Source organism: Sciurus vulgaris (assembly GCF_902686455.1).
Source record: "Sciurus vulgaris genome assembly, chromosome: 1".
NCBI lineage: Eukaryota > Metazoa > Chordata > Mammalia > Rodentia > Sciuridae > Sciurus > Sciurus vulgaris.
The window spans coordinates 123,893,311-124,181,668 of NC_136461.1; the positions used below are offsets into that span (position 1 = coordinate 123,893,311).

At 37.4% G+C, this 288,358-nt stretch overlaps 2 protein-coding genes and 1 pseudogene across 5 annotated transcripts; 2 read left to right on the top strand and 1 right to left on the bottom strand.

Moving 5' to 3' along the window:
- Positions 1–17,361: 17,361 nt before the first annotated feature.
- Positions 17,362–182,054, top strand: DDR2 (discoidin domain receptor tyrosine kinase 2). The gene is given in 21 exon segments (XM_079136522.1): positions 17,362–17,556; positions 116,719–116,820; positions 146,182–146,284; positions 147,742–147,973; positions 148,268–148,415; positions 148,788–148,893; positions 153,400–153,583; positions 157,523–157,766; positions 160,616–160,678; positions 161,794–161,924; positions 164,657–164,701; positions 164,703–164,730; positions 164,733–164,792; positions 164,795–164,824; positions 164,827–164,865; positions 166,418–166,641; positions 167,938–168,065; positions 170,027–170,218; positions 170,509–170,743; positions 174,367–174,516; positions 175,514–182,054. Coding segments are annotated over 21 exon segments (2,721 nt in total). The 5' UTR covers positions 17,362–17,414; the 3' UTR covers positions 175,649–182,054.
- Positions 182,055–185,439: 3,385 nt separating this feature from the next.
- Positions 185,440–213,961, top strand: HSD17B7 (hydroxysteroid 17-beta dehydrogenase 7). 3 transcript variants are annotated; one of them, XM_079136801.1, is made up of 9 exons: positions 185,442–185,665; positions 187,484–187,615; positions 191,292–191,384; positions 192,541–192,655; positions 199,557–199,751; positions 204,461–204,565; positions 205,390–205,446; positions 209,223–209,321; positions 213,287–213,961. In XM_079136801.1, the coding sequence occupies exons 1-9, from the start codon at positions 185,631–185,633 to the stop codon at positions 213,389–213,391; spliced, it is 936 nt and encodes a 311-aa protein (XP_078992927.1). In that variant the 5' UTR covers positions 185,442–185,630; the 3' UTR covers positions 213,392–213,961. The 3 variants fall into 3 exon arrangements, with proteins under 3 accessions (XP_078992926.1, XP_078992927.1, XP_078992925.1); XM_079136799.1 differs by having other exon boundaries at positions 185,443–185,665; positions 187,412–187,615; XM_079136800.1 differs by lacking the exon at positions 205,390–205,446 and having other exon boundaries at positions 185,440–185,665; positions 187,412–187,615.
- A 46,075-nt stretch (positions 213,962–260,036) lies between these two features.
- LOC306671037 (maspardin-like) lies at positions 260,037–261,528 on the bottom strand (annotated as a pseudogene). Its single transcript has one exon. The product of its transcript is annotated as a maspardin-like (transcript).
- Positions 261,529–288,358: the final 26,830 nt, after the last annotated feature.

Below are 288,358 nucleotides of genomic sequence, written 5' to 3' on the forward strand. Positions count from 1 at the left end.
ATATATTCTGTCTTCTATATTCTATGTTCTAGTTAACATTTATGGGGTGCTTCATATGAAGCAAATACTATTTTAACTGCTTTAAATTGAAAAGCACATTTAATCCTCACAACAATCACCCAGGGTTTGTATCAAGGAAATGAGACACAGAGAGGTTAAATAACTTGCTTATGATCACCCTGATGGCAAGTAGCTCAACTAGGATTCAATATTAAGCCACCAGTTTCCAGAATCATGTTCTTAACCACTGCACTATGCCAATTTGCATGTAAGAGTCCTTTGTTTTACTTTAATAGAGTTTCAAGCTACTATCTTTTTATTCATTGCCTTTCACTGTAAAATTGTACAAAACATTGTTCCTTGTTCACTGTTCCTGTTTTCCTCTACATACTCATTCCTCAAGAGCTAGCAAGCTGGCTCCTCCTTCCTATCATCTTTAATGACTGTACCATTTAGCTCAGAATCTCTTTTCTACATCCTTTTGCTATCTTCTTGGACCACGGGTAGATACTTGGTTCCTTCTTTGCTGTTCTTTATCACTCTAAATGCCTTTCTCTATTCTCTATTTCAGTCACACACAGGGGACCAGTGTTTGGGGACTTCATCATCATTTATTTTGACTTAATCCATGGTTCACCCAGTGTTCGGTGTTTGGGTTTTGCCTCTAAAAAAGGTGGTTTTCACTTTCTGGTCTTGATATCCTTGTTGTCTTGGTTCTCTCTGCCTGAAATTACAAATTGTACCTCTTCTCCAAGACTGGCAAACTGTGAGCAAAAGTAAATCTTTCCTCCTTTAAGTTGTTCTTGTCAGGTATTTTGACCACAGTGATGAGAAGCTGACTAACACAATGTGAAAATCATATTCTTTCTTCCTATGGAAGTATACATTGTTTAGAGGATAAGGACCTATTATCTGAGCCTAGACTAGGCTTTTCTGAAGGAATGAAGGCCTTGCTGCCTGCCAAGTCCCACAATCCCCATATTATCCACACTCTGATGCCCCACTGTTCTCACACTACCACCTACATGTTCAAACTTCATCTTTCAATAAGTGGACCTTTTCTGTTATGAGAGGTAGACACTTCATGCTGTACTAGCTATAGCTCTTTCAGCTTATTGACTGGACTAAGAAGTGCTGAAAGACCTGGATACCCTTGATCTCTTGCATTCCCACAACCCCTTGGCATTTTCTTTCTCATTTCAGAATAGCCTTAAGAACTCTGGAAGCTTTTATATTCATCTCTCTCCAACTGAATCTCAGAGATGATTTTCAAATCAGGCAAGAAGTGTTCTCTTGTTCTCCCATCCTTCCTATTTATCCTTCTTCCTTCCACATTCAACAAGTATTTTATGAGTCCCTGAGAATAGTTATAGGTGCTTGGGGATACAGTGGTAAGCAAAATAAATAATGCTTAAATTTTAGTAGGTATACAGAAGTAAACTATATACTGTGGAGGAAGGAGGATGCATGTAGGTGGAAATTTAGGTTAGGGATTGGTAATGAATGTAGAGAGTATGTTCGACAAGAAGATAGAGTGATGGTTATTTGCCTATTGTCTCTCAGCTCTAAATTCATACTTCTATGCTCTGTGCTGTCATGTCAAAGCTGGGATTTTACAAACTACATTCAGGGATTCATTTACCAATAGACTTCCTTTTAGATTTTGCCAATAGAAGGCAGGAGATGGAGATTGCAAGGCAGGAGGAAGGGAAAAGAGGGTCATTTTCTGTTTCTTGTCCTCAGTGTTATTGCTCCAGAAATGGCCTTGCCCTAGCAGTGGCAATTCATACTACCATGGCAGTTTGTTATGGCTTCCAGATTTTTCACTTTTCCGGAACTGTCAACCTGTCTTCTCGGTGATGCCAGAAGAAACCATATCATGCACTGACTCATAGATCTCAGCTTCATTTTGATGGTGTTCCTTCTTTTCCACTCCAACTCCTTCACTTTTATTATATCAATCTACTTTCTGCAGTTACTATTTCTGCTCAGTCAGTCCTTCAACAGCTGTGTGACTGATTCTTTATACAAAATCCTGTTGAAATACCTAGCATGGGATGTTTTTCTGATGGAAACTTTACTAATATAGAAGTAGAGCTCAGAGCACGAATCCCAAGAGGAAGGTATTGCTCCTGGCAAGTAAGTAGTTGATGAACTGGTAGCCACAGTTGTTGGCAATGCCAAGACAAATTCCCCAGCTGGTCTGTCGTAATTGGAATAATGATACCTACTTTCTATTACTGTTGAAGTGTTAGTTCATTTACTAGAAGAAACACCTGCACAGACTTGAATGATGTTGATTTCAAGTTACAGAAACCCATTTGACACAGTTTAAGCAACAAATGAGAATGTATTATAAGAATGTAGAGTGTTGTATGAATCCAAGAGTAGAGAGAACTCAGGACTAGCAACTAGAAAAATATCAGGCTTCTCACTTAGATTTACATTTTTCTCTATGTCAACCTTATTCCTTTTACCCGGGGGGCAAATTTCTTGACTTCCACAGTCCATATATTGCAGAAAGTATTACCACCTGTGGTTTCAGGTTAAGATCTTCTATTTCCAATCAACTAGTCAAATGGGACTTAAAATCCCTTGCTCCATTTTCAAATTTTATGATATAGAATTGAAAGAACAGCTTAGATTAGGTGTGTTATTCCAGATTCCTTCAATTATGGTCAAGGAAGAAGAGGTCACCTCATACAAGCCTGGATTCTTGTAGTCCACTCCTGTAGGGGAGTGGGTAGTAGTAAGGTCACTGTGGACTGAGAAGACCAGCATCTACAAACTTGACTTTAGTAATGCTATGAAACTTGAAATTGGGGCCAAGACCAGACATAGGTCTTTAATCCCGGACAGACTAGCCATTATGTACAGATCCTCCCACCTTAGGTGTGAATTGATCCTAAGAAGGCAGGGAGGGGAATAAGACTGAGTCTGCTGGTGAGAATCCAAGAGCCCCAGCTTAGGGTGTGGGAGGGATGTAGACTCAAGATCCATCTCTTCATTAACCTCTGCCAGACTCTCAAGTATATTCCATATTTCTCAGGAAAAAAAAAAATATTAGTTCTACCTCTACTCTTCATTCCATTGAAGAAACAGGCTCCCCATGGGCTAAGCAAAGAATGGAAACTTGTGGGCCTTGATCTGTGCTCTCCAAGATTGCTGACAGTCCATGGAATGATCATCTTCAGACTCCATTCCCCTGAAGCCACTCCCCTAACCTCTGATTTTTCTAGAATGCTTTACCTATTTGTTTTCCTATTTATTTTGTTGGCCTCAAATTTCTTAAATGTTCACAATGAAAGGATTTTGTGCAACTGGGTTTCTGTCTGGGACATGAAGGACCTTGGAAAACACAGATTCTAACCATACTACTAACATCTGAGCCTTCCCAGGAGTTCAGAATCAGAATCTGGCCTCTATCTTGAAAGGCAATTTGAGTGTTGCTGGACAGTCCACATTGGACTTGTATGTGGAAAAATAACATTGGTGCTATAAATTCCTTTCTGCTGTGAAATATGTTGTGTATTAGAAACAGGGAAGTGGTGTTTACAGCGTAACTCAGGGCAATGGGATGCACTTACACATTAAGGGCAGAATGATAGGCCATTGTGTAAAGTTTCTAAAGTGAGTTGCTTTTGAGGACAAAATGATTTTGAACACTTACGGAGAAACTTAGTCCCAATAAAACACTCACAGATATTATACTCAGTCATACCAGCTCCCTCCCAAATAGATGAGAAAAAGTAGGGTGAATTCCTAAAATAAGATTCAAATAAATTATTGATCTTCTGAAGTTTCTGAATCCCTAATAGGACAGTTAGTGGAACTATGCTCCCCGCCCCCCAACAGATTCTGGAAAAATCCCAGCCCAGAAGTGTCATAGGGAGGGTTGTCATTATATATAAGATGATTGCTCCAGATTGGGCCTGAGCATGGAAGATAATACTATTGCTATAACTTCATTCTTCTCTGAAATATGGGTATATGAAAAACTGAAAGGTAGTTTAGCTAACAGAGTTGTTTTTTCTTGAGATCAGGTACCAAGGGCAGCAGGGGAGATTCAGGATAGATATAAAGTAGAACTTTGGAGGCTGAGTGCTGATAAACAGACTATTGAGAGATGCTACCCCCTGGAGAAATTTAAAAACTGCTTTTTAAAAATCTAAGGATAGGGGGGCTGGGATTGTGACTCAGTGGTACAGCACTTGCCTCCCATGTGTGAGGCACTGGATTTGATTCTCAGCACCGCATACAAAATAAATAAAAATAAAGGTTCATCAACAACCAAAAAAAAAAAAAAAAAAAAAACTAAGGATAGTGTAGGTTTTCACTTTGTAGCCTGGAGAAGGGTTACATCAATAGAACAATAGTATAAAATAAATTGTGTCAACAACTCTTTTTGCATCTCTCACTCTTTGGGGATCCCAAGTTAAAATTCTGAGATTTGGGGGCTTTATTTTTTCATCCTGCTTTTGAGAATTTCTGCCTATGCAAGTAATTGTTATTCTTTCTCCACGATGAAAAAGGAAGTAAAGAACCTTAGAGCAGGCAGGGATACCAGATAACCTTGGTCTAGAGTGACAAGTCTAGAGACTCTGAGGTTCGTCATTAATGCCAAATGGGCAAAAGGATCATTGAGAATCGCAAGAACTGAACTGAAACTTAGATTCAGTCATTTACCAGTAAGTAAAGTTGGTAAGCCACGACTTCCCTGAGCTTCCTTTTCCTTATTTGTAAAATGAGGATATTAATATCCACGCTGAGTACATATTGGGGCTGTCTGAGCATAAGATGAAGTCATGTCTGTGAAAGCACTCCTGAAGCTGTGAAATACTGTATGTGGAATTGTTAAAAACAAAGGCAGCTAGGAATCCTACTTCCAACCATTAGCCTCCACTTCCTCTTTACTTGACTTTCTAGCTCATCCAGGGGAGAGTCACTAGGGAGACTGTTTTGAAAATTTTTTAAATTCACATCTTTTTTTTTTTTTTTCTGGTGGAAGTGCTAGGGAGCAATTACAGTGTCAATGATGGGCTTTTGGTGCAAAAAGGATGGGAACAGAAATGACACAGATGATTTTTCATATGTATAACTAGACTCTAATCACCAGGAAAACTAAGAATTAATGATGTCCTATTTGATCTGAAATCTCTCCTATTTACCACATAAACATACAATTTTATTGCCAGCAAAGCACACGTGTGCAAACATATGTATTCTAACTCCAACACATACAAGTTCACTTCTCTGTGCATTAGTTTCCTCATCTGGACACCAGGAGATAATAGTACCCACTCCAGAAAATTCTTGTCAGCATTAAACAAGGTAATAATGTAAAATTTTTAGAAGAATACTTGGCACATGATAAGTACTCATTTAATTATCTTTTCTGAACCTCATCAGATCTTCACAACCCTGTGAGTTCAGTTCATATTGCCCCTCATTTTATTGCTAGAATGGCTAATGACTCATTCAAAGTGACTCTTCTCAGTTGGAACTTCAATCATCTTTGATTAAATTCTGTCACAGGAGAACATCTGGTAGCATGCAGGGTTAGGACCCAGATCACAAATGAAACCCTCTAAGGGTTAAAATTGTTTTTAAAAAACTTTTAAGTCATTCAAAGAGATAGTACTGGTGCTTTGGTGGGTACAAGTTCATAGGACATATATGTATCTGTATCTGTTATATCTATAGATAATATAAATATAAAAATATAATATATATTCATATTTGTACTAGGGATTGAACCTAGAGGTGATCTACCACTGAGGTCCAGCCCCAACTCTTTTTATTGATATTTTTTTAAAATTTTGAGATATGGTCTAAGTTGCCAAGACTGGCCTCAAACTTGCAATCTTCCTGCCTCAGCCTCCCAAGTTACTGGGATTACAGGTGTGCACTATCCCACCTGACTTCCATAGGATAATTCTTAAGCACACTAAGATCAAGAATCATGAACTAGGGTTTTTCAAGATGGCGGCCTAGAGGTTGGCTGCATTTCATGTTGCTCCAGGACTCAGGATTCAAAAGAGGAGATATTGAGACGCTTGGGACCAACTCAAAGCAGCCGGGTGACTCTCACCACCTGGGGAGGCATCCCGGATGGTACGGTGGTCCCGGAATGCAGGAAAATTTGTGAAGTAGAACTGCCGGCAAGACGCCCCTCCCCCCGCTGGAGCAGTGAACTCGGACAGCTGGGAGCGCCGTAAAGGAGGCCGCTCGGCACAGCGTTGGGACTTGGAGCAACCACTGGGGCTCCGGCGGCTGCCCAGGGGAAGAGTGGCGAGGAGAGCTGTGTGGACTCAGGACACCGGGGCCTGCCCTGAGGAGGAGGAGGAGGAGCGTGGCCACATGGATTTGGAGTGACTGCACCAGAGCTACAGGCGGTTGCCAGAGGAGAAGCTGCGCGGCAAGCTGTTTGGACTCAGAACGACGCTTCTGAACACCAGGGCCTGCCCTGAGGACGAGGAGGAGGAAGAGGAGCGCGGCCGCTTGGATTGGGGGTAACTACACCAGAGCTACAGGCGGTTGCCAGAGAAGGGGCTGCGTGGCGAACTGTTTGGACTCAGACCACACTTCTGAAACCCCGGGGCCGGCCCAGAAGAGTAGGAGGAGGAGGAGGAGGACGCGGGCGGGTCTTTGGACTCGCAGGTGACTGCAATTAGCGCTCCAGGCGGCTGCTCAGAGGAGAAGGCGAGTGGTGAGTTGTTTGGACTTAAAGTGACAGCTCCTGAACACAGGGGGCCTGCCTGGAGGAGAAAGCGTGGTGGGACGCTGGGTCGTGAGTGGAAAAAAACAACCGTCCCACCAGAGGCTCCGGGGCGGTTGCCCAGAGGACCCCGTGCTGCGGGTCACGTTGGACTCAGAGCCACTCAGGAGCGACCGCATCCTGAACACCCCCGGGGGTTATCATGGAGAAGGAGGAGGAACGGGGAGGGTCACTTCGACTCGGAGTGATTGATTGCCCAGGGCTACGGGTGGTTGGTGGAGGTGGAGGCATGCCAGTGGAGTTCTTGGACTCCTAGTGACCGCACTGGAATACTGGGCGGCTGTCTGGAGGGAAGAGGGCATGTGGCGGGTCTCTGGGATTCAGAGCGATTGTACAGGGCACAGGTGGCTGCTCAGAGAGGGGCCGCATAGCCAGGCGATTAGGTGCAGAGCAGGTCCCAGGATCTAGGAGGCTTCTTGTGGAAGAGCCGCACAGAACAGCTTAGGGCGGAGCGAAGGTTCCAGGCCTTAGGGCAGATTCTCTGAGGAAGGGCAGCCTAAGGAGAGTCAGCTGCAAAGGGTGAGGCTCCAGGCCCAGGAGGTAGGGCCGGTTCCCTGGGAACTTTGCAGAGGAAGGCAGCCCAGCCAGGAGGTAGCTGTAAATTGAGGGGAACCTCTAGGGGGGAACTGACGCGTGAGACCTCCCCACCGGGTGATCTTCCTCCTGCTGGGTGAGGTTTCCCACAAGGACGGTAAAACCAGAGACTCAGGCCCAAACAGGCCTTGCCTCAGCCCACAGCCTAGGTTCCCCTTGGGATGACCATTGGGTCAACAAGTGGAGGCACCTCTGCCCCACTAGCAGGGAGTGATACCCCACCTGAAGGCCACCACTCCTAGAGAGGCAGCTTCCTTGGTTGGAGCAGCACCGCAGTTCAAACTTCCAATCCTCCAAGACGTCAGCCGACTGAAGGCTAAGAGGGGGATAGATAATAGAAATCTTCAGGGACATTGTACCAGTCTAGAGGAGAAAATCTGCAATATCTCAGGAGGTCCAGCTGAATAATCTGAACAACATATGAGAAAACAGGAAAGATAAATGCGGCAAACAACATCTAGATGTTACATTCAAGAAAACCCAATGACAGCATGTGCAGGAAGAATGACAGAAAAAAGGAGTTCACAGAATGTACATAATTAATGATCAGAGAATCAAAACGAGAGATGAACGAGCAAATGCAAGCATTGAATGATGAGATGAAAGAGCAAATGTCTAGCATTGATTGATCGCACCAATTCGACAGTTAAAGAGTCAAATACAGGAAGCAAAAGATCATTTCAATAAAGAGTTAGAGATATTGAAAAAAAGCAAAACAGGAATCCTGGGGGGTGTGTTTGAACATGAAGGAAACAAGAAACCAAAATTGAAGAAACTCCATAGAAGCAGATCCAATAGGATAGAACACCTGGAAGACAGAACCTCAGACATTGAAGACAAAATATTTTAACCTTGAAAACAAAGTTGAACAACAGAGAAGATGTAAGAAATCATGAACAGAATCTACAAGAACTATGGGATATCATGAAGGGCAAATGTAAGAAGTATTGGGATTGAGGGAAGGCCTAGAGAAACAAGCCAAAGGAATGAACAACCTATTCAATGAATAATATCAGAAAATTTCCCAAATCTGAAGAATGAATGGAAATCAGTTCAAGGGGCTTATAGGACTCCAAAACGCAAAATTACAACAGACCCACACCAAGGCACATTTAATAATGGAAAATACCGAACATACAAAATAAAGACAGAATTTTAAAGGCTGTGAGAGAAAAAGAACCAAATTACATTCAGGGGGAAACCAATACGGATATCACCAGATTTTTCAATCCAGACCCTAAAAGCTAGAAGGTCTGGAAACAACATTTTTCAAGCCCTGAAAGAAAATGGATGCCAACCAAGAATCTTATACCCAGCAAAACTACCTTCAAATTTGACGATGAAATAAATCCTTCCATGATAAACAAAAGCTAAAAGAATTTACAAAAAGAAAGCCAGCATTACAGAACATTCTCAGCAAAATATTCCATGAGGAAGAGATGAAAAACAAAGAAGCAAATCAGCAAAGGGAGGAATTATCCTAAAGGAATTGTCAAATAAAGGAGGAAACAAGTTGTGTCAAATAAATAAATAAAATGTAAAAAATGAACCAAATGACCGGGAAACCAAATCATATCTCTATAATAACCCTGAATGTTAATGGCCTGAATTCATCAATCAAAGACATAGACTGGCAGATTGGATTAAAAAGAAAGATCCAACAATATGTTGCCTGCAAGAGACTCACCTCATAGAAAAAGATACCCATAGACTTAAAGGTGAAAGGATGGGGAAAAACATACCATGCACATGGACTCAGCAAAAAAGCTGGAGTATCCATCCTCATTTCTGATAATGTGGACTTCAAGCCAAAGTTAGTCAGAAGGGATAAAGAAGGTCAGTTCATACTGCTTAAGGGAAGCATAAATCAGCAAGATATAACAATCATAAACATCTATGCCCCAAACAGTGGTCAATCCATGTATGTCAAACAAATCTTCTCAATTTCAGAAACCAAATAGACCATAACACAATAATACTAGGTGATTTTAACACGCCTCTCTCACCACTGGCAGATCTTCCAGACAAAATTGAACAAAGAAACCAGTAGATCTCAATAACACAATCAATAATTTAGACTTAAAAACGGACATTTATAGAATATACCATCCACCAAGAGCGAATACACTTTCCTTCTCAGCAGCACATTGATCCTTCTCTAAAATAGACCATATATTATGCCACAAAGCTAATGTTAGCAAATACCAAGAAGATAGAGACACTACCATGTATTCTATCAGATCATAATGGATTGAAGTTAGAAATAAATGAAAGAGTTAAAACACAGAAAACTATTCCAACATCTGGAGATTAAACAAATATGCTATTATATGATAATGGATAACAGAAGATATTAGGAAGGAAATTAAAAATTCTTAGAGGTAAATGAGAACAAAGAAAACATCATATCAAAATCTCTGGACACTATGAAAGCAGTACTTAAGGGAAATTTATTTCATGGAGTGCATTTAATAAAGAAGTAAAACTCAACAAATAACGACCTAACACTACAGCTCAAAGCCCTAGAAAAAAGAAAACAGAACAGCACCAAAAGTAGTAGAAGACAGGAATAGTTAAACTCAGAGCTGAAATCAATGAATTGAACAAAAGAAACAATACAAAAACTTGACAAAATAAATAGTTGGTTCTTCGAAAAAATAAACAAAATTGATAAACCTTTAGCCACACTAACAAAGAGAAGACGAGAGAAAACCCAAATCACTAAATTCGGAAATGAACAAGGAAATATCACAACAGACAGGATTGAAATACAAAACATATTAGAAGCTATTTTGAAAATCTATACTCCAACAAAATAGAAAATTTCGAAGACATCAACAAGGTTTCTAGAGACATATGAATTGCCTAAACTGAACGAGGAGGACATAAACAATTTAAATAGACCAATTTCAAGTACTGAAATAGAAGAAGTCATCAAAAGCCTACCAACAAAGAAAAGTCCGGGGATCCAGATGGGTTCTCAGCCGAGTTCTACAAAACCTTTAAAGAAGAGCTCATTCCAATACTTCTCAAAGTATTCATAAAATAGAGAGGAGGGAACCCTCCCAAACTCATTCATGAAGCCAATATCACCTGATTACCTAAACCAGACAGAGGACTCATCAAGGAAAGAAATTCAGACCAATATCCTTAATGAACATCGACTGCAAAAATTCTCAACAAAATTTTAGCAAATCGCATACAAAACATATTAAAAAGATAGTGCACCATGATCAAGTGGTTTCATCCCAGGGATGCAAGGGTTGGTTCAACATCAGGAAATCAATAAACTGTAATTCACCACATTAATAGACTTAAAGTCAAGCATCACATGATTATTTCAATAATGCAGAGAAGCTTTCGAATAAAATACAGCACACCCTTCATGCTCAAAACACTAGAAAAAATAGGGATTAGTGGGAACATTCCTTAACTTGTAAAGGCCATTTATGCTAAGCCCATGGCTAATATCATTCTAAATGGTGAAAAACGAAAGCATTCCCCCTAAAAACTGGAACAAGGCAGGGATGCCCTCTTTCCACCACTTGTATTCAACATCGTTCTTGAGACTCTGGCCAGAGCAATTAGACAAACCAAAGAGATTAAAGGGAGACGGAAATTGGAAAGAAGAAACTCAAACTATCACTGTTCCATGATGACATGATTATATATTTAAGAGGAACCTGGAAATTCCACCAGAAAACTCTTAGAACTCATAAGTGAATTCAGTAAAGTAGCAGGTTAACAAGATCAATGCCCATAAATCCAACGCATTTTTCTACATAGTGATGAATCTTCAGAAAGAGAAATTAGGAAAACTACCCCCATTCACAATAGCCTCGAAAAAAATAAATACTTGGGAATCAATCTCACAAAAGAGGTGAAAGACCTCTACAATGAGAACTATACAACACTAAAGAAAGAAATTAAAGAACACCTTAGAAGATGGAAAGATCTTCCATGTTCTTGGATAGGAAGAATTAATATGTCAAAATGGCCATACTACCTAAAGTGCTATACAAATTCAATGCAATTCCAGTTAAAATCCCAATGACGTACCTTACAGAAATAGAGCAAGCAATTATGAAATTCATCTGGAAGAATAAGAAACCCAGAATAGCTAAAGCAATCCTTAGCAGGAAGAGTGAAACAGGGGGTATTGCAATACCAGATCTTCAACTCTACTACAAAGCAATAGTAACAAAAACGGCATGGTATTGGTACCAAAATAGAAAGGTAGATCAATGGTATAGAATAGAGGACACGGACACAAACCCAATAAATACAATTTTCTCATACTAGACACAGGGGCCAAATATGCAATGGAGAAAAGATAGCCTCTTCAACAAATGGTGCTGGGAGAATTGGAAATCCATATGCAGCAGAATGAAACTAAACCCATATCTCCTCACCATGCACGAAACTAAACTCAAAATGGATTAAGGACCTCTGGAATCAGACCAGAGACCCCTGCAGATTATAGAAGAAAAAGTAGGTCCAAATCTTCACCTTGTTGGTCTAGGATCAGACTTCCTTAACAGGAACTCCCATAGCACAAGAAATAAAAGCTAGAATCAACCACTGGGATAGATTCAAACTAAAAAGCTTTCTCTCAGCAAAGGAAACTATCAGCAATGTGAAGAAAGAGCCTACAGAATGGGGAGAATATCTTTGCCAATCATACTTCAGATAGAGCACTAATCTCCAGAATCTATAAAGAACTCAAAAAACTTTACTCCAAGAATTCAAATAATTCAGTCGACAACATGGGCTAAGGAAATGAATAGAACTTCACAGAAGAAGATCTACAAGCAATCAACAAACATATGGAAAAATGTTCAACATCTCTAGTAATAAGAGAAATGCAAATCACAACCACCCTAAGATTCCATCTCACCCCAATTAGAATGGTGATTATCAAGAATACGAGCAACAACAGGTGTTGGTGAGGATGTGGGGAGAAAGGTACACTCATACATTGCTGGTGGGGCTGCAAATTAGTGCAGCCACTCTGGAAAGCAGTGTGGAGATTCCTTAGAAAACTTGGAATGGACCCGCCATTTGACTCAGCTATCCCACTCCTTGGCCTTTACCCAAAGGACTTAAAATCAGCATACTACAGAGACACAGCCACATCAATGTTCATAGCTGCTCAATTCACAATAGCCAGACTGTGGAACCAACCTAGATGCCCTTCAATTGATGAGTGGATAAAGAAACTGTGGTATATATATACAATGGAATATTACTCAGCCATAAAGAATGATAAAATTATGGCATTTGCAGGCAAATGGATGAAATTGGAGAATATCATGCTAAGTGAGATAAGCCAATCTCAAAAAGCCAAAGGACGAATGATATCGCTAATAAGTGGAGGATGACACATAATGGGGGGGAGGGAAGGGTTAGTGTTAGGGTTAGAGTTAGGGTTAGGGAGGGGGGCAAGTATGGAGGAAGGAAGTACTGTATAGAGGGTAAAGAGGGGTGGGAGGGGTGGGGGGAAGGGAAAAAATAACAGAATGAATCAAACAACATTACTCTATGTAAATTTATGATTACACAAATGGTATGCCTTTACGCCATGTACAAACAGAGAAACAACATGTATCCCATTTGTTTACAATAAAAAAAAAAAAAAAAAAAGATCATGAGCTAACTCAGGAAGAATCAAAGGCAGTCTATATGAAGCTATTTGGACATTCAGATTATTCTACTTTTAAGAAAACCGATATTTCTGTTGTCTACAAGAGTTCTTCCACACTGAATTTTTTAAAATATTAAGACTTTCTGCCTTTATATATGTTAATGGATTTGTCTATTGTGGATGTATTAGCCGATAACAAGGAATCTCATTTTAAGAATTAGGTTCTAAAATTGGTACTTATATTAAATGTATGCACAATATGACTCCACTATATACAATGTTCTCTGGATTTGTGTTGGTGAGGCATAATTTCTGTAAAATCCAGGGATTGTCAGGCTTTGTTAATTATTTGCCATAATTATTGGTTATAATTGTGGGTTTTTCCTAATGTATGAAACCTTCCTTCTGACAAATGACATATCTATGAGTGTGGACCCTTGGGGACATATTTGTATTATCTGATCCTTTTCCCCCTATAGTTTAGAGGCAGAGGGTAAATAAATGAAGCATATTTGATCAATTAATAAAATTCTTTGAATCAAGATTCAGGAACTGGGTTTCAACAAAACTAGTCATTTTCTCATGCTCATTTAAACCAAGGACATAAATTTTAGAGATAAGGTACCATTTTAGGGTAACTTTTAGGAATGTATGAAAAGAAGCTGAAAGAGCTGGTTTGCTGAAAAGAAGTAGGTTAAAGACCGATGTGCAGGAATATGCAGAAGAGAAAAAGAGAGAGAGACAGTGTCAGAGGAGAAATGAAAGCATGAAGGAAAAAGTAGGGAAAATAATAGGATAAGAGAGAAGTGAAGGAAGAAGAGGCAGGAGATAAAACTACATTACTGGTTGCTAATTCCTGTTGAAGCTTACAAGTACCATGTAGATTTGGTTTCTATGAATACTCATATCATTTTAAGATATGTGTGGTTCTTAAACTAAATTAATTAAATTCTTTTTACTTCCATCGTTCTTTTTATTTCCTAAAGCATCACAAAGGTATGAGCCATTTCATACTTATTTCAGTTCTCAACACTCATATTTACTTGAACAATGGTTTGCAGACAAGAAAAGATCTTGAAAGTCATCTTGCACATTTCCTTACTTCTAATTAACTGCATCTTGAACATTCCAGATATTTATATGCTATTTTTAGTAAAATCCTAGTACTGGAATTCTGTTTTACTTCTCAGTTATTCATTTTCAGTGTAAAAATGTCCTCATAACTAGGATGTATTACCTTCTATGGAACATAAATAATTCTGATTGCAATGACTCATGTTTCCCAAGTTGAGCCAACCAGGGGGTAAAATTTGTTCACAAAAGAGTAATAAAATAGTATTTCTCCACATCTGTTCCCACAATATTAGGAATTCTAGCCTTACTCAAAACTTCATCAAATAGTTTTAAGAATCCTCAGGAAATTTCTTCTTTGTGTTTCATGAATTGGCTTTTTCAGCTTTGAAGCAGCATTTGCCATTTTCTTTCTTCCCAACTTGGTTTCCTACAGCAATGACTTGTCGAAGCTGAAGAGGTATACCCCTCCCTACCCAACAAGAATTGTCCCTGAAAACCGAGGCTCAAAGCCTGTGATTCCTTCTAATGCCTTAAATGTCCCTCAGACATTTCAGTGACATATTAGTTTCACCTTTTCCTTGCTCTTGTTTAGATAGCACTACTTCCTAAAGTTCAGGATTAGACCTTGAACTTGGCTGAGATAGCCTGAATAATAGAGATGGTATTTTGAGTGACAGGCATAATATTTTGAGTGATAGATATGGTTTCCTTCCTCTCTCCCTCCCTTCCTTCCTTCTTTCCTTCCCTCTTTCCTTCCTTCCTTCCATTTCCTTCTTTATTTCTTCCCTTCTTCTTTCTTTTCTCTCTCTCTCTTTCCCTTTCTCTCCCTCCCTCTTTTTCTTCCTACTGCTCTTCCCCTCTTTCTTTCTTTCGGTTGACCCAGTGTTGCTCTACCATATCCCCAGTCCTTTTTTATTTTGAGTCAGTCTGGCCTCAGCTTGCATTTCTCTTGCCTCAGCCTCCTGACTCTCTAGGATTTTAGACATATGCCACTGTGTCTAGTGATTCAGTATTTTTCTTTGAGCTACTCCTACCCTTGACAAAATTTATTTGCGCTTGGACCATATATTTAACCTCTTTGTTCTTTATTTGTTCAGTGAGTTCTTCCCCAGAAGTTTCCTTGGTCTGTACACAAACTCCCTATGGACTGCTCATCCTTTCTTAGACAAACCCAGATGGGCTGGGTTTGAAATCAACATTCCTGGCTCAAGCTGGAATCTGAGCTTACACATATACAAACAGTGCTGCCTGTGTAGTAGAGCCATCTTAGATACTAGTGTCTGAGGGCACTCACCTATAGGTACCTGTCCTTTATTAGTTTCTGACTTCATGAAGCTATTATACTCTTTTATGTTTGACCTGTAACCTCACCAAATCTGTGAAATTATGGTTTATACTAACAGTGCATTCTTTATAGTAATGCCAAAGAAGTAAACCCCTACAGGCTTGGATGTCTGAGAGCTCTAGGACTATTTCCATAACCAGATGTTTGTAGATATTTTTTGGCAGGCACCCAGTAAAGTTCCTGATAAATGCTCAATATATATTTATTGAATTGAGCTGAACATCTTGGCCTCAGTAACCTCAGACCTGACTTCAGATACTGTGCGTTGTTTGAAAAGTCTTAATAGTTTATCTCTGTACTGTCCTTTCTCTTTGTAAAATAACTCTAGTGCTATTTTTTTTCCTCTTTAATCTCGTTTTCTACCATTGTCTTTGTGGCTGTCCTTTGAACAGTCTCGCCATTCTCTGTATCCTTTTCCAACTGTGAAGCACAGATATGACAGCTATGTTCTGATTCTCAGATTGGTGCTGAGCTGAGCCTTTTAGAGACTTAACATTGACTGTTTGGATTTTAATTTCATGGCCACCTCAATTGGCATTTTTTTTTAAATTGGTGCATTATACTTATTCATAATGGTGAGATTTGTTGTTATATATTTGCACATGTACACAATAAAAGAAATATTTTGACCAATATAATTCTTATTTGGAGACTTCTTTGCTTGGTAGTTCCCTTTATAAAGCATTTCATGCTCCAAACTTACTATGGGGATGCCCCTCCTTCTTTGTCTTGGTGGCCCCACCTCTCTTCCTGCTCATCTTGGAGGCTGTACAATCACATGTCAAGTACAAGAAGAGAAGAGTTGGTGATATCTCCTCAGAAGAAGGAGGTTCCTTTACCAGGAGGTGGTTATCAAAGGTAGGTGAGTCCTTCTTAACATTTCTTTTGCCATCTACCTTCCTCACAGGATCTCCTTTCCTCAAATCCCTGCTTGCCCTGCACTCCCTAAACTCACAGAGAATCAGGACCTCCAGGTTCTGTGCTTGCTGAGTAACGATCCAGGTTTTGAAAGGTTAAGGCTGGAGCCTGGATGGATGGAGAGGATTTTTAGCTATCATTTGGAGAGCCGAACAAGGATTCCTCCTCTGTCGCCTACATGCCATTTTCACATGATCTCTGGCTCTGACCACAGAGAAGGAAAAAAAAAAGTTTACAAAATAATTTAGAAGGTCCTTGTAAACGCTTTTGTTTTCGTTTAGCAGCAAGAATCCAGGACAGCAACAGACCCTTGGCAGCAGCAGCCAATTGGGAATTGAGTGGAAAAAAAAATTAGGAATCATGGACGCTGGAACCATCCAAATTTTTTAGTAAAGGAGGCAGTGGGGGCAAGGGATTAAATCTAATCTTTTGAGGAGGACTCAGCTTCGAGCTCTTATGGTAAAAACACTAAGGATCAGCTCCATGTATGTGACCCAACTGTTCTGGAAGCTTCAATTGGAAGAGACTCCAAACTCAAACTAGAGTTATTTTACAAAGAGAAAGAACAGTACAAAGATAAACTATTAAAACTCTTCAGACAACTCACAGCATCTGAAGTCAGGTCTGAGGTTACTGAGGCCAAATAAGTTCTGCTTATAACTTCAAATCAAGTAAGAAAAATGAGGTGTGTGTGTGTGTTGGGGGGGGGGTCACCAGATGAGGACCTAGTCTTAGATGGAGGTGGAGGGCTTGGGGATGGATGTGGGTGGGGAAAGGCAGAAAGGAGCTATGTCTTTAAGTCTGTCCTATGGTTATACATATTTTTTCTTCTATGAATGGGTTGTGCTGTAAATTATAGCTTTGCCGTGGTCCCTTGGGTCAAAAGAAATAGTCTCTAAACAGAAAACAGCTCTGATTGGTGACTTTCCTTCTTCCCTCCCCAACCCCCTTTCTAATTGAAACCAAATGTGCAATATATTGGATGCTGGGATCCCTGGCGCTTTCCCAGGAATCCTCAGAATGTGAGGTTTCTCTCAAAGGCATCTTGCATCAGCCTGTGGATGTATGCCTACCACCGGGCTCCTTCACCGGCAAAGTGGAAAAAGAAGTATTTCACAACAAATTCCTCTTTTGGGGTTGGGGGATCGCAGTGGATTATAATTCTGTTTTCTTCTTTCCAAAACTGTGCGCCCCTGGATGAAAGTAAGTTGTATTTGGTCTTTTTGTTCATTTTTTTCCTCTTTTCCGAAAACGAAAGCTCTTAATATACTTGTGTTGGTGTCTCAGGAAAAGTTTTGAAAGACTTAGGGGGAGTCTCAAGTCAGGCAAGAAAGGGTGGGGAGTGGGCCACCACAGCCTCAGAATGTCAGATACCATGTTTTTATTTTTGGGAGGGGGTCTGGATTTGCGTTGTGCAGGGAAGATTAAACAGTGTTAATAACCAAAGAAGGTCGAAGCAAAGTAAATGAATCCATGGCAGCTGCAAGATACAATAAACAGTGTTAGCAGAGTTGAAATTGTTGGCAGGCAAGACAGGCCGATTACAGAGCTAGGTTCAGGATAGAGAAAGCAGAACAGAGGAGCTAGATTTTTAGGCACTTAGAATGCTGTTTGAAGGTCCTGAGTTTTGGAGAGAGCGTAACAAGCACTTTCTATGTTACAGGGCAATTGCTGATTTGATTGTAGAAAGGCAACTTTGGATGAGGGCTGGCTTCATCTTGAGACTTGGGGTGGCTGGGCTAGAGGCCGGCTGTATGATAGAATTTTCAGCTGGTTGACAATGAAATACAGCTTACCAGACTCTTCTTGCTGGCGCAGGGTGCCTTTCCCTTTGTTATCCAGTGACTTGAAGCTGTTTTCAGTTGGGACCTTTGAGTCCTGGCCGAGGTTTCAGAGTCTCATCCAAAGGGAAAGAGAGTTTTTCCGTGTGGCTTAAACTCTCAGGCCAGCCATTTGAGGCGAGAATTCACACAGCTTGAGCCAGTAGGGGGTTCAGCACCATTTTGCCAACGACGGTTTGCCTTCCGCATCCTTTCCTTTCCTTGGAGGAACAAGAGATTTGAACAAGGCCTTTGTAATCTCATTTGATCCCCTCATTTCACAGATGTCAAAAATGAATGGAAGGGGAACTGACCTGTTCTGGGTCTCGCAGTGCATTTTGCAGAGGAACTAAAAATTAAATTGAGGTTCTTATTATTTCTAAAACAGTACTTGTTCCATTCCATACCTCTACTTCCATGTACCTTTTTAAGATTTATTCTGGTGAGACAATAGAGTCTGTTTCATGAATAAGTGATCACAAAAATGTTAGTTATCGGTAATACAGAGGACATTAATGGTTTCTGTGGTTATATGTGGTTGTGTATGAAAATAAAAGAAAGCTAATATTTGATTACTTAATATGTATGTACCAAGCCCCATGCTCAGAGCTTAAAGCACATTATTTGAATACTCACAGTTCTGTAAGCCATTATTTCTAAATTATAGATAAGCATATTTAGGCTGAGGGAAGTAAAATGAGTTGCTTAGAGGAAATGCAATTGATATATTTGAAACTCATGTACGTCTGACTAAATCCTGTGCTCTGAATCACTATTCAGCGATAACTCCCTCCCCTCCCCCACACTAGTAGTTGGTTACTTTTGGAGTCAAATTCCCTGTTTCCTTCAGTGACCAGGAGGTAAATGTGTCAGGCTAGGGGAGCTGTTCGAACCCCCTCTTGAAGCTTACTTCAGCACTTGGATGAGAATTTATCTGGGTATCAGATGTGGGTTAATTTCTAGGCAGCTGATACATACTTAACCTTTTTTATGCAAAAAGCCTGGGATTTAGAGTCAGAAGATTCAGGTTAAATTCTGGCTCTACCTTTTACTACTTGGCAAAGTCGTTTTACCTTTCTGTACTTTGGCTTCTGTGTTTATTACCTGGGAACAATAATACCTTGCAATATTATTATTTTAAGAGACATTGGACATGAATGCATTCTGAGGACTATAATGGCTTAACCATATTGACTATCATGACTGTAATTACTAAACACCAGAATGTAATGTGAAGGAGTTGGTGGTGATTCTAGTTGCAGGCTGGGGGAGGGGGAGAGTTGAATTTGGCCCTGTGTGAAATGGGTGCCCTTCTTTGAATAGGTGCAATCATTTCTCACTGGAAATATTCCTGGGTTTTTCTCTCTCTGAAACTTTCCTCTGGTGGTAGGGTTTGTCTGTGATTCCTCACTCAAAGTAGAGGAGGATGAAGCACACTGGGTTTCCTTAAGTTTCCCCTGGATCTGTTGAACAAGAAAGGTTTGGCCAGGACCAGTTTTTCATTTTGTCCTCAAGGAAGAAAGACGTTCGAGAACCTTCATGTCTAGCTGAGGTGCTAGACCTAGGACCTTCTTGTTATTGGTAGTTTTGTCTCTCCTCATCCTTTACCTCTATCCCCTGTTCCGTACCTATGGTCAGAAGGGTGGCAGCTGCTCCTGGGGATGGGGTGGAGGGTCAGCATGCAGCAGAGGCACTACCTCAGTTTCTGGTTAAAATCTGTTTGCTTTCAAACCTCAAAGTTAAGGGAAATGAGGAAGAAGCTTCTACATTCTTTTGCTTAGAATCTGTAAGTCTTCATGTCCAAGTACAGTGGAAACATCAGTCCAATGGAGTCTTATCCCTACCTTTTCTCTCAGCCTCTCAGTGAACTCACATAGTCACTTCCCCAACTTGAGACCATGTCAATTTTCTGTCACGTGTAAGAAATTTAGTTCAGCTTTACCACGTGATTGAATTTTTAATAGATGCTCTAATAAAATTAATCTGGCCCCCCCATGTATTAATGTCACACCATTTTAAATTAGCCTTGACTCTCAGACATCTTTCCCAATGAATCTTCAAGTATGTTGCCTTTGGCAATTCAATTCTGTTCTATTTAATTTTTTTCAATGAGCATTTATTGTTTACCTACTAGTATAAGACACTGGCATGATATTTTAATATCAGCTTAACAAAGGAACTAAGATGGTTGGATACCTGTGTTTAGGAATATTGATTAGAACACCCACTAATGGCTAAGTTGATGGTTTCTCCAAATTCTTCCCATCTCTTTTAATTATATATGCATACATTTGAATATGTTATTATCAATCATACATTATTCATGTATGATTTGGCTGAAAATCTCTTTTTAAATTTTTAAAAAATTTTTTACAGATTGCATTTTGATTCATTGTACATAAATGGGGAACATCATTTTGTTTTGGCTGAAAACCTCTTATTTTGATTTCCTCTCCAATTTTAACTATCTATCCTTAATGTTTTACAAAGAACTATTTGATATTTTCAAATTTCTGCTATTCTCTAAGCAATAGAGAATCATGACATTTGTCAAATTACATACTTATTAGCTGGAATTTCACTTTGGTCTCTAAGCACTGAGGAAGGTCAGCTTTGTGCTAAACCAAGTATCACTGGCCTAGAAGAGCAATGCAGAGACAAAGAAATGCCTGAACACAGGTTAAGACTTACTTTCAAACACCTGGATTCTGCTGGGCACTGTCAGTAATGGATTTACACACTTAGTTGTGCTGTGGCTTATGTTTCATGACTAGAGAGACCTCAAAGAAAGAAAGAAATATATATATGTATTGGAGATTGAACCCAGGCCTGCTTTAACACTGAGCTGTATCCCTAGCCTTTTTAATTTAATTTTTTTTTTTTTTTTTTTTTTTTTGAGGTAGGGTCTCACTAATTTGCTGAGACTGGCTTTGAGTTTGGAATCCTCCTTCCTCAGCTTCCTGAGGCACTGAGATTATGGGTATGCACTATCATGCCCAGCACCCAAAAACATCTTTGAGAAGCCTTTTGGAGCTATTTTTCAGAGGTTAATGCTGCTTTGCAATTTGTGGGAGAGGGAGAGGTTATGTGATAAGAAATATTTCATAGGAATAATGTAGTGCAAAAAACAGCAAGATTTTGGTCCAGGCACCATCATTTTTTAGTCTTTTATCTGCACTGGCCCACAGTTTCCTCGTCTGCCTCCCTTAGATTCAGATCAGTTATAATATATATGAAATTGGAAGGCTTCATACCAATAAAAATGGTAAGTCGGATGCCTTTTGGACACATTTAACAGGTAGTTAATCCAGCAAGCTTTACTGTAATGCAAGATTGTGGTTAGGATCTGAGTAGCTCAGGCCCACGATAAATTGAGATGGGAGATAGATTAAAAATGAGAGTAATGTAGTGCTTTGGGAAATTTTTTCTTTTTAAACTTGGATACTATGGATTCAGAAAACATTAAACAATAAAAACCACAGTAAACTCTCAAGTCTAAGATAAATAGCTTCTCATTAATCTTTTTTTTTTTCTCCAAGTGGTGTCGATTTTTAAAAAAGTCACAGGTATGTTCTTTTTTACAGGGTTTTAAAAATTTATTTGTTCTTTTTAGATACACGTGACAGTAGATTGAATTTTGACATATTATACAAGATGTGTTCTTTACCTATTATGGATTTCATAGCATCCTGGTACACTGTCATAATTTTGTCTTTGCTATATGGATCTATTCATTCCTCAGCAAAGAGTTTATGTGTATTCTCTGCCAGGCATTGTTCTTGGTTTTGGTGATCAATAAGACTATTTGTTTCTTCAGACTGTCATTACTTTAGTTCTGTGGGGGTATAACAAGAATTTGGACAAAACTTGATTGGGAAAATTAGTATTCAGGATAGGCTTAATAATATTTTGCTTTTTAAAGTGCTGAGCTTTAATTTAAAAATAATTTGGAACTAGTTCTTTTATGGTGATTGTCAGTGGAGCTAAAGAATAAGATCCCAAATTTCGTATTTTAATTTTCATAATTTCTCTTTTAAATTAATAGACTTAGGAAACTTAAGTAGGATTAGAATAAAGCCCCAAAGATAAAATAAAGTTGCTTCATTAAAAATATTTAAAAAATAGCCTGTTGCAGTGATGCATACCTGTCATCCCAGTGGCTCTTGAGGTTGAGGAAGGAGGATTGCGAGTACAAAGCCAGCCTTAGCAACTTAGTGAGTCCCTGAGCAACTTAGCGAAACCCTGTCTCAAAATTTAAAAAAATAAAAAGGACTTGGAATGTGGTTCAGTGGTTAAAACCCCTGAATTAATCCCTGGTACCAAAAAAAAATTTTTAAAAATGAATTAATATACTTTTATATTTCAGAGTACCTTTAGCCCTGTAGAAAAATTGAGAATATAATCAGAATTCTATTATATTCCCTTTACCCTTTTTTTACTGTAGGGTTATATATTTATCAATGACTTTTTGTTAAGCATCAATCATATGTTCTCAACTAGCTATTATGGAAGTAGAAAAGAATAAATCATATTTCTACTTCTTAAATAATGTATAATGTCCTATATCTATAGTTTGATGTTTCTTCCTTAATAAAAAATTTGCTGAACACTTAATGCATGCCTAGTTCAGTGCCAGGGCTTACCACAACTATAGTAGACAGTCAACAAATACCTGCTGAGTATATGAAAAAATGGAAATGAAGGATCTAGAAGTAAAAGACATAATCTTTGTCTTTAGGAACTTGGGAAACAATAGACATGTAGCAGTGACTAGAGAAAACTTCAAAAGTACATCAAATATTATTGAATTAATAAAGGAGACTCCATATAGGCAAACAAGATATAAAGTCATTATCAACAGTCCCATCTTCTTTATTGGGATTGTATTTTTTATCATCATCGTCTTTGTTGCCAAAATAGTCATCATTATCATCATAATTATGATTATCATTCTGTCTAAATCCAAGAATTAAAAATCCTTCCCACATCTCCACGGTAAGGTTAAAGTGCAGGTGTGTGTACGTGTGCATGTATATGTGTGTGTGTTCTTGTGATTTGGGCACTTTTAAAGTGCCACCACACCAATACATGCCACTTGCATTCCTCACCAAATGTAAAATGAATTATAATTTGGGCTTTGTATAAGATCACCCTTCAGTAGCCCATGGGAACTACAACAAAATGCCTTGCAGTACTGTAACTTCCTGGAAGCATATAAAACTTAGAGAACTGGTGAAAGTTACAGATTCCAAATCACACGTCTGCTCACAGCACCAAGATGGCATTGATTGCCACGGCTGAATATATTAAACTGCCTCACACCACACAATGACTCAGTTTTCCCAGCTCTTCTTCTGTTTCTAGATCAGTCTTGTCTTGATCTGAGTTTCATTTGGCATTTGTACGATTGTAAACACAAATGAAAATTCAGGCCCTGAAACTGTATGTTGGTACTTTGTTGTCACATTATAGAATCTAAGATACAAAGTTTTAAAACTCTATTCTATTTTCATGGGATCCCCTCCACCTTTTCCTCCCCTTATTTTGGGCTAGCTTCTTCATATGAGAAGATATTCAACCCTTGACATTCTGGGTTTAGTTTATTTCACTTAGCATGATGTTCTTTGTTCCATCCATTTATCAGCAAATGCCATAATTTCATCCTTCTTTATGGCTGAGTAAAACTCCATTATGTATGTATATCACATTTACTTTATCCATTTGTTTTTGACAGGTGTCTGGCTTGGTTCCACAACTTAGTTATTGTGAATGGCACTGCTATAAACATTGATGTAGCTGCATTCCTATTGTATGCTGATTTTACATCTTTTGGATATATACCAAGGAGTGAGATAACTGGGTCATATGGTGGTTCCTTTCCTAGTTGAAATCTTGTGAGCTGCAAGACTGCATTTATACTTTGAGATACATTGTGCAAAGGTTAAATTTGGAGTCTTTTCAGAAAAACTTCTGATCTGTTCTTTTTCCTTTTTTTTTTTTTCTTCTTGTTACAGCTAAGTCATGGTGGCTACACACCATGTCCAATGAGTCTTCTAAAAATTTTTTTATTAATTTTTTTATTTGTTCTAATTAGTTGTACATGACAGTACAATGCATTTATACATTTTGATAGCTCATATATAAATGGAGTATAATTTCTCATTTTTCTGATTGTACATGTTGTAGGATTATATCGGTCATGCATTCATATATGTACATGAGGTAATAATGTTTCTTATTATAAATACCCTTCCCCCATACCCTTCTGCTCCCTTTACTCCCCTCTACCTAAAATAAAGTAACTCTATACTCTATACTCTAAAGTAAATCTATAGCCCTGCTCCCTTTTGGTGAATTAACATCTGCATATCAGAGAAAATATTTGGCCTTTGACTTTTTGGGTTTAGCTTGGTTCACTTAGTATGGTATTCTCCAACTCTATCTATTTATCAGCAAATGCCATAATTTTATTCTTATTTAAAGCTGAGTGGTATTCCATCATGTGTGTATATATTATACACACACACATATGTATATACCACATTTTCTTCATTCATTTGTTGAAGGGCATCTAGGTTGGTTCCATAGTTTAGCTATTGTGAGTTCAGCTGCTATAAATTAATTAATATGACTGCATCACTGTAGTATGCTGATTTTTAAATCTTTAGGGTATAAACTGAGGAGTGGGATAACTGGGTCAAATGGTGGTTCCCTTCCAAGTATTCTGTGGAATCTCTCAATAATGGTTGCACCATTTTGCATTCCCACCAGCAATGTATGAGTGTACCTTTTCTCCACATCCTTGCCAACATTTATAGTTGCTTGTATTCTTGATAATTGTCTTTTTTTTATTGGAGTGAGATGAAATCTTAGAGTAGTTTTGATTTGATTTGCATTTTTCTAATTGCTAGAGATGTTGAACATTTTTTCATGTTTGTTGTTTGATTGTATATCTTCTTCTGTAAAATGTCTGTTCATTTCCTTAGCCCATTTATTGATTGGGTTATTTGGTTTTTTTTTTTGGTGTTAAATTTTTTTGAGTTCTTTATATATCCTAGAGATTGATTAATGCTTTATCTGAGGTGCATGTGGTAAAGATTTTCTCCCAATCTATAGGTTCTCTCTTCACATTTTATTGATTATTTCTTTTGCTGAGAAGAAGCTTTTTAGTTTGAGTCCATCCCATTTATTGATTCTTAATTTAACTTCTTGCGCTTTAGAAATCTTGTTAAGGAAGTCAGATCCAGGCTGAGATGGTAAAGATGTGGGCCTATTTTTTCTTTTAGTAGTCGCAGGGTGTCTGTCCTAGTGCCTAAGTCTTTGATCCACTTTAAGTTGAGTTTCATGCAGAGTGAGAGATAAAGGTGTAATTTCATTTTGTTACAGGTGGCTTTTCATTTTCCCCAGCACCATTTGTTGAATAGACTATCTTTTCTCCAGTGAATGTTTTTGGCACCTTTGTCTAGTATGAAATAACTGTATTTATGTGGGTTTGTCTCTGTATCTTCAATTCTGTACCATTGGTCTACATGTCTTTTTTGATGCCAATACCATGATGCTTTTATTATGATAGCTCTGTAGTATAGTTTGAGGTCTGGTATTGTGATGCCTCCTGTTTCACTTTTCTTGCTAAGGATTGCTTTGGCTATTCTGGATCTCTTATTTTTCCAAATGAATTTCATCATTGCTTTTTCTAGTTCTATGAAGAATGAAATTGGGATTTTTCCTTTGGATTTAATGAATGAAAATCATGATGGCTTCAGAGTAATGTTTACTGTACACCAAAATTAAATTAAGCACTTAATATATGATCACTGAAACCTTGAAATAATTGCATGAATTGGATAGTTTCCATGTTTTGCATATGAGGACTTGTGACCTTAAGAAATGGCCAATCACATGCAAGTGACAGTATCAGAATTTTAACCTATATCTCTTTCATTGTAACAGGTGAATTTTTATCCACTTCTTCGTTACTCTCCATGTGTCTCCATTCTATGTTGTGAATCTCTCCTTTATTGCTAATAAGCTCAACTGTTTTATAACTATTCTCTTATGTTTGTCTTTTCCACTGTGCCAGTGGAACTCAAACTTTAGTATGCTTCAGAATCATCTGAAAAAAATTGTTTTTTTAAGAAAGGCATACCCCATGCTTCACTCCAGACTTAATGAAAAAGAAATTTTATGTGTAGGGTCCAGGAGACCCACTTGTTTTAGCAGCCTTCCTGATTCTATTGCAGGTCCCCCTCTGACCACATTTGATTAAACTACATTTAACTGTGTGTGCCTGAAGAACCATGATTATTAAAAATCTATCCTTGTATCTTTTTTTTAACTTTCTAAAATGTTTTTATTAGTTCACTACAGTTATGTATAACAGTGGGATTTATTTGACATATTCATAAATTTGTATAACATAATTTGCTCCATTTCAATTCCCAGTACTTCCCCCTTCCTCCCCTTTTCTGTCTCCTTCAACTTTTTTAAAATTGAGAATTAAAGAATAATTATCAAATTTGTCAAATACTCAAGGAAAAGTTCAGGGCTTTAAAGAACTAAGGTCTGGTTCTTGAATTTGTAATCCGAAGAAGATAGCTGGAAATACAACATCATCTTAATTTGGCTTATGCTAGGGATTTAGAATGGTTAAGGAGAGGTAGTGATAAAATTCTATGTGAATTTTAAGAAACAAAAACAAACTGAGGTTATTTGCTAATCAAAGAGTATATCTGTTTATACATGCACCCAAGTAGCCCAAAGGCAAAGCCATCATTCTGCCAGGTACAGGGACTTAGCAACTTGTTTGTTCTCTACTATCTGATCGGTCACTACATCCTTGCTTTATAATGTTCTTTTCCTTTTACTGCCATGGTCATCACCCTTGGCTAGATGTTAAAGAAGACCGAGGAGAGAAGGCAAGGAATTACAAGTCATGATTTTGACTGGGGAAACAAATAATTTTATTTTATTATTTATTTTGATTTTGAGAAAGGGTCTTGCTAAATTGCCCAGGCTGGCCTTGAATTTGTAATCCTTCTGCCTCGGCCTCCTGATTCACTGGGATTATAGGCAGGTGCCACCATTCCTGGCAGCACCTCACAGGCAGGGACACTACATTTCCTTAACATATATATTAAACTATACCCTTGCCTCAGGTTGTGTAAGGAATCCCACAAAAACCACACCGGACACGGGGAATCACATAAGGGAGTTTATTAAGCAAACAGAGTGTCTCCCTGCAGGGTGAAAGAGAAAATGAGAGGAAAAGAGAAAGGAAAGAGAAAGGGTGCATGCTAGAGAGAGTGGAAAAGCAAGGAGAAGAAAGAAAGTGAGTCAGGGGGAGAGAAAAGCATGAGAAAAGATGGCGGGGTAGCTACCATGAAGCAGTTGAATTCCACCGGGCTAACAGGGGACCAATAACAGAGAAGGATACTTGCAAGCTGACTGATGAACCAATAGCTAGCTAGGATGTTCACAGACTGACAGTATTTGGGAGGCGGGGAAATGGCTGCAACGGAAAGGGTGGCGAGAGCAGCTTTGTACATTACATTCCCCCGTTTCTGTTTTTATAAGAAAATCTTTTCTCCAGTTCTTTCTGAAGCCTTCTCTCTCCTTCCTGCCTAAGTGACTGGGGCTGGTTTTGCAGGTGAGATGTAAAAAGTCCATTCTCCTTCCAGACTTCCAAAGGTAGATTGTTTTTATGGACTTCATTTCCTCAATTTGACTGATCCCCCATTTCTACACTAACTGCCTGTCCCCAATTCTGTCTTCATTCACCCCTCTAATTTTAGGAACTCATTTACTGCTGTAGGGAAAGGGGGTCAATGACCGCTCTGGCTTCTTTGAGCTGGAAGGGGACAGCGTGGGGCAAGCAGTTTGGAGTTCCCTTTTTAGAAATTGGGTCAATCGAGGGGTCCATGGTAGAAGTCTGGTTGGGGAAGAGCAGGTTGTAAAGGATCTGGGGATGGGTGTTTCTATGAGAGAAGAACAAAAAGACATGAGTACTGAAATGAGATTAATACAATATAAATGTTGCAGAATCTGGAACATGCCAATGAATCCCTCACCAGCGGGTGGAAGAACTGAGAAGTTGTTCCCATAACAGGGTCTAGCAAAAGCTGGAGAGGACAAGGCCTTTATTTGGGAACTTTAACATTGTCCAGGTTATCAGGAATGTAGACTGTGTTTAGTAGAGATTTCTATACTTCTGTTACTTAGGGCTAGATAACCATACTAGCAGATATAGATTAAGCCTACCTGTGTAGCTTAGGAAGGTCTGTAGGCCTTAAACTGACTAAAAAACTTCTGACTCTGGCAGTTTCTCTTGATAGTTATCAGGCACATTTGCCTAAGAATCTCTCTTTTGTAGCTTTTAGTCTTTATTCTAGTGGACTAACACAAGTGTACATCTTAAGTTACATTTAACTATTATTTCTTTTACATGCCCAAGAATGGCTATATTTTGGTTTTAACTGTTTTGCTAGGTGTTTAAGATAAAGCTGGTCAAATTGACCTGTTCCTGTCTGTTAAAGAGTCAGCTGAGTTCCCACAGGGGTCACTCTATGAGTAGAGCAGCTTCTTAGTTCCATTAGTGCCATTGGTTAGGCAGGGTCTCCTCGATGAGGTAGCTTCCTTTGGAAGCACCAAGGGATGTGTCTCCCTTTTTCCATGACCCTCCTCTGAGGCAGGTGCATTGAGTGGCTTTTCGTTCTCTAGTGGCCTCATCAATCTCCTTGATCAGGAGGTCGTGTGGCCCACCCAGAGTTGCAAAACTCGTTATACAAGTCCTCTTGTTCCCTGGATTCAGGCTGATGAGGGCAAGACCCAAATATGGACTTTTCTTGACCTCTGTATTTAATCTCAATCTCTAAGTTTGATCTTAACCATCCAGCAAGCCAGTCTCACCAGTCATAAAGTAAGAGTACTGGGCTTTAACTTCAATATCTATAACTTTAGTTATTTACCCCCTTTTATCTAATTGGGGTCTACATTATCTGTCCTATAGGTGATAGCTTACTATTTCAAGTTAATTTACAGTGTACTTCTGCAAAATATTAATCAGGCAACAGTTAGAGTTTACAAGGAAAATACAAAATGGAATCACCAACAGTAAAACATTCAGTTTGTGCAATAGCTATCTTGAATTTTGGCTGAGTTATATTCCGTTTGAGATCACAGTAATCTTTACAACAAACATCAAACTTTTGAACACAACTTTAAATGAGTTAAAGTCTGGCTTACTTTGGAATCATTCTAATGTGCAGCAGGGTTGTGAGGCAGAGCCTTATCTCAGGTAAGGCAGGGCTTTTAGCTCTGTTCTCTGATGGAAATGCAGATCTAAAGAGTTATGTCAGTAACCTTTATATATGTATGTAAGCATTATTCTTTGTTTTCAGAAAAGTTACAGAGACTAGGACATTAACGTAACTTTTTTTCAGAGCTGCAAAGTGCAATGTTAGGAGCTCTGTGTAGCTCTCAAGGAAGTCCACTGTTCAAAGTCATGAGGTCAGAGACCCCAATCTCAGTCACTGTTGTCCCATTTTTGCTACTGTGCATTACACTCTTTCTTAAATGTCATTTTAAGAAGTTTACATATATTGACTCCTGAGTCTATATGAACATTAGTTAACACAATTTAACATTATATGTAAAACATGAATTAAAGAAAGGCTGAGAGAGATTTTAAGTTTCCTTTTGTGTGGCAAAGTGGCAAAATGCTTTCATGTTTAACCTTTAAACAAATCACACTCTCAATAACTTTTAGAAATACATTTAACAAATTTTACATATACCCTATTGATGACAGGTCCTATAATAGAACATTAAATTATAGGTTTACCATTACAGACAAGCTTAATTTGGAGAATAGCAGCTTGATAAATTTTCTGCTCTAAAGTCTTGTATACCTGGAAAATACGAACATATTTAATATACAAAGAATAATGTTTTTAAGTATGTTACTCCATGGAATAACTTTGTAAATTAATCAGATGTCTCTAACAAACACATTTGAGTAATCCCATACATGTCAACTCTAATTCACTCATCTTATTGTAAAAAAAACAAGATATCAGACAATTGTACCAACAGTATTTGCCATCTCTTTCCTGTTGAAGAAAAATCTTAGAAAAATTGATGTTAGACATTTTATAAACATCAACATTTTATTAGTTTGACCACCAAGAGATTTTTAGTTTACCCAATTTAAATTGAACCTTTTCAAATCACATGAATTAAAAATATTTGGATCCATTTTTAAAATTTTAATTTTTATGCATGCTTATATTTAACACAGAAGCAAAGGCCTCATAATGCTTATCTCCATCGCAATGTAACAGATGTCCAAAAATAACTCTGGAGTTGGATAAAAAGAACTGACAAAAAATCATTAACCTAGGTATGTAGGATCAAAATTGTGAGCTCAAAAGTGTAGCATTTAAGAAAAACAAAAGTCCTAGAAGAAAAATGATAATGGTCATTAATTGAAGCATGAGAAAATGAGAAAGAGAGAAGAGGTGAAAGGGAGAAAAAAAGTATTCTGAGTTGCAGCCCAGGAGAAATTTAAAATGGATACTTTTTTCCTTGGGTTTGAGACTGGTTTCCCACTGAGCATTCTGGTTTCCTCCATTTACATTTCAATGTAAGCCTTGACTGAGATCTGGATCTGAAAGGAGCTAAAAATGTTCTAGCAGAAACTTGATGCCTAGGGCATTTTAACTCTTTTTCCTGGTTAGTAATCAATTCAGGTTTGGATGCAAAAATTGTGAAACAATTATCTCCCACTACTTGTGGGGAATGGGGCTGCTATATTATACTCCTTACTAGGATATGCCACTGATGGTTGGGCTGGTTACTCCCTCCACACCGGCGTATGCAGGACCTCGTGGCAGAAGGACTACGTGAGCTGGGCCGGGGAATGGAAGCAGAAACAGAACGGGATAAAGGAGATAGAGAAGCAGGGGACAACAGAGAAACAGGGGCTGGAGGCGCCTGAGCCTGCAGGAAGAGCCAACAAGCAAGAAAGAAGAGACTTGAAGATAAGGAATCCCTTTCCATCTGCCCGCTCACTCACAGAAGCTGTGTGCCATTACACAAATGAATTTTGATGGCTTTAAGCCAGGGGTCAGGCAAAGGGTTCCCAGGGTTGAATCTGCCAGATTGGAGGACCCGGATCCCATGGTGGGGACTGATACAGCTGAGTCTGTGGCCAGGGCGTCCCGAGGCCAGAGTACTGGACTGGAGATGAGGGGCAGCACATTGATTATGTCATCACACAAGCACTAATGTGTGTGCCGGGCAAAAGCCGAGAAGGGTTTGAGGACCTGATATCAGGGTTTTCGAGTGTGAGTGCGAGATAAGCCTCAACCCTGAGAGAGAATCTCCACCATAAAATCAGGAAAACACTTTGCAGATAAGACCAAGGGGCCAGCCATAACTATAAAAGTTGTGGCTGGGGGTACCCCCAACCCCTCAGCTACCTCAAGGGTCCCAGATAAACCAGCCTAGGGGAACCCACCTAGAGGACTCACCAATCTGAAGTCTGGTGATGGATGCAGAGCAGAGCTTACAGGCAGAATGGAAGGTGAGGCTGTGTCCGGGGGGCACTGAGGCTCAGATGGGGTTCCACTCTCTTAAGAGACAGTGGAAGGACCCATCCCGAGTCGCAGCACCAATGTAAGGGATCGCACGGAAACCACACCGAACACGGGAAATCACATAAGGGAGTTTATTAAGAAAACAGAGTGTCTCTATGCAGGGTGAGAGAGAAAATGAGAGGAAAAGAAAGGGAAAGAGAAAGGGTGTGCACTAGAGAGAGTGGAAAAGCGAGGAGGAGAAAGAAAGTGAGTCGGGGAGAGAAAAGCATGAGAAAAGATGGCGGGGTAGCTACCATGAAGCAGTTGAATTCCGCAGGGCTAACAGGGACCAATAACAGAGAAGGATATTGCAAGCTTACTGAGAACAATAGCTAGCTAGGATGTTCACAGACTGACAGTAGTTGGGAGGCGGGGAAATGGCTGCAACGGAAAGGGTGGCGAGAGCAGCTTTGTACATTACAGGTTGCACTTACAAACTAATTTTATTCATTATAATGTAAAATGTATCAATGGACTGCCAAGCAATGGTGGAGATGAAAGTAACTATAAAACAGTATAAAGTACACACGCACGCGCGCGCACACATGCACGCGCATGCACACACACACAGAGTTTTGGGGAGAAGTCATCCAAATTAAGGATCAAGCAGGGTGACTAAAGAATTATCAGCAATAAAAATGGATAGTCCGTATAAATGAATTTATCTTGAAGAAAAAAAGATGTTTTTAGGTCTCACTGAAAAGTTCATGTGTAAGGTACACAAGTTTTACTTATACATGTGCTCACATATATTATATAAAATGTGAGGAGAAATGAAATTCAAGGCCCTATACCATGAAGTCTGCATTGTCTGCACTGTCTTCTCTCTCCTGTCTTCTTATAGTCACTGCCACTCAGATATAAAGTAGAACAGACATCTCCTCACAAACATTCAGTTGACCATCTACTGTCTCTCATTACTGAGTAACTTCTTGAGTCTTCTTTAGTGTCTGAGGCCTTCAGCTAGAGCAGAAGTGCTCTGGGACAAGGATCATGTCTTCACAGGTCTTCAAATCCATCAAGGCACAAGGTGAACAGGTGAACCAATCAACATCAGTATTTCCTTGGGCATCTTCTACCTTACTGGGTGAGAGCCACAGAAAAGATGGCCTGCTGAAGGGAGGACCTGGAAGAGATATTTGCTGCTGCTGCTGTTGCTGCAAAAGCATGGTTCTGAGGACCATGCACCAGTCCACTTGGGTAATATCTGACCTTGATCGAGCATGCCCGGGCTTGAAAGTAGAAGTTTCATCCAATAAGTCATTCACAGAAGGAGGCCTATCCCTTCGACATTGACAGTTATTGAAAAAATTAAATGTTGATGCTTCCTTTTGTTTCATCCAGGAAAGATTATCTGGAGTTGTCCCTCTCTGGACCATAAACTGTTCTTTGGCAGGAAAGACATTTTGAGCTTTGGTTTCTAAGAGCTTGCTCTTACAGTGGTCCCAGATCATGCCTCCCTTGCCCAGGTAGGAACCATTTCTCATAGCACCATTGTCTGTTATGTTACTGAATACTTCATGTCCCACCAGTTCAGGGACTTCCTGAATCCCATAAACTTCTGCTTGCTGAACAGCTTTTTCTAGCTTGCTATCAAAAGTACGAAAGAAATCCTCAGTAACTTCTAATGCTGGGCTGATGTCATCCACTTCCAAAGCTTTCCATGTCACAGGTTCCAAGAGGCCTATGCCTCCTAAACTAGTTCAGGAAAGGGTTTCATGAACATTCACCCAACAAAGAGAGGTGCTTCGGCAATAGAGCTTTGAAAACCACTGGAGTGAAACCTCATTCAGCTGCCTAAAGCAGGCCACGCACACAAGTGGTTGATGTTTTCCTGGTCATTGAAAACATTTGCTAGGTAACAGAGGTATAGGAAGAGAGAGGTTTCTTTGAGCTTATTCTTCAGTGAAATATCTTGAAGACTACAGGTAGTGCTTGTCAAGCAATGCCATGGCAATTCTTGATTTCCCGATGGCTTGTCTTCCTTCAGCGGTGGGGCCTGCAGCCTACTGCTGGCGGGGGTCTGGCCTGGGCAGCCCGCCCGCAGCACGGTGACAGCCGGTGCGGCCGCTGCCCACCCCAGCCTGGCTCTGTTTCTATCCTTGTACTTAAAGACTGCTCAATAAATCTCCATTGAATAGTTGAAAGAATGAGTGAAAGAATGAGAAATTGTCAAAAGAGAATGTATTCTTGGGAAGAATACATTTTTGGCTAGACCCTTGGAAAGTTTAGAGATACATGTTTAAATATCATTTACTATATAGGGTCTAAACTTTTTCTTCTAGAGGCCAAGTGTGACAGAGAGCTGCCGATGAGAAGTTGACAGAAAGCATAACTTTGCCTATAAGAAAAAAGTGAAAATATCCTGGGTCTTCCAGGATGCAATAGAAAAAAATCTTCCCCTCTTTTCTTTCTTTTTGTGGTGCTGAGGATTGAACCCAGGGCCTTAGTGCTTGCGAGGCAGGTACTCTACCAACTGAGCTATACCCCCAGCCCCCTTTCCCTCTTTTCTAAAACTAAGTTAATTGAACTAGAAAGACTTAAGTGCTTTGAGGCCCAGAAAGATGTTAGTTTGCCTATTTTTGACTTGAAGTTTTGTAGACTTGCAGTTTTCTGCATAACTTGTAGGTCTGAGGTTAATGTGGATTCTTTTATTTGCCAAGATTTTTTAGAGTACTTACTAAGTACCCCTGCACTTAATAAGGCATAGTCTTTTCCCTTCCTGAGTTTATTACGAGATAGGAAATTCAGGAAACAATAAAAGAGCAGAACATATAAATGTGGAGATAATTGCTGTTTCTGCAAGTGTAGGAGTGTTTGTATGATCAGGGGACTAGCAGTGTATGCTAGAAGGTGAGAACTGGAAGGAATTGGATAGGTTGGGAGCAAAGAGAAGTGGAGCAGAGTCTCAGCAGTCAGACTGCTACGGATGGCTCAGTTAATAGTGGAAGATGAGCTCAGAGTGGTAGGAAACTTGCCTCAGAGAGCATGGATAGTGTTGCTCTGTACAGATGTGTTTTTTGACATCTGTGAGAGCTTTGGATGGTGTAGAATTTTGATAATTTCTTCATCTGAAAGCAGCTGCAGTGTTGTTTTAAGATTAATGTGATAGCAGCATGTCAGATAAATTGCCAGGGAGAAGGAATTGAATTGGGAGATTCATTAGAAAGCTGTTTTCTGAGGTCTGGATATGGAATGATAGGTTTTAGACCAGAATGGTGAAGTGTGAAAGGAAAAACTAGAGGAGATGTGGAAGGACACTGACAAGAAGCATCAATACCAATGTTGGGCAGAAGCAGAGGGAAATGCACATTAGTTGATGTGCAGTATATAAGAACCTAAAAAGTCATTTTCCTGCAGGAACCTTTGGTCAAAGATGCGTGCTGTAGGACTATGAGCAGGATCCCAGGTCTAACTGTCTCAAGGTCGTCTTACCTTCTGTTGCTGGCAGAGCAAATAAATGACTCTGGAACAAATGGGACAATTTTTTGTTTCTCTTTCCTTCCTCATCTCTTGTGGCTCTCCCACCTGGTCCCCACAGTAAGGATTACTGAGTAGGGGCACTTCTGCTTGGGACCTGCCAAAGGAATCTTACTATTGGGCCAATTCTTGGAAACTTGTGGGTTTCAATAGATAAGAGGAGTGGGATAAAGGCCAGAGTTCTGTGGTCAAGTTAGTTTGGAAAATATTATTAGAGAATTAAACAGATTTCTTTACTGCAGGACTTCCCAGAGTGTTTCATGTGGTAATAAACATGTCAACTGTTCAAGAGAGGGTTAACTTGCAGTACTCCACAAACATATCAGACCATGGGATTCTTTTTAAGAGAAGCACCTTGAGGGAGGAGGGATGCGCAGCATGTATTTGGAGAAATTAGGGACTGGAGAGTTTGTCTTAAAAATAAGTTCCTTGGGGCTGGGGAGATAGCTCAGTTGGTAGAGTGCTTGCCTTGTAAGCACAAGGCCCTGGGTTCGATCCCCAGCATCACACACACAAAAAAGTTCCTTGTTGTGGAACCAACCTAGATGCCCTTCAATTGATGAATGGATAAAGAAACTGTGATATATATATCATATATATATATATATATATGATACACACACACACACACACACACACACACACATACACAATGGAATATTACTCAGCCATAAAAAATAATAAAATTATGGCATTTGCAGGCAAATGGATGAAATTGGAGAATATCATGCTAAGTGAGATAAGCCAATCTCAAAAAAACCAAAGGACGAATGATCTCGCTGATAAGCAGATGATGACACATAATGGGGGTGGGAGGGGGGCAAGAATGGAGGAAAGGGGGACTGTATAGAGGGAAAAGAGGGGTGGGGGTTGGGGGGAAGGAAAAATATAACAGAATGAATCAAAAACTATTACCCTAGGTAAATGTATGATTACACAAATGGTATGCCTCTACTTCATGTGCAAACAGAGAAACAAGATGTATCCCATTTGTTTACAATAAAAATAAATTAAAAAAAATAAGTTCCTTGTACTAAAGGTTGGGAGTGTAATGGGAAAAAAACAAGAATCTGGGATTTGGGGCTGGAATCTACTACTAAGTAGAGACCAAGGGCAAGTGAATGAACCCTCTCAGCCTCAGTTTCCTCAGAAGCTTTAACCAACACTAGATGAACTCTTTCCTTTCAACCATGAGAGTCTGAGATCATATGTATCTTCAAAAGAGGAAAATGATCTGTGATTTTTCTACTCTATAATAACTGGTGGTGGAAACAGGAAGAGGCTGGGGGGACAATAACAAGAAGATGAATAAGATGTGGTCTGAACCCCTTAGGTGATTATATGTTTGGGCATAGTTTCAGTGCTGGACTGATGTAACAGAGATAAATGAAGTTTGTAGTTTGTTCTCAGGCTTCTCTGAATCTAACCATGTCATGTGGCACACGGGAAACTATTCCAGTTCCTAATTCTCAGGGGTCACTTAATCTATCTAGTCCTGGTTTTGTTGCTTAGAAGTTGACTATTTACTGTCATTCCTTGGTGCCCATGGGAGATTGGTCCCAGGACTCAAATCTGCAGATGTTCAAGTACCTTATATAAAATGACATAGTATTTGCATCCAAGTTTATGTACATCCTCTCATGTACTTTAAGACATCTCTAGACTACCTAATGAAATATGAATTCTATGTAAACAGTTGTTGCACTACATTATTTAGGGAATAATGAGAAGAAAAAAATCTGTATATGTTCTGTACAGACACAACCATAGTAAGGACTGATATATAGTATGCAAATAAAGCTCAAAGAAGTGCTGGATAGAGACTGAGGACCTAGGGAGTGGCCAGAGGCTATAGCAGGTGTCAATTATATCTTCTTTGAGGCCAGAGGCATTGTTTTCTTCATCTTTATATTACCTATAATACATATTATATATTAGAAGCTCAGATACTTTCTTGGATGAATCAACATTAAGTTATTAAGCTATTAATCTAAACCTTAATTAACCATTAATCTACTAATAAAACATAGATTAAAGTTAGATAAAATAAGTAATAATAATCCCAAACTAATTAAGTCTTGATTTTGGTATTTTTCCATCCTTCCTTTTGTGTCTAGTCTGTGAGTGACTTTCTTAAGAATTTTTATTTTTAATAATAATATTGGGTTATTGCCATCTCTGAAGTCCACTGGCCTCTGTCATAGGATGGTGACATTCTAGTTAGAACATCAAATGCTGAATGGCTGAAAACATGGGCTTTGTTATTAGACAGACTTGCTTTGAAATTCTGACTGCTCTTGTTATCTGTGCTGTGTTGGGGAATTTAGTTAATGTCTCTAAACTTTAGTTTTCCTCATTTGTAAATGGAAGCAATGAAACATCTGTCCTGCAATTATTGCAGGTGCTGGTTCTACTCCTGAGATGGCTCAAAAGTGAATCATCCTCCCTAGGAGTCTCACTCAAATCAGGGTGGATTTTCTCTTGATTCTATGGGTCTATAAGTGCAAACCACACCAGGATAATTTCAGAGGCATACTGGAAAGTTAAAAGAGAAATACAGGGACTGCTGGTTCCCATTTTGCTGGTCTGGTTAGGCAGAAAAGAAGAAAGCAGACTTGTGCATCTCATTTTGAATCAGAGACGATAAGCACTTTAAGATATTTCTTTTTATTTGATTAGTTTTTTTTGGGGGGGGGGGGCGTTAAGGTTTTTGAGTTCTTTATATATCCTGGAGATTAGTGCTCTATCTTAGGTGCATGTGGTAAAGATTTTTCCCATTCTACAGGCTCTCTCTTCATGTTATTGATTGTTTCCTTTGCTGAGAAAAAGCTTTTTAGTTTGAATCCTTGCCATTTCTATGGGTTATTTTAAAAGGAACACATTGTTATTGTAGTAAATTTGAAAACTACAGAAAATTCTAAAACATAGAAAAATTACTCATGATTCTATTATCTATTATGGTCTTTTTAAAATTTATTTTTAAACACAAAATGAAACAATGGAATATTACTCAGCCTTAAGGAAGAATGAAATTATGGCATTTGCAGGTAAATGGATGGAACTAGAGAATATCATGCTAAGTGAAATAAACCAATCCCAAAATATCAAAGGCTGAATGTTTTCTCTGATAAGTACATACTGATCCATAGTGGGGGATAGGTAGGAAAGAATGAAGGAACTTTGGATTATGCAAAGGGGGTAAGAGGAGGGTGGGGTGGTGAGGATGGGAGGGACATTAGAATGAGACAGACATTATTACCCTGTAACCAGGTATGAAAAACATTATTACCCTATATACATGTATGAAAAAAAAATTTAAAAATATACGTGCATGTAAACATTACATGGTACCCCATTAATATGTATAATTTTTATGTTTTATGTAATAAAATAAGTAAATAAATTTAAAAAATAAAAAAATTTAAAAAATAAACTTCTTTGGATTGAAAAAATATTCTCAGCCACATTCAATTTGCCCTAATTTCCTGTTTCAAAACTTTACCATCAAGGTCTCCTAAAAAGCCAACTTAGTTCAGGCCATCTGATTAGTTTTACAGTTCATTTCTGTTCACAGAACAATTAAGGGAGGGGGCTAACAACTTCTGAGCTTGAGCATTTACTACATGGTAGGAAGATTTTATACATAATCATAATTATTATTCTTAATAAGTTTATGAGATAGATATAATTATCTCTATTGTACAAGTAAATAGAAGCTCAGTCACCTCTGGAGAAGCTCAATCACCTCAGTAAATTTCAGAGTGAGGAATTGAACCCAGATATCTATCTAGTGGTTAACATTTGAGACTTTCAATATGATTGGACCAAATTAGCTGTATTGATGGGATTTTCTTTCACTGTTTCTATTTTAGGAAACTTATAAACCAACAGGATTAGCATTTTGCCACCTTAATACTATAGGAGAATAGCTTTCATCACACCATGCTAAGAGAAATCAAGAGTCAAATGTCCTCTCTCATAAGTGGAAACTAGGGAGAGAGAAAAAAGGAATTAAAAAAAGGGTATCTTAGGAAGCTAGAAGGAGGTTAGTAGAGACGAGGAAAGGTATTGAGAGAGAGCGGGGAGGGTAGGACATGGGGAAGTACATGCTATGCTATGTTCATATACAAATATATCACAATGAATCCTGCTTATATGTAAAATGATAATGTACTAATTAAAATAATATATGTGTAGACTATTTCTAGAAAACTACTCAGGTAACAGATAACTAATTGCCTTCTGAAGCAAAGGATGATATTCTGAGGTAGATGTGGGATTTACTTTTCAATTATATGGGATGTTATCTGGGATCTCTGGAAGTTCTTGAGCTTTTTTTGAGAGGTACAAAAGATAAAAATTATTTTTATAATAACACTAAGATGTTTTTGTTTTTTTCACTCTCATTCTCCCATGAGTATATGGTAGAGTTTTCCAGAGGTTAAATGACATGTGATAGTGCAACAAATTAAATCCAGAATCAGATATGATAATCCTGGATTGTGTGTTTTCTAATATTAACATTCTCATTAATTTTTTTTAATAAGTTGCTTTCTTCTAGCAACAATTTGAAGTGACCTACAGTAAAACAATGCTTAATAGAAACATCAAAACCAGGATAACAGGGCAAGAGTCTATAATACAGTAAATGTACAAGAACTTCTAGCCCAGAGATACATACTGCAGATTAGTATAACACTAAACTGGGACTCAAGGCAAAAACAGAGGCATGATGGATTGCAGAATTTTTATTAGAAAACCAGGAAGCATTCCCACAGATCAAGGTGGTTTGCCATGGGTGAATCTTGTTCTGAATGGGACTTCTTTGTTCAACCTTTGGTAGGCTCAAATCCTACCTATGAATCTAGATCTATAGCTATTTCACGAATCTGAGACCTTCCTAAACTTAAGCTCATTGAAATCCAGAACCATATCTCCTTCATGCCTGTGTCTTCAACCTTAGCACAGAGTCTGACACATGGAAGATGCTCAGTGAGAACCTGTCTACTTGACATAGACTACCATGTTCCTCAGAGCTTAAGGATTCTTGTTGAATGAATCAATGATTGAGTAGATAATTAGTATATGTGAGTTTCTGTGAGTGATAAGTGAGATTGGCTATGGGTAGAGGGTAATGTAGTATTTTTTAAATATTCTCCAGGTTTCTTCTCACTGTCACATTGCTCCTTGGATTATACACTGCTTTCTGCTTATTATCTAGGGAACTCTTCATTACTCCTTAGCAATCTTGTGGTGATAAGTTTAATATAGTTTTTCTTCTTTCTACAGATTACCTAGATACTTGTTTTTGCTTCTCCACCTCCTTCCTTCCTTTCCTTTGTTCTTTCCTTCTTTGCTATGATAGTCTCTTGATACAGGAGAACTAAAAGGTCTTAACTTAGAGCCTTCATGGTATACATTTCAGAATGAATAACTCATAGCTATGCCTAACCACTAATCAGAAGTTATTGCAGGGTCTCTATTACATTAGATTCCCAAACACTATTTATCTATGAATCATTCTGCTTTACCTTTCAGAAACTATCATTGTGGTCTTTTCTTCCTCTGTCCCTTATTTTAAATAACTACTTCCAAAAGCCATTATTTCAATATCTGAGGCATGTAGTAAATATAGTCTTGTCATGTGAAATGTGATTTGGGTGCCATCCCTCACACCCACTTTTATAGTATTATACTTGGAACCCTCTCAAATACTTTGGCTAGAACAATATTTATTGAACATTTGTGCTATGTAAGGAACAAGGAAGAGGTTTGAAGAGTACAAATATAAATATATAAATAAGAGAGAATCTCAGCCTAAGTTTGGCAGGAGCTAAAAGGAGAGAAAAAGAATAAAAAAGAGGGGCTGGGGAGATAGCTCAGCTGGTAGAGTGCTTGCCTTGCAAGAACAAGGCCCTGAGTTTGATCCCCAGTACCGCAAAAAAAAAAAAAAAAAAAAAAAAAAAAAAAGAGAGAGAAGAATAAAAAAGAGAACTATACTCAGAAGAGGTGAGCATAGGTCAAAAGAGTGACAAATAGTCAAAGGAAAGAGAGATTACTTGATTCTGGGTTGGTTAAGGAACAAGTGTCTTAAACATGGAGGGTGTGGAGTTTGGGATTGGAAACTGGTGATAGGAAGGAATTCAATAGGTAGAGGAAAGATGTGTGTCAGTCATTAATGTTAGAGCTGATACAGGCAATAAGGACCCAGAGAAATCTGTGTTTGGCATGTGGGGTAAAGGAAAGGGGAAACAGAAGTCTACTTGGAGCAGAGTGTGGGTTGAAGAGTGGTAGAAGATAAAGATGGAAAGGAGAGAAGCAGGGATCCGAGATGGTGGACTAGAGGGAGGTTGCATTCCTTGTCTCTCCGCAACTCTGGTTTCAAGCAGAGGAAAATCTGTTTTTCTGTGAGGCAGTCTTTGCTGCTTATTGACCCCCAGCTGTTTACCCCATTTGTCCACATTGATCACCTGCAGTTGCCAGCATATCGACTATTTTTTGAGTGCAGATTGCTCACTGACTGCCACCTATCATCCACCATTTGCCCATTTGCCTTCCTTTTGCTTGTCCATTGCCTGCCTTTCACCTACTCATCATCCACCGCCTGAGGTCCACCTGCCAATTGTCTGCCGGTAACCTGCAGATCACCTGCAGACCACCAACAGATTGCCAACTGCTTGCTGTTTCCTGGAAGTCCACTGTCACAGTACTGACAGGTTTGGTTACACATGGCTGCCACCATTTGGTGACAACAGCCAGTACCTGCGGGACCCCTGGCCCGACTGACTGTGCCCCACCTCCAGGACTCTGGCCGGACCAACCACACCCCACATGGACTTGGGGTCATGCCACAGGCTGCAGCTCTCCATTTGCCAACATGTTTGGAAGCCAGTACAGCCATCTTGGATTATCCTGGAAGCAGAAGCAGCCATCTTTAGGTGGAATCAATCCCATCCTGAGATGCCTGCTGGAGATTGGAAGCTCATTGTCAGGTCCTCTCATACATCAGGCTACTAAAGGCTGGGAGGTTTGAATAAGGTGTAGATTATTTTTCCTACTTTTTGAAAAATTTTAACTTTTTATTTCTTAAATTTTCTTGCTCTATTTTCCTTTTGTTTACCTGTTTCCTCAGAGTCTCTTTCTCCCTTTTCTCTTGCTAACAACCAACTTCTTTTGATTCTGCTTTCACTCTTCCTACAACCTAGTACTTCTATATACTCTATTGTTATCCCATTAATGGTTATATCCTACACCCCTCCCCATCCTCTTTATCCACCATTAGAAACTGTAGACCTCATTGCAAATCTATTTGTTATACTGTAGATAATAATTGAACTCATCTTCTCTTGTTTATTGTGACAATATTGTAAATGCCTTCATAGGGGCAATTTGGTTTAGGGCTGCATATTTTCTGTACTGGGTGTTGCTAATATTATTCTCCCCCTTAAAGAAGAGGTTTTGGAAACCTGTAGGGTCACTATAACCCTATGGGGGGAAAATGCATTACCCCAAATTTGCACTGCTAGTGGGGGAAGACATGTGAACAACATGAAAAAACAAGGAAAGAAAGTGTTCCAAGATTCTATTAATAGAATCCAATGATAGCATAGTAGAAGAAATGTCAGAAAAGGAGTTTAGAATATACTTAATTAAAATGATTTGTGAAGCAAAGGATAAGAAAGCAAATGGAGGCAATGAGTGATCACTACAATAAACAGTTAAAAGAGCAACTGCAGGAAGCAAAAGATCATTTCAACAGAGATAGAGATTCTGAGAAAAAAACAGAAATCCTTGAAATGAAAGAAACAATAAACCAAATAAAAAACTCAATGGAAAGCATCACAAACAGATCTCTTGGAAGACAGAACCTCAGACAAGGAAAACAAAATATTTAATCTTGAAAATAAAGTTGCCCAAACAGAGAAGATGGTAAGAAATCATGAACAGAACCTCCAAGAATTGTGGGACATTATGAAAAGACCAAATTTAAGAATTATCAGAATTGAGGAAGGCACAGAAATACAAACCGAATGAATGAACAACCTTTTCAATGAAATAATAGCAGAAAATTTCCCAAACCTGAAGAATGAAATGAAAATCAACTACAAGAGGCTTACAGAACACCAAATGCACAAAATTACAACAGATCCACACCAATGCCCATAATTATGAAAGTGCCTAACATCCAAAATAAAGATAGAATTTTAAAGGCTTTGAGATAAAAGCATCAGATTATATATAGGGGAAAACCAAAATGAATGTCAGCAGGTTTTCAGCCCAGACCTGAAAAGCTAGAAGAGCCTGGAACAATATATTTCCAGCTCTGAAAGAAAGTGATTGCCAACCAAGAATCTTATAACCAGCAAAACTAACCATCAGATTTGAAGACAAAATAAAAGCCTTCCATGATAAACAAAAGTTAAAAGAATTTGTAAATAGAAAACCTGTGCTACAGAACGTTCTTAGCAAAATATTTCATGAAGAGGAAATGAAAAACAACAATGGAAGTCAGCAAAGGGAGAAACTACCTTAAAGGAAAAGCCAATCAAAGGAGAAACCAAGTGAAGTTGAAAACCAAAAATAAGTCAAAATGACCAGGAATATAAATCATATCCCCAAAATAATTCTGAATGTTAATGGCCAATTGAAAGACATAGACTGGCAGACTGGATTAAAAAGCAAGACCCAACAATATGCTGCCTTCAAAAGGCTCATCTCATAGAAAAATACATCCACAGACTAAAGGTGACAGGATGGGAAAAAACATATCATGCACACGGACTCATTAAAAAAGTGGGGATTTCCATTCTTTTTTTAAAATTTATTTTAATTAAAAATCATAAATTTACATAGGGCAATGTTGTTTGATTCATTCTGTTATTTTTCCCCTTCCCCCCCCCACCAGATTTCCATTCTTATATCAGATAAAGTGGACTTAAAGCCAACATTAGTCAAAAGGGATAAAGAAGGACATTTCATTCTGCTTAAGGGAACCATAGATCAGGAAGGCATAAGGATCATAAATATTTATGTCCCAAACAACAGCGCATCCATGTACATCAGACAAACCCTTCTCAATTCCAGGAATCAAATAGACCACAACACAATAATTCTGGGTGACTTTAATACACTGCTGTCAGAATGCATGAGAAAATGTTTTCCCCTCCAGAGTCCTATCAACAGAGTATGTTAGCTAACTTTGGATTTTTGCCAATGGAGAGAGAGAAAATGGTCTTTCATCCATAGTTTTAATTTACATTTCTTTTATAATGAGTGAAATTAACTATCTTGTTTTTATTAATAGCAAATTTTATTTTCTTTTTCTGTTTCAAAAGGGTTATGATTTTGCCAATTTACATATTAGGAAGGATAGTTCTTTGTGATATGAGCTGTAAATATCTCCCTTAGTAGTCTTTTAAAAAAAGTTTGTTTATTATGCTTCTTTCCATAAAAATTGATTTTTATGGAACAAAAATTACCAGTGAAATAATTTTTATGACTTGGGGATTTTGAGTCATGAAAGGTTAGATAGTTCTTGCTAACTCTAGATTTGTAAAGAAAAAATTTTCAAGTTTTCTTCTTCTTATTTATTTATTTAAAAAATTTATTTAAAAAATTCTTTGGTACATATGGAATTTATCACGGTATATGAGGTAAGGCAGGGATATTACTTTACTTATCCTTATAACATTTATTGACTAATTCTTTTTCCCAGTGATTTGAGATGATGTCCTCTTTATACATTCAATTTCTATATGTATCTTAGTGTACTTACATCTGGGTATTCTGCTTTGCTAATAGACTAGTATGATACGCTTAAATTATTTAGGCTTTTAAAAATGCTTAATGTGTTTTAGTGCTGGTTCCACTTCTATGTTTATTTTTTTCACTGAATTTAGCATCAGATGATATAACTTAAAACTGTTTTCACTGAGATTTTATTAAATTTACAAATTAATTTACACAATAATATGGTCCTTATATTTGTAGAAAGTCCACTGTTTTGGCTTCAGTGGTATCTTAAGTTTTATTTTTAATGGGTCTTACATTTTTATTGACAAACATTAATATATTTTTGTTACTGTTATATATAAAATCTTTCCTTTCATTAAATCTTCCAAAAGATTGTTTGAATATATGTAAACTACTGATTTTTGTATGTTGATTTTGTACTTGGTAATCTAATTGAGCTATCTTACTGTTTGTAGTAGTTGTTAATAAAATATCTTGAATCTAAAAATAAAAACAGAGGGAAAAAAAGATGGAAAGGAGAGTAGCTGCCAGATTGGGAAGAGTCCTGACTGCTGGCTGGACCGGGACATCTGGACACCATCTTGGGATTCATATCTGCATTGTACATGCTCTGGGAGGGAAGGATGGCTGGCTTTACTTTTAGAGGTGCTCATTTCTGATGTCCCTCTTGCTGAGTGTGGGTATGGTTCTGAACCAGACTTAAGGTGTCAAAAAAAGTAAACCCTCAGAGGGAAACCCCTGAAAACCTTAAAATATATGTACATGAGTTTCTTTATGCCAATCTTTTCTTAAGTCTCAATCCCTTATTTTTGCTTGATCTTTATGGAGCTTATAAGGGATCAGTCAGAAACTATTGTTTTCAGAACAGATATTGGGCTGATAGCAAAAATTTTGTTTTCGTTGTTTCAATTTTTGTTTCATTATAACTCTTCGTATTTCACTAGATATTTTAGTGCCAAATTCAAGTTACAGGAATAATGTTGTCAAGTCTTCCTTGATGGCAATGTTTACTGATTTGTCTCCTAAGCTTAAATTTACAAGTTCCTGCTCACAGAGCTACTGGTTTCTTTCTTTAGTTTGATGAGAAGGATTTAGTCTCCTTTTTCAACACTCAAAACAATTTTCAGAATTTCTCACTGGTGCCTATTTGTCTTACAAGTTAAATCTATAGTCTTATATATTAATTAATTCTTTTTTAAAATTTATTTTTACTGCTTAAGCGAAGCATATTAATTAATTCTTAATGTGTATGTCTATGAGTTTTCTTCCTTTCAGATAATTGTGATTCCCTCTTAGCTAAAATCTGAGTCTCTCAGTTATTTTTGCTTTTACATAACAGCCCAGTTTTACACATATATTATTTTCTTTGTGGGTAAAAGAACTGGTAGCTTGTGATAGGCTGCTGGAGGCTACCTGTTTCCATGTTTCTCTCCACTATTCTTTCTTTCTTTTCTGTTTTTTTTTTTTTTTTTTTTTTTAGAGAATTGTTTTCAGTAGATCTTTGCTACTTGAAATATTTCCTGTTGATAGTATCAATATAAACTAAGAACTTGTTAAAACTTCATAATTTCAGACCTCAGAATAAATTAGAATATGTAATTTGGTTGGCATTGGAGTCTTATTGTTTTCTTACACAAGTCACGAAGGGATCATGCCAAGTACAGAATCTAACATTATTCGTAGTTACATAGGTAATGATAGAACAGGTAGGCCTTAAAATTTTCTATTGCCAAAGTACCTATTTCCTTTCTAAGGGTGTCCCCTAGACATCATTTCTCCCTATTGTAAACACTCCTATACAGAGCAACAGGTTTATGATAGGATAGGTACCTAGCGCCTTTGGGCTGAATCCAGCCCACCAACCTGTTTTGGTAAATAGAGTTTTATTAAAACATAGTATGTTCATTTATCTATATATTATATATGGCTTCTTTTGTGCTACATTGGCTGAGCTGAATAATTATGACAGAGATTGTACCTTTGTAGGATAAAGTTTGCAGACTTTGACTTCATGAAGATGAACTCTAAAATTTTTTTAAAGGTAAGAAAGTATCTATGATCTTTTGCCCCAGTGGCAAAATTTGTAAGCCCATATTAATTCATCTCTCTTCTAGGAGAAGCTGAATCATAAGTCATAATTCCCAAGTGGACAATGAAAAATCTTGAGTCCAATTGATCTAAATAATGATACCGCAGAATCTGTGACTTTTCAAGGCCCATTTAATAACTCCCTCCTTGAAGAAAAGATTACAATTTTATTGAGCTGTCTCCCTCTTCCACAAATTTATTCCATTAGTTGTTCAAGGTAAATTTGACTTTCCCCAAGAATCAGAAAGAGTAGAAGAGGAAATTCTGAGTAGAAAATATGTTTGGGACCAAAAGAAAAAAATCCTTGTATGGGTTGGATATAATTTGCATTTTTAAGCCTGAAAAGGTATTGTTGGTCCCAGCCCATTTCTGTACTTTTCATTGCACAGCTAGATTCAGATGGTGTGGGCTTGGAGTCCTTCCCTGGAGAATCCCATCACCTGTCTGTTATTTAGGGTTTTTGAATTATGAAATAATGGCACACACAAGCTCCAAGAATAGCTGCATTTGTACGCCAAGCATACAGAGACAGAAGACTTGGGCCAAGGAGCAAGAAATACAGAAGAGGGGCTGGGATGGAGGCATCCACTCCACAAACAGTGGAGCTGGAGGTTGTGGGAGGAGAAAGGCAGGCCCCAAGCAATCACACGAGGATGTGGGTACTTTGCTCTGCTCTGCAAGTATTGAAGATCCTGGCTTTGCTTCCAGAATAAAATTTCAGAAGAGGTGGGTGTAAAAGAATTGAGATTCTTTTCTTCATCCAGAGTGATCTGAAGACAAAGACGATCAGTGTGGGATTCTATGGAAATCTTTGCTGTAGCTCAAGGAGCTTTAGTTTTAGTTTCCATCCTCTTTTTCTGCATACCACAGGACACTAACAGGGTATTTTGAGAATATGATGTAGATATAAGTGGGGAGTCTTCTTTTCTCCTCAATTCTAGAGTCTATCTCACCCCGAATCTCTTACCTCAGAGATTGTAAGAGTGAATTAGGATCCCTTACACTAAGAACTACCTTTCCTGTTGCTGGGGGCCCTCATCAAATTTCCTCAGGTGCATTTAGCTCAATATCTCAGCTGGTCAGAATATGGGGGTTTCAAGCCAAAGTTATTGTTAGGGCTGATATTTCAGTCATTCCCTTTATTGGAAGAAGAATAACACATTAATTAGTTAATTAATTAATTAGTTAACTAATTAATTCCATAATTATCCATTGAGAAATATACCATGTAAGGAGACGATGGGAAAAACATAAACTGAAGAATTAGACACTCGAGTTCAGATTCTAGTTTCCGCATTCATGAGCTAAGTCCTCATTCAAGTTCTAATTCCGTCAACATGACTCCTGCCTCCCCATTCCACTTTCCCTGAATCTGTGCATTGGGTTGATTGAATGTTTCCTTCTCTCTGCTTTTGTAGCAACCTTTGCATATTCATTCCTCATATCATATTATATGAAAATCATCAATTTAGGTGTCTGCCTTTCTCCCCAGATTGTAAAGTCATTGATGGAAGAGAGTCTTATTAATATATTTTTACCCCTACTGCCTGACACATATTAGAAATTAAACATATGTGAGTTGAACTAAAAGGTACTGGTTATGTAACTTAACTTTCATAAAGCATGGTTTTCTGTAAAATGAAGGTGATAAAGATATACTTTGTGAATGTGTTGTGAGGGTTAAATCAGGTAATGTTCAGAAGAATGTTCTGTAAATATGAGGTACTCATAGATATTATTATGGTTATTCTAATATCTGGATTGATTTTAATTTAGTAGAAGACAATAAGAACATGTGGAAAGCACGCAGAGATGCCCTAGTCCACTTTTCCTAAGTTGAAAATTGTTGGAGGAGGATCTGGAGACTTGTAAGACACAATTTTGGTGAATGAGTTGACACTGGACAGGGCTTTTATGTCTCTCCCATGAGATTATATGCTTATAACACTAGGGGTATATCTTATTAATTTCTGAACTTCTTTATTCTCCTAGGCACAACTAAGAAAGTCAACATGTAATAAGTATTTTTTAAATCTTTAAAATTTGTTCTAATTAGTTATACATGACAGAATGCATTTTGACACATCATACATAAATGGAGTGTAATTTCTTATTCTTCTAGTTGTACTTGATGTAAAGTTACTCCAGTCATGTAATCTTATATGCACATAGGGTAATAATGTCTGATTCATTCTACTATCATTCCTAACCCATACCCCCACACCCTCTCCCCTTCCTTTGCTCTCCTCTGACTAATCCAAAATACCCCTAATTTTCCTTAGCCCCTTCCCTTTTATCGTGAATTAGCATCTGCATATCAGGAAAACATTCAGCCTTTGGTTCTTTGGGATTGGCTTATTTTGCTTAGCATGATAGTCTCTGGTTTCATCCATTTACCAGCAAATGCTATAATTTCATTCTTCTTCAAGACTGAGTAATATTCCATTCAATATATATACCACAATTTCTTTATCCATTTATCTGTTGAAGGACATCTAGGTTGGTTCCACAATTTAGCTACTGTGAATTGAGCTACTATAAACATTGATGTGTTTGTGTCAGTGTAGTATGCTGATTTTAAGTGTTTTGGGTATAAACCAAGGAGTGGGATAATTAGGTCAAATGGTGGATTCATTTCAAGTTTCCTTAGGAATCTCCATACTGCTTTCCATAGTGGTTGCACTAACTTGCATTCCCACCAGCAATGTATGAGTGTATCTTTTTCCCCACATTCTCGCCAACATTTATTGTTGCTTGTATTCTTGATAATTGCCATTCTGGCTGGAGAGAGATGGAATCTCAAGTGTAGTTTTGATTTACATTTCTCTAATTGCTAGATATGTTGAACATTTTTTCATATATTTGTTGATTGATTGTATTTCTTATGTGAAGTGTCTTCAGTTCCTTAATCCATTTATTAATTGGGTTATTTGGTTTTTGGTGTTAATTTTTTTTGAGTTCTTTGTATATCCTGGAGATTAATGCTTTATCTGAGATGCATGTGGTAAAGATTTTCTCCCATTCTGTAGGCTTTATCTTCACATTATTGATTGTTAATACATTTTTTTTTTTTTTTTGGACAGAGTGTTATGTTTCCTTTTCTTTTTAAAATTTTTTAATTAATTTTTTTAATTTGCTCTAATTTGTTGTACATGACAGTAGAATGCATTTATACATTTTGGTAGATCATACATCAATGGAGATTCTCATTTTTCTGATTATACATATTATAGGATCACATTGCTCATGCAGTCATATACGTATATGAGGAAATAATGTCTGTTTTACTCTACTATCACTCCTACTCCATAACCCTTCCCCTCCCTTCTCTCCTGTCTACCTAATAATAATCGTTTTTTGATGGGCTCTGCAAAATCAAAATCTTCTGTTCCTCAAATCTTTCCGTATCCCTAGCTTGTAGCTGCCCTATCTTGAGAAAGTGAACAGCAAAACTATGAGACTGAAAACACCAATTTGGAAAGAAGAGTTGAGTTCGAAACATGTTGAGTATGAGAGCTGTCCATCAAACATGACAGAGATCTTGTACAGATCCCATAGTGCTTAATCCTGTGACTTGATGGTTTAAAAGCACATGATAAATATTTATTGATTGACTGCAAAATTTTGGATGCCTTCCTCCATGTAGATAACAAAGAACTACTATAGATATTTGAGCAGAGTTGTAAGATATACGAATTTTGGTCCCGGAAGACTTGATTTTGCTGTAGAAGATAAGGAAGATTGGAAGGGAAAGGAATTGAGGATAGGGACACTCCTTAGGAGGTCCAACAAAAGAGCAAGCAAGTGGGCAGTGAAGGAACCTGAAGCAGACCTATGCCAAGTAGAATAAGGAGGAGGGAACTACACAAGAGACTGGAGACTGAACTTCCTCCTCATCATTATTAACCCTAGAGAAATGGCCCAGTTCTGGGAGGAGCAAAGACCAGCCTCCTGTGGCTTCAGAACAAAAGGCAATGATTGCATCCAAAGGGAGATAATGAGAAACACACAGGCCATGAGGATCAGGAAAGCACCATTAATCTTTTTGTTGCAAAACTGTACTTTCCAAAGCCCTGGGCAAGAGGACTTGGGTCCTGTACTAGGAAATGCAAAAAGGAATCCCCCTTAATAAATCACAGACCTAATAATATCCAAGAATCCAAGAAACTGGGAGAGAGCACAGGGGTGGGGCAGTTTCTGAGGAAACGGAGAGGAATGTAGAACTGATGAGAAGATAAGAGAAAGCAAAGATGCAAAAAACGGTCAAGGAGTAGACAAATTTAATCTAGATATTTTTTCCCTCTACAAACTAATTTTATAGAGACTTTGCTCCATATATGAAATATTTATTAATTAAAAGTTGTTAGAAAGTTGAAGTTACTTTCTTTCAATAAAAACCCTTATATTCTCCAACCCCAGAATTGTATGCATACACATTTTTTTTACATACGAATTTTTTTAAATGATCAAAGATGGAAATCAACGAGATAAGATATAAGAATAAGATTTTAAAATGTCAATACTAATTGATTTAGGAATTTTGTTTTTTATAAATCTACGGAAACACTCTGAAAAGGACAAAATTTATATACAAAGATATTATTACAGCATTAAGTATTTGAAAAAAGAGACAATCTAAATGGCCAGTTTTGATTAAATGTGTAGGTCATAGTCTTTAAAATGATGGATTTTGGAAGTTTTCAATAATAAGATGACATTTATTGTGGCATGTTAAATAAAAAAATACAAGTCACAGTTGTCTAAAGGCATGAAATCAATTAGGTAAAAGGGAATAGAAAAATACTTTAAATGAAAATATACCAGAATACTGTTTGTTTTTATTTTTTTATTTATTAATTTTTTTTCTGTTTGCTTTTAGTGAGGAGATTACAGGAGCATTTGTGTATTTTAAAAATTGAGATTTCATAAATGTGTATACATTATGCTTTTATCAGAAAATGATATAAAATATAGCATGTAGTTTTTTTTTTAAGAGGGGAAGAGATTATAAAGGAGTACTTGTTCCTTTCAGAGCGAATATGTGAAAAATCTAGGTAATCTACTTTTTTCCTTGGAATTCTGAGATTGATTTTTTTTTTTTTTTTTTTTTTTCAGGAAGATCTTTCCTTGTTTCTACTTAAATTATTTTCATTTATCAGTTTGTTTCTGAGGGCAAATAATCACAGTTTTACTATTTGATCACTGCTCGAACATATGGAATAATTATAATGTACATGGAAAACAAGGTCCAAATCCCTTAGACTGATATCCAAGGTCTTTCAGGTCAATTTCCAGTGGATCTTTCCATTTCAATCCTTTTACTTCCTTATATGTATTTTCTAGTCAAATCAATAGCCCTTTAAATGAAATATGAAATGAAAAGAGAATCACTAATTCAAAGAAAACCTCAGCAAAAGTGAGGCACTAAGCAACTCAGTGAGACCCTGTTTCTAAATAAAATACAAAATAGGGCTGGGGATGTGGCTGGGTGGTCGAGTGCCCCTGAGTTCAATCCCCTGTACCCTCCCCCCACCAAAACAAAACAAAACAAAAAAACCTTTCATACTTCTATTTCTTGTATGTGACCCATTTCTGAACTTCTGTTTGTTCCTGGGGATATTTTCACAGAGAATGTGTTAAACTCTGTAGACAGTAGTCTCTTTCAGTATGATCAGGGTGATACTGTGTGTGGTCCTGGCAAGTCATTTTACACTCTGAATTTTAGACAGTGCACTTGTAAAACAAGGGAGTGTAACAGGTGGTTGCCAAGATTCCTTGCAGTTCTAAAGCTTGGTAAGCTTTGTATCCTACTGTCCTAGGTGTGCTCATTCACCTTTCTGCACCTCATTTCAGGTTGTGACTGCTGCCTTAAGTGGTTCTTCCTTTCCCGTCTACCTGTCAAATTCCATACTTCCTGGCTAATCTTTCATTTCCTTCTTGACCCTGTTGTCTATGGTTCCAAATGACAGAGACTATATGTGTGATTCCTTTGTCCCCTTACACATACTGCCTTTGGCATATGCCCGGAATACAACAGATATATCATTTGGATAATAATTCAACTCCATGGTGATAGGGGAACCTAGTTAAGTGAGCTTTGGAAATGAAGATGCATACTTCCTTAAATCTTTGCTTTCTGGTCCAGTAGAGCCCAATCTGTACCCCAGATGCTAAGGGCAAAGGAATATATAGACTATTTATTCCAATAGTCTTAAGAAAAACCATACGCAGGCCCATGCTAAGTCTGTGTTTCTTTGAGTCAGAGGATGTTTTTTCTTTCATAGACAGCATATAAATATGGAAATTTATAGGACCCACCAGGGAATAGGTTCAACTTTTACCAACCATTAGTTTAACCTTTTATTTCTTGTATAATCCCTAAATATGTCTTGCCCCTTCAAATTTCTGCAAATACTTTGGTTCCTTCCTTTCTCTTCACCATTCATACCCATGTTGGACAAAAACAATGACAAGAATTGAGGAAACTTAGTGTATACCAAAACACCAAGAGCATCTTTGCCATGTTCCAGCACAAGGGGCACAGTTAGAACGAGGTGATCAGACCCACCTTCTGACTCACCCTTATAAGAGTAGCCAGGGCAGATGGACAGTTCCCAACTGTTTACTGTCTTTCTCTCAACCCATGAAGCATTCTTTCTCCTTCTGTTTCTTATTAATATAGCACAAGAGATTTTGAACTGCTTAGACTTATTCACCTTTGCAGATCTTTCTGCTACCAACGATGGTACTAAACATAGGATAGATAGGCATTCATTACGTATTTGTAGAATGAATGAATGAATAAAGGAAGGACAAACAGCTTTGATGGCAATAGGGGTAATGTGAACTATGGGAAGAGTATAGGGTCATAGTCAGAGTGGGTGCTGGATGATTGCTCTAACTTACTAGTACTGTAACCTTGAGTAAGTCCCTTCATCACTGTGGGATTCCCCCTGCTGATGAAGTGTGTGTGTGTTGGGTGAGGGTGGTAGTGATTAAACATGAATACCTTAAGGAGAACGTATGCAATATCATCTAGTATGACTGCAACTAAAGGCCTGGCCTTTATGTAGCACTCCTTCCTTCTTTTTATTGGTAGTAGGCATTGAACCCAGGGGACTCTGCTTCTGAGCTGTATCTCCAGCCCTTTTTATTTTGAAGCAGGGTCTCCTTCAGTTGCTCAGGCTAGCTGCAAACTTAGAATCCTCCTGTCTCAGCCTTGCAAATTGTAGCTTAATTTTTTTTTAAATTAAAAACTTGGAAAATCACTAAGTAATACTAACCTCTAAACTTACCACTTAAGAATTATATAAAATGAGAAGTAAAATTTCCCTTCCTAGCCCATTAGAATTCTTCAGAGTTTTTTTTTTTTTTTTTTTTTTTTTTTTTTTTGGCAGTGCTAGGGATCAAACCCAGGGCCTTGTACATGCAAGGCAAGCACCCTACTGACTGAGCTATCTCCCCAGCCCTTCTTCAGAGTTCTTAACACTTAGGTTTGATGCTTATCCTTCCCAAAGTTGCATATCCATATGCATATATACCATTCTTTTAAAAAAATATATATCTTTATTTTGTTTACTTTTTAAATTTTTTTTCTGTGGTGCTGAGGATAGAACCCAGGGTCTCACAGTACTAGGTAAGCACTCAACCACTGAGCTACAGCCCAGCCCCACCACCATTCTTAAAAGGGAACTATTGGTAGCTATGTATGTATGTATCTATCTATGATTTCCGTAGTCCACAGTCCATTACTTTTTGAATAGACAGAATTATTCATCGTTTTAATAAACTATATATTATTACCAGTCCCCGCTTCCAGTATTTTGTGATTACAAACATTATTGTAATAAAATTTCTTATGCATATATATTTGTAAGTTTTGGTGTAGCACTTGCTTTAGTAGCAAGGCACATTAACATGCATTGTTCTCTTGATTTTAAACCACTTTGAGAAAGAGGGTAGAAATTGTTACTCTATTTTACAGATGAAGAAAACAGAGTGAAGGGAACAAGTGAACTGCCAGGAACAACACAGACACATACAGCAAGATTGTAGCAGAGCTCCGATTTCATAGGACCTTGAATTCTACTCCAGAGCTCCTTTTATTCCACTGCAATAAAGCATGAGTTGAGAGGTAATATCCACAATCAGGCAGAAAAGGGTGGATCAGTTTTAAATTATTTAAAACAAACAGCAACAATAACAACAACAAACACCCCCCCCTACACACACACATACACACACACACACACACACACACACACACACGGCCAACTCAAGGCCAAACACATTTAAAAGATATTGTTTGGAAGAAGTATACTAGTGGTGAGTGAGGGACCAGCATAAGATGAGTTGTTCTTTAATTAGCCACCATGTCTTTTGCAATGTTCTCAGTATGATATCCAAGTGGTAAGGATTGCATGGGTTGCATAAATGTGTCAGGGGAATGACAAAGGACACCCCAACAATCCCAGCAATGACACTGTCCTGTCTAGGGAGGGCCCATACGCATGTGGTTAGGATTAGCCTCAATTGGCACCTTCCTTAATTATTTACAGGAAATATCAGCTATGTTATTAAAATTCACAGATGCAATCAATTGTCAGAGTCATTGGAGATCCAGCATTGTTTCTCAGTGGTCAAGGGCATGGGAGAGAGGCTGGCAGGAATGAGAGCTAGCTAAGAAAAACGCAAACTAAACTGATGGTGATTTTCAATGTTAACTTCTTCTGGATTACTTCCATATTTTTTTTTCCAAGACTTTCTTTATTGGTCTTATTTAATTGCCTCCAAAGTACTTAATATCTGAGTAGAAAGATGTATGAGAGATGGAATTTAATACTATTCTGGGTTGCCATGTAGTTATAATTACTTAAAAATCTGAAATGACTCTAAATACGTTACCTCAGCCCACAAATGCAAGCTTGTTAATGTGAAAATTTTATCAATAGTAAAACATTGTTGTTGTTTTTAAAACATAATTCTGACTAACACCAAACAATGCAAACTAATGGATACAGTGGGAGGAAAATCTTAGGAAGACATGACTGGGACTAGGGTGAGAAAGTGAGGCACTTGCCTTAGGTACAAACTATAAGAGGACTCCAGAAAATTCAAGGATCAAGAAAAATTATCTTTTAATGTAATATTTAATATATCAATCAGGAAAGTACAGTCTGTGAGCCAAAAATCTATTCATAAATAAAACTTTATAGTAAAGCCACAGAAAGCGAAGTTATAGCAGCAGGGAGAACCAAGCTCATTCTTTGACATGTAAAACACTATTAGAATTTTAAGCAAGTTGAGTTGTAAATGGAAACCAAATATATTTTCTCCCAGTTTTCAAACACAACACAGCCAAGTTCTAAAACTTGAATGTTAACCTTTTAGTGAACATGCTTGTGTAGGTTCTGTTAATTGAATCAGCAATATAATAATAATAATAATAATAATAATATTTTACTTATGGTATCACTAATCCAAAATTACTATATGATCAATAAATGTCATTAAGTTAATAATTCAACAATATTAGCTAATACTTATTGAGTGCTCATTGAGTATAAGGAAGAGATATTAATACTTTTATATGCACTAATTTTTTCCTTAGAAATAAAATTCTGCTTATTTGGATTTGAAGTGCCCTACATTGTTTTCTGCTTTTGTTTGGAATCACTAGCCCATTTAAAGAGAGCTATCCATGGGTGGTCATAGTGGTACACACCTGTAATCCCAGTGATTCAAGAGGAGGATTGCAAATTCAAAGTCAGTCTGAAACTTATTTGACCAGGCTCAAAATTAAAAATTTAAAAAAAAAAAAACAAAAAAGGGTTGGGGATGTAACTCAGTGGTAAAGTACTCCTGGATTAAATCCCCCCATAACAAACTTACTAACAAATAAACAAAAACTGCTACGGATAAACTGTGTGTTAGCACTGGGATGAACTTCCTGTCACCTTTGCTACCAAAACAGGGATGAGTTAATTGACCAAACCTGTGGTCTCAATTCTTTTTCTTAGAACAAGTGATTTTCCCTGAAGGCTCCTCAGTCCTTCATCAAATAGATTTATAGAAAATTCTAACTCAAAAGCCTTCCACACTTGCTAGAACATGTCTGAATCTCAGAGTGAGCTCAATTTAGGTTCTATCCTGCATGCCTGCAGTGTGAACTCACAGCTGGACCTCTGGTTTCACCTGGAAAATTGTTGGGAGAGCCATGATTACTGGACACATATCAGAATAGTCGTTCTTAATTTGCTAAAGTTTTAAATTGTTAGGAGCTCAACTGAGACGCTCGAACTTATAACTTCTGCCTTCCTTGAGGCTAAAAAATACCCACATTTTCTACATATTTCCTTTACTTCAGTTATATAGAGCAGCTGGAAAGAATGCATGAAGAATGCTTGAAGGAGTCAAGGTTTCAAAGGTCTGAGTTGGACCTGGCAGTGGGAGGGAGAAAGTGTGTTAGATGCCTCCACTTTCCCTTTGGGTATCTTTATATAATTTTGTTACTTTTGACCTATTTCCCTGATCCCTGTCCCTGAGGGCTGCTCTCTGGCACCCATCCCTCACTTCCGTGCTTAGAAACTTCTTGTTTTTGTAGGCTCTACCCCATCTTAAGAAAAACTGAAATTTTTACTTCTGTCAAATGAATCCTACTTCCTTATTACCTTCAGAGTTAACCCTATAGTAAAACTGGGAAAGTGTAATTCAGGCACTGTACATGCATTTAAGAAGGTTTGTGATTTCAGGCTGTGGTCGGAGGCACCCCAGATGAGGCAGGCAATCTGGCACTCATTCATCACAAGGCACAGGTAGCCACCCTCTTTTGTATCTATGTCATCTAGAACAGTACCTGGTACCTAGTAAGAAACTCATTAATTAGTACTGGTTTATATTTTTTTATTTTATTTTTGACTGCCATAATAATTGCACATATTTATGGGAAACTATAGGGGGAGGTGGGTAGTGAGAGGTGAATCAACTGGTGCAATGTCAGGAGAAATAAGCTCCAGTGTTTCAGTTCACAGTATGGAGACTATAATAAAAAGTGACACAAATTTGAAAAAAGCTTGAAAAAAGAATTATAAGTGTTATGGCCGCAAAGAAGTGATAAATGTTTAATGTAATAGATATGTTGATTATCCAAATTTGATCATAACACAGTGTATGCACACATCAAAATACCAATAATTGTTTACTGAATGGATATGTCTGCTTAGAGGCCATCCCTGATTATGTTCAACCAGAGAAGTAGAATCAATAGCAGATGAATGGTAAGAGATTTGCTGCAAGGACTTGGGCTGCAAGGCAATTGTGGGGGTTGGTCAGCATGTTTGATATTTGTAAACTTTCAAGAAGAGAAGACTGGAACTCTTGGCTTGGGCTAATGCTGTTTATCATGGATGGAGCTTCCTCTTCAGGGAAGCCTCGCCTCTGCTTTTTAAGACTTTGCAATTGATTAAATCAGGCTGATTCAGGTTTTCTTTGATAATCTCCCTCACTTAAAGTCATCCCTTATGGATTTCAATCACATCTACAAATAACCTTCACATCAACACCTATATTAGGATCTGAATGATGGGGACTGTAGCCTACTCAAGTTGACACCTTGACAAACCATGACACTGATGATTTGTTGCACTCTAGTTTTCTCTTTGGTGTCAACAATTTAGCTGATATAAACTGTAATACTTGGGAAGATACTGACTGAATTCAGCTTTGCTGAATGTCTCTGACTCCAGTTGCTTTAACCAAATGCAAAATCTTGACTACTTCAGTTGTCCACTGATACTCAAAGGCTCATGTGATCTGCAAGGGCTTCTCTCTGATCTGCCAGAAGCAAGTGGTTATGTCAATGAAGAAGCCAGAACACTAATTTCAGTGTTTTGACTCTGGTACAAATTCTGTGGAGCCAGAGGGTGGGATGTTGCTTTTTCCTTTGGCCCCTGTAAACATTTTATGCTTGTTATGGTGGTTTCAACACTGGATTTGATCTTTTATTTGTGTGCCAGGAGGTTCACGTAAATGAGGGGTGTGGTCTGTTAGGGAAAAGTGGCTGTGGCTTGGCTTCTCTACACTGTCAGCGCACACATGGTCTACAACATGAAATGCATCCATGCTGGGCTCATTCTTGAACTCTGAGTCCTGCCCCCTAAGAAACAGTGGACAGAGGTGGGGGAGGGAGTGAAGCATGGTAGAAAAAGCACCAGATGTGGAATGAGTTCCTAATCCCAATTCTCATTGGTTCATTTCTATAATCTTTTATTCACTCCTTCATTACTCTGGGCATATTTATTTAGTGTCAGGTCAGGCATGAGGCATTTAGGATTCAGGAGTGAACAAGACAGATGTGACCCCTGTCCTTTCAGCAGTAATAATACTGTAAGTATCTATTGAGGGCTGCTATTTCCCAAGCATGTGGCTTATGATAGAGGAAATGGGGGATTAGCTAGGTATGGTAATCAGCTTTTTGTCAATGTGGCTAAAATACCTAACAAGAACAACTTAGAAGAGGAAAAGTTTATTTCTGGCTCATGGTTCCAGAGGTTCTCTCCATGGTCAGTTGACTGTTGTTCTGCGCCTGAGGTGGGCCAGAACATCATGGTGGAAAGGCATGGTAGAGAAAAGATCCTTTACACCTCATGGCAACCAGGCAGGAGAGAGAGAGGAGAGAGGGTAGGGACAGATATAGTCTAGGGCCATAGTCCCAGTGGCCTACTTACTCCAGCTACGCCCCACTTGCCTACAGTTACTACTCAGTAATCCATTTCCATTATTAATCCATCAAATGGATTAAGCCACTGATGAGGTTATAGCTTTCATCATTCAATCTTTAAAGCCCCACCTCTGAACCTTGCTGCATTGGGGGACATCATTTCAACACATGAGCTTTTTGGAGGACACTTCACATCCAAATCATGACACTAGGTTAGGGTCAAGGAAACCTCTGGAGACGTGACTATTGATACCTTTTCTACTCTGGAGTCACATCTTTTCTGTGATCATCTTTTCATCTCTGTCCACTCCCTTGGCTTTCTCAGACTGCACCCTGCTTAAGGCTCCTGTCTTCACAGACCTCTCCCAGGCCAGCTTCTTTAGCCTGATACTTTACTCAAGCTCATGTCTTGAACCTCTGGCATCCTGATGGACAACTCCTCATGGAAGCCCTCAGGCATTTCAAAGGTATACCATTAGTGAAGAACCAACTCTTCCATTATATTCTTCCTTCCCTTTTCTGCCTCTGATAATTTTGTCACCCTTATTGTCATTCAGGTCAAAAACTTCATCATCTTGACTTACCATTTCTGTCATACCTACAAGTCACACAGCCCTACCTCCATGATGTCTCCTATCTGTCCCATCACCTGCAATGCCTACTTGAACCATCATGGCCAATTTTCTGGGAAGCTGCTAAAGTTCCTGTCATGCTCCCTGCTTATAGTTTTCTCTCCACTTTAGTCTATCCTCTTTAGAGCCTTCAGAGCTCATATTCTTTTGTAGAACTTGTTACAAGGCTTCAGGGTTCACTGCTGAGATCTGTAGCCAGATGCCTGGGTTCTAAATCAAACTCTGTAACTTAATACCTGGGTAACCTTGGGCAAACTATTGACAATCCTGAACTATGGTTATTTCATCTATAAAGTATTTGTTCCATCTCTGAGTATGATGGGAATTAAATAAGTCAACACATTTACAGTGCTTATGAAAGTGTCCAACATCATATCAGCAGTTCATCTAGGTAGATATATTTAGTTCCTTGTCTCTCCACATTTTTCCTCTCATATCTTGCCTTTTTGCTTTTATAGCTCTCATTCTATTTCTGATATTTCTGTTATTGGCAAAGTAGTCCACAAACTAGTGACTAGATCTACATGAACTACATTACATGTGATATTCTTGTCTTTCTTCACATTCCTCTAAAACTATTTATATGTAAGACATACACATGCATATATATACTAAACTAATATATGTGTATACACATACATACATTCATACATCTCTAGACTCGTATGTACTTTTTTGTTTATTAATGAATTGAATGTTTTGATGATGCTTCTAAATGAAAAGATTTAAGCAAATCTCTACTCATTGTGTGATGAAAGATTAATTTTTTAAAACTGTCCAGAAAATAGTATTCCATCTCTCTAATGATAGAGATAATTTTGATTTGTTTTTCTCCATGTACCAGTCATTCTCATAAAGGCTGGGCTGGGTTGACTGGTCTTAGTAAAAGTTACCAGTGGGCATGTTCTCAGGGCCTCTCTTTCCCCACTAAATGAACATATTCAGAGACATGGAAAACCTCTGAGATAAGCTCATGCAAGTTATTTCTGTGATGAAAATAGCAGTATAGGGTAGTTCCAGGCACTTCAGTTTCACAGAGTATAATTAGGATTTTTCCTAAATCAAAGTCCACTATAATTTCATCGTTATGTAAATTCTTTAATTATGGGCTTTAATAGCCCATTTTAGTTCTGCAATTAGATATAAAGACATTAAATTTGGAGATATAACAATCAACTAAAATGTACTTTCATATTCTATCCCATAACCTACCTTTCTTTTTTTTCAGTTTTAAATATATTTTTATCAGTGCCTAATAATGATGCTATAACCTACTTTTCAAGGAAAATTAATCTATCATTGAAAAATTTGTGCATGAAAAGACTTTCTCAAAGGGCAGTTTTGGGGAGCTAGTGGGTGTTTTCACAGGAGAGACCCTGATTCAGGAAGGACAGGAGAACATCACTCTACATATGTTGCCCACAGACTGAGAGCTGCTTTATGTTAGCTAGGCCCTCATGGAGCTATGGAGGGCAGGGAGAACCCCTGAATTCATAGAAAGAACCTTATTCTCTTAACTGAAAAATGTTAAGATGGCATTAATGCTTAATGAGTCATGAGAGAGGAAAGAACTTAATGTTAGGGCAACCCTGGCTTTTTGCTCCTCTTGTGACTTATTCAAAGATGAACAGATGAGACATTTTGGATTCATGAGGTTTGTGTTTTTGTAGTTTTTACTTTGTATGGGCAGCTGTTTATCATCTATCTATCTATCTATCTACCTGTCATCTATCATTATCTTTTTATAAGAGATAGGGGGTGGGAGGGGGCAAGGGGAAGAGAGAGAGAGAGACAGAGAGAGAGAGAGAGAGAGAGAGAGAGAGAGAGAGAGAGAGAGAGAGAGAGAGAGAGAGAGAGAAAGAGAGAGAGAAAAATTGCTTTATATTTTAACAGTGTAGACTGTGATTAAACTAAAATCTATAAGAATTCTCAATTCTCAATAAATCAGATCTTTCTGCATTCCCCCATCTATAGCACTATACTTAAAACAAAAACCAAAACCAAACTAATGCCAGAGTTTTTCCCCATGAATCATGCTGTGTCCATTTCATCAGACACATTCTGCACATATTTTTATTTCCTTCCATTTATAAATGGAAACACAAAGAAGTGGTTTGGTACAGTAGGAAGAGTCTTAGTATAGGTCCTGGTCTTTTTATCTTCTCTATTTGTATAGTACACATACACTCCCTTTAATTGTACTAATATCATGCTTTCAATGCTATGGATATGCCTTGGCCTCTCAAATTTATGTCTCTAGTCCAGGCTTCTTTTCTGAGCTCCAGATTTGGACTACCCTCAAAATTCTTGATACTTACACTTGGATAACTTTTATAGGTATTTTAAGCTTGATGTATCTAAAACTGATTTTGGTTTTCCTTTGAATTCTTTGCTTTTCTATTGTTCCCAAACTCAGTAAATGGCAACACCATTCATTCAGGTATTCAAACAACATCATCAGTGACCATTCTTCTTTCTATATGTGAGGCACTACCAAGGCTCTTATTGACAACGTATCTCCAGAACACATTGTAAGTCTGTCTGCTTCCCTCTTTCTCTAGTGCTGGTGCCTCAGGTCAGGCTGCCAACATCTCAGTTCAGTTACTCACCATGCTAACTGCTTCTTGCTTTCTTAGCTCTAGTGTTTGCCTCTCTCCATCTTTTCCCCCAATATTTTTATAACAATTGCTTTTCCACCAAGAACAATTGTTACAAAAAATAAATTAGTTCAGGCCACTCCCTTTCTTAAATATTTGCATTGATATCCTTTGAATAAAACTCAAGCTTCTTACCCTGATATATCTGCTAAGGCTGGTATAACAAAATACCACAGAAAACTGGGTAGCTTAAAAAAAAAAATTATTTCCTTACATGTCTAAATGCTATATAGTCCAAGATCAAGCTCTGATAGGATTTGGTGTCTGATGAGGATTCCCTTCCTGGCCTTTGGCTAGCTACCTTCTCATTGTGTTCTCATGTGGCAGGGTAGCTAGGTGGTGGGGGGGGGTGTGGAGGAGAAAAGCAAGTTCCCAGGTATCTCTTGTAAGACGGACACTAATCCTATCATACCAGGGCCCCATCTGTCTTAGTTAACTTTTTTGCTGCTGTGACCAAAAGACCTGAGAAGAACAATTAAAGGAGGGAACCAGTTTATTTTGAGCTCACGGTTTCAGAGGTCTCAGTTCATAGAGAGCTGACTCTGTGGCTCTGTGCTGGAGGGGAGGTATAACATCTTGGTGGAAGAATGTGGTGGAGGAAATCATTTTAGAACATCTCACCTGGAAGTGGAGAGAGAAAGGGAGGACACTCTTCTTATCACGAGAAATATAAATCCCAAAGGCCACCCAACCCCAGGTGACGTACCTCCTCCAAGTCATACCCTACCTGTGTACAGTTACCCTTCCAATTACTCCCCTATCCTTATCAGGGAATTAAAGCACTGACAAGGTTCTCATAACACAGTTGTTTATGTTAAGGTTCTCATACACAATTCATTTTACTTCTAAACTTTTCTCAATTGTCTCGCACATGGACTTTGGGGGATTACCACATGTCTAAACCATAACACTCATCTTATGCTTATTTAGTCTTAATGACTTTTTCTTATAGTCCTTTTCTCTAAATGTAGTAACATTGGGAGTTAGAACTTCAACATAAAAATTTGGGGTTCCATTCCAAGTTTTCTAAGGAATCTCCATACCGCTTTCCAGTGTGGCTGCACCAATTCTCAACCCCACCAGCAATGAATGAGTGTACCTTTTTCCCCACATTCTCACCAACACCTATTGTTGCTTGTATTCTTGATAATAGACATTTTTAATTGAGGTGAGATGAAATCTTTAGGGTAGTTTTGATTTGCATTTCTCTTATTACTAGAGATGTTGAACATTTTTTCATATATCTGTTGATTGCTTGTAGATCTTCTGTGAAGTGTCTGCTCATTTCCTTAGCCTATTTATTTATTTATTTATTGGGTGCTGGGGATCGAACCCAGGGCCTTGTGCTTACAAGGCAAGCACTCTACCGACTGAGCTATTTCCGCAGCCCCCTTAGTCCATTTATTGATTGGGTTATTTGTATTCTTGGTGTAAAGTTTTTTGAGTTATTTATAGATTCTGGAGATTAGTGCACTATGTGAAGTGTGTGTGGCATAGATTTTTCTCCCAGTCTGTAGGCTCTCTCTTCACATTGTTGATTGTTTCCTCTGCTGAGCAAAAGCAATTTAGTTTGAATCTATCCCAATTATTGATTCCTACTTTTACTTCTTGTGCGTTTGGAGTCATGTTAAAGAGTTCTGGTCCTAAGCTGACATGATGAAGATTTGGACATACTTTTTCTTCTGTTAGGTGCAGGGTCTCTGGTGTAATTCCAAGGCCCTTGATCTATTTTGAGTTGAGTTTTGTGCAGGGTGAGAGATAGGGATTTATTTTCATTTTGCGGCATATGGATTTCCAGTTTTCCCAGCACCATTTATTGACAAGGCTATCTTTTCTCCATTGTATGTTTTTGGTTTCTTTGTCTAGTATGAAATAACTGTATTTATGTGTCCTCTATTGTCTCTGTGTCCTCTATTCTGTACCACCATTTGACCCAGGTATCCCATTCCTTGGCTTATACCCAAAGGACTTAAAATCAGCAGCTACATCAATGTTTATAGCAGCTCATTCACAATTGCCAAACTATGAAACTAACCTAGATGCCTTTTCAATACATGAATGGATAAAGAAACTGTGGTATATATACAGAATGGAATATTACTCAACCTTAAAGAAGAATGAAACTATGGAATTTGCAGGTAAATGGATGGACTTGGAGGAATATCATGCTAAGTGAAATAAGCCAATCCCCAAAAACCAAAGGCCAAATGATTTCTCTGATAAGTGAATGATGATACATAATAGGGTGTGGGAGGGAGGACAAGAATGAGGAAGGAGTGAATTGTATAGAGGAAAATGAGAGGCAGGAGGGGGTGGACGAAGGAAAAAATAATAGAATGAGACAAACATCATACCCTATGTGTATGTATGATTACGCAAATGGTTGTGACTCTACTTCGTGTACAACCAGAAAAATGAAAGCTGTACCCCATTTCTGCACAATGAATCAAAAAAAAAAATATATATATATAAAGAGGTAATTGTGATAGAAAAATTAACTTTTTCAAAGATAATAATATTTTGTAAATTAAAACATTGTGTATAATTCCTATTGCTTTAATAAAATGATTTAAAAAACAAACAAAACAACAACAAAAGAAGAATTTAGGGTACTCTTTTTAAGTCTGGTAATCCTCTTCTCTGTTAAGTCATCTCCAATGAAGTCACTCTGGCTCTTGGTTCCTTGAATAGGTCAACCTCTTTTGAGCTTCAAAGCTTTAAGGCAGGCTTTTTTATTTGTCTGAAACAACTATCTCTACTTTGCCCCTTGCTCTTGACCTTTTTCCTGATGACTTCTCATCCTTAGTTCTGAGTTGTCCCCTTTTCAGGGATAGCATTCCTATCCTCAGATGTCCTTATCATTCTCAGTCACTGTGTCCTGTTATTCCTTTGATGGAACTCAGCATGCTTTTCAGCTACTTTTGCTTATTCATCTACTTCCCCAGCATGTTGTATGTTCCACTAGAACAGTAATTCACATGATCTTAATGCACAATGGATTACACAGCATTTAACACAGAACCTGAAATATATTTTGTACTGAATAATGTAAATTGAGGAATGATGAATGAAAGACAGAAATTCTGTTTCTTAGGAGTTAATAATACAGAGTGGAATTAGTCTGCTTTCGTAGGTGTCACAGTTTGGTGATGAGGTGTCTTCCCCAAAAGCTCACATTAGACATTGCAAAAGCAAATATTAGATTATTGAGAGCTGTGTCCTACCTGATCAGTGGATTAATTGTGGATTAATTTGTTTGATGAATTAATATTTTGAAATAACTACTGTACTGGGTGATAATGGTAGGCAGGTAGGGTGTGACTGGAGGAAGTAGGTCCCTGGGGGCATGACTTTGGGGTTCATTTTTTGTCCCTGGCACCTTGCTTGCTCTCTCTGCTTCCTGGCTGCCATGAGCTGAGCAGATTTTCTTCCCCCTGATCTTCTGCCCTGATGTTCTACTTCAGCAGGGGTACATAGTAGGGAAGGCAACCTACTTTGGACTGAACCTAGGAAACTGTGAGCCAAAATAAACTTTTTTTTCCTTTAAGTTGTCTTGTTAGGTATTTTGGTCACAGCAATGAAAAGTGGATTAACACAATAGGTAACCAAAAAACAGGGTCAGTTGTGACACTTATGTTCTAGGGAGAGCAGACCGCTCATTTTACTTTACTATTTTACAAAAAATCTCTTAATTTACCAGTTTTTAAAAATCTTATTTTTTTCTTTTTAATTAATATATAATAATTACATGGGTATTCACAGAGTTTAGTGTGATAATTTGATACATATATACAATGTATAATAATCAAATCAGGGTAATTAGCATTTCTATCTCCTCAGACACTTATCATTTCTTGTGTTGGAAACCTTCAAACTTCTCTCTTCTAGTTCTTTATAAAATATATAATAAAATGCTGTAAACTATCACCATCTTGCTTTTCTGTAGAATGCTAAAACTAATTTTCCTATCTGTATTTTGATACCCATTATCTAGTCTTTCTCCATTAAATACTATTCTTGACCACTGTTCCATGCTCCACATCTATGAAATCAACTTGTAAGCTTCTGCATATGAGTGAGATCATGTAGTATTTGTCTTTCTGTGCCTAACTTAATAATCTTCTAGGAATGACAGAATTTCATTCCTTTTAATGACTGAATGATATTGTGTGTGTTGTGTGTGTGTGTGTGTGTGGCATTTTCCTTATCCAGTCATCCTTCTGTGGACATTTAAGTAATTTTCATTTCTTAGCTATTGTGCGGCAGTGAATGTGAGAGTACAGATGTCTCATCAACATGCTGATTTTCTTTCCTTTGGGTAGGTACCCAGGAATGGCATACTGGATCATATGGCACTTCTATTGTTAGTTTTCTGAAGAAACTCCATAGTACTTTCCTTGATTTATTGTGTGTATGTGCATGTGTGTGTGTGTGTGATTGAATCCAGGGGCACTCTATACTGAACGATATACCCAACCCTTCCTTATATTTTATTTTTGAACAGGGTCTCACAAAATTCCCCAGACTGGACTTCCAACTTTTATTCTCTTCTCTCAGCCTCCAGAGTAGTTGGGATTGCAGATATGGTGCCACCATGCCTGATTTTCCAGTTCTTTTGAGCACACAATTCAATCAGAACTTTGAGTTCAAGTCCTACTTTTTGCTATTTACTAGTATAGCAGAGCACCATATGAAGATTATTTACTACTTGCTAATTATAATGTATTTATTATTGATAAAGCTACTATCAGTGTTGGAAAACCTTATATAGAGCTTCCATTCTAGGCACACATTAACTGTGAGGAATAAAGAGCACATATCACATTTCATGACTGGAATCAGAGGAGGAACACTGCTTGCACAGAAAGTGCTTCCTAAAATATTCTCATGGTCAGGTGCTGGGGATGTGGAATAATATGGAGATCACAGGGTGCTGGGGATGGGCATGTAAAACTAGAGAGTAGAAGAAGGGATGCAAGTGATGGAACAGCATTTGCAAGCCTGAGTGGGACCTATATCCATTCTACAGTGAGTGATGGAAACAGAAGGGTGGTGGTCACATCAGTGTCCAAGGTGAGTTTAACAGTCAAAGAAACTGATGAGCAAAGCCTTGGGGCCTGCAAAAGTCCTGAAGCTTTCAAGGAACCACCCTTTTTCAAGCCTAATAAAGTATGTGTTTCAAAGAGGTAACAGAAGCAAGGCTTTTTATTGTTAAGTGGCTTACTAAGTGGCATTAGTTAGATGGTTGAGACCTAAAATTGGAAATCAAACCCAAAGATTTGAACATTGTAGGTGCGTGGCTAATATTTGTTTAACAAAAAGATACAAGATACAAGAGGCAGGAAGGAGCTTGAGATGTTGGGAAAGGCAATATCATGGGGGCCTAGTTTGTCATGCTGAAATAGGTAATAGGGAGTAAACAGGTGGTCAGTGGAATTTTCTTTAAGTGAGGAAGTGACTGTTTGAATTTTAGAAATATCACTTCTGCTACAAAACAGAAGCTGAATTGGTAAGAACAAGACTGTAGCCATGAGCATAGACAGGAAAGGTGACAGCTTGAGGAGGGAACAGAAAGTGAAGACAGGAAGGGAGTTCAGATACTATAGTAACTCAGTGAGAAGTTCTAGGTCTGGTTTATCAGGGTATAGGAGCAGAAACAGACAGATGCAGTCACACTCTGGTGACTGATTGGAATGTACAAGTGAGCTTAAGTTAAATGTATGTATGAGTATATGTGCATGCAGGCACGTGAAGGAGTAAGCTGGGGTTTGTGTGTGAATGTATACTAGTTGAAATGTGTGCATCTGTGTGTAATCAAGTGAATTGACAGATGTGGGTGCTGTGTGTGTGTTTGTATGTGTATGCACCTGAGTTTGAATGTGTATGTGTGTGTTCAGGTGACTGGAATGTGTGTGTGGTGCTCATTTTGGAATGAGCATATGTGCTTGAGTACAAGTGAGTAAAGACTACCTAGTAGTTTTTTATTTGGCTGAGAGGTTCATTATGCCTAACTCCAGATCACATGTTCCATGTCACATGCAGAAACGGATGAGTAATTCCTTCCTGACTGACTCTGCTGTTATTTGCTCCCTCCTTATGTTCATACAGCACCTTTCTCTATATGCTTATAACACCACTATTGTTATTAGTTTATATCATGCTCCCCCTTGCTAGCCTGTGAATTCTTAAGTTGGCAAGTGTGTCATGTATTGTTCTATCCAAGTCTAACTTATTCAGGCACATAATAGATTCTCAGCCAATATGTTAAATAAACTAAAGAAAAAACCATACATTTAACATAAATATCATTATTACCTCCTGCATTTTTTTGGAAACAATAGCAATAACAATTGCTTTTTATTAAGAACCTACTCTGTGCTCAGTACATAGTGCCAAGTACATTATATACAACCTTGAAAAAAAAAAAACCTCAGAGATAAATATTATCAACTGCTTTCTACAAATGACAGAAGCAAGGTTCATTAAGGTTAAGTCACTTGCCTAGTTGCACAGCTAGAAAGTTGAGAGAAAAATCAGATCTCAAACCTGTGCTCTTAACATTTGTGCTCTGGAACCTTCCATTCCTATGATACCCTATGACCAGCTTTCTATTTCTTGTACAAACGGAAAAGTTACTGCCCTTCCTTTGGGATATAAAAGGGTATAATCTGGTTAAAAGGAACCAGTGTTTCCTCTGTGCTCAAGGGTGTCTGACCAATCATAGGCTGTTAATGCAAACCAAGAGTTGTGGCCAGTTTGGATTTGCTTAAGCTCTAGATGCTGTGAGTTGGATCCAAGGAGTGTTCAGGAAATGATAATAGTTTCCCTTGAGATCCAGGCCCATTGTGGATAGAGGATAGAGATTCCCCTTCCCTCGAACTATTTTCTTTTTCTTTTCTTCTTCAAGAATTCAGGCAGGATGCTTTCTATCCCAGGAGGAACCAATTCCAAATGCTGCTATATTACTGAGTGGAAAATTTCAAATATATGAAGAGTTTGCTCTTTCCAAATTCTGTGTTTATTACTATTGTGAGCTTAAACAAAAGAGCAAGGCATTCAAGGAATATTTTATTATTATTATTATTATTATTATTATTATTATTATTTATTTATTTATTTTTGGTGCCAGGGATTGAAAACAGGGGCACTTAACCACTAAGCAACATCCCTAGCCATTTTTGTATTTTGTTTAGAGACAGGGTCTTGATGAGTTGCTTAGGGCCTCACTAAGTTGCTGAGGCTGGCTTTGAACTTGAAATCCACCTGCCTCTGTCTCCTAAGCCACTGGGATTACAGGGGTTTGACACTGCAACTGGCAATATTTTCTTTCTTTCTTTCTTTCTTTTTTAATTTTTGCAGTACTTTTTACTTTTTCTTTTTTTACTTTTCTTTTTTTATTTGTTTACTTTTACTTTTTTCTTTTTCTTTTTTATTTATTTGTTTTTTATTTATACAGACTGCATTTTGATTCATTGTACACAAATGGGGTACAACTTTTCATTTCTGTGGTTGTGAACGATGCAGATTCATACCATTTGTGTAATCATACATGTACATAATGATGTCTGTCTCATTCCACTATCTTTCATACTCTTGCCCCCTGCCCCCTCATTTTCCTCTATGTAATCTAAAGTTCCTCCATTCTTCTCTTACTCCCCACCCCCAATCCTCATTATGAATCATCACCCACTTATCAAGGAAAACATTTGGCCTTTGGTTTTTTGGGATTGGCTTATTTCACCTAGCATGATATCCTCCAATTCCATCCATTTATCAGGAAATGCCATGATATAATTTTTTAAGGCTGAATAATATTTAATAGTGTATGTATATGACCGTTTCTTTATCTATTCATCTACTGAAGGGCCTAAAGATTGGTTCCACAATCTAGCTATTGTAAATTGAGCTGCCATAAACATTGACATGACTGCGTTACTGCGGTATGCTAATATTAAGTCCTTTGAGTGTAAACCAAGGAGTGGGGTAACTGGGTCAAAAGGTGGGTTCATTCCGAGTTTTCTGAGGCATCCCCATACAGCTTTCCAGAGTGGCTGCACCAATTTGCAACTCCACCAGCAATGTTTGAGTGTCCTTTTTCCCCACATCCATGTCTACATCTATTATTGCTTGTGTTCTTGATAATAGCCATTCTAATTGGAGTAGGATGAAATCCTAGAGTTGTTTTAATTTACATTTCTCTAATTACTAGAGATGTTGAACACTTTTTCATATATTTATTAATCACCTGTATATCTTCTGTAAAGTCTGTGCAATTCCTTGGCCCATTTATTGATTGGTTCTTTGTGTTTTTGGTGTAAAGTTTTGTAAGTTCTTTATAAATTTTGGAGATTAGTGCTCTGACATGCATGTGGAAAAGATTTTCTCCCACTCTGTAGGCTCTCTTTTCACTTTATTGATTGTATCCTTTGCTGAGAAAAAGCTTTTTAGTTTGATTCCATCCCATTTATTGGTTCTTGCTTTGATTTCTTGTGCTTTGGGGGTCTTGTTAAGAAAGTTTGGTCCTAAGCCAACATGATGAAGATTGGGCCTATTTTTTCTCTTATTTGGTGCAGGGTCTCTGGTCTAATTCTGAGGCCCTTGATCCATTTTGAGTTGAGCTTTGTGCAGGGTGAGAGATAGAGGCTTAATTTCATTTTAGTACATATGGATTTCCAGTTTTTCTAGCACCATTTGTTGAACAAGCTATCTTTTCTCTATCGTATGTTTTTGGCTCCTTTGTCTTGTATGAATGAATGTCTGTATTAATGTGGATTTGTTTCTGTGACTTCTATTCTGTACCATTGGTCTGTCTGTCTATTTTGTTGCCAATACCATGTTGTTTTTGTTACTATTGCTCTGTAGTATAGTTTAAGGTCTGGTATTGTGATACCTTCTGCGTTACTCTTTCTGCTCAAGATTGCTTTGGCTATTCTTATTCTTCCAGATGAATTTCATGATTGCTTTCTCTATTTCTATGAGGAATGTCATTGGGATTTTAATCAGAATTGCATTGAATCTGTATAGAGCCTTTGGAAGAATGGCCATTTTAACAATATTAATTCTGCTTATCTTAGAACTTGGGAGATCTTTCCATCTTCTAAGGTTTTCATTAATTTCTTTAGTGTTCTGTACTTTTCATTGTAGAGGTCTTTTACCTCTTTTGTTAGATTAATTCCCCAGTATTCCCAATATTTTTTTTTTGAGGCTATTGTGAATGGAGTAGTTTTCCTAATTTCTCTTTCAGAGGATTCAACACTTATGAATAGAAATGCATTAGATTTATGGGTATCAGTTTTTTTTATTAAAAATCATAAATTTACATAGGGCAATGTTGTTTGATTCATTCTGTTATTTTTCTCCCTTTCCCCCCATCCCTCCCCCCCTCTTTTCCCTCTATACAGTCCTTCCTTCCTCCATTCTTACAACCCTCCTTATCCCTAATCCTAAACCTAACCCTAACCCTAATGCTAACCCCTCCTACCCCCCATTATATGTCCTTATCCGCTTATCATATCCTGCTACTTTGCTGAATTCATTTATTAGTTCTAGAAGTTTTCTGGAGGAGTTTTTTGGATCTTCTAAATATAGAATCATGTCATCAGCAAATAGTGACAGCTTGAGTTCTTCTTTTCCCCTTTGTATCCCTTTACTTTTTTTGGTCTGTCTAATGCTCTGGCTAGTGTTTCAAGGATGATGTTGAATAGAAGTGGTGAAAGAGGGCATCCCTGTCTTGTTCCAGTTTTTAGAGGGAATGCTTTCAGTTTTTCTCTATTTAGAATGATGTTGGCCATGGGCTTAGCATAAATAGCCTTTACAATGTTGAGGTATGTTCCTACTATTCCTATTTTTTCTAGTGTTTTGAGCATGAAGAGGTACTATATTTTATCAAATGCCTTCTCAGCATCTATTGAAATAATTGTATGATTCCTAACTTTAAGTCTATTGATGTGATGAATTACATTTATTGATTTCTGGATATTTAACCAACCTTGCATCCCTGGGATAAACCCCACTTGATCACGGTGCACTATCTTTTTTATATGTTTTTGAAAGCAATTTGCCAGAATTTTGTTAAGGATTTTTGCATCTGTATTCATCAGGGATATTGGTCTAAAGTTTTCTTTCCTTGATAGGTCTTTGTCTGATTTTGGTATCAGAGAGATGCTAGCTTCATAGAATGAGTTTGGAAGGGTTCCCTCTTTTTCTATTTCCTGGAATACTTTGAGGAGCATTGGTATTAGTTCTTTTTTAAAGGTCTTGTAGAATTTGACTGAGAATTCATCTGATCCTGGACTTTTCTTGGTTTGGGGGCTATTGATGGCTTCTTCTATTTTGGTGCTTGAAATTGATCTGTTTAAATTGTGTATGTCTTCCTGATTCAGTTTGGGAGGATCATATATCTCTAAAAATTTGTCAATGTCTTTGACACTTTGTACTTTGTTTGGAGTATAGATTTTCAAAGTAGCTTCTAATTATGTTATGTATTTCAATGGTGTCTGTCATGATCTTTCCTTTTTCATCATGAATTCTGGTAATTTGAGTTTTCTCTCTCCTCTTCATCAATGTGGCTAAGGGTTTATCAATTTTGTTTACTTTTTCTAAGAACCAACTTTTTGTTTTGTCTAATTTTTTGAATTGTTTCTCTTGTTTCAATTTCATTGATTTCAGCTCTGATTTTTAATTATTTCCTGTCTTCTACTACATTTAGTGTTGATCTGTTCTTCTTTCTCCAGGGCTTTGAGATGTAATGTTAGGTCATTTAGTTGTTGACTTTTTTATTCTTTTAATGTATGAGCTCAATGCAATGAACTTTTCTCCTAGTAATGCTTTCAGAGTGTCCCAGAGATTTTGATATGTTGCATCATTGTTCTCATTTACCTCTAAGAATTTTTTTATTTCTTCCCTGATGTCTTCTGTTATCATTGCATCATTCAATAGCACATTAGTTAGTCTCTGGGTGTTGAAGTAGTTTTTGTTTTTTATTTTATCATTGACTTATAATTGCATTCCATTATGGTCTGACAGAATACAAGGTAGTATCTCTATTTTGTGTGTTTGTGATGATTTTATTTCATCACCAAATATGAAGGTAGATTCTTGGTTGCCACCCATGTTCTTTCAGAGTTTGAAATATATTGTTCCAGGCCCTTGTAACTTTTAGGGTCTGGGCTGAGAATCTGCTGAAATCTGTATTGGTTTCCCCCTATATGTAATCTGACATTTTTCTCTTGTAGTCTTTAAAATTTTATCTTTATTTTGTATGTTAAAATTCTATCTTTATTTTCTATCTTTATTCTATCTTTATTTTCATTATAATGTGCCTTGGTGTGGATTTGTTGTAATTTTGTGCATTTGGTATTCTTTAAGCCTCTTATATTTGATTTTCATTCTTCAGGTTTGGGAAATTTTCTGATGTTATTTCATTGAACAGGTTGTTCATTCCTTTGGTTTGTATCTCTGTGCCTTCCTTGATCCTAATAATTCTTAAATTTGGTCTTTTCATGATATCCCATAATTCTTGGAGGTTCCATTCATGATTTCTTACCATCTTCTCTGTTTGGGCAAGTTTATTTTCAAGATTAAATATTTTGTTTTCATTGTCTAAGATTCTGTCTTCTACGAGATCTAGTCTGTTGGTGATGCTTTCTACTGAGTTTCTAATTTGATTTATTGTTTCTTTCATTTCAAGTATTTCTGTTGTTTTTTCAGAATCTCTCTTTATTGAAATGCTCTTTTGCTTTCTGCATTAGATCTTTTAACTGTTTATTGGAGTGATCATACATTGACTGCATTTGCTCTCTTATCTCATCCTTTTCTTCTTGAATTATTTTAATTATGTACATTCTAAAGTCCTTTTCTGTCATTTCTACTGCCATGCTGTCATTGGATTCTATCAAAGTACCATCTTAGTTTGTTAAGGACACTTTCTTTCTCTGTTTTTTCATGTTGTTCCTGTATCTTCCCCTCTAGCGGTGAAGATCTGAGGTATTGCAGCTTCCCCCCTGTAGGCTTATTGTGACTCTGCAGGTTTCTAATACCTCTCCTTTGAGGGGGATATCAATATTAGCAGTACAATACAAACAATGTGCAGACCTAAACCAGATAGCCCCTATGAAGATGTTAACAATAATGTAATAAACAGGATGAATTCAATTATTATCTACAGTATAGCCAATAGGCTTTCAATGAGCTCTACAATTTTTAATGATAGAGAGGATGGAGAGTGCTTTAGGATGTAACTGTTAATGGGATAAGAAGTGAGTATATAGAGGTACTAGATCAAGGGAAGAGTGAGGTGAGTTCAAAGAAGTTGATTGTTAGCATGAGAAAAGGGAGAAAGAGTCTCTGAGGAAATAGGTAAACAAAAGGAAAATAGAGCAAAAAAAAATAAAGAAATAAAAACTTAAAAATTAAAAAAAAATCTATAGTACAATAATCATCCACCACTCAGATCTCCCAGTCCTCAGTATCCCAATGAAAGAGAAGTACCTGTCAAAGAGCTTCTATTCTGCCTCAGGAAGGGAGCTGCCCCTTCCAAAGATGGTGGCCATGTCCTCAGGGATAATTCAAGTTGTCTGTACCAGCCTCCAAACACCCTCCAAGTTTAGGAAGAGGTGGGGGAATATTTTATTTTTGATGTGTTTTAATCGACTGGTTTCTTTGCAAGGCTCTGCTCATGGATAAGCATCAGGTGATCTTTCCAGATTTCTTATGTCTTTTCCAAATGAGTGTTTCATTATTTTGGTAATCCTAGGAGAGAGAAGATTCTTACTTGAACAACTGGTGATATTCTAGAGAGGTCTTCTAGTTCTAGATGATTCATGAACATGTCTTTTTTATTTGTTATCTTGGAATTGAATAGCAACAAGCAGCATTTAACCTTGAGGATCATGCAGAAGTAAGCAAATAGGGAGGTATGAAATTTGTGGCATTCAATGATTTCAGAGCTTCAGAGTGTCCCGTGTCTTAAATTACTCCCCTGACTGGATATGAATTTCATTCCCTCAAACTTTGGCTTTCATATCTACTCAAAATACAACTCTTTGTTGCCTCTTCCATGTTATATTAGTTCTACTAAATAAGCTGGGGCTTGAGCAAAATTATTTGTTTTCTAAAACTTTTTTTTAACTTTAAAACATTTTCAAACTTAAAATCATGATAAATTTGGTCAACTTGTAGGAAAGTGGGAAAATAAGTGTGGTAAAACTTAAAAGTCAGTAAAGATCACTTGCTGGGGAGATACTGAGCTTAGCTCCCTGGACAGATCTTTCTTTATGTAATAGCAGCTAAGAATGTGGCTCTGGCACCAACTAGTTGAGTTCTTTCCCTACTAATTGTGTGACTGTGGTGAGATTAAGAAACTTATTTGAACCTTAGTTTCCTTATGTGTAAATTATAATTATTATAATTCCTATTTCATAGGGTTGCTGTATTAAATGAGGCAATGTATATAGAGTATCAAGAACAGTATATGACAGTAAAACTGATTAAAATGGCTATTATTATTTGTTTGCTAAAGTTCTGTCTTCCCTCAGATGTCAACCTCTGTCAAGTGAATCAGTCCTCTGGGATTTAATATTAGAAACTTGTAGAAAGTTAGAGCTGGGAGGAAGCTTAGAGATCATCTAATACAAGCCCATCTTTTCTTAATGAGGAAACACAAGTTCAAAGTCATGGAACAAGTCACTGAGGAATTAGGAAGCAGTCTGCAGTCTGTGTTTTGGAGCACATTTCTTTTACCCAGAAGTCCTGAAGGAGAGGTGAACTAACCTTTTAGAAATAATCTTATATCTCCCCATAAAGACCTCAAACTGTCATACAGTTCTTACAGAAGTTCCTCAGATGACAGAATAGGTTGTATTCAAAGGCCAATGAGGTAAAAATCTGATCTATCTCTGATCACTTTGGGATGGTGAAGTGAACTCCGTGGAAATCTGAGAATCCTGGAGACCAATGGATCAAGGCAAGGGTCCTGAGATATGTTGAAGGAATTCAATATGAGGAGAGAAACATGCAAATTCTCAGAGATCTTGATCAACATCTTATTTTTAAGTCAAGAACTTGGGTTTATTTTTGTCAGTATGGTTCCTAGAGTGCTAAGGCCTATTCTTAGTAAGAGTGACACTCACTAGCTCATTTCTTTCTTGTTGAAAGCTTCATTTCAGATCAATGGCCTTAGAGATATTTAGAATGATATTTAGAAAAATGGATTCCTTTACAAAAGTGTAAAAATAATACTTTAAAAAGTGTAAAAATAATATAACCCAGGTTTTTTTCCCCCCTCCTTGGGTGGGATGGGGGAGGAGAGTCCTATAGTCCTCATAGTCCTATCAATTGAACACATTCTAGTCATTTTATATAAACATACAATTTTTATAAAATTGAAATTATAGAGCCAAGATATTTCTAAGAAAACTCAAGTTCAGATAGGGACTTGTTGAAAATCCCCAGGGAAGTCAGTCTGGCTTCTTTTCTTGGGAGGAGTACCATGACCTTACCAATGTGAGCATCCACATCTGTTTGTTTTTATGATGGAGTGAGGTAGAATGAAGAGAACACTGTCTGTGCCAAAAGATCCAGATTGAAACCAGACTTTATGCCTGGGCTCTGCTTCCCATTTTGCTGGATGACCTTGAGGAAAGGGTCTTAACATTCCTGGATCTGGTTTTTAGCTTTTATAAAATAGATTGCTGCATTTCAATTTGCTCAATATTTACTATGCTCAGCCTTGGCACATAGGCAAAATGTTTCTACAGATTCAGGGTTCAGATGTTATCTACATGGTCTTTCTCTGAAATTTGATTGATTTATTTATAGAACCTAAAATTGTGAATTGACTGCACATCTTTTGCTGCCAGTTTTTCTTCATGATGGTCCTTTGGTCCTCTCCTCTATGTGGTGACAGAGATCATTTTTCAGATCATTTTGTCCTTCTGTCTTTCATGAATTAGGCCACTCAGGCTCACTCAAGTTCCAGGAGATCATGCATAGATGATATGGGTGGTTAGGATAGTGTCTTAGTCTGTTCAGTTTATTAAAACAAACTATACAGAGCTAGGGTTGTGGCTCAGTGGTAGAGTATTTGCCTAGCATGTGTGAGGCACTGGGTTCCAGTCTCAGCACCATATATAAATAAATGAATAAAATAAAGGTCCATCAACATCTTAAAAAAAAAAAAAAACTATACAGACTGGTGACTTATAAAAACAGATATTTATTTCTCAAAGTTCTGGAGATTGAAAGTCCTAGATCAAGGTGTCAGCAGATCTGGTATCTGGTGAGGACTGCTTCCTGGTTCACAGACAGAGATTTCTTGCTATGTTTTTACATGGTAGAAAGTAAAAGGGAACTCTCTGGATCCCTTCTTTAATCCCTTGAGATCAATCACTTCCCAAATGCCTCAACTCCAAATACTGTCACATTGGGGTTTAGGTTCCAACATAGGAATTTGGGCAGAACATAAGCATTCGGTCTAGCAGGGAACATAAACATTCAGTCTGTTCACAGCACAGGAATGCTCACAGCTGAAGTGAGCCATGAGTTGTGTGTAAAAACCTCTAGTAGTTCACTCTGAGTCACCTTAAAAGTTTCTTTATTTCAAGGGAGGAAGGTTAATTTTGGGTCCCCTTTGAAACATTTAGGTGACTCCTGCCAAAAGGATAGACTTGAGCTATAATCACATGAGATGCCTGGTAATGTCTGTAAGTCTACTTTGGCCCAGACCCAAGGTGTTGCCCTATGTCCCTAATCCAGGTCACTCCCTCTTCTTTCCTGAAGAAATCCACAGTGAGGGTGGAGGCAGGAGATCAATGTTTATCTTGGTGGGCCTCCCTTGAGTTGGACACTGCTGCTGTGTTTGCTCAGGCTGAGGCCTGGCCCACCCTTTATAATTGGCCAGGGATTCTCTTCTGGCCATGTGACCTGCCAGTGATTTTTGACCCTTCCCCCACCACACCCAAGCCCTCTAGGATCCTATGGAAAGCACCGATATACCTTGCCTACTTGAACCTAGCAATATCAGCAGTCAGTCATGACTGGTATGTGTAGTTGTAAACATTATGAAGCCAAAGTCCTAAACAATCAATTGTAATTTCACTCCTCTCCCAAGTGGAGCTGGAGTTCACTGAGCAGGTGTACTTGTTAGAATATATGCAGTCTTTGCCAAACTCAACTCTAGGATTGATAATGAAGTAGCCTTGCTGGCTGGCTGGCTCAGGCTGATGAAACATGCTGGGTGCAAGCAAGAATGTTGAGCGTCCAGCTGGACTCAGATTCCAATTCCATTGCTTCCTGGATATGTTAACTTTAGCAAATACTTTTACCTCTCTGTCTTATAAGCACTGTGTACTAACCAATTGTGCCACTGGAGCTCCTACTTTTACCTTTCTGTGTCTCAATTTCCTTCCTTAGAAAATGGGCATATTTTGAGGATTTTGAAGATATTGTTTTAGGGATTAAATAAACTAATATATTAGGTTGAAACATATGTAATTGCTATATTTGTTTTGCACCTATAAAAATGACAAAGATTAGCAGAATTCTTTAAAAACATGATCCATCTAAATATTGTCTATAAAGAATTTCCTTCAAGTATAAAGACACAGGCATGTTGAAAGAAAAGTGATGGAAAAAAAAAAAATTTGTATATGATACAAATTTTAACCAGAAGAAATACGAGTAGCTATATTAATGGGTGTGGAAATTCTCAACAAAATATTAGCAAATTGAATGCAACCATGTATACAAATAATTGTATTCAAGTGAGATTTATTCCAATTATGCAGTACTGGTTTAATATAAGAAGTAACATGATTATATTAATTGACGAAAAAATAATTTGACAAAATTCAATGTCCATTCATGATAAAATCTCTCAGTAAATTGGTAATAGAAAAAAAATTTAGAATAGAAAAAAATTTAAAAAATAGAAAAAAGTTAGGAATAGAGGGGAATTGCTCAATTTGAGAAAGAGAATCTATAAGAAATCTATAGTTAACATTATAGTGAATGATGAAATGCTCTCTCCCTAAGCCTGGGCTGGAGGCAAGGATGCCTGCTTCTGTTACTCATATTCAACATAGGGCTGGAAGTTCTTGTCATTGGGGAAAAAAAATCAAAGGCGTACAGATTGGAAAGTAGGAAGTAAATTTATATTTGAAGATGACATGATCACCTACATAGAAAATCTCAGGAAATGTCTAAAAAATCTTCCTAGAACTAATAAATGGGTTCAGCAAGCTCACAGGTTATAAAAATCAATTAAATTTCTATGCTTCAGTAAGGAACAGGTGGATGTCAAAATTAAAAATACAATACTATTTATAATCCATCAAAAATATTTAAATGTTCTCCAGTTCCATCCATTTACCTGCAAATGACACAATTTCATTCTTCTTTATGGCTTAGTAAAACTCCATTGTGTATGTATACCACATTAAAAAATTTATTTGTTTATTGAGGGACATCTAAGCTGGTTCTATACTTGACTATTGTTAATTGTACTACTATAAACTTGGTATGCATGTATCACTACAGTGTGCTGATTTTAATTCTTTCGAATAAATATCAAGGCCTGGGATAACTGGATCATATGATGGTTCCATTCCCAGTCTTTTGAGGAATCTCCATACTGCTTCCTAAAGTGATAGTACTAACGGGCAGTCCCACCAAGAAAACATGAGTGTACCTTTTCCCCCATATCTTCACCAACATTTATTATTATTTGTATCTTGATGATTGCTACTCTATCTGGAGTGAGATGAAATCTCAGTGTAGTTTGATTTGTATTTCCCTGATCACTAAGGATGTTGTACATTTTTTCATATACTTGTTGGCCATTTGTATTTTTTTCTTTTGGGAAATATCTGTTTAGTTCATTTGCCTATTCATTGATTATTAGTTTTACTGTTAAATTTTTTGAGTTCTTTATATATTCTGGATATTAATCTCCTGTCAGAAGAGTAGCTGGCAAAGAATTTTTTCCCATTCTGTAGGCTTTCTCTTCATGCTTTTAGTTGTTTCCTTTGCTGTGCAGAACTTTTTAATTTGATGCCAACCCACTTATAATTCTTTTTAAAAATATTTTTAGATGTTGATAGACCTTTATTTTATTAATTTATTTATATGTGTTGCTGAGAATCGAATCCAGTGCCTCACACATGCTAGGCAAGCACTCTACCACTGAGCCACAACCCCAGCCCCTCAATTCTTTGTTTTATTTCTTGATCTTTAGATTATGTTGAAGTGTTAACCCTGTGTATTTTCCTAGCAGTTGCAGTGTTTATGATTGAATTCCTAGGTCTTTGATCTACTTTGATTTTTTTGTGTGTTTATATGCAGGGTGGGAAATAGTGATCTAGTCTCATTCTTCTACGTAATAGATATCCAGTTTTCCCAGCACTATTTGTTTAAAATACAGGTTTTTTTTCCAATGTATATTTTTGGTACCTTTGTCAAAAATCAGATGATTGTATCTGTGTGGGTTTCTCTGTCTTCTATTCCATTGGTATTCATGTCTATTTTTATGCCAGTATCATACTGGTTTCCTTACTATAACCCTATACTAAAATTTGGAATCAGGTCTTGTGATGCTTCCAGCATCATTTAACATTTTAACATTTAAACAATTTAACATTTAAAAAAGTTACAATATTATAGTTATACACATCGGTTGGGTTATATTTCAATGGCATATTACTCAGTCATAAAAAAAGAATGACCTTTATGATATTTGCCAGTAAATGGGTAGATCTGGAGACTACCATGCTAAGTGAAAAAGGCAATTTTCCTCAAAACCCATGGTTGAATGTTTTCGCTGATATGTGGATGCTAACACACAACAAGGAGCGGGATGGAAAGAATTGAACTTCAGTAGATTAGAAAAAGGGGAATGAAGGGAAGGGAGGTGGGATAGGAATAGGAAAGACAGTGGAATGAATCTGATACAACTTTCCTATGTACATATATGAATACACCACAATGAATCTCCCATCACGTACAAACATAAGACCGGGATCCCAATTAGAATAAGGTATACTCCATGTTTACATAAATATATCAAATATACTCTACTGTCATGTATATCTAAAAAGAACAAATAAAAAAGAATACATGCAAGGAATTTGATTTCAATTTTATTTCACCCTCCTTTTCCTCTCTTCCTCTACTCTACTGATTTTCCTTTTATCCTTTATTTATTTCCTTTTGATTGGTACTTTCTATATATACTTAAGGATGAAATTCCCTTTGGTACATTTATTTATACATATAACATGATCTTGTTAAATTAATTCCCTATTTCCTCCCCTTTCCCATTCTTCCTTTCTCTCTCTCATTCTCCACTCCACTCATCTTCCACATATATTTATCATATCTGATCCCTGCTTCTGCAGCATCTCTCTTATTGCTCAATATTGCTTTCACTATTCTTAGTCATTTGTTCTTCTATATGAATTTTAGTATTGTTTTTTCCAGTTCTGTGAAAAATGTTATTGATATTTCATTGGGGCGCACATTGAAATCTGTAGAAGGCTTTTGGAAAAATGTCTATTCTGACAATATTGATTGTGCCTATCCAAGAATATGGGAGGCCTTTCCATCTTCTGAGGTCTTCAATTTCTTTTTTTAGTGTTCTATAATTTTCATTATAGAAGTCTTTCACATCCTTGGTTAGATTTATTGCCAAGTAGTTTTGTTGTTGTTTGTTCATTTGTTTGTTTTGTTTGAATGGAAATGTTTTCCTGATTTCTTTTCCAGCAGGTTCATTCCTGGAGTATAGAAAGCTGTTGATATTTGCAGAACATCATACTAAGAGAAATAAACTAGACTCAGAAAGTCAGGGATTGAATGTTTTCACTCAGACACAGAAGCTAGAGAGAAATAAGCAATTTTTAAACAGGCATCTCAGAAAAATAGAAGGGAAAATTGCAGAGTAGAAGAAAGGGATCAAGGGGGAAGGAGGAACCTTGGGAAAGGAGAGAAACCATGGAATGAAATTGACCAAATTAGACTCTGTGAGTGTATGTATGAGTATATTACAATAAATTCCACTTTTATGCACAGTTATAAGGCACCACTTCAAAAATCACAATAAGTAAATAGAAGGAAGGCCAATAGAAAGGGATCAGGGAGAGAGAAGAGAGGGAAAGAAGTACTGGGCATGGAATGGGAACAAATTGTGTTATATACATTTATGAATATGTCAAAATGAACACCACTGCTATGTGTAAGTATAGTTTACTAATAAAAACATTTTAATATACTTACATGTAAATGTACCAAAGTAGTTTAGAACTTATAGACTGAAAATGTATATTAAAAAACCTGATAGAACAAATCAAAAGAAGTTCTCTATAAGTGGAGATGCATACTGTGTTCTTGGAATTACTCAACGTAGTGAAAACGTGATAAAGATATAATGCTCCCCAAATCAATATGTAGGTTTAACATAATTCTCACCAAAATCTTTAATATTTTTTTTGTATATGTAGACAGCGTTATCCTAAAATTTAGATGCAAAAGAAAAAGAACTATAATGGTAGAACAATTTTTAAAAAGAAGAATGAGGAACCAATCTATTCCATTTGAAGAATTATTTTATAGTTTAAATTCAGACTTTATGGTATTGAAGACACATAGCTCAAAGGAGCACAACCCAGAATTCATAAATAATCCCACATAAATATACCTCTGTGTGGCTTTATTTAAAAAAAAAAAAAGCTCTAGATTGAGAGTCAGGAAGCCTAAGTCCCAGGACTCATTTACTATGTGTCCTTGGACAGGTGACTTCTTCCATTTCTAAATCTCTTTGATTCTCTATGTGGGTCAAATTCTTTTTCTGTCTCATTTTTCTTCCATTTAATGGGGAAAACCTTTCCCTTGTCCTTCAAAGTCTGTATTTGAAAAGAGATGGCAAAATGTCTTTCTTGGTTAGAGTAAGAAATTCTAAAAGATCAAAAGAATTACTATGTTGATCAATGCTCAACACAATGAGAACTTGACACTATACAACTAAGTTAAATGCCAAGAGCTTTAGTGTAATTTGTTAATTTGATTTCTTTTTTCTTGACTACCTCCACCAGTTCTTCATTTTGCCTCCCTAAGGAACATGAGGAATGGGACTTAACCTTGCAGTGATATATTTAGAATTCTCTAAGACTTGAAGCTCAGGATTTACCTATATAACTTCTGATCTGGGAACAGAGATTTTTGTAGCAATTTAAAAAAATTCAAAGATAACATGCTGTTTTCCAGTAGAATATTTCTGCTTGAAGTGATCCAAACTCACCAAATCAACCAATAACCAATCACCTAAAGGTGATTATATGTAAATTCATGCTGTATGGGTCCTTGAGAACTTTGAGAAGCACACACATAAGTGTAATAAAGAAAACACATGTTTACACACACCTATGCATACAGCACCCTTAGCACCAAAGTCACCTGTGTGAATACTACCGTAAATATCCATGATTAAAACCATGCAAGAAAAATTGAAATCTATCTAAGTACTAACAGCCAAACTTGAATGAGGTCACAAAAAATTCCCTCTTAAGCTCATGATGCATTATAGATGATTGGCTAAAAGTGCAAATTCAAGGGCTGGAGAAATGGCATAGTTGGTAGAGTGCTTGCCTCGCAAGCACGAGGCCCTGGGTTCAATCCCCAATATCACACACACACACAAAAAAGTGCAAATTCAAGGGACAGATTTGTTGGGTTTAAATCACAATTTCACTGTTAATAAACTGTAATCTTGGATATTCATTGAACTATTTTGTGCCTTAGTTTGCTCTCCAGTATAATTGAAGTAATTACAATACTCATAAGATTACTGTGAGAATTTGAAGAAATCATTTATACTAGGTTTTTAATGAATGAAATGCATTTAGAACTGAGTGTATGTATGAATGCCTACATTATAGTCATATAATGTATAAATGGAGTGGGATAATGGAAGGGGGATACATCCTTAAAATATTATCTCCATATGTAAGGTCATGATGCTATTGCCACACTATTCCTATCATTAGCCATTTCTCTATATGAGTCACTGAAATAAAAGCATTTTTTGAGGGAACTCAACAGAGTGATTTACAGTCCAATTTATTAGATTGGGAAGCAGATTGTTGATATAGGTTGGGGCCTGGGTCCAATCTCAGGTCTCCTGTTAACAAGGTGTACAGTTGTAGACAAGTCAACTATGTCCCTGCATTTTATTTTTAGCTATTTTTTGAGGAGCTGAACAGGTAATCTCTGAGGTCTTCTGATTCTAATACCTAAAGAGACAGGATCCTCTTAATTTTTATAATTCCTGTGGAAGTATATTAATAGCTAGTATTTATTGAGCACATTTTTGTAGTAGTCACTTTCATATGCACTTTGCATAAATTAATTTTTACTTTAAATCATTTGCTTCTTTTTTTTAGGGTCGAGGACTAAATTCAGGGCCTTGTTGCATGATAGGCAAGCGCTCTGCCACTGAGCTAAATCCTCAATCCCCTACTTTCAATCATATGAAGAAGGCTTTATCATTATCTCAGAGGTAGACAAAATGATTTGCCCAAGGTCACATGGCTATTAGGTTGCAGAATTGGGACTCATATCCAGATAAGGTCAGGTACACAAATCAGAATTCTATTCAACACCAGACAGTTCTAGACAAAGAGTAAAGAAAGAGAAGGAACTGGGTCCTATTTGTCTTATTTCCCCCAAAGACTTTTATGAGTGTCTGAAACTTCTCACAATTTCTCAATATAAATGCTTATCATCCTTTGTTGTTGTTGTTGATAGCAAAAAAAATTTGCTGGGTTAAATTGATTTCAGTTCTTTGGGTTGAAGAGTATGGCAGAATTGACCATGTTAAGCCTCATTTTTTTTTTTTTTTTTTTTTTTTTTTTTGGTTGTTGATGTTATCCACACCAGGTGAAGGTTTTGTTTAGGAAATATGAAGGTTCCTGAGAGAAGAAAGTGGGAAAAGAAGACAATGAGATTGCCAGACTTTGGGTGCCTCTAGCTTCTCCTCTGCCCACAACTGCTCTTATTTCATGTCTGGTAAAGTAGTCTCTCTGTGTTTCCATGAGGTGGAGTTGCACCTCTCTGATTTCCCTCAAAGTTATCTTAGATATGGTAGAAGGAAGGGGAGTCACAACATTACCTGAATCAAGAATACTGGCAAGTGATTTGTTATCACTTATGTGCCCAGTGGCCTTCTCTTAAGTAATGAGTGTTGCCACTATAGCCATGAGACGGCAATTCTGCTTGACTTGCTTTCCCTGGCCTCTGTGACTTCTCTGTTAGTTATATAGAACTCCTTTGAGAGCTTGCTTATTATTTCCAGTATGAACATGTCAGATTAGGAAAGTTGGTGTGCTTTCAGTTTGTTTGTTTATTTATTTATCTTATCTCTTTACTCTTATGGTTTGGATATGAAGTATCCCCCAAAGCTCCAATGGTAGCTCAGGAGGTAAAATGCTTACATTATGAGAGCTATAAACTAATCAGTTCATCCTAGTCTGAATGGACTGACTGGGCGGTAACTGTGGTCAGGTGGGGTGTAGCTGGAGAAGGCCTGTCACTGGGGACATTCCTTGGAAGTGTTCATCCTCCTTTGCAGGCACTTCCTGCACCTTCTCTGCTTCCTGGTTACTGTGAACTGAGCATCTTTTCTCTGCCATGCTCTTCCACTATGATGTTTTGACTCACCTCAGGTCCAGAGCAATGGGAATTGTTGGCCCACTGTGGACTGAACCTTCTGAAACTATGAGCCAAAATAAATTTTTCCTCCATCAAGTTGTTTTGATCAGTTATTTTGGTCCCAATATATATATAATGTATGTTGACTACCATATACATTTTTGAAAGGACATGATCTTTTCAGGTATTTTTCCACCTGTCTTATTGGAGCCAATAACTCTGGGTGGTCTAGGCCCAGTTTTCATTTAACTTACTGTTATACCATGACCGATGCTGTGACATGTATTCTTTCAGGACTGAAATTTCTGGTGGGGATGAAGGACAACAATCAAACTTAACCAGAGGAATGTTACCTAAACCAGTTTAGGGATAAAGGGAGGGACTGAATTCTAAGACCTTGACCTCAACAGTTATGGTCTTACAGCAGTTATATAGCTGACCTCAAAATGAACAATGACACTGAACAGACACTTTAAGAAGAAGAAATATGAATGGTCAACAAATAGGTAAAAATTTGTAAGTAGAGAAATGCAAATTAAAACTACACTGAGAGTCCACCCCACTCCAGTCAGAATGGCAATTATCAAGAATACAAGTAACAATAAATGTTGGTGAGGATGTGGGGAAAAAGTTACACTCATACATTGCTGGTGGGTTTGCACATTGGTGCCATCACATAGAAAGCAGTATGGAGATTCCTCAGAAAACTTGGAATGGAACCACCATTTGGCCCCATTTATCCCACTCCTTGGCATATTACCGAAGGGCTTAAACTCAGCATACTACTGTGATGCAGCCACGTCAATGTAGTACCTCAATTCACAATAGCTAAGCTATGGAACACAATGAATATTACTCAGCCATAAGAAAGAATGAAATTATGACATTTGGTGGTAAATGGATGGAAGTAAATACTATCATTCCTAAGTGAAGTAAGTCAGTCCCAAAAAATCAAAGGCTGAATGTTCTCTCTGATATATGAATGCTAACACACAATAAGATGATGGGAGAGAATAGAAGTTCATTGGATTGGACAAAGGGGAATGAAGGGAAGGGAGGGAGGATTGGAATAGGAAAGACAGTAGAATGAATTGGACATAACTCTCCTACATTCATATATGAACACATGACCAGTGAAACTCCACATCATGTACAACTGCGAGAATGTGATCCTAATTAGAATGTGTTATACTCCACGTATGTATGTCAAAATACATTCTCCTATCATGTACATCTAAAAATAACAGCAACAACAACAACAACAAAAAAAACCCTGCTAAATATTATTACAGCTTATCAGGATTGAGCTACACTCAATAGTATCTGTGCTTTGTTTATCTCTGTTTTAATATGCATTTCATTGACATTTTGATAAACTCTTCCAGTGCTTGCTTGAGGTTATTAAAATCTGTGCTTCAAAGTATAAAAAAAATGAATAATGAGTATTCAGGGTATACATACTAGGTATTGTAACCAAAAGCTTGATCCTTGTCCCTGATGCCAATTCAATAATGAGGGCATGATTTTGAGAAAAAGAAAAAAGAAATTCTATTGCTTTGCTAGCGAAGGAGAAATACAGGAGATTCCTGTCCCAGAGACTGTGAGTCTCCCCATCAGGAGGAACAGGGAGGTTTTAAAGGAGCTATTCAAAGGCCAGTTCCAGGTGTGCCCTGACAGGGCCCCAGGGCACCCTGGTGTGTTAACATTCACTTGTTAATTTGGGAGATATCTACTTCCTAGATCCTCTGGCAGATATCTCCTTCCAGTGGAGCACAGAGGCACAGGGTGATCTTGTTCCCTGCCCCCAAGTTAGGGAGAAGGAGAGGGGGAAGAGAAAAAGGAAAATTTGTCCCTTCTAAAAATAAGCCTCAGAGCTATATTCAAAAGGTGAAGATGGCCACTTGTTACAGAATTAAGTGGGGTAATGGAGTAGATCATTCTTGTGGGTCCGTTTTATATTTTGGTGCAATCAGGAAAGCAAGATATGGTGTAGGATGAGTGTCTGGTATTTCAACTCCCAATTTTTGAAACTGTAATGCAGTCTACTAAAGTTTCCAGTCAACTAAGTCAAAGGTGATTGTTTCGGAAACTTTGATGGGATTGGTTCAGCAGCTTCAGTGTTATGCAAGTGAAGGGGTGGGACAGTGAAAGAGCCTTTGCGTTGGACTGGTTCTAAGTGACTTTTAACCAAAGGGAAAACTTGAGTATACATTAAGAATGAAACAAAATGAGACTGAATATTTCTCTGCTCCAAGACCAGCACACACAAATGGATACAACCTTTGGTTTTGTTCAGTGTGAGACTGTCTCTGTCTTCTTTCTCTTCGTTCTCTTAGACACATTTACAACCAATCTAGAGTGGTATGCTAGCCTGTGTAGGGGTATTTACTATTTTCTGGTACTGTTCCAATAAATATTTTGTACTGTTAATGCATTTAATCTTGTGAAAATCATGTATGGTAAATAAATTTGTTAAATTTTAACTGAGTGGCACTAAGGCATGGAGAGGGTTAAGTATCTCACCTAAGATAAATAAGCGTTCAGCCAAGATTTGAACTTGGGCACAAGTGGCCTAGAGTCTAAGCGCTTAACCACAACCTGCAACTAGCTCTATAAAATTCTACATTTAATTGATTTTAAGCTCTGTTAGTTAGGAACATTTATATACCATCGCGCGTTAAACCAAAAGCTCTGCATGGATTTTGAATCCACCCCTAAGGAAGACTCTCATGACTCAGAGAGGAGGGGCATCCAGGGTGCAACTCCCAACGTTGTCCTGGGTTGAACTGAATTGTGCTTTTGCCAACTCTGTCTGGAGATGGTCCAGAGAAAGTACTAAGGGGCCGAGAGGTAATCTAAGATGTTCAGCGATCAGTGTGTCTGTCGGCACCTGCAAATCATATTGTGACTAGTCCTGGCTATGATGCTGGTCCTCCCCAGATTTTTGTTAGTGGGTTGGTCCATTGTTTCTGCTGCTGTTGAAAACCCAGGTCCCTGGGTTGCCCTCATGATGTTCTGCCAGAAAATTGCTCACACTCTTACTGTGTGACCCAAGTTCCATAATTCAGACTGGTTGTCACGGGATTTCATTCCAGTAATCTGTGTTGGCTTCGTATATTATTTGTGTATCTCTTCAGGCTAGAGTCAGCGCTGTGGATTCTATGGCTCTGGTGACAGCTGCAGTGTATTCTGTAAGGATAACCAAGGACAGGGCAACAATACTCTGTCATGTAGAAAACTTATGGCAACTCACATGGATGTCTCCTGTGTGTGGTGATGACTGATTTTTATATTTCCAGAAAAATGCCAGGCACAGTTTAGTCCTGGCCACAATCCTATGTGGTGAGGGCAGTTATTAAACTAATTTTACAATTGAAGAAGCGTAAACAAAGAGAGGGAAAATAACTTGCCTAGGTTATACAGTAAACAAATAGAGGAATTAGGATTTAATTTAATTCCAGACAGTTTAATTTAAGCCCAGAGAGTTAAAGTCTAACATTTGTGCTCTTGACCACCAGGCTAGCTCACCTGACCTCTGCCAGCCCTTTAGGGGTAAAGTTATGAGTAACATGGCACTTCCTGCAAAGACTGACTTGTTGGTTTCAGTTATTTAAATTTTTGGTGTCCCTGGGTTTACTTTAAGTTGATTAACTTCTGGGAAAAAAAATAAGGGGTCATTTATGAATAATATTTTGTGGGTTTTGTTTGTTTAGTACTTGAGATTGAACCCAGGGGTGCTCTACCACTGAGCTACATTCTCAGCCCCTTTATTTTGAGTCAGAATCTCACTAAGTGACCCATGTAACTCCTCCTGCCTCAACCTCTTGAGATTACAGGTGTGCACCACTCTGTCCAACTACTTTAAGATTTTATTTTAGGCTAATTTTTCAAACAATTTACCTAGAACTCAGAAGACAGAAAACTGAGTCATTAGGGACAAAGTTTATTTAGTCCATCTTGTTATCTAGTAAATATAATAAAGGGCATTGTGTATTGAGCATACAAGTTGGGCACTTTCTAAATTATTTTGTGGGTGTTTCCTTACTCTATGCTTGTGTCTACTCCCTGAGAGCTGAACTATGATTATCCCCATTTTATGGAAGAGGAAACTGAAGTAAAGGGATGTTATAAAACTCATTCACAGTCACTCAGCTTGTAAGCGGTAGGACTGTGTAGGAGCCCAGGCAGTCTGGCTCCAGATTCTGTGTTCTTAATTAACCACCATTCTAGGGTGGGAAGACCACCAGGCTTGGCTTAGGGTACTCATGCCAATTCTGCCATGTGGAACACTGGCTGAGTCATGCTTTCTATTTCTATCAGACCTACTGTATACTGGACACATATTAGTAAGACTTGGTCTATACTTTTCTAGAGTTTATAGTTGAATTTTCAGTTTCTTCATCTGTAAAAGATGAGAATTAAAATAGACAAATATTTCTCATCATCTTGAAAATGCTTGCCTTGTTTTATAAACATTGTTATGCTTTCTTTAATGTTCTTTAAAATTTCCAAGTAAGTGACTGACTGTGACTAAAAATATATTAAAACAATTATAATGCTGAGTGATTTTCCAATGAATCACACAGGCCCTCATCCCTATTTCTGAGATTCTTACATGCTGCCCCCTCCTGCCAGTCCTAGGTATAATTTTGGTTAAGAATAGTATCCTTGCCCTAAAAACAAAAGAATCTACAGTTAAAGTTGTTAATTGCTTTTGAAATGTTGGGGTTGTGTCTGTTTAATTTATATTTATTCTTTCACCAAGTTTTGGCTCTTGGGATTGTGTGGTAAATAAAAGTTTACTCACTCTTTTTACTGAAAACCCGGTTCCCCCATGGGGCATTGTTGGTGTGACTCATGTGCTTTCCTGCCATTTGACATTTCCCCATCCTGTTTTTAGAGGGAACAGCAAGGGACATGCCCATGTGTCTGATATAGCAGGCCCCCAGGCTCCTCCTTCTCACAGGGCCTTGTGAATAGATGAACTTTTGGCTCTAGAGAATGCCTGGACTGTTTTCACTCTGAGATTTTCATGGGAAAGGACACTTCACAGATCTCTTAGGAACACCAATTGTCATGTAAGCATCTCCTGAGGACTGGGCACTGGAATGATTGTCTTCTCTAAACCACTACTTTCCATTTGATTGTGCATTACCCCATGTTGTTCTCTAAATGTTTTCTGGATTCACTTGTAAACTCTTAGGGATAGTGTCACGGTATGTAAATAATGAACATGACATACTTGCTTATTATACTGAAGAAGTAGAGAGCAGGATTCTTATAATTTTTATTAGAAGAATTTATTTACTTGGGATTCTAAATGAAATGATAGAATGGTAAAAAAATGCAATTTAATTAAACTAACTTTTACTTTATACACAGTGACAGGCACATAGAGATGAATAAAAGTAATGTGTAGTGATATGATGGCAAATATTTCACGACTGGCTCTATAAAGAGGTGGTTAGGTCTGATGTATAGCCTTTGCCAATTTCCATTGTGTAAATAATGTTCTTCTTATGGTTGATTTCAAGCTAACAGTATGATGTCTACTGACGGAATTCTTGAAAATTTAATAATCACTTCTCATGAACCTGTAGAAACTGGTCCTGCATTCTACTGCCAATGTCTGCTTTAAAATTTGTCAGTTTACACTGGAATCTAGGTAAATTGCAATGCATTGTTAAAAAGCAGTCATACAAGTATGTACAAGGTACAAGGTGTCCCAGGGAGACCAATTCAGTTCCACGGTGGCCACCTCCACATACCATGTGGCCACCTCCACATGGTAAGATGCAGAGTAATGAAGAACTTTAGGTAGGCGGAGACACGGACCTTCTGAGCATCCTCATTGCCTTCAAGCCCAGTAGAAATGCCTTGGCCTACTTTGAAGATCCCTGGCAGACTATCCTCCTTTCACCTGAAAACTTTTCTCCCATATTTCTTGATATAAACCTACTCTAGCCAATTCAGTCCCATGTTTTCGCAGTCTCAGGAACACATCCCTGCCTTGGCTCATCCTAGTATCTACATTTTGGAAGTGATTTCCTTTCACCTCTATTTCCGTCCTTTATGAACAGCAAGTCCAAGTCACAGAACACACTGCTATGGAGGGAAAGACTGACAAAATAGATTACATTAAAGTTAAGAATTTATGTTCATCAAAATCACTGTTAATAAAAGGAAAGGCAAATAATAGAGTCATAGAAAATATATGCGACACTTACACCCAAGGAAGAGCTTGTATTCAGAACCATAAAGAACCCTCACTGATCAATAAGCAAAAGAGGAAATAGAATTGAATGTAAACTTCACAAGAGTGGATATCCAAATGACATTTACAAAAAGATGCTTATCTTTACTACAGCTCCACTTTAGTCATTAGGGAAATGAATACCACTACATACCCCCCAAAGTAACTGCAACTCAATAGAGTTGTATTAGTATTATTGAGAATTTGAACCATGGAAAATAATAAACCCAGAGTGGAAATTGGCAGAATCCCTTTGAAAAAATTTTTGCAATACCTATTACAATTGCACTTACACATTCTCTAAGATTCAGCAGTTACTCTTTTAGGTAGACAGCTTAAAAATATGTATACATACAAAGAACAGTAGAGAGAAGGATGGGATCAAAGGATAGGGATGGGGAGGAACCACAAAATGCTATGTGCATGTATGAATATATCACAATGAATTCCACTTTAATGTATGACTATAATGCAACAATTAAAAAAAATAAGTAAATAGAAGGAAGACCAGTGGAATAGAAGGAGAAGGTCAGGGGAAGAAGGGAGGAGAGGGAAGGGGAAACTGCTGAAGTACTGGGAATTAAAATGAATTGAACTATGTTATATGAATGTATGGATATCAAAATGAACACCACTATTATGTGTATAACTAAATGTACTAATAAAAACATTAAAAATGTGTACACATATGTTAATCTGAAGGTATGTATTGGAATGTTGATATAGCATCATTAAGGAATGGTTCCAAATTGAAAACACCCAGAAGTTCATTAATAGTAAATAAAATAAGTTATTGATTATTTATAAAATAGAATCCTATACAGCTACGAAAAGGCAATAAGTGTTGTACCATATCACAAAATGGATGAATCTCACAAATTTAATTTCAAGTTAAAGGTGCCAGACTCCAAAGAACAAATGCAATATATGTATACAATATTCAAGAACAAACAAAATAATTTATGGGGCTAGATGTCAGGTTAATGGCTTCTTTTGGAAAGAACCTAAAGAGGTAATGATTGGGAAGGTCATGTTGTGGGTTTCTGAGTTGCTGAGGATGTTGTATTTCTTGCCCCGGACGGTGATAGATGGGTGTGTTCATTTTGCTACACAGGTTGAACATTCCTAAGCCAAAAATCTGAAAGCTGAAACTTTTTTAGCACCAGTAGGATGATGATAAAATTTCAGAATTTAGAACATTTTGGATGCTGGAATTTTGGGTTAGGGATTCTTAACTGGTAAAGTCTACAAGCACATTTCAAAACCTAAAAAACTCTGCAATCTGAAACACTTCTGGTTCCAAACATTCAAATAAGGGAACAACCTGTAATTTGCTGAATTATAACAGTAACATTTGTATTCATTTTTGTGTGTCTTATATTGTCATAACTCAAAAAACAATGGGGCTTCTAAATGAAAGTTTTAGAAATAGCCATGAATGTTTTTCTGGATCATGTTTGTATTTTTTGATGTTTCTTATCTTTATCAATTCATTCATTGGATTTTGAGGATTAACCAATGAACAAAATAGGAAAGTTACTATTCTCGTGGAACTTAAGATTCTCATAGGAATGGAAAAGCAATTGAACAAATACACAAGATATAGGTCGGCAATACATGCTCCTGAAGTAATATTGGGTTAAGAGGATAGAGAATAATGGAGATGAGGTGAGGATCTGGGCACTTATTAGGTTTTATTTTATGAAGGAGGGTTGAAGAAAACTTCTGGTAAGGCAGTATTTGTTTAGGGACCTGAATTCAGTGAGAGCCTATGAAGTACGTGAGGGAAGAGCATTCCAGACAGAGAGAACTTTAAGTGCAAAGTCCTGGTTTAAGCCAGAGATCAGTCTCAAAGCAAGAAAGTCAAGCCTTATTCTTGACTTTTCTCTTCTTAGGTCTCAGCTGAGGTGTTGTTTGCTCTGGGAAACTTCCTGTTTCTTTAAGCTGGAGCAGGTGTTCTTTTATGGGGCTTTTATAGCATCCTATGCTTACCTGATTAATCTCATATTATTCTATAATTGACTTATTTTTCTGAATCTCCCACAGGTTGCAGAGCAATATCATTATGTGACGTAGTTCCAGAACTGAGACTTTATTTCTAGAAAAAAATTCTGAAACATTATGAGTTCTGTCAAGTTTTTGGCATGCTAAGGTAGACATTTTTTCCAATTTGTCACAGACTCTTCATATGAAAATGAAAACTTTTTACATGATAAAAGAATGAAAAAGACAAGAGAACAGAAGAAAGATCTTAAGCACATGCTTTGCATCCACGTGAAAAGGGATATTATTGATCCCTATGAGATATGACTATAGGAGAGCTGGACCGGAGCTTAAAATGGGGATACTCAGCACTGTACCAAGGTGTTTTTTGTTTTTTGTTTTTTTTTCTTTTTGGTACTGGGGATCGAACTCAGGGCCTCGTGCTTGCGAGGCAAGCACTCTACCAGCTGAGCTATCTCCCCGCCCACCAAGATGTTTTGAACATTATTTTAACAGGATTATTTGGAGTATTATAAATGTTTGAACATTAGATACATTCATGTCCATCATTTACTGAGTAATCACTATATGTAGGCACTTTAATGACTGCTTTAAATAGATTATCTTTTTAATTCTAATAATAACCATTTGAGATCACTATCATTATCTCATTTTACGTATGAGCCATTTAAAACTGAGAGACTGATTTGTTCTAGGTCACACAGCATGTCAGTGGTAGGAATCTATTCCCTCTAACTTGGAATGTAGCTGGCTACTAATCACGAGGCTCCACAACCTTCCATATTGAAAAAAATATCAACTAACTCATTCTAGAGCTAAATGAATTTTACTTTAAGTTACTGTTGTGGATTATCTATGATATAATGCATTCATGTGCTTCGGTATTGGTTAAAGGGTAGAAAAGAAGCAACAGCAAATTCCATCTGACCCAGAGAAGGCACTGAAACAACATACTTTATACCAAATAACACTAAACTATGTATCACCAAGCAAGATTTCAAAAAAGGAGTTCTCTAAATTGTGTGTGGTATATTCTGAGCAAAAAGAGTCTGTCCTCTCTGGGGAAACTAACCCTAGAGAGGAAGAGAGTGGGAATAACTGGCCATCTTTCCCTTCAAGGGCTGGGGGCCCCCTCTGGGCCTCTGGGCTCAGTGCTCTGTCTGAGGGATTTGTTTGGCTGTGACTCTTTTCCTCCAGTTTCTCTCTCTGGGTGTCAAATTTCATGAGCTCTCGGACTGAGGCTGCCATGGAGCTCAGGGCGCCTGACTGTTTCAGCCAGAACTCTGGCTTTCCTCTCTGCTTCCTTAGCCGGAGCTGGGTGAGGGTTGGAAAAATGACACTGATTGGATGCACATTTGGTGGAGGTGATTGCTGGACAAGCCCCTCACCAATCCCCAGCCCAAAATGAAACTGACAGCTACACCCTCCTGGTTGGGGCCCAAACCACTGCCTTATTAAGAAAGGCCTCTTCTTTCCTCCTCTCCACCCACACCCTCACTGTTTGCCAAGCTTTTTCTGCTGAAATCAGAGGGGGCCATGTGCCTCCCAGCCTTCTTCCCAGACCCTGCTCCTTACCCAGTCTTGTCTGTGACCAAAAGCCCCTACTTGTCTGACTATGTGTTTCTTCTGTTTGAGACTCTGGGATTTACTTCCTTATTTCTGGGCTTAGGTGTCTGTACTAAGTTGTCCAGAATCTCCACTTCTTTGCTGAGATTTCTGCTGTACAAGAGGCTCAGATGTCTTCTGCCCTTATGTCTCCACACTCCTTTCACCCAGTCCCCCATGCATCCTGAATCCAATCATGATTTTATGGAGGAGAGCTCAGCAGAGAAGTAATAACACATTTCTCCACAAAATTTGTTTGTTGAACTTCATGGAATTCATGGGTAAGAATTATTGGTTATCATACGTGTGTCTTAGAAGAGATGGAACTATATTTTAAGAAAGAACTAAGAACTGCACCAGGAGTACCCAGAGCAGCCCAACTATTGGAGCCAAAGTGGTCTCCTGGATAGATCATAAAATCCAGTTATAAGAACCTCCTGGCAGGAAAAACTGCAGAGTCTTATGAAGTCTTCTGCTGAAAACTGAAGTATTCCAACAAGTTTATAACAAATGTACAATTAGATAATTAGATATACTTGGAGAAGTACATTCTAGTAAGAAGAATAAACCTGACAACTTTGCACACTAACCTGGACTGCTTCTTATTATAACAAAGGAGGTGGGGCTTTTTGTTTATTTTTGGTATGTTTGTTTTTTGCTGCCAAGGTGTTGTAATTTTATGATTATTTAGTATGTATGAGTCCAGCCATGTACTAGGAAGAGTCAAATATATTTACTCTGAAATGAGACTAGTTCCAGTTGTTTAAACAGCTCCAGTTGTAATAATAGAATGTAAGACTTGATGCCAAGCTCTTATCTAAGTATTAACTCATTTATTCCTCAAGCTAGTCTTCACAGGCAGCACTGCTATTAGCATCCCATTTTTAGAAGAGGAAACTGAGGGTTGGGTATTAACTAACTTTTTTAAAATCATACAGCTAAGTAAAGGTTAGAACTGGGATTGAAAGCCAGGTACTCTGATTCCAAAACCTGTGTCTCAGCCACTGAGCTATAAAGATTGATAATGTTATTGAAGGAGTGATTGTATAGGATTAGCTGGGTTGGAGTTATTCATTCTTGCCGCTTGCCGCCGCTTGCCACTTGCCGCTGACCAGTGGGACAAACGACAGGTACACTTCAGAGGTTCATGAAGCAGCTTCTGCTTTATTCGGATAACACCCTCAATATATTAGCAGTCTCATGCATATGCAATTGTAACCAGATATGTCCATCCAATCCTATTAAAGGTCAAGTGATCACAAGCTCAAGCATACATGTAAGATATATCTGTCCACGCGCTAGGCAGCTGAACTAATTATCATACAGCCAATGGTAAATGCTTCCTGTTTTTCTCAAGGCTCATTCAGCACACTGTTTGGCTCTCTGCCAGTCACCATCTTTGGATGCATGTGGCGAAACCCTGGGCCCCGGTCTCGCCCGACACACATTCTAACCCTGAGTTATATAGATTTGTAGTCTGGTAATACAGCACCTTCCAATGAAAGAAATTCTCAGTGAGACTCAATACAATCTGCTAATTTGCTGGTCACTAATGTTTACAATTTATCTGCATTAGAACTGTCTCCTTAGAACACTTTGCTGGATAAAATAAGACACTGGATCTGACTAGGGGGAGAACTAAGAAGGTAGAATAGTTGAGAAGGGAGAAACATCAAATGATAGAGGTTGGTGGAGTACATGTGTTCAAGCAGAATAGTCAAAGGATTCTGTTCTCAGAAGACATCTAGGTAGATGCTCTGTTTACTTGAGTGAGTTAGCTCCTTGCTGTGTACATGCTTGAGGCTGTTCAAGCACCGTGTCCATTCAATTCTGCATCATGTCTGAATACTTCTGTTTCCCAATATCACTTGTTATAGGATAGTGATTAACTGTTCCTGCACTGTGAACCCAGATTTCTATGAAAAACTGACTTTAGTAGTTCTAATTTGGTATTACTTACTTTCATGAATGTTGGTTTGTTTTGTTTTTTGGTAACTAGAAATTGAACCCAGTGATGCCCTACCACTGAGTTACTCCCCCAGCTCTTTTTGATTTTTATTTTGAGACAAGATCTCATGAAAATTGCCAAGACTGGCCTCAAATTTGCAATCCTCCTGCCTCAACCTTCCAAGTTGCTGAGATTAGAGGGGTGCACCACCATGAATGGTTTGTGAACATTGGATTTGAAGAGTATGGAGTGTTGAGAATGGTTTGAGGTTTATGTAATCTGATTCACAAACCATCCATCTGGTGTTTGGATACTGTTGATGCTATTTTCTATTTCTTGTTTGAGCCAAAGTTATGAGGAAATAAAAGCAAAAATGTAGAGTATTTTCAAAGTATTCAACTTTTCTTAAGTTCATTTTGATTTCCTTTCTATAAGAATCACTTATTATTTCTACAAATTCTGACAATTTCATCTAAGCCTAAAACTCAGTTTTAGTTTCATAACCTACAGATGAAAATCAGAGCCAAACTTGTATGGTAAAATTCTTTAGACAAAATGCCAAGATTTTTGGATTTGCAAATATATAGTTTAGATAACCCTCAGAAAGAACTCTTCCTTGTAATTAGATTCTATTCTTACCTTGTATTATATCAGTTTGTACATGGCTCAGTTAGTTGGGAAAGTGATATCCTATGTATGCTCTAGCTATAATCATAAACATCTGCAACTCTATTTTCAAACAAACAACTCTATTTTCAAACAAACATTTTTCAAACAAACATTGTTACTCTTGAGAGAGCTTTAAACAGTCATGAACCACACAGCGGTGGGCGTCTACCTCATTAGCAATGACCATGACTTTACCTTGAGCTTATTGCTTATCAAGTTTCTTGTTGCCAATATTGCAGGATTCTAACCAAATGATTTGTTGTCCTGTTTTCAGCCTTAGCCCACCCCTTACTTGATGTTTAGCAACAATATTCTGGTTTCTACTGTCAACACAATCTTCTGTCACCTTGAGTAAATGTGTCCCCTCTTATCATCCCTGAATCACCAGGCTCTGGACCTCAAGACCACGTGCCTGTTGATCTATTATCTATGACTGTTAATTAAATATTCACTTCCATATGTCACATTCTTTTTTCAGGAAACTAGGTCAAGGACATCCTGCAACTCAATTAAGTACTATATTGCTAGTTCATGCCTAGGGCAATATTTTGTTCTTAGGAGACCTGAGATGCTGGGATTCCAGGGAAGTGCCAAGCTTTCAGAATTTTTATCAGGTGATTTCAGCTTTGGAGCCCTAGTATGCATGTAAACTTTCAAACAAGAGGAAATATTTGCAAGGCACATGAGCATGCTAGGGTTGGGGCATTCTTCTGTAGGACTCAACCATAAGCATTTGAGGTCATGTCAAGACATTGGAGGAGATAATATTGAGAAGATGAAGTATGAAGTGTGCACTTCTAGGGCACTATGGACAATAGCATATAGCTTATGCCCTCAGATTGCTTGTGCTCATGGTAGAGATGAAAGAAAGTTATTGTTGTGTAATTGAACTGTTTTCTTTTCCATATGCTGTCTTTTACATGTACTGTAGTGAACTGAAATAGGAGAAACACTGAGCAATGTTGGTTTCTATTTCAGTGCTATTCAAGACTCTGACAAATAATTTAGGATTTGGGGAGTGACATGGGAAGAGGAACTATAAAAAATAGGTGATTTATGAACGCGTGTTTGTAGATTAAAAGCACTTGAATAACTTGGATTTGTATAGCTCAGAGTCAGTCATTATTTTTTGCAACTACTAAGTGATATTAAATAGGTTGACTGTATTTTCTCAGGGAAGTGATCAATTTAGCCCTCTATATCTTACTTCTGACCTAATCTTAAAGTTGCTTTAAGCAATTTAGCTATGGCAGAGCACAGCTTGATATCCCAGTTTTGCCATAGAATTTAGGCCACATAGTATGTTGCAGAAAACAAAAGTTACTACAACCCTGGTATCTGCATATGCATGTGTATATTCCTATGTCTACAGACTGTGACTCTGGGCCATAAGCTCTTTTTGTGTGAGGCTTCAAGTTGGTATCAATATAAATAAGTTAGTTCTCTCAACTCTATTCTATCTGTCCTGTGTCAGGCTATTGTCACGATACCCTGATTCTGCACATGATGAACTGATTTTAGAGGTTATGTGTCCAGTGTCCTGAATAGAAGCCTCCTCCCTAAACCCTCTCAAATAAGATGCTTATCCAACCTCTAATTGAATACTTCTAGTAATATGGAGCTTATACTCTCACAGAAAATCACCTTCATTTGTGGGTATGTTTAATGTTTAGGATGTTCTCTTTTAGTTTTAGTTGAGCCCTGACTCTGCATCTTCCTTCGTTATGACTTTGAATCTCTACTGCATGATCAGAATCTCTCTACTTCAGGATGGTGCATCACTTACTTGAAGATTAAGGCCTGATACAATGTTCTTTGGCCTATTTGAAGCGTCCCAGGGTCTTCTAGTGACTCTTCTTGTTTTCCTGTTAGAGAGTGACTATTCATCACTACTTTTCTCTTCCCACTCAGGCTGTATTAAGCTCCATAAACTTTTAGATCCTGGAGGTACAGCAACCTTGTCATGAAGTCTGATTCACTGTCTCTGAGAAGAGTCTTATTCTTTTTATTAGTCCTAGATATACAGTTTTGGTTTCTTCTCTTATTCCAGCAGAATGTAATTATCAACAAGGAGTTTCAGGAAGGGAAGGTAAAGTAGAGCCTATTATTAGGTTGTCATTGTCATTGGATGAGGGGTGAGTGTGAGGGAGAAAAGGTGGCTAGACAGAAAATGAGAAGCTTGTGTACTTTAGAGCAGTATCGTCCATTTAGTACAAGTCATGTGTGGCAAGAAGCCCACAAAGCCTACACTCAGCTTAAATTTCTGAGACAGAAGAGAATAAGAATGTAAAAATGGATGCAAAAGTTTATTGCACATTTACATTGATTTAACAAATATTTCCTGATCACCTGAATTGTGGCAGGCACTTGTGTTGGGTATTAGGGATTTATTGATTGGTGATTATGAGAACTAATATCTCTAAATTCACAAAGCATAAATTCAAGTGCAGGTCAGGCACTGTGCTAGGAATCTACAAAACCATTTCAGCAAGGAGGTGTTAAAGTCATATAATCTTCTCTTATATATAGGTATTGTAAATTCTGTTTTCCCTTCAAAATGAATTTTGCAGTAGCTTCTCTCCTTCCACCTAACACCAGCTTTTTCTTAAGTCTGTTTTTCCCAAACCTAGTTTTGTACTCTGAGTTTGCAGAAATCCCCAGGGGACTGGTGACATCATACACTTTTGGATCTTTTTGCTCTATGCACATTTCTCTGGTTAATCCTGGCCAAAGGAGCTCAAACCTTCATTTGACTATTGACATTTAATCTCCCTTTTCAAACTCTGACTAACATGGCTTTTGAAAAGACTTATCCTGCATAAGTTTAGGGAAGAGTTGTCCATATATCTTGATGTCAAACCAAAATTCTTGATAAATCTATCGATTTCCTATTCTGGTGGAGTAACCGCATATTATAGGGTTCAGGGCATAGGGCAGACAAGTTGTAGAAAGATTATCACTTGCCCCTAATTTCCTCTTGTCCTGAGATAGTGTCTGTTGCATTCCCTAATCACAAGGGAATGTCTTAGAGCCGTGGAATGAAAAAGGCTGAGAGTGATAAGGGTTAAAAGAATCATGTTTGCAGGATGAGTGTACATATGAGTCATATTCATTGTCTGTATAGAGAATTGCTTAATGTATATGCCCTTTGGCCTGATTTGACACCTATCAGTATCAGAAAACTTTTTGTGTTAGTCCTTTGGACTGCCATGAAAATATTATAAACTAGGTTGTATATAACAAACAAATTTATTTCTTACAGTTCTGGAGGCTGAGAGGCCTAAGGTGCTGGCACCTTGGGTGTCTGGGGAGGGTTTTCTCCCTGATTTATAGATGGTACCTTCTTGCTGTGTCCTTACACAGAATAGGCCAGGGATCTCTCTAGAGTCTGTCTTTAAGGGAACTAAAAGATTACTCTTTTTAATTAAGGCACAAAAAGAAGGCTCCTCCTTCATCATCTATTAACTTATCAAACTCCCTACTTCCTAATATCATCACAATGTGATTTAGGATTTCAACATATGAATTTGAACATGATGGGTATTGAACAGACCTGTTATAGAAAGACTATCTCCCTGCCCCTAATCCTTTTCTGTCCTGAGATAATGTGTTGCATTCCCTCATCACCAGGGAATGCCTCAGAACAGTAGAATCAAATGGATGAAGTGAAAAGAGGGAGAGGAACTATGTTGCAGGGTGAGTATGCATATGAGCATAGTCATTCTATAGCTTTATCCAATAAAGGAATCTGAGCAGTCATGGATCATTTTATAGAATGAGTTTACTAAGGACTTGCTATGGTAAACTGACCATCTGTTATGGTTTTAATGTAAGTCATCCCCCAAAAGCTCAAGTGTGAGATAATGCAAGAGGGTTTAGAGGTGAAGTGATTGGGTTATGAGAACCTTATCCTAATCAGGGCATTAATATAGTGATATGGATTAATGAGTGGTAATTGTAGGTAAGTAGGGTGTAGCTGGAGGCAGTGGGTCACTGGGGCATGCCTTTGAGGTATATATTTTGTCACTGTGAGGAGAGTCTCTCTGCTTCCTGGTGCCATGTTCCCAGCTGCTTTCCTCTGCCACACCCTTACACCATTTTGTTCTGCCTCACCTCAAGTCCCAGAGAATGGAGTTGGCCATCTATGAAGTAAGACCTCTAAAACCATGAGTCCCAAAATAAACTTTTCTTCTTTAAAATTGTTCTTGTCAGATCTTATGGTCATAGTGGCAATAAAGCTGATTAAAATACTAGCATAGGTCTTGCTTCAAGGAGTTCTCCATGTAAGTTCTGCTAGATTCCCCAACAGATTTGCCCTTTGTTTTCTGAGCAAGCACTGAGGAAGGAAGTCTTTGGCTCCAGAGCTTTCAACAGGCTCACCCACTACTTCTCTTCTGATTAATGCTTGTCATTCTACTTTGAAGATGCCTCCCAGGACCCAGAGGAAATGTTAGGCTCTTTTCTGTGGAGAACTTTGGCTGTACTCTCCTGGCTCTCCCAGGGGTGAGAGGCTGCAGTTCCTGCAGACTCAGGCTTGGCACTGGCTTCTTTCTGGTAAGTTGAGGACCAGATCTCCAATATGACCCTAGCCAGGGCCTCTTTGTCCCAGAGTGACCTCGTGGACTCTCCTGCTGACTGGCTCTTAACAACTTCTGCTGCTGGTGATTTTCATTCCAGATAGGAGCCAATGAGTTCCTGAAAGGGACTGTGTATGTGAACTTCTCTTACATCTCCCCTCTGGTCTGAGTCTGGCAATACTTTCCTCTGTGGTCTGGATGAGGAACAATGTTGAGCCTGGACAGCCCCTGTTTTGTGATATTTAAAGCAGCCAAAGCTCTCATTACTGTAATACAGTATGTGCCTGGACTGAAAGGGGGAGCAGAATCTCTTCTGGATCAAGAGGCAGTTCTGCTATGTTGTGATGAGCCCTGGGGAGTGTTTGGAACCATAACTGACAGAATTTAGAATGCCGGGGATGAGAAAGACCTTCAGCTACTCCATTCTCATTCATCCCAACCCCTCCTTTGAGAGAAGAGGAAGCTGAGTCCATTCAGGGAAAGGGATGACTGGGAAGGCTATAGCAGGATCTGTGGTAAAACTGGACTAAAACTCAGACCCAGAGATAAGAGTAATGTCAGCTGGTGCAGTTTCTGCTTCTGCCTCTTGCTTAAGATCCTTCAGAGACTCTGAACCCAATGAGGAAAATTCATGCAAAACTTAGCATCCTGCCTGGTTTATAAGAAGTGCTCCATTAAATATTTATCATTTCTCTCAGAAACCCTGAGACACGCAAAATATTTTTGCTCTTCAGGCATCCAAAGGTCTTATTGAGGAGACAATATTTTCACATATATGCATAAACCCAACTAGGTCACAATGTAGTTATCTGTTGAGTTATGGGATATAGATTCAATAAGTCCAGCAAAAGAGAAGACAGATTGTTAAGGCCTAGAAGAAGTTCCGTGGAGCGGTAACAGCCTAATGGAAAAAGCCTGTGTACTCTGTCTTCTCAATTCTTGGCAGCGGAATTAACAGGTCAATAGCTAGTATAGACTCTGAAGAATCATCTGGTCATTCTTTCTCTTCCCAACACATTTACTAATTATTATGAAACTTGGTGATTTGCACAGGGAATCTAAAGGAGCCAATAATGAGGTCTTTCCTTTTAGGAGCTCACAGCCTGGGCAGGAAGGTAGGCATACAGAAAGATATTACCTCCAACAAATGCTACATTCAAATATGTGGACATTCCCAAAGCAATCATCTGAACCAACCAACCAACCAACCAACAAAAAAAAAAGTCAGGTAAGAGCTCAGAACAAAAGTTTGAAAGAAAGATTTACCAGCTGAAATGGAGCAATGCAAAGCCATGAGCGCTTGTCCAAGGGAGCTGAAAAGTATGTCTTTCTGCAGAAGAGGTAGGGTTGATGGGATATTAAACCTAAGAGGCTGAATTGAGAAGTCTCTGTAGCCAGCATTAGACAGACCCTTGGTCTCACACTCACTTTGACAATGTGGTATCTTTTAGCTGGGCTAGGAAATGGACAGAGCAGAGTTGGCAGGATGGAGATAGGGGGGCTCTTATGCATTGAGTTAAGTGCCAAGCACTGGTGACTCAGGGGAAACTTCATGAATGGAGATGGAGGCTGCAGATGTTTAATCACCTTAAATAAATTTATATAATTTGCACTGCTTCATTCAGAGGCTGCTGGTTAAAGTAACACAGAAGAGAATGTCCAGCCTGCTCTGTAAAGGAAGCATGAAATGGAAAGGGTTAGAGGCTGAACTTCTTTTGATAAATGACATTATTATTTTGGCTTGAAAGAAGAGGTAGGGACCAGGAAAGGAATCCCAGACACTTGGTCCTAACCCAGCTGCAGAATGCGGTTTTTAGATACTGGAGTTAGGACCAAGTGTCTGATTCCCCAGGGCCTATGGGTCTTTATTCTTAGTGTCTTTTTATTCCCAGGCCAACAGATTATATTGTACCTCATCTTCCACTTTGCCTTAGCATCTCTTAAAGCCAGAGGGAAATAGGAAGGTTAGGTTTAGGACTGTTTTTATTAAGACTTTGGAGTCTTCTATGTCTATGAGAGGGTCTTTAGGTGTCAACTCAGTAGAAATGGGGAATAAGCTGGCCAATTAGAATTCAATTCTTTCTCTCTCAACCATGAAGGACTTCCTTCAAGCCTTTTGCCTCTTTCATTGGCTAGGATGTTGAAACTTGACAGTTTTTAATGATCCCTTGTTCCATAGTTTTTCCTCTTGTTCTTTCCTTAAGTCTGTTGTTCATTCAAGTCCACATATAGATTTCATGCTCTAGTGCACCAGCACTGATGCGATGACCTAAAATTCATTGCCCACTTGATTGTCTTGCTTGTTATTCCAAATATTCACATGTACTGATCATTTAAATATCCTGGCAAAAAACAAACAAACAAACAAACAAACAAAAAAACCCAAACCAAAACAAAACAAAACAAATTACAAACAAAAAACAAGCAAATAAAGAAAGAACTGATTTTTGTTGTTGCTGTTGTATTGCTCTTAGATGACTCGATCTGTGCTGGGCTCACAGTACATATGTCCAGTATATAATAGACACCTGACTATTAATCTTTTACTCTTTCTCTGCATTGTTCTATTCATCATAATACTATGAATAAAGAAATGCTAATAGAACTTACTATCTTCCAGGAACTCTGCTATCAGTCCTTTGTATCCCATTTCATCTTAAGAATGACACCATTTTTATACTTTTATCCTTATCTCATACTTCCCAGAACTATAGAAACATGTCCCACAACCCAGAGACGAGTATCTGTTTTAGAAGTGCCTGGCCGATAATGTTCCTGAAGTTATCACTACAGAATATGGTTGCAAAGGACCAAGAGTTGAAATCCTCTCTGCCTACTTTCGCTAATAGTCTCAGAGAAAGTGGGGGTTTTCCTGTCTCTTTGCGGCAAATCACCAGGATAAGCCCAGATTACCTGGGTCTTGAATATGTTAAGGGAAAGACATATTGCTATGCTAAAAGGGCATATCCTAGTTGGTGCCTGAGAAGGTGGGTCTAAATGTCTCTAACTAGAGGCCTACCACAAGGATCAGGAAGTAGGGTTCATTGTCATCAAATGTAATCTCTTCAGTGTTTCCTATAGCTGGATAAGATAGAATTTATATCTCAGGGATGCTTTAAGCCCATGGTGATTTGACCTGGGCACAACAAAATAAGCAGCCTAACACAGAGCCATGTCTTCTCAAGAGGCAGTACAGCTTTAGACATCCCAAGAGTAGGGCAGTCCTAAGTGGAAATGGCATTAGCCAAATAAGCTCTTGGCCCTTGTGACTTTGGGAAGCTGGACTGGAAGGCTCTTGGGGTGTGTGCACCCTCACATGCAGGATTAGAACAGTACTGGATCATGTAGCATGATCACAGTGCTGTCCCCTCAGATGTGGTCACCACCCAGTTCTCTTCAGCCTCAGGCTGACTTCTGTTATTTTGGTTCATAACTAGGCTCATGAGCCTTTCATGATTGCTGAAGCCCGAGTATCTTGTTCTAGAAATGTATCACTCACAGTATGCATCTAGCAAAATTTATTGTTCCGGTTAAAGGCAAGGAGTTTGTATTGAAGTTTTTTCCTATTTTATTACAATTTAAATGACCTGTCAACTTATAGGTATTCTCTGAGCATCTTCTCTATAGGTGTTAATTGGCATAAGAATAAATATATGGCTGGGGAGGCATGCTTTTTGCCCCTAACTTGCAAATTGATTGTGGAAACAATGGCAGGCACAGAAAAGTAAAATAAAAATACAAATAAAAGCTAATGTTTATGAGTCAGGCACTGTTTTAAGCATTTTTTTTTTCTTTTTTCTTTTCTGGAGTTTGAACCCAGGGGCACTTAACCACTGAGCTACATCCCCAGACTTTTTAATTTTTTTTTTTTTAATTTTGAGACAGGATCTTGCTAAGTTGTTTAAGGCCTCACTAAATTGCTGAGGCTGATCTTTAACTTGCTGTCCTCCTGCCTCAGCTTCCCAAGTCATTGGGATTACAGGCATGTGTCACTATGTCTGGCTTATTCTCAGCACTTTTATGTGTTATCCTTAACTATCCTGTGGAGCAGGTGCCATTATTACCCTCTTTTTTACAGATGAGGAAACAGAGGTGCCAAGGTTCAAGTGTGTGCACAGTCCCTACAGCTATTGAGAGATGAGAACAGAACTCAAACCCACTGAGTCTGGCTTCAGAGAAAATGATTCAGAAAGAGAGTGAGGCAAGTAGGAGGCAGAACATTGAACGAGGGAATCCAGGGGCCAAAGAAGTGTTGAAAATTGGGTCAGATGCTGCTACTGGATTCACCACTGAGCTCTCAAGGAAAGGACATCTTATACTTAGATATCATTTGTTTTCAAACTCACTTTCAGTATTACGGAGAGAGCTGCAACCTTTGACTGACATTATTTCTCATTTGACATTTATCATATGGGCTAAGTCCTCATTCTAGGTTCCAAGCCAGCCAGGTTGGCAATGAATTAAAAACTAGACAACATTCATAAACCAATACCTAGGTTTGTGGTAGGCTATTTCTTGCTCAAGGAACTTGTTTCTGTTAATTCTTGCTATATAATAAATCATCTGTTTTAAATTAGTGACTTAAAACAACAATGATCACTTTTTATTATCTCTCATACTGTGAGGCGATGAGGCTCTGCTAGGGTGTTCTTGCTCAGAGTGTGCCATGTGGTTGCAGGCAGAGAGTAGCTATGGCCTCAAAGTCTTTCTCACTCACAAATGTGAAAGTAGATTCTACTGTCTGCTCGGACCTCAGCTCAGATTATTAGCCAAAACATCTACATGTGGCTTCTCCTTGTGGTATGAGTGCCCTCATGGCAGGGTACCTGGGTTTCCAGGACAACAATCCTGGGATAAAGTCAGGTGGAAGTGTATCATTTTTTAGGACCTAATCTCTTTTATGTTGTCATGTCCATGCCATTCATCTTGTTAGTGGTGGGTCAGTTCAGCCTATATTCAAGTTCTCAGTGGGAGAAAGTCAAAGCATTTTTTGACACACTTTAAAACTACCACAGAAATTTTCCTAGTACTTTCTCTCTGGCTTAAGGAAAACAGTTATCTGAGGCAGACAGGACCTAAAGAAGGTATGTGTAGCTCTAAATTTTAGGAAGAAGAACCAGGTGGTTGGGCCAGAAGAGGAAGAATGATAAGAGAATGCATGCTAAACTAGATGACCAGAGCCTGTCTCTGCTTCTGACCAGCAGTTGCCCCTAGAGAGGGCATCTGATTTGGGGGCTGCCTTCCTTTCTTTGCCTCTAACTTGGGAGGGCTTGGGGAAAAAAAGGTCTCAGATTCCTTTGAGCTTTCACTGTTGTGGTTCTTTGATTTTAAGGATTAGTATGCTTCTTTGAATACTTTATAGGTCCACTGACCATAGTCCATCATGCTGTCCTTCCTGTGCTCCACAATGTGGACAGACAGCTTCTACTCCCAGCACATGCTTCAGAGGACTGAGGAGCCTAGGATGAAGGAATGGGGGAAAGAAAATGGTTAAGCAGTATACTTACTGGCAAGACAATTTAAAGCTGTTTGGAAGTTAGAAGTGGTAGGAAAAGTTTCAAACAAAGAGGCCGGGGTTGTTAGAGCTCAGCAAGGTTTTGCCCAAGATCTTGGCAGGCCGAGGGATGCTGGATTGTAGAATTTCTAGCATCCAGTTTTATATTTGGAAAATGCATTGCCTTCACTTTGTATTTACATTCCTTTCTTCTCATAGTGCCATGAATACATTAGATTTGAAACCATAAGTGAGTGGAACATACAAAGGAAAGAAAGCGAGTTCACACTCTCTAGTGGCTCCTTTCTGTCCTGAAAGGAGGATGTCTTCTCTGACAGCAACTTTGGTTAACATGCACTCCTTTTCCTAGAAGAATGAGGGAAGGAGGCTATTGGCTCTTTCTCTCCCTCATTCTTTTATAAACTCTAGTTGTTTCCATTTTACAGATGAAAAGACCAAGGTAGAAGCAGACGGTGTACTCTCCTAACAAAGGCAGAAGCAGAGGTTGCTGTTCCATCCCACTCTAGGCAGTGTGGGTTACCCCAGGTCACTGAGTACACATCCTGTGTCCTTAAACACTTACAGACTGGGCCATTCTGGGGCCTTGGCTCAGTGCTGAGGAGTAGCATTTTGAGAAGCATGAGGTTGGGACTCCCAGAGGAAATTTGGGAGTGAGGAAAACTTCAACAAATCCCTAGGAATCAAGATAAAACATGAGAATGTTTGGGATGGTTTTGTTGTTTGTGTGTGTATGTGTGTTTGGAGCCCCATCTCTTGCCAAACCAAGGTCATTTCTGCATATTTGTTTTCTGAATATGAAATACTCCAAAGATTGCTCTTAATTTGTTGAATTTGAAATGAAAATGACTCAGCAGAAAGAAAACAAGTTTTGAATGCCCTGAATGGGGCCCTGGATTAAATATATGGTCCTAAAGTATGTGAGATTTCTTCTCCTTACCAAATCCTGATGTTCCACATACTTATATATGCCAGAGTCATGCACACATACACATACATTGTGTGATTGCTCCAACTTGACTCACGTTCCTTTTTTTCACCTCCACTCACATTCCAGACTTCCCAGGACATCATCCTTTCTTGCAGGGAAAGTTTATCTATGTTTAGGTGGAGGGTTCTGGATTATAAACCATAGCTGTTTTTCCAGGAGGGCCAGCATTTCCTTTTTGGTCCTTGTCATGGACTCAATATCAAAACCCCAGAAGGAAATCTGTGAATTTTTATTCTTTAGCAAAGTCAGGGTCACCTCAGATTGTCCCTGGCTTTAGGATCTGGGAAGACAGACTGGGAAGAACGACCACCTGCCAAATCAGATGTTCCCTATTTTGTGTATCAGCTGTATTCCTGAAAAGTTGCGTATAACTAGATTTTGGTGTACTGAATCATGTTTTGGATGTATTTAAAGGATCTGCTATTTGAAGGTCCACAGCACTAGATCCTTTTGTAAAGTGGAGAATTTTTTTGTAATGTGGCTACTCACTTAATGATTTATGAGTTTAGTAAGTAGATGGAACATTTTTTCATACCAAATGTTATTTTAATGTACTGTGTGGGATTTGTTATTCAAAGTCACCCAGCATTGAATGCTTTTGAAAAGAACTATTCTGTAATGTGGATAAACATTTCATGATTTATGAGTTTGGTAAATTCAGATTTTTCTTAAAGTGGGATATGCCTCTGGTTTGCTTCAGAGCAAAAGATAGTTTTGCTAATATTCAGACTTGGGGGAAAAAGTACTCTACCATCTCTGAGTTATGGTTATTCTAAGGGGGCTTGGGAAGAACAGAGCTACTCAAACTTTCCATGTTGTCAGAACAAAGATCCCAAGGGCTCCATATTATTACAGGGGTAAAAATGGTGGAGCTATTTTTCCAAGTAAATGTTAGCTATTATAGTTATGTTGATGAAGGTTTTTCTCTTTATATCTATACATTTATCATTTAAATCTTTATGTATCTATCCATCTCATCTATTATCTGTCAAAATGATATTTTATTATGGGTTCTATAATGAAAAATAGACATTGCAGTGGGGCTTGTATCTTGGATTACTGCTGTTTTCAACAGTGCTGAGAACTGGACCTTGCTCTGAGATTCCTGAACACGTGAACCAGGGATGGGAAAGGTCTTAATTTCCACCTCACCCTATTTCACATATAGCTCAAAAAATAATTTCACACTTGTCTTCCCAGCTTCCTTGTCTACCTACTAAGGGAGTTGGTAAAGAGAAGTGTGGTCTCAGGGATATAAAAGCTAGAGCTGCAGGATATTCAGGAATGACCAGGATGAGCCCTCCAAGTGGGAGCCCTCCATGGCACTTGAACATTGTTGAACCCCACTTGATCATGGTGCAAAATCTTGTTAATATGTGTTGTATGCAATTTGCCAGCATTTTAAAAAGAATTTCTGTATCTATCATGTATAACTAATAAGAATAAATTTTAAAAATTAAAAAACCTAAAAAGAAAGAATTTCTGCATCCATGTTCATCAGATATGTTGGTCTGAAGTTTTCTTTTTAAAAAATATTTATTTATTTCTTTTTACGGGCTGCATTTTGATTCATTGTACACAAATGGGGTACAACTTTTTGTTTCTATGGTTGTACATGATGTAGATTCATACCATTCAAGTAATCATACATGTACATAGGGTAATGATATCTGTTCTTTCCTTGAGTTGTCTTTGTTTTTGGTATCAGGGTGATACTAGCTTCATAGAACAAGTTTGGAAGACTTTCTTCCTTTTCTATTTAATGGAATAATTTGAGGAGGATTGATGTTAGTTCTTCTTTGAAAGTCTGGTAGAATTCGGCTGAGAATCCATCTGGTCCTGGGCTTTTCTTTCCTTGTAGGCTTTTGGTGGCATCCTCAATTTCATTGCTTGAGATGGATCTGTTTAAATTTTCTATGTCCTCCTGATTCAATTTGGGTACATCATATGTCTAGAAATTTTTTGATGTCTTCAAGATTTTCTATTTTATTGGAGTATAGATTTTCAAAATAGTTTTTGATTATTATCTGTTTCAGTAGTGTCTGTGGTGACATTACTTTTTCATCATAAATTTTAGTAATTTGAGTTTTTTTCTCTCTCTTATTAGCTTGGTTAAGGGTTTATTGATTTTATTTATTTTTTTAAAGAACCAACTTTTTGTTCCATTCATTTTTTGAAAACTTTTTGTTTGTTTCAATTTCATTGATTTTGGCTCTAATTTCAATTGTTTTCTGTCTTCTTTAGCTTTTGGTGTCAAATTTTTTCTTCTTCTTCTAGGACTTTGAGATGTAATGTTAGGTTATTTATTTGGTGACATTTATTCTTTTAATGAATGAGCTCAGTGCAATTTACTTTCCTCTTAGAACTGCCTTCATGATGTCCCAGAGATTTTGTTATTCTTATTTACTTCTAAGTATATTTTTGTTTCATCCCTGATTTCTTCTGCTATCCATTGGTTATTCAATAGTGTATTACTTCATCTTCAGGTGTTAGAGTAGCTTCTATTTTTTATTTTATTGTTGATTTCTAATTTCATTCCATTATGATCTTATAGAATGCAAGGTATTATCTCTATTATTTTTCTACTCATTAGAGTTACTTTGTGGTCTAAGATACTGTCTATTTTAGAAAAGGTTCCATGTGCTACTGAGAAAAATGTGTATTCAGTTATTGGTGAATGAAAATTTCTATATGTCTGTTAAGTTTAAATTATTAACTGTGTTTTTTAGTTCTATAGCTTCATTATTTAGTTTTTGTTTGGATGATTTATCCAGTGAAGAGAGAGGCATGTTCAAGTCAACCAATATTATTGTTTTGTGGTCTATTTGATTCTTGAAATTGAGAAGGGTTTGTTTGATGTATATAGATACTCTATTGTTTGTGGCATAAATATTTAAGATGCAGTTATGTTTTGTTGATATACAATTTCCTTAAGCAGTATGAAATGATTTTCTTTGTCTCTTCTGATTAATTTTGGCTTGAAGTATTCTTTATCTCATTTGAGGATAGAAACCTCTGCCTCTTTATGAATAGTAAGTGGGGTGTACGGATTGTAGAGGTCTATGCATTTTGTCTAAATTATCTTCTATAAACTCAATGGCAGACCATGGGAGTATGCATTTCCCCCCATTATTGCCAATTATCAATAATTTTAGATATTACACTTGAAACTTTTGCCAATCTGATGATCAAGACCGGTATTTAATTCCTGTTTAAATGGATGTTTTTCTGACTTCTAGGGAGGTTGAGCAGTTTTAGATATTTACTGGCATTATATTTTTTTCTCTGGTAAAAATGCTTTTTATTTACTTGGCCAATTTTCTGATGGCTCTTAAAATTATTTATAGAGATCATTTATACAAGAATCTATTTTGTTAAACAGTTTCAAATGCGTAATGTTGTTTGTTGCTTGTCTGATAAATTTATGATGTCTTTTTGTCTCAATGAAGTTTCAAATTTTGATAGAAAAAATTATCATTCTCTTCATGTATGAAGTTTGCATTCAATGCAGGGTTTTAAAAGGAATCTTTACTTTATTGCAACTTCTCCTATATTTTCTTGAAATACTTTTATAGTAATATTTTTATATTTTAGACTCTTCTTTTGTGTGCAATTGCCTTTAAAAAGGCTAGTGAATACACTGAAACTTCACTGATTTTAATTGTCCCTTTTATTCTATAATAAATTCTCATTTACTCATGAAGTCTTTCTGGGTTACCCATTCTCTTCACTGTTATGCTTAACTACTACTGAGCCAGTCACATACCCAGAGAGACCTTTGCTAGCTACCTTGGAATAACACTCATTCACTTTCCATCACATCACTCAGTTTTATTTTCTTTACACATACCTTCTTAATGTTTTGATTTACTTACTTGTAGAGAATTGTAGGACTCTTCTGCAAAAGACTGCCAGAAGAGGATGGTTAGCTAAGGCACTAAATGACTGCTTACGTGAGCTCAGGACTTCATGGAAGGACATCCTATATCATGGTCATGAGCTAGTGTTAGACTATAGCCAAGATTAATGTCTCTAAGATCTGCCTATGCATTTTCTTTTCTGGGCATATTTGGGGAATCATTTCTAAAAATGGCATTCCTGCTGTTGGAAGTGGCAAGGCACACTGAATCATCCAAATCAATGAAATGAAACCCTGTTTATTACCCTTTGTGGTCTGTGGACCACTCACTCCCTGCCCCATACCACAGGGCCACATTCATCTTCTGAATCTGATTTGCTTTGGCACCATCTTTTTCAGACAAAACCATTTGAATATCTGACTTTTAAAATTTGTTTTTATTTTACACTGTGGGTGGGTTAGCACTATGTATATATTTTAGAAATCATCATAGAAAGATTCTATAGGCTAAAAACATACCTTGTCCTTATCTTTCCATCCTCTTATTTACTAAATCTCCATTGTTTATCCATTATAATCTAGCCTATGCTTCAAGAACCTGATCAGTTACTGATTTCTCCATGAAATCTTCCCTGATCAGTTCAGTTTAAAGGGATTTCTTAAAACTTTATGATTTTGTTGTGCCTTCTATTTCTAACAGTGAATCCAATGTTTGGTTGACTATCAATGTTATTTAGGGGAGAATTTTTTTAAAAAATAAATCTTCTATTCCAGAACAGTTATATATTTATAGAATCATTGTAAAGATAGTACACAGAATTCCTGCATACCCCACATTCAGCTTTCCCTGTCATTAACATCTTACAGTAGTATTGTACATTTGTCAAAATGAGTGACTTGATGTTGATACATTATTGTTAACTAAGGTTCATAACTTATTCTGATTCCTCATTTTTCCTAATGTCTTTTTTTCTGTTCTGGGATTCCATCCAGGATATCACATACTGCATTACATTATATTTAATCATCTTGTCTCCTTAGGCTCCCTTAGCTGTAAGTTTCTCAGACTTTCTTGCTTTTGATGACCTTGGCAGTTTTAAGGATTACTTATCAGGAATTTTGTAGAATGTCCCTCATTTGGAATTTGTCTGATGTTTTTCTCATGCACAGACTCTTGTAATGGTCTTTAGGGAGGAAGAACAGAGAGTAAAGTGCCATTCTTTTCACCTTGTATTAAGAATACATATTATCAATATGACATCATATATCATATATCATATATTCAGAGTTGATATTAACTCTGAATACCTAGCTTGAAGTATGTTTGTTAGATTTATCCACTGAAAAGTTATTCTTTTTTCCCACCTTGCACGCTTTAGAAGAAAGTTACTATCTGCATCTTACACCCAAAGGGGAAAAGGCAGCTATGCTCTACCTCCTTAAAAGTAGATTAGCTATATAAATTATTTGGAATTCTTTTGCATGGGAAATGGTCTATTCTTCCACATTTGTTTATTTAATCATTCATTTACATCACCCTGAACTCATGGATACTTATTTTATCCTTTGGGTTATAATTCAATATTATTTTATTTTGTTGCTCAATTATTCCAACTTTAGCTATTGGGAAATCTTTCATTTGGCTTCTGTGTCTCTTTGAAATACCTCCATCATTTGTGTGTGTGTGTGTGTGTGTGTGTGTGTGTGTACACTCTCTTAATTTCTGGCATTAAAAGATATTCCATGTTCATCTTGTGTAATCCCTGTCCAAGTTCTAGCAGTAGCCATTTTTCCAGGGAACACTGGTTCTTTTTATTGGATAATGGTATCAGAAACCAAGATTTGAGCATTAGATTTGCTTGTTGTTCCTGGATGCTCATTACTAGAATGGTGTTTACTTTAGCTCCTCTCAGCTAATAGAGCAAGGAATATATATATGTACATTAACTCTATAAATATTTTCATATGTAACTATCTGTATCTCTTTAAACCTGTTTGACTGATATCTCCATATCTAATCCACTATTACATGATCATTCTGAGGAAACTAGAAAAATATAGTCCCAGTTAACATTTCAGAACTAATGAATCAGGATAAATACAGATCTTACACATTTTGAAAGGAAAACACATGAGAATTATTTAATGCTTTTTCTTTGTTTAATATTGGAATCAACATTGAAATTATGAAAACATCACTTGACACTGGATATGTTTTATTTTATTTTTAGCACTTAGTAAAATGTTGTCACTTGACCAGAGCTTTGCCAATTTTAACTCCCTAAGTGTATTATCATACGAGTTTGAAAATTCTTATATTAAGTAATTACTGAATGTACCATTCAACTCCCAAGTCTGTAATTTGAAGTTCTAGATATAGAAATAGACATTGCAAAATCACAAAATTAGCTGTGATAATTATGTTCACTCATTTTTCTCCTTTTCCTTCTCTTTCTGTTTCTTTGCTGCAGTACCAACACCACCTTCTGAGATGATCCTGGTTCCCAGAATGCCTTTGGTGCTGTTCCTGCTGCTGCCTATCTTGAGTTCTGCAAAAGCTCAGGTTAATCCAGGTAACATAGCCACTGCCCAGCTATATGCTGGAATTCCAGTTGAATGGTCAAGCCCGTTAATGTTCATCTTGGGAAAAGCCCTATCAAGGGAGTCAAAAGGGTTATTGTATTTATTTCCCTGATGAAACATGGACAAATAAGGACAGAAAATAATACACTTTATCTTTCCATAATATAACATTTTGAATGCTGAGACAGTTTTGATATATACAGTAGGGTGTAGTAAGTGCATTTCTGAAAAATGGGAGGTTGAAAAGGTAACCATATGCTTCTGCATCTTCTAGGAAAAACAGAAGAAGTGAATTTTTAGATGCCCTGGGGAACTTGTGCAAATTGGCTTATCTGTTGTTTCTGTCTGTCTCTGGCTTAGATTTTACTTAGATATCCTGTTATGCTGGTCCTATGGGATCTCAGGCAGGCTCCTTTTCTTATAGGATGTGATCATCCTCAAAATAGATATGTATGAGGAATCTTTTAAGATAAAATTCATTTGTGTTTGTTATGTAGTACACATATTTTAAAACTTTGACTTGAAGTATATTTTTGTATCATATGTCTACTATACAATAGTGCGATTTAGCAACCTAGCTATAGTTCAGTGTCTTAAAACAAGCACTTATTTTGCTCATGAACTTGTTTGATTGTTTATGCTGGGCTTGGTTGGAATGTTCTGTGCTTGTTCATGTTCACATGCACACCTAGCAGCCATTTGACTGATTGGCTCATTTAGGATGGCTTTAGCTCTAATGACTGGAGGCAACTTGGCTGAAATTTTGCTTCATCCTGGCAGCACCCTAGCTTAGATGTTTTCATGGAATTGCTCAGCAAATAACAAGCAGAATGTGCAAGAATTTTTTCAAGCTATGGCTTAAGCACTTTTGTTGAGACCTCATTGGCCAAATAAGTCACATGGTCATCCCCAGAGTCATGGGAGAGCACAAAATATGTGTTTAGTAAAAGGACTGGTCACTGGGATGGGTGAAGAATGAGAGTCATTCTTCCACAAATATAAATGGAAAAGTATATGTAGCTTAAGTGTTCAATTGGATAAGTTTCACACACCAAACACACTCAGCTAAATAGTACCCAGATCAAGAAACAGAACTTTATTAGCAACTTCAAAGCCCTCTTCCAGTCTTTTCTCCCCTCAATCCTGACCTGAAGATTAACCTTATCTTGCTTTCTAGCAACATAGATTAGTTTTACCTATTTTGTGCTTTATGTAAATGGAACCATATAATGCAAAAATATACCATCTTCTTTTACTAAACATTTTGTTTACTATATTCACCCTATTTTTGCATGCTGTCGTTGAACTGCTCATCCTCATCATTGTATAATATTTCTTTGTTTGAATACTTCATTTAGTCAATCTACTGTAGATGGGAATTTGGATAGTTTATAATTTAGGCCCATTATGAACAAAGCTTCTAACATTATTCATGTAGAATTTGTGATGAGACATACACTCAATTTTCTGGGGTTTTATCTAGAAGTGAAATTTCTGGGTCATATGTAGCATGTGCTATACTACCTTACACAATGCCAAAGAGTTTTCCAAAATGTTTTAACCAATTTACCATCCCACAATATTATATAAAGCTCACACGTTTGGTGTAGCTGTATTTAAATTCTTGAGGGGACTTTCATTTTGTCCCTTGCATAGCATGCTTTCCTCTCCTCACAGAAATCCATGAGCATAGAATTTACATGGGGTATTCTTTACGCACTCAATAAGAAATATGATTTTAAAAATCTTTAAAATCAGAGAATTATTGGTTGAATAAATCTTGTTCCTTGAAATAAATCCAGTTGGTGTATCCAAAATCTGAAGTTGGACACCATTCTTTTCTTTTTTTTTTTTTTTGGCTCTGAATTCTGCTCACCCATTTTTTGAGATTTGGTTGCCTCCTATTATATTAACCCTGCTCTGAGTTCCAAGGAAGAGAGTTATGAGAGCATAGAATGTAGGATGTTTTGGTGCTAGGCATGCTCATGGAGACTGGTATGCCATGAAGCATTTAAATGAATAAGCCAAGGGAACCAGTCTTCTGTATTAGAATACATGCTCTAGTCTTGGAGCAGAAAATGGGCTGTTTCAAGACAGAGAACAGTCATCTTAATTCCCTCCCAACCATTTCTTGTGTCAGGTATTTCTGTTTGCTCTTTCTGCTAGGGAAAAAAGAAATAGAGGTCTTGATTTACCAAGATCTTTTGCAGTGCTGGGGATTGAACCCAGTGCCCCGTGCTTGCAAGGCAAGCACTTTACCAACTGAGCTATCTCCCCAGCCCATTTACCAAGGTCTTTATGGAAACATGGAACATATTGAAAAACTGATTTCAGCCACTTTTTTCTATTTTACTAGATTAAGTCAGAGAAGAATTTGAGGCATGTGTTAAAGGGTAATGAAGCTTGGGGCTCATGGAGTTGTATGCTTTTCACACTACTGAATATAGAGTAGGTATATAATAGATGGATTGTTTTAAGGTTGACTTCTCAGGAATTCTTGCTGGTGTCTACTGAAAGATAAAAAGTACTGAAAGATAATTGAAGATTGAAAGATTGAATAAATTTTTGGCCAGTTAGATTTTTCCCACAGGTTGGCCACACGGTAAACAGATGGAGCGTAAATCAGGAGACCAGAGTTATCAACAAATCTACTATATAGCCAGTCAGTCCTTAAAATATTAAATAAATTTTAATTTATTATCAAATACGAAATATGGGTGACAATTTGTAACTGCACTAAACATTAAATCCAGTAGATAATATTAAAAAAATCTTATTAGTTTAAGCTCATTGTTGAAGATTTCATAATGAATTTTGGTCAATGGACTTTCAGTATTAACATGAATTTTTGTTTTTACTTTTTATTTTTTTTTACAGACTGCATTTATTCACAATAGCTAGATTGTAGAACCAACCTAGATGCCCTTCAACAGATGAATGGATAAAGAAACTGTGGTATATATACACAATGGAATATTATTCAGCCATAAAGGAGAATAATTTTATGGCATTTGCACAGAAATGGACGGAATTGGAGAATAGCCTGACTTTTTTGGAAGTAAAGACATTAACTATATCAAAATATAGATCTAGAAAAATCAGCAGACACCATGAGAGTGACAAGTCTTATTAATATTTAGAGTGCTTCTCTTTTATTTGGGATGGTAAGTTTCATACAGATGTCATCCCACAGAGGCTGCAGAGAAGTGGTTGTGTGATAAAGACAACCAATCAAGGCACAAAGGCAGTGGAGCTTTTGGCTCACTGCTTTAAAGCATCTGAGCTTTGGAAAGCTGTTTATGAGGCAAGCAGTGCTAGTGGCATTTCCTGGGGCTGCAGCATAGGCTATGGACATTCTACATGGTAAATTCTGACATGCAGATATGTTTACACAGTTCAGTGAACAGTGTGTCAGTTATCCTGCAGCTTCAGCAGAGCATCAGGAATTTAAACCTAATAAATTGTCAATCCAATGAGGGAAGTTGGGAATGATTGGAGGCAGTTTCTTAAGTCAGAATCATAATTCAGAGTATTTTTTATCTACTAACGTCTATATCAAACAAGTATACCAACAATTTCTAAAACTATTTCTTCAAATAGAAGATATGATGAATGATTTGAAGTTCACTTAGAAAAAATATATTTGGCTTATTTATTTTGGGTAACAACTCTAATTATAATTCTGGCATGTGTGACACTGAGCAAGTCATATGTCTCCTCATACTTCCTTAATCTTTTCACCTATAGTGAAATGAATTTGGGTTAGGTACTTTATGAGACTTTTTGTATCACAAAATCACTATGATTTATGGTGTGGGAACTTTCCTGCCCATAATGGAAGATTTGATGGGCTTCAGCTCAGAAGACTAGGCCCCAACTTGCATGGCTGTTATTTGTAAGAAGGGCCACTTATCCCCAACCTTCTTCTGTTACTTCCCAGGATCTAGAGTTGGAACTTCAGGAGAATCTTACCCTTGAGGTTAAGCACATAGGAGATTACTGATAAATATTTTTAGTTTACGCACTAAGATGCCTCCTAAAGACAGACTGGGTACAGAAACCTTGTCCCATAACCTTTAGGAACTTCATAGTGCTAGAAGCCACCCAACTCCAGGGCATAATTTAATCTAGAGGAAAGGAAAGTCCTTTAGTCTCAACAATCAGGTACAAGAATATACTGTGCTATTAGAAGTTATTTGTCTAGCTACCAAGGACTTCCTCCTCCAGGAAGTATAAAACCTCCAGGGAGTATCAATGGCTAAAAGGACCCCTGCTCCTTATGTTCTAGGCAGAAGAATGAATAGAAGTACTTGATTATCCTAAAAATCAAGTCCAAAAGCGCTGAAATTGCATGAAACCCAGCCAGCCAAGTAGAGAGCGAGCTTTGTGTAAAGAGCACAGAGATAATTGGCTTCCTCTCCTAACTTGTGACAACTACTTGTGCTTGGGAAAGAAACACCTTTTCTTCCCAATAGGGAAACCAGACATTTACATTTGGGATCCATGGCACAGAGCCAGAGCAGGGTAGTACTGGGATGCCGATTTCACACCACATTTTCCCCTCCCCTGGAAGCAGGCAACTTGCTACCAGTCAGAGTTTGGGGTGGGAGTCCTGTCCCTCACCCATATACTCTGTGTTCAAAATGTTTCTAAACTGAAAAGTGGTAAAGATATTTAGGGTGTGAGAACCGAGGCGGAGCTGTTTTCCTGGTGACAAATTCCATATCAAAACATGTTCACCACTGTGCTTTTTGTTCTTTCTATCATCAATCCCCCACTCCAGTGAGTTTTTAGCATATGGGCAACTAGAACCCTAGACCACTTATATTGGAATGAACCTTAGAGACATGTAAATTTTTCTCTGTCATTTTACAGATGGGAAAAATGGAAGGTCAAAGCACATGAGTGATTTGTCCATGATGCACAATTATCTAATGGTAATGTGGGGGCAAGAACCCAGGCTACCTTGTCTTCCAGTCCCAGGTTCATTACTATCATACCACCAGGCCCCTTGGGGGAATGATTTGAATAAATAAATGATGGAAAAAGTGACAAAAGGAGGTTTCAAGATGATGGCCTAGAGGGTGCTGCATTTCATGTTGCTCCAGACTCAGGATTCAAAAGAGAGAGATATTGAGAGACTTGGGACCAACTCAAAGCAGCCGGGTGACCTCTCCCCAATTGGGGAGGCGTCCCGGATGGGGCGGTAGTCCCGACACGCAAGGAACTTTGTGAAATAGAGCCTGCCGGCGAGACGCCCTCACCCGCCGCTGGAGCAGTGACTCGGACAACTGGGAGCGTCGTAGAGGAGGCCGCTCAGCACAGCGCTGGGACTCGGAGCAACCACTGGGGCTCCGGTGGCTGCCCGGGGGAGGAGCGGCGAGGAGAGCTGTTGTGGACTCAGAACACCGGGGCCTGCCCTGAGAGGAGGAGGAGCAGTGTGGTCCGCTTGGATTCGGAGTGACTGTACTGGAGCTGCAGGCGGTTGCCAGAGGAGAAGCGGCGCGGCGAGCTGTTGGACTCAGACCACTTCTGAACACCGGGGACTGCCCGGAGGAGTAGGAGGAGGAGGAGGAGGAGCTCGGCGGGTCGTTTGGACTCGTAGTGACTGCATTAGAGCTCCAGGCGGCTGCTCAGAGGAGAAGGCGAGTGGTGAGTTGTTTGGACTTAAAGCGACCGCTCCTGAACACAGGGGGGCTGCCTGGAGGAGAAGTGCGGTGGGTCGCTTGGTCTCGAGTGGCCGCACCAGAGCTCCGGGCGGTTGCCCAGGGACCGCGTGCAGCGGGTCACGTGGATTCAGACACTCAGAGTGACCGCTCCTGAACACCCCGGGGGTTACCTGGAGGAGGAGGAGGAACGGGGAGGGTCATTTCGACTCGGAGTGATTGATTGCCCAGGGCTACAGGTGGTTGGTGGGAGGAGGCATGCAGTGAGTTGCTTGGACTCCTAGTGACCGCACCGGAATATTGGGTGGCTGTCTGGAGGAAGAGGTGTGTGGGCGGGTCTCTGGGACTCAGAATGATTGTACGGGGCCCCAGGTGGCGGCTCAGAGGAGGGGCCGAATAGCCAGGCGATTAGGTGCAGAGCAGGGTCCCAGGATCTAGGAGGCTTACTTGGTGGAAGAGCCCCACAGAGGCACGCTTAGGGGCGCAGCGAAGGTTCCAGGACTGCGGGCAGATTCTCTGAGGAAGGGCAGCCTAAGGAGATTCATCTGCGAAGGGTGAGGCTCCCAGGACCAGAAGGTAGGGCCGGGCCCCTGGAACTTTGCAGAGGAAGGCAGCCCAGCCCAGGCGGTACCTGTAAATTGAGGGAACCTCTAGGAGGAACTGACCAGCGAGACCTCCCCACCGGGTGAGACTTCCCTGCCGGGTAGGTTTCCCCCACAAGGACGGTAAAAACCAGAGACACAGGCCCAAACAGGCCTTGCCTCAGCCTGCAGTCTAGTTCCCCTTTGGATGACCTTGGTCAACAAGTGGAGGCACCTCTGCCCACTAGCAGGGAATATACCCCACCGAAGGCCACCACTCCTAGAGAGGCAGCTTCCTTGTGGAAGCACCGCATTATCAACTTCCTCCAGACTTCAGCCTACTGAAGGCTAAGAGGGGATAATATATAGAAATCTTCAGGGACATGTAAGTCAATAGAGGAAACTACAATATCTCAGCGGTCCACTGATACCTGAAACAATATGAGGAAAACAAGGAAGAAAATGCTGCAACAAATCTGGATGTTACATCAGTAAAACCCAATGACAGCATGGCAGAAGAAATGACAGAAAAGGAGTTCAGAATGTACATAATTAAATGATCAAGGAAGCAAACAATGAGATGAAAGAGCAAATGCATGCACTAAATGATGAGATGAAAGAGGCAATGCAGGCATTGAATGATCCACCAATCGACAGTTAAAAGAGCAAATACAGGAAGCAAAAGATCATTTCAATAAAGAGTTAGAGATAATGAAAAAAAAAACCAAACAGAAATCCTTGACATGAAGGAACAATAAACCAAATTAAGACTCCACAGAAAGCATATCCAGTAGGATAGAACACCTGGAAGACAGAACCTCAACATGAAGACAAAATATTTCAACCTTGAAAACAAAGTTGAACAAACAGAGAAGATGGTAAGAATATCATGAACAGAATCTACAAGAATTATGGGATATCATGAAAAGGCCAAATTTAAGAATTATTGGGATTGAGGAAGGCTTAGAGAAACAAACCAAAGGAATGAACAAATCTGATTCAATGAAATAATATCAGAAAATTTCCCAAATCTGAAGAATGAAATGGAAAATCAAGTTCAAGAGGCTTATAGGACTCCAAATACCAAAAATACAACAGACCCACACCAGGCACATTATAATGAAAATACCTAACATACAAATAAAAGACAGAATTTTAAAGGCTGTGAGAGAAAAGAACCAAATTACATACAGGGGAAACCAATATGGATATCAGCAGATTTTTCAATCCAGACCCTAAAAAGCTAGAAGGGCCTGGAACAAACATTTTTCAAGCCCTGAAGAAAATGGATGTCAACCAAGAATCTTATACCCAGCAAAACTTACCTTCAAATTTGACGATGAAATAAAATCCTTCCATGATAAACAAAAGCTAAAAGAATTTACAAAAAGAAAGCCAGCATTACAGAACATTCTCAGCAAAATATTCCATGAGGAAGAGATGAAAAACAAAGAAGCAGATCAGCAAAGGGAGGAATTATGCTAAAGGGATTGTCAAATAAAGGAGGAACCAAGTCGTGTCAAACAAATAAATAAAATAAAATTTAAAAAATGAACCAAATGACCGGGAAACCAAATCATACCTCAATAATAACCCTGAACGTTAATGGCCTGAATTCATCAATCAAAAGGCATAGACTGGCGGATTGGATTAAAAAGAAAGATCCAACAATATGTTGCCTACAAGAGACTCACCTCATAGAAAAAGGATACCCATAGACTAAAGGTGAAGGATGGGGAAAAACATACCATGCACATGGACTCAGCAAAAAAGCTGGAGTATCCATCCTCATTTCAGACAATGTGGACTTCAAGCCAAAGTTAGTCAGTAGGGATAAAAAAGGTCATTTCATACTGCTTAAAGGAAGCTATAAATCAGCAAGATATAGCAATCATAAACATCTATGCCCCAAACAGTGGCTCATCCATGTATGTCAAACAAATCCTTCTCAATTTCAGAAACCAAATAGACCATACACAATAATACTAGGTGATTTTAACACACCTCTTTCACCACTGGACAGATCTTCCAGACAAAAATTGAACAAAGAAACCATAGATCTCAATAACACAATCAATAATTTAGACTTAACAGACATTATAGAATATACCATCCAACCAAGAGCGAATATACTTTCTTCTCAGCAGCACATGGATCCTTCTCTAAAATAGACCATATATTATGCCATAAAGCTAATGTTAGCAAATACAAGAAGATAGAGACACTACCATGTATTGGCTAACAGATCATAATGGATTGAAGTTAGAAATAAATGAAAGAGTAAAACACAGAAACTATTCTAACATCTGGAGATTAAACAATATGCTATTATATGATGAATGGATAACAGAACATATTAGGAAGGAAAATTTAAAAAATCTTAGAGGTAAATGAGAACAAAGAAACATCATATCAAAATCTCTGGGGACACTATGAAAAGCAGTACTTAGAGGGAAATTTATTTCATGGAGGTGCATTTTAATAAAAGAAGTAAAAACCTCAACAAATAAACGACCTAACACTACAGCTCAAAGCCCTAGAAAAAGAAGAACAGAACAGCACCAAAAGTAGTAGAAGACAGGAAATAGTTAAACTCAGAGCTGAAATCAATGAAATTGAAACAAAAGAAACAATACAAAAACTTGACAAAATAAATAGTTGTTCTTCGAAAAAATAAACAAAATTGATAAACCTTTAGCCACACTAACAAAGAGAAGACGAGAGAAAACCCAAATCACTGAAATTCGGAATGAACAAGGAAATATCACAACAGATAGGATTGAAATACAAAACATAATTAGAAGTTATTTTGAAAATCTATACTCCAACAAATAGAAAATTTTGAAGACATCAACAGGTTTCTAGAGACATATGAATTGCCTAAACTGAACGAGGAGGACATACACAATTTAAATAGACCAATTTCAAGTACTGAAATAGAGAAGTCATCAAAAGCCTACCAACAAAGAAAAGTCCGGGACCAGATGGGTTCTCAGCCGAGTTCTACAAAACCTTTAAAGAAGAGCTCATTCCAATAGTTCTCAAAGTATTCCATGACATAGAAGAGGAGGGAACCCTCCCAAACTCATTCTATGAAGCCAATATCACACTGATACCTAAACCAGACAGAGACTCAACAAGGAAAGAAAATTTCAGATGAATAAATAAATGAACTTTCTCTAAAAATCCTGTACATCAGTGTAGCCTCATGGTTTCCTTTCTGCAACTTCCAATGTTTCATTATTAGAGGTGACAGGTATTAAGATTGAGGAACAACCTCAATCTTAAAAAATAGAGTAAGTCTAACAGGAAGTATATAAAAGTCATACCAGAAACCTTCATCTTATTATTGTGCTCAGGAACATTGAAGCTAGAAATCCTTCGGGAACAAACTCACCCTTGCAAAGAAAGCAAAGCACTGGGATGTTCTGGTGCCCTTCGGCACCAGTTTGACTCTTATAATTCCCTAACCTGTCGTCCATCGGTTCTGATACATGTTATTTAAACTCCACACATTTCCAAATTGGGAAATCATTCTTGCTTCTCTGGGTTGGCATAAATTTATGTCCCCAGAGATGTGCTGAAGCCTTAAATGGCTTCATTTGTTAATAAGAATGTGGAACTGGTTTTCGGGTTTCTGAAACCAGGCCTGAGGGGTGTGTGTGTGTGTTTGTGTGTGTGTGTGTTTGTGTGTGTGTGTGTGTGTTGTTTTCAGCAGGGCCCTGGTAGATAAGAAGGCAGTGTTCAATTATCTGTGGTTCAATGTCTCTTAAGTGAGCAATGCTAGATGCTGCTCAGATAGGCTCTTCTTGGTTTGCATGTTTGTTTGTGGAGTCTGACCTGAGGATGGCCCTCTGGTGTTCTTCTTGCTAGTAAGAGGATCTTTCTCTGGGGAAAACAGAAACTCAACTGCTTCTTGAGATCCCTTAACTATGCCAAAGAGGGAAAAAGAGAATGCAAAACTTAAAGGAAAAGCACCAACTGATATTCAATGCACATTGAATATATTCCTGGTGCCATTGTAAAGGATTCAATAAATTTAAATCTTCATAATAATCTTGTGAATAGGTAATATTATTATTCCAGTTTTATAGAGGAGGAATGAGGAGGAATTGAGTCCCATGAACATTAGATAACTCACTCAAGGTTAAAGAATGAAGCAAAGTGACAGAACTGGGATTCATCCAGCTCCAGCTCTTGACCTCTATGCTGTACTGACTCCTGTGTATGTTGAGACTCACAGAATGTCAGTGAAGAGGAACCTCAGAGTCATGAATCAGCTGTGCATGGGTATTAGGGCCTGTGAATTCCCTGAAATTGTATCCCAAATTTAACATTTTGGAGGCAAAAGTCAATTTTCTGAAGTTCTATATTATTGAATATTCAAAGAATTCCTGTGATCAGCTCCAGAAAAAGCTTAGAATGATTGGATTTGATTTAATCTAATCTTCTACAAATGGAGGAAAAGTGAGATTCATAGAGATAAAATAAGGGAAGAAACGTGTAGAAACAATATTACCAGACCTAACTTTGGATCTAACCTCTGCCACCTACTAAATGGGTGAGCTTGGACAATCTTTAGCTTTTCTGAACCTCCGTCTGCCATTATCATCTATCACTAATCACCTTAAAGGTTGTTATGAAGACTAAGAGAATATATATGAAGTACCTAATATAGCATTAAACACATGAGTGTGATTAATAAACACTGATTCTTCTGTTTCTTTTCTTAATTTATATTGTGTTTTGATGATACTAATTTCAATAGTCTTTCTCCTATTCTACAGTCTTATATATTCCAAATTAATTATTTACACTATACTTTAAAACTCTATTCTTATCCTCCAGAGCAGATTTTTCATACTTGTGTCTTACAACTTTAGGATGAAAGGATTGCAGTGCATTTGTTGAATGAACACATCTTTCCCATCAAAGTAGCTAGCTGAATTCCCTGTTTATACTTTAAAACTTTGCTTGTGCCTTGGCATTTAATACTCTGAGGCTTATTCTGAGCTCAGGCCTTCCATGTGGAAAGGCCAATAGTCTACAAGAGGAACAACAATGTTAGCAGAAACTTATAGGAGCCAGTGTCGGTTTTACCATGGAGACCAAGCACTGAAGCATTTAGGACCATGCTTCACTGCTGTTCATATTCTGCTTACCAGTAACGTTTTCTAATAGCTGAAAGAACTCTAGGACCTTGAATACTGTAGGATCAAAGATACAGTATATTTATGTTTATGTGCTACCCCAAATAGGTAAAATTTCCTGCTAGTTGAAATACTAGGTAAGACAGTGAGTAAGAGTTGATAAATAATTTGCTAGGGCAGGCAAAAAGAGTAAGGAAAGCATTTGAGTTTAAGAAAAAGGCTCATGGCACAAATGGAAAAAATAAAAATAAACAAGGACAAGGATGATTGTCAATGAGGGATCATGAGAGCAAAGGTGGTGGGGTTAGGGGTGCACCAAAATAGGAGCCTCCTAATTTGGAATTCTCAGCATGTGCCAAATACTTATGAGCAAAGGTCTTGTCTACACTCAGTGATAACAAATGCTATGTCATGTCCTCCTCCCCAGAATACATTATTTCTTTGTTGTTTTTATATTTCAATGTATCCTGGAACCAGAACTAGGTTTAGATAGCAATAAATTTCCATGGGCCCTCCATCCACATTGTTTCCTCACTTGATGGTTCTTCTCAACCATTGGAGTCACACTATGGACAGTGTGGACACTGTGTGCTGATAGCAGGGTGTGATGACAGATGGTATTGTGAACAGACCAGGATAATAGAAATCAATAGTTTGAGATTCTAGTTTCAGCTCTGTCCTACCTAGCTTTATGATTTTAGGTAAATCTCTGAACCTTACTATATTAATCAGCTATTTGCTATTATAGTGAAATACCTGAGATAGGCTAACTTCGTGAAAAAGAGATTTGTTTTACCCACAGTCATGGAGGTTCAAGGGCATGGAGGCTGCCATGGTTCAACTCTAATGAGGGGCCCTCTCAGCTGTGTTATGGTGGGTGTTAATGTAGAAGCATGTGGGGAGCAAGTGACCAGGCACCAGAGAGCTGGGTGGGCTTGGTTCAGGCTTTTATAACAACCAACTTCTATGGGGTCTATGAGAATTACTTGGCTTCTTTTCTCAGGGCAGTGTTCTCAATGACCTGTGGCCCTCCTGCTAGGCTCCACCTCTTAAAGATTCCATCAGTTTCCCTATTCATATACTGGACACCAAACTCCCAACACACGGATCCATCAGGGATACACCAAATCCAATCCACAGCACAAAATGGAAATAATAGCTCTACTTCCTGTACTTTGCAGGATTACCATGGGGGAGAGTGGTGTTGCAAATGAGACAATGGTGAATGTGACAAATGTATGTGAAAGGGTTTTGAAAAGTTATATGCAAATATTGAGTTGCAATTTGTTACTTTGGGAAAAGCGGGACATCGAAATAACCCAAACACGGCAAAACAATAGTTTCTAACAAACAGATGATGGGGGGAGGAAAGAGAAGAAAAGAAGAGTTACTGCTAATCATTATGGTCCCCTGTGGTCTACAAGAGAGATTCCAGTTGCCTGTGGGGAATGACTTCTAACAGCCCTGGACTCTGGCCATCCTAACTCCAAGGGGATGTAGGGTCCTGAGTTCAGGCTGAGAATATCCATTACAGTGGTTCCCCATACCCCTTGGGACAATAGTGTGATTGTTGACTTAACTCTTTGGTTTTAGCTAGCAGGTCTCAGAAGAGCATGCATGTAGCAAGAGAGGTCTCCCAGAATATTTGTTGGTTTGGATACATATATAGTAAAGTAAAACTCAATTAAGATAGTAAAAATCTTTTAAGTTTTTTTATGCTTAAGTGTAAGGTGATGAGTTGTTAAAAATATGCAACTTTTCTTCATCTCTGATTCAGAGATATTTATGACCTTGGTTTCTATCTTATTTGCTGTGGTGATGATCTGTTATGTACTCATGACAGCTACCTATCGCAGGGCCTGGTTTATATAGGTGATTGGTAAATTTTTTTGAGGAATGAGAAGAGGGAGGGGAGCCAAAGAAGTCCAGGAACTCTAGGCTTCTCTGGCTTTTTCTGCAAGAAGAAGAGGAGAAGGAGGAAGAAAAGTAAAAGGAAGAGGAAAAAAAATTATGCTGTGTGAGACTTGATCCTGGGAAGCTGAAAAAGAAGTCATAGGAATGTCATCCCTTTAAATAATAGGAGTACTAAGTGAAATCAGTAATATCAGGAGAGTGATGAGCTTGAGGTCCCTGAACTATAACTACCAACGTGCAGCACCGGAGTCCAACCTTCTGATGTCTGAGGCCTGGAAGAGCCCATCTCCTTGCAGGGGAAGAGCAACTCTGGTTGCAGGGAAGAGTGAGGTCTCTGTGCCTAGTCCTAAATGCCTAAGTTCTCCCTGCTTTAGTCTAGAGACAATATATTTTGATGGTTATAAATAAAATAAAAAGTGCTTATATTTTATGTATATATCTTTTTCTTGGCATGTCAAGATAGGAATTCAGATTTCATCTTCCAAATGTTGTAACTTGTGATAAAGGTACTAACAATGAAGCAAACCTTCTATGTTAACTTAGCATTGCTAACTTAAGAAATGATTCATCCTGGCATGGGAGGAGCACTGGCTGTTGAGAGCAAGTAAATACACCTTGGGAAAACTATATTTTTAATTTATTTGGTGACTTTTAATAGGTTAGATAACATTTAAGGTGTCTTGTTTTGTTTTGTTTTGTTTTTGGTGGTACTTGGAATTGAACCCCAGGGGTGCTCTGCCTCTGAGCTATATACCTAGCCTTTTGAATTTTTTTTTTTTAATTTTGAGACAGGGTCTCACTAAGTTGCTCATGCTCATCTCAAACTTGCAATCCTCTTTCCTTAATCCCTCAGTTGCTAGTGTTACAGGGGTGCAACACCACACCCATTGATAATGATACCGGTCTTGGAAATCAGGATTGTTTCCTTGTTCCCCTGTTATTGAAGAGTAAACACCTGAGAAATGCTGAGGCAAATGTGGAAAGCAAGTTTTATTTAATAAAGAGACAGAGCAAAGATAGCGGACTTCTCTGGAGAGAAGTAGGGGCCCAGAGCTGGGTGCCTATGGAAGTGGGTGTATCTTGCCCTCTTCTAGGTTTCAGACTTTCTCTCCCCATCTCCATCTCCTCTTTCTATCCTAAATTTCCAAAGGCAGGGAAGAGCAGCCCCAGGGGTAATCCTTTGTGTTTGAAAGTGTGATCCTCCCCCTCACCCAGGTGTTAGCTACCAGTTGAGCCTGGGGAAGAGATGGAGGTGTTAGCAACCCATTTCCTTTCCTTTCATAATCAGTTCTCATCTTTCTGACCTGATCATATACTATCTAGGCTGACTACCTGTCCTTTGCCCCTGTCTCAGTGATAGATTTTCTCATTGAGGAGCTTGCTAATAAGAAAGATAAGAAAATCTATTATTGGTAGGTAAGTATACCAAAAGGTTAATAATGATAGAATGGCATATCTTTGGTTACTGGTGTGTTCTTGATTCAATAAAACTAATCCTTAATTCTCTTACAAGGATGAAACATTTGTTCAGTTAATAATGCTTGTACATAAAAGGTATACTTTATTGTTAGATCTTAACTCTTGAATATGTGTTGCAGCACCTGAAAGATTGAATCTGATTTCTCCCTTGAAATGCCAAGATTAAGGGATTTATACATATTTGGGTTTATTTTTGCACATTATTCTTTATTTATAGCTACTAAAACACCCAGCCTGTAGGTGAAAAACTTGCTTGGCCCTCTTCCCTATGAAGCTGGGGTGGTCTTTTCTTGGAGAATGTACTTGGATTTTTGGCTTTTGTAAAAGAATATGCACCCAACTAGATTGGCCAACAGTTGAAACAGTTGAATCTGCTCATTCTTGCCAGAGCAGAACATCTTTGCTCTTGGCTCTGAGTTTTTAAAAAAATCCTGTGTGTTTTCTCACCCTGGCAAGTTTTTAACTCTTTATGTAATCAGACCAAAAACTCAGCTTAAATTTTCAGAGGGTTTCTTCCTTAGGGTTTTACATTCCTGATCCACACAGCCCCAACATTTAGCACATTTGCTGAGTGAGAAAAATGCTGTGTTCTTGATGAATCCCAGCTCTCCCTCAAAAGCCCTGCTGATTCTGTCCTTTACTAGTAAGTGCCATGCCCAGAATCAGTCTCTTGCTCCTGCTCCAAATTGGCAAATGGCTGCATGACCGCAGAAATTCTCTCACTCCTCTGACATCCTCCCTTCTCGGAGATCTTAGTCTCTCCATTCCCATTGCTTCAACAGTGCAGATGATCTATAAATTTTATCTAGTTTTTCCAGTTACTCTTGGGGGAGCACAGCAAACTACTCTAACCTACCTAACAACAGAAGTAAAAAATTAACTTTTACTTTGTTTTCACTGTGATCATGTTAAATAATTGTGTTTCACTTTTAAAATTGACTTCTAGGAAGCTCAGAGCCAAATTTAAAGCCTATCACCAGCCAAGAGTGTAGGCCTAAATAATATATATTCTGGATACTAACCTTAGCTATAGATTATTTTGCTTTTCTTATTCTCTTTCTCCTTAACTTATATTTCTCCACTTATTTACTTAGATCATCTTACTTTATGCAGTGTAGGAAGCTGGCTCCAATCTTATATTAGCATGAATCATAGTATGAATAAATAAAAAATTAATAATACCTAATCTTTATTAAACATTACTGCTCTAAATTATTGACACATATTAACTCATATTTCTTATAGCATCCTATAAACAAGTACCATTATTATGATTCAACTGAAAGTACACTTGAGTAACTTTTCTAAGGTTAGAAAATTTCTGAATTGCTTAAGAAAGAATGAATGTAATATTTAACATAAATTATCCCCTTTCCTCCTTCTTCTAGGTATCATTTATTAAGTCCTATTACATCCCATAAAGACCTTTAAGATTTTTGTGTATATTATATAAAATCTCTACAACTCTGCTTGTCAGGATTATTAAAGAAGACATTGAAATTCACAGAGTTTTGGTAACTTTAGTCTCAGGATCCCATAATTTGGAAGTAGCTGAGTTATGATTCCAAACCATTCCCACTTTTCCTCTCAATTCATAACCTCCATGGCTACCCACTTTCTCTTTGACTTACCTCCTTGTTGGTCAAAAGATCATACTATTTTACTGTAGTGTCTTCACTGACCTACTTCACCAGGAAGAAAAATGTCTTCTCTGATCTGTACCTCAGTACCTTGAAGTCCACTGCAGTTGAGGCTTTTATTCCTGGAGCTCTATAGTTTGTTTCTGGAAGTATTCTGGGCCTACAGGAATATTGAAATTCTAAAGGACTATTTCTAGTAGGAATTTCAACTTGAAATAGGGTGAAATAGATCCACTGTACCTAAATAATGGCCCTGTACACTAAATAATCTTTCTTGGATCTTGCAGGATCCCATTAGGTATTTATCTGCCCAGTGAATCAATTTGAAGTAACTGGTTATATGGAGATTGCAGGGAACAAGGACCCAGGAGATAGCTTCTACCAGGTGACTACTTTGTTCTTTTCTGGAATTGGAAGAACTTGATTATGGTAGCTTGGGGTTGAAGAAGGAGGAACAAGAAATCAAGAAATCTGAATTTCAGTGATGGTTATGTGGTCATCTGTGAGTCCTTGAGCAAATCAGTTCACCTTTCTGGGTCTTAAGAAGTTCTGATATTTAATGTAAAGTCATTGGAGAGGTTGGAATTTTAAGTTCCCTTTCTGGATCTAAAGTTTTGTGATTGCAGATTCTCTGTTAAGCCATCAACTTGCTTGGGCCCCCAGATGACCCCAGTACCTTCCCCCGAGTCAGCTGTGTGTGCTCAGAGAGGGCCAGGGGCCAGATCTCTATGTTCAGGCTATGTTTTCCTGGAAACTGTATATAGGATACTCATTGACAGAGAGCCTGTGGCCTGCAGCTACTATTGAGATGGTAAACATCATGAAACAAGAAGCCCTTTCAGTCTCTCAACCTTGGCAGGATAGTATGAAAAATAATTCTTGGGAAGCTGGGGACTGGTGGCAGCTGCTTCTCCTCAGACTGCTGGCCAGGCCCTACTGGAGCTTGAGATGGATGAAGCTTTCAGCCAGGCCTGCTGCAGCCGATGCTGGTAGTTTTCCACTCTGGGAAACTGCAAAAGTCAACTGGCTTCTCTGTCAGGAGATTGGTGGGTAGCAGAAGCATCAGGAAACCACCAAGACAACTCAGCAGGCAAAATCGGGAGGTACTTTTTTGCTACAGGGTCTCCTGTTTACCCTGCAATTCCCATTTTTCATGCTTCTTTTACATTTCTTGATATAAAAAGGACAGATTGATGGGATCTAATGAATAAGACAGGGATTCAGGGAAAAGAGAAGGGACCTGACATTTAGGACTTGGGCCAACTTGGCAATTCTGAGTCCTCACTAGTGAATGAACTCCCTTCTACAGAGTTTACCCAAAATAGACATTTTCAATGGGAAAACCACACTGGTACTGCTGGGACATGCCACGTTGGTTGTCCTGGGAAAGGATTTCTCCTGGTTCCAAAGACTCAGTAAGATGATAAAGGCCATCCAAGATCAGCTTGTCCATTTTCCTGTGCCCTTTTGTGAGGCCCCTGGGAATACTGATTCATCAAGGAGCTCTGCCTATTTTCTAATATGACTATTTCTGCTTCACTGGTTCTTATTTCTGAATTCCCTGTCTTCATCTGTATATTCCTTGATCCCAACTTTTAGACTTCCAGCCTAACTCCCACTGTCCAAGTGGTTTATATAGCAGTTCCCCTTCTCCAGGGTTTTGATTTCAGTGATTTCAGTTACCTATGGTAAACCATAGCCTAAAAATGTTAAATGGAAAATTTCAGGTATAAACAATTCATAAGTTTTAAATTGTATGTGATTAGATCATGAAATCTCATGCCCTGCCACTCTGTCCCTCCTAGTGCCTATGTCATTGGTTCATCTCATTTCAGGTATAAACAATTCATAAGTTTTAAATTGTATGTGATTAGATCATGAAATCTCATGCCCTGCCACTCTGTCCCTCCTAGTGCCTATGTCATTGGTTCATCTCATTATGTAAGCATTGTGTCATCTCACATTATCACAGGAAGGATGAGTTCAGTACAATAAGATATTTAGAGAGAGAGAGAGAGAGAGAGAGAGAAATAGGGAAACTATATTCACAGAACTTTTATTAGAGAATATTGTTATAATTCTTTCATTTTAATATTAATTGTTGCTTTTTATCACTTACTGTGCCTAATTTATAAATTTACCATAGGTATGTATGTATAGAAAAAACTTTATAGGGTTTGTTACTACCTGTGGTTTCAGATGTCCACTGAGTGTCTTAGAGCATATTCCCTGTCGATAAAGGAAGACTGCTGTAGCACTTGTGGCCCAGAGGCTTACTCTAGCATAGAACAAGATTCCTTCCAGTCCCCATTCTCTAGTCATCTGTGTCTCTTCTAACCAAAGCCTGGGATCCCTCCTCAGTACACCTTGGTAGTACTTATCCAGTAACCACTGATTAATATTTGTGCTATAACTCTTTTACTCCCATGCAAATGCCCCCAAAGCTCCTGAAAAAAAATAGCTCTGCTGCTCATTACTCTTTGGAGGTGGTTGTGAATTGGAAAAAGACAGTGCCCTCTGTGATATACATTGACTCTGATTTGGGAGGGTGATGCTTTTGAAATGCAGCTGAACAGGCTGCTTCTTAATATGTGCTGAACACTTCAGATGACTATGTGCTGGAGAGATCTGGGCAGAGGAATAAATTGATTATAGCACCTGCCATTGGAGTTTGATGAATGAAGTTCCTTCTCCATACATTCATCCTTGTCTTCATCCTTCCATCCATCTACGCATCTCCCTCCTTTTTTTTTTTTTTTTTTTTTTTTTTTTTTTTTGGTAGTTATCTATTTGCAAAGTCTATGTTGAACATCTAATTAGTGCTGTGTGTTGGGAAGTACTCAGGGGGTAAAGGAATAATCTGACATGATTACTGTGCTCAATATTGCTTACAATTCCAATAAGGAGCTACACAAGCACAAGTAAAATAAGAAAATCTATGATGAAGGGGATTTCTTAAAAGACTCTCCCATCACTTTTATCCTGACACTATGTTTTTGTAACTTTGTTAGACTAACTGAAATAGTAATAGCTAGTAATAGCTATGTCAAATAGACAATTGAGGTGTATCTACTAGATTATTGAAAATCTATTGTCTTTTGTTTGTCTCCTATATAAGAAAAGATCAGTCATTTTATGTATCTTTTTCACTACTTTATATTTAGAATAATATCTAATATATAGAAAAACTTGCTGACTAAATAAATATGTGAACAAGCCTTAAATAAACACACTCGTTAACTAAATGCACCAACAGATCAATTGCAATAAGATATGTGATAACTCAAACTTATAAGGAAGACTTATACATTTGCTGCCTGGTTAAACATCATTGGTCAGGGGTAACCTTGAATAAATTTCCAGGACTTTGTTTTTAATCCCTGTCAGACTGAACAACAGAAAACTCTTATTAAAAATTTTCAATAGATATTTATTGAACAGTAGTTAATTTCAGACACTTTATTAGATAATGGGAATATAATAGATAGCCATGATTCCTGTCCTTCTAATGCACACTATTTAGTTGGAAGATCAAAATTAAACAAAATAATTATTTATATGAGAAATGTGAAAGTAGGTATAAAGGAAAAGCAGTGTGTATAAGAGCATATACCAGAAATTCCTGGGTATACCAGAAATAGCTGGGTATTTGGGGGGAATTCCCTGAGGGAGTGATAGGCTGAGAGCTGGAGGATGTATTGGAGTAAGCAGGTAGAGTGAAAGGAAGAATGTTCCTGGTAAAGGGAGCATCAGACACAAAGAGGCCTTGAGGCTGTAAGTACTTTATGCATTTAAAGAATTGAAATAAGGCCATAGAGCAGACTGGGACCTGACTTTGCAGATCTCATGGGCCATATTTTCTTAAGAATTGTAGAAAACTGTTAGAAGATTCATGTCAGAATAAAGTTTAGGAAGTTCACTTGGGTGCTAATAGAAGGGACTATAGAACAAAAGCAGGGTAAAGAGCTAGCTAGTCCAGCTGTGAATTGCTGGATGTTGACGCTGCATGGAAAGAGAGAAGGTGAAAAATAGCTAGACTCAAGAAATTTGCAGTAAATAGAATTTTTTGGACTTCCTAATGGACTGGATGATTCTCAAAGGACCAGTTTATTTCTGACTTAGTGTGTTTTTTGTTGCTATCTCTGAATGTCACAGATTGGGTAACTTATAAGAAAAAATTTATTTCTTATCGCTCTGGAGGCTGGGAGGTCGAAAGCATGAAATCAGCATCTGGGGGGACCTTCTTGTTACAGCATGATGTGGCAGAGGGCATCATATGGTGAGATAGGGTAAGGATGTTCAGGTCTCTCTTCTGCCTCTATAAAAACCCACTAATGTCATCATGGAGGACCTCACCCTCATGACCTACCCAATCTTAACCATTTCCCAAAGGCCTCACCTTTAAATACCACTAACATATGAATTTGGGAATTCAGTTTCTAACACACAAGTTTGGGGAGACCAAATCATCCCAACTTCTCACCCTTTGATTGCCTTCTGGTATGACCTATCATTCCTGAATGCTTTTTCTGTATGTTCTATATTGGTCTTCAAGCAGAGGTTAGAGGCCATCTATGCTGTCTCTGGAAAAGGCATTTATCAATCTCACTATCATTCTGCTGTTTATGCATAGTTGATTTAAACTCTTCCATGAAGAAAGGACTGGTTGGATGAGTAAGAGAGGGACTAATGCACATAACATTTCTTTATGTGGTGAACTGAAGCCTGATTTCATTCCTGGTTTTTCTTTTTTTTTTCCTTCTTTCTTTTTTTTTTTTTTTTTTTTTTTTTTTTCCTGTGCTGGGGATTAAACCAAGGGGTTCTTTACATTTATCACTGAGCTACATCCCCAGTTATTTATTTATTTTTTAAAAATATTGAGATAGGATCTCATGAAGTGGCTAAGCCTGGCCTTGAACTTGTGATTCTCCTGCCTCAGCCTCCTGAGTTGCTAAGATTAAAGGTGTGCACCATAGCATCTGGCTCATTCTCTGGTTTCTTTAAGTCTTAAAATCCAGCATCAGAGTCATCTGTAGGTCTGGCTTAAGTAGACCTTTTAAACCAAGCTGGGCACCAGAGTTTAGGTTTCTGACCAAAGAGATTAGGCTGGGGACTGAGAATTTGCATATCTAGTAAATTCCCAGGTGATACTGCCCTTTGAGGATCACAGCTCCAGCAATAAGATAAATTAAAGCATGATAAAGAGATAAAAGAGCTTTCAGGGAGAGAATTGGCACTACCCTGACACCAGCAGCAGAGTATCTTATGTAGCATCTCTCTGTCTCTCTACTTTCTTCCTCTCCATTACATATACTTCAAATCTCTCTTATTTTACTTTCCTCATCTGTTAAATGGAAATTTCCTGGTGGGTTCAGTTAGGACACAAAATAAAAAGGATCTCAGGAAATAGAATCCAATTGAAATATGTCACAGAGGCAGCTGCAGCAGCAGTTGCTCTGTTTAAACTTCTTGGTTGCTGTTCCAATGGGTAAGCAGTGACTTGGTAGGGTTATTTGCAATAATATCATGACTCACCCTGTGCAACCCTCCTTTCACATTTCTGGTTTACTTCACATGTCCTGAGAAGTAGAGGCCCAGAGTCTAAAGATTCATGATGGCCAGGAATGGAAACCTAAGGGAATTTTGGAGGTTAGATTACTCTGGCTCCAGAGAATCATTTTGTATTCAGGTAGGATAGAATCTGGGAGCAGTGGTTCCCCAGCCTGAGAATATAGCAGAATAACTGGATAGTTTTACAAACATGCAGGTTTCTGGACTAAGCTTCGGATATTCTAAAGCTAAATCTCTAAGAGGGACTCTCAAATGTGTATTCTGAAACTTCTCTAGGCAATGCTAAAGCAACTATTCCATGGACTGGTTTTCAGGTTCCACTGCCTTACAACAAGTCTAATCCAGTCCCCAGCTTTCCAATTGAGGAAACTTGGACACAAAAAGGGCATGGAGCTTGTCCAGGTTCCAGGTCCTCTCTGGTTAAGTCATAGAGCCAGAAGTGGATTTGAAGTTGTGATTTTCAGAGGTTGCATAGCTTAGTGGATCAAGGCAGATTCCAAGATGATTTAATATTTACTCAGTGAATAGCCTTATTTAAATTTTTGCCTGTAGAATGTGGAACTCATGGGAAGCATGAAATATTGAATGAGAAAATGCTAATATTATCTCACATATTTGAATGCTTCTAAATGGATGCTGTTACCACTGTATTTCATCAAATTCAATAAGCTGCTGACTCTAAGATACATTATTACTACATTTTCCTCTGAGAAAGAAAAAAAAATCCCTGCAATTAAATTAAGAGGCATAGTGAGGGATCACAGCTCTAATAATAAGTGAAATGTAATCATGATAAGGAGAGCAGAGAGACTTCAGGAAGGGAACTGGTACTCCTCTGACACCAGATAGCAGAGTATCTGTGGGATCTCTGTCTCTCTCCTCTCTTTCTATTTGCTTATAAGATGTAACCAGACTTTGGAGATATTAACGTGAAAAAACAGAACATGTGGTATTCTACTTCTCTTCCCTTGACCCCATGAAGACTTCTGTGTTCCTGAATTAAATACTTTAAACAGTGAATGCAAATTACTAGAGAAGAAACGTACTATTGTGATTGAGGAACATCAAGGCCAGTGTGATTTATGGGGAACATGGTACGAGTGAGGTGGGAACAAGATCAAAGATAGCCAAGGGGGCAGGTTATACAGGGCCCTGGAGACCAGCAAGGAATTTGAATCTTATTATGAGTCAGATATGCAGTTACTAGGGGCTTGGAACAGAAGTGTTTCATGATCTGACTTACATTTTAAGATACATAAGGAAAAGTGGACAAAGGGAGATTGGTCAGGAGATAATTATACTATTCCTGGTGATAGAAGATAGTGAATTGGCTTAGAATGAAAATAAAAATAAATGTGGGAAGAAGTGGGTGGGATATGGAAATACTTCTAGTGTAGTCAAAAGAATTCTTTGTCTATCTAGTTGATGATTATGGAATGAAAGAAGTCAAAGATGGACTCGAGTTTTGACTTGAGTCATTGGAATAATGAAGTTGAATGAAGGGAAGAAACTGGGGGGGGTGAGGTTTGAAAGAACTCTATATTTTACTCAATTTTATTCTTACTTGTCTTATATCTCTATCTCTGAGGCCTACCTATTTTTCAACAAATATATTTGAATATCTATTTTCTCCCTATATGTGCACTGAGGAATAAAAATAAATAAGATATAGTCCTCCCACCAAGGAGGGATCTATAGGGAGAAAGGACTTTCACACAAATAATTATATTATGAAGCAGGGTGTAGCTAATGTTATAGCAGAGATCCAAACATTGCCAGAAAATAGAGACAGGAGGTTGTGTATTGGAATCATTATTATCCTTCTTTAAATATGCTTGCTTTAGTTTATCACATTGCAGAAGGATGAAAGTATAATAATGTTAGGTAGCATATCAACGTGGGGTGAAATGGCCTCCTTGCTGTACCTTAACCCACCTTAACAAGCATGCTTTTTCCTCAATCATACATTTATTTTTACTTTCTGTTCCCTTTGCATTAAACATCCCCAACTCTGAAAGTCACTTGACTCGTTTGTTTTCCTTCACTCCAGGCTCTTCTCAAAGTCGCATCTAGGAGACTTCCTTGAATCTTATAGAATGAGCACCCATTCCCTTGCTGTCTTCTCTTATATATTTATTTGCTTACTGTTGTCTTCCTACCCTTGGATGTGTACGCTATGATAAACACACTTTGTTTTGTTCACTGCTGTATCCCCACAGTGTTTGACAATTTGTTGAATGAATCAATACATATGGGAATTAAAATAAGTCATGGGATTTGGAAACCAATAAGCAAGCAAGTATATGTATCATGCTGGGGTGGATGTGGAGACAGGACTGGTTTCACAAATAAAAACTTTGGTTTCAGAAGAGAGAGAAGGTGCAGGAGATCAACTCTCTAACTAATCTGCAGTGCTTCTCTCAGTGGCCTGGCACTCTGGAAGAATCAGCTTGCAGCAGGTTACTCTTTTGGTTAAAGTAGAGGGTACATTCTGGTGCATTGGTCCATCTTAGAATTTGAACACATAAATGTGACCCAAGTTAAATCCTTTTACTTAATAGTTGTGGGCCTTCTGTTGGTTTCCTCTTATATATTTTGGGAATAATATATTGTGTGTGCTCTGCCTGCCACATGCTAATATTGTAAAGTAAACAATAGGAAAGTACTTTGCAAATTGTTAAGAACTCTATTTTCAGAATCAAGATGGCAATTTGGGACACTATGACATGGATTAAAGCCAGAGGAAACAGGAATAGTCAGAAGCCTTGAATAGTCAGAAGTGGCCCCAGGAGGTCCCCTGACAGAGATATGCACCCAGGGGACAGTGGCAAAGGGGAAAAAAAGTTCTACTTTATTAGTAGCAGGGTGTAGGTCCTAAATGCCAATGCAAGTGTTCTGGTGAATTAGACTGGGACATGGAGCCTAGTAGGTTCAAGTCCTCCTGTGGGCTCTTCTTGCTCATCAAGTTCCCCTCGGTGCCAAGTAGAAGACTTTAGAACAACCAACAACATGAGTAATCAGAAGAAACATGGTAAGAACAGAGCAGAAGAGAGGGCTATTCATTTCTGAAATGTATAGTGACCTGATTCATTGTTAACCTTGTCCTCCCTCTCCCCCCCCCCACCCCATTTACTCTTCCCTTCAATTTCATTTCATTTCTCGGTTTGGAATTTGAGGTTATTGCTTCATTGCAAACAGTTCAGATTTTCACTTAAGTTTCAAGTAAAATAGATATTTATGGAATCTACCAACTCAGTTGGAGGAATTATACATTTGATGAGAATAAGTGATGTTACACCAGATTTCCATGTTCATTTCTTGATGCAAGTCCAACTTGGAAAATGTAGTGAATAGTGAATATAGAAGTGTTATAGTTGGGCATATGACCTTTATTTATATTTTTCTTGACTAAGCTGCCTGCATAAGGTTTTGCTCAACCACAGCATCTAGAAGTATTAGTCAAACAGTGGCCCAAAGCCATGGTTCCCTTTCCTAGGGTTAGATAAGACTCCTGGAGTTTTACTGTGTTTGATACAGGCAGAGGGATCCCTTGCCTTCAGTTCACCAGAGTTGCAGTGGATGGCCTTGTTTTCTAAGCTCATGATGTTTCTTAAGGACAGTAGTTATGCTGTTTTTGTGCTGAGTTCACATGAAATCCTTTTCCTTCAATATTTTGCTACCTCTCTAGGACCACTTCCAGGAAATGGGGCAATGGTATGTGTTAGTACTGTGATTTGCTTACTTCTGCCTACTTCCAACCTGGGGAAAGTCTCACCTTTCCCCTGTCACCTCAATCTAACTTTACAAGTTTGATGAAGGGAAAGTTTTCCTGGAAACCTTTTTATCATGATGATATTTATTTCTGTCCTGTAAACTTAAACCTCCATGGGCGTGAAGAAAAACACAAAGACCTGGTATCCTGTTTTGAAAAGGGAAGTGAAAAATTCACAAGTCAAAAATCTCAATATATTATGTTGCCCAAAGATTATTTTAAAAATAGATTAATTGAAATGTAATTGATATACAAGCTACACGTATTCAAAATGCACAATTTCATCCATTTTGATATATGTATAAACCTATGAAATCATTACCATAATCAAGAAAATGACCATATCTATCACCACTGAAAAGTTTCTTAGTGTCCCTTTGGTATTCTTCTGGTCACTCCTCCCTCTTCCAGGAAACCATTGATCTGCCTTTTATCACCATAAGCAGATGACCTGTTTTTCATCTCTAGAATTATATATGAATGGAAGTATACAATAAGGACCTTTTTGTCTCACTCTTTCACTCAGCATTGTTATTTTGAAATCCATCTATATTATAGCATGTGTCAATAGTACATTCTGTTTTAGTGTTGAATCGCAGGACTAGCACTAGTTGAAGCTAGTGAAGTAACTATGGTGGAAAATTCAGTCAGATTTTTAAAAAAATTATTATTGTGGCAAGAACCCTTCACAATTTTTAAGTGTAGCATACAGTAATGTTCACTATAGGCATGTTATACAGCAGATCTCTAGAATTTATTCATCTTTTAAATTTTTATTTATTTTTTATTGGTTCTTTGACATTTTTAGATACATAATATTTAGTTTCCACTGAATACAATATTTGTCCTTCTCTAACTGGCTTATTTCATTTAGCGTAAGTCCTCCAGGTTTATCTATGTTGTTGCAAATGATAATATTTCTGTCATTTTAAAGATTATATAATATTCTATTGTGTGTACATTCAGCATTTTCTTTTTCCATTCTCTGTCAATGTATGCTCAGTTTTTTGGTCATTATGAATAATGCTGCAATGAATATGGAACTGGAGGTAGCTCTTCAAGATCTTACTTTTGATTCTTTTGGCTATGTTACCTTGCAATGGTTAATTGTGATTGTCAACTTGACTGGATTTAGGAACACCTAGAAAACTGGAAAAGCATACTTCTGGGTGTGTCTGTGAGGGTGTGTCCAATGACGACTGGCATGTGGATCAGTGAACTAAGTGGGGAAAGAGCCACCCTGAATGTGGACAGCACCATCTAATAGGCTGAGGGCCCAAATGGAATGGAAAAAGCAGAAAATGGGGGAAAGTAGCACTTGATTTTATCCCACCCTTCCTGAGCAGGTGAATTTTTTACACTGCCACCAACTTTTGACATCAGACTCCAGGTTATTAAGTCTTTGAACATAAACTTGCACCAGGGACCTCTGGGGAATTTCAGGCTTTCAGTCTCTGGCTGGGGCTGCCATCTGCATCATTGGTCTTTCTTGCTCTGAGGCCTTCTGACTTTTTAGACTGAGCAGCTACTGGTTTTTCTGTCTCTCCAGCCTGCAGATGGCCATGTAGGACTATTTGGCCTCTGAAAGTGCAAGTCAATAATTCTAAAGTGCAATATAATAATTCTCTTCAGTTAATAAGTAGGTGTATATATATATCTATGTAGGTATATATATGTAGGTATATATATATACCTACTTATTATCTGAAGAGAATTATTATATTTATATATATTCCTGTGTTTTTGTGTATTCTTTGGTTCTGTTACTCTGGAGAACCCTGATTGATATATATTCTATAGGGGAATTGGTGGGTCATATAGTTTTGTTTTTAATTTATTGAGGAATCTCAATAAATTATGTTTTCCATAGTGGCTGCACCATTTTCATTCCCTGAAACAGTGTACATGGGTTTCATTTTTCCATATCCTCAACAAAACTTATTATCATTTATTTGTGTTGACATTAGCTTTTCTGACAAATCCCAAAGCTTGCCTTTTCACTTTGTTCATTGTTTGCTGTGCAGTGTTGTTTAGTTTGATGTGGTTTGCATATTTTTGTTTTTGTACCTTGTGCTTTTGGTGTTTGCTTAAGAAATTATTATCTAAATCACTGTCATGTTTTCTTACATAAGTTTTAATTTTGGTTTTGCACTGAGTTTTTCATCCAGTTGAGTTGATTTTTGTATTTAAGACAAGGGTCCAATTCATTCTTTTGCATATGGGTATACAATTTTCCCAGAATGGTAAGATTCTTCTTTCTCTTTTTGACACTCTTGTTGAACATTGATTGACTTTACATGTGTGAGTTTATTTCTGGTATCTCTCTTCTGTTTTGTTGGTCAATATATCTGTTTTTATTTGAGAATAATACTGTTGTAATACTGTGACTTTGCAATATATTTTGAAAACTTAGAATGTGATATCTCCAGTTTTGTTCTTCTCTTCCAAGATTGCTTTGATTACTTAAGGTCGTTTATGTTTTCATATGTATGAATCTTAGGATTTTTAAATTTCTATAAAAATACCATTGGAATTTTTGAAAGGACTCAGTTCTGAATTTTTTAAATTATTGCTCCCATCTCATAATGAGTTCTATTTTGCTGCTTATTTACATACCTGGTGATTTTTATTGTTATTATTATTGTATGAGGCATAAACTTTAAAATCGCTTTCTATTTGAAATTCAGATTTAATTAGGTATCTTACCTGGAAGTACTATATCCTGAGAACTTCAATTCTTTTGAACTCTCTGGACCCTTATTTTATCTCTTGAACTCAGGGAATTCTGTAGGCTCTTTCTGACTTCACACTCATTGTGTGGTAGCTGGATACTCTCAGGGAAGTAAGTTGCTCAGTTCCAGGGCTCATCTTTGTTTCCCATCCCTCCGAGATTGCTATCCATTGTTACCTGATATAATATTATCTGAAAGCCAGTTTCCCATATAGTTAGTTAGTCCTTTCTGGTTCTTTCATACAGCAGTGTAAATCTGGTGTCTGTTACTGTAGCTTGGGTTAAAGTAGAAGTTCATCCCCAGAGATTTAGCCAGGGGTCAAACATGATGCTAATGTTGGCCAAAAATACACATTCAATCCCTTCTTAGGAGAGTTTGTAAGTTTGCTTCATGTTTCATGCAACTGGCTACCTGGACAAAAAGGAATGTTATGAATTTCAGGGTACCCGATGATTTCATAAGTAGTGGAAGATCACTACTATTGGGAAATTGATTAGAAATGCACATCTACTAATAAGGAAATAAGTAAGAGTGGGTCAGTGAGGTTATTACTAAATAAAGGAATAAATTAGTGCATTACATCATATTACATCACTTAACAGAGTTTGGACTAAAAGATAAGTTTGGCTTAGAATCAAATGTTGAAAGTCAAAGTGGTATTTAGATTCAGGGCTAGAAAGAAAAGTCTGATAGTCAGGGTGGTCAAACTGGGGTCATAGAGGAATTGAGGAGGATTTAGTTTCTTTTTATTCCATGTTAATAATCAGTTATAGTCTTTTTGAGGGGCTCTTGAAATAAAAATGAAAGCATGTCCTCTCTCCTTTTCTTTGATTTCTCTTGGTCCAGCTATATGCAGGTATCCTCTGGGCATGTCAGGAGGTCACATTCCTGATGAGGACATCACAGCTTCCAGTCAATGGTCAGAGTCCACAGCTGCCAAATATGGAAGGTGAGGATGGCTGTATTAAGAAGTTTGAATTCTGAGTAGTTAAATTTCCTGGACACACAATCCTGACTCAAATAGCTGGGGAAGATTGGTGATGCTGGGGAGAGCTGGTGAGAACAGAAGAAAGGCACCAAGTGGGCCTGTCCTACTATGCATGTTTTTAAGAACAGAGTTCAGAGCTTGGCTACATGTGCTGGTCTGGCAACTTCATTCCAACCACAGAGGCCCCAGAACCATACCACCTACAGTGAATGGGTTCATTGACATGTGGTCAGTTTGCTTACCTGGCCTTTTCACTATGAGCTACTGCAGGAGGGAGATCAAAGCAGCAGATGTGGGAAAGTGCAGATTATATGGGACACTGGGAGTAAGAAGGCATCCTTCTGAGATGATGTCTGTGAAATTCCAATCACTCTGTAAACAATCAAGGACTTAACCAGACTTTGAGTCCTCCAACAAGTTCTTTCCCTCTCTCAAGGAAATCACACATAGTAGGGCCATCCTCATCCATAAACAGGGTGTTATAGGTGTCTTGTAACAAAGATTCAGGTGTCCTATAAATCAATAAACTCCCAATTCAGAAGGTGCTCTGTGAGTCAGGACCTATTTCTCCCCTTGGAACCTAATTCTTGGGTGTAAAATATTGATTTTATTAAAATGGAATTGCCCAAAAGGAAAGATAAATCTTCCCCATAATATTTATCTTGGCTGTGTGAAAGATGACAGCGATGGTAGTGGGGTTAGCAGGGAACAATGTTGAGTTGGGGTAACATCTGTGAGAAAAGAGAGCATTCAGGAAAGAGAGAAAGTGGTAAAGAGGTCCCCAAGGTAAACTTTATACTGATTTCACAATTTTGTTTAGTGGTAGCTCACCCTGGAGATAATAAAACGAAACCAGATTACTACTCCCTTGTCATGCTCTTATTCCTCACCCTCACTATGGATTTCCATGGTTTTTGCTGGGTGTCCATGCCCATCCTGCTGGTTAAAATTCTACCGCATTGCAGCCCACACTGGAGATCCTACTGCCCCTCCCTCTCACTCCCATAACTTGATATCCAAGCCAGGACTGGCTAATTTTATTAGTCTGAATCTGAAAAGAAATGGGAGGATGGGATGGTGAAATGATTCCATAGGGTAACAGAGGACGGAAATGATTTCATTTTCCTGAAAGCTTCCAAACTGAGATGGAAAGTAAAGGCTACATGTAATCTGAAGGCCTTAAACTCCCTTGTGGTGATTCTCCTGGGTTTCATGGTGCTTCAAATAGAGAAAACTGAGCCCAAATGAGAATGGTTGGGGGCAATCAGACTGATGGGAAGAACCCAGATGTCTGTCTAGACTGGACTTCCAGGTTGCTCTCTCCTTTCAGGACAGAAGAGCTGTTTTTTTGTGTGAATTGGTAAACAACTTTATGGTTTCATAGTTGCTCTCTCTTTCCCCAATTCTTGCCTTCCAAGGCTGGACTCAGAAGAAGGAGATGGAGCCTGGTGCCCTGAGATTCCAGTGGAACCTGATGACCTGAAGGAATTTCTGCAGATTGATTTACACACCCTACACTTTATCACTCTTGTGGGGACCCAGGGGCGCCATGCAGGGGGTCATGGCATTGAGTTTGCACCCATGTACAAGATCAATTATAGTCGGGATGGCACTCGCTGGATTTCTTGGCGGAATCGACATGGGAAACAGGTAGGAAGAAGAGATGTCCACACCCTGGTGTGTCTGCAGACAACAATTTGACTTAGGATAGAAGAAGAATGACAAAGGCTGTCTGTGCACATATGTGTCTACAGATCTGGCATGCCCTTTTAAATGGGACCTAGGGAGAAGGAGGTTTCACAGGGAGGATGATCAAGCCTGTTGAGAAAGCTGAATGAATATATTCTCTTCCTTGAATTAAATGAGAGGGCCCATCAAAAGGGTGAAGAAACGTGAACATGATTTTATACCATCTTTTCACTTTCTCTCTTTCTCTCTCTTCAGGTGCTAGATGGAAATAGTAATCCATATGACATTTTCCTGAAGGACTTGGAGCCACCCATCGTAGCTAGATTTGTTCGCTTCATTCCAGTCACTGACCACTCCATGAATGTTTGCATGAGGGTGGAACTTTATGGCTGTGTCTGGCTAGGTAGGTCTCTCGCACAGGAATTTTAGAGACTCCATGGAAAACCCTAACCCCTGGGGAAAAAAGTCAATCGAATCAGAAAGGAATGGGACCAGTTACTCCCAGAAGGATGTGATTTCCTCTTGATTAGAGAAGGAGCAGGATTCATCAACCCGTGGCTTGGTGCCACACATCTGGAATAACATATTCAAAGTCATTCTGCTGACTGCCACCAAGGAATGCTTTTCAGTAGTGCTCCCTGTTTGCCCAAATAGAGCCCATGGGACACATTGCACAAAATTGCACCCTTGAAGCTCATGTAGTTCCCTGGGGTAGTTGGTCTGAGGAGTAGGCACATCTTCCCAAAGACACTGACAACTCTGTTTCCTTTGGCAGATGGCTTGGTGTCTTACAATGCTCCAGCTGGGCAGCAGTTTGTACTCCCTGGAGGCTCCATCATTTATCTGAATGATTCTGTCTATGACGGAGCTGTTGGGTACAGGTAAATTCTGGGAAGCTTTGATCATCAGAATGGGAAAATGACCACCAGGGGTTAAGAATAACATTTTATCATGACTTTTCATCAGTAATAAATCAACCCAACAAACTGAGTATTTATTTAGCCCCTATACTATACATGGTGAGGTGATTTAGGTGAAATAAACCATGTGGTTTTTATTTACAATGAACTTAAAGCCTTCTTTGGGAAGACAAACCACTCAGAAAACAACAGTAAATTACACAAAGCAAGGCTAAACTTTGTGGTATGACTTTAAAGTGTGGTAGCCATATTTTTGGCTCAGAAAACTGGTAGCCATATTTTTGACTCAGAAAACAAGGCATCTGTTCTGACACAAATATTGGTCTAGCTGTGACTACAAAGGGCCAGAAGAATTTAAATAAGCATAATAAATTGGGGCAGTCAAGAAGTTCACAAAGAATGGACTTCATATATAAATATAAGTCTTTTAGAATTTGTGTAAATTAGTAAGACAATAGGCAAAGAACATTTCTAGGATGAGATGAGAATTGAAGCAGGCTAAGGTAGAGGGAAGAGAGCAGAGGAAACGGGGCTGAGGACAAGAATGGTCTGTGTATGGTAGAAGTTGAAAGCTGCAAAAGACCAACAGAGCCCCCTGAAATGGATTAATAGAGAGAAATATCATCAAATAAGTAAGAATTTAGAGGTAGATAAGAGATGTTCCTACTTATCCCACTTCATTCTGAGCTTTATCGTTCTTCTAGCCTATCCCAACAATTTTCTCTCTTATCTGCAATGATTGAGACTGGGAGAGATCATGGGGATTTCTAGATGTTGAGAGAGGGAGATATTAGTGAGTCTCAGGAAGGGGGGTATGGAATTACAGCATTTCCATTAGCTTAGGTGTAGAGAATAAATGATCGCCCCTAGCTGTCATCCTCTGGGTGAAGTCCTGATTCATCCAGTCTTCTCTTCCTAGTCACTTCCTTTTCACTTTCTTAGTCATGGTTCTTTCCAATTTGCTTAAACTGTCTTGGCATCATTTCACTCAGCACAAGCCAGCCAGCAAACACTCAAGTCATAGAGGAAACCAGAGATCAATTGAATTCAGTTTAGTTTAATCAGTCTGTGCTAATCCACTGTTACTATATGGAAGGAATTTGGTTAGGCATTGTAAAGGCAAAGAAGTCATTGCTCTTACCTTGAAGGTACTCACAGTTTGAAATGAAGGCTACACGAAGATACAAGTTAGTATGATGCAAGCATATGAATAAGAGATATTCTATTAACACTTTGAGGTTCCAAGGAAAGAGTAAGCTGCACAGTATTGGGAGTGAAAAATTCCTGGATGCCCCATGTTTTAAATTATTTGTTCCTTTTTATGGTTAAATAAATAAAAATACATAAGAAAAGCATTTCGTAAAGGTACAGTGCTATATATGTGTAAGTTATTATCTTATTGGAGGACCATAAAGATAAGTTGGAATTGATAAGACCTGAAATGGGCTCCAAACAATGGATAGAACTTCGATAGGTAGAGAATCCTGAAATGGCATTTAGGTTGAGAGAACACATGTGGAAAAAGAACATTGGTTGTAAATTTTAGAAGAATATTTGTGAAAAAAGAACAGTTTAGTTAACTGTAGGCCATATTTATATAGCAAGTAGTAGATGAGAAGTATAATAATGATTATGCCTATTTTGGAGGGATTTGAATGTCAGGGCCAGGAGGAACAAGAGAAGGAGAAGAAAGAGGAGAGGAAGGAAGAGGAGGAGGAGAGGAGGAGGAGGAAGAGGAGGAGGAGGAGTAGTAATAGCTGTTCTTAACATCATTATCCATATGATGAGCCAGTAAACACTTTTAAAGCTGGGGAACATGATTGCTGTGCTTTAGAGAAATTAATCAAACAGTGCTCAAAGATTGAATTTGAATAAAATGAAAAATTCCCTAACTTCCTAACTTCCAATTTTGTCGGGTAAAATAATTAATGGTTAAGGCCGAATGGTGACCTTGGGGATGGGACTAAGGATCAGATATTCTTCTATGGGACATTGGCAACCTGATTGGAAGCAAGGGAAGAGACAGTACAGTGAAAAAAAGAGATGAAGCATGACAATCTACGTGACTGAAACAATGGAACTGACATTTATTCATTCAACAAACACATTTTGAGGGTTTAATATGGACACACAGTGACTGTGAAAGAGAAGTACAACTGACGGAAATGGAAACTTGGATGAAATATTTAGTTTAATAGGGAATAAGGATGCATTTAGTTTGGGATATAAGTTGAAGGGACAATCAAAACATTCAAATGAAGAAATAAGAAAGGTAGTTGAAACTGTAGCTATAGACCCCAGAGGAAATATAATTATAGAAATTTAAACACTAATAACTGAGATAATGACATATCTGATTGGGATGTGGCTGAGGAAATCCAAGATACCTAGATAAGGGTCTCAGGAAATAGACTTGTTATGGATAAAAGACATAAAATTACATAACATCTGTTGAAAGGCATTTTTGAACTTCATCATTCTGTTAATGTTTCATTTTCTTGTAAGCTGAGCTGAGCTGTTGGATAAAATAATTTTATTCTTAATTCTGAACCTGCCATCATAATGAGTTTGGAATTATAGTGTTCAATTCATTTGTTGTCAAACCCCTTTTGACCCTGTCCATCTACATTGCCTCTGGTTACTACATTTTTGTATCATATATGTTTGTCCAGATACAGTTGTAATAGATATTAAAGATGATATCTTTATCTAGATTGATGGAGAGTATGACCTGCCTACCATCATGCAGCCCACTTTAAAACAGAAGCAGCATGAACGCCTCTCCATAAATATGTATAATATATATATATATATATATATTTAATGTTTCTTTAGTCTTGTTTGTGTTGTACCAAATTGAATGGATTACTTTTTGGTAAAGTTCTTATAGTACTTATCTTCTAAATTTAAGGACTATGTCAAAAGAAAAAAATACACACAAGTCAATGGAGAATAAAATCAGATGATTATTTCCTTAATTCTATAGGAAATAGAGATAAGCATGGACAATTGGCTGAGATAATTTTAAAATAAATGGGTTATTATCCAATCCAGTTAGTGATTGGAACTAACTTAAAGACAGATGTTTTTAAAAAGTTGTAAAACAACTTTTAATTTAAAAAAATTATGAGTAATATATGCTCATTGTAGAAAATTTTAATACAATATAAAGTTAACTTAGAAAGTTTTTTTCTGTATTCTCCACTTAATTTTGATTTTGGAGAACTAAATAATCATTCCTCTTAAGTTGTGTTGCTTCTATTAAAACTTTCATGAGATTTATTTTTCTGGGGACAATGGGAACTACATTTATCACAAGTAAATTTATGTTCTCCTAGCCTTCTAATCTGTAGAGAGAAGAAGATGGCAAAACCTTGGAAGGGAGATTCAGGCCACTGTGGATAAGGCCAGTCAGATTTTATAATTTGCCAAACATTATCATTGAATAAGTATAGTTTAAAATGTATGCACAAACCCTGGCACAATCCATCTTAATTTTTTTTTCACAAATTTTACATACTATTTGTTCTGGCTAGAAACTTCAGAGTCACATCCAATATTGCTTGAAAATGACTATTACAATCTCTTCTTTTGAGAAACTCCTGACATATCTCCCAGAGTTTGAGGAAAGACACATTTCACATGATGAGTTCTTACTCTGTCTCTCCATAAAAGGAAGGAAGGAGGCCTTTTTATGTCTTACACATAGTCAAATTATATAAAATATACTCATGTCCCATCCAGCAGTCAGACTAACTCAGCTACTCAAAACAAAGCCTCATACTCAAAAGTAGAAAAGGCTACTAAGCTCAAAAACAAAATTACTGAGACTCTCATGAAATCATACATTTTCCTCCATATGTCTAGTATTCTACATATTACTTAAAATTAAATATAAATTAGTATTTAAATTTAGTAGAGATGACTTTTTTCCCCCCTTGGTTTAAATTGGGTTGTTGGAGATGTGAGGTATAAGAAGACATGATTGGCTTCTTTGAAATTAATTCACTGATAATGACAATACAGTCAACAGAGAGTCAGAAAAATTTCTAACAAGCTTTGGGCATATTTATTTAGTGTTGGGACAAGTGCTGCTATATACTGTATTCATTCATTCATTCACTCATTAATAATTCTTCAAGTACATTTGATAATATTGAGTCTATATATCAACATTATATTCAGTATATAAGAATAGATTATAGAAAGTTTTTCATATAAAATGTTGTTTAAAACTTTTGCTATTAAAGAGGTAAGCATTGCATTTTGTGAAATTCATTTATATGAAACTCTTAATTTTCCATTGATGCCAAGATAAATGAATCATTACTGCAAAAAAATTTGAGTTTTTATAATCCTTCAATGATTAATCAGTTTTCAAAAAAACTCAGAATGAAGCAACTGGGTGAAAACTCTTCCATAAAGGTGTGATTAACTCCTTTCCTTCACCTTTCTTGATCTGAGCAGCATGACTGAAGGACTGGGCCAGTTGACAGATGGGGTGTCTGGCCTGGATGATTTCACCCAGACCCATGAATACCATGTGTGGCCGGGCTATGACTACGTGGGCTGGCGGAATGAGAGTGCCACCAATGGCTACATTGAGATCATGTTTGAATTTGACCGCATCAGGAATTTCACTACCATGAAGGTCAGTGGAGTTAAGTATGGTGGAACTTCTTGCAGGAGGGTAAAATCACAGTGTGGAAGAGAAAAGACATGCTAGAAGGAACCCTTAGCTGGTGCCAGCAAAACTGGATTCAAATACATATTCCATTAGTAACTAGTTATATGCATTTCAAAATTAGTTTATTTCTAAGGCCTTATTTTAAATTTGTAAGTTCTATAAGGATTAAACTAGGACAGTAGTTCTCAATGCCTTCCTCTCTTCCTCCCTCCCTCCCTCCTACCCACCCTTCCTTCCTTCCTTCCTTCCTTCCTTCCTTCCTTCCTTCCTTCCTTCCTTCCTTCCTTCCTTCCTTCCTTCTAGCAACATTGGAGCCAATGTATCTATTTCATTAGGCACAGCAGCTATTTTATCAACTTATTACTGTAGTTGACTTATACTTCTGGACTTGGCAGAGCAGTTAAGAGAAAATTGGTCTCACCATCATGTACATCCACAAAATTGGGGTCCTAATTAGAATAAGATATATTCAATTATTATATCAGAAATCCACAAAAAAAGAGAATAGATGTGATTGGATGGAAACTAAAGGTTTTCAAAAGATCTAAAGACTGGGTATGTGATATACCACAGTAAATTCAGACACTTGGGAAGAGCTGGGGGAGGAGAAGACCCAAGTTCTGTTTTCAGAAGCAGGATCTCATGGGAGAGCCCAACCTTGGTGTTAGAGTTGAGGACATGTCTGTTAATAAAATTATGTGTTTCCTGATACTTAGCTCAAATAATTATTTTCCTTTTCTCTTACTCCATCCCAAGTCTGTTTCAGAAAGAAAGGAATGGAAGGCAAGAAAAGTTCATGCAAAAAGTGACCAGATTGGATGTTAAACCTGAATTCTAAGCTTGAGGAAAACTAGGACTCAGGAGTATGGAGGAAAGTCATTTTGGTGGATTAAGAAAGAAGTTGCAGGATCTCATGTGGTGTTACTGGTTTATGAAGGAACATGAGGGGATCTCAGAATAAGCCTTGAGGAAAAAAGTGGGCAAACACATTTGCCCTCACACATAGATGCCCTCTTTCTCCCCATTAATAGTTGGGTGCAGGTTATCAATGAACAAAATTGGTCTATTGCCTCTATTTGTACTCAGTCTTCAGCTTTAATATTTGTTTCCTAAATTTATCCATTTTTCTGTTTATTATTATCAATTATACATGGCACTATTCAGGTTCTGAATGTAAACAGTTGAATAATAAATCTCTATCCTGAAACGCAGTGCAGTTTGGTGGGAGAGGCAATATTTATTTGCAGGAGATGATGTAGGCTGACACGGATCCAGAAGAAGGAAATGTGTGTTATCATTAAGGGTTTCTAGTAATGCAAAACTTGCTATTCCTTATACAAACTAGGTTTCCAAAAGAAAAATCCATGTTTTTTACATAACTCCCAGGTGTTAATATGATAATATCTCCCAATTAGATGAACAGGTATTAGTTAAATTAATGAACATTAAGGATGAGAACAGAAGAATCAACACATGCCCTATCTGCTAGGTTATTATTCAAGGATAGCTCTTTGGCAGTTGTAAAACACAAGTGTGTGTGACTATGTGTAACACATTATTCTTCACAGAATTTTTTTGTTTTTTAGGGGGGAAAAAAGGAAGAAGGAAATATGCATAGCAACAAAAATGCTTTAAAAGAAAACTTATTTGTAGTCCTAAATAATGTATATATCCATATGTACCTTTGGACATGTATATACATTCACACATATATACAATTGAGAAAATACCTAGTATAATAAGTGATGAAATTATTTTTATACTCTCCATAAAGTTATACTGTTTAGTCAATAGATATTGATTTTCTAGAATCCCAACAACTTAACACAGGTCAAAATTACTCAAGAACTTAAATAGCAATAAGAAGGTGACAGAAATATCAATGGAGCTGATTCAGGGCAGTCTTCTGAAAGCCAAACAGATCTCATAGCTATTTTAATTTTTCTGAGGTAAATCAAAAAAGATCGCTCTCAGGGAGTTTCTAGAGACTGGTTTTTGTTTCCTAGGCAAATTACTACACATTTCTCACTTTGAAGTATAGTTAAACTATACCATGAAGATATATTAATGTTTTCTACTGTCATGTACAACTAATTAGAACAAATAAAAAATAAAAAAGATATATTAGAGCATTTTTAAATGTATTGTTTATTAAACAAATATGTAAAACTATATGGGAATGAAATCCTATGCTATTCACTTGCATTCCAGGAGATTCCAAGACATCTGTAGAAGAGATTATTACCATCCCCACAGGGCACTTGTCCAACACTTTGCAGATTTCAAAACATGAAAAATCTGTTGAAGCTATAGATGTTATTTCTTTGATTTTTTTCTTAGTCTTACTCCATTGACCTATGTTCAAAAAACTGGAACGGTTAACTCACTTCAAGGAAGGTATTAATATGTTTTTATCAGTAAAACATTTGGAAAAATTCCAAATGGAAAAGTTAAGAAGATATGCTACATTTCTCTGTGGCATAATAAGTGGAAAGAACATTAGACCAGGCAGAGTAAGTGGAAAGAGCACTAGACCAGGCAGAGTAAGTGGAAAAAGCACTGGCTCATAGGCAAGTCAAACCTCTCTGAGTACCAGTGTCTCATTGGTAAGTAAAGAATTAGACTAGATTTTTTTTTTTTTTTTTTTTTTTTGGGCAGTACTGGGGATTGAACCCAGGGCCTTAGTGCTTGTGAGGCAAGCATTCTACCAACTGAGCTATCTCCCCAGCCCTAGGCTAGATTATTTTTGCAATCTCTAGTAGCTCTACATTCTGTTCTTAGAGAATCTCTGGTCTGGTCTTCAGTTTTTAAATTTCTATCATTACTGATCTTTCAATTAAAAATAAATTATGCAGTATAGTCCTATATTGATGGTCTAGAAACCAGAGGAGGGTATTAAAGACAATTAAAGGGTTACAACTCAGGGCCTATGCAACATATTAAAATAGAAACAGAAAACATTTTCTGTGAATGACAATTATGTCTTTCCAATGCATGAAATCCTTAAATTCAATGGATAGTGCCCAGCAAAGATCCATTTTCCACATAAGATTGAGTCAGAGGAAGCGTTACTGAAGTACCATGAGGGACTTGAATTGGTTACAAATATATACACTTCATTTTTGCGGGTTGTTAAACACAACAATGTGCTATAGATGGACTGTCGTGGAATCTCTGCTCTGCATGGCCTTAACAATTATATAAATAACTGGTGCAATCATGACATTGGACAAGAGGATACCAATTAACTCCAACAGACCTTTTTTTTAAATCTCAACAATTACCTATGAGAAAGATGACTGCATAAGAATGACTTAAACTGAATTTAATTAAAAGAGATGATTAAGTCTGTGTCTCTGACTGAAAAATGCTGATACATGGGTCTTGAAATAAGATATCCAAAAAGATGAAATTGTATTGGTTTGTATATTGTGTTCTTTCTTACCTAGCCTTGTCAAAAAGGAGTACTCTGGCTTTGAAAGGAAGTAGGATGGCAGTCTACCTCATGCCTAGTTCAGAATGGCTCAAATATGGATAGATAGAAATTGTGGTTGAGAGGGTTTTTGATTTAAAAGAGTTCAGGGCAAACAAGAGCCTGGGAGGATGGTGGTTCATCATTTATCAAATGAGGATATTGCAGTTCAACAACATGAAATGAGGCATATAGTTGCGTAGAGGTAACTGGGGTTGCATCACAGGTTTTATAAGGCCTGATCATTGTATCATTGTCACTATGAAGTCCCTAGAAGAGAAAATGCAGAAGTCTGTGGATCACCAGCTATTTACCAAGAGTGATGCTCAAAGAAACAGGCAGGTCTAGGATTTTACTGGGTTCGTTTGCACCATGTTCCCATGTGACCCAGCTGGCCCAACCTGTCACTCACATGCTTCTTCCTTTGTCAGGTCCACTGCAACAACATGTTTGCTAAAGGTGTGAAGATCTTTAAGGAGGTACAGTGCTACTTCCGTTCTGAAGCTAATGAGTGGGAACCTAATGCTGTCTCCTTCCCTCTTGTCCTGGATGATGTCAACCCCAGTGCTCGCTTTGTCACAGTGCCTCTCCACCACCGAATGGCCAGTGCCATCAAATGCCAATACCATTTTGCTGACACCTGGATGATGTTCAGTGAGATCACTTTCCAATCAGGTAAGAAGCTTGAGGCCCACAGGGAAGTTGGAGCGGGGTGATTAAGGTGGAAGGCATATATCTAGGCTTCCACTGGCATGTCTCTGGAATATCAGGGCTGTATAGGTGGTTTCTTATTGATGGAATGCTTTGTGTGAGTAGGTTTATTTATGGAGGGTTAGGGATGAAAATGGAAGTGAACAGAATATTTACTTGACTCTTCTTCCTTACACATTTATCTAGAAGAGATGTGTGGTAAAGAATTTTAAAATGATGACACAGTTTGTCAAAAACTAAACAAATTAAGACTTAAGATGACCCCAGCACCGCAAAAAAAAAAAAAAAAAAAAAAAAAAAAACTTTAGATGAAGCACACCTAAGTACTATTATTCAAATAAAAATCTATTATACATGAAAGTAAAAAAAAGTATCACTTAACTTTACTGTCAATATTTTGCCATTCTTGTTCAGTCTAGTTCTTTTTTTTTTCTGTAGTATTTTAAAGCAAATCTGAAACATTATTTGATTTTACTATTAACAGTTTTATAATACATCTAAGAAAATAACAATATCTTCATAGGCATAATATCCTCATAAAAACTCAAATATTTATTAATAAATAAATCCTTACTATCACCTAATATAGTATCCATAAATATTTATTAGTAAATAATTCTTAATATCACCTAATATCCTATCCATATTCAAGTATCTATGATTATCTAATAATTCCTTACTATTATTGTCTTGTTTGACTCATGATCCAAATAAGGTCCTCTTGATTTATTTCGTTTGTTATCTCTTCTAGATGTCCCTTGAGTCTAAAACAGTACCCCCTTTATTTAAAAACAATCATTTTGGTTTGATTGCTTTCTGTGGTATTATTTCATGTGAACCTCTATTCTCTGTCATGTCTATAAATTAGAAGCTTGTACCTCTATAGGCTAATTTGATTTGAGTTCAATATTTATTGTGTATTTTACGTTAAATCTCATCATTGGTATGTAATACTGGATTCCATCACTTTTAGTCATAATAAGAGTGATTTGTGGTTTCATATCTTTATCTCTACATGAGAAAGTTCCTTCTGAGCTTTTACTCAGGTTTTGACCTGCATTTATAAGCCCTGCCTGAATAATTTACTTATAATTATTATATAATTATAATTATTATATAATTATAATTATATAATTATACTAATATAATTACTACATGTTTATAATCATTATAAAATTATAATTATTATAAAATAATTAACTACTATTTCTTATTGTTTCTACATTTTATAATTTAATGGTGCTAAATTTCTGCTGAATTTCCTCATGAATTGTTTATTCAGAAAGATAGTTCACATTGGAAGGGCAAGATACATAGTTAATTTTCCCCTTTAATTGTCTCTTTTCAGAGTAATGAGTTAGATATCTTTGCAACCTTCAATGGTATCTAATGAGTTTGTTTTTCACCCTTTTATATCATGATACACTCATGACTTTTTATAAATTCAATGTTCAATCAGTTGCAATTTTAATCCTTTTGATGCTTAAGTTGTTCTATCTTTAACCAGAGCCTGCATTTTAAGCTGGCTCTGTGTTCCTTGGATCTGACTCTATAAGCCTTTGATAACTTTCCTGTTTTCTGAGAGAACAAGATATACCAAGGAGCACATACTACTCCAGACATAGAATCAACCATATCCTCAATAAATTTTGATTCTTTAGAAGAGAATGATAGAGGCTACAAACTGGGCAATAAGAACACTCATTACTATTAGTTTGTCATTGCTTGTATTTGTTTTCAGTGGAAAAAGTGAGACAATGTGTATATTTTCTAAAGTTAAAAAAATTATGATTTTACATTGCTACTTCCAGTTCGGATTAAAAAATGAACAGAAACCAACCTGCTCAAAAACAGTGCCACTTATACTCTGTTAACTGGGGGACAAATAGATTCCCATCTATCCTCAGGGATTCCTTTGGCACAGTAATTGGTAAACATCTTATTTTGACTGATTGTAGCAATGGACTATGGATTTTGGCTCTTGGGACATCGTGATCTTTAAATTCAATGCCATTAGTTTTCACTGGAGACTGAAGACTCAATTCAGAATGCACATGTCAATGTCAGATATCTTCATTTTAAGGTTAAGAAGAAGAAAAATTAAAATTTTTGAAAGGAATGTCTCTTAGATGAGACATGTATATTCTAATTCTTAACCCCCTTGATTAGACAAATCAGAGGGAAAAATTAGTTGCCAACATCTACCTGGCAAATACACTTTTTGGAGCCTAGTCTCAGAAGCTGCAGCATCATAGCGAAGGACACTCTGATGTCAATATTTTCTCTCTAAGGATTAACGAAGTCTTAATTTATAAGATAAAGACTTTGGGAAATGAAGCATATTGGAAAACCTTTTATGGAGCTATTTCATTTTCATGAAGGAAAGAACTTCTTTGCACTATGTCCACTTACCCATTCTCTCCTACATTTTGCTGAATTTGAGTCCTCCTCCTGTGCATATTTTATGATAATGTGTGCTCTATAAACCTCTTAACTTTTTGTATTTCAAGACCTATTATGTAATATTTGAAACTAAAATTTTACAAAAGAAAGGTTGTCCTTACTTGATAAATGTTATGTTTTTATTTGATGTGTTTATGATTTCATTTTATATTGTTTTTAAATGGCATATAGGAGTTGTACATATTTATTGGGTACAGTGTGGTATTTTGATACATGCACTCATTTGTGTAATAATTAAATAAAGGTATTTTCATTAAATTGATTTCACAATGTGCCAGGTCTCAACCATCAGATAAACCACTACCTGACTATCTTCTCCACAGCTCTGACTCATTTTTATTTCGTAACAGATGCGGCAATGTACAACAACTCTGGAGCCCTGCCCACCTCTCCTATGGCACCAACAACCTATGGTATGTGTGATTCCTAATTATAAAAATTAAATTGAAGTCACCTCCTGGAGGATGAAGAAGGGTGGAGATTTGCAAAGGCCTGACTGTGTGGGAGGCTTGATACCAGGTGGCTTTGGATGAAGAGTAGCCCTTGAAAGGTAGGACAGTCTACCTTCAAAGCTGAGGGTTCAAACTTACTCTCTTCACTGCTCATTCATGTGATTCTTTAGCTTAAGAGAGGCAGAATCTAGAGTGTTCCAACTGCTCCATGAAAGTTTGAGAACTCTGGGGCAGAAATAGAGAGAGGGCTATTCTTAAGTGAGACCCATGGTCAATAAATAGGAAGAACTCTATGAAACTAAATACTGGTCTCTTAAGTTGAAGGTAAATATGCAAAAGTGCATTCTTTGCTTCAGACAGTCATTAACCATAGCAGCCAGCAACCTGGGAAATATGTTTGATTGAATGTTTCTTTGGAAACATCTCAGCTATCTTGGCCTATTGCAAAGAATGAGGAGAGTGTTACTTTATATTAGGTAGAGGGGAGTGAAGGGAGGAGGAGGTGTATGGGAGAAGGAATGATAGTAGAGTGAAACAGACACTATTACCTCATGTACATGTATGAATGACTGATGTGATCCTGCAATATGTATAATTAGAAGGATGAGAGATTACACTCTATTTATGCATGATCTATCAAATTATATAAATGTATTCTACTGTCATGTACAACTAATTAGAACAAATAAATTTAAAAATTAAAAAGAAAAGAATGAGGAGAGTAAAATCAGTTCCTCACTTGTTTTTCATGGGGTATGATTAGATATAGGCCACGAGAATATAGGGATAAATTTGAGGAAGAATGGGAAAGCTCTTCCCATTGGATAAAGTCTTAAGACATAGAAAAAGGGAGGCTACTGTCTCATGAAGGGATATTGCAAGAGATAGAAAGCAAAGTAATAAAACAGTAGCAAGATCAAGAATAAGCAGAAATGTTAAGGTAGAATCTTCTGGAATTATCCTGAAAGAACAGGGTTCAAACCTCTTCCCCCAACAACCCCATCCCCGTCCAGTCCTCATGCTTTTATTTGCCCTGAAAAATGATTATATTCTCTACTTTTTCTTCCTGTCTGCAGATCCAATGCTCAAAGTCGATGATAGTAACACACGTATCCTGATTGGCTGCTTGGTGGCCATCATTTTCATCCTCCTGGCCATTATTGTCATTATCTTGTGGAGACAGTTCTGGCAGAAAATGCTGGAGAAGGTGAGGAGGTACATAACAGGCATGGAACAGGAGGTTGTGCTGCCCTTTCCTAAGCTGTTATTTCCCCAGGAGTAAAAGGGAGTAATCTTACAAGAGTGTACAATGAAAAAGAAGTCATCGGAGTCTACTAAAACCTATAGAAATTTGGGAACTAGTTGCTGAAAGGAACCAGAAAAGAATTAGCTAAGTTCATTTTCTCATTTTTAGAGTGAAGATTTTGGAGTCTCCCTAGAAGTCTCAGAAAATGCTTCCTAATATATTAAATTCCTGCTGGGTATTCCCATGAAAATTCTGATTCCCTTGGCTTGGGTGGGATGCAGGCATATCTATCTATCTATCTATCTATCTATCTATCTATCTATCTATCTATCTATCTATCTATCTATCATCTATATGTATCTATCATCTATATCTATCTGTCATTTATCATCTATCTATATCTATTTCTTATTTTTTTATTTAACAAGTAATTTTGATGCATATACAAAGTTGAAGATCATTCTTCTAAAGCTTAGCTAGAATTTCTGATAATATTGTTGAAATTCCTTCTTTTCTCTTTTTGTTTGCTTGCTTGTTTGTTTTTGGAGAGAGTGGGAAAGTGAGAGAAAGTGAGTAGAAAAGCATCCAGCCTCATTAATATCCAAATCAAGTTTTTTAAAATTCTACTCCCATTTATTTATATATTTGAACATTATGATTATGTGTTCCCTTGAGTCCCTCCTCTTTCTATTTAGGTCAAATGATCTAAATAATTTTTTTATTACATTTATCTACTACTTTATAGTCTGCAAGATTTTTCCTCATGTATTATTTTATATGAACCTCTGAATAATGGTGAGATAGACATAGTGGTTATCTTAAACTTTTTCTCTGATGAGAAAATGTGATGTGCCCAAGGTCATGCAGTTGGTATACTGTCTTCCATGCTCTTTTCAATTGCAAATATTGAAGTATGTTGCCATCTTTCTTTCAAATTACATTTATCATAGATGAAATATCTATAACTTTTCTTGGCTTCCTAGACCAGATATTAACTCAATGGACACTGCTTCAAAGTGTCTGATTCTCTTGGGCCTGCTGCCAACCTCCTTAGGCCATGGACACCTTATTTGGGCAATGAGTTCTTAGTGGACATGGACCAATAGTGGGTCATAGAAACTCTGGTTGTGAGGCTTTGAACTGCCTTATCATGAGAAGGGGACAGGAAGGAGGGCACTGTTTGATTGATCTCTGTGTTCATGTATATTCTAGAGGAGGACAAGTTTCATTATGAGAATGGGCTTATTCTCCAAAACTCTTTGAATGTAGACAGGAGAAAGGAGTTCAGACCCAAGAGAGGAGCAACCCAGAAAGGTCTCCTGCAATCCTTCTGACCTGTTTTACATTTGGGTTCTTGAAATGGTTGAGGTTTACTTTAAGATTTTTGGCAGGAATAGTCATGGAAAGTGAAGGTCCCCTTCCTTCCTACAAGGATCTTCTCTACTATTAGTCTGAAACACTTTACCTAAATTAAAGCCTGATGTCAATAAAGAAGATTTAAACCTGAAAGGAAGAATTCACAGAGAGCTCACCAATTTGTGTGATGTGTTTTAAGGCATCTGTGAGATGATATCAAGATCTTTGCTCTTTTAAAATGTGGGAATACACAAGCTTTCTAAACAAGGATTCCAGCATGAAGGGAGCAAAGTGTGGTGCTGTCGAAGAGACTGGAGGATGTTAGACAACTTAGATTCCTTACTGAATGATCGGTTAGCACTGCCTTTTATTCTCTACTCTGGAAGATCTTTTTTCTTTTTATTTAAGTCAGAATATCCACACTTCTCTGGGTCTTTCTTCTGAGGCCTATTGGAATGTCTTCATGAGCTGAGAAAGGAATGTTGGATTGAAGACTCTCCAGATAAAAGGGAGAGCAAAAATTCTGTCCTTGAATATTTAACTTGGTCCTTCAAGAAATTCTTCCTACCTCAGTGCACTCAGAATAAGAGAATTCAAGATGCTCTAGAATGACACCCTGATCTAAGTTTCTCCATTGAGCACCCAAGTGCTCAATGTTTTTGGAGTGAAGCATTTTACATATTTAAATCTAAATAGCTATATCAATTCAGATGCTAGCTAGCATTATCCTTTTGATGGAATGGGCTGGTTACTTTAAATGATATGTTATAGCAATTAGTTATTTGGTTCTTTTTCTTTCTGTATTAGATATAATTAGTCTTAATATCCTTAAACACCTGGGGCTTTCCTATCCCATTTTGTAGATATTTTAATTTTGGTTAGTAAATTTAAGGGGATAGGGGGTGTATCCTAACCTACAGTGCTAGGTGATGAGGTGAACTATTAATTCATCATGTTACAGCTCTTCTAATGTTACCCAGAATTTAACTTATGTTTACCCAGAATCAAAGTAGTTACAAGGTAATCCAGGAAAAATCTTATTTAAAAGAATCTCTTTAAGAATGAGAAAATCTTTGGTTACTTATAGCTTCTGATTTCATTGTGTAAACAATGGTTAGAAGTGCTTTAGTGAAAGTTAATGAATGTTAACAGCAACAGAAGTCTAGTTTGAGAGAAATGAAGGATTTTCAAAGTTTCTATGACACAACATTTGTGGAATCCAGACTGCATCCTGTCACAGTTTAGCATGAGTAAACTGAATGGAAGAAATGGGTTTAGAAGGAGAGGAAGTGATAATACCCTTGTGCCATATGATCTTCTCTGTACTTTTCTTTCAGGCCTCCCGGAGGATGCTGGATGATGAAATGACTGTCAGTCTTTCCGCTGCCAAGCGAGTCTAGCATGTTCAACAATACCGCAGCTCATCACCAAGTGAACAGAGTCCATACTCGACTTACGATCGCATCTTTCCTCTTCGCCTGACTATCAGGAGCCATCCAGAATGATACGAAGCTCCCAGAATTTGCTCCAGGGGAGGAGGAGTCAGGTGAGGATGAAATAGTGAGCAGAGGATTGAGGAAGAAGTCTTGACACACGTTATGTAGGTATAACACTCTGCTCCTAGCTAATTGGATCTTTTTGGTCCATGCTAGCTTCTGAGAAATCCACATTCTCTTTTTAGATTTGATTTGCTGCTGCTCTTAGAAAATAAGAGATGTTACTAAGGTGTTAACACTGAAAGAAACTAATCAGTCTAACTAGTTTAACTTGCTCATTTTATATATGAAGAATGTGAGAAGGGCCAGATAGGGCATTCCTGTAACATAAAACTTCATTAAGGATAAATTCAGGATTTTAATTTCACCTGGAGAAAAGAAAAATGATAAGTGAAGCTAAAGAAATTCTGAATTTCAGCTTGGTGCAAAGGCACACACCTGAAATCCCAGGGACTCAGTAGTCTGAGGGAGAATCACAGGTTTGAAACTTACCGAGGCCCTAAGCAACTTGGTGAAACCCTGTCTTAAAATAAAAAATAAAAGGGGCTGGGGATGTGGTTCATAGTTAAGTGGCCCTGGTTTCAATACCCAGTATGAAAGAAAAAAATCCTGAATTTCCCAGTTTTATAGCTATCTGGATAATTAAATTATCCAATTTTTGTTGATTTATCTTTGGTCAACATTTATTAAATTAATACAAGATTTTGTATTATTTAACATCTTGCCTTTTATCAATAAAAACATTGAATAAAGTAAAAATAGTGCTAGTTGATTCAAATTCCAGTGCCTTTTTAAAAGTGCTGCAGAGTGACTTCAAGGGGATGCTAGGGTCATCTCTGAAACTCAGAGCTGCTTTTCTAACCCCATTCTGCAGAAGAGGACTTGTGGTGTTTAGTAGAGAGGTACTCAGCCTGAGCCATTTGTGGAGGCAGACAGGACTAAATTGGAGAGCATAGGCATTTTAGGGAACAAACCTGAAGGAATTTTGTGAAAAGAAGAAAGGAAACTAACATCTATTTTATCACTTAATGGATAGAAAACATTGAAATAGCATAATGAATTCATGTAATTTCATAGACATAGTAAGATTAAGGAATGTAAATGAATTTATTTTCTAGGCTAAGCTGAAGTAATTTACCTGAAGTCTAAAATGTTATCCACCTCATATTTTAGTTTTTTAAAAAAGTTAAGGTGTGTCGTAAACAAAATTATATTAATTTAATTATATTTTTAATCCCTAAAATAGGCTCCTACAACAATTAAAGTGTTTTAAGGTTAAGGAAATATGCTATTAAATCTTTAATCTTTAATACTTCCATCCTGATATAGTTTGAGTCTTGTTATAGCTTTTCTTGGTTACAAGATTAACCAAAGAAATTGTAAATAATCATGTATTATGGGGAGAAGCATGTGAAACAAAATGGTGGTCTACATTCTGAAACTCACAAGAAAGAGTTTCTAGGGAAAGCAAAAGTGCTCTCCAAGTAAGAATGTCATGAAGAAGGTTAAGCTGTCATAGATGCATGTTCTAGATCTCCTCTTGGATTTTCTTTCTTAAAGGGATCTCCAAAGATGCCTTTTGGAATGCCTTTCTCTTCCCAGGCTGCAGTGGCATTGTGAAGCCAGTTCAAACCAGTGGACCGGAGGGTGTGCCCCACTATGCAGAGGCTGATATAGTGAATCTCCAGGGCGTGACTGGAGGCAATACCTACTCAGTACCTGCCGTCACCATGGACCTGCTCTCCGGAAAAGATGTGGCTGTGGAAGAATTCCCCAGGAAACTCTTAACTTTCAAGGAAAAGTTGGGAGAAGGCCAGTTTGGGGAGGTGAGTTGATCCTTTGTGCGAGGCCTCTAGTCCTTGGTGGCTCAGAGGAAGTAAGTGAATAACCATGGCCAGTATAACAAGTGTCCCTTCCAGAAGTGAATGCACAACTGAAAGTCTTCTCTACTTGGTTTTCTTTGAGTTGTCCTCTGGATGACTAGTAATTAGGTCAACCTCATCTTTGTCAGGCAACTGAACTCCAATTTCTATACAGGAGTTCTTAAGGCAGGCATGTCATTAGACTTCAGATATCCTGAAAAACATTCAACACTTTCAAAAAATGTTTATAATAGGTTACAGAGGGTGGGGTTCATGAAATGTGATCATCTTTTATAAACCATCCAGGAACACCCTGCTGCTGAATGGTTTTTTTTTTTTTCTCTTTGTTTTTGCCATTTAAAATGGGAGTTACATATAAAGTGGTCAAAACCAACCTCACCCCAACTGTTGGTCCCAGAATTAGCCACTAGGGAATGAATCACCAACTAAGATAAGGAGGAGTTCTCAACTGTCGTCAGAGTGATGTGTGTAATATTAAACATTTCACTCTTGCATCAGGCACATGAACCTTCTGAGAACTCAAAGAAATGTTTTAAGTTGTAATAGGACCTCTTCAACATTGTCATCTAAACCTCAAATACCTGGCTTTATATAAATATGTTATTAGTTTTCAGTTTGGGTCAGATGTTTTTCCCTTGGTTAGGACTGGTGTTGGAGGAGGTAGAGGAGCCCATTGTATCTGTTTATGGTGTTTATATGTACTCATTCTGTCTCATGAGTTGAAAAACCATGCTGATTATAATGTTATTAAAACTCAGAAATTTTGCAATACTAAACCCCATACTTAGGGATTATTTTAGAAAATTGACTTATATTTTATAGGATCTAGTAACTAAATTTTCTCAAAACCAAGTTCAAGCATTTATATGGAATGATTTTTTTTTTTCTTGTTTTAACTTATTCTTTGTAGTTATACATGGCAGTAGAATGTATTTTGACATATATTTTATAGTGGAACTATGGTGTAATGAAATCCTAAGTTATAGATTCATGCATTCCCTTATTCAATGTATATTTCTTTTATAAGACAGTAACATATCATATTAGTTAGGTACTTTACCATTGTTTTTACTTTTAGCAATTATTTGAATCAAAGATATGTTATATATACCTTCTTATCATTCTTTTGATTATTTTACCTGAGTGTAAGAGTTAGTTTATCTCCAGGAAATGCCAGCAAGAGTACTGAGACATCTTCAGGAGAAATGATGATGCTGAGACTAGATGACTTTTGTCTAGGTTCATCTCTGTGAAGTGGAGGGAATGGAAAAATTCAAAGACAAAGATTTTGCCCTAGATGTCAGTGCCAACCAGCCTGTCCTGGTGGCTGTGAAAATGCTCCGAGCAGATGCCAACAAGAATGCCAGGTCTGTGGTCTGCATTTTGAATTTTCCTTTATTTATTTCATCTTTTAGACCAGGAATATTTCTGGAAACTTCTGAGCACTTTTTTTTTCTTTTGAGAAAGAAAAAGTTTGGTGAACTCACTCATGTTTCCATTATTATGCTTATTATTCTAAATCCTCATCTTCTCCATCTCTCTCAAACTTAAACATACATTTTCATTATATTTGTCACATATTTACTTCCTAACGCCCTTTGCACAGTACCATACTTCCCAATATACAGCAGTCTAGATGTATACTTCTTCAATCATTACACGGACTCCTGAATTCATTACCTCCTACCACACTTCACAATCATACACATCTTTCTTGCTAAGCTTTTTACATTCTCTTCCACATCTCTATTTACTTTCTCATTCTTTCTTTCTCTTTTATGCTCCTTTTCTTCTATGTCCAGCAGCTCCACAAATGAGAAGCTGCCTCTAGTTGGAAAAGTACCCATGAAACTCAAAGCAAAAGAATTCACAGTCCTTTAGCAGTTTTTCAAACCGCTAATAATCTCTTGGATCCTTTACTTCATAAATTGCAATTTTCAGTCATACTCCATTGAAAGTCTTTCAATTACAATAATTGTGAATTAATCCTCCCCCAGAGAGGCATGCTGATTGAAAGCATATTTGTGTCTTAGAAAAATCTGCACATCTGGTTAATATATGCATTTGAGTTGCCTTGATTCTTATCACTGATATTTATAGTGAGAGAAAGTTTATTATTCCTATTCCCCAAATTTAAATTCTAAAAATGGTGATAAATTTCATTAAGTCTTGAAGTTAACAGGGTATGGGATCAAGAAGAGAGAAAGGTGAGAGAATGGAACTGTGGAAGTTTTCATATTTTAGCTGAGAATTTCAGTCTTAAGGATATTAGTGTGAATGAAAAGTGACAGTTTTTGGTCCCATGGAGAGATGGAGTATTCTTCATATTAATCTTATCACATGAGTGGAAAAAGTGATAAGGAGAAAAAACATAGAATATAATAAAATCTTTTCCATTGTTTTGTTTGGTGAGGTTTGCCTTGCCTCCACTGTGCTCAGTGTACTTACCAGTGGTGAATGGTCTAGACTCTGGGCCCTTACAGGTCTTGGACACCCCTGATTTGAGATTAATGGGAAAATGAAGAGGGAAGATATTGAATTAGGACCATATTGTTTCCAAGGGTTAATATTGACACAGCCATGACTTTCAGAAGAGAATTCCTATACAACTTACAGGAGACTTATAAATTGATTTGCTCCAGTAGTTTTAGGAATATGGGCTTGTGGCTTCACCAAAGTAAATGTTGTTACTTTATAACTTAAGAATGACTGTCATTATGTACTCAAATAATTATACTCTTGGCTAGGTGAGTACTTCTTTTGACATGACCCAATTTACCACCATGGCCTTTAAAGAATTCTGAACTATGTTACTGAATGTATGTTGTGACTGACTGTGGGAATAGACTATATTAACAAAAACTAGCAAGAGAAAATAAAGAATTATGAGATAAACCAGAAGGTGGTTATCCACTTTATGAAAACTTTCACTTTATTAATAGTGTGATTCTGTGGTTTTTTGAAAAGGCAAATGATTTCCAGTGAAAAGTTTTATTTTTCAGAGTAGTTTTATGCAGCATATATTTGATTTAGTAAATATTGACCAGTTTCTACATGACAAGCATTTTGTTAAATGCTAGTGATGCAAATGTGAATAAATCATAAATCTTGTTTTCAAAAACATTATAATTGAATGAGGGTCTATTGTAGTCCAGGAGATGGAGAATGAAACAGTTCTTGGTGCCAATTTCTCTGTCCTATCAAAGATTTTCCAAAGGCAAATGAGCCTTAGTGTAATGGGTAGGAATAGACTTTGAAGTGCATACTTCCCCCTCTTCATTCTGATACTGGCAACCTCTGGATTTATCTATGTCTGTGTCCTCCTAAGGAATGATTTTCTTAAGGAGATAAAGATCATGTCCCGGCTCAAGGATGCAAACATCATTCGTCTCTTAGCTGTGTGTATCACTGATGACCCTCTTTGCATGATCACGGAGTACATGGAGAATGGAGACCTCAATCAGTTTCTTTCCCGCCATGAGCCCCCTAGTTCTTGCTCCAGCAATGTACCCACTGTCAGGTAAATGAACCAGGTCTTCTATCTCTTCCCTGGTCATGAGAGTAACTTGGAGTATTAAAATGGGGAGCAGTGAGCTTTAAAGTTTAACATTATTCTGGGATGGTGAGGGACTATTATGCAGGGAATAAAAGAGCAGTTGACCCTTTGGAAGAATGCAAAGGGATTCTTTAACAATGGAGAAGGATGTTGAAGTTTAAATACTTGGTTTGTTGATATCAACTTTAGGATGAGTACCCTATCTAATTTCCTGTATTCATAGGATATTTTTTCTTTTCTTGTATATTCCTCAGTTATGCCAACCTGAAGTTTATGGCTACACAAATTGCCTCTGGCATGAAGTACCTTTCCTCTCTTAATTTTGTCCACCGAGATCTGGCTACACGAAACTGCTTAGTGGGTAAGAACTATACCATCAAGATAGCTGACTTTGGAATGAGCAGAAACCTATACAGTGGTGACTACTACCGGATCCAGGGCCGAGCAGTGCTCCCTATCCGCTGGATGTCTTGGGAGAGCATCTTGCTGGTGAGTTCCTGGCATTTGTAAGCCCCACCCTAGGGTAGAGACAAATCAGAGACAGCAGAAGTCAAGCTTCATAGGAGCTTGCTTTATATTTTCTCTGACTGGAGATGATCTTACTTGTGTACTAATTGCTTTTTCCTTTTATTTATTTATTTATTTATTTATTTATTTATTTATTTATTTATTTTACAGAATGCATTTTGATTCATTGTACACAAATGGGGTACAACTTTTCATTTCTATGGTTGTTCACAATGTAGATTTATGCATGTAATCGTATATGTACATAGGGTAATGCTGTCTGTCTCATTCCACCATCTTTCATACCCCCACCTCCTCCCTCTCATTTCCCTCTATGTAATCTAAAGTTCCTCCATTCTTCTCTAACCCCTTATCCCTCTACCCCCATAATGTATCATCATCCACTTATCAGGGAAAACATTTGGCCTTTGGTTTTTTGGTATTGACTTATTTTTCTTAGCATGATATTCTCCAATTCCATACATTTCTCTGCAAATGCCACAATATTATTATTCTTTATGGCTGAATAATATTCCATTGTGTGTATATACCACAGTTTCTTTAACCATTCATCTGTTGAAGGGCATCTGGGTTAGTTTCACAATCTGGCTATTGTGAATTGTGCTGCATTGATGTGACTGCATTACTATAGTATGCAGATTTTAAGTCCTTTGGGTATAAACCAAGGAGTGGGAGAACTGGGTCAAAAGGTGAGTCCATTCCAAGAAATAGGGAAAGCAATCATGAGCTTAATCTGGAAGAATAAGAGATCTTGAATAGCCAAAGCAATTCGGAGCAGAAAGAGTAAAGTAGGAGGTATCACCAGACCTTAAACTATACTACAGAGCAATAGTAACAAAAATGGCATGGTATTGGCACCAAAATAGACAGGCAGACCAATGGTACAGAATAGAAGACCAATGGTACAGAATAGAGACAAATCCACAAAAATACAGTTACCTCATACTAGACAAAGGAGCCAAAAACATACAATGGAGAAAAGATAGCCTGTTCAACAAATGGTACTGGCAAAACTGGAAATCCATATGTAGTAAAATGAAATTAAACTTCTATCTCTCACCCTGCACAAAACTCAACTCAAAATGGATGAAGGACTTAGGAATTAGAGACCCTGTACCAAATAGAAGAAAAAGTAGGCCTGAATCTTCATCATGTTGGTTTAGGACCAGACTTCCTTAACAAGACTCCCAAAGCACAAGAAATCAAAGCAAGAATCAATACATGGGATGGAGTCAAGCTAAAAAGCTTTTTCTCAGCAAAGGATACAATCAAAAGAACCTACAGAGTGGGAGAAAATCTTTTCCACATGCATGTCAGATAGAGCACTAATCTCCAAAATTTATAAAGAACTTACAAAACTTTACACCAAAAATACAAAGAACCAATCAATAAATGGGCCAAGGAACTGCACAGACACTTTACAGAAGAAGATATATAGGTGATTAATAAAAAAGTGTTTAACATCTCTAGCAATTAGAGAAATGCAAATCAAAACAACTCCAAGATTTCATCTCACTCCAATTAGAATGGATAGTATCAAGAACACAAGCAATAATAGATGTTGACATGAATTTTGGGAAAAAGGCACACTTTTATATTGCTGATAGAGTTGCAAATTGTTGCAGCCACTCTGGAAAGTATGGAGATTCCTCAGAAAACTTGGAATGGACCCCACCTTTTTTTTTTTTTTTTTTTTTTTTTTTTTTTTGCGGTACTGGGGATCAAACTCAGGGCCTTGTGCTTGCGAGGCAAGCACTCTACCAGCTGAGCTATCTCCCCAGCCCGGACCCACTTTTTGACCTAGTTACCCACTCCTTGGTTTCTACCCAAAGGACTTCAATTAGTATACTACAGTAATGCAGCCACATAAATGTTTACAGCAGCTCAATTCATAATACCAAATTATTATTATTATTCAATACTTGCCTATTTCTTGTAAAAAGTAACATACTCTAGGAAAGAATGGTAAAAAGTATAATGTGGGATTTAGTATTATATTTTTTCTACACTTTCCACCTCCTCATTGGTCTTAGTGTATTAAAAAATCTTACCATGTAAAGAAATGTTAATCACGCAAAGAATTTTTATTCTATGTTAACTTTATAAACATGTTGCTCATTAATTATTTAGATTGATCTCTATATTTTTATTTTTATGATCTTTACCATTTACTTTTTAAGTTTATCATTCTTTGTGTACTACATTTTACTTAATTTCTGGTGTTCTCCATCATGAATGAAAGTCTTTTTCTAATGCCTCTCTTGGAGATGTTTTATGATCATGAATATCTAAGAGTTAGTTTTATAAGCATTTAGCTGATTTAAAGGATTATTAGACTATAAACGTTTACTTCCTACAATACTGTACATATGTAATTTTGTCTTTTGTAGTACTGCAGAGAAAAGTCTGAGGTCAATTTGGTTTTATTTGTAGCTAATCTGCTTATTTACAGATCATCCTTTTATAAGATTCAAAAATTAGTTTTGAAATGAAAAAAATATATAGTTATCTCCTTCCCTTCATCAATTAATGTTTTGATATATTTCCTTTGAGGATTTTTTCATATGTGTGTATTTCTCTATGTGCATTTCTGTGTAAAATTTATATTATGTAATTGGAATGATGCCAAGTCATTCAACTCTATCTTAGCACATTATTAGCATGTCCAATATCATTAAATATTCTTTAAAACATTTTTAGTGACTGCACAATTTCTATTGTAGGGATATGTTCTGTAATTTAATAATATCTTTATAATTTGATTTCTAAGTTCTTTTCAACTTCTTGCTATTAAGTGTGATCCTGTGATACATACAACTTTTCAAAAGTCTATGATCTTTTTCTTTTCTATGTGTGAATCATTATATTTTACCTAATTCTAATGTAACTAGTAATTGCTCTATCTATGGTGTTAAAAAATAAGACTGAAATAGAGCCTTGGTTCAAATTTCAATTTCTCCCATACTAATGTTCTTATTAACTATGGTAATTTAGTAAACTTCTCCTGTCTCATTTTTCTGACCTAAATATATCTTCTACTTCACTGTGCGGTTGTCTTATTGAATAGAAAATGTTTGAGTATTTACTACATGTAAATTACATCTGAATCTCAGTACTATCAAGTGATAGTCTTTTTTTCAAGACTGTGACTATCACTGAAGTTGGGAAGAAAGAGTTTTGGATTCAGGGACTTACTCCAGACACTTCAACCAGATTCCTCTATCTCTAACATAAAAATGGTTGACTTTCCTTTATAATTTTGACTTTCCTAGGGACCTTCTCCCAAGGCTACCCTAGGGCAAAGTTGAACCTCTGACACTCAGTTGGGGATGGATGCTTTGTGACCATATTTCTTTCAGCTCCTGGGTCTCCTCTGTAAGAGAAACAGAACTAAGCTGAGATCATGAAGATGAGAGAACGATTTGCCTTTTGACAACTTCACATTTTTATTTCTAGAACCTCTGTGCAGATCTTGGCAGTTTCAGTATTTCTTGCCCTTGGATGGGGAGATTCCAGATTATGAAAATATAACCTGCTCTTGTTTTCTTGGGTTATTCTGATTTTCCCTTGTTTGACTTCAACAGGGCAAATTCACTACAGCAAGTGATGTGTGGGCCTTTGGGGTGACTCTGTGGGAGACTTTCACCTTTTGCCAGGAGCAGCCCTATTCCCAGCTGTCAGATGAACAGGTTATTGAGAATACTGGAGAGTTCTTCCGAGACCAGGGGAGGCAGGTAAGAGTATTTAGGGATGAATGGATGAGGACTTGGGTGCTTTCTTTGGTTGAGTCAGTTTTTGATATTCCTATGAGATCTGTAATTTAAAGCTTGCTAGTAGCTAGAGCATCACACTTCCCTAAAGGAACCTGGCTACAGCACACTGTAGGATTAGAGCATCTCTAGCAGGAAAATTGGGGAAAGCTTTTCCAAAAAAAAAAAAAAGAAGTGAATCTTCTGTTGTTTAAATTGACCCTTGCAAATAATAAAGGAATGATACGAATGATGCATAATGCATGTTGAAAATGAGAAAGGGAACCTGAAATTTAAATTTGTCTTAATATCCTATAGATATTTTTTAGGAGAGGGATCTAAATTACCTTGGTTATGAGACATTTCTCCTGTAGATTTTATTTTATTTATTTTTATCATCATCTGTTTAAAAAGGTCCACTATTTTTACCTTCATCAATGCTAGTGGTGCACAAAATACACATTTTTGACTATCGGTGGTCATGGAGTAAAAGCCAGCATTTGACTGAAGTCAGGCCAAAATCAAATAGTAAGCACATTTATAAGCTGAGTAAGCACATTTATAAGCATCCAAATGTAAATTTTTGATAAAAATTTTCTAAATTTAATGGAGTAAACATAACTTCTTTGATTTGTATTTTATTACATTTTACTGTTAAATTGCTATTTAAATTCCTATTTAAATTTCAGTATTCTAATTTTAAAAGTTTAAAAAATTGTTTTTATTTAACATGATAGGAAAGTGAATTTTGACATATTATACAGACATGGAGTGTAACTTATTCTAATTAGGATTCCATTCTTGTGGTTGTACATGATGTAGAGTTTATATGGTTCACAGTGAGTAGGGACACCCATTTCAGTTATCGAGCTCAAGAAAGTGGGCAAGGGGGATGACCAAACTATGACGGAACCAGTGTTCATTTTCTTTCCTCATCTTAATATTTCTCTTTCTTTCTTCTTTTAAATTTTTGTTTTCAAAGATTTACCTCCCTCAACCAGCCATTTGCCCTGATTCTGTGTATAAGCTTATGCTCAGCTGTTGGAGAAGAGATACAAAGCACCGTCCATCGTTCCAAGAAATCCACCTTTTGCTCCTTCAACAAGGGGACGAGTGATGTCATCAATGCCTGACAGCATTTAACGGCTCAGTTTCTTTGCAAGACCTACCACTCAACCATACCTAAGCCACTCCATCTGGACAATTTAATGGAACTGAGAGACAGACACAGGCTTTTTGCTTTGTTCTCTCTCTGTCCATCACCTCCCCCATGCCACTCCTTTACTCCCTACCACTGACTCATATATATCTTTTTTTTTTTTTTTTTTTTTTTTTTTTTTTTTTTTTTTTTACATTAAAGAACTACAAAAGAGAAAGAAGAAAACCTAGGGCAGATAAAATCTAGTAAAAAAAATCTTGATATACCAAAGAGTTAGATAACAAAGGCTAGAAAAGTACATATTCAGATAATTTATAAAGGTTAAATATGCTTATGTTTATAAATGTGCAGATTCTTCAATATTTTTCATGTTACCTTTTATAAATTATCTTCAGAAATAAAAAAAATTGAAGAATACTAATGTCTTGGGAAACATGAGATTAGGCTTAGGGAAAACATGTAGTAACCACGGAGAATCAGAGGACTTGACATATAACAACTTATCACAGATGGTTTTTGATTTGGCTTCTGGACATGTCCCATTCTCTGATTTCCCTGTTCTATCAAAGTGAATGATGCATTCTGAAATGGCCCTAGATTCTTGGAATGGGTATTTTCTTCACTGATGGGCAGGGGTCATGGTTGAAATGCATATATAAAGTAACAGGGGATTTGGATAGGAAAGAATGTCTGTTGTAGGGGAACAGTTATTTTTTTAAAAGTATCTTCTGCATGGAAGTATACTTGATTAGATAATAGCCATTATCTAAGGAGTTCTATGAAGAACAGATAACAGGTATGCTATTTAATATTCACTTATGAGGGTCCTTTTCTTTGTCTTGTTCAGAAATTTTCATGTGTGTGTTTTGGTGGGCATCAATTTTTTAATTAGTAAAGGCTGGTGTTTTAATATCTTGATGATAGACCCTTTGGTTCATTATACAAGTTTCTGTTAATGGGTAACATCTCTGGATGTGTGGACTGGAGACTGAATTTCTTAGCTATGAATACCTAAAGTCCATGTATAACAGGAAATAGATGTGTTCTGAATGCCCCCAAAAGGTTCACCCAGAACCAATGAAGGGACATTAAAGGGAAACTGAATTCTATTCTAAAAAGGATAAATACAGCCAGTCAAGACATACAAGAATGAATGGGCTACCTCCAGAGATGGGGAGTCCTTTGTCTTTTGCAGAGGATCAGGTATAGACTAAAGAACTATGCAAGAAGTTGAAGGTTTTCAAATAAAGGAAGAGAGCTATATTAGACGATATTTAATGTTTTTCTAACCCTAAGAGTCCTTGATTTCAGAGTTGTATAGGATGACCATCCACTGCTACTGCTTCATTTTCATCTTCTTGTCAACAAGATGGTATAGCCAGCAGAAAAACAAGAGGCTCCGATTCTCAGAATTCATGGAAATGGGTATACTGTTGAGTAGGACTCTCCTTAGAGAAGATTCTAAGCTTTGACACTTAATAAATTTTCATATTCAGCAGGAAAACTAGAAAAGGGGACCCTTAATTCCCACTGAGAAAAAATAAGAGAAGATACAGAAGTAGCTTCCAAAGGTGACAAGAAATAGTCTTGACCACTTGGGTCTCTTTCTGTTGCCTCCATGGTCTGCCTTCTCATAGTCTCTTAGGAACTTCAGTGTTTTTCCATTTAGCTTTCAACATTGCTCCAGCCCCTGCATGAATATAAATCTAAGTCCCCACCTTTCATTTGCAGGTAATCTCCTGACTATAGCAAATGCCCTTTCCCCATGGTTGTTCTAAGACTGGTGTTCAGTCGCTTTCATGACAAACTTTGGTTTAAGAGTCAGGAGAACGTTTGCTTGACCATCTTTTGCTTCAAGTCAAGTGTGCCTTCTTGTTTTTCTGAATTTTGTTTCCTTATCTGTAAAGTGAGGAATTTGAATTAGATGGTATTGAAGTGCTTACTGGATAACTGCTTCTATAACTGATGTGGATTCAGTAATCTAGTCATTTCCTGTTCTGGAAAATGGGGTTGGTAGAAGAGATCTTGGGAGAAGTTACTGTAATAGTAGTAACAATGGCACCTGCATCTGTATACTGCTTTAGTGATACCATTTCTATATTTATCTTCTTTGAGATGTACAGGGCCAGACATGTTTTCTAATGAAATCTGCCACCCTCTGATCTCAAGGAAAGTGTTAGCTTCCTTAGAAATAAAAGGACTTGAATCAGAACATACAGTCTATTCTTTATCTACATTCCTCTGGTTAGGCTACCTCCAGACTATTTCCCCTTCCATTGCCTAACATCTCTCTGCTTATGACTCTTTAGGATTCTGCCTCAATTCACTGTATTCCACATTCCCATACAGTAAAATTTAAAATGAAATTAAAATTATGGATTTCCCTGACCTTGAGTTATGGAAGTAACCTGTTTTAGGTGGCTGCCAAATATGTATTATCATATACAAGTATCCTTTTCTGGATGAAAAGGACCATTCTCATAGTCTAAGAAAATTGTACTATAGATATAGTATGGCATTAAGAAATGGTACTATAGACATAGGTTTAACTTCTACTCATACCTGTAGAGTTTAGCAGCACAAATCTGAAGTGACATAAAAGAATACATGGTAAAGACTTAGTACATAGCCTTAGTATGTATATTAAAAAGCAGCTCAAATCCAAATGAAGCTAGGATTTGGAAAAGAAACAGGGAAAATAAGAAAGTAAAGGACCTTCTTCTCTTTGCTGTAAATTATCCTCTTTGTGATGTATGTAAACTATTTTGTTGAGGTTGTGTTTTTAAATACTCAGATCTTAATTTATACTTGTGCTGGTTAATGTGCTGATAGCTAGGTCAAAATCTTGATGTACTGTCCAGACACATATATGATTAGTTCACAAATGTTTACTGAAGTGAAAAGAGGTATTCAATGGGGTGAAGCTGTGGAAAGATCACTTATGAGTGTTCAAGAATGTATAAATTATCCTCTTCATGATGTATGTAAACTATTTTATGTTGAGGTTGTTTTTAGATAGTCAGATCTTAATTTATACTTGTGCTAGTTAATGTGCTGATAGCTAGGTCAAAATCTTGATGTACTGTCCAGATGCATATATGATTAGTTCACAAGTGTTTACTAAAGTGAAAAGAAGTATCCAGGGGGAGTAAGCTACGGAAAGATCACTTATGAGTGTTCAAGAATGTATAACAAAGAGAGAGGTATGTAAGTGGGACAAAAAAATGAATAATGAATGTGTATATGACTGGGCAGGGAGAATGAGGAGGGTTAGGAAAGAGAGTGGCAATGGGACAGAGGCAAAAAAAAAAAAAAAAAAAAAAAAAAAAAGAGGCAATGAGAGTGCATGGGAGACATGGAAAGGGGCAGGTCAAACAAGGTAGAATTGGTCCTAAAGGGAACTGATGGAATCCACTCTGAAGCATGAGAGCAAAGATTTGAAAAGAGATCTGAGAAAAGGTAGAAAGTAAGTGTCTTAAAAAGAACAGAAAAATATGGATGGTTAAAGAAGAAATACTGGATGATAGAGATTATAAAATATTAAAAATGAAAAGGCAGGTGCAGTAATGGAAATGGAAGTTGTTGTTACTGGTTTTTTAAAGGGATGTAGGGATGTCCTCCATAGATCTAAAAACACATTACTATCACGGAATGATCCTTTAATTTCAGAGTCAGGGGTGAGGGAGGGAGTTTGAGCCCCTATGTGTTCTAGAACACTTTAAGTACTGGTGAGAAGTCAACTCTCTGCCTGAACTGGACATGAATTTCCAAGTGTTACTTTGGACATGAAGACCTAGACATGGGGAGCTAATGGTAGTTCCTAAATCTTTGTGTTCCCTTCTCTTGCTTTTGTTAATGAAATCCGTTTTCAAGGATGCCCACCATTGCTGGGCCCAGAATGGCCACCATCAACTGGAAAGAATAGGCATAAGTTAGATAAAACTAAAACTCATGTGGTGGCCACACAATGAGTTATGTATCATGTTAGAAATGTGTTTTTCTAGTCCCGTCTAGGCTTCCCACAAGAAAGCTGTGATGTGGGGCTAGGCCATGTGTTTTGAGTAAAGTAGAATAAGAGGGGAGTGACTGAAGGAGGGAAAAAGGAAGATGTTCCAAAAAAATATACTAAAACAACAGCATCTGTTCTCCTCAGAACAAAAAAAAAAAAAAGATGAAAATAAAAATAATTACAATGTATAGCTATTATGTTTCTGATCCTAAGTTGAATTCATAAACCTGGTTTCCATCTTAGTCTTGTCTGTCCTATTTCTGTTCTTTGTCAGTGCATGTGGTAAGTCCCTAATGTTTCTGGAAGATGCAGATCCTGATCTACTCTGGGAAATACTTCTGGACTGAAATTTCACATTTTTATAGAGACAGATGAATGTCTTTACCACTTGGTAAAAATTTTGGAGTGCTGAATTAAGGGGAAAAGAGACAGGGGTAGTTAATGGTGATTTGATTTCTGGCATTTTTGAGTCATCTGTTGCAGTTAGATACAGATGGTGGCAGAAGACTAATGAGTAATTGTTTAGTTGCTGGCTCCTTTTTGAAAACTTTTTTATTTTGAAATGACTCTCAAGAAGTTTGAAAATGAAGGATAGAGTGACCTTACCCTAGATCTAGTTTCCCCAACTGATAATATTTTACATAGCCCATTTTCAACCACAGAAACTATAGTCCCTTTGAACCATTTTCAAAATCAGAAAACTGACATTGGTGTACTCCCCCTAACTAAATCGCAGATTTTATTTAGATTTCACCAGTTTTACAAATATATTCCTTTAGCTACTAAATTATTTTAACTCTTGATAATTTGTAACCTGTCCTTGCTTGGATGTATTAGGAAAGACTCTATCTGGATACATTCATAGAAAATTCAAGAGAATCTAACAAATTAACACGTTCATTTTTTGTTGAACAATATCCTCCCTCTCCCGTTTCTAAATTTTACTATTAGTTTTACAATCAAAAAATGTCTTAGAAGGATTAGATAATACCAAAGTAAGATCCATCCATCCACAGATTGTTGGGTATAGAGACCCAGGTATGGAAGGAAGTTCTGAATGGTTCTTGCAGTTTCTACAGGTGTGTAGGGTTTTTATCAAAGAAGGGAATTTTCAAGTAAATCAGTATTTTGGTCAAGAGTTAGGTGGCACTTAATGACACCATGGATAACTTGTGGAAAGAATATAATATAATGTGTGATAAAAACTGATTTTGGAGTAGCAGAGAAACTGCATTTGCTTAAATATCTATTCTTAATTGAAATAACAACATTGAGAGAAATTGCAACTGTTTCTGTGGATTACAACTTTTGAGTTTCATGATTGCCATTTTTAAGCTGCCCGATTTAAGGGTCACAAGACTGTAACAGTGTGTGTCTTGTAAAATTCCTAGCATACCGTGAACACTTGATAAATATTTTCCAAATGTTGTTTTTTGAATGAATAAAAGATGGAGGGAAAAACCCTGTCATCTAGTATAACCAGGATGAATTTAATGAGAATTGCTTTGCTGTAAGAGGGCTTATTTTCAAATAAGAAAAGAGGAAATATTGCTCATACTTATACCAGGTAAAATATATCCTCCATTTGCATACTTGGTAAGAGTGAAATTGATCTATGGAAATGCTTCATTCTTTGAGGTAATTAGATAGTAGTGCAAGGTAGTTCTCAACACTGTAGCAGATTAAAAGCAGGAACCAAACTCTGGCTCCAAACCCAGCTCATTTGAAACAAGCTATTCTCCTGTAGACACTTTGTCTCTTTACAGGTGAAGGAATCTGAGTCCCAAGCTAGCCTTTGCTCAGCCACAACTACATTCGCATGTCAAGGAAGAATTTGAAAAGAAAAAAAAAAAAAAAAAAAAAAAAAAAATGAAAACAAAACAAAACTTAAGGCAAAGTATGTTGGGATGAGACGAGATAATTTACTTTCACCATAAAATTGTTTTCTTAAGAAGAGGTTTGGAAATAACTGAAAGTTGGGAGAACTATTGCACATACACCAAGAGTCTGTAAGCTAGCCTAATAGTTCTTTATTGTTCATGATATCCTGTTCTTTCCCCCTGTTGTCTGGTAACTTTTTTTGGAGGACTGAATTTCTGCAGTGATGATGAGGAAACATCTGGGCATTATTCTGCAGGCTTTGGAGGATAATGTGTCTCACTGAGGGGTAAACAGCAAATGGATTTAATTTCTGCTTAAAACTATTATAGTCATTCTAAAATAGAATAAGTAAAAATTCTCTGTTTTAGAAAGAAACATGATACCAATTGTATATTTTCTTTTCTTTATTTATTCTCTGTAAGTCTGTCAGACGATAGACTGTAAATAACAATGATTAAAGAGTCATGATACTGATGGGTCCTTATTTCTGTGTAACATTACCACTTCTGGGCTTTCTTATCCTTATTCTTTAAATCAGTTTTGGAGAAGTAATGGGACATGGGGACAGAGAAAGGGAAGTTATATGGTGTGGCTGTCTCTTGCTGAGGTTGTCTGTCATAGGGTTAATTTAGATAGGCTTCTAACACCTTAGTTGAATGTTTAATGGAAGAAAAACATTCTGGTCTCTGACATATCAGAGACTGTGATTTTATGTTCTCAGGTTAATTGTTCCAGTTCTGGGGAATCCAGTCTAGAGGTAATTGTGAATCCTTTATTGTTGTTGTTACAGAGTTGTCTTGTTTGATATATACAAATCCCTGCTAAATCCAGATATGGTCTTAGACTGCCCATGACACACAAACCAACAAAATTACACAAAACCAGAATATAGATTCAGTTTTTTTTTTATTTTTTTCATAGTTGCATATGGACAGAATGCCTTTATTTGTTCATTTTTATGCAGTACTAGGGATCAAACCTAGTATCTTACGTGTGCTAGTCAAACGCTCTGCCACTGAGCTATAGCCCCAGCCCTAGATTCAGTTTTAATGATAGATATTAGTGTGAAATCAGTCAAAATAACACATTATTTTTAACCTGAAGAATGAATTTATATTTTTAAGATGAACATATTTCTTTCAAAGGTGGTCACCATGGATTAGGGAATGCATATATATTCTCAAAGAATAATCAGAGGGCTAATGAAGGCACATTATGACTCTTCGGTGTATCTGGTTTCATTCTCAGACTTAAGGGCAATGATCCAAGTAGCTATATAGTGAGAATGAAACCAGGGCAACAGAGAGATGTACAATTCTTTTATTAATATCTATTGCCAAGGTTTAAAAGTAGATATGAGAGATGACTCTGACTCTGACACTCTCTCTCTCTCTCTTTCTCTCTCTCTCTCTCTCTCTCTCTCTCTCTCTCTCTCTCACACACACACACACACACACACACACACACACACACACACACAAAATGCATGCATCTGGCTATATAAGTCCTTAATGAGGACAAAGATAATATCTATTCTTATATTTTTTAACTAGCAGCTTGAGGAACTCTATTTGGTTCAGTGTTGAGGACTAGCAAACTGATTCATTTCCACTTATAATTTTATATTCACTTCACATTTGAAAAAGAAATGAACATACTTATAAGTAGTCCTCTATGTAGTCCTTGAGTCCTCCAAGAGACAAATTTCTTATGTATTGGCAACATTTAACCTTTTACAATCAATGATGCTGGTAAAATTTCACTCCCGAGGTAGTTCTGGGCCAGACTAAATATGTAATTTCAAGGGACAAAAGGTGAAAGATATGAACAAGAGAAGCTGTGTGTGTCCATTGGCAGGTGTTCTTTTGCTCTTATTTGCAAATTACAAGAAATTTATTTCTGAAGAAGTTTGTAAGAACCAAAAACAGCTCTGTTATAGAAGCAAAAGATACACATTTACTCATCTTTGTCCTTTGAAGGACTGCTTCAGTCATCATAAAAGGGACCAGAGGTCAGTTTCAGGGCTTAGGGTAGAAGCAGATTTACTACATAAAGTAGTAAATAGACAGTCAAAGGAGCAGTTGCTACGTTTACTATTCAAATCACGGGACTAAGATTTGTCAATAACAGATGGAATCACTGTGTGCCATATAGTTCTTCCAATTTCCAGGAAAATAGAATGAGCCCTGCATAACTCAAACCTATTCAGCTTGGGATTGTAAAAACCATACCTACCCAGAGTCACCTAATTAATAAAAAATATATTCCAATACTTATTGAGCTGTATTCTCCATGTTATATTTTTAAAATACAAAATTAAATGACATCTATTAAAAACAGAATAGAAATTCTAGTAGGTTAGCCCATCTTTCAAAACTCACAGCACACTGAAAAAAGCAGATTACATTGAAAAAAGGAAGAAGAGACCAAAGTTACTTCACTCACCTTATATGGAAGCCATAATGGATGAGAGCCTGATTGCCTTGCTCTGAAGTCAACTGGCCTTCGCGTAACTCCCACTCCATCGTACACTATCATCCCAAGATTGAGGTGACACTGAACCTCTGTAGTCTGTACCTGCTACTTTCTGTGTAGAAATTAATTGTCTTTTGGGACACATCTCTCTTTCCTCTCTTATCCCTTTTACATATGACTTCTGAGCTCCAGGACATTTTAAAAAAGTGTTTGGTTTAGATTCTCAAGATTGGGCTTAATATTACTCTAATACATTCAGAAAATATTGTTAAATGGCAGTCTCTTCAGAGCAGTTTAAAGTGGGATAAGAATGGAAGTCCCACCTCAATAATAAAGAATTTTTACCTAGGAATCTAATGTTCAAATAATCAGATTTGGATTTTCAAATCTGATTTTCTTGGCACAAGATAAATGATTACTGTCAGCTGTTATCATTAATCAAAACCTCTAGGATCAAAAACCAATACCAATTATCTCAGATTTTTAGGGATCATAGTTATTCATAGTAATTGAAATTTTGAAAGAGGATCTACCAAAACGTATAAATGCATTCTACTTTCATGTACAACAAATTAGAACAAATAAAAAAGTTTAAAAAAAAAAGGAGTTCATAGAGTGGGTTAAAATATGTTCAGTACAGTTTGATGTATGATGGTATACAGTGTAATTCAGTTAACAAGGCCTGGTAATGGCCCTTCAGTCTACTAGAAATATAGAAACCTAGAGTAAACATTAGAAATTTTATTAGTTTGGTAGAGTACTTGTATATGTGTTGAATCTAATAAAAAACTAGGGCTTGTAATTTGTATGCATTTTTCCAGTAATTTTTTGTTTTTTTTGTATTTTCCAAAAATACCCATCTGGAATGGTTTGGAAACAAAAAAACTGATCCTTTGTTAGAAAGTTTGAGAGGCGTTGATGTAGATTATACTGCTTTCTGAGAATGAAGTTCTGAGATTATGTGATTCCATACCATATTCCAAAGTTTGAAAATTGGCATTTCATGCATGATTGTATATAAAATTCTTAATAAAATCAATGTTCATTTTCCCAAAGAGGATTAAGCTGGTTCTATACATTCAAAAAGCAGTGGAAAAGCAGCTAATCCCCGAACCTTAGCTCCTAGATCTAATCCTTTTCTCTAACACACGCTCTGGTGTAAACATTCTAATGCCATCCTAAGGCTCCAAGACATCGACCCTGTGGAGCCACGGCAACCCAAACTCCGCTCGAAGAGCGCCACCACCCGGAAAAGTGCAGCCGCCCCAAAGCCCGACGCAGCAGGGCGGGATGGTACCTGCGCCGCGGAAGAGGCGGGGACTGCCTGGATTGGCTTGGTCCTCTGCGTCACGCGGCTCCGCCCCTCGGCCTATCTCACTCCACTCGGCCTAGGCGCTGTGAGCTGGCGGCTGACTGAGATTGGCCCGCCCATTGTGGAGTTGATACCGCTAGGGGAGTCCGGTCGTGATCCGTCCCCCATTGGTTGGCGTGCGCACAGGCTCCGCCGGGTCGGGGGTTTCTCGTGGAAGCTGAGGTGAGGGCCTACCTTATTGCTCGGCTTGTGAGTGCGCGAAGATGCGGAAGGTGGTTTTGATCACCGGGGCGAGCAGGTGAGGGCTCTTTCGGGGTTACGGAGGCTGCGTTCAGGGGTCCCAGGAAGCAGAGGTCGGCGACCTGCTGTTGACAATCCGGTCAGTGCCTGTCCTTGTCCTTGCTCGTTGGGGACTTGGGCCAAGACCCTGTCCTATTCTCTGGTTCCTCCACCAAGGTATGGGGCATGGCGGTGCTTTGAATTAAACATGACAGTGTAAAGGAGAACTACACCACCAGTAAGTGATCAGGGTTGCCTGTAGTTATCAAGGCAAAAGGAGTTTCCCTCGTGGACCCTGCACACGCCTTTGACCTACTCCTCAGCATTTACTGTCAGTTCCTAAAGTTTAGTTCAATGCTGAGCACGTGGCCAAGCCTTATACTCCTAGTTTTTAAATTTCAACATCCATGAGTATTAGGAGAGGGTGTGTGTGTGTGTATCTTACTCCATCTTGCACAGTATTGACATATACTCTGTAGGAGTATATAATAGGAACATAGAAAAAAATTATTCGTTACGTGTTAAGGCATAGTCCGAATACAGAGTAACTAGCTCATAATTATTCTGGGGTTGCTCACCTGGACTCTTAACTTCCTTTATTGACTGTTTTACTTCTCTCTTGGTACTTTCACGAAGAATATGTGGTGAATGAAATCAATCAATCCAATTTTTTACTTGTTGCTTTTTTACTTTTTGAGAGATTAAGACAGGATATGTTAAATGTCATTTAAGATTGGCCTACTTCAGTTATCTAACCATGTTCATATTAACTAAACCAGTTATGTATGTGTCTGTCATGGACAGTTTTTAGATATTCCCTCTCCTTTACCAGTTGGGTACAAAGTAGTCAGGATTGATTTAGTGTTTGCTTCTTTTACATATACTGTGATATGTGCAATTTTATATTTATATTCAAGTTCTGCTATTCTTTAGTTAGGATGAATAAACATAACATACTTGTTGCAGTATTGGTAGGGCCAACATATTACTGATGGTTTCAGACTTTTTCTGGATTTCTAATATTTGCCTTCAGTCAGTTTAAGTCTTGGAAGATAATTTATGGCCCTGGTTTTCTTTATTCATAGCAGATGATCTGACTGCTGTCGCCATCTAATGGTCAGTTTTATAGAGCTCTTTCTAAAGTAGTTTTATTTAAAGTCTGAGTGTACTTATCCTTGCATCTTTCATGGTCCCCATCTGATATTTGTTCCTAACTTCTACTTATCATATTGAGTTCTGTCTCTTTGTATTGGTTATTCAGTCACAGTGATTCAGAGGCACTCGTACCCTGCCTGCGGTGTCACTGATGCCTCTTGCTGAAAAACTCATTCATGCCCTTATCAGGGATTTCTGGTGCTCCTTATAGTGGCCATGATACCAATGGGTATCATGATACCGATAGGTGGTGGAGCCCTGGACCTTGAAGAATGTAGACAGTAAAGTAAACCATGAGCACAAGAAACAGCTAATAAGATGCTCTTTTCAACACTTGCTAGTAATGAATCACTTTCACAAGTAGCATCGTGAGTACATAATGAAAACCAGTTATTGTGCCATTGAGATTTTTTGGAATGGGAGAAACAAACTAAACATCATCCTGAACAAATGCTATTAGAGTGGTAGACTACTCCTTTCTTTAAATAATGTTTCTTTTCTGTTTGCCTGTACTTCTCATTGGGACTCAAGTTGATACAGTCAGAAAGAAATGCCTTTATTTAGCACCATCTGAATTAACATATATCCTGTACCTGAATTGCCTTCTCAGTGGTATTGGCTTAGCCCTTTGCAAGAGGCTTCTGGCAGAAGACAATGAGCTTCACCTTTGTTTGGCATGCAGGAACATGGGCAAGGCATCATCTGTCAGTGCTTCTCTCCTGGCCTGTCACCCCACTGCTGAAGTCACCACTGTGCAGGTTGATGTCAGCAACTTGCAGTCAGTATTCTGGGCTGCCAAAGAACTTAAGCAAAGGTATGTCTCCTGTTGACATATTTTTCTCATGTGATAATGCAGCATAACATTTAATACAATAACAAAGGATAGAAGAACTTTGAAAAGGAACAGGTGCAGTGTAAGAAGTTATGTAAGGAAATCTGCAGAGTGATCCTCAATACATCTCAATTTCATTTCAATACATCACATTTTCATTCTCAATCATGATTATTATTTCATAAAGATTAATTTATGAATATACCCTGATGTATGGTCAGTTGTAATGGCTTAAATTAATGTAACGCCTTTGATACTTGAACTTATTTTTATGTATTTCTTCCATATAACAAACTCACTGATAGGGAAAGTATTAATATTTAACAATTGACAACTAAAACAGAAACAGGAGTGATATGCCTAATAGGATCACTTGACTTTATCTGGTTGGGCTGTTCCTAGAGCTTGGTTCTCTTCCTTGCCTCCTCAGAAATCTTTTTCCCCAGACAGTAAAGATTTCTTCAGATCTGCACAATATTTGGCATATAATAGACATTTGATGAGTATTTGCAATATGAAGGAATAGAGTCCTTGAGTGTTTAATTTCCCTGGAAGTATACACATAATTGCATCTAGGTACACAATACATTTTTTCTGGGGACAGAGGACATCCTTTCTTTAAATTCTAAGAGGAATTTATGATCTGAACAGGTTATAAAACCTACAATAAAAATCCATGCTGAGCCCTAGCATTATACATTTTTATTAATTTTCAAACTTTTTTATTTTAATAATTGAGGCCTTCACGAAATAGGGAACTACTTTATTTCCTTGCACAGTAGAATGACATACGATAGATACAAGAAAGGTCTTCTTGGTAAAAAACATTTCTAGACAGCAATACTTTGCATTTTATTTATGCAATTTGCTAGTCATTTGCATTTTCCTGTCATAAATGTACAAGTTATGAAGCAAAAGCTGTATCCACACCCCAAGCACCTCATTCTCCCTATGACCTTGGGCCTTTGTGCATCTAGTTTCTCTCTCTTCTCTTGCTGAGCTCCTGGAGTTTTCTGCCACATCATATTTCTAAAAAGCCAAGGAGGTTTTTACAGGTTCCACTTTTAAATAAATTGTGATATATTTTATATTCCCTACTCTTCCATAACTTAAAGAGAGTCTCCAAACCTCTGAAACTGCGTGAAGATTCACTATAAAGTTACAAACAGTCAGGACTTAAAATCAGCATACTATAGTAATGTAGCCATATTAATGTTTATAGCAGTTCAATTCACAATAAGCTATGCAACCAACCTAGGTGCCCTTCAACAGACAAATGGATAGATAAAATATGGTGTATATACCCAATGGAATATTACTCAGTCATAAAGAAAAATGAAATTATGACATTTGCTAGCAAATGGTTGGAACTAGAGACTATTATACTAAGTGAAATATTTCAATCCCCCTAAACCAAAGACTGAATGTTCTCTCTAACAAATGGATGCTAACACACAATTGGCAGGGAGTGGGGTGGAAAAGAATAGAAGTCCATTGGATTAAACAAAGGGGAATGAAGGGAAGGGAGCGGGGATGGTAATAGGAAAGACAGTAGAATGAATCGAACATAACTTTCCTATGTTTATATATGAATACACAACCAGTGAAACTCCATGTCATATGGAACAACAAGAATGGGATCCTAATTAGAATAAGCTACTTAACTGTCTTATATATCTAAAAAGAGCAACAACAACAACAAAAACCTGAGTCAGGAGAAAAATTTGCAGGCATTCTTTCCCCAGACCTTCCTAATCAGCTGGCTGTCTTTCCTGTATAAACTGAAAAATTTTTTCCCCCTTTTTTTGGTGGAAAAGAATCTTTATCCTTTGTGAATAGCCCATGTCAATACAGTTGACTTTTGAGATGTTAAGTTTTTAATATTTGTATATTGACTATTCTGTTGACCCCAAAGATTCAAGATATTTGATAATGTATCACTAATTTAGTAATGTAACATTTAGTGAGACATTTAGTGATTTAGCACAAATTTAAGGCTGTGTAACAGAAGAAGGTAAGGTGGTAGTTGTCTCAGTTGCCTGTCAACATTTAGTCCAACTTTGATGTATTTAATTCATGAAATATCTCTCTTTGGGATGGGTGGCATTACCTGGTTTTAGGAAATGCTGGTGATAGTGATATTCTTAAATTTGGGAATATTGAGAAGACTACAGATAGATCTTTTGCTGATGTCAAGACTCTATTATAGTTAGTGTCCCAAATGGATATTGTCGATTCTGGACCTGAAGTAAATTTGAGGCAAGAGAGCTTGAGAAGGACCTCTTCCAGTTGACAAAAGCAACACCATCCCTGAAACCTGGTCTTTCCTTCTATAATACTCTGTTTTATTAGATATGTGCAGTTGAAAACTTATAGAAAATAGTGATTCTCTTTTATCCAAAATAAAGTAACTGTGTCAATCATTTTATCTTTTAAAATATTATGTTCTTTTACTGAAGCCAGAGCTTAATTTGATGTTCTGGTGCAATTTCCACTCTTTGCTAAGAATTTTATCTTCATTCCTAGCAAAACAGGTTAATCTTCTTAGATGGAAATTTGCAAATTAGGTGATGGGAACAATAAACAATAGCTGAAACTATTATTTTTATGGCACTTATGTGATGAACTGATGGTAGTTAGATCAGTGTTTAAACAGCTTAGTAATTAGAGTCTTATGATTGTTAATTATTTATAAGATGATCAAGAAATCATCTTATAAATAATTATAAAACTTATGTGTGATCTGTGTTGGCAGCCATATTTATATTTCAAGGTCCAGTTTTAGTAGCTATGACCCTATCCTGGTATGCAGAAGACACAGACAACGTGTTACATAGAATACTAGGAGTTGTTTTGAATATGCATGGTACCTTTGAATATCATGAGAGGAGGCTCCACTCATCTTGAACCTAGTTCAAAAGGGATACAATTAGATTAAGGCTTGTATAGGTTTAAAAATGAAAAAAAACTTTCTCAAGTCAGCATTTTACAGTCCTCTCCACAAGTATTCTGGAGAAAACTTTCCAAAAATATCTTACCCCCATTCAGCTCTTATAATGTCACCATATTATAGTGAACTTTCATCATTTTATGATATATAGCCCCTGTCCATGAACATTGAATGGCTTCCATGTGGGTCCTCCATTTTAGTAGATATCTTGGCTTTCAGATTCCAGCAGTGATAGATCAGGTCAGGTCTATTATATGTTAAATAAATTTTATTTGTTAACTAGGGGAGATGTTGAACTAATTAATTAGTCAGCTAACTAAATAAAGGTAAAAAGCTTTGTAATAACAGGAAAGCAGATTTAATAAGAGGGTTGCTATAGTCCCTCATTGGGAACCTGGAAAGATTTATCAAGTAGAGAAGATTTGACTTCCAAGTCCATTTAAACTGCTGTCAAAACAGATAAAGAAACAAATAAAAAGAAAAACAAAAACAAAAAGAAAGAAAAAGAGTAAAAAGAAAAACTCAAACATTTACTGGGGCTAAGAAAAAAGAAATGCCATAATCCTATTTTATTTATTTAGCTTGCAGTGGCCATCTTAATTAGTTCAGAAAGTTTTTCTCTCCCCAGGCCTTCTATATCTGGACATAGAGTACCTTGTCTTTTGTCTTCATTATCCTAACAATCTCGTCTTGATGTTTTACTTGCAGGTTTCAAAGATTAGACTATGTATATCTAAATGCTGGAATCATGCCTAACCCACAGCTAAATATCAAAGCATTTTTCTCTGGCCTCTTTTCAAGGTAATTTCCATTTTCCACATGAATTGATTGGAAGAAAAGTATTCTTTCTTTTGCTCAGTTTTGTCTTTGGTGTGTTAAATTGTGGGGAATGAAAGGTAAAGGAATGTTTAGAAGGATAAAAACATAGAAAGCAGGTGTTAAAACTAGGTCATGAGAGAAAAGTATTCATTTTTTATGCAATTTCATTCTTATGGTGTTCTAGGTCTCCAGGACATTCCAAGTGGTTGGATGTTTCAGGATGTTGGTTTTTGGTCTGCCTGACTGTGCCTATTTGCAAAAACATTTCTAAATTAGAGTTCTCAGAGAGATTCCAGTACTCAGAGAGGCTGCTTTGAAAGCTTTCCCTTAGCTATAAGTCAGATGCTCTGACTGGTAGCTTGGAGAAATGCAAAGAACTAGTGTTTACTTGGGAGTTTCTCAATACATATTGGTGTAGTGGCTTTCAAAAATGTTTACATGGGTTGAGAATGTGGCTCAGTGCTCAAGACCCTGGGTTTGATCCCTAGTACTGCAACAAACAAACAAAATCATAAACCAGAGTAAGAAATGTCTTATTTTGTTACCCCATATGCGTATTCATAAATACATACTCTTATTTGATGCTAATTACTACTATTCTCCCATTAAAATGTACACAGACAAATCCCACACTAGTCTTGACCTACTAAATTGATCACATAACAAAAGACCATATTAGTATGTTCAATGCTCTAAAAATTCCTAGTGAAAAAACAATCTGCTTAACTTTTTTTTTTTTTTTTAACAATTAAACATACTCTGCAGGTGGAGCTTTCCCCCTTGGCATGGCTGTTTTCCTTCAGAACAGTTTATCTCTAACCTGATTTGGAAAGAGGAGAAAAGAGTGTTAGAAACAGGTTTTGAAACACTTGGCTTCCTTTTGGTAGTGTGAATGGTAAATAAAGAAGGCTTTTTTGTTGTTGTTATCTCATTTAATACTCCGATAACCCTGTCAGAGAAACTGATATTTTTATTTCTGTCTTTATAGACTGAAGGAAGCTGTAGCTTGTGTGTGTGTGTGTGTGTGTGTGTGTGTGTGTGTGTGTATTGGGGCAGGGCAGGGCAGGTAGAGAGGGTTGGGAGTGTCTTCAATTAAAGAAGCTTTAAAAAGTCACACCACTATCTTCTGCTGTTTCAGAAAAGTGATTCATATGTTCTCCACAGCTGAAGGACTTCTAACCCAACAGGATAAGGTCACTGCTGATGGGCTTCAGGAGGTGTTTGCAACCAATGTCTTTGGACACTTTATCCTGGTAAGAAAGACTTCACTAAACTCACATTTAGTGCTGTGGTCCTAAGGGCTCATTTAGATACATTACTGTGGGTTTTGTTTTTTTTTTTTTTTTTTTAAGCTCATTCGTTTATGGTTAGCATTAAATCTTTTATTTAAATATTGTGATCAGCTGGGCAGTGGCTCAGGCCTGTAATTCCAGTGCCTGGGGAGGCTAAGATAGGAGGATTGATAGTTTGAGGCCAGCTTCAGCAACTGAGGGAAACCCTGTCTCCAAATAAAAAATAAAGAGCTAGAGATATATAGTTCAGTGGTAAAGTGCCTCTGGGTTCAGTCCTCAGTACCAGTAAATAAATAAACAAGTAAATAAATAAGGTGATCACCTTATTTCACTTGACTCTTTGAAAACATTGTTTCCCTATAGAAGCCTATTGATATATTATTTTTAAAATTTTGATGGGGACTCTAGAGAATGGAGAAAGTGTAAAAACATACAGTCACCTTGAGAAACAATGTACAGAACTGAGATAAAGCATACCAGTTCTTATTTTATTTTGTTATTTTTTTTGTTTGTTTCTGAGGATTGAACCCAGGGCAACTTAACCACTGAGCCATATCCCCGGCCCTTTTTTATATTTCATTTCGAGACAGGGTCTCACTGAGTTGTTTAGGGCCTCACTAAGTTGCTGAGGATGGCTTTGAACTCACAATCCTCCTGCCACTGGGATTATAGGCATGTGCCACTGCACCCTGCTACCCATTCTTATTCTAAATAGTCTTTGGAAGTGTGCTTGGCATCCAGTAGCATTGGATGGTAGGCAAGTCATTATTAAACAGTAATACATAGTTAATTTTTTATTTTCATGAATTCTGATTTCTTAAGCATTAACACTTGGGTGTTAGATAGTTTCAGGCTTGCATATAAAGTTAAGCATGAGATGTGTAGTTTATCTGGAATGTTCTGTGCTCTTGTCCTAGGATCACTCTCAAGATAATACCTGCATTAAGTCATACCCCACTGTGATGCCATTTGTTTATAATTCCTCGGTAGTGAAAGAACTCCTGAGGCTGGGTTTGCCTGCACAAAACCTGTCTCTAACCACTGTTTATATTTATAATCACTTTTCTTTACCTTGAGCTGAATTTCCCTCAAAATTTGACCTAAGTGAGGACTAGCTTATGCCTATAATTAAAATATGGAGCATTGGAATATTATAAAATCATTAATAGAAATGAGATATTTTATACATGTATAGAATAGACTCCAGTATTTTATTATTAAGAAGAAAACAGCAGGGTGTAGTACGCATGGTATGCTCTCATTTACATTAAAAAACCCCAAAAAGATATATCTTTTATTTGCATTATATGTTATTTTATATGCATAAAATGCTTTTAATATGATAAAAATGAACGTGAGTATTCTGTCTTTGATGAAATGGGGTGGTGGGGTATCATGGATGGTGGGAGCTTCATATTTCATTTTGTATATTTTAATATTTATTTTTACTCATCCTGAGTATATTTATTTTTACTCATCCTGAGTACATTTGCAGTAGCAAAAGTTTATTAAAATATAAATAGAATAGGGTTGAGTTCATATGAAATCTTTATTATAACTTTATAGAAATCTATTATCTAATTTTTTCCCTTATCTTATAATACTCTCCTATTACTTTGCTCTCCTTTTGAGTTTTTTAAATTGTAATGATAGAATATTATTGAATGATAATGATAGACTACTAACAGAATAATAGTTTGTTTTTATTATTTTAAAAATAAATCTACTGTTTAAACAGTTTAAATTGTTATGAAAGTCAAACATGGGTAATCTGTTTGAGTTGGGGGAATGGCAGAGAAGAGTTGAGACCACAGGGCAATTATCACGGGTGTCCCTGTGTATTCTTATGTACATAGGCATGTCAGCAGAGTTTTGGAATCCATTTATCAAATAAAATAATACCAAGGCTTATAATGCCTTCTACCTTCTTCATATTAGATTTCAGAATCTTAACTTTATTTGGAACACAAACTTGGATTATAGGTTCAGGCATAAATATCTATATAAATGGATCCACTCCCAGATCAGTTAATATATAAAATGACCAAACTTTTAAGGTTGTTGTAAAAAGTAGAGGTCTTTTCTGTAAAGCTCCAGATATAATGCAGTATTACAGTTGAGAGGCCAGGTAACTAATGTAATCTAAGGTTTATAAGTTTTCTATTTTATTTATTTATTTATTTATACCAGATATTGAACCCAGAGTGCTTAATCATTGAGCCACATTCCCAGCTCTTTCTGTTTGTTTTATTTTTGAGACAAGTGTTATATTGTTTAGGGTCTCACTAGTTGAGTATGGCCTTGAACTTAAGATCTTCCTGCCTCAGCTTCCCAAGTCATTGGGGTTACAGGCATGCACAACCATGTCCAGCTGTTTTTTATTTGTTGTACTGATTGTATTTGGCTTAGATGTTCAGTGAAAGCACAGAGCACTTTTTCTTAGTATTTGCTTTTTTTTCCATTAAGAAACATATTATTTTAGAATAGTTTTAAATATACAGAATCATTGCAAAGATAGTACAGAATTCCTGTATATTCTATGCTCTGTTACTAACTTTCCTCTGTTACTAACTTTTTGTGTTAGTATGGAACATTTGTTAAAATAAATGATCCAATACTGATGACACAGTTTTTAGGATCAGTTTTGAAAACTGATCCTTATTGAGATTCGTCTGATGTTTTTCTTGTGATTAGACAGGAGAATGTGTTTTTAGGAAAAAGATGTAAGGTACCTTTCTCATCACATCGTATCAAAAGTATATACTTGTACTATGACTTATCCATGTTGCTATTAACCTTGATTACCTGACTTGAGGTGGTTTTTGTCAGTTTTCTCCATTATGAAGTTACTTTTTCTTTCTTTTCCACTTTTGGATTGTGGTCTACCTCAAGGGTGGAATATCAACAGGAAGTACTTGGAATTTTTCTGCAGTAGAGATTTGTCTTCTCTTTTGTGAAGTGTCTGTTCAGTTCCTTAGCCCATTTATTGATTATTTGGGTTTTTTTTGGTGTTTAAGTTTTTTGAGTTCTTTATATATCCTAGAAATTAATGCTTTGAGGTGCATGTGGTAAAGATTTTCTCCCAATCTGTATGCTCTCTCTTCACATTATTGTTTCTTTTGTTGATAAGAAGCTTTTTAGTTTGAATCCATCCCATTTATTGATTTTTTTTTACAATGCAAATACAAATATTATATTTAATAAAGGTTTCTGAAATTGATTTCTAATATTAGGAATTAGACAAAAATTCTGATATATTTTTACTGTTTAAATTTTTTGCCCAATTAAACACAAAGGAAAATGTGTGCAAATGAAAGGAAGATAAATGTTCAATATTGTTAATTACTCGGCCACTTAGAAAAATTATCAGCAAACTATCAGACCTATTAAGACTTTGAGGGCTGGGGTTGTAGCTTAGTGATAGAGAGCTTGCCTAGTATGCAGAAGACCCTGGATTTGCATTCCAAAACTGAAAAAAACAAATAAACAACAATAGCAACAACAACAAAACTCTACAGAAAGATCAATGTACATAAATGAATAATTTCTTTTGCAACAGCAATAAAATTTAGAAATTGAAATAGAAAATTGGATGCTACTCGCTATCACAATAAAGCCATAATACTTCTACACCATTTAAAAAAAAATTTTTTTTTATTCATTGCACACAAATGGGGTACAACTTTCATTTCTCTGGTTGAAAATGAAGTAGAGTCCCACCATTTGTGAAATCATACATGTACAAGGGGTAATGATGTTTGCTCCTTCGGTTATGTTTTCTTCCCCCCACCCCTCCCCCACCCCTCATTTTTCTCTGCACAATTCATCCTTTCTCCATTCTTGCCTTACACCCTCCCCATTATGTATCATCATCCACTTATCAGAAAAATCATTTGGCCTTTGGATTTTTGGGATTGGCTTATTTCACTTAGCATGATATTCTCCAACTCCATCCATTTACCTGCAAATGCCATAATATTATTATTCTTTATGGCTGACATTTAATTCTCAATTTAACTTCTTGCACTTTAGGGGTCTTGTTAAGGAAATAAGGTCCTAGGCTGACGTGGTGAAGATTTGGGTCTATTTTTTCTTCTAGTAGGTGTAGGGTCTCTGTTCTTGTGCTTAAGTCTTTGATCCACAGTGAGTTGAGTTTCTTGCAGGGTGAAAGATAAAGGTTTAATTTCATTTTGTTACATGTGGCTTTCTATTTTTCTCAGCACCATTTGTTGAATAGGATATCTTTTCTCAAGTGAAAGTTTTTGGCACCTTTGTCTAGTATGAGATAACTGTTTTTATGTGGGTTTGTCTCTGTTTCTTCTATTCTCTACCATTGGTCTATGTGTCTGTTTTGGTGCCAGTACCATGCTGTTTTTATTACTATAGGTCTATAATATTGTTTAAGGTCTAGTATTGGAATGCCTCCTGCTTTACTTTTCTTTCTAAGGATTGCTTGGGCTATTCTGGGTTTCTCAGTTTTCCAAATGAATTTCATGATTGCTTTTTCTAGTTCTATGAAGAATGTCATTGGGATTTTAATAGGAAGTGCATCAAATCTGTATAATGCTTTTGGTGGTATGGCCATTTTGACAATATTAATCTTGCCTATCCAGGATCATGGGAGGTCTTTTCATCTTCTAAGCTCTCTTATTTAATTTCTTTCTTTAGTGTTCTGTAGTTTTCATTGTAAAGGTTGTTCACTTCTTTTGTTAGATTGATTCCCAAGTATTTTGTTTTATTTTATTTTATTTTTTTTTGAGGCTACTGTGAATGGGTTAGTTTTCCTAATTTCTATTTCAGTGGATTCATTACTAATGTATAGGGACAGGTTTGATTTATGGGTATTGATTTTATATTCTGCTACTTTACTGAATTCATTTATTAGTTCTAGAATTTTTTGGTGGAATTTTTTGGCTCTTCTAAATATAGAATCATGTCATTGACAAATAGTGATAGTTTGAGTTCTTCTTTACCTATCTGTGTACCTTTAATTTCTTTCTTCTAATTGCTCTGACTAGAGTTTCAAGGACAATGTTGAATAAAAGTGGTGAAAGAGGGAACTGAACAGACACTTCACAGAAGAAGATATATAATAGATCAACAAATATATGAAAAAATGTTCAATATCTCTAGCAATTAGAGAAATGCAAATCAAAGACTTCATATCACGCCTGTCAGAATGGCAATTATCAAGAATATAGCAACAATAAATGTTGGCAAGGATGTGAGGGAAAAAGGTATTCTCATACAATGCAAGTTGGTGCAACCATTATGGAAAGCAGTATGGAAATTCCTCAGAAAACTTGGAATGGAACCACCATTTGACCCAGCTATCCCACTCTTCAGTTTATACTCAAAGACTTAAAATCAGCATACTACAGTGATATAGCCACATCAATGTTTATAACAGCTTACATCACAATAGCTAAACTGTGGAACCAGTCTAGATGTCCTTCAACAGATGAATGGTTACAGAAAATGTGGTGTTTATATCTATATCTATATGTATGATAGAATGCATATATACATATATCTATATATATATATGATGGAATATTACTCAGCCTTAAAGAAGAATGAAATTATGGCATTTGCTGGTAAATGGAGTTGGAGAATATCTTGCTAAGTGAAATAAGCCAAACCCCAAAAAGCAGAGGCTGAATGTTTTCTCTGATATGCGGTTGCTAATTCACAATGTAGGGGGTGGTGCTAGGGAAGAATAGAATTACTTTAGATTAGGTAGAGGGGAGTGAAGGGAAGGGAAGGGATATAGGGGTAGGAAGGACAGTATAGTGAAACAGACATTATTATGTCATGTACATATGGGACTGCATGACTGATGTGATCCTCCAACATGTACAATCAGAAAAATGCAAATTATACTCCATTTATATATGATTTATCAAAATGCATAAATGCATTCTACTGTCATGTATAATTAGAACAAATAAAAATATTAATAAGAAAAAACTAAGAAAAGTATGATAAAAAATAATTTGTCTCTTTTTCATTTCTATAACTTTATTTGATCAGGTTTTTGTCTTTTTTTTAAGGTACTGGGGATTGAACTCAGGGACACTCAACCACTGAGCCACATCCCCAGCCCTATTTTGTATTTTATTTAGAAACAGGGTCTCATTGAGTTGCTTAGTGCCTCGCTGTCGCTGAGACTGGCTTTGAACTCACAATCCTCCTGCCTCAGCCTCCCGAGCTGCTGGGATTGTTTCACTGAGCCTGGCCAATCAGTTTTTTATATCATTATGGATTCATGGAATACAGTTTCTATTTAGTTGTTGTTCTTTCAGTTAATTCCTCCATCTCTGGACTATTACCCTATTTTTTGAGTTTCCTGTTTTTGTTCTGACTTTCATTTTGAGCACTTTGTTTTGGGGACTGTAAGATGCTTCCTGTATGTTTTCTACCTTGATCCTAGAATTAGCTCTTTTTCTAAGGAGATCTGGATCCTTTTATTGGAAAATTATTATCAGAAAACAAGATCTGGGTGCTTGTTGCTATTGAGATGTCAGTTGCTTCTTGCCTTTCAGTTAAGGAGATAAATACGTGCATGTGAACTCATGGAGGCATACATAGCTATTTTATATGTAACTAATCCGTATTTCTATAAGGCTGGACGTGAGTTAATACTGATGTTTCTAACTAATTCATTCCTGCATGGATCATTCCAGCCTTCTCCTCTTTCTTATCTGTGATGTTTTACTCCATCAGTAATAAACCTGGCTTTTTCTATTTTCTAACCGTGTATGTAATCATTCAATTCCAGTACATAGATATAGTATTTTCAAAATTGTTATTCTATACTCCTCAGCAGATTTTGATACTTTTTTGTTCTTTTTTCTTTCAGATTCGGGAACTAGAACCTCTCCTCTGTCACAGTGATAATCCATCTCAACTCATCTGGACATCATCTCGGAATGCAAGGAAATCTAATTTCAGTCTTGAGGACATCCAGCATAGGAAAGGCCAGGAACCCTACAGCTCTTCCAAATATGCCACTGACCTTCTGAATGTGTCTTTGAATAGGCACTTCAACCAACAGGTGAGACCTGTCTCAGTGATATGGAAATGGCAGAACAGTAGTTTCTTAATTAACTACAATCGATTTCCTAGTAATATGGCTAGTTTTCCACTTACTATTGTAGTTTAGCGTGACAGTTGGTGTACATGAAAGCTTTAGAGCAGAGGTGATTAGTTCCTGACCTTTTAGTTTTATGTGGTTCATTTACCATAATATAGTATTCAGGAACTCTGATCTGGTAAGAGAATGTTATTACTAACAATAATAATGGTTACTGTTAAAGTACTTGCTGTTTCAGGTGCTCTACTTTTTATTTTGTTTGTTATTTAATGTCTTTCCCATTGCAGTTAGGTGGGTCTGATTATTCACATTTTCAGATGAGAATATGAAAGTTGAGAGAGAATTTGAATAATTTACTCAAAGGTCATGTGTCTTATAAATGTTAGAGCTCATCTAATCTCTAGAATTTTATATAGGACTCAAAAAACTTAACACCAAAAATACAAATAACCCAATCAATAAATGGGTTAAGGAACTGAGCAGATACTTCACAGAAGATATACAATTGATCAATAAATTATGTGAAAAAAATATTCAACATCTCTAGCAATTAGAGAAATTCAATTAAAACTACCCTAAGATTTCATCTCACTCCAATTAGAATGGCTATTATCAAGAATATAAGCAATAATAGGTGTTGGCAAGGAGGTGGGGAAAAAGGTATACTCATACATTGCTGGCAGGATTGCAAATTGGTGCAGCCACTCTGGAAAGCAGTATGGAGATTCCTCAGAAAACTAGGAATGGAACCACCATTTGACCCAGCTACCCTACTCTTTAGTTTATACACAAAGGACTTAAAATCAGCATACTATAGTGATACAGCCACATCAATGTTTATAGCAGCTCAATTCTCAATAGCTAGATTGTGGAATCAACCTAGAATAGATGAATGGATAAAGAAGCTGTGTTGTATATATACACAATGGAATATTACTCAGCCATGAGGAAGAATAAGATAATGGCATTTGCAGGTAAATGAATGGGGTTGGAGAATATCATGCTAAGTAAAATAAGCCAATCCCAAAAAACTAAAGGCCTAATGTTTTCTCTGATAAGTGGATTCTGATACATAATGGGGGAGAGGGAAGAATGGAGGAGTGTTGGATTCTGTAGAGGGAAATGAGGGGAGGGGAGAGGGTGGAGGAAGGAAAGTTGGTGGAATGAGACAAACATCATTACCCTATGTACATGTATGATTATATTATGGTGTGACTCTACATTGTATACAACTAGAGAAACGAAAAGTTGTATTTCATTTATGTACAATGAATCAAAGTAAATAAATTTTTTTAAAAAAGTAAAAAATGCATTCTACTGTCATGTATAACTAAATAGAACAAAATTTTAAAAAAATGGTAGCACTCAGAGATGAGCAGACTTTACAGCTTGGACTTTTCCCACTAAACTGCACTGTCTCCAATAGTTATAATGCTGTCTGGGTAGTGATGATTTTAGGTGAGACTTCAGAACTCTTCTTTCATGGGGATATGAGTTTAGAAGGTGTTTCTTTGGATAAGGTAACCCTTGTGAGTCATGTTAGCTCCTTGTGTCCACTGTGCTTTAGAACTTATTGCTTCTTTGTACATCTTGATTGCCTAGGTCTAAAATATTAACTGCAAGTCTCTGATCTTTCCCAGGTATATTTTCTTTATGAGAGCCATGATTTAATCAGTCTATTCTAGTTTGAATGGACTAACTGGGTGGTGACTAGAAGCAGGTGGGACATGACTGGAGGAGGTGACTCACTGGTGGTGTGACTTGGAAGGGCTCCTTTTCCCTGTGGCCCCTTTCCCTTTCCTTCCCTCTCTGCTTTCTGGCCTCCATGAATGGAGGAGTATTCTTCTGCCATGCCCTTTCACCTTGAGGTTCTGTGTCTCCTTGGGCCAGAGCATTGAAGTCAGCCAAACTTGGACTGAACCTCTCAAACCATGAGCCAAAGTAGATGTTCCTCCTCTAAGTCATTCTTGTTGGATGTTTGGGCACAGTATTGAAAAACTGACTACCCAGGAGTAGAATAAGAATACCTTCTCTAGAACTGGATTTGAATTTTAACTTTGTTACTAGCTTTGTAACCTTAGTCAAATTATGTAATTGCCTTATTCCTCAGTTTTCCCTCCTTATTCCTCAGTTTGCCCCATGGATTTGTTAGGAGAATGGAATGAGGGGATCAGTATGAAGCTATCACAGAAGTCCTATGTGCTCAGAATGTGGGAATGTGTATATGTATATGTGTGTGCATGCATTTGTACACCTGTATATTCCTGGGTGTGTGTGAATATGGGTAGATATGCTTGTGTGCCTGTGGATGCCTGTGTATATATGGTCTTGTGGGTGTGTGTGTATGTGGATATGTGGGGTGTGTATTTGAGTGTAGGTGTCTGTGCATCTTCTTGTGTATGTTCATGTGTTGACTATTATTATTTTATCTTGTGCTCAGTGTGTTGGTCCACTTAGGCAACTCCCTCTAATGTTTCTTCAGATGTTTAAAAACTTGTCACAATGCTTCTTGGTACTCTGGAATCTCCTTTTAGAGGGCAAGGTCAGGGTATATTAGCTTTTCCTTTCTTGAAAAGTTCTGGGGAGGAGGGAAAGAGAAAGAACTGGTGAGTAAAACTGAGCAAATTATGCTTTGTGCATATGTGAATATATCACAGTCCCACTTTTATGAAGAATTATAATGAATACATTACGTGCAATGCACACATTTATACACACATACATATACATATATATATATGTAAATAAACAGAAGGAAGACCAGAATAGTAGAAGAGGAACAGGGGGAGGTGGGAGGGGAGGGGAAAAAGGAGTTAACTGGAGAATAAATTGGAGCAAATTATGTGCATATGTGAATATGTCACAATGAATCCCACTGTTAATTATTATAATGCACTAATAGAAACATTAAAAAAAAATCTGTGATTTTATTTAGATTTCAATTGTTAAGTTAAAAACTGAGATTTCATCTTTCACAAAAAAAGGAGATTTAGCTAATACTGCTGTTTCCTAAAACTTGTACTTGGTTCTTAGCTTACGACTTCTTCCTTGGCTTTTATAAGGAGAAAAGAAACTTAGAACTACATTAGGGAATTTCTTTTAAAGCTTTGTGTTACTGTGTCAGGTTCTGTATAGGCTATCTGAGAGATTTTAATCATCCATTAATCAGGCTGTCGTTATGTAAGTTATATAGAAATTCTCAAGCTCATCACAGTTTTTTTCCCTGTAACTAAGTATGGAAAGTTACTGCGGTCTTGCATAATACTGCTGTCTTATTTATTTCTTTTGCTTATTAAAGACAGAAGTTTTAAATGTTGAAAAACCTGAATTTTGAAGTTTTCTCATTCAGAGCTAAATATTTCCTAAGTATTTCTAGAATAAGAAATTTTCCTTAGCTATCTTTGGGGCAAAATAAGACACTTTTTTGGGAAGAATTTTTGGATATAGTGGTGATGAGTCCCAGCTCTTGACATTTTTTTTTTTTTTTCAGAGAACTATTAGTTAATCCAGGGAACTCTCAGGAGTGAATGATCCATGTCAGGTACTATCAATCCTCTGCAGCACCAAATAAAGGATGAAAAGCTTCCAGCTTCTGTTGGTCAGTGTGTCATCTGTCCATTGATCTGTCTGTGTTACCCTGGCACTGCCTACCTTTTTGTTGTTTTGTTTTTTGTTTTTGTTTTGGTCCTGGGACTGAACCCAGGGGTGCTCTACCACTGAGCCACATACCCAACTCTTTTTTACTTTTATTTTGAGACAGGGTCTTACTAAGTTGCTGAGGCTGGCCTTGAACTTGGGATCCTCTACTTCAGCCTCCTGAAGTGCTGGGATTACAGATGCATGCCACTGTGCCTGGCCCTAATTTTTATTTAAGAGGAAAAAATTGAGATTAAAAGTAATAAAAATATGAATTAAAATATCCAATTTATTAAAGTAAAGTGTAGTAAAAATTAAACTAAATAAAATAGTAAAATCAATCCCATTGCTGCAGGGTTTGCTACAGATGGCATAGGGCCCTTATTAACATAAGCTCTATGTTAATTGGGGCTGTCTTTATCGACAGAATTTTATAAATTGATGAGTCTCAGACTAAGGATCTGATACGGAGATCTTTAATTGGAGCCCTTCATGGCACCAGTACAGCCCTTTGTTCCTCTCATGCCAGGAGCATCCATCTCAAACTAGAAGTATGAGTCTTAGGGACTTACAGGGAAACACCACATACTTTAGGTTTGACTCTCTGTATTTATTACATTAGGAACTTCTTGAAAGTGAGGACTGGACTGTCAGTCTTTTCATCTTAAGTGCTTATTAGGATTGATAAATTGATCTTTAATTAAGTCAATACCATGGAAAAATCAAGTCATCATCAGGCCCTGCTTTTCTCCTCCAGCTTCAAGACTGGTTATTCTTTATGCTGTAAGTTTCTTGAAAATAGAGACTTTATCTTACTAGCTTATGCAGCCTGAGTGCCTCTCATAGTGGATTCTCAGTACCTGATTCTTAAACTAAAATAGTCTGCCAACTTCGGGGATGACTTGGAATATAAATTCTTTATCCCTCAGCTTCCTGGCTTATAAATGTATCTCTTTTATTAAATAGTGTATAACTGGACTGAGTCAGTGTATGTTGAATTAAAATCTTACTGCAGTTCCTTTCTGTGCTTCCAGGGTCTGTATTCCAGTGTGGTGTGCCCAGGGACAGTACTGACCAATTTGACGTATGGAATTCTACCTCAGTTTGTATGGACACTGCTGATGCCATTGATATGGCTGGTGAGTGGTGAACACTTGTTAATTTAAGAGTTGGGAAAAGACATAAGAAATTGAATCTGAATGTGTCAGAATTCCACTTAACTTGAAGTTTTTTATGTTACTTATTTGTAGTCTTTGCTCCATACTCCCTGGCATTACCACTGCTCTAGTATCTGAGTGTCAGCTTCACTTCTTTAAAGGAGCTTTTCTTTGATAATCATACATCATGGATCCCAAGAGTTCTGTATTCAGATAATTTTGGAAAACCTGTATTAAGCAATGTTAAGCTGTACTGTTTTTGCATTTTCAATGTGTTTGTGAGCATTAAAAGATCTCAAGACTTTCCCCTTCTGGGAATCCACACACATACCTTTGACAAATTTTAATTTATAAGTTAAGCATGATAGAGATGAATATTTTGCTAATTATAAAATAAAAAAATTATGATAATAAAAAAAGTTCTCAATAAGGGAATGATTGTACATTATATAAACTAGAACTGTTTTCATTTGTTTTGTTTTGCATTTTGAGAATCTTGCAGGACCAGTTCCTCTAGCACACAATGAAAAATTCTACAGTTAGAAAATGTCCTTCCTGATAGGAAGAAATGTCCCTTCATTAGGGCAGGCATAGAAAAAAGATCAGAAGTAAAGGTGCCTCATGCTAAAAGTAGTTGACTCAGAGTGATGAAGATTGATATTTCTTTTTGACTTCAGTATTTTTTTGATATTGAAAAATATTCCATAATCAGAAGTGTAAGTTTTCTTTCATAATATTAAAATGAATAATTCTTTTGTGACTCTATTCTAACCCTCTCAAAATGACTGTTGTTTTCTTTTCTTTAGCTTCGCTTTTTTGCAAATGCTTTCACTTTGACACCATATAACGGAACAGAAGCATTGGTATGTTTCTATAGTTTTCATAGCTTGTATAAGGATTTAGCTGATGTGAATTATAAGTTCACTGGTAAAAGAACCAGTTTCAGCTGAAAAATAATGAGAGATAGTAAGAGAATAAACTCTGAATAATCAAGGTCCTGTTTGGGACTAAGGTGAACCATCAGGCTAGATGCAGAACATTAGGACTGGAGCTGAAAGTGTAGCATCCACTGTGGTACTGGTCATCAAGATTGTGAGGGAAAGGATAAAGTAATGACTGGAGGAGAAAACAGTGAAATGGGGCAGGCAACACACCATGGTATCTAGGCAGTCAGTGAATGAGTTCCTATATTTTGTGAGACAAGAGAGGGAAAACAAAATTCATCTTTATTTCCCTATATGAAGATTCTGTTTCCCCTACTGGAATTAGAGGATCAAGTTGTTACCTTATTAGGAAATATAGTCAATTTCCTTAAATCACATCTGGAAAATGAATTGCATGTATTTGTTCATCAATGGGCGACATTATTAATGAATCATAGTACTCTTTCATGTTTTACCCAAGTAATGTTCCTGAATATTTTTCAACATAAAGTCCAAAAGGAACTTCTGTGGTGGATCAGAATTGTCATACAAGATGAAACTTGTCACTTGTTCTGGTTGAAATCCCATTGTATTAGAGCCAGTCATTTGTGGCTAACTCCATTGAATTCCTTCAGGAGTTTTGCTCTTTATCCTAGAAAGATGAGGGACTAGCACTGTAGTGTTTACAGTTAGATTTTTCAAATCTTGATCAAATTAAAATTAACTAAGAACAACATGAATTGACTTGATGCTCTTGTTTGGTATACATTGCAGAATCAAATGCATTTATTGAAGGGACACAAATTAATTGTAGAAGCAAATGATTTAATACTTTTTTTTTTTTTTTTTGTACTAGAGATTGAACTCAGGGGTGCTTAACTGATCTGCACCCCAGCCCTTTTTATTTTTTGAGACGGGGTCTCACTAAATTGCTTAGGGCCTTGCTAAGTTGCTGAGGTTGGTTCCCAAACCCCTGGGATTATAGGTGTGCATACTATTCCTGGCCTATACTATATTTTAATTATTTCTTACTATAGCTACCAGTTGAGATAAGTATTAATATGTAGTCCTTTAGGGATTACTCATCTGTGCATCTAAAAAAAAATCTAGTCTAGAGGTTAAGTATGTATTGGTGTCAGTGGTATGGGGAAGAGTTAGATGACAAAAATCTCTTATTACTAGGTAGTTTAGGATTATGTTTTGAAAAAAGAATGAAATGACAAAAGTAGATAAGAAATAAGACATTATATAATGCTTACTCCAGGAATACTCAGAAAATAGGACCAGCACAGGGCTGGAGTAGTTGGAGCAGCCTTTGCTCACTAAGTGGAACTTGATCTGGGTTCTGAGGGTCAGGAAGGATTTAGATAGGATGACCCATGTCACACTAAAAAAAAAAAATTGTTGTAACTTTCCTGTAATTTCCTAAAGTATGGATGGATAGGAGAATATCACTTTGAATATCTCCCAGTGATGGTTGTAGCTGCTGGTAGGTATGGATAAGAATTAGAGCATACCACATGGGGAAGATCATCAATCTCATTTAATCTCTAGGTGAATTTTGTCTCCTTAAAAGGGGAGCTTGAACTTGAACTTGAGAGACTTAAAGCACAATGATGAAGAGTGAGGGCACTAGAATTACTATTAACTCTGTCCAAATCCCAATCCTCCAGTTCCTGGCTGTGAACATTTGGCATGTTTTTTCACCTATCTAAGCCTTTCATTATCTATAAAATAGGAATTACAGAGGTAAATGAGAGAAGGCATATTGCAGAGGATTTAGTATATTTCAGCATTTAAGAATTTAAAGGAAATTATTTTAATAAAAAAAAGTATGGACTGGGATATTAATAGTTCAGTGGTAGAGCACCTGCCTAGCATATATGAGGCCCTGGTTCAATCTTCAGCACTTTAAAAAAAACAAACAACAACAAAAACCCAATGTAGTTCTGACATACAAATGGATGGATCAAATGGAACAGAGTAGAAAGTTGAGATGCAGACCCATAAACTTGAAGTAATTTATTATGTGATAAAGATGACATTCCAAAATTAGTGGGGAAAAGGTGGGTTATTCCATAAATATTGTTTCCAAAAAAGTAGAATAGGACTTTTTCTTCATATGCAAAATAATATTCTAGATAAATTAGAGGTTAAATGTTAAAATATTAAACTAATAGAAGAAAATATGAGGGAATTGTGAATGGTTTCAGAGTGTGAAGCCTTATCTAATTGCAGAAATGGCAAAAGAAAAGACTAAAAATTTTGACCAAAAAAAAAAAAAAAAAAATTGGTTGGCCAAAAACTGCATTATAATAAAGCCCATTCCCAACGTGGAAGAAAAATATCTGCCCCACTCATATTATAGATTAAAGGTTAATTTTCTTAGTAAATACAGAGTTTCATCAAATCAGGAAATACAGTCTGTTGGAATAATGAACTCTTTTTTCTATTCATGTCCTTTACATGAATAGAAAGTTAAACTGTTTTAGTTGTGTGAAAAGATGCTTAGTGTCACTCATACTAAGAGAAATGCAAATTAAAACTATTATTGAAAACTTTTTCAGCTCAGATTAGCAAAGATCAGAAAGTTCGATAATCTACTATATTGACAAACGTATATGAAAATGAGGACTCTTCCACATTGCCAAGGGAAAGTAAATTAATATAGCTTCTATTGGATTGGGGTTGTGGCTCGGTGGTAGGGTGCTTGCCTAGCATGTGTGAAGCCCTGGGTTCAATTCTTAGCACTGCACATACATACAAAAATAAATAAATAAATAAATAAATAAATAAAATAAAGGTACATTGACAACTAAAAAGATATTTTAAAAAAATAACTTCTATTAAGAACTCTTTGGCAAGATTAGTCAAAATTAAATAATGCATGTACACTTAACCCAGCAGTTTCATCTGGTATTTATCTTACATATGCACTCAAACTTACATGAAATGATATAGTCATCATTCATTGCAACATAATTTGTAATAGCAGAGTCTGGAAACAACTTATATATCCTTTAATTGGAAACTGCTTATATAAGTTGTAGTATATTCCTAAGATGGAATACAGTGTTAGTTTTTAAAATAGAATGAAAGAGCTCTATATACATAATTTGAAAGTATTTCCAAGCCATATTATATAAAAATCTGTATGTTATCCTTCCATTTGACTAAGACAAAAGGATGTAAATGCTTTTCAGTAAATAATTTTTCTTTGGAATAATACACTGGTGTAAAAAAATAAAAGTGCTTTCCAGAGTGGAGAGCTTTTTGGCTGGAAAATTGGAAAGGGAGGGAGACTTTTTATAACATACAACTTTTGAATGTTGTCCATGTGTATTCTTATCTATTAATAAAATGTTACATCAGTGACCTGTATTTTACTGTAATCTACAGACCAGGAAATTTACATGAGACTAAGGGAAAAGACAACTATAGTTATGATTCTTTGCTGCAAATAAGTTTTCAAAGAATACTATTAAGCAGTCTTTTTTTTTTTTTTTTTCCAAATTATGATAGCACAAGATATGGGTTCAATTCCAACACTGAAAAAAAAGAAAGGAAAAATATTTATATGAGTGGTATGAGATATCAACAATGAGGATATTTGAGAGGATTTTAGAATTTGTTTGGGAAGCCCTATAAGGTGCTGATTGTAAATCTCACTCACTTGCACATAAGAAAGAAATCATTGGCATATTCTTCCTTTCCAGGTTTGGCTTTTCCATCAAAAGCCAGAGTCTCTCAATCCCCTGACCAAATATATGAGCGCTACTACAGGCTTTGGAAGTAATTATGTCACAGTTCAAAAGGTAAATCTGTTTACATTGTTAAACTGAAGATACTAGCTTCTGGGCTGATGGATGGGATCCTGCATTCCAGCCTCATCCCTTCCGAGCTTCTCAGTGACATCACTGTAACCCACTCTCATTTCTTTGTGTAACCCGTTCTCATTTCTTTGTGTTCTCTCCTTCCTCTAAGCTTTTCACATCCTGTTCTCTGTGCCTGAGCTGCTTTTACCCTTCTTCTTTCATCTGATTGATGTCTGTTTCTCCTTCCCAGCCTCCTGTGACCCTTTATACCAGGTCAGATCCCTGAATTGTGAACTTTCATGTGTAACTATTCATCCTTGGGTTTTCCTATCAGTATATAAAATTTCTGAAAAGGAGTATGCCCCCCTTTTTAGCATGTTGTCTTACACATGGGGGGTATTCAATAAATATGTTGCAAATTGGGTAAAATCGGAAGTCTCTTTATGTAGCTAATTTTCATTTGAGTATTCAGTTCTGTTTGTGACAATTATCAGCTTTAATAGATCAATGTTTTGAAGAGACAGGGAATGGAGTATAGAAAAAGAAATCAATATTGTATTTTTTGGACTCTGTATAATCTTCTAAAAATAAATCAAACTTGGGGAATGAGAAAATTTATTTTGAACTATAAGAAGTTGTTGTACTTCAGTCATAAGTAAGGTCTGTTTCAGCTTCCCATTTTTCTCTGCCTACCTTTTTTTTAGGAGGCATTGGTATAAAATAAAGTCATCTTAGCCAAGTCAGATAAGTGGCAGTGATCTTTGTCTATATGTCAGTAGTATGAGGCCTGAGGAGATATATGTTCACTGTTTTCTGTGCTATTTACTAAAAATGAATCTTACGTGTTTTTCAAAATATGTTCTGTGAGATATTAGCTTCTTGAGAACATTTGCAAGAAGCATTTCCTTGAACAAGTAAATTTGAGTAGCACTTCGTATTATTCTCTTTCTGAGACTTCCACAATGTACATTAGCCCATTAAAGGTTTTCAGAAGTTCAAATAGTTTATAAATGTGTATGTGATATGTTTAATTCTGATTTTTCCAATTTGTTCTTGGTAATGTGAAAGCTTTTCCCTCAGATTTTATATAACCCTTAACATTCCAGAGAACACATTTTGGAGAAACTCTGTTGTAAGTTAGTAAGTTTATTCTCAAGTTTGCAGAGATAATTTGAATTTAGTATAGTATATACTAACTTAGAAGGAATGATTTTTTTTTTTTTTCCTCAAGGGGAGAAAGCATTTAATTTTATAAACCAAAGTAATTCATTAGAATTTTATGGAAATACATGGAAGAAATGTTTTAATTCATGGAAGTCAGCTTTCTCCTCTATTAAAAGTTGGGGCTGAACTAGAAAAGATCTCTAATGCCTCTTTCAGTTCCAATATGGAAAAATTGTAATATGGTTGAATGAATATAAATGTTATTTCCAAAATGTTAGCCTCTTTAATTGTTAGCCTTTCAATTGTGTGAAGAAAAAGCCTGTTTTTGAATTTTAGGCTCTGCGTTGCCTTAAAAAAGAGCTAACATTGTTTTATAGAGGCTGGAAGTGTTTTACATACATTATGTCAGTTAAAATGAGATTTTTTTGATTATATTTCCCTGATGGCTGGGATGTTGAACATTTTTTAATGTATTTACTGGCCATTTTGTATTTCTTCTTTGGAGACACATCTGTTTAGTCCTTTTGCCCATTTATTGATTGGATTTTTTGCTTTTTATTTTTGGTATTAAGTTTTTTTGAATTCTTTATTCTGAATATTAATCCCCTGTTGGAGGAGCAGCTGACAAACATATTTTCCTATTCTATAGGCTCTCTCTTCATGTTCTTAATTGTTCCCTTTGCTGTGCAGAAGCTTTTAATTTGATGCCATTTGACTTAGTTGGTTTTAGTGGGTATGCCAATATGTTGGCATGTTGAGCCTATGTTTTCTTCTAGCAAACATAGTCTAATTTCTGGGTCTTCTAGCAAACATGGTCTAATTTCTGGGTCTTTGACCTGCTTTGAAATAAGTGCAGAGTGAAAGGTAGGCATCTAGTTTTATTTTTCCAAATATGAACACCCAGTTTTCCCAGCCCCCTTTGTTAAAAAAGCTTTCTTTTCTCCAGTGTATGTTTTTGGCACCTTTGTCAGTCAGGGAGATGCAAATCAAAACTACATTGAGATTTCATCTCACTCTAATTAGAATGGCATCAAGAATACAGATAATAAATGCTGGTGAGGATGTGGGGGAAAAGGTAAACTCATACATTGTTGGTGGGACAGAAAATCAGTACAACCATTCTGGAAAGCAGTATGGAGATTCCTCAGAAGACCAGGAATAGAACCACTATATGACCCACTATCCCACTTCTTGGTATTTAAAAGAAGTAAAATCAGCATACTATAGGAATAAAGGTATATACATGTTTATAGTAGCTCAATTTACAATAGCCAAGTTAGGGAACCAGTCCAGGTGATAAATGGATAAAAAAATGTGGTATATATACACAATGAAGTCTTACTTAGCCATAAAGAAGGATGAAAATTTGGTGTTTACTGGTAAGTGGATGGAACTGGAGAACATAAGGCTTAGTGAAATAAGTCAGACTCAAAGTTAAGGATTGAATATTTTCCCTTATATATAGAAACTAGATCCAACTAAGGGGGGGAGAAAAGGGTGATAATAAAAAAGAGATAAAATAAGTCATTTCAGTTAAGTCAGATAAATGGCAGTGATCTTTGTCTATATGTGAGTAGTATGACATAGAGTTTAGAAGAATAGAATATAGAAGGGAGATCCGTGAAAGTAGAGGAAGGGGAATGAGGAGGGAGGGAAAAGTGTGTGTGGGAGGGAATCCCCGAATAGAAGGAAAATCAGTTGTAGCAGAGGAAGGGAATGAGGGCAAGGAAGGAAGAATGTAAAAAAAGGAAATGCCAAATGAAATTGACCACATTATGCTATATATGAATATACCACAGTGAATTTTACTTTTACTTATATTCATAAAACACTAATTAATTAAGAAGCTATAAATAAACAGAAGGAAGACCTATAGAGTAGGGGAAGGGGAACAGAGGGAAGGAGAAGGAAAGAGAAAGGGGATTGCAGTGGGACTAATTATATTCTATGCATATATGATTATGTCAAAATGAATCCCAATATTATGTATAACTCTAATACACTAATAAAAAACATCAAAATGGAATTTTCTATTAAACACAATAATTTTAAAATAACAGTGACTTAACCAAGCTAGAATCTTAGATTTCTTTCATGTAAAGCAGTTTGAGAAAGGTAGTGTCAGGTTGGCATGGTAACTCTACAATTGTCAGACATCCAGATCTCCCTATTGTTATTGATCTACTGTCCTTGGGGGTATGGCCCTCCCTCACTCCTTCTGGTTAAAGTGAACAGTATGAAGAAGGAAGAAAAGAAAAGATGCCCTGTTCCTTTTGAAGAGACTCCAGGTCTCTTCAATGAGCACATGAGTCTCATTAGCCAGATAATGTCACATAGAACCCATAGCTTCCTTGGAAGCTAGAAATATGTAGTCCTTTACCCTGAACAACTGTGAGCTCAGCAAAAACAAGGGCTCTTTTATAAAAGAAGTAGGATCTTAGGAGTAGCTGTTGGAAATTCTAACTACTCTTTATTTTCCTCTTTTGTGCTTTTCTTTCATCATTGGTATCTTCTGTTACTGGTCCAGAGGAAGTCAGGGTAAATAGCAGTACTCAGATATTTCAATCTTACTGTTTTAGGGGAGCATCAGTAGGTTTGGTGAGTGTTGGAGTTCAAAGGAGAGTTTTTATATCTCAGGTTTGCTAATAATCCCCACATGGTAGCCACCATGCCCTTTTTATTCTAGCCCCTTTGTTTTTAGTTTTCTTACATATGTAGAATGTTATCCTTTTATACACATGATATTTGTTTTATTTTTCCCTTCTAGTCTTTTTTTTTTTTTTTTTTTGCTTCTTTTTCAGATGGACATAGATGAAGACACTGCTGAAAAGTTTTACCAAAACTTATTGAAACTGGAAAAGCATGTTAGGGTCATCACCATTCAAAAATCAAATCACCAGAGCTGACAGTGACACTCCCTGGAACATCAAGTACCTTCTGTGCATTCTGGAGCACATGGATTTCCCTTGATCTGAGTGATATGCATTTGCATGAACTCTAAGCTCTGAAGCTCTCTTTCTTTTCCTTTCAGAATTAGTTCCAAAACTGTTTATGTATACATATGCATGTGCACATAAGATTGGTAAAGCAAACAAATCAATTAGATAATTCTCCAGAATAATGGCACATCAAAATTAGTAGAATCACCCAACAGGACATCTGTTTATATTATTCTGCTAAGTGGGGACAAGTTAGACTCCATGTGATAAGAAATGAATTTAAATAATTATGACACAGGCACATCTTGGACTTGCTTTCGGCTTGTCCCCAACAAGAGGAGGTACTGTCCACTCTCTGAGTGACAGTTTTAGATTATTCTTTTAATTATGAGCAATTTTTTCTTAGGTCCTTTGCTTTATTTCCTTCATATACTGCTTCTAATGATCCTAACCTAAGATTGTTAGAATCCAAACAATCCTAATATGGATGTCCATGTAGTTAATCTCAGGAATAAAAATATTTATGTGTTTGGGTCACTTGAATTATTTCTTTTATTTTAAAAATGTCTTTTATTGATATTGGGTTAGTTTATAGTAATAGTGGGTTTGATCCTTACCCCATTTGCAGATTTGTTTATTAGGGACCAACTCATTTCCATAATCATATTTTAGCAGATTGTAAATTTACAACAAAATTATTCACTCATGTTAAATTTCAGTAACATTTTCTGATTAAACAATTGCTAATAGAATATCTGCTGGTTTGAGGTACACTATAGTAGCAGAGGAAAGTGCCAGATAATTGAGCAAAACTTTTTCTTTATTAATCTTAAAGCCTGAGGCCTCATTTGATATGAAACAAAATGCTAAAATACCTAGCTGTTTTTCTTATACATATAACTAACATAACACCTGGGATATAACAATGTCAGTAAAATTTTGAGTAAATAAAGTAAAAAATGATACACAAATATAATTTTCCCACAGTTCAAAGTGGGAAAAAGTTTTTTGATTATAATATCTGTAAGTTTGTTGTTTAATTATTTATTTATTTATTTTTGATACTGGGAATTGAATGCAGGGGTGCTCTACTCCTGGGCTACATCCCCAGCCTTTTTTTTTTTTTTTAATAATTCTTTTAGTTTTATATGGACACAATATCTTTATTTATTTATTTTTATGTGGTGCTTAGGATTGAACCCAGTGCCTCTACCACTGAGCTACAGCCCCCGTCCCCCAGCCCTTTTTATTTTTTATTTCGAGACAAGGTCTAAGTTACCTAGGCTGATTTTGAACTTGTGATCTTCCTTCCTCAGCCTCCAGAATCACTGGAATTGTACAAGGAGCACCATGCCTGACAAAGATTTTTTATTAAGATAAATATTCTACAGGTGACAAATGAGGGCTGTACCCACTGACACCCCTCTGTCTTTGGGAGAGAAAGGTGACCTCTGTCTTTGGGAGAGAAAGGTGAAGCTGAAATCAGGGCTGTTTTTCACTCTTCTCTTTGCTCACATTGTCAATTTGAAAGAAGCACCTCATTTGTTGTGAATGTCAAGTTCTTAATCTGTAAGTGGAGTAATTATCTCTCTGCTTCTGCTCATGGATGGTGTGAGGAGGAGTTAGTAACTCCATGTAAATGAATGAATAAAATTTTTTTTGAGAATGATTGTTTTTATTAACAGTCAATAAGTTGGAATGTCATGGCTCAGATGCTGCAGAGTAAAATATTGAGTGACCACTGCCTATCTGACTGGGAGTTAGTTCTGTTTCCTGAGCATTGCCAGGAGGCAGTGTTAAGTTTAGGTGGAAGGGTGTGGGGGAAAAGTACTGGTCCTGGAGCAGACATAGGATCAAATTTGACTTTGAAGAGTTAATTAATGGTGTGACTTTGGGCAAGGTACTTCAGTTTTTACCTCAGTATAATTATAAAAAATATTGATGCCAGAGAACTACTATTTAATTCTGATCTATATTAAGCGTCCTACATATAATTTATAATCAGACTCCAGATTATTTTCCATTTCAGCCTATAAATAAAGACACCAAGAGAAATGAAGAGGTTGTTTTTGTTGTTTTTCCACAGCTGACTGCATAATGAAATGGCAAAAGAGAGAAGAGATGAGAGATTGGAATGTTAACTAAAAAATGATCTAGTGGTTTGATTTTTACATTTAAAATGAAGCAGAAGACCAAACTGAATAATGATTAAAATTTTATTCCCTCGTAAAAACTTTAGGAATAGATGTGAGTGGAAGTGATGGAGAAATTGTGTGGAACACTGAACTCAGTTTTTTGTTGTTGTACTGTTCTTGCAGGTCTGGACCCCTCTTCAGTGGGGAGGATCTCTGTGGACTCTGGTGCTGTAAAGCATGACTGAGCTGTAGGTTGGAACTCTATATTAGTCTAGGGAGATAAAAACTCTATTTGGGAAACTGCTGGCAGTGGTATCTGCTGTGCAATTGTTGAATTTTATTACCCATTGCATTGGTGGATGGGAAGGTAGCTTTAGTCACAGGTGTGAGCAAGTAAGTAGGTGAGCACCTCCCTGTAAACCCTAATAAAAACACTAAACTGAGTGGAGGACCCATGGCTCTGGACCTCAGTTACTGTATCCTCTTGCTGGGCCAAGCCCACTCAGCTCACCTCCTTACTCATTGCTCTCAGCCTAGGAGAACTCAGGGATGGCTCAATTAAGTCAAGCCTGTCTCCATGGACATGCGTCTTGCTCTCATGCAGATCCAAGTAATCATCTAGGTGTGATAGACCCAGAATGTGAAACTGTTCCAGACTTAGTTCAGAGTGCATAGTCCTGATTCATGTTCTGGTGTATGTGAGGGGTGTACAATCCATTTACGCTCTTCTAGTTCTTACTCAGCTTGTCAATGACATCTAGTTGGGAGAGAAGCTCTACTTGCATCAATCTTTCTTCTCCATTTCCTTTGTCTGCTTTAGCCATTTCATTCAGATTCTTAGAGCAAGTAAGGCTTTCTGTAGCATCCGTGACCTGGGCTGTCTCTTACTGGAATGGTAAAACTATTATTTCTAGGACTCTGGTTGAATTAATCCAACCCCAATTCTTTTAAGACCTCCTCTGTAATCTGTAGTGTGAGAGAAGTTGGCCCAGGGGATCTAGGCAGCAACTCTGTACTTCACCACAGCCCAGACATGAAGCAGTGAAAGATGACCTGACCAGAGAGGTATGTGAAAGAGTAAATAAAGCTCAATATTGTACAGTTGGAAACTTGGAAGGACTTGGAGTTTAGTTACTGGAACATAAAATATTGATAGAGTTCCTTGACTCAGAACTCTGAGCAGCATGGAGTCAGTTGGGAAGGAGTAACAGAGAGAAAGAGAGAGAAGAAAAGCCCGTAATCTTACTTTCTTAACAATAGCTATAAAGAAAAGCAGAGAAAGTTAAAATGGTAGAGAAGCAGCAAAGACAGTGAAAGAGATCAAGCAGTTGAACCCAAATTGTGGACTGAAAGCTGTGCTGATCAGAGCAGTGATTTTTTAGAGTTCACAGCTAGCCAGCCTCCTTAGAAGAAATTAAATCACCATAATTTCCCCCCAGCTTCAGGTAGAAACAAATAAGAATGCCTCTTAAGTGGGTTGTTTCAGTAATCCATCTAGAAGGAATTTGACATTACTGCTAACGAAACTTATTAATAAACTCCTCATTCTCATAGCAGACAAAGAGAATGGGGGTGGACTTGATCCAACACCTAATCAAACCTGGGGAGCTAACCCCACACCACATAGCTGCCTCAGGAACTGATGCAAGATGAGCTGACTGACAACCTCCCCCCATTACAGTGATGAGAAAATCAGAGAGATGAGCTAATTATTAATAATAGCAATAAAATATTAATATAATAATAAGTCCCTTGCATAAAAGTAGAATGATAATCATTCCAGCAGAAAAGCAGGCATACAATCTGAAGAAGCAAGGGAACAAACTACCCTAAACAACCCAGAACATTTCAATAACTGACTTCATCAATACCAAAGTGGGAGAAAATGTTGGAGAAAGATTTCACAGTTAAAATGTTCAGTGAACTAAAAGAGGATATAAGAAATGAAATAAGAAAATACAGGAAGTGAGTGATCATTTAATAAAGAAATAGAGATTCTGAAAAGAAACAAAAATCCTGAATATGAATGACTCAATAAATCAAGTTAAAAATTCAGTAGAAGACATCACCAGTAAATTAGACCACTTTGAAGATGGACTCTCAGGACTGAAAGTGTATAATCTTGAAAATAACATCAACAATAAAAAGATGTTAGAAAACCATGACCAGAATATCCCAGAAATCTAGGATAACATTAAGATACCAAATGTAAAAATCATGAGGCATAGATGAAGACACTGAATTCAACTAAAGAGTTCACAAGTTCTTCAATGAAATAAAGTCAGAAAATTTTCCAAACCTTAGAAACAATATGGAAATCCAAATAAAAGAGGTATTTAGAACCTCAAATAGGCACAATCAAAGTCTTCTCCAAGACACATTATAATTAAACTTCCTAAAAATAAGTATAGGATTTTAAATGCCTCAAGAGAAAAATGTTCACAGTAAGGTAAGTCAATTAAGATTTCAACTGATTCTATAGCCCAGACCTTAAAAGCCAGGAGGGAGTGGAATAATATACCAAGTCCTGAACGAAAAGGTGTTGACCAAGATTATTATATGCACAGATGTTCTTTATAATTGAAGATGAAATAAAAACTTTAACATGGTAAGCAGATGCTAACATAATTCACGATCACTAAGCCTGTACTACAAAACTACTCAATGAAATATTTCATGCAGAAGAAATGAAAAATAAATATAGAACCAGTGTAATCAAAGGAGAATCAAGTCTGAATTAAGCATTAGAAGTAGATCAAAATATCAGGAAATAAAAATCATCTCTCTGTAATAACAATGAAGTTAATTGTTTAAGCTTTCCAATCAATAAATACAGATTAGGAGAATGAATTAAAAAACAAGACTGAACCACATGTTCTTTACAAAAGACCTTATAGGCAAAACATCCACAGACTGAAGGTGAAAGAATGGAGAAAGACATTCCTTGAACAGACTGAAACAAGCAGAGGTCGTTGCTCTTATATTGGACAAAGTAGACTTTAAGTCAATATTAATCAGAAGAGAAAAAGAAGTTCAATTCATATTGGTTAAAGGAATCATTCACCAGCAATATTTAATTGTAAATATTTAAGCCCTAACATTGGAGCACCTACATATGTAAAACAATATAAAGAATCCAATAAACCACAATGTAATAATACTGGGTTATTTCAACCCATATCTCTCATAAAATAGATCATCCATACATAAATTAATTAGACTCTTCAGAATTATAAAATACAATTAACAAATGGACCTTTAGAATTATAATAAACATCTTTAGAATTATTTATTCATTGACAATTCACTTTCTCCTCAGTGGCACATGAAATGTTCTCTAAAATATTTGATATTTTAGGGTACAAAGAAAGGTTTTGAGTGTACAAAAATACAGAGCTAATTCCTTGAATGCTATCAGAAAGCAACAAGATTATAAAAGAATCACTTTAACATCTTGAAATTAAATAATACACTGAAAATTCTAAAATTTACTTAAGATTACTTTTCTAGAGGAGGAAAATTTTATTTGGTGCTCTCAGTTTCAGAGGTCTCAGTTTCTAGATGACTGATTCCATTGTTCTGGGCCTGAAATAAGGCAGAAAATAATGGCAGAAAAGTATCAAGGAGGAAAGCATTCCAGACATGGTAATCAGGAAACAGAGAGATTTCCACTCATCAGGAACAAGATATAAACCCCAAAGAGATACCCTTATCTTCTCCAGTCATACCATACCTGCCCTCAGTTGCCACCCAGTTAATCCCTATCAGTGGATTCATCCACCAGTTAGATTATAGCAATCACAATCTAATAATTTTATCTCTGAACATTTTTTAGTTTTAAATTTTTTTAATCATAGCATCATAATTACACATAGTAATTTTTGGCAAAATTGTAAATGCAAGGAATTTGATTTCAAGCACTGTTCCCCCTTTTTTTTTTCCTCTGCTTCCTCACCTATTATCCTCCTCTACTCTATTAAACTTCCTTTCTATTACATATACATAAAAGTGAAATTTCCTTTGATATCATATATGTGATATATTAAGATGATTTTGTTCATGCCCTTATCTTTGCCTTTTCCCTTCCTTTTTCCTCTCATTCTCCTACGTCTACTGTGCTGATCTTTCCTATATCTTATGACATAGACTTCTCTCCACCACTGCCTTCTTTCCATTATTTTGCTTCTTGCTTCCACATGAGAGAAAACATCAACCTTTTGATTTTTTTGAGTCTGGCTTATTTTACTTATCATGATTTTCTTCATTTCATCCATTTACAGGCAAATTGCATTATTTAATTCTTTGTGGATGAGTAAAACTCCATTGTGTGTACAGACCACATTTTCTTAATCCATTAACCTGTTGAAGGGCATCTAGATTGATTCCATAATTTGGGTATTGTGAATTGTGCTGCTATAAATGTTGTAGTGGCTGTCTTGCTATAGTATGTTAATTTTAGATCTTTTGAATAGACACTGAGGAGTGGGATACCTGGGTTATATTTTGTTCCATTCCTAGATTTTTGAAGAACTTCCACACTGCTTTGCAGTGCTTGTACTAATTGGCACTCTACCAACAATGCAAAAGTGTACCTTTTCCCCTAAATCCACACCAGCATTATTATTTGCATTCTTGATAATTGCCATTCTGACTAGAGTGAGATGAAATCTTAGTGGAGTTTTGATTTGTATTCCCTAATTGCTAGAAATGCTAAACATTTTTTCATATATTTCCTGGCCATTTGTCTTGCTTTTCTTTTTTCCTTTCCTTTCCTTTCCTTTCCTTTCCTTTCCTTTTCTTTTCTTTTCTCTCTCTCCCTCTCTCTTTCTTTTTTTCTTTCTTTCTTTTTTCTTTTTTTCTCTTTTGTTTTTTCTCTTTCTTTCCTTCCTTTCCTCCCTCCCTCCCTCCCTCCCTCCCTTCCTTCCTTCCTTCCTTCCTTCCTTCCTTCCTTCCTTCCTTCCTTCCTTCCTTCTTTCCTTCCTTCCTTCCTTTCTTCCCATTCTTTCCTTTCTTCTTTCATATGAGGGATTGAACCTAGAAGTGATTACCCACTGAGCCACATGCCCAGTGTTTTTATTTATATTTTTTGAGACAGGGTCTTGCTAAGTTGCTTAGAGCTTCACTAAGTTGCTGAGCCTGGCTTTGAACTTGGGATTCTCCTGCCTAAGCCCCCCGAGCTACTGGGATTACAAGCATGTGCCACCGTGCCTGACTTGTGTTTCTTCTTTTGAGAAGTTTCCATTTAGTTCTTTTGCCCATATTGATTCACTACTTTTTTTTGGCATTGAGGTTATTTTTATTTTTATTTTTATTTTTTTAGTTCTTTATGTATTCTGGATATTAATCTCTTGTTAGAGCAGTAGCTGGTAAAGATTTTCTCCCAAACTATAGGCTCTCTCTTCACTCTCATTTCCTTTACTGTGCAGAAATTATTTAATCTAATGACCTCCACCTATTTATTTTTAGTTTTATTTCTTGAGCTTTAAGGGTCTTGTAGAGGAAGTCAATGCCTGCACCTGTATGATGGAATGTTGACTTGAAGTTTTCTTCTAGCAGTTTCAGGGTTTTTGATTTAAATTCCGTGCAGGGTGAAAAATAGGGACCTATAACTATATTCTTCTAATGTGAATATTCAGTTTTTTCTAGTGTTACTTATTATAAAGTGTGGAGAGCAGTGACAGAGAATGGGAGAACAGTGACTGAGGTTGGGAGTCTCTGATGACCTCATGGCTGTGGCATGCCTAATGCCTGGGAATGTTTCTGTGTAAGAGTACAGGATGCTTAGCTGCTGTGGCAATGCCCTGCATGAGGAAGATCTATGCAAGACTCCTATCAGCTCTGACCTTGATCTCAGGCACATAGCTCCTGGGAATAGAGGAATCCTAATACTAGACAACCATGATGTTTCACCAGCTCTTCTTCTCCTGTTGCTGCCTGATTTATAGTAACTTTTAATAGTGGACTTTATTTTTAAAAAATTTTTATTTTATCTGTTCTAAATAGTTGTACATGACAGTAGAATACATACATACATTTTGATAGATCATACATAAATGGAGTGTAATCTCTCATTTTTCTGATTATACATATTGCAGAATTACACGGTCATGGCAGTCATACGTGTAAATGAGGTAATCTTTTTCACTCTACTATCATTTTCTTCCCCCATACCCCTTCCCTTCCCTCACTCCCTTCTACCTAATAGAAAGTAACCTCTATTATCCCTATGCCCCACCCCCTATTGTGAATTAGCTTTTACATATCAGCGAGAAAAACATTTGGCCTTTTGGTTTTTTGGTTTTTGACTTATTTCATGTATTTCATGATATTCTTTAACTCCACCCATTTTACTGCCAAATGCTAGACTTTCATTAAATTTTTAATTTTCTTTAAAGCTGAGTAACATTCCACCTATATGTATATATACCTATATCTATGTATCACATTTTTCTTTCTCATTCATTTGTTTGCATCAGTATGAATCCACTGAAAGAGAAATAAAGAATACTACTCCATTCACAATTACCTCAGAAAAATAAAATAAAACCTTGGGAATCAATTTAACAAAAGAGGTGAATGACCTCTGCAGTGGAAAATACAGAACATTAAAAAAGAAGTTGAAGAAGACCTTAGAAGATGGAAAGACCCTCCCATGATCTTGGATAGGCAGAATTAATATTGTCAAAATAGCCATACTACCAAAAGCATTATACAGATTTGATGCAATTCCTATTAAAATCCCAATGATTGTTTTTCATAGAACTAGAAAAATAATCATGAAATTCATTTGGAAAACTAAAAGACCCAGAATAGCCAAGGAAATCCTTAGCAAGGAAAGTGAAGCAGGAAGCACCTCAATTCCAGACTCAAACTAAATTACAGAGCTATAGTATAAAAACAGCATGGTATTGGCACCGAAACAGACACATAGACCAATGGTATAGGATAGAAGACACAGAGGACAAACCCACATAATAGAGTTATCTCATATTAGACAATGGTGCCAAAAACTTTCACATGAGAAAAGATAGCCTATTCAACAAATGGTGCTGGGAAAGATGGAAACCACATGTAACAAAATGAAGTTATACATACATAGTTAAACTGATCTGTGAAGTAAAGGATGGTATAAAGTGAACTTAAAACACAGGAAGTGAAAGATCAATAAAGAATCAGATTGTTAAAAACAAAAACAGAAATCCTTGACATCAATAAATCAAATTATAAATTCAATGAAAAGCATCACCAACATACTAGACCATTTTGAAGACAGAACCTCAGACAATAAAGATAAATATTTAATATTGAGAATAAAGTCAGCCATGCAGAAAAGATGGTAAGAATCATGAGCAGAAACTACCAAGAATTATGGGATAACATGAAACTACCAAACTTAAGAGTTATTGGGATAGAAGAAGGAGCAGAGATACAAACAAAGGACATGCACAGTCTTTTCAATGACATGATATTAGAAAATTTCCCAAAACCTAAAGAATAAAATGGAAAATCAATACAGGAGGCTTTCAGGATCTCAAATGTACACCAAGACACATCTATAATAAAAATGACTAAAATACAGAATAAGGATAAAATCTTAAAGGCCATGAGAGGAAAAAAGCAAATTATGTATAGGGGAAAACCAGCCTGGATCTCAATTGACTTCTCAACCCAGACCCTCAAAGTTAGGAGGTCATGTTAAAACATATTTCAAACTCTGAAAGAAAGTGGATGTCAACGAAGAATTTTTGCAGTGAAATTAAGTTTCAGATTGGAAGATGAAATAAAAACCTTGCATGATAAACAAAAGTTAAAAAATTCACAAATACCCTGCATGACATTCTCAACAAAATATTCCATGGGGGAAAAGTGGAAAAAAAAAAGTGAAAACCAGCAAAGGGAGGAACCACACTAAAGGAATAATCAAAAGAGAAACCAAATCAAATTAAAAGCCAGAAATAAACCAAAAATTTTTAAATTTTATTTATTCATTTATTTTTTTTATTTTTTACAGACTGCATTTTGATTCATCATACACAAATGGGGTACATCATTCTGTTTCTATGGTTGTACATGATGTAGATTCATACCATTTGTGTAATCATACATGTACATAGGGTAATGATGTTTGTCTCATTCAATGATTTTTCATACCCCTCTCCCTCTCACTTCCTTCTACATAATCTAAAGTTCCTCCATTCTTTTTGCACTCCCCACCCTCCCCAGTCCCATTATATATCATCATCCATTTATTGAGGAAAACATTCAGCCTTTGGTTTTTTGGAATTGGCTTATTTCACTTAGCATGATATTCTCAAACCATTCATTTACCTGCAAATGCCATAATATTCTTCTTCTTTATGACTGAGTAATATTCCATTGTGTATATATACCACAGTTTCTTTATTCATTCCTCTGTTGAAGGGCATCTAGGTTGGTTTCACAATCTAGCTATTGTGAATTGTGCTGCTATAAACATTGATGTGACTGCGTTTCTATAGTACACTGATTTTAAGTCCTTTGGGTATAAACCAAAGAGTGGGAGAACTGGGTCAAATGTGAGTCCATTCCCAGTTTTTCTGAGGATTCTCCACACTGCTTTCCCGAGTGGCTGTACCAATTTGCAACTCCACCAGCAATGTAAAAGTTTATTCAGTTTTCTAAACAAAAACTAAAGAAACTATAGAACTAAATAATACAATCAATGATTTAGACTTAACAGACATATACAGACTATTGAATCCTTCCACAAGTCAATGAACTTTTTTTTGTGGTTGCACATGAATTCCTCTCTAAAATAGACCATATCTTATGCCACAAAGCAACGCTAAGTAAATACAAAAAAAAAAAAAAAAATGGAGATAACACCCTGCATTCTATCAGATCATACTGGACCAAAATTAAAAATCAACCAAAAAGAAAACGAAAAAAAAAAAGCAATTCATTCACATGGAGACTAAATAATACACCATTGAATGATGAATGGATAGTAGAAGAAATCAAGTAGAAAATAAAAAAATACTTAGAGGTAATTGAGAACACCAATGCAACAGACCAAAATCTCTGGGACACTATGAAGGCAGTACTAAGAGGAAAGTTCATTGCAATGAGCTCATATATTAAAAGAATAAAAGGTTAACAAATAAGTGACCTAATATTACATCCCAAAATCGTAGATAAAGAAGAACAAATCAACACCAAAACAGCAGGAGAAGGAAATTATTAAAATCAGAGCCAAAATCATGGAAATTGAAACTAAAGAAACAATTGAAAAAATTGACAAAACAAAAAATTGGTTCTTTGGAAAAATCAATAAAATTGATAAATCATTAGCCACACTAACAAACAGAAAAAGAGAGGAAACACAAATTACTAAAGTATGCAATGAAAAAGGAAATATCACAATGAACACAACTGAAATGCAGAGGATAATTAGAAACTATTATGAAAATGTATACTCTAATAAAGTAGAAAATATTGGAGAAAGATAGTGCAATGATAGACATCATTACCCTATGTACAACGTGTGATTACACGAATGGTGTGAATCTACATCATGTACAAACTTAGAAGTGAAAAGTGGTAGCTCATTTGTGTGCAATGAATCAGAATGCAGTCTATAAAACTAAAATTAAAAAAAAAAATTCAAAAACAAACAAGAAAGGAAAATATTGAAGACATTGACAAATTTCTAGAGACATATGACCTACCTAAAATGAATGAGGATATCATACATGATTTAAACAGAAAAATTTCAAGTAATGAAATAGAAAACTCCATTAAAAGGCCTAACAACTAAGAAAAGCCCAGGACCAGACGGAATTCTCAAGCTGAGTTCTACAAGACCTTCAAAGAGAATATAACACCAATACTCCTCAAATTATTCCATGAAATAGAAAAGGAGGGATCCCTTCCAAACTCATTCCATGAGGCTAATATCACCCTGACACCAAAACCAGACAAAGATGCTTCAAGGAAAGAAAACTTCAGACCAATATCCCTGATGAATGTAGATGCAAAAATTCTCAATAAAATTCTGGAAACTTGCATTTGAAAACATATTAACAAGATAGTGCACTACGATCAAGTGAAGTCCATCCAGGGATGCAGGGTTGTTTCAACATACAAAAATCAATAAACATAATTCATCAATCATATCAATAGACTTAAAAGAAGAATCACATGATATCTTAGTAGATGCAGAAAAGTATGTGGACAACATAGAGCACCCCTCATGTTCAAAACACTAGAAAAAATAGGGCTAGTAGGAACTTACCTTCAACATCATAAAAAGCCATATATGCTAAACCCAAGGCCGACCATAATTCTAAATGGAGGAAAATTGGAAGCATTCCCCTCCCTCAAAAACTGACACAAGACAAGGATGCCCTCTTTCACCTCTTTTATTCAACATTGTCCTTGAAACTCTAGGCAGAGCAATTAGACAGAAGAGAGAAATTAATGTATAGAAATAGGTAAAGAAGAACTCAAATTATCACTATTTGGAAGATTGCAAAAAATTCCACCAAAAATCTTCTAGAACTAATAAGTGAATTCAGCAAAGTAGCAGGATATAAAATCAATACTCATAATACAAATGCATTCTTACACATCAGTGGTGAATCCACTGAAAGAGAAATAAGGACCACTACCCCATTCAAAATTGCCTAAAAAAAAAAAATGCAAAACAAAACTTGGGAAATCAATCTAACAAAAGAGGAGCAAGGCCCTCTGCAATGAAATTACAGAATACTAAAAAAGAAGTTGAAGACCTTAGAAGTTGGAAAGACCTCCTATGATCCTGGATAGGCAGGATTAATATTGTCAAAATGACCATACTACCAAAAGCATTATACAGATTTTTTGTGATGTCTGTTAAATCCCAATGATCTTTTTCATAGAACTAGAAAAAAATCATGGTGGAGCACCAAGCTGCCTGCTGTTGCCTGGAAGTTCATGTTATCCTGCAGGTTTGATTACACGTGGCTGCCACCCATTTTGAAAAACAACAGCCAGGCTCCATAGGACCCCTGGCAGGACTGATTGAGCCCCTCAGCCCAACCAATCACTCCCTGCCTCTGGGCCCTCTCCACATCGACTGACCTGCTCCCTGCCGCCAGGACCCCCAGACCAACTGACTGTGCCCTATCACCGGGACCCCAGACCGACTGATTGCAACTGGTCTCCAGGATCCCCACAACCACACCAAACACACCAGACCTCAGGACCCCTGCCTGACCACACGCATCCCGCCTCCAGTACCTCCTGCCTGCACACGGCCACACCCTGAGCTGCAGCTCCACATTTGCCAACACATTCCAAGCCAGAGAGGCCATCTTGGATAATCCCAGAAGCTGTAGATCTGATCTATAGGTGGGGCCAAAACCCATCCTGAGACGCCTGCTGGAAGCTTGAAGCTCATTGTCAGGTACCTCTCATGCATCAGGCTACTGAACTCTGGGAGGTTTCATTACTATATCACTGTTATACTGTAGATTTTCTTTTTTCTCCTTATTGAAAAAGTTTAAGTTTTTATTTCTTTACTTTTCTTGCTCTCTTTTCCTTTTGTTTACCTGTTCCCTCAGAGTCTCTTTCTCCCTTTTTTGCATGCTAACATCCAATTTCGTTGATTACACTCTTACACTTCTATTTCCTAGAACTTCTGTATATTCTTTTCTTATTCCATTAACAGCCACATTCTATATCCCTCTGCAATCCTCTTTGTCCTCCATTTGAAACTGCAGACCTTATTGCAAATCTGTTTGTTTACTGAAAATAATTTTTAAATCATTCTGTTTATTATGGACAATTTTTTGTTATTGTCCTCATAGGGGCTATTTGGTCTAGGATTGCATAGTGTGTGAATTGGGCACTGCTAATATTGATCTCCCCTTAAAGAAGGGTTTTGGGAAACCTATAGGGCCCACTATAAGCCTTTAGGGGGAAATCTGAAATACCCCAGATATGCACTTCTAGAGGGGAAGATACATGAACAACATGAAAAAACAGGAAGAAAAGGATCCAACAAATCTAGATTGTATACTAACACAGAATCCAATGACAGATGTTAGAAGAAATGTCAGAAAAGGACTTCAGATTATACATGATTAAGATGATTCATGAAGCAAAGAATGAGATAAGAGAGCAAATGCAGGCAATGAAATGAATGATAATACCAATAAGCTGAAGAGCACCTGCAGGAAGCAAAAGATCATTTCAACAAAGAGATAGAGATTCTCAAAAAAAAAAAAAAAGAGGAAATCCTTGAAATGATAGGAAACAATAAATCAACATAAAAAACTCAATGGAAAGCATCACCAAAAGCTAGATCACTTGGAAGACAGAACCTCAGACAATGAAGATACAATATTTTAATCTTGAAAATAAAGTTGCCCAAACAGAAGACGGTAAGAAAATATGAACAGATCTCCAAGAATATGGGACATCATGAAAAGACCAATTTAAGAATTATTGGGATGAGGAAGGCACAGAGATACAAACCAAAGGAATGAACAAACTATTCAATGGAATAATATCAGAAAATTTCCCAAACCTGAAGAATGAAATGGAAAATCAATACAAGAGGCTTACAGAACACCAAATGCACAAAATCACAACAGTTCCACACCAAGGCACATTATAATGAAAATGCCTATAATTCAAAATAAAGAGGATTTTGAAGGCTCCGAGAGAGAAAGCATCAGATTACATATAGGGGAAAACAATATGGACTAGCAGCAGACTTCTCAACCCAGACTCTAAAAGCTAGAAGGGGCCTGGAACAATGTATTTCAAGCTCTGAAACAACATGATTTGCCAACCAAGAATCCTATACCAGCAAAACTAAACCTTCAGATTTGAAGACGAATAAAATCCTTCCATGATAAACAAAAGTAAAAGAATTTACAAAGAGAAAGCCTGTGCTACAGAATGTTCTCAACAAAATATTCCATGAGATTTGCAAGCAAATGGATGAAATTGGAGGATATCATGGCTAAGTGAGATAAGCCAATCTCAAATAACTAAAGGACGAATGACCTCGCTGATAAGCGGATGAGCGACCATATAAGGGGGAGTTGGGGAGGGGTTAGCACTAGGATTAGGGGTTAGGTTTAGGGTTAGGGATAAGGAGGTGTGTAAGAATGGAGGAAGGAAGGACTGTATAGAGGGAAAAGAGGGGTGGGAGAGGTGTGGGGAAAGGGGAAAAAATAACAGAATGAATCAAACAACATTGCCCTATGTAAATTTATGATTTTTAATTAAAATAAATTAAAAAAGGAAAAAAAAATATTCCATGAGGAGGAAATGAAAAACAACAATGGAGGTCAGCAAAGGGAGGAACCACCTTAGAGAAAAAACCACTTAAAAAAAGCCAACTTAAAAACCAAAATAAGCCAAATGACTGGGAACACAAATCATATCTCAATAATAACCCTGAACATTAATGGCCTAAACTCATCAATCAAAAGACATAGACTGGCAGAATGGATTAAAAAGAAAGACCCAACAATGTGCTGCCTGCAAGAGACTCATCTCATAGAAAAAGACATCCACAGACTAAAGGTGAAAGGATGGGAAAAAAACCTACCCCCACACATGGACTCAGTAAAAAAGCAGGGGTTTCCATCCTTATCTCAGTTAAAGTGGACTTCAATCCAAAGTTAGTCAGAAGGAATAAAGAAGGACATTTCATACTGCTTAAAGAAACCATAAATCAGGAAGACATAACGATAGTAAATATTTATGCCCCCAAAAATGGTGCATCCCTGTACATCAAACAAATCCTTCTCAATTTCAGGAATCAAATAGACCACAACACATAGTTCTGGGTGACTTTAATGCACCACTGTCACCACTAGACAGATCTTCCAACCAAAGAAACCATAGAACTCAATAACACAATCAAGAACCTAGACTTAATAGACATATATAGAATATTCCATCCGTCAACAAGTGGATTCACTTTCTTCTCAGCAGCACATGGAACCTTCTCGAAAATAGACCATATGTTATGCCACAAAGCAGCCCTTAGGAAATGCAAAAAAATAGAGATTCTGCCTTGTGTTCTATCAGATCATAATGGACTGAGAATAGAAATCAATGACAAAATAAAAAACAGAAAATACTCCAACACCTTGAGACTAAATAATATGCTATTGAATGAAACATGGATAACAAAAAACATCAGGGAGGAGATGAAAAAATTCTGAAAGGTCAATGAGAATGACAATACAACATATCAAAATCTCTAGGACACTAGGAAAGCAGTACTAAGAGGAAAATTCATTGCATGGAGCACATTCCAGAAAAGAATGAAAAGTCAACAACTAAATGACCTAACATTACAGCTCAAAGCCCTAGAAAAAGAACAGAATAACAGCAAAAGTAGTAGAAGACAGGAAATAATTAAAATCAGAGCTGAAATCAATGAAATTGAAACAAAAGAAACAATTCAAAAAATTGACAAAACAAAAAGTTGGTTCTTTGAGAAAGTAAACAAAATAGACAAACCCTTAGCCACACTAACAAAGAGAAGGAGAGAGAAAACTCAAATTACTAAAATTCGTGATGAAAAAGGAAATATCACGACAGACACCACTGAGATACAGAACATAATGAGAAGCTACTTTGAAAATCTGTATTCCAACAAAATAGAAAGTACCGAAGACATTGACAAATTTCTAGAGACATATGCTTCTCCCAAACTGAACCAGGAGGACATACACAATTTAAACAGATCAATATCAAGCAATGAAATAGAAGATGCCATTAAAAACCTACATTCCAAGAAAAGCCCAGGACCAGACGGATTCTCAGCCGAGTTCTACAAGACCTTCAAAGGAGAACTCATTCCAATACTTCTTGAAGTTTCCCAGGAAATAGAAAATGAGGGTACCCTACTGAACTCATTCCATGAAGCTAATATCTCCCTCATACCCAAACCAGGAAAAGACACATCAAGGAAAGAAAATTTTAGACCAATATCCTGGATGAATATAGATGCAAAGATCCTTAACAAAGTATTGGCAAACCATATCCAAAAACATATGAAGACAATCGTGCACCACGATCAAGTGGGGTTTATCCCTTGAATGCAAAGATGGTTTAACATCTGTAAACCAATAAACGTAATCCATCATGTCAACAGACTTAAGGATAAGAATCATATGGTTATTTCAATTGTCACAGAAAAGCGTTTGACAAAATACAACACCCCTTCATGCTCAAAACACTAGAAAAAATAGGGACAGTAGGAACATACCTGAACATTCTAAAGGCTATTTATGCTAAGCCCATGGCCAACATCATTCTTAATGGAGAAAAACTGAAACCATTCCCTTTAAAAATGGGAACAAGAGAGGGATGTCCTCTTTCACCACTTCTATTCAACATTGTCCTCAAAACTCTAGCCAGAGCAATTAGGCAGACTAAAGAAATTAAAGGGATACGAATAGGAAAAGAGGAACTTAAGTTGTCACTATTTGCTGATGACATGATTCTATATTTAGAGGATCCAAAAAACTCCTCCAGAAAGCTTCTAGACCTCATCAATGAATTCAGCAAAATAGCAGGCTATAAAATCAATACGCATAAATCTAAAGCATTTTTATATGCAAGCGATGAAACATCTGAAAGGGAAATGAGGAAAACAACTCCATTTGCAATAGCCTCAAAAAAAATAAAATACTTGGACATCAATCTAACCAAAGAGGTAAGAGATCTCTACAATGAAAACTACAAAACATTGAAGAAAGAAATTGAGGAAGACCTTAGAAGATGGCAAGATCTCCCATGTTCTTGGAGAGGCAGAATTAATATTGTCAAAATGGCCATACTACCAAAAGTGCTATACAGATTCAATGCAATTCCAATTAAAATCCCAATGATGTACCTTATAGAAATAGAGCAAGCAATCATGAAATTCATCTTGAAGAATAAGAAACCCAGAAGAGCTAAAGCAATCCTTAGCAGGAAGAATGAAACAGGGGGTATCGCAATACCAGAACTTCAACTATACTACAAAGCAATAGTAACAAAAATAGCATGGTATTGGCACCAAAATAGAGAGGTAGATCAATGGTACAGAAGAGAGGACATGGACACAAACCCAAATAAATACAATTTTCTCATACTAGACAAAGGTACCAAAAACATGCAATGGAGAAAAGATAGCCTCTTCAACAAATGGTGCTGGGAAAACTGGAAATCCATATGCAACAGAATGAAATTAAACCCCTATCTCTCACCCTGCACAAAACTCAACTCAAAATGGATCAAGGACCTCAGAATCAGACCAGAGACCCTGCATCTTATAGAAGAAAAAGTAGGTCCAAATCTTTAACTTGTTGACTTAGGATCAGACTTCCTTAACAGGACTCCCATAGCACAAGAAATAAAAGCAAGAATCAATAACTGGGATAGATTCAAACTAAATAGCTTTCTCTCAGCAAAGGAAACTATCAGCAATGTGAAGAGAGAGCCTACAGAGTGGGAGAATATCTTTGCCACTCTTACTTCAGATAGAGCACTAATTTCCAGAATATATAAAGAACTCAAAAAACTCTACACCAAGAATACAAATAATCCAATCAACAAGAATAAAAATAACCCAACCAGGCTAAGGATATGAACAGACACTTCACAGAACAGATCTACAAGCAATCAACAAACATATGAAAAAATGTTCACTATCTTTAGTAATAAGAGAAATGCAAATCAAAACTACACTAAGATTCCATCTCACCCCAATTAGAATGGCAATTATCAAGAATTCAAGCAACAATAGGTGTTGGAGAGGATGTGAAGAAAAAGGTGCACTCATACATTGCTGGTGGGGCTGCAAATTAGTGCAGTCGCTCTGGAAAGCAGTGTGGAGATTCCTTAGACAACTTGGAATGGACCCACCATTTGACTCAGCTATCCCACTCCTCGGCCTATACCCAAAGGACTTAAAATCAGCATACTACAGAGATACAGCCACATCAATGTTCATAGCTGCTCAATTCACAATAGCCAGACTGTGGAACCAACCTCGATGTCCTTCAATTGATGAATGGATAAAGAAACTGTGGTATATATATACAATGGAATATTACTCAGCTATAAAGAAATAATAAAATTATGGCATTTGCAGGCAAATGGATGAAATTGGAGAATATCATGCTAAGTGAGATAAACCAATCTCAAAAATCCAAAGGACAAATGATCTTACTTATAAGTGGATGATGACACATAATGGCAGGTGGGAGGGGGGCAAGAATGGAGGAATGAGGGTCTGTATAGTGGGAAATGAGGAGTTCGGGGGAAGAAAAATATAACAGAATGAATCAAACATCATTACCCTATGTAAATGTATGATTATGCAAATGGTGTGCTGTTACTCCATGTACAAACAGAAACAACATGTATCCCATTTGTTTACAATAAAAATAAATTAAAAAAAAAGAAAAATAATCATGAAATTTATTTGGAAAACTAGGAGACCCAGAATAGCCAAAGCAATCCTTAGCAAGAAAAGTGAAACAGGAGGCATCTCAGTACCACATCTTAAACTAAACTACAGAGTTATAGTAATAAAAACAGCATGGTACTGGCACCAAAACAGACATGTAGACCAATAGTACAGAATAGATGATACAGATAAAAACCTACATAAATACAGGTGTCTCATACTAGACAAAAGTGCCAAAAACATTCCCTGGAGAAAAAATAGCTTATACAACAAATGGTACTGGGAAAAATGGAAAGCCACATGTAACAAAATGAAATGAAACCTTTATCTCTCTCCCTGCATGAAGCTCAACTCACTGTGGATCAATGACTTATGGCTAGAACAGAGTTCCTGCACCTACTAGAAGGAGAAGTATTCCTAAATGTTCGCCATGTCAGCCTAGGACCTGACTACCTTAATAAGACCCCTAAAACACAAGAAGTTAAATCAAGAATCAGTAAATGGGATGGACTCAAAGTAAAAAGCTACTTCTCAGCAAAAAAAACAATAACATGAAGAGAGAACCTACAGATTGGGAGAAAGTCTTTGCCACATGCACCTCAGAATTAATCTGTAGGATATATAAGGAACTCAAAAAAATTATCACCAAAAAAAAAAAAAAAAAAAAAACCCAAGTAACCCAATCAATAAAGGCGCTAAGGAACTGAACAGACACTTCACAGAAGATATACAATCAACCAACTAACATATGAAAAAATGTTAAACATCCCTAGCAATTAGAGAAATGCAAATCAAAACTGCTCTTAAAATTTTATCTCACTCTAATCAGAATGGCTATCATCAAGAATACAAGCAATAATAGGTGTTGGTGAGAATAGGTACACTCATATGTTGCTGATGGGAATGCAAATTGGTGCAACCATTATGGAAAATAGTATGGAGATTCCTAAGAATACTTGGAATGGAACCACCATTTGACGCAGCTATACCACACCTCAGTTTATACACACACAAAAAAATCAACATACTACAGTGACATAGACACAACAGGCTATAAAATCAACACCAACATATTTATAGCAGCTCAATTCACAATTCACAATAGCTTAAGTATGGAACCAACCTAGATACCCTTCAACAATGGACTTTATGAAGAGCTTCACAAAGCTCCTAACATGCACTTTGCAACAGTGGATTGCAACTGTGGAAAAGCTACATTGATGTCCTAGTTTTTAACTTTTCTGAATACAAAGAATAATGGTTGCATAGTCTTTAACCTGATAATGAGACATGTATACATAAAAGATTGATTTAGATCTGCATCTCCATCAGAGAGCAGAGTTCCACCTGATACCAGCTTAATCTTCAAAATCTGTGTTTATGAGTCTATTTTTCAAATCCCCTTTTGTCCCTTACCGCAACTGCAAGTTTGGCTGTGCTGATTGTGGCAATAAAGTAAATTTATTCTACAAATTATATTTTTGGCACCTTTGTCAAATACCAGATGGTTGTGTAAATTTTGGTTTGTCTCTGAGTTTTCTATTCTATTACATTTGTCTTTATATCCATTTTGATGCTAACACCATGCTATTTTTGTTGCTGTAGCTCTACAGTATAATTTGAGATCAGTTATTGTAATGCCTCCTGCTTTGCTTTTCTTGATTCATATTGCTTTGGGTATTATGTGTCTCTTATTCTTCCAAATGAATTTTAGGAATATTCTCTCTAGTTTTGTGAAAAATGACATTGGTATTTTGATGGAGATCCCATTGAATCTATATATTGATTTTGGTAGTATGGGTGTTTTGACAATACTAATTCTGCTTACACAAGAACATGGGAGGCTTTTCCATCATCTGAGGTTCTCTTCAATTTCTTTCTACTGCATTCTATAGTTTTATAGTAGAGATTTTTCACATCCTGGTTAGATTAATTCCCATGTATTTAATTTTTTTGAGGCGATTGTGAATGGGGTAGTTTTCCTGATATCTCTCTCAACTGAATCACTATTGAATATAGAAAAACTATTGATTTATGAGTACTGATTTTGTATCCCACCACTTCACTAAATTTACATCTCAGCTCTAGAAATCTTCTGGGGATTTTTTTGGGCTTTCCAAATATGAAATTATGTTATCAGCAGTGATAGTTTGACTTCTTCTTTTTCAATTTGTATCTTTTTAATTTCCCCCTCTTGTCTGATTTCCCTGGCTAGAGTTTTGAGAACTACTTTGAACAGACATGAGAGAGAGAATAGACATCTTTGTCTTGTTCTTTATTTTACAGAAAATGCTTTCAGTTTTTCTCCATTCAGTATGATGTTGGCTATAGGTTTGTCATACATAGCCTTTATAATGTTGAGGTATGTTCCTTCTATCTCTAGTTTCTCCCGTGTTTTTAACAAGAACACGAACAATTGTAGTATTTTATCAAAGGTCTTTTCTGCATCTCTTGAGATGATCCTGTGATTCTCGTCCTTAATTCTGTTTCACTGGTGTATTAAATTTATTAATTTACATGTGTTGAACCAACGTTGAATCCCTGTGATGAAGCCCATGCAATCCTGGTGTATTTTCCTAATGTGTTTTTGAATGCAATTTGCTAATATTTTATTAAGGATTTTGCATCCATGTTCATCAGGGATATTGGTTTGTAGTTTTATTTCCTTGATTCCTCTTTGTCTGGTTTTGGTATCAGGGTTATACTGGCTTTATAGAATGTATATTGGAGTGTTTTTCCCTTTCAATTTCATGAAATAATTTGAGAAAGAATATAGTTAGTTATTCTTTAAAAGTATGTAGAACTCTGCTGGGAATTCATTTCTGATCCTGGACTTTTAATTGCTATTTCATTATCATTATTTGATATTGGTCTATTTACTCTTTTTATATCTTCATGGTTCAATTTGGGCAAGTTATATATGTCTAGAAATATGTCAATCTGATTTTGCAGTTTTTTGACTTTGCATCTTCTATTTGTTATAGTTTGACTAAGGGCTTATCAATCTTATTCATATTTATAAAGAATCAACTCTTTGTTGCATTGATCCTGTGTAATTTTTCTTCTCAATTTCATTAATTTTGACTCTGGTCCTTCTTATTTCTTATATTCTAATGTCTTTGAAATTGTTTTGTTCTTCTAAGAATATAAGGTGGAGCAAAAATTTATTTATTTTTTTATCTATTTTTTAAATGTAAGCACTCAAAACAATGAGTTTTCATCTTGGCACTGCTTTCATACTTTTCCAAAGTTTTGATATGTTGTATATTTATTTTCCTTTGTTTTTAATGATTTCTTGATTTTTGTCTTTCTTCTCTTAAAAGAGTATTGTTTAATTTCCAATTGTTTATATGGGTTCTATTATTTTTCTTGCTGTTTACTTCTTGTTTAATTCTATTATTATCTGATGGTGTGTTTGGGATTAAATTGCTCTTTCTGTATTTGCTAAGATTTGTGACCTAGAATATGGTCTATTTAGGAAAAGTTTGCATGAGTTCCTGAGAAGAAGATGAATTCAGTAGTTTTGGGGTAAAATGTTCTATAAATGTCTCTTAGGTCCATTTGATTTATAGTATATATTTAGATTGAATATATTTTTCTTGACCTATTGATAATAGTGGTGTATTGAAATCACCTATATTGGATCTACCTGGGATTTAATGTCATGGAGTACTTTTCATTGACATTTGGGGCATGCATTTTTTTTTTATTTTTACATCTTCTTGATAGATTGTCCCCTTTACTAGGATGTAATGGCCTTCTTTTACTCCTCTGTTTAATTTTTGCTTGAAATCAGCTTTGTCTCTGAACATTTTTGCATTGTATCACACATAAGCTTTTGGGGACCTCTAATATCTAAGCTGTAACATTTTTCCTTTGATTCCCCAAACTCATGCCCATTTTACAATGCAAAATATATTTATTCCATTTTCAAGATTCCCCACAATCTAGTTATAGTATCATCCAAACATTCAAGTCCAAAGTCTCTTCTGAGACTCAAGGCAAACTCACAACATGAAACCCTGTGAAAATAGAAAGCAAGTTACATGTATTCAGTATGTAATGGAGTTAATATTTTCATTCCACAGTGGAGAAATAGGGGCATAGAGAGAAAGGATGGGATCAAAGTAAGATTGAAATCCAGCTGGGCAAATAAGTCTCATAGTGCCATGTTCAGTGTCTTGTGCACATGGTATTGTGATATTCTCTTGAAATGGCTGGTGTACTTTTTTGTTGCAGCCCACTTAACTTTTCTTTTGATTTGTTGCTGCTTCATTTCTGCAGCTTTCCTTGACAGATGTCCCACATTACTGGTATCCTTTAATCTTGGGTGTCACCACTGCAACTTTGACTTTCTTCTCACATCTTCATACATCATCCTCTCAGGAGTAACCCTCAGAGACTCTAATCTTGCTTCACTTTGCCTGACTTCCAGGACCTCCTTTGAAATATTGGTGGAAGCTAACCACCTCTAACTCCAGAATTCTGCATTGTTGCAGAAAAAGCACTATCTTGTGAATGCCAAGGTCTGCCACCATGTTGAGCAGGATCCAAGCCTCCTAGGACAATGGTTGCTGTAGTCTCTGAGTGCTTGGGAAGGTGAACATGGTGAAATAACTTCCTAGACCCCTCTGTGAAAGCAGGGTTTCCCTGTGGTCTCTTCTCAAATGAATTTTCACTAATATAGGTAATTTTTATCCAGATAATGAATGTTTATTGAAAAGTAGATCATAGAAGAAATCAAGGGAGAAATTTTTAAAATTTTAGAACCAAATTAGAATAAATACAATATACCAAAATCTCTGGGACAGTATAAAGGCAGTCCTAAAAGGAAAGTTCATAGCCTTGTGTTTTCACATTAAAAAGAGAAAGATCCCAAATAAAGAATATAATGTTATACTTCATATCCCTAGAAAAATATCAAATTCCAAAATCAGTAAAAGAAATAAGATTAAAACTGAAATTAAAAAAATTAAAAATAAAACACAATACAACAGAGATGGTTCTTTGAAAAGATAAAAAAGAAAATTTCAGACCAATATCCCTGATGAATATGAATGCAAAAAATCTGATAATATATTGCCAAATCACATTCAAAAACACATTAAAAGATAGTGTATCATGGTCAGATTGATTTTATCACAGGGATGCAAGACTGGTTCAACATAAATCAATAAATGTAATGCACTACAGAAGTAGAGTTAAGGACAAGAACACATGATCTTCTTGATAGATGCAGAAAAAGTATTCAACAAAATCCAGGACCCATTCATGTTACAAAGAAAAACACTGGGGAAATTCAGGATAGAAGGAACATACCTCAAAATTGTAAAGATTATATATGACAAACCCAAGGTCAACATCGTATTGAATGGAGAAAAATTGAAAGCCCTTCTAAAATCAGAAACAAGTCAAGGATGTCTACTCATCACTCCTATTGAAATTAGTTCTTGAAACTAGCCAGAGCAATCAGGAAAGAGAAGGAAATGAAAGGGATGCAAAAAGAAAAAGAAATCAAATTATTTCTGTTTGCTGATGATAGGGTCACAAACCCAGAGGACTCAAAACACTCCACCGAAATACTTCCAGAGCTAATAAACAAATTCAACTAAGTAGCAAGATACAAGGTTAACATACATGAATCAATCACCTATATATACTCCAATAACAAATCTGCTCAGCAAGAAATAAAGAAAACTGTCCAATTCATGATAACATCAAAACCTCAAAAAATACTTGGGAATAAATCTAACCAAGGAGGTGAATGACCTCTACAATGAAAACTATAGGACACTGAAGAAATAAGTTCAAAAAGCACTTAGAAGATGGAAAGATCTCCTACATTCATGGGTAAGCAGAATTAATATTTTAAAAAGGCCAAATTACCAAAAGTATTATACAGGTTCAATGAAATCCCCATCAAGATACCAATGACATTCTTCACAGGACTAGAAATAAACAGTCCTAAAATTTATTTGGAATAATAAAAGACCCAGAATAGCTAAAGCAATCTTGAGCAAGGAGAGTGATGCTGGGGGCATCAAAACACCAGATTTCAAATTACACTACAGAGCTATAGTAACAAAAATAGCATGGAATTGACCTCAAAACAAACATGAAGACCTATGGAACAGAATAGAGGATACAAAGAAAAATTCACATAAATAAAATCATCTGATACTCAATGAAGATGCCAAAAATTCACACTGGGGAAAAATATGTCTTTTAAATAAATTATGCTGGGAAAACTGGATATCCATAGTTAGAAGAATGAAACTAGATTTCCATTCATGCTGTACAAAAGTCAATGCAAGGTGGATCAAAGACCTAGGAATTAGACCAGAAACATTGCAACTGCTGGAAGAAAACATAGGCTCAACATTTCAACATATTTGTACAGGTACAAGACTCTAAAACACAGAAAAAAAACAAGAGTCAATAAGTAGGATCAAATTTAAAAGTTTATGCATAGAAAATGAAACAAGGGTGCAAATAGAGAATTTACAGAATGGAAGATCTTTGTCAGCTATTTCTTTGACAGGGAATTAATAACCAGAATATATAAAAAAATAAAAAACTATCCAAAATATCCCCAAATAACTCAATCAATAAATGGACAAAAGAACTAAGCACTCATTTCCCTGAAAAAGAAATGTAAATTGCCATCAAATATATGAAGAAATTTCAACATCTTTATAAATCAGTGAAATGCAAATCAAAACTATAAGATTTCATTTCACTTTCATTGTCATGGCAGTAATGAAGAATACAAATAATGATAAATACTAGTGAGGATGGGGGGAATGTCCACTCTTACATTGTTGGTAGGACACCAAATTATTACACCCTTTCTAGAAAACATTATGAAGATTCCTCAAAAGACTAGGGGAAAAAAAAACCATCATATAACCCAGCTAGACCACTGCTCAGTATTTATGCAGAAGAACTAAAATCAGCACACTATAGCAATACAGGCACCATTTTGTTGATAGCAGCACAATTCGCAATAGCCAAGTTATGCAACCACCCCAGGTGCCCATCAACAGATGAATGGATAAAGAAAATGAGATATATATACACAATGGAATTTTAGTTAGCCATAAAGAAGGATGAAAATATGGAATTTGCTGGTAAATAGGTGGAACCAGAATGTAGAGAGTGGTGACTTGAATCATGGTCTCTATTTGCCTTAGACTGTGGCTGCACTTGTGCTGGAAACTTCCTGTTACAGAGTTGCAGAGCAAGATTGCCCAGTTGCTACAGCGATGCCCTGCCTGAGGAGGTTCTGTGCAAGGCACCGAACTATCAGTTTTAACCCTGAGTTCATACACCAACTGACAGGGATAGAGAATTATGAGTGCAAGTAGATAATTATAATTGCTTGCAACTGCTGTGACCTTCAAGACTGCCTGCCTTGAAAAAACTTCCTCACAGAAACACTTTTTTTTTATGTGTATGAATATATATTTATTTATTTTTTTTAATGTAAACAAATGGGATACATGTTGTTTCTCTGTTTGTACATGGCGTAAAGGCATACCATTTGTGTAATCATAAATTTACATAGAGCAATGTTGTTTGATTCATTCTGTTATTTTTTCCCTTCCCCCCACCCCTCCCACCCCTCTTTACCCTCTATACAGTACTTCCTTCCTCCATACTTGCCCCCCTCCCTAACCCTAACTCTAACCCTTCCCTCCCCCCCATTATGTGTCAACCTCCACTTATTAGCGATATACTTCGTCCTTGGCTTTTTGAGATTGGCTTATCTCACTTAGCATGATATTCTCCAATTTTCATCCATTTGCCTGCAAATGTCATAATTTTATCATTCTTTATGGCTGAGTATATTCCATAGTATATATATACCACAGTTTCTTTATCCACTCATCAATTGAAGGCATCTAGGTTGGTTCCACAGTCTGGCTATTGTGAATTGAGCAGCTATGAACATTGATGTGGCTGTATTTCTGGTATGCAGATTTTTAAGTCCTTGGTATAGGCCAAGGAGTGGGATAGCTGGGTCCAAATGGTGGTTCCATTCCAAGTTTTCTAAGGAATCTCCACACTGCTTTCCATTAGTGGCTGCACTAATTTGCGGCCCCACCAGCAATGTATGAGTGTTACCTTTCTCCCCCACATCCTCGCCAACCACCTGTGTTGCTCGTATTCTTGATAATCGCCATTCTAATTGGGGTGAGATGGAATCTTAGGGTGGTTTTGATTTGCATTTCTCTTATTACTAGAGATGTTGAACATTTTTCCTAGTTTGTTGATTGCTTGTAGATCTTCTTCTGTGAAGTGTCTATTCATTCCTTAGCCCATTTGTTGACTGGGATTATTTGAATTCTTGGAGTAGAGTTTTTTGAGTTCTTTATAGATTCTGGAGATTAGTGCTCTATCTGAAGTATGATTGGCAAAGATCTTCTCCCACTCGTAGGCTCTTTCTTCGCATTGCTGATAGTTTCCTTTGCTGAGAGAAAGCTTTTTAGTTTGAATCTATCCCAGTGGTTGATTCTAGCTTTTATTTCTTGTGCTATGGAGTCCTGTTAAGGAAGTCTGGTCCTAAGCCGATATGTTGAAGATCTGGACCTACTTTTTCTTCTATAAGATTGCAGGGTCTCTGGAATGATTCCGAGGTCCTTAATCCATTTTGAGTTTAGTTTCTGCAATGGTGAGAGATATGGGTTTAGTTTCATTTCTGTTGCATATGATTTCCAATTCTCCAGCCCATTTGTTGAAGAGGCTATCTTTTCTCCATTGCATATTTTTGGCCCCTTTGTTCTATATGAGAAAATTGTATTTATTTGGATTTGTGTCCGTGTTCCTCTATTCTGTACCATTGATCTACCTTTCTATTTTGTACCAATACCATGACGTTTTGTTACTATTGGCTTTGTGTAGAGTGAAGATCTGGTATTGCATACCCCCTGTTTCACTCTTCCTGCTAAGGATTGCTTTAGCTATTATGGGTTTCTTATTCTTCCAGATGAATTTCATAATTGCCTGCTCTCTTTCTGTAAGGTACGTCATTGGATTTAATTGGAATTGCATTTGAATTTGTATAAGCACTTTAGGTAGTATGGCCACTTTTGACAATATTAATTCTTCCTATCCAAGAACATGGAAGATCTTTCACATCTTCTAAGGGTGTTCTTTAATTTCTTTCTTAGGTTGTATAGTTCTCATTGTAGAGTGCTTCACCTTCTTTGTGAGATTGATTCCCAAGTATTTTATTTTTTCGGGCTATTGTGAATGGGGTAGTTTTTTCCTAATTTCTCTTTCTGAAGATTCATCACTTTATGTATAAAAATGCGTTGGTTTATGGGCATTGATCTTGTAACCTGCTACTTTACTGAAATCACTTATGAGTTCTAGAGTTTTTCTGGTGGAATTTCCAGGTTCCTCTAAATATATAATCATGTCATCAGCGAACAGGGATAGTTTGAGTTCTTCTTTTCCAATTCGTATCCCTTTAATTTCTTTGGTTTGTCTAATTGCTCTGGCCAGAGTCTCGAGAACGATGTTGAATAGAAGTGGTGAAAGAGGGCATCCCTGCCTTGTTCCAGTTTTTAGGGGGAATGCTTTCAGTTTTTCACCATTTAGAATGATATTAGCCATGGGCCTAGCATAAATGGCCTTTACAATATTAAGGAATGTTCCCACTATCCCTATTTTTTCTAGTGTTTTGAGCATGAAGGGGTGCTGTATTTTATCAAATGCTTTTTCTGCATCTATTGAAATAATCATGTGATTCTTGACTCTAAGTCTATTAATATGGTGAATTACGTTTATTGATTTCCTGATGTTGAACCACCTTGCATCCCTGGGATGAAACCCAATTGATCATGGTGCACTATCTTTTTAATATGTTTTTGTATGCGATTTGCTAAAATTTTGTTGAGAATTTTTTGCGTCGATGTTCATTAAGGATATGGTCTGAAATTTTCTTTCCTTGATGAGTCTCTGTCTGGTTTAGGTATCAGTGTGATATTGGCTTCATAGAATGAGTTTGGGAGGGTTCCCTCCTCTTCTATTTTATGGAATACTTTGAGAAGTATTGGAATGAGCTCTTCCTTAAAGGTTTTGTAGAACTCGGCTGAGAACCATCTGGTCCCGGACTTTTCTTGTTTGGTAAGCTTTTGATGACTTCTTCTATTTCAGTACTGAAATTGGTCTATTTAAATTGTTTATGTCCTCCTCGTTCAGTTTAGGCAATTCATATGTCTCTAGAAAACCTGTGATGTCTTCGAAATTTTCTATTTTGTTGGAGTATAGATTTTCAAAATAGCTTCTAATTATGTTTTGTATTCCATCCTGTCTGTTGTGATATTCCTTGTTCATTTCCGAATTTAGTGATTTGGGTTTTCTCTCGTTCTTCTCTTTGTTAGTGTGGCTAAAAGGTTTATCAATTTTTGTTTATTTTTTTTCGAAGAACAACTATTTATTTTGTCAAGTTTTTGTATTGTTTCTTTTGTTTCATTTCATGATTTCAGCTCTGAGTTTAACTATTTCCTGTCTTCTACTACTTTTTGGTGCTGTTCTGTTCTTCTTTTTCTAGGGCTTTGAACTGTAGGTGTTAGGTTGTTTATTTGTTGGAGTTTTACTTCTTTTATTAATGCGCTCCATGAAATAAATTTCCCTCTAAGTACTGCTTTCATAGTGGTCCCAGAGATTTTGATATGATGTTTCTTTGTTCTCATTTACCTCTAAGAATTTTTTAATTTCCTTCCTAATATCTTCTGTTATCCATCATCATATAATAGCATATTGTTTAATCTCCAGATGTTGGAATAGTTTCTGTGTTTTACTCTTTCATTTATTTCTAACTTCAATCCATTATGATCTGATAGAATACATGCTAGTGTCTCTATCTCTTGTATTTGCTAACATTAGCTTTGTTGGCATAATATATGGTCTATTTTAGAGAAGGATCCATGTGCTGCTGAGAAGAAAGTGTATTCACTCTTGGTTGGATGGAATATTCTATAAATGTCCGTTAAGTCTAAATTATTGATTGTGTTGTTGAGATCTATGGTTTCTTTGCTTCAATTTTTGTCTGGAAGATCTGTCCAGTGGTGGAGAGCGGCGTGTTAAATCACCTAGTATTATTGTGTTGTGTCTATTTTGGTTTCTGAAATTGAGAAGGATTTGTTTGACATACATAGATAGGCCACTGTTTGGGGCATAGATGTTTATGATTGTTTATATCTTGCTGATTTTGCTTCCCTTAAGCAGTATGAAATGACCTTCTTTATCCCTTCTGACTAACTTTGGCTTGAAGTCCACATTATCGGAAATGAGGATGGATACTCCAGCTTTTTTGCTGAGTCCATGTGCATGGTATGTTTTTCCCCTCCTTTCACCTTTAATCTATGGGTATCTTTTCTATGAGGTGAGTCTCTGGAGGCAACATATTGTTGGATCTTCTTTTTAATCCAGTCTGCCAGTCTATGTCTTTTGATGATGAATTCAGGCCATTAACATTCAGGGTTATTATAGAGAAATGATTTGGTTTCCCGGTCATTTGGTTCATTTTTAAAATTTGTTTATTTATTTGTTTGACACAACTTGTTTCCTCCTTGTATTTGACAATTCCTTTAGGATAATTCCTCCCTTTGCTGATTTGCTTCTTTGTTTTTCCTCTCTTTCCTCATGGAATATTTTGTTGAGAATGTTTCTGTAATGCTGGCTTTCTTTTTGTAAATTCCTTTTAGCTTTTGTTTATCATGGAAGGATTTTATTTCATCGTCAATTTGAAGGTAAGTTTTTGCTGGGTATAAGATTCTTGGTTGGCATCCCATTTTCTTTCAGGGCTTGAAAAAATGTTGTTCCAGACCTTCTAGCTTTTAGGGTCTGGATTGAAAAATCAGCTGATATGCGTATTGGTTTCCCCCTGAATGTAATTTGGTTCTTTTCTCTCACAGCCTTTAAAATTCTGTCTTTATTTTGTATGTTAGGTATTTTCATTATAATGTGCCTTGGTGTGGGTCTGTTGTAATTCTGTGTATTTGGAGTCCTGTAAGCCTCTTGAACTTGATTTTCCATTTCATTCTTCAGATTTGGGAAATTTTCTGATATTATTTCATTGAATAGGTTGTTCATTCCTTTGGCTTGTTCTCTAGGCCTTCCTCAATCCCAATAATTCTTAAATTTGGCCTTTTCATGATATCCCATAGTTCTTGTAGATTCTGTTCATGATTTCTTACCATCTTCTCTGTTTGTTCAACTTTGTTTTCAAGGTTAAATATTTTGTCTTCAATGTCTGAGGTTCTGTCTTCCAGGTGTTCTATCCTATTGGATATGCTTTCTTATGGAGTTCTTAATTTGGTTTATTGTTTCCTTCATGTCAAGGATTTCTGTTTGGTTTTTTTTCAATATCTCTAACTCTTTATTGAAATGATCTTTTGCTTCCTGTATTTGCTCTTTTAACTGTCGATTGGTGCGATCAATCAATGCTTGCATTTGCTCTTTCATCTCATCATTCAATGCTTGCATTTGCTCTTTCATCTCCTCGTTTGCTTCTCTGATCATTTTAATTATGTACATTCTGAACTCCTTTTCTGTCATTTCTTCTGCCATGCTGTCATTGGGTTTTATTGATGTAACATCTAGATATGTTTGCAGCATTTTCTTTCCTTGTTTTCTCATGTTGTTCAGATATCAGTGGACCGCTGAGATATTGCAGATTTCCTCTGTTGATTTACAATGACCCTGAAGATTTCTATATATATCCCCTCTTAGCCTTCAGTAGGCTGAAGTCTTGGAGGAGGTTGATAATGCGGTGCTCCACAAGGAAGCTGCCTCTCTAGGAGTGGTGGCCTTCAGGTGGGGTATATTCCCTGCTAGTGGGCAGAGGTGCCTCCACTTGTTGACCAATGGTCATCCAAAGGGGACCTAGGCTGTGGGCTGAGGCAAGGCCTGTTTGGGCCTGTGTCTCTGGTTTTACCGTCCTTGTGGGGAAACCTCACCAGGCAGGGAAGACTCACCCAGTGGGGAGGTCTCGCTGGTCAGTTTCCTCCTAGAGGTTCCCCTCAATTTACAGCTACTGCCTGGGCTGGGCTGCCTTCCTCTGCAAAGTTTCCAGGGGCCCGGCCCTACCTCCTGGGCCTGGGAGCCTCACCCTTCGCAGATGAATCTCCTTAGGCTGCCCCTCCTCAGAGAATTTGCCCATAGGCCTGGAACCTTCGCTCCGCCCTAAGCCTGTCTCTGTGCGGCTCTTCCACCAAGAAGCCTCCTAGATCCTGGGACCCTGTTCTGCACCTAATCGCCTGGCTGCGTGGCCCCTCCTCTGAGCAGCCACCTGTGGCCCCGAACAATCGCTCTGAGTCCCAGAGACCCGCCACAGGCCTCTTCCTCCAGACAGCCGCCCAGTATGCCGGTGCGGTCACTAGGAGTCCAAGAAACTCACTTCGTGCCTCCTCCTCCCACCAACCACCCGTAGCCCGGGGCAATCAATCACTCCGAGTCGAAGTGACCCTGCCCGTTCCTCCTCCTTCTCCAGATAACCCCCCGGGTGTTCAGGAGCAGTCCCTCTGAGTGGCTCTGAATCCACGTGACCCGCTGCACGGGTCCTCTGGGCACCACCCGGAGCTCTGGTGTGGCCCCTCAAGACCAAGCGTCCCACCACGCTTCTCCTCCAGGCAGCCCCCCCTGTGTTCAGGAGCTGTCACTTTAAGACCAAACAACTCACCACTCGCCTTCTCCTCTGAGCAGCCTCCTGGAGCGCTAATGCAGTCACTGCAAGTCCAAAGGACCCGCCGCGCTCCTCCTCCTCCTTCTCCTACTCCTCCGGGCAGGCCCCGGGGTTCAGAAGTGGTCAGAGTCCAAACAGCTCGCCACGCAGCCCCTTCTCTGGCAACCGCCTGTAGTTCCCGTGTAGTCACCCGAATCCAAGCGGCCGCTCCTCTTCCTCCTCGTCCTCAGGGCAGGCCCCGGTGTTCAGAAGCGTCGTTCTGATTCCAAACAGCTCGCCGCGCGGCTTCTCCTCTGGCAACCGCCTGCAGCTCTGGCGCAGTCTCTCCGAATCCAAGTGGCCACGCTCCTCTCCTCCTCCTCAGGGCAGGCCCCGGTGTCCTGAGTCCACACAGTTCTCCCCGCCACTCCTCCCCCGGGCAGCAGCCGGAGCCCCAGTGGCTGCTCCGAGTCCCAGCGCTGTGCCGAGCGGCCTCCTCTATGGCGCTCCAGCGGGGGGAGGGGCGTCTCGCCGGCAGTTCTACTTCACAAAGTTTCCTGCGTTCCGGGACCCCCGTCCCATCCGGGATGCCCCCCCAGGGGGTGAGAGTCACCCGGCTACTTTGAGTTGGTCCCAAACGTCTCAATATCTCCTCTCTTGAATCCTGAGTTCTGGAGCAACACGTAATGCAGCCACCCTCTAGGCCGCCATCTTGAAAAACCCCACAGAAACACTTTTGATGATAAAACCTATATAACAAACATGATGAGCTAGCTCTGGTTCATTGTTCCTCCATCAGAAGATGATGTCCTATCTGGTTCCAGTTTCTCTCTGTTTATTTTTCTTAATCACCCATTGCCCTTCCTTTGTCTTAATGTTCTTCTGTGCAGGTCATGAACCAGAGAACATCATGCTTAGTAAAATAAGTCAAAATGAGCCCCAATTTTATGTACAACTATAATGCACTAATAAAAACATTTTAAAAAATCTAGAGTGTGACTAGGACACATGATTTTCATAGTACTAGCCTCAGACTCCAAACATTTAGAAACTACAAATCCCGAATTCCTGTGACGACCTTTTTAAGCAAACTTCAGGACCCACAATGTTATTCACCAAAGACCATAGCAGAGACCTTGAAGTAATCAGGGAAATTAGAGTAGCCAGTGAAAAAATATGAGAGAAAGGAAAAAACTTTATGGTTTTCCCGCTTCATTTGGAAGTGTGGCTTCCTGCACCCTGTCTAGATTTTTCACACATGGAAGCAATCATTCATCATGAGGTTCATTAAGGCCCTTTGCCATATTTGGAAGAAAACACACCTAAGAGTATTTTCTGTGAGAGAATAGCATAGAAAGCATTTCTTCTTGTGAATTTATAGAGTTTAAAATAGTGACCACTTGCCCTACCTTTGCAAAAGAAATTCCTTTCTTTCCTCTTATGCCTATCTGAAAGTTTTTCCATTTCTTCCGCCTTAAGTTCTGTGTCTTTAGCACTTCATTGCTGTACCGGATCTTTTTCTAGTGGCACATTTGATACTTAAGTGTACCCAAGCACATAGTTTATATTCTCATCTTGTCCAAGACTTGCTCTCTAGTCTTTTTCTGTGGTTTTCTTCATTCCAACAAGGTTAAAGGTATTTTAACCTCACACTACTGTGACCTTGGCTATTTTCCCTTGTTCTGAAAAAATTCAAGTCTATGAAAATTTTCATGATAGTGAGAGTCTCCCATCGGCTACAGATTCATCTCAGCTGGAGAGTCAACTTCAACTTATGCTTGAACTAAAACTAACTGCCATTTATTTTTCCAGAGTCTGTCTTTAGCAGACCCAATGAAGACCAATAATTGTATATGTACTTCTCAGATTTTGTTCTTTTTAGAAAGAAGGACATTTTAAAAGGATTGTCCCAAGAAGTGTCAGACACCTCTTGTACTACTACCCAGACCTTGTCCTCTGTGTCAGGGAAACCATTAGAAAGCTAGATGTCCTCAGAACCTAAGGGGATTGAGGCCTTTGACTTTCAGTTCCCAATGACAAGTCCCAGGGGTTTTCTTTATGGCTCCCATGATTTAAGTGCAACTTGGGGAGCCCAGGGTAACCTTGTTCATGGACAAGCACCAGATAAACTTAATTCTTGATATGGGAGTGCTGTCTCAGTCCTGTCCTTTTCTGAACCCTGGTACCAAGATAAAGTAACCATAGGGAGCATATAGGGCCAGCCCCTTGAGCAATAATTTACTTGACCTCTTGCTTGTTCATGGGGTGATTTCTACTTCTGTTACTTCTTTAGCATTATGCCAGATACCCCAACCTTTATCTTAGGAAGAGACCTATTATCTCAATTAAAGGTCAGTTTGTCACCTGGAGTGTCTAGCTGTCTGTATTAGAGACAGAGATGGAGCCCACAGTTTGGTCACATAACAATATAGTGGGAAGGGCATAGACTGCAACCCCTGTCAAAATTCATCTTAAGGATCCTTTCCATTTTCCCCACCAAAAAAAACTATTCCTTAAAAACTAGGAAGGGACTAATACCTATTATACTGAGTTTAAAATGACAGGGACTCCACCAGCAATGTATGAGTGTGCCTTTTTCCCTACACCCATGCCAACACTTATAATTGTTTGTGTTCTTAATAATAGCCATTCTAATTGGAGTTAGATGAAATCTTAGGGTGGTTTTAATTTGCATTTCTCTAATTACTAGGGATGATGAGCACTTTTTCATATATTTGTTGATCACCTGTATATACTGTATACTTCTGTGAAGTGTCTGCCCATTTCCTTAGCCCATTATTGATTGGGTTCTTTGTATATTAGGTATAAAGTTTCTTAAGTTCTTTATAAACTTTGGAGATGAGTGCTTTGTCTGAAGTGTGTGTGGAAAAGATTGTCTCTCACTCTTTAGGCTCTCTTTTCACATTATTGATTGTTTCCTGTGCTGAGAAAAACTTTTTAGTTTGACTCTATCCCATTTACTGATTCTTGCTTTTATTTCTTGTGCTATGGAGGTCTTGTTAAGGAAGTCTGGTCCTAAGCCAATGTGTTGGAGATTCGGGCCTACCTTTTCTTCTATTTGGTGAAGGGTCTCAGGTCTAATTCCTAGATCCTTGATCCATTTTGAGTTGAGTTTTGTACGAGGTGAGAGAATTGGTGCAGACACTCTGGAAAGCAGTATGGAGATTCCTCAGAAAACTTGGAATGGACCCACCATTTGACCAGCTATCCCACTCCTCGGCCTATACCCAAAGGACTTAAAATCAGCATACTACAGTGATGCAGCCACATCAATGTTCATAGCAACTCAATTCACAATAGCTGGATTGTGGAACCAACTTAGATGCCCTTCAATTGACAAACGGATAAAGAAACCGTGGTATATATACACAATGGAATATTACTCAGTCATAAAGAAGAATAAAATTATGGCATTTGCTGGCAAATGGATGAAGTTGGAAAATATCATGCTAAGTGAAATAGGCCAAGCCCAAAACACCAAAGACCAAATGTTTCCTCTGATAAGTGCATGACAATATATAATGGGGGGATAGCAGGGGGAAGAGAAGAATGAAGGAATTTGAATGGTGTAGAGGAAAGTGGGGTGGAAGGGGGAGGAGGACAGAAAGATAGTAGAATGAAACAGACAGTATTACCTTATGTATATGTATGATTACATGAATGGTGTGAATGTACATTGTGTACAACCATAGAAATGAAAAGTTGTACCCCATTTGTGTACCATGAATCAAAATGCAGTCTGTAAAAATAAAAAAAGATTTTAATAAAAAAATAAATAAATAAAAAGACAGGGACATTTGGTAGAGTGCTCTATCCCTTATAATACTTCTATATTGGAGGTCCCAAAGGTCCCCAATAAATGGAGATTAGTTCAGGATCTTCATATAATCAATGAGGTGGTGTTTTCTCTATGCCCAGTAGCTGCAAATTCATATATTCTTCTTACCCAGATTCCCCAGGGGAACTACTTATTATACTGCTGTAGACATACAGGATGCCAATTTTTTTTTTTTTTTTTTTTTTTTTTTTTTACTTTAAGGATTATACTTGTGAGGCTGGACAGGATACTTGGAGAGGCCTTCCCCAAGAATTTAGAGATAATCCCCATCTGTTTGGACAAGCACTGGCACAGGACCTCATGAATTGGTTATACGATGAAACACACTTACTTCAATATGTAGATGACTTTCTCTTATGTGGACCTTCAGAAAAAGTAATTTCTGAGGGCACTGGCTCTCTTCTCAATTTCCTAGCTAATATGGGAAACAAAGCATCCTGAGAAAAGGCTCAAATGTGCCTGTTTCGGGTTACCTACTTGGACATGATACTGGGAGGTAAAACCAAAAATTTTGACACAGAAAATTTTCCACCCATTCCTCATATAGTTAAACAACTCAGGGCCTTCCTGGGAATGAATATGAATACCTGGGTCTGCGGAAAAGGTAAGACACCTTTATGAGTACCTTAAAGAAGCACAGGGACAGAACATTACTAACTGGACTCTGGAGATGAGAAAGGCCTTCAATACATTAAAAGCATCTCTTACCCAGACACCTGATTTGAGTCTACCCACTCAGCCAACCTTTCAATTTTATGTTATAGAAAAGAAAGGCGTGGCACTGGGAATGGGTTACTCAATCATTGAGAGCCACGCCTCAGACAACGTGCTACCTAAGTAAAGAATTGGAAAAGCATTTTTTTCTTTTTTGTTTTTTTTTTTTTTTTTTAGTTTTTAAAGACTGCATTTAAAAAACAGAAGTATCTATCTCTTGAAAAACAAATCACAGTCTCAAGAAATGTCAGCCACCTAAAACCAGATTTCAAGTTTAAAGCCTTAGTTATAATTGTAGTTCAGTTCTTCAGTTTATGTATGTGATGAATTTTAAAGAGATTCAAGACTATGCTGAAACAAAAGACATTTTACAGCTTGAATAATGTGAGCTCTTCTCTAAACTTAGGGATTTTTAAATATAAAAGTGATTAACATCAAAAAAGAAAAAACAGAATTGGAAAAGGTGGCCAAGGGGTGGCCTGAATTTTTTTAAATTTTAGTAAAGCTCATATACAAGGAGGGATATAACATCTTTTAAAAAATTTTTTTTACTTGCTCTTTTTAACTATACATGACAGCAGAATGTATTTTGATACATCATACACACATGGAGTATAACTTCTTATTTTGTGGTTGTACATGATATGGGGTTATACTGGTCATGTATTCTTAGATGAACATAGGAATGTTATGTCCAATTCATTTTACGTCTTTCCCTTTCCCTTTCCCCCTCCCTTTCCCCCACTCCCCCTTGTCTAACGTGGTGAACCTCTACTCCTCCCCCACCTATTATGAGTCAGCATCCACATATGAGAGAGAACATTTGGCCTTTGGTTTTTTGGGATTGGCTTATTTCATGTTGCATGATAGTCTCCAGTTCCATTCATTTGCTGGCAAATGCCATTATTTCATTATTCTTTTTGTTGTTGTTGTTCAGAGATATCTATTTACTTATTTATTTATTTATTTTCTTTTTTTAAATTTATTTATTTTTCATTTTTTACAGACTACATTTTGATTCAGTGTACATAAAAGGGGTACATCATTTCATTTCCATGGTTGTACATGTTGTGGATTCATACCATTCATATAATCATACATGTACATAGGGTAATGATGTCTGTCTCATTCCACCATCTCATCCCTCCCTCTCATTTCCTTCTACACAATCCAAAGTTCCTACATTCTTCTTTCACTCCCCACACCTCTCACCCCTATTATATATCATTCTCCACTTATCAGGGAAAACATTCAGCCTTTGCTTTTTGGGGATTGGCTTATTTCACTTAGCATGATCAGAAAACTTGGACCCAGTAACTGGGTCTTTTGACCCAGTTATCCCACTCCTTGGTTTATACCCAAAGGACTTAAAATCAGCATACTACAGTAACTCAGCCACATCAATGTTTATAGCAGCTCAGTTCACAATTGCTAGATTGTGGAACCAACCTAGATGCCCTTCAAAAGATGAATGGATAAAGAAACTATGATATATATTTCATTATTCTTTATGGGTGAGTAATATTCCACTGTGTATATGTACCACATTTTCTTTATCCATTCATCTGTTGAAAGGCACCTAGGTTGGTTCCATAACTTAGCTATGGTAGATTGAGCTGCTATAAATATTGATATGGTGGCCAGGATGTTTCAGAGCTGTGACTAGAGTGGAACTCTTAGTCCCTGAAGTACATAAAGTCACTCTGGGAAGGTCTCTCTGTATTTCTCTCCATCCTATGGGAAGGATCCTAAGTTCTAAAGGTAATCATTGGTTAACAGAGACTCCTATGCTCAAATATCAAACCCTTTTTGTTAGAAGGAAAACCAGAATAATTTAAAGATGTCATATTTTCAGTCCAACCCTCTTTCATTCTTGTGAGGAAGTTTTAACAGAAATCTTACACTGTTAGACCAGATTTATCCAATTCATCTGCAGATAACCTTGGTCTTACTCTATACCAATGGGAGTTGATTGGTGACTGGTGGGATTCAGCAATCCATATATGCAAGTAACGGATTTTTGAGTTTTTGAATCAAAGCCACTTCCCACCCAACCACCCATGCCAAATGCTTTCATCTGAGCCCTGGAACCTTCTAAAGATAAATGCACTTGTCAAAAATTCCAGATTGTACAAACACAAAGTAAATTTACTACATACATGTCATTTAAAAGGAATAAAACAATTTTGTAATTTTTTCACCAGTTACTACTGATTCTCAAAACAACATGGATAACATCAACATATTTACATTTTTTATGCACAGTTTACTTGTGTAGTGTACCAACAGATCAAGCAGAAGCCATAATGTTTTCAAACTGGAGACAAAATGAGAAAAAATTATAATGTATTTCATTTCAAAATTATTAGCTCTGTTTTATTAAATGAGGGTTGTATCATATTTGAAACATCAGACTTGTCTCTAATCTCCATAAGATAGGAAAAGGATAGTAGAGGTAGATAAGATCAGAAGGCCTCAAACTATTTCAGGGTTGTGGATATGATTCTAAAGGCAGATTAGTCAGAATTGACTGGTAAGTAGAGTAAAGAAATAAAAGTGTCAGATCATTGCATGATACAGTGATTTTGAAATAGAAATAAATGGATTAATTCCAGAAATATGTTTGAACTACTGTAATAACTAATTAGAAAAACAAAAGGTTTTTGATTCACTTTTGAGAGAGGATTATTATACAAACAATCTAAGCAAAGTTTCCTTACAAAATGGTTCTTACACTATAGACTTAACTGTCAAAATGTCTTAGAGTAAAAGAGTTAGATAAATATGTATCCATTACAATAAGGGCCTAAAAGGGAAAATTATTGATAGGCAATATGCAATTTATCAATAATTGGAAATAGGGAAGTGGAAACTAAAATTAAGTTTGTGGGTTTCAAACCAACATGGAGATACGAGAGTTATTTACTCAGACAGAAGTCAGATTTATTCAACACATACAAAGGTTTGCAAAGCACCACATTGATTTGATTTCTGTAAACAGCCAAATTCAAAGTGCAAAAGTAAAAAAGGAGAGTTGAATTATCCCTTAAATATAAACTTTAAACAATTTTCAACTTTTGATAATTTAGTGTTGCATTTTTTATGTTTTTTTTTTTTTTTACTTTTAGGAATTTATTGATTATAAATGCATTATTATAAAACACCAATCAAAACATAAGCTTGAGCAACAGAATTAAATCAGAAAAATAAAACTATGTAATCTAGAGGCAACTCCATATAAGGATACAGGTAGACTGAAAGGAAAGATATAAGAATGTTACATACAAAAGTCAGTAAAAGAAAGCTGGGGTGACAAAATTATGGTATGTAAAACATTTTTAAAACAAAAAAGTTATATGAGATAAAGTGTATTTTAAATTTTAAAAAAAAAACTTTGAAAAGAGGAAAAGTAGATGTTTACATAAAGATAAGAGGACCTTTCCCTAGGATACTGCAAAAAGAGTAGATACACTTGCAACACACATCATACTTCCAAAATATAAAAAGGTAATGTGGAGAGGATTGAAAAGATAGAAAGCACACTTTACTACTAAAAGACACAATCCCCACTTTAAAGAAAAATAAAGTTTATAAAAAATGGGAATTTCAAAACAGAAGACTTGGAAAAATATTTTAAATCAATTAGACATATACTCATGATCTGAATAGCAAAGGAATATTATACTGGATAAACCAACTGTAGAGAATGAAACAAAGGTCAATAGATATGAAAATATTTAAATTATTTTATAAACATCACAGTATAAAATTAGAAAGTCTAAATTATTAATTGTATTTTTTAGCTCTATTGCTTCTTTATTTACTTTTTGTTTGGAGCATCTATCCAGTGGTGAAAGAGGCATATTACATTCACCTAGTTTTTTGTGTTGTGTCTATTTGGTTCTTGAAATTGAGAGGGGTTTGTTTGATGGACATATATGTGCCATTGTTTGGGGCATAATATTTCTGATTGTTATGTCTTATTGATGTATGATTCCCTTAAGAAGTATGAAATGTTTTTCTTTGTCATTTCTAATTAACTTCAATTTGAAGTCCACTTTTGATATGAGGATAGAACCCCTGCTTGTTCACAAGATTTATGTGAATATATGTTTTTTTGTCATCCTTTTACTTTCAATCTGTGGATGTCTTTGTCTTTGAGGTGAGTCTCTTGGAGAGAGCATATTGGTGGGACTTGTTTTTTAATCCAATATGCCAGTCTATGTCTTTTGATTAATGAGTTTAGACCATTTACATTCAAAGTTGTTATTGAGAAATTGCTGGGGTCCAGCTCTAGCAGCGGTCAGGGGTCCTAGGTGGATGGGAGGCATCAGCATGGTGGAGAAAACAGCACACAGAGACACCAAGTGTTCTGAGGCTGAATCTGTCTTTATTTTTTTCTGCCAGCTTTTTTTTTTTTAATAGATAGTTTTCTTTAGTAATGATTATATCCTTTTATGGTTAGTTTAAAATAAGAAAAACCTTCAAAAGTACAATTTATGCTTCTTCTCAAAGTACACATTTCTCTCTGTATGTCAGCCCAGACCAAAAACAACCCTTATTTCCCAGCCAGATTAAAACAAACTCATCTCCCAGCTAAACTGAAACAAACTTGTCTCCCAGCTAAACCGAGGGCACCATGATCTGCCAGCCTTCAACCTTCAGAACAAACATGTCACTAGATTTTTTAAGAAACCACCCCCACCGTGAACTCCAGTGTTTAACAGTGAAAAGTTTTTACTATTATTAAAGGGCAAAGAAATCAACTTACAGTTAATATTTAGTCTATTCTATATCAAATAATGGCAGACTACAATCTTATTCTGATTCTCAAAGAATTAGCCTACACATAGGAAAAACATAAATTATATTTATGACCTAACCTAAATATTTTTATTATGTAAAGTATCTCTAGAATCAAACTATTATAACTAGGAAAGCAACAAAGGCTAAACACTGCATCCAAGCTCAGAGGAATACCTCTTTATCCATCTATTATTATACTATAGTAATCACAGTCTCCTTTAAACTCAAGCACAGCTACAATTGTTTATTTTCATGTATTTTATCTATGTATTACTGCTAAATTTTTATTGTGCACTATTTTGTGTCCTGATACAGTAAAACTTTCCCAATGTTTTTCCAATAAGTTTCTAATGATGTATTGATTATTAATATTAAAAAGTAACTACACATGGAGACATGCCACACCTATGGCCCCCAAGAGGGAGGACGATCAGCAGAACAGTGTCAAGTGTTGAGTCCTCTACTCCAACAGAACCATGTCAAGTGTCAGAGTGGCAGGAAATAGATGAGGCAAGAAATGTTTGTTATCCCCTATAATTTTGATTTATTCTCGATTTATTTGAATTAGTTTCTCCTTTAATTGACTCTTCTTCTAGAGTAGTTTCTCCCTTTGCTGGTTCTCAGTTTTATTTTTTATTTCTTCTTCAAAAACTATCTTATTGGTATTTTTTTTGTTGTGCAGGCTTTCTGGTTGTGAATTCTTTTAACTTTTGTATATCATCAGAGATTTTTTTATTCGTCATCAATTCTAAAGCCCTAATTTTGCTGGGTATAGTATTGTTGCCTTCCTTCCATTTTCTTTCAGATATTGGTATATATTACACTAAGACATACTAGTTTCGAGGGTCTGGGTTAAGAAAACCAACTGGGTTTGAGATTGATTTTCCTTTAAATGAGAACTCTCACTTTTCTCTGATAGCTTTTAAAATTCTCTCCTTTTTCTGTATGTTAGTCATTTTTCATAATAATTCGCCTTGGTGTGGGTCTGTTGTAATTTTGTATATTTGGAGTCCTGAAAGACTCTTGTATTTGATTTCCCACTTTATTCCATAAGTTGGGAAATTTTCCAATATTATTTCATTGAAAAGATTGTGTATTCCTTGGTTTGTAACTCCAAACATTATATATCCTGATAAATCTTAAATTTGATCTTTTCATGTTATGCCATATATCTTGGAAGTTCTGTTCATGGTCTTTTGGACATCTCTTTTGATGGGCAACTTTATTTTCAGTATTACATATTTTGTGTTCATTGCCTGGAACTGTTTTCCAAGTGATCTAATCTATTGGTGATGCTTTCTATTGAATTTTTAATTTGGTGTATTGATTCCTTCATTTTGAGGATTTCTGCCTGATTATGTTTTAGAATCTCTATCTCTTTATTGAGGCAGTCTTTCACTTCCTGTATTTTCTCTCTGATGTCACTCCTTACACCATCTTTTACCTCAAGGATATTTCTAACTACTTACATTCTAAACTCCTTCTCTGACATTTCTTCCACTGTGGTGTTAATGGATTCTGTTACTGAAATATCTTGGTTTGTTTGGGGTGATTCATTCCCTTGCTTTTTCATGTTATTTATATATCTACCCATCTAACTATATGAATCTACCTTCATTTTACCCTGTGGATTTATAGTGTCCCTGAATGTTTCCAGTACTTCACCATTTAGGAGGAGACAAATAATAACAACCAATGCAAACAAGTTACAGTATTAAACCAAACAGTTTGGGCCATAATGTCTACAATATCATGATAAACAGAAATGATATGATCAATTATTGCCTACAACAAAAACAGTAAGTTTGCAAAAGGGGTTGCAATTTTGAGTGCTGGACTGGAAGAGAATAAAAGCAATATAGGATGTGATTATTACGAGGGAGGAGAAGAGAAGGTAGAAGTAGAAAATTGAAGGAAAAGAGAAATATAATCAAGGGAAACAGATGAGTGAGAATATATATATATATAAGTAAAAATTTTTTAAATTAAAAATAAAATGAATACAAAACAAAACTGAAATATACTAATCAAACATTCTAGTTCTCAAAAAAACTCATCCATAAAATGTAACTCATTTCAAAAATACTAGAAATGGGAAAAAACAAAAATGAATATGTACAAATGTCCATGAACCATTAAGGTCACAATCAAACAGAGAAAAGAAAAAGGGGAAAAAAGATATAAATGAAAAAAAAATTGTTTCTGTTGGAGTTCAAAAGATTCTCAGTTTCCTTTCTCAGCAGTGTTAGGTGGAGTTATATGGAGTATGATGCTCACTCCATCCTCAGGGTGGAATTGCTTGAGTAAGAGAGTTAATCTCATAGGTGAAACTCCTAGGTGAGGATTTAGGCTTAGGTAGGCTCCATGCACTTTGACTGATGACAATTGGTCTGGAAATTTAATTTGTCTTTTTTTAAATTTTGTTATAATTAGTTATACATGGAAGTAGAATGCATTTTGACACATCACACATAAATGGAGTATAACTTTTCATTCATCTGGTACATGATGTAGAGTTACACAGGTCATGTAATCACATAGGGTAATAATGTCTGATTCCTTCTAGTATCGTTTCTATACACATGCCCCTCTCCTCCCTTCACTCCCCTCTGTCTAGTCCAAAATACCTCTATTCCTCCCATTGTGAATTAGCATCCGCATATTAGAGAAAACATTGTCTTTGGTTCTTTGGGATTCGTTTATTTTCTTTAGCATAATATTCTCTAGTTCCATCCATTTACCAGTAAATGCCCTAATATCATTCTTCTTTAAAGCTGAATAATATTCCATTGGGTATATATACCACCGTTTCTTTACCTATTCACCCATTGAAGGGCATCTAAGTTGGTTTTCAGCTTTTGTGAATTGAGCTGCTATAAACATTGATATAGGTGCATTATTGTAGTATGTTGATTTTAAGTCCTTTGGGTATAAATCGAGAAGTGAGATGACTGGGTCAAATGGTGGTTCCATTCCAACTTTACTGAGGACTGTCCATACTGCTTTCCCTAATGGTTGCACCAATTTGCAGTCCCATAATCACTGTTTGAGTGTACCCTTCTCCTCACATCTTCACCAACATTTATTGTTGCTTGTTTTCTTGATGATTGCCATTCTGACCAGAATGAGATGGACCCTCAATGTAGTTTTGATTTGAATTTCTCTAATTGCAAGAGATGTTGACCATTTTTTAATATACTTGTTGATCAATTGTATTTCTTCTTCAGTGAAGTGTCAGTTCAGTTTCTTTGCCCACTCATTGATTGGGCTATTTGTTTTTTTCATGTTAAGTTTTTGAGTTCTTTATATATCCTGGAGATTAATGCTATATGTGAGATGCATGTGGTAGTTTTTTTCTCATTCTGTAGGCTCTCTCTTCATATTGTGGATTATTTTCTTTGCTGCAAAGAAGCTTTTTAGTTTGATTCCATTCCATTTATTGATTTTTTTTCATTAAAACTGAATTTTTATTTCAAGAGAATGCAACGTCTAGGAAGAAAATAGCTAACACTCAAATAATCCCACTTAACTGGAAATTAAAATTAGTTGATTTGCCAGAGAGCTAACAGCAGTTTGCCAACATTAGTACTTTAATAACTATTATGGCAAGAAAGCATAATAATGAGTGTCCTTCTGATACACAATCAGGATGCATACATTTACAGAAAATAACATAAAAACCAAGAAGATAGGAAATGAAAAAACAAACCCCACAGAATCCCAAACATCAGAAATTAGTATTCATTTAACACAATGGTGAAGATTTGATTATAAAATTTTTACAAGTTTTCTAAATGGGAGTCTTCAAATTACTTTTTTAATTTCAAAAACTAAGAAAACCAAAGTGGGGACTGTTAGTTACACTGTCATAGAAGAGCTGCTGCCTGTCAAGATGACAATCAGTCTTACTTCCAAAATACAGTGAGATTGATGAACCTGAAGGAAGGGACTGACTGCCAGTGCTGATTGCCACTGATTGTATAAAAACACACTGGGTCGCCTCACAGTAACAGCAAAAGCCACATCTACTGCTCCTCCTGGCTGATGCGGAGGTTGCCTTTCTGCACCTCAAGCTCCTTAGCACTGACCATAGATCAGCCAATGGCAGCATATTTGGTTCTATGTAACTGCAGCAACTGTATCTGTATATAAAGATTCACCTCTGCATTTCTACACAGGTAGGGGAATTTGCCTCTGGTTTTAAGGTAAACTCTCTGGGTTTTGGGATAGTTTCTACATTTCTTCAGTTGAAAGTGCACTCTGGTAAAATTCATTCATAAAATGTTTGTAGGAATGTCCCAAATTTTATGAGGTTCCACATAAGAATTCTGACAATTCAGGGTAGTCTTGAAGCCAGTTACTCTGACACAAACTTTCCAACTTGTCCACCATGCAGACAATGGCATCAACCACCATTGGGTCCTCTGGGTCAGAGGAAAAGTTTCCAACAACTCTTTCTTTGAGCATAAATGCTGTCATCGGTCAAAAGCTGTTTGCAGTCCAAGTTTGGTCAAAGATAGGTGTGTCACTGAAGGAATTGCAGAGGATGAGGGAATAGAATCTAGGAAATTTGTGAGTGTATTCAGCAAACTTTTGGGTCAAAAGCCTCCCAAAGAAGCCCCAAGTAGATTAACTTTATCCAATTGTAAATGATCTAAAATTTTTCTAAATTCATCATAGAATTCAAAATGGTCCCAATAAACTGGATACAGAAAAGCTACAATCCAATAGCCCTCTCCACTCAAAGCCAAAATCTGCTGGAAAACTACATTTGAAGTTCTACTGACAGTGGGAAGAAATGTGAGGACACCTGAAACTTCTGGGGCCTACATTATAGAGCAATATTTTACCTATATTTTACTGTCATCATAATCTATGAAAATCTTTTCAAGGGGAACTGTACTTCTAAACCAGTAATAATCAGGAGAGACCTTATCTCTCCCATGATTAGCTGAAATGGAGGCTAACTCTGCCATGGTCACCCCCACATTACTTTTTCTCCTGCTGCAGGCAGCTGTTCGCTCCTATTCCAGCATAGATGGAAGTGACCAGGCACCTACGGTCAGAGCACCAAGGACCTGCAGACAAAACTGGCAGAGTAGCTCTAGGTCCAGGCATCCAGGTGGTGGGGCACAAAACCTAGAGAGCCCAGGAGTGGCATTCCCTCCTCTGGAGCTATGTACTAAGCAGGCATGAGCCTCCTGCTTCCAGGCTGGTAGTAGGGCCCCATTTTTTGATTCTTGATTTTACCTCTTGTGCTTTAGGGGCCTTGTTAAGGAAGTCAGGTCCCAGGCTGACATGGTGAAGATTTGGGCCTACTTCTTCTTGTTATAGGTGTAGGGTCTCTGTTCTTGTGCCTAAGTCTTTTTTTTTTTTTTTTTTTTTTTTTTTAGCGGTACTGGGGATTGAACCCAGGGCCTTGTGCTTGCGAGGCAAGTGCCTAAGTCTTTGATCCACAGTGAGTTGAGTTTCATACAGGGTGAGAGATAAAGGTCTAATTTCATTTTGTTACATGTGGCTTTCTATTTTTCTCAGCACCATTTGTTGAATGGGCTATCTTTTCTCAAGTGAAAGTTTTTGGCACCTTTGTCTAGTATGAGATAACTGTTTTTATGTGGGTTTGTCTGTTTCTTCTATTCTCTACCATTGGTCTATGTGTCTGTTTTGGTGCCAGTACCATGCTTTTATTACTATAGGTCTATAATATGGTTTGAGGTCTGGTATTGGGATGCCTTCTGCTTTACTTTTCTTTCTAAGGACTGCTTGGGCAATTCTGGATTTCTCAGTTTTCCAAATGAATTTCATGATTGCTTTTTCTAGTTCTATGAAGAATGTCATTGGGATTTTAATAGGAAGTGCATCAAATCTGTATAATGCTTTTGGTGGTATGGCCATTTTGACAATATTAATCTTGCCTATCCAGGATCATGGGAGTTCTTTTCATCTTCTAAGCTCTCTTATTTAATTTCTTTCTTTAGTGTTCTGTAGTTTTCATTGTAAAGGTTGTTCACTTCTTTTGTTAGATTGATTCTCAAGTATTTTGTTTTATTTTTTTTTTTTTGAGGCTACTGTGAATGGGGTAGTTTTCCTAATTTCTATTTCAGTGGATTCATTACTAATATATAGGGACATGTTTGATTTATGGGAATTGATTTTATATTCTGCTACTTTACTGAATTCATTTATTAGTTCTAGAATTTTTTTGGTGGAATTTTTTGGCTCTTCTAAATATAGAATCATGTCATTGACAAATAGTGATAGTTTGAGTTCTTCTTTACCTGTGTACCTTTAATTTCTTTCTTCTAATTGCTCTGACTAGAGTTTCAAGGACAATGTTGAATAAAAGTGGTGAAAGAGGGAACTGAACAGACACTTCACAGAAGAAGATATATAATAGATCAAGCAGTTCATGCAGGGTGAGAGATAAAGGTTTAATTTCATTTTGTTACATGTGGCTTTCCATTTTTTCCCAGTACCATTTGTTGTGTAAGCTATTTTTTCTCCAGGGAATGTTTTTAGCACCTTTGTCTAGTATGGGATAAATGTTTTTATGTGGGTTTGTATCTGTATCATCTATTCTGTACCATTGGTCTACATGTCTGTTTTGGTGCCAACACCATGCTGTTTAGTAGTTTAGTTTGAGGTGTGGTATTGGGATGCCTCCTGCTTCACTTTTCTTATTAAGGATTGCTTTGGTTGTTCTGGGTCTCTTAGTTTTCCACATAAATTTCATGATTATTTTTCTAGTTCTATGAAAAACATCATTGGAGTTTAATAGGCATCACAACAAATCTGTATAATGCTTTTGGTAGTATGGTCATTTTGACAATATTAATCCTGCCTATCCAGGATCATAGGAGGTCTTTCCAACTTCTAAGGTCTTCAACTTCTTTTTTTAGTATTCTGTAATTTTCATTGCAGAGGTCTTTCTCCTCTTTTGTTAGATTGATTCCCAAGTTTTGTTTTGCATTTTTTTTTTTTAGGCAATTTTGAATGGGGTAGTGGTCCTTATTTCTCTTTCAGTGGATTCACCACTGATGTGTAAGAATGCATTTGATTTATGAGTATTGATTTTATATCCTGCTACTTTGCTGAATTCACTTATTAGTTCTAGAAGATTTTTGGTGGAATTTTTTGCATCTTCCAAATAGTGATAATTTGAGTTCTTCTTTACCTATTTCTATACATTTAATTTCTCTCTTCTGTCTAATTGCTCTGCCTAGAGTTTCAAGGACAATGTTGAATAAAAGAGGTGAAAGAGGGCATCCTTGTCTTGTGTCAGTTTTTAGAGGGAATGCTTCCAATTTTCCTCCATTTAGAATTATGTCGGCCTTGGGTTTAGCATATATGGCTTTTATGATGTTGAGGTAAGTTCCTACTAGCCCTATTTTTTCTAGTGTTTTGAACATGAAGGGGTGCTCTATGTTGTCACATACTTTTTCTGCATCTACTAAGATGATCATGTGATTCTTCTTTTTAAGTCTATTGATATGATGTGATGAATTATGTTTATTGATTTTTGTATGTTGAAACAACCCTGCATCCCTGGGATGGACTTCACTTGATCGTAGTGCACTATCTTGTTAATATGTTTTCAAATGCAAGTTTCCAGAATTTTATTGAGAATTTTTGCATCTACATTCATCAGGGATATTGGTCTGAAGTTTTCTTTCCTTGAAGCATCTTTGTCTGGTTTTGGTGTCAGGGTGATATTAGCCTCATGGAATGAGTTTGGAAGGGATCCCTCCTTTTCTATTTCATGGAATAATTTGAGGAGTATTGGTGTTAATTCTTCTTTGAAGGTCTTGTAGAACTCAGCTGAGAATTCGTCTGGTCCTGGGCTTTTCTTAGTTGTTAGGCTTTTAATGGAGTTTTCTATTTCATTACTTGAAATTTTCTGTTTAAATCATGTATGATATCCTCATTCATTTTAGGTAGGTCATATGTCTCTAGAAATTTGTCAATGTCTTCAATATTTTCCTTTCTTGTTTGTTTTGAATTTTTTTTTTAAATTTTAGTTTTATAGACTGCATTCTGATTCATTGCACACAAATGAGCTACCACTTTTCACTTCTAAGTTTGTACATGATGTAGATTCACACCATTCGTGTAATCACACGTTGTACATAGGGTAATGATGTCTATCATTGCACTATCTTTCTCCAATATTTTCTACTTTATTAGAGTATACATTTTCATAATAGTTTCTAATTATCCTCTGCATTTCAGTTGTGTTCATTGTGATATTTCCTTTTTCATTGCATACTTTAGTAATTTGTGTTTCCTCTCTTTTTCTGTTTGTTAGTGTGGCTAATGATTTATCAATTTTATTGATTTTTCCAAAGAACCAATTTTTTGTTTTGTCAATTTTTTCAATTGTTTCTTTAGTTTCAATTTCCATGATTTTGGCTCAGATTTTAATAATTTCCTTCTCCTGCTGTTTTGGTGTTGATTTGTTCTTCTTTATCTACGATTTTGGGATGTAATATTAGGTCACTTATTTGTTAACCTTTTATTCTTTTAATATATGAGCTCATTGCAATGAACTTTCCTCTTAGTATTGCCTTCATAGTGTCCCAGAGATTTTGGTCTGTTGCATTGGTGTTCTCAATTACCTCTAAGTATTTTTTTATTTCCTACTTGATTTCTTCTACTATCCATTCATCATTCAATGGTGTATTATTTAGTCTCCATGTGGTAAATAGCTTCTGATTTTTTTGGTTGATTTTTAATATCGGTCCATTATGATCTGATAGAATACCGGGTATTATCTCCATTTTTTTTGTATATACTGAGTTGCTTTGTGGCATACGATATGGTTTATTTTAGTTCTTTTGTTTTGATTCATTGTGTACAAATTGGGTACAGCTTTCATTTCTCTGGTTGTACAGGAAGTAGAGTCTCACCATTTGTGTAATTATACATGTATATAGATTAATGATGTTTGTCTCATTCTGTTATTTTTCTTTTGCCTCACCCCACCCCACCCCTCTTTTTCCTGTATATAATCCATTCTTCCTTCATTCTTGCCTCCTTCCCATCCCTCATTACGTAATATCATCTTCTTATTAGAAGAATTATTCGGCCTTTTTTTTGCGGATTGCCTTATCTTTCTTAGCATGATATTCTCCAACTCCATCAATTTACCTGCAAATGTCATAATTTTATTCTTCTTTGTGGCTGAAAAGTGTTCCATTGTGAATATATAGCAAAATTTCTTTATCCATTCATCTATTGAAGAGCACTTGAAACCTCACCAGCATTGAATGAGTGAGTGTACCTTTTCCCCCACATCCTGCCAACATATATTGTTGCTTGTATTGTTGATAATAGACATTCTAATTGGGGTGAGAAAATATCTTAGGGTAGTTTTGATTTGCACTTCTCTTATTACTAGAGATGTTGAACATTTTTTCATATAGCTATTGATTGCTTGTAGATATTCTTCTATGAATTGTTTGCTCATTTTCTTAGCCCATTTCTTGTTTGGGCTATTTGTATTCTTGGTGTAAGGTGTTTTATTTCTTTATAAATTCTGGAGATGGGGGTTTTCAAGATGGTGGACTAGAGTGTGACTGCATTTCATGTCACTCCAGGACTCAGGATTCATGAAGAGGAGGTATTGAGAGACTTGGGACCAACTCAGAGCTGCCAGGTGAGTCTTTCCCACTGGGTGAGATTCCCAGGTATGGGTGGCAGGACCAGACTGCAGGCAGCTTCTCGGAGGAGGGCCTCCCAGTGAAAGACTCACTCACAGGGTGAGGCTCCCTGACCCAGGAAGTAGGTTCAGACCGCAGAGAACATCCCAGAGGAGGCAGCCCTGCTCAGTGAAAGACTTCCTCACAGGGCAAGGTCCCCATCCCAGGCAGTAGCTGTGGTCCAAAGGGAACTTCTTGGAGGAGAGTTGCCCAGTGACACTTCTGCACTGGGTGAGTCTTCCCCACCAGGAGAGGCTTTCCCATCAGGGCAGTAGAACCAGAAACACACATCCAGACCAGTCATACCCCAGCCAGCAGTCTAGTTCCCCTTTGGCTGACCATTGGTCAAAAAATCAAGGCAACTCTTCCCACTAGCAGGGAACACACCCCACATGAAGGCCACCACCCCTAGAAGGGGAGCTTCCTTGTGGATCACTGGATTATCAAGTTCCTCAAGATTTCAGGCTACTGAAGGCCAGGAGGTGAGTTATTGGAAATTTACAAGGACACTATTAGTCAATAGAGGAAATCTGCAATATCTCAGAGTTTCACTACTAGAGGGGTAGATACCTGAGCAATATGAGAAAGCAAGGGAAGAAAATGTCCTAAACAAACCTAAATGCTACATCAATAAAATCCAATGACAGCATGGCAGAAGAAATGTCAGAAAGGGAGTTCAGAATGTACATAATGAAAATGATCAGAGAAGCAAACGATGAGATGAAAGAGAAAATGCAGGCTTTGAATGATTGCACCACTCAACAGTTAAAAGAGCAAATGTGGGAGGCAAAAGATCATTTCAATAAAGAGTTAGAGATACTGAAGGAAAAAAAAACAAACAAACAGAAATCCTTGAAATGAAGGAAACAATAAACCAAATTAAAAACTCCACAGAAAGCGTAACCAATAGGATAGAACACCTGGAAGACAGAACCTCAGACATTGAAGACAAAATATTTAATCTTGAAAATAAAGTTGACCAAATAGAAAAGATGATAAGAAATTATGAACAGAATCTACAAGAATTATGGGATATCATGAAAATATCAAATTGAAGAATTATTGGGATTGAGGAAGGCACAGAGAAAAAAACCAAAGAATGAACAATATATTCAATGAAGTAATATCAAAAAATTTCCCAAATCTGAAGAATGAAATGGAAAATCAAGTTCAAGAGGCTTATAAGAGTCCAAATATACAAAATTACCACAGACCCACACCAAGGCACATTATAATGAAAATACCTAACATACAAAATAAAGACAGAATTTTAAAGACCGTGAGAGGAAAAAAAAATCAATATACATTCAGAGGGAAACCAATACAGATATTAGCAGATTTTTCAGTCCAGACCCTAAAAGCTAGAAGGGTCTGAAACAACATTTGTCAAGCTCTGAAAGAAAATGGGTGCCAACCAAGAATCTTATACCCAGCAAAACTTATCTTCAGATTTGATGATGAAATAAAATCCTTCCATGATAAACAAAAGCTAAAAGAATTTACCAAAAGAACGCCAGCACTACAGGACATTCTCAGCAAAATATTCCATGAGAAAGAAATGAAAAACAATGATGTAAATCAGTAAAGGCAGAACTACCCTAAAGGAATAGCCAAATAAAGGAGAAACCAAATTGTGTTAAAAAAACAAAAATCAGCCAAATGACCAGGAATACAAATCATATCTTAATAATAACCCTGAATGTTAATGGCTTGAACTCATCAATCAAAAGCCATAGACTGGCAGATTGGATTTAAAAGAAAAATCCAACAATATGCTGCCTGCAAGAGACTCATCTCATAGAAAGAGATACCCACAGAATAAAGATGAATGGATGGGAAAAAACATACCATGCACATGGACTCAGCAAAAACCCGGGGTTTCCATCCTCATATCAGATAATGTGGACTTCAAGCCAAAGTTACTCAGAAGGGATAAAGAAGGACATTTCATACTGCTTAAGGGAAGCATGAATCAGCAAGACATAACAATCATAAATATCTATGCCCCAAACAGTGGCTCATCCATGTGCATCAAACAAATCCTTCTCAATTCCAGAAATCAAATAGACCATAACACAATAATACTAACTGACTTTAACACATCTCTCTCACCACTTGTTTTCCAAACAAAAATTGAACAACGAAATCATAGATCTCAATAACAACATCAATAATTTAGACTTAATAGACATATATAGAATATACCATCCAACAAAGAATGAATACACTTTCTTCTCAACAGCACATGACCATATTTTATGCCACAAAGCTACTATTAGCAAATACAAGAAGATAGAGATACTACCTTGTATTCTATCAGATCATAATGAATTGAAATTAGAAATAAAAGACAGAATAAAAAACAGAAACTACTTCAACACCTGGAGATTAAATAATATGCTGTTGAATGATAAATGGATAACAGAAGACATCAGGGGAGAAATTAAAAAATTCTTAGAAGTAAACAAGAACAAAGATACATCATTTAAAAATCTCTGGGACACTATGAAATCAGTACTTAGAGGAAAATTTATTTCATGGAGCGCATTCAATAAAAGAAGGAAAAAAATCAACAAATTAATGTCCTAACACTAAAGCTCAAAGTCCTAGAAAAAAAAGAACAGAGCAACACCAAAAGTGGTAAAAGACAGGAAATAGTTAAAATCAGAGGTGAAATCAATGAAATGGAAACAAAAGAAACAATTGAAAAAATTGACAAAATAAATAGTTGGTTCTTTGAAAAAAATAAACAAAATTGATAAACCCTTAGCCACACTAACAAAAGAAGAGAGAAAACTCAAATTGCTAAAATTTGGAATGAACAAGGAAATATCACGACAGACATGAGTGAAATACAAAGCATAATTAGAAACTATTTTGAAAATCTATACTCCAACAAAATAGAAAATCTAGAAGACATCAACAGACATATGACAGAAATCTAGAGACATATGAATTACCTAAACTGAACCAGGAGGACATACATAATTTAAATAGATCAATTTCAAGTAATGAAATAGAAGAAGTCATATAAAGCCTACCAAAAAAGAAAAGTCCAGGACCAGATGGGTTCTGAACTGAGCTCTACAAAACCTTTAAAGAAGAGCTCATTCCAATACTCCTCAAATTATTCCATACTCATTCATTCTACCTAAACCAGACAGAGACACATTGAGGAAAGAAAACTTCAGACCAATATCCTTAATGAATATCAATGCAAAAATTCTCAACAAAATTTTAGCAAATTGCATACAAAAATATATTAAAAAGGTAGTGCACCATGATCAAGTGGGTTTTATCCCAGGGACGCAAGGTTGGTCCAACATCCAGAAATCAATAAATGTCATTCACCATATCAACAGACTTAAAGTTAAGAATCACATGATTATTTCAATAGATGCAGAAAAAGCATTTGATAAAATACAGCATTCCTTCATGCTCAAAACACTAGAAAAAATTGGAGTAGTGGGAACATTCCTTAACATTGTAAAGGCCACCTATGCTAAGCCCATGGCCAATATCATTCTAAATGGTGAAAAACTGAAAGCATTCCCCCTAAAAACTGGAACAAGGCAGGGATGCCCTCTTTCACCACTTCTACTCAACATTATTTCTACTTCTTTTGTTGAATGCGCCCCATGAAATAAATCTTCCTCTAAGTACTGCTTTTTTTGTTGATTGAGTTATTTGTATTCTTGGTGTAGAGTTTTTTCTCCCACTCCGTAGGCTCTCTCTTCACATTACTGTGTGCACATGGAAGTGTGTAATAACAACTCCATTATTGTGCATGAATGTGACTACCAACAGAAGGAGGAAGGAACTAGAATGCCCAAGGGGAGGCTGGAGTGCTTCATTTCTCCTTGTTGCACCTGGACTCTGAGTTCCAGGTCAAAGTTCATGGGGACTAGGTCATGGGCACTTAGAGGAGGGGTCTGTCTACAGCTTGACCCTTACCAGTATAATCAGGCGATGGCCAGGATGGGTGAGGGCAGCAGCCTCTCGGCCCATTCCTGGCCATACCCTGCACAGGCCTTGGGAGCCAGGCTTGGTGGGGCACACCCTTCCTGACCTCCAGGTGCTGGTCTCAGGGCTTTCTCTTCTGCCCTGGGTACAGGATAGCACCTAGACTGCACAATTGGTGCTCCTGCCCCTGGTATCAATGACTTCCTGTAACTGGGCTCACTGCTCTACATGCCAGGCACAATCTTCACATGCCTTTCCAACTCTGCCTTGATATCAGACTTGCCCCTTCTGGAACCTTCTGGGATGATGAACTGAGCTCTATTCATATTGCTGTGGCAAGGGCAAGGCATTGCCTCCCACTACACAGCAGGTGCTCCCTGCATCATTTTCTCAAGAATATCTGGTTTTTATACTTATGCATGAGTTTTGCTAGAAGGGAAGGATTCAAACCAAGAGTGTCAGGAATTTTTGTGTCTCAGGAGGAGTCCAGAGAAGTTGGGCACAGGCTGCTGGTCATTTCCCCATCTGGGAACACCAGGGCATGCTTCTCTTCAGCAAGAAACTCTGGACATGGGCAGAACGTCTGTGCCCAGACAAAATGAGCCAAGTGTCTTGGTCTGCAACTTTTACTGAGAGGCAGTCACTTAGAGGATTCATGCTACATGACACTCAGGGCTGCTGAAACTCAGGCTCCTAATGATGAAGCCAGACACACATCAATCATGCTGATGTATGTGCAAGGCAGTCCTGACAGGCTGTAAAAACTCAGTCCATTGGCCAGGTGTACCAGACATGACCATCAACCATTATCATTCTGAGGGCACATTACCAGGGATAGACCAAAGGCCAATCCCATTTCCAGGTTCCCTTGAAGACATTCAAGGACCAAACAGACAGACCTACTCAGGGAACACTTTCCTCATGCTCCACATGTGCTATTTAATACTCCACAATGCCCATTAGATGGGGTACTGAGTATGTAAACTCTGACACAGATCAAGACCACATCAAGCCAAAACTGAACTGAGTTTTGATCCATGGTAGGTTTATTCTCACCTGCCCTGTGCTACCTTCTCACTACCAGCTAATGAGGTGATGAATATTTACAGACCATCCATCCACTTGTGTGAGCACACCCCTACTTGACTGAAAATTAGTCTAAACCTCCCCCCACTCTACTGGGGGCATATGAAGATGTCTTGCACATTCATATCCCACCTCCCCATGGTCTCTGTCTTTGCCCAGGTAGTTTCCCCAGGTGTGTGTCTATAAGGTCATCATAACATTTACAGGAGGTACAATGTTGTTGCATATGAATAAAAACATTAAGAGACAGTACATCCATGGGAGTGGGGAGCATCATGGGCCAGACATGGTAGCACACACCTGTGATTCCAGTCACTCACATGGTGGAGGCAGGATCATCACAAATTTGAGACCATTCTAGGCAACCTAGAACACCATGTCTCAGAATGAAACATATTTTGTGGAGCAGCTCAGTGATATAGCACTTGCCTAGCATGTGTGAGACCTGGGTTCAGATCCCCCTGCTTAAAATACAAAACGATTGTGGAAGCTCAGACTTGAATTTCCTACTGACATTACCTATTTTTAAAGGAAATCTGAAAAGGAATATGTTGCAAATTATCAGGGTTAGAAAAACCTGATCTTATACAAAATCCACAGAAAAAGCAAAGGTTGCAATCAAATTTTAAATTAGCAAGATAAAACTTTAAATATGCACAAAGTTCTGAACTCCCACATATTCATTACTCAGATTAAAGAGTTGCAGTCCATGATGAATGTTGTTTCAATTGGACTTTTATTCATTATCCATTTGTATCCTAAAAGATAAGGACTGTTTAAAATGCAGAACCACTACCAGTATTTCAACTAGATTATAAGGCTGGCCTGAGCTTGTGATCCTCTTGCCACAGCCTCAATGGTGGTGGGATGACATGTGTGGCCAGGAGAAGGAGCCTCAGGGGCAGGTTGGCACAAGTTCATGCCCTGCTGGGTCGGGTGCCCCTGTAGGGACAGCAGGCTACCCTGTCTGCATGCCCTGCTGCCTGCACTGGGCCTCTTGGGGCCTCTTGCTCCAGCCTAGTGGTGAAGACTGGCCTTCGCAGACAGCCTTTGCAACCTCCTGAGGGGAGCATTTCACCCGTGGGACCCCTTGCCTATGCATGCCCCCACTTGTCAGGAAAGAAACCTCGAGGGTCAGGGTGGTGTGGTCTAGGCAGGTAGTGGCTTTATCTTTACTGATGTTTATTTAATATAATTTGAAAATGTACATAGGAGGATTTGAAGAGACCTTTGTGTTTGACAAAACTGTGTCCTCTGAGTATGAGAGGCTGAGAATTCCTTGAGAAAAGCCATCACTTGGCAGGTGGCACAGGCCTGTAGTTTCCGAGCCCATGGAGGCTGAGGCATTAGGATGCAAGTTTGAGGGTAGCCTTTGCAACTTCAAGACCTTGTCTCAAAATAAAATAAAAATAGGGCTGTCACTCAGTGGTAAAGAACCCTGAGTTCAATTTTCATTATGAATCAGTGAATTAAATAAATTAAGGTAAGTCCAGGGAGGAACCTTCTGGAGCTGAATTGGTGGCACTGCTGCCAAACAAAGAGGATGCTGAGTCCACAGCTGTGTGCAGGACTCCAGTGGGCCCAGGAGGGACTCAGGAACCTGCGACAGTAGAGGCGGGGAGCCCAGGTCTTGGGCAGGCCTGATGGACTCAGGCCTGCTTGAGAAGTCTCACCAGAGCCTGGAAATGCAAAGGGATTCTCAGCTAGAGGGCAGTGGTTGATGCCTGGAGCCCTATCACCCACAAACCTGAAAGCAGCAGCCCCTGTGGTGCACAGTCAGGGGCAGTCTCCGCTCCCTGGCTGCTTGAGAAGAGCCAGATACACAAATGACTCCATTGTGGGGTCTCCTGCTAGGGATGTCCCTGGGCACAAGGGGAACAGGGTAGAATGGGATAGGGGCAGACTGAATCTCCGGATGACCAAGGAGTCTTTCATATCTCAGGACCTGGATGATGGTCAGAAACAGTCCCTGGGAGCCAGATGGACAGGCACAGAAGAGCAGAGCTGTTCCTCATGCCTAGAGGGAGAGTACTGGAGAGGGATGGGGTGTGGGTAGCCTCAGGACTCTGGAGACAGAAGAACAGACTGAAAGCTGGCTGCCCTAATCCAGGCTCCAGGTGGAACCACTGAAAGATTTGTATGAGGCAAACAGAACTGAGAGCATTTCTGTGGCAAATCAGAGAGCACAAGTTGTGCATTCTGAACTGATCATTCAACACTTTCTCTGTTCATCAGAAAGGCAATCCACCAGTGCTCCCGGTCCTGTGTGACAAGATGGGAAGAATGGGAAGGAAGGCCTGTGGTCCTTGATGGCTACTGGGATCTCACAAATAGTGTGCTGTGGTTTGGGATTGGTTGGTAATGCCCAGCAGAGTTCACTGTGATTGAAGACTTGCTCTGCAGTGTGGCATGGGATGGAGGTATGGCATCTTTGGATCTTGGCCTAGTGGGCAGTACTGGGGTCAGCGCAGGGACCCCAGAAAGGGAGTGCTCTGGGACAACAGGCAGTGCTCAGGGTGGGTTGTTATAGAGGCCAGAGTCTGCCTGCCCCACCTGGAGATGGAATGCCTACTCCACACACCCTGTTGTTGTGGTGCCCATGGGCAGGTCATGAGGCTCTCACCAAAACTGGCCTGAGATAGCATCCATGGCTTAGACACACCAGCTCTTCTCTATGGAGTCAGCTGCCTCGGGCATTTCCTTGCCTAGTTATAAGACTGAAAACCAAACAGCAACATTCCTGTTCAGCTCTGCAGGTGTGTTATTCAAGATCACGGCACTGGTAGCCTTGGTGTCTGGACAGGGCCACTTTCTGGGTTCTGGAGATCTCCTCTGGCTGTGTTTCACATGGCAGAGCCTGTGTTCCTTGGGCCTATCTCATGAAAGCTCCAATGCCTCCCAGAGGGCCTCTGCCTTCTGACCTAATCCCCCTCAATGCTCCTCAGAAGAGGACCTTAAGCATGGAGGAGGAGGTCACCAAGCATTAAGGCCATGCAGTTCCTCCCAAAACACAGAAGTGTTGAATGCATTAATTTCCTTCCAGTGGCCCCCAACATCCACCACGTTCAGAATTTCAGGTGAACATGTCCATCACAGCAGCATGAGATCAGGCACCCTTCACATAGAGGCAGCCTGGTCTCCCTGTGAGGGTGGAGGGTCCCACCAGGTCAGTGCTTCCACAGCCAAATGGGGTACAGGCATAGGCATCCATTCTTGTTCAGAGGGAGAAGCAGGGAATCAGGAAGGTGTTTTGTGCAGCACACAGCCCACCAGGGCATTGGGGCTGAAGGTCAGGCATAATCCTTTCTGCTGGGCAGGGTGGCACACAATGGCAGTTCCTGTGAGTTGGGAGGCTGAGACAGGAGGATTGCAAGTTTGAGGTCAGCCCTGGAAAGTTAGTGAGACACTGTGTCAAAATAAAACCATACAAAGGACTGGGGATGCAGCTCAGTGGCAGAGCACCTTTGGTTATTATACACAGTAACAACAATAACAACAACAACAAAAAAAAAAAACCACCCAATATTTTGGTTTGATGTACCACCCATAAACCTTCAGGGTTGAACCTCCCTTCCAGACTAGGTGGGAATCATTTTGCTGTTCAGGAATGGCAGAGGTGTCAGCCCTGGCCCTGTTGCTCTGTGCTTGAAAGGTGCCCTGTGGGTGCTCTGCAGTGTCTCTGTGCCTGAGACATGAGCAGTCCCACCCAGGCTGGAATTGAGCACCCATATCAGCACTAGTTTGGGGAGTCAGGGACAGCTCTGTCCCTGTGGCTCAGCTTGTGGGACTCTGTGGTGGCCTTGTCCATGGTGGTTCTCTGTCAAGATCTCATGGCTGGCAGACCAGGTGAGGTGGCTAAGTGTGCACAGAACTGAGGAAGAGGGTGGGTGGATCCACCTCATGTGGGTACCTGGCAGAAACCCCTGCCTGGGCTCACTGTCCTCCAGGAATGTGGTGGAAGTGGTGGCCCACATCTCCAGGACCTTGGGGTCACTCTTGTGTCGTCCCAGGGTACCTCTGTCCTCATGTCCTTAAGGAACAGTTGGTCACACTCTAGTCCTCTCCTGAACTCAATCTCACCCCGCTGATGAGTAGACAGAGAACATACCAAATAGTTCAGGTATGCCTGCATGTTGGTAAAATTCTATTCCCGTATCTCTCTTCTCATGGTTTCTAAGAAGCACTCAGCAACACCAAACCCACACTCAGCATCCTGCTCAGACATGACGTCAATCAACAAGACTCTCTTTGCTCACAGATCCTGCCTGCCATGAAGACCAGGGACAGGGAAGATGGGTCAGTTCCTGACTGTCCTGTAGCAAGTTTGGCCTGTCCTCCTGTGTCCAGTCTCATTTCTCACTCCAGTCTCAGGCCTGATAAACTGGCCCCCTGATGACCTATCCTGACTACAGAGGTGACCTGCAGAAGGCTGAGGTTTTCTGCAAGTCTTTCCTTCCTGGGTGTAGACAGAGTCACCCTGAGGGTAAACATGGTGCTCTAATGGTCCCACTGTGGTCAGGTTGCAGAACTCCTCCTGTGCCCAGTTGTGGGCCTCCTGTAGAGTCTGCTTTCAGCATGGGCTCCACCAAGTCCATTTGGAAAAAGTTCACCCTCAATGTCTGATGAGCCTGGTGATTTGGTGCAGTCCTTTCTCCCCTAGGAGTCCCAGGTGACATCTGGTCACCCTGGCTTGCCAATGGTAAGACTACTCTTGAATCAGATAGCCAGAGTCCCTCTCATTCCTGGGGTTTCCTGGTCACTGTGTAAGCTGGCTTCTGCCTGCTGTGACCAAAGTGTCTGAGAACAGGCACAGGACAGTTTTATTTCGTTCAGGCTATCAGAGGTTCAGTCCATAGTTGGCCCATACCATTGCTCTGGATTAAAGGTGAGAACATGGTAACAGAAGCACATGACCCAGAAAAACTGCTCAGTTCAGGACAGAGAGGAGGTCTAGAGAGGAATAAGGGCTGGCCAAGTGGAGGAGTATAGTCCCCAATATCTTGGCTCCTGTGTCCTACTCCCTCCAGCCACAACCCTGCTTACAGTGACTGCCTACCAGTTCATTCACTTATTAATCCATCAAATGAATTAATTCCCTGATTAGGTCTCAGTTCTTGTGATCTCATCTCTTCACCTCTGAAGGTCCTGTACTGTCCCACAGGTGAGCTTGGTGGACAACTCATGTCCACACCATGCTGGTCACTTTCCACCCATAGACTCCACTTTCCCCTGGGCTACAGATCCCCTCATCCAGGCTGTATTGAGTGATGCATGCAATCTCTCTTCTCCTCTGCACACCTGGTGTCAGGTCCCAGTACCTGCTGTTCCTTGAGTTGTCTTTTATTAAATGCGCTCCATGAAATAACTTTCCAAGTACTGCTTTCATAGTGTCCCAGAGATTTTGATATGATGTTTCTTTGTTCTCATTTACCTCTAAGAATTTTTTAATTTCCTTCCTAATATCTTCTGTTATCCATTCATCATATAATAGCACATTGTTTAATCTCCAGATGTTGGAATAGTTTCTGTGTTTTACTCTTTCATTTATTTCTAACTTCAATCCATTATGATCTGATAGAATACATGGTAGTGTCTCTATCTTCTTGTATTTGCTAACATTAGCTTTATGGCATAATATATGGTCTATTTTAGAGAAGAATCCATGTGCTGCTGAGAAGAAAGTGTATTCGCTCTTGGTTGGATGGTATATTCTATAAATGTCTGTTAAGTCTAAATTATTGATTGTATTATTGAGATCTATGGTTTCTTTGTTCAATTTTTATTTGGAAGATCTGTCCAGTGGTGAGAGAGGCATGTTAAAATCACCTAGTATTATTGTGTTATGGTCTATTTGGTTTCTGAAATTGAGAAGGATTTGTTTGACATGCATGGATGAGCCACTGTTTGGGACATAGATGTTTATGATTGTTATAACTTGCTGATTTATGCTTCCCTTAAGCAGTATGAAATGACCTTCTTTATCCCTACTGACTAACTTTGGCTTGAAGTCCACATTATCGGAAATGAGGATGGGTACTCCTGCTTTTTTGCTGAGTCCATGTGCATGGTATGTTTTTCCCCATCCTTTCACCTTTAGTCTATGGGTATCGTTTTCTATGAGGTGAGTCTCTTGTAGGCAACATATTGTTGGATCTTTCTTTTTAATCCAATCTGCCAGTCTATGTTATTTGATTGATGAGTTCAGGCCATTAACATTCAGGGTTATTATTGAGATATGATTCGGTTTCCCGGTCGTTTGGTTCATTTTTTAAATTTTATTTATTTATTTGTTTGACACAACTTGGTTCCTCCTTTATTTGACAATTCTTTTAGGATAATTCCTCCCTTTGCTGATTTGCTTCTTTGTTTTTCCTCTCTTCCTCATGGAATATTTTGCTGAGAATGTTCTGTAATGCTGGCTTTCTTTCTGTGAATTTTCTTAGCTTTTGTTTATCATGGAAGGATTTTATTTCATCGTCAAATTTGAAGGTAAGTTTTGCTGGGTATAAGATTCTTGGTTGGCATCCATTTTCTTTCAGGGCTTGAAAAATGTTGTTCCAGGCCCTTCTAGCTTTTAGGGTCTGGATTGAAAAATCTCCTGATATCCGTATTGGTTTCCCCCTGAATGTAATTTGATTCCTCCATCTTGCAGCCTTTAAAATTCTGTTTTTATTTTGTATGTTAGGTATTTTCATTATAATGTGCCTTGGTGTGGGTCTGTTGTAATTTTGTGTATTTGGAGTCCTATAAGCCTCTTGAACTTGATTTTCATTTCATTCTTCAGATTTGGGAAATGTTCTGATATTACTTCATTGAATAGATTGTTCATTCCTTTGGTTTGTTTCTCTAGGCCTTCCTCAATCCCAATAATTTTTAAATTTGGCCTTTTCGTGATATCCCATAGTTCTCGTAGATTCTGTTCATGATTTGTTACCATCTTCTCTGTTTGTTCAACTTTGTTTTCAAGGTTAAATATTTTGTGTTTAATGTCTGAGGTTCTGTCTTCCAGGTGTTCTATCCTACTGGATATGCTTTCTATGGAGTTCTTAATTTGGTTTATTGTTTCCTTCATGTCAAGGATTTCTGTTTGGTTTTTTTTCAATATCTCTAACTCTTTATTGAAATGGTCTTTTGCTTCCTGTATTTGCTCTTTTAACTGTCGATTGGTGCAATCATTTAATGCCTGCATTTGCTCTTTCATCTCCTCCTTTGCTTCCCTGATCATTTTAATTATGTACCTTCTGAACTCCTTTTCTGTCATTTCTTCTGCCATGCTGTCATTGGGTTTTATTGATGTAACATCTAGATTTGTTTGCAGCATTTTCTTTCCTTGTTTTCTCATATTGTTCAGGTATCAGTGGACCACTGAAATATTGCAGATTTCCTCTATTGACTTACAATGTCCCTGAAGATTTCTATATATATGCCCTCTTAGCCTTCAGTGGGCTGAAGTCTTGGAGGAAGTTGATAATGCGGTGCTCCATAAGGAAGCTGCCTCTCTAGGAGTGGTGGCCTTCAGGTGGGGTATATTCCCTGGTAGTGGGCCGAGGTGCTTCCACTTGTTGACCAATGGTCATCCAAAGGGGAACTAGGCTGCGGGCTGAGGCAGGGCCTGTTTGGGCCTGTGTCTCTGGTTTTACCGTCCTTGTGGGGAAACCTCACCCGGCAGGGAAGACTCACCCGGTGGGGAGGTCTCGCTGGTCAGTTCCCTCCTAGAGGTTCCCCTAAATTTACAGCTACCGCCTGGGCTGGGCTGCCTTCCTCTGCAAAGTTCCCAGGGGCCCAGCCCTACCTCCTGGGCCTGGGAGCCTCACCCTTCGCAGATGAATCTCCTTAGGCTGCCCCTCCTCAGAGAATCTGCCCACAGTCCTGGAACCTTTGCTCCGCCCCTAAGTGTGTCTCTGTGCGGCTCTTCCACCAAGAAGCCTCCTAGATCCTGGGACCCTGCTCTGCACCTAATCGCCTGGCTATGTGGCCCCGCCTCTGAGCAGCCACCTGGGGACCCGTACAATTGCTCTGAGTCCCAGAGACCCGCCACACGCCTCTTCCTCCAGACAGTCGCCCAGTATTCCAGTGCGGTCACTAGGAGTCCAAGAAACTCACTACGTGCCTCCTCCTCCCACCAACCATCCAGAGCCCTGGGCAATCAATCACTCCGAGTGAAAGTGACCGGCCCCATTCCTCCTCCTCCTCCAGGTAACTCCCCGGGTGTTCAGGAGCGGTCGCTCTGAGTGGCTCTGAATCCACGTGACTCGCTGCATGGGTCCTCTGGGCAACCGCCCGGAGCTCTGGTGCAGCCACTCGAGACCAAGCGACCCACCGCGCTCCTCCTCCAGGCAGCCCCCCTGTGTTCAGGAGCGGTCGCTTTAAGTCCAAACAACTCACCAATCGCCTCCTCCTCTGAGCAGCCGCCTGGAGCTCTAATGCAGTCTCTGCAAGTCCAAACGACCTGCCGTGTTCTTCCTCCTCCTCCTCCTAGTCCTCTGGGCATTCCCCGGTGTTCAGAAGTGGTCTGAGTCCAAACAGCTCGCCGCGCCGCTCCTCCTCTTGCAACCGCCTTTAGCTCTGGTGCAGTCACTCCGAATCCAAGCAGCCACGCTCCTCCTCCTCCTCCTCCTCAGGGCAGGCCCCGGTGTTCTGAGTCCACACAGCTCTCCTCGCCGCTCCTCCCCTGGGCAGCCACCGGAGCCCCAGTGTTTGCTCTGAGTCCCAGCGCTGTGCTGAGCCGCCTCCTCTATGACGCTCCCAGTTGTCTGAGTTCACTGCTCCAGCGGGGGGAGGGGTGTCTCGCCGGCAGCTCTACTTCACAAAGTTCCCTGCAATCCGGGACTACTGTCCCATCTGGGACGCCTCCCCAACGGGAGAGAGTCACCCGGCTGCTTTGAGTTGGTCCCAATTCTCTCAATTTCTCCTCTTTTGAATCCTTAGTCTTGGAACAACATGAAATGCAGCCACCCTCTAGGCTGCCATCTTGAAACCTCCCATTATTGGGATTTTAATTGGAATTGCATTGAATCTGTATAGCACTTTTGGTAGTATGGCCATTTTGACAATATTAATTCTGCCTATCCAAGAACATGGGAGATCTTGCCATCTTCTAAGGTCTTCCTCAATTTCTTTCTTCAATGTTTTGTAGTTTTCATTGTAGAGATCTCTTACCTCTTTGGTTAGATTGATGTCCAAGTATTTTATTTTTTTTGAGGCTATTGCAAATGGAGTTGTTTTCCTCATTTCCCTTTCAGCTGTTTCATCGCTTGCATATAAAAATGCTTTAGATTTATGCATGTTGATTTTATAGCCTGCTATTTTGCTGAATTCATTTATGAGGTCTAAAAGTTTTCTGGAGGAGTTTTTTGGATCCTCTAAATATAGAATCATGTCATCAGCAAATAGTGACAGCTTAAGTTCCTCTTTTTCTATTGTATCCATTTAATTTCTTTAGTTTGTCTAATTGCTCTGGCTAGAGTTTCGAGGACAATGTTGAATAGAAGTGGTGAAAGGGAACATCCCTGTCTTGTTCCCATTTTTAAAGGGAATGGTTTCAGTTTTTCTCCATTAAGAATGATGTTGGCCATGGGCTTAGCATAGATAGCCTTACAATGTTCAGGTATGTTCCTACTATCCCTATATTTTTCTAGAGTTTTTGAGCATGAAGGGGTGTTGTATTTTGTCAGACACTTTTTCTGTGTCAATTGAAATAACCTTATGATTCTTATCCTTAAGTCTGTTGACATGATGGATTACGTTTATTGGTTTAGGGATGTTAAATCATCCTTGCATTCCAAGGATAAAACTGATTTGATTGTGGTGCACGATTCTTTCTTTCTTTCTTTCTTTCTTTCTTTCTTTCTTTCTTTCTTTCTTTCTTTCTTTCTTTCGTTTTTTGATGTTTAGTTTGCTCATTTTTTTTTCTTCTGTGACTTTTTTTATTGTAAACAACTGGGATACATGTTGTTTCTCTATTGGTACATGGAGTCAAGGCATACCATTTGTGTAATCACAAATTTACATAGGGTAATGTTGTTTGATTCATTCTGTTATTTATTTTCCTTCTGCCCCATCCCTCCCCACCCCTTTTTTCCCTCTAGACAGTCCTTCCTTCATTCTTACCACCCTCCTTAACCCTAACCCTAAACCTAACCCTACCCCTCATGCTAACCCCTCCCACCCCACATTATATGTCCTCATCTGCTTATCAGCGAAATCATTCGTCCTTTAATTTTTTGAGACTGCCTTATCTCACGTAGCATGATATTCTTCAATTTAACCCATTTGCCTCCAAATGCCATAATTTTATTATTACTCATGGCGGAGTAATATTCCGTTTTATATATATGCCACAGTTTCTTTATCCATTCATCAACTGAATGGTATCTAGGTTGGTTCCATAATCTGGCTATGGTGAATTGAGCGGCAATGAACATTGATGTGGTTGTATCTCTGTGGTATGCTGATTTTAAGTCCTTTGGGTGTAGGCCAAGGAGTGGAGTAGCTGGGTCAAATGGTGGTTCCATTCCAAGCTTTCTGAGAAATCTCCATACTGCTTTCCAGAGTGGCTGCACTAATTTTCAACCCCACCAGCAATATATGAGTGTACCTTTTCCCCCACATGCTCGCCAACACCTATTGTTGCTTGTGTTCTTGATAATCTCCATTCTAATTGGGGTGAGATGGAATCTTAGGGTAGTTTTAATTTGCATTTCTCTTATTACTAGAGATGTTGAACATTTTTTCATATATCTGTTGATTGCTTGTACATCTTCTGTGAAGTGTCTGTTCATTTCCCTAGCCCATTGTTGATTGGATTATTTGTATTCTTGGTGTAGAGTTTTTTGAGTTCTTTATAGATTCTGGAAATTAGCGCTCTATCTGAAGTATGAGTGGCAAAGATATTCCCCCACTCTGTAGGCTCTCTCTTCACATTACTGACAGTTTCCTTTGCTGAGAGAAAGCTTTTTAGTTTGAATCTATCCCAGTTGTTGATTCTTGCTTTTATTTCTTGTGCTATGGGAGTCCTGTTAAGAAAGTCTGATCCTAAGCCAACAAGTTAAAGATTTGGACCTACTTTTTCTTCTATAAGATGCAGGGTCTCTGGTCTGATTCTGAGGTCCTTGTTCTATTTTGAGTTGAGTTTTGTGCAGGATGAGAGATAGAGGTTTAATTTCATTCTGTTGCATATGGATTTCCAGTTTTCCCAGCACCATTTGTTGAAGAGGCTATCATTTCCCCATTGCATATTTTTGGCCCCTTTGTCTAGTATGAGAAAATTGTATTTATTTGGGTTTGTGTCCATGTCCTCAGTTCTGTACCATTGATCTACCTGTCTGTTTTGGTACCAATACCATGCCATTTTTGTTACTATTGCTTTGTAATACAGTTGAAGATCTGGTATTGCAATATCCCCTGCTTTGTTCTTTCTGAGGATTGCTTTAGCAATTCTGGGTTTTTATTCTTCCAGATGAATTTCATAATTGCTTGCTCTATTTCTGTAAGGTACATCATTGGGATTTTAATTGGAATTACATTGAATATGTAAACACTTTAGGTACTATGGCCATTTTGAAAATATCAATTCTGCCTATCCAAGAACATGGGGAGATCTTTCCATCTTCTAAGGTTTTCATTAATTTCTTTCTTTAGTGTTCTGTAGTTCTCATTGTAGAGGTCTTTCACCTCTTTTGTGAGATTGACTCCCAAGTATTTTATTTTTTTCAATGCTATTGTGAATGGGGTAGTTTTCCTAATTACTCTTTCTGAAGCTTCATCACTGATGTATAAAAATGCATTGGATTTATGAGCATTGATCTTGTATCCTGCTACTTTACTGAATTCACTTATGAGTTCTAAAAGTTTTCAGGTGGAATTTCCTGGTTCCTCTAAATATATAATCATGTCATCAGCAAACAGGGATAGTTTGAGTTCTTCTTTTCCAATTCATATACCTCTAATTTGGTTTGTCTAAGTGCTCTGGCTAGAGTTTCAAGGACGATGTTGAATAGAAGTGGTGAAAGAGGTTAACCCTGCCTTGTTCCTGTTTTTAGGGGGAATGCTTTCAGTTTTTCACCATTTAGAATGATATTGGCCATGGGCTTAGCATAGATGGCCTTTACAATGTTAAGGAATATTCCCACTACCCCAATTTTTTCTAGTGTTTTGAGCATGAAGGGGTGCTGTATTTTATCGAATGCTTTTTCTGCATCTATTGAAATAATCATGTGATTCTTAAATTTAAGTCTGTTGATATGGCGAATTACATTTATTGATTTCCAGATGTTGAACCAACCTTGCATTCCTGGGATAAAACCCACTGGACCATGGTGCACTATCTTTTTAATATATTTTTGTATGCAATTTGCTAAAATTTTGTTGAGAATTTTTGCGTCGATGTTCATTAAGGTTATTGGTCTGAAATTTTCTTTCCTCAATGTGTCTCTGTCTGGTTTAGGTATCAGGGTGATATTGGCTTCATAGAATGAGTTTGGGAGGGTTCCCTCCTCTTCTATTTCATGGAATACTTTGAGGAGTATTGGAATGAGCTCTTCTTTAAAGGTTTTGTAGAACTTGGCTGAGAACCCATGTGGTCCCCGACTTTTCTTTGTTGGTAGCTTTTGATGACCTCTTCTATTTCATTGCTTAAAATTGATTTATTTAAGTTGTGAATGTCCTCCTTGTTCAGTTTAGGTAATTCGTATATCTCTAGAAACTTGTTGATGTCTTCGAGGTTTACTGTTTTGTTGGTGTATAAATTTTCAAAATAGCTTCTAATTATGTTTTGTATTTCACTCATGTTTTTTGTGATATTTCCTTGTTCATTCCGAATTTTAGTAATTTGAGTTTTCTCCCTCTTTCTCTTTGTTAGTGTGGCTAAGGGTTTATCAATTTTGTTTATTTTTTTCAAAGAACTAACTATTTATTTTGTTGATTTTCTGATTGTTTCTTTTGTTTCAATTTCATTGATTTTGGCTCTGATTTTAACTATTTCCTGTCTTCTACTACTTTTGGTGTTGGTCTGCTCTTCTTTTTCTAGGGCTTTGAGCTGTCATGTTTAGTCATTTAGTTGTTGATTTAATCTCCTGGTATTGGAGAAGTTTCTGTTTTTTATTCTGTCATTTATTTCTAATTTCAATCCATTATGATCTGATAGAATACAAGGTAGTAGCTCTATCTTCTTGTATTTGCTAACAATAGCTTTGTGGAATAAAATATGGTCTATTTTAGAGAAGGATCCATGTGCTGCTGAGAAGAAAGTGTATTCATTCTTTGTTGGGTGGTATATTCTATATATAGAATAAGTTAAGTCTAAATTGTTAAGTCTAAATTGTTGATTGTGTTATTGAGATCTATGGTTTCTTTGTTCAATTTTTGGTGAGAGAGGTGTGTTAAAATCGCCTAGTATTATTGTGTTATGGTCTATTTGATTTCTGGAATTGAGAAGGATTTGTTTGACGTACATGGATGAGCCAATGTTTGGGGCATAGATATTTATGATTGTTATGTCTTGCTGATTTATGCTTCCCTTAAGCAGTATGTAATGTCCTTCTTTATCCCTTCTGACTAATTTTGGCTTGAAGTCCACATTATCTGAAATGAGGATGGATACTCCAGCTTTTTTGCTGTGTCTGTGTGCATGGTATGTTTTTTCCCATCCTTTCACCTTTAGTCTATGGGTTTCTCTTTGTATGAGATGAGCCTCTTGCAGGCAGCATATTGTTGGGTTTTTCTTTTTAATCCAATCTGCCAGTCTATGTCTTTTGATTGATGAGTTCAGGCCATTGACATTCAGGGTTATTATTGTGATATGATTTGTATTCCCAGTCATTTGACTCATTTTGTTTTTTGACGTGATTTGGTTTCTCCTTTGTTTGGCTATTCCTTTAGGCTAGTTCCTCCTGTTGCTGATTTGCATCATTGTTTTTCATCTCTTCCTCATGGAATATTTTGCTGAGGATGTCTGTAATGCCGGCTTTGTTTTTGTAAATTCCTTTAGCTTTTGTTTATCATGGAAGGATCTTATTTCGTTATCAAATCTGAAAGTAAGTTTACTGGGTATAAGATTCTTGGTTGGCATCCATTTACTTTCAGAGCTTGGTAAAAGTTGATCCAGGCCCTTGTAGGTTTAGGGTCTGGATTGAAAAATCTGCTGATAATCTTATTGGTTTCCCCCTGAATATAATTTGATTCTTTTCTCTCGCGGCCTTTAAAATTCTGTCTTTATTTTGTATGTTAGGTATTTTCATAATAATGTGCCTTGGTGTGGGTCTGTTGTAATTTTGTATATTTCGAGTCCTAAAGCCTCTTGTACTTGGTTTTCCATTTCATCCTTCAGATTTGGGAAATTTTCTGATATTATTTCATTGAATAGATTGTTCATTCCTTTGGTTTGTTTCTCTAAGCCTTCCTCAATCCCAATAATTCTTAAATTTGGCCCCTTCATGATATCCCATAATTCTTGTAGATTCTGTTCATGATTTCTTACCATCTTCTCTGTTTGGTCAACTTTGTTTTCAAGATTAAATATTTTGTCTTCAGTGTCTGCGGTTCTGTCTTACAGGTGTTCTATCCTATTGGTTATGCTTTCTATGGAGTTTTTAACTTGGTTTATTGTTTCCTTCATATCAAGGATTTCTGTTAGTTTTTTTTCAGTATCTGAGATAAGGATGGAAACTCCTGCTTTTTTACTGAGTCCATGTTCGTGGTAGGTTTTTTCTCATCCTTTCATCTTTAGTCTGTGGATGTCTTTTTCTATGAGATGAGTCTCTTACAGGCAGCATATTGTTGGGTCTTTCTTTTTAATCCATTCTGCCAGTCTATGTCAGACTGATTTGACATAGACTGATTGATTGATGAGTTTAGGCCATTAATGTTCAGGGTTATTATTGTGATATGTTTTGTATTCCCAGTCATTTGGCTTATTTTTGGTTTTTAAGTTGCTTGGTTTCTCCTTTGAGTGGTTTTTCTCTAAGGTAGTTCCTCCCTTTGCTGACCTCCATTGCTGTTTGTCATTTCCTCCTCATGGAACATTTTGTTAAGAACATTCTGTAGTGCAGGCTTTCTATTGTAAATTCTTTAACTTTTGTTTATCGTGGAAGGATTTTATTTCATCTTCAAATCTGAAGGTTAGTTTTGCTGGGTGTAGGATTCTTGGTTGGCAACCACGTTCTTTCAGAGCTTGAAATATGTTGTTCCACACCCTTCTAGCTTTTAGAGTCTGGGTTGAGAAGTCGGCTGCCATCCATATTGGTCTCCCCCTATATGTAATCTAATGCTTTTCTCTCGCAATTTTCAAAATCCTATCTTTATTTTGAATGTCAGGCATTTTCATTATAATGTGCCTTGGTGTGGCTCAGTTGTGATTTTGTGCATTTGGTGTTCTGTAAGCCTCTTGTATTTGATTTTCCATTTCATTCTTCAGGTTTGGGAAATTTTCTGATATTATTTTATTGAATTTATTCATTCCTTTGGTTTGTATCTCTGTGCCTTCCTCAATCCCAATAATTCTTACATTTGGTCTCTTCATGATGTCCCATAGTTCTTGGAGATTCTATTCATGATTTCTTACCATCTTCTCTGTTTGAGCAACTTTATTTTCAAGATTAATGTTTTGTCTTCATTGTCTGAGGTTCTGTCTTCCAAGTGGTCTATCACTTTTGGTGATGTTTTCCATTGAGGTTTTTTATTTGGTTTATTGTTTCCTTCATTTCAAGGATTTCCATTTGTTTTGTTTGTTGTTTGTTTTGTTTTGTTTGAGAATATCTATCTCTTTGTTGAAATGATCTTTTGCTTCCTGCAGTTGCTCTTTCAGCTTATTGGTATTATCATTCATTGCCTGCATTTGCTCTCTTATCTCATCCTTTGCTTCATGAATCATCTTAATCATGTATAATCTGAAGTCCTTTTCTGACATTTCTTCTAACATATTGTCGTTGGATTCTATTAATATAGAATCTAGATTTGTTTTGATCATTTTCTTTCCTCGTTTTTCATGTTGTTCATGTATCTTCCCCTCTACCAGTGCAGATCTGGGGTATTGCAGATTTCCCCCTAAAGGCTTATAGTGGCCCTATAGGTTTCCAAAAGCTTTTCTGATAATAAGCTTCAAGTTTCAGCAGGTGTCTCAGGATGTAATTTGCCCTACCTAAAGATTGGAGCTACAGCTTCCAGGATTATCCAAGATGGCCACTCTGGCTTCCAAATGTGTTGGCAAATGGGGAGCTGCAGCTTGGGGTGTGGACATGGTTGGCTGGGGCTCCTGGAGGCAGGGTGCAGTTTGGTCAGGCAGGGGTCCTGGAGGTCGGGTGTGTTTGGTGTGCTTGCAGGATCCTGGAGGCTGGGTGCAATCAGTCGGTCTGGGATTCCAGTGATAGGGTGCAGTCAGTTGTTCTGGGGGTCCTGGTGGCAGGGAGCAGTCAGTTGATGTGAGGGCCCCAGAGGCAGGGAGTGATCAGTCGGCCTGCAGGATCCTGGAGACGGGGCTCAGTCAGTCTGGCCAGGGGTCCTATGGGGCCTGGCTGTTGTCCCAAAATGGCAGCAGCCACGTGTAGGAAACCTGAAGGAACTGTAACAGTGAACTTCCAGGCAACAGCAGGCAGCTGGTGCTCCACTGGTGGTCGGCGATCAGTTTGCTGACTGTTGTCGGACGATCGGGAGTTGAACCTTGTGCGGTGGGTGATGGATAAGTGTAAGGCAGGCAATGGACAAGCAAGAGACAGACAATGGTGGATGATAGGCACCTGACAGTGAGCAATCTGCACTCAAAAAAGGTGTCGATATGCTGGCAGACTGCAGGTGATCACAGCAGACAAATGGGGTAAACAGCAGGGGATCGATAAGCAGCAAAAGCTGCCTCACCAAGAAATAGATATCCTCTGCTTGAAACCAGAGTTATGGAGTGACAAGGAATGCAACACCCCTCTAGTCCGCCATCTTGGATCTCCCCACATGCTTCACACTTCCAACCACAAGGATTCCAGGAAGGCAGGCATCCAAGTGGTCTTCCAGGACACCAGAGTGAGCAATGTCATGTCCACCATCCAGGGTACAGCCACTGCTCAAGAGCCGAGAGTTGGCCTCCTTCAGCTTCCAGGCACCATGCAGTTATGTGGTACTCGGTGTAGATGTGTTGCCAAGCCAGCTGAAGTAGGAGTCTCCGGGAGTCCCAGTCACTGCTCCTCTCAACTGGCATTCCAGAGCTTAAGCCCAGACAGTCTCAGAGAAGCTAGACAAGTTGGAATCACTTCAAGTGAGCAGGATCCTGGGTTGACATCAATGCTGTGTGCCCAGCACTCATGGGAACTGGAGTGAGGCAGATCAGATACCATCAGGGATCACCAAACTTTCCGGTGGCTGGGGCAGGCAGTTGCCCCTGTCATGGGGAATTATGCTGGTGACAACAGAAGAAGACAGAGGCACAAGCAGTCCCAGCATTTCCTGCACTCCAGGCTGGGCTTGCCCAACCCCCACCAGAATCTCAGCTGCCAGGACTCCAGTCCACACTGGATCCAAAGAGTTGGGGATAAGGAGGACAAGTGCTGGGCTACACCAGACTGAGA

Bases quoted from the DNA above. Each gene is read 5' to 3' on its own strand.
- HSD17B7 (XM_079136799.1), top strand. From the start codon at position 185,631: ATGCGGAAGGTGGTTTTGATCACCGGGGCGAGCAG. The intron at 191,385-192,540 runs GTAATTTCCATT...CTGCTGTTTCAG, and splicing joins TTCTCTGGCCTCTTTTCAAG to AAAAGTGATTCATATGTTCT. The intron at 209,322-213,286 runs GTAAATCTGTTT...CTTCTTTTTCAG, and splicing joins ATTATGTCACAGTTCAAAAG to ATGGACATAGATGAAGACAC.